The 288,358-nt window shown below is 45.2% G+C and overlaps 4 long non-coding RNA genes and 3 pseudogenes across 5 annotated transcripts; 5 read left to right on the top strand and 2 right to left on the bottom strand.

The window, feature by feature from the left end:
• Positions 1 to 12,923: 12,923 nt before the first annotated feature.
• LOC134947786 (uncharacterized) lies at positions 12,924 to 15,607 on the top strand. Its single transcript, XR_010182774.1, has 3 exons — positions 12,924 to 13,121; positions 13,431 to 13,452; positions 14,990 to 15,607. It is a non-coding gene; the product is annotated as an uncharacterized LOC134947786 (long non-coding RNA).
• An 11,999-nt stretch (positions 15,608 to 27,606) lies between these two features.
• Positions 27,607 to 179,101, top strand: LOC134947787 (uncharacterized). 2 transcript variants are annotated; one of them, XR_010182775.1, is made up of 5 exons: positions 27,607 to 27,894; positions 28,254 to 28,387; positions 39,936 to 39,994; positions 175,019 to 175,162; positions 178,391 to 179,101. It is a non-coding gene; the product is annotated as an uncharacterized LOC134947787 (long non-coding RNA). The 2 variants fall into 2 exon arrangements; XR_010182776.1 differs by lacking the exon at positions 39,936 to 39,994 and having other exon boundaries at positions 178,391 to 179,100.
• On the bottom strand, positions 39,853 to 89,821 carry LOC134947788 (uncharacterized). The gene is made up of 4 exons (XR_010182777.1): positions 89,499 to 89,821; positions 87,785 to 88,377; positions 41,686 to 41,750; positions 39,853 to 39,982 (listed from the first exon to the last, which is right to left on the bottom strand). It is a non-coding gene; the product is annotated as an uncharacterized LOC134947788 (long non-coding RNA).
• LOC134950402 (5S ribosomal RNA) lies at positions 67,112 to 67,230 on the bottom strand (annotated as a pseudogene).
• Positions 116,086 to 116,204, top strand: LOC134950097 (5S ribosomal RNA; annotated as a pseudogene).
• LOC134949102 (uncharacterized) lies at positions 117,310 to 121,567 on the top strand. The gene is made up of 2 exons (XR_010183099.1): positions 117,310 to 117,640; positions 121,370 to 121,567. It is a non-coding gene; the product is annotated as an uncharacterized LOC134949102 (long non-coding RNA).
• A 23,485-nt stretch (positions 179,102 to 202,586) lies between the features above and the next one.
• Positions 202,587 to 202,705, top strand: LOC134952222 (5S ribosomal RNA; annotated as a pseudogene).
• The last annotated feature ends 85,653 nt before the right edge of the window (positions 202,706 to 288,358 follow it).

The raw sequence follows: 288,358 nt of genomic DNA on the forward strand, positions 1-288,358 counted from the left end.
TAGCTTGCAGCTCTCCTTGAAACAAAAGAACTGCGAGCGATCTCCAGAAAAACGATCCGGGAGATTTACTTTCGGCTCCTTAACCCCTGAAGGTACTGCTGCTGCGGGAGCTCCGCCAGCGGCCTGCGAGGTGTGCATTTTAATGGACAAATCATTAAATTGTCGAGTCAGGACCTGCACCTGATCGACCACCTGTTGCAAAGTATTTTGAGGGGTATGCTCCATATTCCCACAAAATTTCAACAGGAGTATTAGGCTGCTGAATATGTTATGCACACCAGTGCCAGCAGGAATGTACTGGTGTCTGAACGGTGAGGGATGCAAAACAAATTAACTCACAGACAGACTGGGGAATATGACATTACATACACAGAAGGTGATAGGGTAACAAAATAAACACAAAGTGAACAGAGAAGCCCAAAGGCTAAGAAACTGGGTGTCTCCCTAGTATTAGGAATGCTCAGATGGAAAGAAGCAAGATGTAGTGATTTAATACGTAGAGAACCCGAAATGCTGTTGCTAAGGGCAACAGCAAAACCCTAAAGGGTTACCAACGGGTGTGGCAGTAAACTCCTTGGTCAGAGATGGAATAATAGACACAAGGAGAGTCTCCACAATCCTAGTCCTCACTTGCAGTGCACTGGTTCAGCTTACTGCCACTAAACTGACACCTGAACACCTTGCACAGTGAGAAAGGATTTTGGCAGGCAAGTCTGAGAATACAGCCGCAAACTTGCTAGGTTCACAGAGTAGCAAAAGAACCCCAGCAGGTTAAACGACTGACTCCAGTCTTACTGCTAGGTCTGGATTGGCAGAGTGTAATACCAAATCCCAAGGCCTATTTGCAGTAAGCAACAAACAAATACAAAGTTTACACAGTACTAGCTAGCTTTCAGGAACTGACTAACCAACAAAGATTCAGCAGCATCTGCCTAACCTGAGAAGAGGGTTTATATAGCAGGTGCTGTCCACGGCACGCCCCACTCAGACCTCACAGACTGTGAGCACAAAAACCAGCACCGGATCCCCTGGCGTGCACAGCAAAAGACCCGAACTGGAGTATCAGCTACGCTCAGGTTACTCCGCTAGCACTTGTCTCCCGGTTGCCATGACGACGTGGCAGCACAGAGCAGGAGACCCTAACACCTATTCATCAAAGCGTACCCTTCCGCTGCATAACCTAGTCCTGAGGCTGCTCCTCCATCCCCTGCCTCATGCCTTGAACATCTCTGCTTTGCTTACATACTGCCATCAGGCTAACTCCCGCTTGCTTGTACCTCATGTCATCTGTTTGTCGCCCCTTCCCACTAGAATGTTAGCTCTTCAGAGCAGGGCCCTCTTTCCTCTTGTTGTCAAAGCCCTCTTCTCGACACATTTCACTCGCAGCTCTTGCCTACTCAGCGACCATCTTTACCCGCTTTTTCTCCTGCTAGTAAAGGCTCATCTTTATCTATAGCCGCCAGCCCCAAGTAGTACAATGATTACTCCCTCGCTACTTACATCTTAGCTGTATTATGTTTTGAGAATAGTGCTGCTCTTTGTTACTTGTACTCTATTTTTGTTATTTATTTATTTACTGTAAAGTTAAGTTTTGTCTCCCTGTACTGTCCTTTGTATGCGCTGCGAAACACTTGTGGCGCCCTATAACTAAAATGTAATAATAATAATGACATTAATCAAAAGGGGAACACCTTTGTCATAATGTTGTTATGTGTTGTCTTGTGCAAAATGACCACATAGTCAAAATTTCAACACATGGGATGTCGACCTAGTTAGAATGTCGACAATAGATATTTTAGAGCTAAGGTTAGACTTAAAATTTGGTGTGGAAATAATGTACCTGTCAACATTTTGGTGGTCAACATTCAGATGATGTTGACATTTTGTCTGTTAACATTTTGTACCTATGGTCATGGTTGGACCGGCCCACAAGGGTACAGGGGAAACCCTTGGTGGGCACCACTGTCTGAGGGCCCCACCTCCTCCTCTAGGGATCAGGTTTCAGGCTGTGCACTTGAATTATACATATATATATGCAACCTTATACTGCACAGGGATATAGTGTATTTTCTGTTATTAGTGCATTGCTGTTATTAATCTGGTGCATTATAATGCATTCACTAGTAGTATTTACTGCATATATTTATGAAGGGGCTCAGCCCTTGCACTCTCTAATGGTTAGTCAATTGTAGTAGTAGTAGTAGTCATAATTACTGGGTATAATAGACTATTGGGTATATGCAATTGCGGTCAAATTCCTGAAAATGTCGAAAAACGGGACATTTTCGCCAAAAAAAAAAAAAAAATCGACAATGCAATTCAGTACTTTTTGCCAAAAAAACGAACTTTCAAAATTCGACTTTTTGAAATTCGACATTTGACAAATTTGACATTTCTGCAATGGTACAAATGCGGCATTTCGACAACAGTATATTCAATTGAAGTTTGTAAATTCGACAACAGTGCTTTTAGACAGTAAATTCGTCATTTTCAATCCGCCTCACTTTGCTGGCGGAATCTAATAAAAAAATGTAAAAACATGTTTTTTTTGTGGTTTTTTTTATTGGTAATAGCATATCTATTTATATTAGAAGGGATTAGGTACTTGGTTTGTCTATTTAGGAGGCACAAGTATTTTTTATATATTTAAAAAAAAATTTTTTTTTTAATGGAATGGGTTAAAAATCAGAAAAAAAAATGCGTGGGGTCCCCCTTCCTAAGCATAACCAGCCTCGGGCTCTTTGAGCCGGTCCTGGTTGTAAAAATATGGGGGGGAAAATGACGGGATCCCCCGTATTTTTAGAACCAGTACCGGGCTCCACTAGCTGGGGAGATAATGCCACAGCCGGGGGACACTTTGATATCGGTCCCTGCGGCCGTGCCATTAAAACCCCAACTAGTCACCCCTGGCCGGGGTACCCTGGAGGAGTGGGGACCCCTTCAATCAAGGGGTCCCCCCTCCAGCCACCCAAGGGCCAGGGGTGAAGCCCGAGGCTGTCCCCCCCATCCATGGGCTGCGGATGGGAGGCTGATAGACTTTTGTGAAATGAAAGAATGTTGTTTTTTGCAGCAGAACTACAAGTCCCAGCAAGCCTCCCCCGCAAGCTGGTACTTGGAGAACCACAAGTACCAGCATGCGGGGGTAAAACGGGCCCGCTGGTACCTGTAGTTGTACTGCAAAAAAAATACCCAAATAAAAACAGGACACAGACACCGTGAAAGTATAACTTTATTACATACATGCCGACACACATACTTACCTATGTTGACACACCGACTCTGGCCATGTATCCAATGTCGACGTCCGGGGTACCTGAAAATAAAATTATACTCACCTGATCCAGTGTCCGGTTCTTTTATTGTAATCCACGTACTTGGCAAAACAAAAAAACGCATACCCGAACCAGACGGACTGAAAGGGGTCCCATGTTTACACATGGGACCCCTTTCCCCAAATGCAGAGACCTCCTGTGAGTACTGTCACAGAGGGTCCCTTCAGCCAATCAGGAAGCGCCACTTCGTGGCACTCTCCTGATTGGCTTTGTGCGTCTGAGCTGGCAGACAGCGCATCGCACAGCTCCCTCCATTAGTTTCAATGGTGGGAACTTTGCGGTCAGCGGTGGGGTTACCTGCGGTCAGCCGCTGACCTCGGGTGACCTCACCGCTGACCGCAAAGTTCCCACCATTGAAGATAATGGAGGGGGCTGTGCGATGCGCGTCTGACAGCTCCGACGCGCATACAGCCAATCAGGAGAGTGCCACGACGTGGCGCTCCCTGATTGGCTGAAGGGACCTTCTGTGACAGCAGTCACGGGGGGGTCTCTGCATTCGGGGAAAGGGGTCCCATGTGTAAACATGGGACCCCTTTCAGTCCGTGTGGATCGGGTAAATGCGTTTTTTTTTTTTTTTTTTGCCAAGTACATGGATTACAAATATCACAGGACACTGGATTTAGGTGAGTATTAAGTTTATTTTCAGGTACCCCGGATTAGTCGACATTGGAGACGTGGCAGTCGGCGTGTCAACATAGGTAAGTATGTATGTGTCGGCATGTGTGAAATAAAGTTGTATTTTCACGGTGTGCGTGTCCTGTTTTTATTTGGGTATTTTTTTTGCAGAAGAACTACAGGTACCAGCGGGCCCTTTCCCCCCCAAATGCTGGTACTTGTGGTTCTCCAAGTACCAGCTTGCGGCGGAGGCTTGCTGGGACTTTTAGTTCTTCTGCAAAAAACAATATTCTTTCATTTTTACACATGGCTATCAGCCCCCCATCCGCAGCCCTTGGATGGGGGGGACAGCATCAGGCTTCACCCCTGGCCCTTGGGTGGCTGGGGGGGGACCCCTTGATTGAAGGGGTCCCCGCTCCTCCAGGGTACCCCGGCCAGGGGTGACTAGTTGGGTATTTAATGCCACGGCCGCAGGGAGCGGTATAAAAGTGTCCCCCGGCTGTGGCATTATCTGTCCAGCTAGTGGAGCCCGGTGCTGGTACAAAAAATACGGGGGACCCCTACTCTCTTTGTCCCCCGTATTTTTTGCACCAGGACCAGGCGCAGAGCCCGGTGCTGGTTGTTAAAATACGGGGGATCCCCTGTCATTTTTTACCCCGTATTTTGGCAACCAGGACCGGCTCAAAGAGCCCGAGGCTGGTTATGCTTAGGAGGGGGGACCCCACGCAATTTTTTTTCGGGTTTTTTACCGTTTTTTTTTCACATTTTTAAAAATCGAATCAAAATCCGTCAATTCGGCCGTTTTTCGACAGCGGAACTGTTGAATCCGTTTTTATTGAATATGTCGAATTCCGGCACCCATCTGCCGGAATTCGACGGTCAAATTGTGTCGAATTTAAAAACAGGCGAAAAAGTGCCGCAATTCGCCCGGAATTGCATACACCCCTATTTGTTAAACTCTAATGCCAGTAGTTTTCACTATAGAAAGGTCATTTTAAGATCTGTTTATTTATTACACCTCTAATGCTGGAGAAATCACTGATTTCTCTGAGGGTTACATATATGATGGTTGATACCACCACCGCCACTATAGCTCTCCATGGGAATACAACCTAAGTTACCAAACACCAGGAAGCTTAGATGACAGACGCTAGACCTCACTACTAGTTCTCATTGGTTAAGCACCAGCGGCAGTGAGCTTTACCAGTTGTGAATGTATGACTGAAATTGGTGCACATTTGTTTCAATGGGTGAGTTAAGTTCAGAGCAAAGAAAAAGTTGCATAAACGTTGCTAAAGTTGAGGATAGAAAATTGAAGTTTCATTTAGGCTGCAGGAAGGGAGGGTTAGGATTAGAGGGCCTTTGGGGAGAGGTAAGTGTACTTACCTATCCCCTGTCGGGATTCTCACTATCGGGATGCAGCAGTCGGTATTCTGACTGCCGGCATCCCTACTGCTTACATATCAGACCCAACCCTTGGAAGCAATGGTTTATTTATTCCTGTGTTTAAATTACTTTAAAGAGTCACTCTCACAGCAATCCAGTAGGGCAGGAATAATGAACACCATAGCATTATAACTTCAGTAAAGTTTTCCTTTAATAATAGTTTGGCAAAGTCCCAAGCTCTTGTGTGTGTATTGGGGCTCTTTACAGATTCTTAATCCCTAAACCTATACCATTACCTACTGTATGTACTTCAATTCTGACACCTAGGCTGCTTTATTTCTAATTGGTCTCAACATGATAGCGCCAATGGATGTCATTTGACCACACTAATGGTGCGCCATCAGATCAGGAATTTGGCACCCAGATCTTTCAGGTTTCTCCATTGTAGGTATAGCAACATCTGACATAATCTGGTCGCTTGTCAGGTGGCTTGTGCACCATATAAGATGCTGTATTGTCATTGTCATGGATCTCTCTGCATGGGGAGATTTTGCATATAGCGCAGATGCAATTTTACACATCTTTGTACGTGACTATCCTATTCTGAGTCGGATGGAACTAGCTGTCTTTCTGTGAAATTGGGCATGTTGGGGGTGGCAACTGAGTGGTGATAAGGCAAGCACACCCAATTGGGTGTCTATCAAAAGCTCTGTGTGATGTCTGAATTCTGTGTCCAGGAAATGGAAGCCTGATTCTGACAGTACCAGGGCAGATACTAATGGTGACCAATGCGGCCGCTGGCATAAAATCAATCGGCCGCACGGCTTTCCACTTGCAGATGTGCAAACACCCTCACCTCCGCATTAGCCATACAGAAGCTTGCATTAGTGTAGCTAGTAAATCATGTTTATGTTGCCACTTTGCGTGCAACTCAGGCCCCTATGATTCTTCCATGTGATTTCCTTTTTTTTTTTTATAATAGAACAATAACAACAGCAGTAAACATATTCTATAATATAAAAGTGCACATGATGTTTATTTTCTTAAATTATAATACTTAAGTTTTGTGACTTTTATGTATTACACCTGAGTGGAATATAAACAATAACTGTGGTGCATGGCATTCACAAATCAGTCATCTGCTGTCTCAGTCCCAAGTCTCTATTATCAGGACCTGATAGAGATAGAATGTTGGGGACATACAGACATTAGACTTCAACACAAGACGACGATTTAGGATGATGAATCTTCTGTCACACTATTTAAGGGAAAATAGGTCAATTTCACCAGACGTTTTGCCATGTCTGTAAGTGATTTGCTCATATGTTGAATGCATATGTGCCTCACTTCAGCAAATAAAAATGCTATTCTCCAGTAACATTTTATAAATGGAAATCACTTGTAACAGCGGGATCTTCAAAGCTAACAATTGAGAAGCAGATCCAAGCAGCCTGCAGTTGCTACAGCATCAGGTGCACAAAGAACAGCAATCAATTTCTGAATAAAGGCAAGAGTTTTTACCATTGTAGAAATAATCAGTAAGTATTTGTCTGCAACATAAGAAAAACAATGAGGAATTGTATAAGGACAAGACACATAACAGCAACAATTGATCAGGATCAATGTCTTAGTTGGCAACTGCGGCTTTATCCACCTTCCCCCATATGCTATGGGAAGAAATGACTTATTGTGTGAGTTTATTTCTCCCCTGAACTGGGAGCATGGTATATTTTTTTAAATGCAGTAAGTGTATTTTAGGAATGGGTGTTTTTTTTAGTGATGAGCGGATTCGGTTTTACTCGGTTTTACTCGGTTTTACTCGGTTCTCAAAACGGCATATTATTGGCTCACGGATGTCACGTGTTTTGGATAGCCAATAAGATGCCGTTTTGAGAACCGAGTAAAACCGAGTAAAACCGAACCTCGCTCATCACTAGTTTTTTTTAGAAAGCCTGTTTGTGTAACATTTTGAGACAGGGCATCCACATTTACTATGTGCACGTTAATGCAGCAGGAGGCGTCTGTTATAAGAAGATGCCTCCTTCATGTATGTGTGATCCACTGCTGCATCGTAGGACGAAGCATCGGATCATAAGTTAAAACTAGGGCCCTCATTCCGAGTTGATCGCTAAGAGTCTTCGCAACACAAATGTACGAAATGTAAGTATCTGCGCATGCGCAAATGCGTGATTACGCATGCGCGAGTACATACGTACGACAACTGGGCAAAATTACTCAGGAAAAAAAAAGCCGTAACTGGCAAACGAAAACGAGGAGTGGCGTGGGCGTGGCGGAGGCGACACTTCGCAATGCTCCGACATGGGCGTGAAAGTGAGCGTACAGTGTGGGAGTATGCAACTCGCAATGGGCGTGTTTTTCGCAAATAAACATTGTCGCTGTTAAAACTAACATAGGAAACCGTAGCAACATTCACGCAGCAGCCGAGTAGGTCTGCAGTTACTCTACATTTGCGAAGTACTGGTACAAGTGTGTATGCAGTAATTAGCAGTTAATTGGATATCACATTCATCTGATGTCCAATTACTTGTTAATTAATGAGCAGATGAAAGTTACCAACCAGCAATTGTCTGAACACACATTACATGTTTATTCTACTCACATATAAATCTCACACACTGCCAAATAAGGGTGTGATTTTTGTTGAATTTGTTGTGTAAGCATTTTTAAAACTTGTTTTAATGTGTGTAAGACTCCCAAATACAAGCAAGTGAAAATATTTGTGAAAGTGTTTGAAATCTGCAACATTTTTTACAAATAAACCAACACCCACATAATGCAGCATACACTTTAATTTAGTCTTAAAAGTCACAATAATATTTGATTATAATATCTGACAATGTTTGAAATGATGTCCTGTTGACCATAGATATTTATAAAAAGCGTCGTGTCTGTTTACTTAATATGGACATTAAAGTGTGGTGCAAAGCATACCTTTTTTTTGTTTTTATTTTCAATTTTTAAGGAGAATTAGCAGATTGGTCTACAAGTGTCTATATGCTGACCTAATCTTTCTGGAACTGCATTACCTTGAAGAAACTGCTCAAATTTTTTAAATATATTTTTTATTACTATAATAATATTTCACAACATTTAAACATGGCTCCACGTGAGTCGCACAGGCAGAGATGGACCAAGCAGCAAGCAGATGGCACTGACAATCATTAGATAGCAGAACTCAGTACAAAATTCTGCTTCTGACAAAAGTATATTTTTAAAGCATAAATAAAACATGACACACCCTGCCACACACAAATTTTAAACCAAATGAGAAAGAATTAGGATCCACCACACAAACACAACAATACATAGCACACTAGTAAGAGGAAGATGGCTATGGTGTTTATACACATAAACTCACAGGCTACAATACATCCAAACAGAAAGAATACATTTCACTAAGAGGGAGTTATCCATTCTGGTCACACAAGCCAACTCCAAAAATACATAGAGGCAACATCAAAAACATGGGTGCTGCCCATCTGGAGAGACATCATTTTCTTCTTTTTCTCCCCGCCTGAGGCTGTTCTTCTTTGGAAGGTCTGCGGAGCGACCTTCGTTGGGCCTGCCCAGTGGGCTGTTCTTCCTGGGCAGGGGCAGGGGAGGGAGCCGATGTGGGTGGCTCTCTGCCACTGTGGGCAAGGGAGACAGCGATGGCCTGGAGCCCTTGCAAGATGTTATTTGCAAGGGTTTGGAATGAGGAGGCAAGTTGTTCTTGGCCCTGCCTGATCTCTGCCAGACCTTGGCAGAGTTGAGCAACACCTTGCTCAACACAGGTTCGGTGCTCAGTGAGCCGGACAGCTATCTGGCTTACCTCCCGGATGACCCCGTCTTGAAACCGATTTAGGCTCTCACCATACCTAGCGATTTCAAGCAGGATCTCCGGGATAGCAGAGGGTTGGGTGGGGGGGCCAGTAGGAACCTGCAGAGGTGGGATTTGTTGGCCCACACTGCCAGACTCACTAGGTCCCTCCACCTCAGCCTCAACCACATAACCGTCCTGTGACTCAAACGGATCACCCCCCTGTGCTGTGTTTTGTGGCAAGCAAATAGAAGAATGTGTGGGAAAAAAGTAGGATACAAAATTAGTTTATTATTATAAATACTGTCAAAATTACAGACAACTAAATGTGTAAACTTACCTTCCAAGTCATGTCCCGTCAGGATCTCAGGCAGGTCCGTGTCCATATGAGACACCCCTTGGCCCTCCTCATAACTGACACAGGGCATCGCCATCTCCTCCAAGTCAGTATACTCCACAGCGACAGGTGCTCCTCCACCTGTAGCCCTTGAGGCATTCCACTCCGCAGCCCTCTTTGCCTTCAGGCGGGATTTGAAGTCGGCTCACCTACATATGTATTGTGAAAGAGGGACAAAGTAGAGTCTTATTATTTGTCTAAGCTAATATATAGGACACGTGTTCTGCTTGTGTTTGCTAGACATAACATCACATGTAACTACATTTTTTAGTCAACTTAGCACAGAAAAAGGACTGTCAATATGCACTTACCGTCGTCTCACTTCCTGTGATGTTCTGACGACAGAGCCAACTTCATTCACAGATTTTGTGATGTCTCTCCAGATTCGATCTTTTGAAGCAGCCCCCATGTTTTTTGGCCCTCTATGGATTTTGGACATGGCCTGCGTGACCAAGACACGCAACTCCCTCTTAGTGAATGCAGGCTGTCTTTTCTTCCGTCTGGAGGTAGCCTGTGAGGTTTCTTCTTGTTGGTCATCACCATCTTCCTCCTCACTAGCAGCTTCTGTCTGTTGTGTTTGTGTGGCTAAAGCCAATTCTCCCTCAGTTTGGTCACTTTGTGTGTGTGGCAGGGTATCCCCAGTCAATTGTTGTGGTTCAGAAGCAGACATTTGCAGAGTACTAGGTCCTGCCTCTTCAACATCCGCAGAGGCGGATTCCAACATGCGCCTTTGGCAATCTAGGCGTCTTTTCCGCAATGCCATCTCCTGCTCTGCAATGCGGTCCATCTCTGCTGCGATTTGCTCACGAGAAGCCATGTTTGTGATGACGTGTGTACGCCGAGGTGTGTGCTTATATACCAACGTGCGTAGCGTTAATTCACACAGGTGTACACTGTTAATCTGATTAATGATTGCACTGCTTATTTAAGGGCCTACTTTGCACGCTGTGAGTGTAGGTAGTTTGGAGTTTCTTTCACTTGAGTTTGTTGGCTTGTGCGTGAAGGTGCTATAGGAATTTTCAGAGTGAGTAATTGTCAAGCATACATTTGTCCTTTCGTTTGCGTTTAGAATATAGTCAGTGTAGCATTTTGTCTGCGATTTTTCGTTTGTGAGTATTCTGGAATTCGTCTTGTTGTTCATTTTTTGATTTCAAAGTGTTTATTTTATGTTGATTGTTTGTTATTCTTTTTTACACATATATATTTAGCTAGTCCATTTTTGCAAATAAACCTGTGCTTCATTGCTTTTACTGACATTTTTGTTCTCTTGTAGGAGATTTGTTTTGGGTGACGTAACCCTAGTCGATTTTGTTTATTTTGTGTGCTATATAACACAAAGAGTTCCTTTCTTTATTTTGGATCAGGTAAGTTCCCTGGGCCTGTGTTGGTGCCTGTTTTGTTTATTGGTCTGTATGTTGTTTTTGACTGTCATATTTGCTCTCTTGTAGGAGATTTGTTTTGGGTGACGTAACCCTAGTCGATTTTGTTTATTTTGTGTGCTATATAACACAAAGAGTTCCTTTCTTTATTTTGGATCAGGTAAGTTCCCTGGGCCTGTGTTGGTGCCTGTTTTGTTTATTGGTCTGTATGTTGTTTTTGACTGTCATATTTGCTCTCTTGTAGGAGATTTGTTTTGGGTGACGTAACCCTAGTCGATTTTGTTTATTTTGTGTGCTATATAACACAAAGAGTTCCTTTCTTTATTTTGGATCAGGTAAGTTCCCTGGGCCTGTGTTGGTGCCTGTTTTGTTTATTGGTCTGTATGTTGTTTTTGACTGTCATATTTGCTCTCTTGTAGGAGATTTGTTTTGGGTGACGTAACCCTAGTTGATTTTGTTTATTTTGTGTGCTATATAACACAAAGAGTTCCTTTCTTTATTTTGGATCAGGTAAGTTCCCTGGGCCTGTGTTGGTGCCTGTTTGTGTTTGTTCAAAGTGTTTTGATTATGTTTGTTTTCCATCTTGATAATAAATGTTATGTTTTTTACCGGGATTGATCAGCAAAGTAGTGTTGTTCTTGGCTGGGCTAGCTACTAAAGGGCTAACTTTTTTTTTTTTTAATTTAAATGTTTTTAACCAATTATTCTTAATTTTGTAGTAGTTGTTTGTGATGTGTTTGATGTTCTGTTTTTTTAAATAATAGTATTTTTAACAATTACAATTTAACATATGTAGCTTTCATTATAAAAATAATGTTTTTTTTTTTTTTTTTTATAATATTCTTTTTGGTCCTGAATTGAACCCAGAAAAAATGTCTTACGCTCCTGCAGTAAGTTGACACACCCTTTTTGTAATAATTTTTTGTTAGCATATTTTTTGGACTTTGTTTTTGTCTTATTCAATTTTTTTTTTTTTTTTATAAAAGTGTGTGATGTCTATATTTATCGCAGCAGAAGCCCTACCTCCCCAACCCACGCCAGCACTCCCACCCCAACCGCCAGCCCCACAACCACAACCGGCTCCTCATCAACCAAGGCAACGGAGGCGTGCTAGGCCACCAATTTTCCGACCCCGTGTCCTACTTTTTGGGATGCCAGATGATGTGGTTGTACGTAGATACAGGCTGCCACCACATCTAATCCTAGACACTCTCTCCATAATAGAGAGTGATCTGGAGTCTGAAATTCGGTATCCTACAGCAATACCACCATTGACACAATTCCTTGCTGTGTTACATTTTTTGGCAACAGGGTCTTACCAGCATGTGGTTGGAGACCTGGTTGGCATGTCGCAGGGCCAGTTCAGTAAGGTCCTGCGGCGTGTCTGCCAGGCTTTCCTCAAGCGTGTGAAGCAATTTATTGCTATGCCTTTGGATGTTGGTGCCCTAGATGTGGTGAAGCGGCAATTTGCGGAAGGTGGTAGTCGCTTCCCACATGTTATTGGGGTTGTGGATGGCACACATGTAGCTATTCAGCCACCAAAACATAATGAAGAAATTTATAGAAACAGGAAACTGTTTCATTCTCTGAATGTAATGGTTGTTTGTGGGCCATCCCTCCAGATCCTTTCCCTGAACGCAAAGTTTACTGGAAGTTCCCATGATGCGTATGTCATTAGACAATCAGGGATATGGCACAGATTAAGATCAAGTCAACGAGCAGACATGTGGTTATTGGGTGAGTTGTTGCACATATTTTGTTTAAAATTTTGTATATTTTTCCAAATTGACTATTTCTAATTTTTTTTTTCCTCAAACAGGAGACCGTGGATATCCTTGCACCCCCTGGCTCATGACTCCTTACCGTAATCCCAGGCCAGGACCACAGACGGCATTTAACTCCGCGCTTACTGCCACTAGGCAGCTGGTGGAGCGCACAATTGGGGTCCTTAAAGGGCGGTTTCGTGTGCTCCACCGCACTGGTGGCGACATCATGTATTCGCCGGAGATGGCAAGTAAAATAGTGGTCCTGTGCGCTATACTCCACAATATCGCGGTAAGGAGTAGCGTAGAGCTTCCTCAGACAGAGGAATTGCCTGATGAGGAGCCAGGGGTTGTCCGACACTTCGGTGGGGGGAGTGTTACAAGGAGGGGGAGCCAAGTCAGGGCAAGCATTGTTGCTGAATTTTTCAGGTATAGTGTTTTTTTTTACTCTATTGTTACCAAAATAAAAGCACAGTATGCATCATTTTTTATTTAAATGTAGAAATTGTGTTTGCTATTGTAAGGTCATTGTGTAATGCTTTTTGTGTGTTTGAATCTGTTTTTTTTTTAATCTTCAAAAAACAATAACACGTTAAGCTGACAATTTAATTTTGTGTAAAACAATACTGTGATGTTGCTAAATAGTGTCCTTATTTTTTTACTATTCTAACATCATGATTATTTAAACAAAAACACAAACAAATGAAACTGAATGTTGCCCACTTTGTGAATGTCCAGCTGAAAGACCACACAAACTGAGGTGAATACTCAGATATGTTTATAAATTGATCTAAAACTGTGTGTGTGTCTGTGTCTGTGTTTTTTTGTTTTAAATTTTTTGGTTGTGTTTTGCTTAAAATTTGCTTATGCGAATGCGTAGTTCCGCTCGTGCGAAATAACACTCTGCTCTTCACAGCATTGCAAAGATCAATAAAGTTATTATAAATGACATATGACAGCATAGATTGTGGACCAATCACATGCTAACAGACATTATAAATATATGCCCAAATAAGGAAAACGCCATTGCCATGATGCGTGCGGCACCTTTCACCAGGCGGGAGCTCTGCGTCCTGGTTGCGGTGATGGACCGCCGCGTATGCCGCGTTGGGCGATTCATCCCCAATCGTGTTAAGCGTGAGGCCTACGTGGAGGTCCGTCGCCTGCTGCGGTCTCGCGTCCGCAGCAGGCGGACCATCATCCAGTTAGAGCGGAGATGGAGTGATCTCCGAAGGAGGACTCCAGAGCTGTTGGCGGAGATCCGCCAGCAAATCCGCACTATGCATGCACGCAGTAAGTAACATTACATAAGATTATTAGCATAAATAGTGCAAATTTTCACTAAGTGGTAGGCTAATTGCAACACTGAGTGAACATTTTGAAAAAATAGGACAGTGTTTGTGGTTAGGGCAAACATTACTGACTGTAGCAAAGTGTCCCTAAACAAGTGCATGTTTTACATAATTAGTAACCAGGCAGGAAACTGTACCAAAAAACTTGATCAGTGCTGTCTATATAATAAGGTAGCTTGAATAGTGATCTGGTGAGGGCCCTCATTCCGAGTTGATCGGTCGCAAGGCGAATTTAGCAGAGTTACACACGCTAAGCCGCCGCCTACTGGGAGTGAATCTTAGCTTCTTAAAATTGCGACCGATGTATTCGCAATATTGCGATTACTAACTACTTAGCAGTTTCAGAGTAGCTCCAGACTTACTCTGCCTGTGCGATCATTTCAGTGCTTGTCGTTCCTGGTTGACGTCACAAACACACCCAGCGTTCGCCCAGGCACTCCCACCGTTTCCCCGGCCACTCCTGCGTTTTTTCCGGAAACGGTAGCGTTTTCAGCCACACGCCCCTGAAACGCCGTGTTTCCGCCCAGTAACACCCATTTCCTGTCAATCACATTACGATCGCCGGAGCGAAGAAAAAGCCGTGAGTAAAATTACTTTCTTCATAGTAAAGTTACTTGGCGCAGTCGCAGTGCGAACATTGCGCATGCGTACTAAGCGGATTTTCACTGCGATGCGATGAAAAATACCGAGCGAACAACTCGGAATGAGGGCCGATGTTGGCTAGACAAATCAATATGTCTCAATGGAATAGATACAGGAATGACCGACAAAATTTTTTTATTTCATAATTTTGTTTGCAGTGGGCAACATGAAGAGGTTTGAATAATTTTTTATTTAAAATTCTAAAAAAAACTTTCTTTTACATGGAACCGAACAGTGAAAATTACAATTGATTAGTATGTAATTTAACATGCAAATTGAATTATATTTTAACAATCATTCTAGGACGACCACAACGGCAAGCACCACATGATGCACCAGCTCAGCACCCTTCCCCTTCTCACTCCCCCTCCACTTCCCAGTCCCCCTCCCCTTCTCACTCCCCCTCCCCTTCTCACTCCCCCTCCCCTTCTCACTCCCCCTCAGCTTCCCAATCCCCCTCAGCTTCCCAATCACCCTCAGCTTCACAATCCACCTCAGCTTCCCAGTCACCCTCAGCTTCCCAGGCCCCCTCAGCTTCCCAGGCCCCCTCAGCTTCCCAGGCCCACTCCACTTTCCACTCCCCTTCTCAGCCAACCTCTCCTTCTCTTTCTGTGACCCCTTCTCCTCCTTCCCATACCCCTTCTCCTTCTACTTCCAACTCACCTTCTCAGCCCCCCTCACCCTCTATTGGCCTAACATTTTCACCGCCCCCCTCGCCCTCTCAATCAGACCCACCCTCTGAAATTACATCCCCAATCCAACCTCCTTCCCCCATCCAGCCTCCTTCCCCCATCAAGCCTCCTTCCCCCATCCAGCCTCCTTCCCCCATCCAGCCTCCTTCCCCAATCCCTCCTCCTTCCCCCATCCAGCCGCCTTCCCCCATCCAGCCGCCATCCCCACCCAGTGAATGGGCAGAGGAAGCCCCTGAAGACAGTTCAGGGAGTCTTAATGTTGCCGAGGAAAGTAAGTGTTTTAACATTTTGTTAAAAATGATTACCTACTTACACTTACAATGACAAAACATGCAGTGTTGTACTGTTGGAATTCTTGTACCAAGGAAAATTAATTGTGTTTTTCTTCATGGTGTACATGTTGCATTTACATTTATTTGAGTGTCATTATATGTCCAGTGTTTATGTGTGCCATGTTTTGTGTGTCCACTCTAGGTCGACACTCATTAGGTCAACAGGGTTGGCAGGACAACAGGGTTTATATGTGTTAGGTTTTCTGGGAAACAGTTAGACCTGAGTGGAGTTTAGTATGTTGTTGTTCTTTTACACTTGTGCCTGTGTATTCTTAATATTTACACTTACAAATCACATGCTTCACTTTGTTAGGCAGCCTAACGACCCAATGATTTGTGGTGTGAAAGTTACACTCACAAAATGATTATTGGATAAAGTCAAACCTGTTTGACCTTATTTAGTAAGGGCAGCTTTCATGGAGTGTGGGCATGCTAGGATATGTTGTCCTTCTGAAGATGTTGATATGCAGTGTGATGATGCAGGACCAACACCCTAAAAAAAACAAAAAAAAAAAAAAACAAATGGGAATGAATGCCAACATGGTGTAACATTGACGAAGATGGTAGTTATCTTTAACATGGGATGTCGGCCATAGCAACCAATAAGATTATACTTTAAAAATTGGGAACCACTTCTACAATATAATATTCATATTTTTGCTTGTTTGCTATGGGCAACGTTCCATCTTAAATATAACTCACATAGTAGTAAATGTAACCCATGGTCTGGAACACTTTAAAATCTTAAAAAAAGGCTGAGCAGGCTTGTGTGTTGTTCTGCTAATGATTGTACCATAAAACAGGCAGGATGTAGTAACTTTGCCATTAAAGCAGGCCTGTCCAAACTGCGGCCCTCCAACTGTTGAGAAACTACACATCCCAGCATGCCCTGACACAGCTTTGGCATTCCCTGACCACAAAACTGTGTCAAGGCATGCTGGTATATGTAGTTTCACAACAGCTGGAGTCCAGCAGTTTGGACATGCCTGCATTTAAGTGTGCTTTGCGCCTTGCTTGGATAATAAGTAATGTAATTAAGTTATTAATGTTTGTGTTGCATCTTAATTTCAGATGTTGCAGTTGGAGATCCTACAAGTTTTGGAGGCATTCTTTACACCATGCGCCAACACCTGCAAGGATTAATGCATTGTGTTGATAATTTGCAAAAATTTGCATGATTTTGTTTATTTTATGAAAAAAAAACTGATTTATTTTAAAAAATAAAATAAAAAAAGTTGATTAAAGTTAACCGGGTGTTGTGTTTATTAATGCAAAAAAGGATCAGCTGATTGGCAGGCAGAAATTGTTTGCAAAAAACATTACACACATCTTACGTTAGATTATTAACAAAAAAAACAGGAGATTATTGTGTTAAGAAACATGTAAACACCTTCATTCACAAACAACACCTTTAAAAACAAACAAAGGGAAAAAAAAAAATTATACACTTTTACATGTTGATGGGCAATTATGGCAACAAAGTGTTAATCTGGTTTTTTTTGCATACTTAATTGTTTAGGAACATTATCAATCATTACACTAATTGGATTCGTTATTGAAAAGGGCTTGTTGACTTTAAAAGGAATGGTGTAATTTCACTTAATAGCTTTAAAAAAACATTTTTGTGCGTTTTTCCTTAAAAGTGTGCACTTTTACGGTAAAATGTGTAAATCTACTAAAACTTAGTATTTTTACGATTAAGTATGTGTTATTGCGATGGATTCGCAATGCTGCGATGGTTTCGCATTACTGCGATGTCATTTGGCGTACGCCCACTTTGTGTAATACTGCGTACGAATGTGCAAAAATACGTTGGGGGCGGAAGTTCGCATATTTACTACATTAACGCAACTTTGCGAATATGTTGTGCGACCGAAAAACTTAGCGATCAACTCGGAATGAGGGCCTAGATCAGGCCTGGCCAACCTGTGGCTCTCCAGCTGTTGTAAAACTACAAGTGCCATCATGCTTTGCCACAGTTTTGCTATTAAGGAATGCTAAAACCATGGCAGGGCATGCTGGGATGTGTAGTTTCACAACATCTGGAGAGCCACAGGTTGGCCAGGCCTGGCCTAGATTGTGTGAAAGAGGGAAGAACCATGCACACAACCTACTCAATATCAAGCTTCAACGGGGTAAACAAACAAATGTACCACTAAAAGGTGTCTATTAGTGATAAAAAAATATGCATATATCTATATATAACTTGAGCCTCTATTTCATGTATGCTCATTATATCATAAATATACGTGTGACATGCCTGTGAGCTCTCGTTGCTCTTCTCACATGAGCCGGGCCGGCTTTACTTCACCACCGCAGCCCGGAAAACGCTGAGGAAGAGCTGCCGATGGCTGCGTCGCGGCAGTTTGGCTCAGTCTGGGCTGACCACAGTCTCGCGAGATTTGATGTCATCATCTTGCGAGACAGTCACTGTAATTCACTGAGTTCCTCGGTTGCCAAGGAGCACTGCTGGTGCTCCCAGGGTCCCCTTATTCCTGGAGAAGCCAGGAATCCGGGTGAAAGGAAAAGCCTCCTGGAAGGTTGCCACCAAATCCTGGAGAATCCAGGAAATCAGGGAGAGGTGGAAACCCTAGCTGTGATGGTTGACACAGGGCTCACTGGTACGTGGTGGTGGGTGTCGGGTTATTGTGCTTGTATAGGGCATGCTGGGTGACACGGGCATGCTGTCCCACATTCTGAGTGATTATAGGGGATTGTGCTGTGTGACATGAGTTGGTGTGACAGTTAGCGGTGATAGATTCCTGTTTAGAATGGAGCTTGTAATGTAAATGCTGAGGCTTTGTGCTTGGGGACTTGGGGTGCTGTGCTGGGTGCTGGTAGAAATGGGTGGTGCTGGCATACACTATATGCTGCAGTACATAGGGGGGGGGTGGAATTAGAAACAGGGCGCACATTAATTGGATATAGCCTAACTATAGGGTTGTATGGGATGCCATCAAGTACTTACGTCACAGAGAGAAATATGACTAGACAGTGGACAGAGATGAGGAGAATTGTTCACAAAGTATAAAGGGGCAGGTACTGGCACTGGATCAGTGACTGGGGCAGAAAAATGTAATAGATATAAAGTGGGGGCAGCAGTGACTGGTGCAGAAAATAAGCATACATACAGTACAGTAAGGGAGTGTCCTGATGCTGGTGAGATGCAAGAGGGTGGTGTATACCCTCCAACATGACCCATTCCATTAGGTACAAAATGCTCTGTTCCTGGACTTTCTTCCAGTGGCAGTTACAGAGGTGAGGCTGCAGCATAGTCCAAAATTCAAATAGGGAGACTCACCAACTGCCACCCCAAACATCGCTGGCAAGACTCACTGGCAGTTGGTGTGACTCCCCTGTTTGAATTTTGGACCTCTGTAACTGCCACTGGCAAGAAAGTCCAGGAACAGAGCATTTTGTATTTAATGGAATGGGTCATGTTGGAGGGTATGGGTGGTGCTGTAGAGATGCAGAGGAGATGAAGCTGCGGAGACGCAGGGGCAGATAGCACTGGAGAGACGCAGGGATGGATGACACTGGTGTGACACAGGGGCACATGGTGCTGATGAGACGCAATAGCCGCTGTAGCTGGAGAGAAGCAGGGGTGGCTGGCACTAGCGAGATGCAGGGATGGATGACACTGGTGTGACGCAGGGGTGGCTGTCGCTGGAGAGAAGCAAGGGTGGCTGGCACTAGAGAGATGCAGGGATGGATGACACTGGTGTGACGTAGGGGTGGCTGACGCTGGAGAGAAGCAAGGGTGGCTGGCACTAGAGAGATGCAGGGATGGATGACACTGGTGTGATGCAGGGGCAGCTGGCGCTGGAGAGAAGTAGGGGCAGATGGCAGTGCAGAGACTCTGGAGACACACATGGAAGATAAGGCTGTAGATATGTAGGGGCGAGCCTAGATACTGTTCACACTTGGTAGCATTAGAAGGGAAAGGCTGGGGAAGAGTAATCTTCATTAAGACATCAATTCTTAAGAAATCATAGTACTGGTACTGGTATGTGTGTGAGTCTGTGGATATGAGTGCTCAGTCATTGCACCAGAAAGAATCTGGTAAGTGGATTACCATGATCACTGGCCTGTAAATGGCAGAAGTACTATATTACATAGACTGCACTTTGAAGCAGACTATAGCTTGTTACATGCTTATTATGCAGTCCTCACTACTGGCACCAATCGCTCTAAAATCAAATATTTATAAATCCTGAGTGCGCCCCTGAGGGGATTTCACATTTAGCCCTGGACCAAAACTTCTATTACTATATAAAATCTGGTTGTACCTCTGTTGTATGAAGATGACATATTATTCCTACACAAACAGGTGGCTAGCATACCACATGGTCTCCTATATGCATACTGAATACTGGCTCAAGACGCTGTCTGCACAAGGAGGTTCAGTTTCTTCAGAGGTCCCCTAATGCAGAGAGACCACCATATACTGTACGTAGGTAAGAAAAGAATCTCAAGTACAGGGGATACATATGGATAAAAAAAAACCTACCCATAAAACATCCAAGTAGCAAAGATGGGTTTGAGGGGACCGCATAACCCCCCCCCCGCAAAAAAAAAAAAAAAAACAATCCCCAGTTGGGTGCCATAAAAGTTAGTAAGTGTGACACTGATGGCATAAAACAGAATTTTGTCTTTTTAGGTTAACTAACATTGTAGTCTTAGCTAGTGGCAGAAGTGTTAAGAAAGCATCTAAAATTATGTATTTTACACTAGGTAGCAAGGGAGAGTGGGTTGGCGTGACAGGAGTTCCACAACTTCTTGAGGACCACTGTAAGTCCGGATGAGTATCTTTAAGGGGATATATTCATTTCTACAAGGACAGCTATTGTCCAGCTTTACAAAAACCATTCTACCTTACCATTTCCAATAATGTAGCTAAAATTCATTGATGATATGAGATGGAGACAAATGATTTATAATGTTGTATTTCAGCTTCTTCGCCTCCTATGAAGTGGTATAAGTGCCATATTGGCAGTGCAGACACAGCAGGGTGTCTCCTCCATGGAACTTTGCTTTACACCATGACAAAGATCTATCAACCTTCCATTCATTCCATTCATTCATTCATTGTAATTTAAACCTAAAAGTAGATATTCAATTAGGGTATAATGATATGCTGGCTTTATCTGTGTATCAATATGTTTAATATGCAAATGACTAATTTAGTCATCTGCATTGTATAAATTCAATGCCTCTGTTTCCCCATCCTTGTTACCATTACCTCCTATTGGCATTTTTTTTATATTTTTCTAGGTATATGAAAATAAGAACTATAGGGTAAAATTCATTTCCAATCTTCATACTTATGAAGGTTTCCTGAAGACCACCAGAAGTCCTTACCTTATCTAGATCCTCACCTTCAAAACCAGCATACTCAGTATCTTTACCAGAGCTCCGAATTTTCTACATGCAACTATACCTGGAGAAGTTTAATGTAGAGAATACGGAGCTCACAGCAAAATACGTCATTAGAGATATATTACTGATGGACAAGCATGCCGCCTTACTGAGCTGTAGCTGTAATCTTACTGAAATAAGCCAGGAGTATCAACTCGATGCACACAGATGATTACCTCGCTGCCCTAGCATCTCATCTGTTCATTTGCTTTGACACTGTAGGCAGGGACCAAGACATCCATTTCTTATAAAGGACATTCGTACATCAAGGCTTGCATTTTATATTGATTGTTTCATTTCCAAGACCACCAGGTACAGATAGAACAAACTCCTCCATTAATGACAGCAAGAAAATGATCTGGTACATCTAGTACTGAACTACAGGGAGGGCCTGAGTGCAGACTTCGCGTGGGCCCCCTCTGCTCTAGCAGCGCAGTAGCCAGAGTTTACTGCGCATGCACAGGTCTACGAGAAAATGGCACCTGTGCCTTATTCCCAGGGACTTTTGTACTGTGCATACATAAATCACTGGGAAAATGGCTGCCACACCATTTTCCCTGTGATTTCTGCTGCTCTGCAACACCAGGTCACCAAACGACAAGGGACCACGGAGATGACAAAGAGGTAAGTATAACTATATATGCAGTGGCGTAAGTTCGCCCCAGTCGCCCGGAGGCATGATAAATGTTGGTGCCCCCCCTACATATCGCCGGCATAACGACAGCATGGTGAGCGCAAATGAGCCCCTTGCGGGCTCGCTACGCGCGCCACGCTATTTATTCTCCCTCCAGGGGGGGTCGTGGACCCCCACGAAGGAGAAAAACTGTCGGTATGCCGGCTGTCGGGATTCCGGCGACGGTATACTGTGCGCCGGGATCCCGACAGTTGGCAACCTGAAGACCACCTATAATGCCCCTGTACAGTGCCACATACATATAAAAATGTCAAAAAATGGGTGCCTCCACACTGCCAGAAACATATGTCCCCACAGTGCCAGATACATATATGCCTCACAGTGCCAGATACACATGACCCCCAGTGCCAGATATACTTGTCCCCCCAGTGCCAGATATGCCCCCAATGCCAGTGTCCCCACAGTGCCAGCTATGCCCCTAGTGCCAGATATATATGTCCCCAAAGTGCCAGCTATGCCCCCAATGCAGTGTCCCCACAGTGCCAGATACACATGTCCCCACATAGTGCCAGCTCTGCACCCAGTGTCAGATATACGTGTCCCCCCAGTGCCAGCTATGCTCCTGTGCCAGATATGCCTCCGGTGCCAGCTATGCCCCTAGTACCAGATATATATGTCCCCAAAGTGCCAGCTATGCCCCCAATGCAGTGTCCCCACAGTGCCATATATGCCCCCCAGTGCCAGATATACATGTCCCCACACAGTGCCAGCTCTGCCCCAGTGCCAGATATATATGTCCCCACAGTGCAAGCTATGCCCCTAATGCCAGTGTCCCCACAGTGCCAGATATGCCCCAGTGCCAGATATACATGTCCCCACACAGTGCCAGCTTTGCCCCCAGTGCCAGATATACGTGTCCCCCCAGTGCCAGCTATGCCCCTGTGCCAGATATATATGTCCCCAAAGTGCCAGCCATGCCCCCAGTGCCAGATATGCCCCCAGTGCCAGATATATATGTACCCAGAGTGCCAGCTATGCCCCCAATGTCAGTGTTCCCAGTGTCAGATATGCCCCCCTGTGCCAGATATATATGTCCCCACAGTGCAAGCTATGCCCCTATTGCCAGTGTCCCCACCGTGCCAGATATGACCCCAGTGCCAGATATATATGTCCCCACAGTGCCAGCTATGCCCCCAATGCCAGTGTCCCCACAGTGCCAGATATGATCCCCAGTGCCAAGTATACAGGTCCCCACAGTGCCAGCTATGCCCCCAATGCCAGTGTCCCCACAGTGCCAGATATGACCCCCAGTGCCAGGTATACAGGTCCCCACAGTGTCAGCTATGCCCCCAATGCCAGTGTCCCCACAGTGCCAGATATGACCCCCAGTGCCAGGTATACAGGTCCCCACAGTGCCAGCTATGCCCCCAATGCCAGTGTCCCCACAGTGCCAGATATGACCCCCAGTGCCAGGTATACAGGTCCCCACAGTGCCAGCTATGCCCCCAATGCCAGTGTCCCCACAGTGCCAGATATGACCCCCAGTGCCAGGTATACAGGTCCCCACAGTGTCAGCTATGCCCCCAATGCCAGTGTCCCCACAGTGCCAGATATGACCCCCAGTGCCAGGTATACAGGTCCCCACAGTGCCAGCTATGCCCCCAATGCCAGTGTCCCCACAGTGCCAGATATGACCCCCAGTGCCAGGTATACAGGTCCCCACAGTGCCAGCTATGCCCCCAATGCCAGTGTCCCCACAGTGCCAGATATGACCCCCAGTGCCAGGTATACAGGTCCCCACAGTGCCAGCTATGCCCCCAATGCCAGTGTCCCCACAGTGCCAGATATGACCCCCAGTGCCAGGTATACAGGTCCCCACAGTGCCAGCAATGCCCCCAGTGCCACATATAGATGACCCTCCCCCCCATCCCTTGTGCTGCTCACCGCGCTGCTGCTGCTGTCTGTGAGGGGAGGAGAGTGCAGCGTGCGCCTCTCCTGCCCCTCACTCTCCGGCGGCTGTGTCCCCTCTTCAATTATGCACCGGTCCATGAGCCAATCAAAGCTCGTGGACCAGCAGCCTTAGCTGCCGGTCCGCGAGCTCTGATTGGCTCACGGACCGGCGCTGAATTGAAGCGCGCCGCCGCCGGAGAGTGAGGGGCAGGGGAGGCGCACGCTGCGATCCCCTCCCCTCACAGACAGCAGCAGCAGCGCGGTGAGCGGCACTGGGGACAGTGGAGGAGATGCGCCCCCTTGAGGCCAGGAGCCCGGCGGCAGCCGACTCCACTGCCTCCCAGAGTTCCGCCCCTGTATATATGGATGCATGGTGTGCAGTGTGGGGCCCCCTGAACCCAGGGGTCTGTGTGCACCGCACACCCTCCACCATTATAGACCCGCCATCTTCAGCCTACAACCCAGCATTAAATGCAGATAAAATAACCATTCCCAATAGACAGCGAAGAAAGAAATGTTACACATATATAGAAGGAGCAGATCACAGTATATAGAAGGAGCAGATCACAGAGGTATATTTATTAAAATACAGAAATGGAATATCAGGTATAATGCTGCAATAGACTAATAATATGTCAGCTGAGACAGATCAGAGACACTGGCTGGCAGTGGTAAGATATGGCATGCAGAATCACCAGCCACTCCTGGATGCCTCTGCACATGCATGAAATGACTTTGCCTGTTCACACATGGTCTGGAAGCCTGTACGAGATGCCAGTAACATATATGTGTGTGTATATATATATATATATATATATATATATATATATATTACAAAGCAATCCTGCCACTGACATGACTACAGCGATAATACATAGGCAGTGGTGCAAGTGATCCTTTTAATTTCATCAGGCTCTTGCTGGGTCTTCTTTAGTAGGTAACGCTAAAAACACCCACATCTCAGCTATTAACCAGGACACCTGTGATTTACACAGGTTCTGTGGGTGTAGTATGGCTGGCTGGCTGGCTGTCGGGATCCCAGCGCCCAGCATGCTGGCACCGGGATCCCGACCGCCAGAATGCTGGCAGCAGGGCTAGTGCAAAAGAGCCCCTTGCGGGCACGGTGCATTTTCCCTCCAGGGGTGTTGTGGACACACCAAGAGGGAGAAAAGTTGTCGGTATATTGGCGGTCGGGATTCCGGCGCCGGTATACTGAGCGCCAGGATCCCGACAGCCGGTATATCGAGTGCCACTCGGGTCTGTGGCTGGCTAAATTCAAGCCTACATTTCACCTGGTTTAATGAGCTGTGTAAATTATAGGGGTCCTGGCTAAAGGGATTAGTCACAGTTAATAAATAGACCGGATGAATTCCCATTATCATATAAATGCAAAAGATTAACAAAAAGTCCAGTACTAGCACTGAAATGAAACTATGAATATCAGCAGAAAGAGGCAAGTGTTAACTCACGACATTATGTGATGTATTAAGATTAGAGCTTATTTTAACCCTTGAGTACTGTATATTTCTTTTTATTATTAGAGAAATTATCCAGATCTGTTAACAATATCTACTTAAGATCCTGCAGGCAAATGAATCAGAGACACAAGCTGTATTATGTGAGGTTTCACTGAAAAAAGGCTCATTTTTGGTTTTCGCTATCCGTATTAAAGTGCTTTCTGCAGAGATATCAGATATATTGGCAACAGCGCCTACCAGTGTGTATTATATCATTGCTGCCATAGCCATCTATGATGGGATCTTGGCCCTCATTCCGAGTTGATCGCTCGCAAGGCGATTTTAGCAGAGTTACACACGCTAAGCCGCCGCCTACTGGGAGTGAATCTTAGCTTCTTAAAATTGCGAACGATGTATTCGCAATATTGCGATTACAAACTACTTAGCAGTTTCAGAGTAGCTTCAGACTTACTCGGCATCTGCGATCAGTTCAGTGCTTGTCGTTCCTGGTTTGACGTCACAAACACACCCAGCGTTCGCCCAGACACTCCCCCGTTTCTCCGGCCACTCCTGCGTTTTTTCCGGAAACGGTAGCGTTTTTATCCACACGCCCATAAAACGCCGTGTTCCGCCCAGTAACACCCATTTCCTGTCAATCACACTACGATCGCCGGAGCGAAGAAAAAGCCGTGAGTAAAAATACTATCTTCATTGTTAAATTACTTGGCGCAGTCGCAGTGCGAATATTGCGCATGCGTACTAAGCGGAATTTCACTGCGATGCGATGAAAATTACCGAGCGAACGACTCGGAATGAGGGCCCTTGTTTCACAGATCACTAAGCGATGAAAGCATAGCTGTTTGTTGCAATCATTACTTCAGTATAGCATACTTACCGACTTTTTCATTCTCCTCTCCGGGAGAAGCCGGATAGGAGACGCAACATATCACTTTCCGGGGACGGAGCCAAACTGTCTCGCCATTAGGCCCCGCCCCCAGCACTAGGAAACACCCAGAAATTTGCGGGTGTACAGCGAGAGGCGGAGCTTAAGGTCCGCACCCAACTCAGGAAAATTACCGCGATTCATGGGTCTACAGCAAGGGGCGGAGCTAAATGGCTCATTACAGTCATTTAGCCGCACCCCCTTCTCGCTGCCCCGTGATTGCCGGTGATTTTTACACCAGCCTACCCGCTTAACTGGGAAGCGGGCAGGATGGGGGAGAGTCACCTACCTTTCCGGGGCTGCGGGGGACTGCTTCAAATATCGGGAGCCTCCCGCAGCTTCTGGGAGGGTAAGCAAGTATGCAGTATTGACATGTTTGCAAAATGTTAGCTGACAAATGTCTGCTGCAGGTCCAGATGATGCAGAGTAAAAGCTGCCAGTGGAGTCAGATAGAGAGATGTTAGTGGGGAGCAGGTGATTGCAGTGTGTCAGGGCCGGCTCCAGGCCTAATAGCACCCTGTGCGAGATAATTTCAAAGCGCCCCCTCCCATAGCGCTCCTGGAAAAGTGGGCGTGGTCTCCTGGAAAAGTGGGCGGAGCCTCGCAACTTCATATTATCACACTATAAATAAATATATTTTCACACCCCCTCTACGCACACAATTAGCGGCATTACACATAACAGCTACAGTAGTGTTCCTTACACACAATGTCTCCAGTATAGTGCCAGCTACACATAATGTCTACAGTAGTGCAGTGCCAGATAGACATGACATGCCCCGCAGCAGTGCCAGCTACACATGACATGCCCCCCAGCAGTGCCAGATAGACATGATATACCCCCCAGCAGTGCCAGATAGACATGACATGCCCCGCTGCAGTGACAGCTACACATGATATGCCCCCCAGCAGTGCCAGCTACACATGATAGTGTTGACTCTAGGATTGTTTTAGGGCAGGGGTGCTGATCACGGGGAGGGCACATTTTGCATTCGGGAGGGCACATATTTAAGTTAGAAGGGCAAAATGATGTACATACTGTAATGCTTGTTGCTCCGTCCAAAATCACGGACCTTGCGCGCCGAAGGCGCGCATCAAAAATTTAGGGGCGTTGCTTCGTGGGGAAGGGGCACGGCCACATAATAGTGGCAATTCGCATTACACTGACCACACAGAAGTGCAGCTAATACACATTGCACCAGGTAGAACCTCCTATACACACTGCGACAGGTAGAGCACGTTAGACACTTTGCGCCAGGCAGAGCACGTTAGACACTTTGCGCCAGGTATTGCACTGAGACACGGGAACACTACATGATATGCCCCCCAGCCGTGCCAGATATGCCCACACAGTCAGGGGCGGAACTGTGGGAGGCAGTGGAGTCGGCTGCCGCCGGGCTCCTGGCCTCAAGGGGGCGCTTCTCCACTGTCTCCCGCTGCTACTTTTTTTTTTTTTTTGTAAATCATTCTTGCAGATGGAGGGGGCCGGGCGGATTGGTCCAGCAGGACACCATGCGAGTCCCTGCAGCTTGCTGCTGGCCTCCACGCTTTCGGGTTTGCGTTCCAGCAGCTGGAACACAACACAGAACCTATTACCTGCTCCGTCCTGCTGCCACTTCCGGGTGCCGTTAGCCGGGAGCAGTGTGTGCGGCTGCTGGGCTCGAGCTGTGTGTTAGTGGAAACGATGTGACAGGCACACCTGTTTCCACTGCCATTTGCTGTGTATTGCCGGACAGAGCTGCCAGGGTGGTCAGAGGTGAAGCTGCTTAATCACCAGCGTAAGGTAATTCACTGTCTCGGGACATCTGCACAGTGCACACTCACTGACATCTGATCTGCGCGGCCACAGTCCATCCGTGTTGTGTGCAGCCCACTGCCTATTCATCTCCCCCTCCTGCAGCTCCTGCTGTTAACTGTTTGTTTACTGCCATTCCTATAGCCAGGGCCCAGGGTGGGAGCACAGGAACTGATACTGTATGTGGTGGGAGTCGTCAGTCCTAAGGATTGTGTCAGTGCACCTGATTTATTTATGTAACACACCAGACCCCCGCATGTTCTGCATACACACACACACAGTAATTAAAGGGCTGCTGTAGCTGGGCCTGGCACTGCAGGGTTAACTTCCCCCTTCATCTGCTTCAGACAGTGTGCTGGGAGATGAGGATGTCTGAAGATGGAAGACGATCTGATTGGATAGTATGGGGGCAGGTGGAAGGTGTACTGTGCCTTGCTGAACACTGTCTGCAAGTTAAGCAGGAAAGGTCCCATCCAGGAAGGTAAGAGGACACAGAGGGGGGGGGGGGGGGCAGGACGCATGGTAAAAAGGATCACTATTGCAATGCATACATGCCTTCATGGGAAATTAATAGCAATTACACTGGCAGCATCCACTTTTATTAGTAAGTATTGGCTGCAATTAGTTTTTATTTTTATTTTGTTATTGATGGCCAATACAGTTGCTCATTACGTTGGCAATATGTAATCAAGGGGGTAATTCAGACCTGATAGTAGATGTGCGAAAAAACACACATCTACGATCATTTTCTCTGACATGCGGAAGGACGCCAAGCACAGGGCAAGTCTACCCCGCATGCCGGGTCCTGCCACCCCCCCTCCGGCCCTTCCCCGCACGCAGACATGCGAAAGCATCACACAGCGGTGGTGCTTTTGCATGGTTTGAGTAGTCCTCTGCCTATGCAGCCTGCAAAGGCAGACAGCTACCCACCGTGTTTTGGGCCGCTGCGTTTGCGTTGACGCTCCGTTTCCGCCCACCTCCAGGTGTTAAACTGCTTTGTGTGTGTAGGTGTACTATAAAGGTATGCTGGTGTCTATTTTATTGTAATGACTGACTTGGAGTGCGTCCCCTTTGTATGTGTATCTATATTACTATTGGGAAAGGTACCTGAGCTCGCTGCTACTGTTCACCCTTAGTGCCGGATAGTAATATATGGTATGTGTGTGTATATGTAGGGGGGCACCAACATTTATCATGCCTCCGGGCGACTGGGACGAACTTACGCCACTGCACACAGTCCCAGATAGATAAATGACCCCACAGTGCCAGATACATTAATGCCCCCTCACAGTGCCAGATAAATGCCCCCACAGTGCCAGATACATTAATGCCCCGTCACAGTGCCAGATAAATGCCACCACAGTGCCAGATACATTAATGCCTCCCCAGTGCCAGATATGCCCCCACAGTCCCAGATAGATACATGACCCCACAGTGCCAGAAATGCCCCCACAGTGCCAGATACATTAATGCCCCCTCAAAGTGCACGGATAAATGCCCCCACAGTGCCAGATAAATGCCCCCCCCCCACAGTGCCAGGTACATTAATGCCCCCCCCCCACAGTGCCAGATAAATGAATGCCCCCCACAGTGCCAGATACATTAATGCCCCCCCAGTGCCAGATATGCCCCCACAGTCCCAGATAGATACATGACCCCACAGTGCCAGAAATGCCCCCACAGTGCCAGATACATTAATGCCCCCTCACAGTGCACAGATAAATGCCCCCACAGTGCCAGATAAATGCCCCCCCCCACAGTGCCAGATACATTAATGCCCCCCCCACAGTGCCAGATAAATGAATGCCCCCCACAGTGCCAGATACATTAATGCCCCCACAGTGCCAGATAAATGCCCCCCCCACAGTGCTAGATAAATGCCCCCCCCCCCCCCACAGTGCCAGATAAATGCCCCCCCACAGTGCCAGATAAATGCCCCCACAGTGCCAGATAAATAAATGCCCCCACAGTGCCAGATACATTAATGCCCCCCGAGTGCCAGATATGCCCCCACAGTCCCAGATAGATACATGACCCCACAGTGCCAGATACATTAATGCCCCCTCACAGTGCACAGATAAATGCCCCTACAGTGCCAGATAAATGCAGTGCCAGATAAATGAATGCCCCCCACAGTGCCAGATACATTAATGCCCCCACTGTGCCAGATAAATGCCCCCCACAGTGCCACATATGCCCCCAGTACCTGCTGTGCCGAGGGAGGGGGAGTGCTGCTGTGCGCGCCGCTGTCTGACACAGAACTGTGCGCGCTGTGCGGCGCCGGTGTCTGACATCAGACGCCGGCGCCGCATAGCGCGCACAGCTCACTATACCAGCGGGAGGACAGCAGGCTACAGGACAGGGCCGGCTCCAGGCTCAGACATGGCGGCGCCAGCGCGCGGCGCCCTCTAAGGGTGGCGCCCTGCGCGGCCGCTCGATTTGAACATGCCTCGAGCCGGCCCTGCAGTGTGTGCACTGTGGTGGCTGATGGAGAGCAGGAGCCAAACAGCAAGCTTGGTGCTGTGGATTGTCAGAGGGAGTAGCCGCCGGAGAGCAGGAGATAAGCGAACTAGTAGTGGAGGTCAGCGAGGCCGGGTCCAATTCCAGCAGTACAGGGAGGAGTCCGGACTGTAGGTCGACAAATTAGGTCAACACAGGAAATATGTCAACACAACCATTAGGTCGACATGAACAAGGTCGACACAGAAAAGGTCAACATGGGGGCGTGGCTTGGACGCTAGCCTGCATAGACACATTGGGCTGGAGCTCCTGCAATAAAGGGCTCTAAAACACCCTCAAGCCCTCTCAGCACTGATCCACCTAGCCCCTACTGTGCCCCTGTGAGCTGCTGACGGCTGTGGGCTATCTGGAGAGGAGCCCCGCACAGCTGAGAGACCATCTCCGCCGCTACGAGCCCGCGGCCTACTCAGCTTCCAGAAGCCGGGGCCTCGAGTTTGAAGGCATCCCGGCGACGAGCTCCGGGACCCGTTCGCGGCCGCGGCGGGACCCGGCGGACCTCCTGCGGGCACCCCACACACCCTCTGGCCAGAGGGGACCCTCCCCAGACCCTCAGGTACCTGCAGAGGGCAGAAAAACTTCCCCCTTGGGCCGGGAAGAGCAGATGTTAGGAGAGTCTGTCTGCTAGTGGCTCTGGCGGCGGCCATCTTGGAAACTATTCTAAAGCTATACTGCCAGAAGTAGCAAAACCCAGGACCACTGCATAATAGCCCTGAAGCAGCCTACTAGTTCACAAGTTCTGCCTGCTCTACATCTGCCAGTGGCCTCACTCTATTGTAGTCATACAATACACATTTGACTGCAGCTAAAAAGGTACATTTTAAAGAGGTACATTTTACTATTTAACTGTGCCCTCTCATACTAATCTCTCAAGCTCTGTCCAGTGCTTTCTTATCATCAATATCGGGCTTGAGGCGACCCTCGTCTCTACACTCCTACAGCCCGTCGCAATGTGACCCCTGATGTGGGCCTTTTCCACCCAGAGTCTTATCGTTTAACATGGGACTACGTTTAAAAACATGCATCCTGCCTACTTTATAACGCACTAGCCTAGAGGGATCCGTCTGCTGCATCACTCTCAGATAATTTATTTTCTCTCCATTTTTTTTTCATTATGGCACCTAAAAAAGCAAAAGGCACACTGCCCCCTCAGGTGTCCCTCCCGGTCAGGAAACAACATCAGACATCCCCGTCACCTCGAGGAGTGTCGGCCCCCTCCACGAAAAGCCCCTACTCACCTGACCTGTCCAGCTCGCTTTCAGTGTCGGGCGTGGACCCGAATTCTGATGCTCCTCTTACTGTGAAGACCCTCTGTCAGGTCCTGACGGCCTTCAAATCGGACTTGACTCATGACCTCACAGCTGCTATACGTGAAGTCAAAGTTGAGCTGACAGCCATAGGGGATAGAACCGACACTCTAGAGCGCAAACTGGAAGAACTGGTGACGTCGCATAACGATCTTATCACAGCTCATGACCAACAACAAAACGAGTTGGACACATTTAAAAACAAAATGGCAGATATGGAAGATCGTTCCAGACGGAACAATATTAAAATACGTGGAATACCCGACTCGGTCGACAACTCGGAACTGACTGAATATGTCATGGCCCTGTTCCGTAAACTGCTACCTGGTGCACCTGATGCGGAACTGCTAATTGACCGAATCCATCGCCTTCCTAAACCTCGGTTTATCTCCAACTCCTTACCTAGAGATACGTTACTCCGGGTACACTTCTTCACCGTTAAAGAACGTATTCTCCAAGCTACTCGAGCTGCAGAGAACTCCGACACCCTAGGAGGATTGCAATTGTTCCCGGACTTTTCCGCACTCACCCTCTCTAAGAGACGCAGTTTAGCTCCGATCACCTCCGCCCTCCGGGCCCAAGATATCAGATATAGATGGAGCTTTCCAGTGAAGCTGATTGTCTTTTATGACGGTTCTTCGTTTACTATATCAGAGCTGGAAGCCGGAGTGAAGCTGCTCGAGGACTGGGACATCTCTGTGAAATTACCATCCTCGCATGAGAGACGTCCCCCACCTCGCTCGGAATGGGCCACTGAGTGAACGCACTACGTAATTAATGAACGTTCTAACATGCCTTTCTTTATTTAGTTAGAGATGCTGACTTTATTATATCTCTGTTTACTGCTGCACTTCTGGTTATAGAATCCCTCTGGGCGAGTTATATTTTCTCCTTGCTAGTTACCATAGTACATACTCTCCTACATAGATGTGATTGTTCAGTTTACTCCCTAGTTTACCTGTTTATCTGTTTAAGGGCCTATCTTTATAGTACACGCTGATTACTCCAGACGGAGGAATTTCCGCTAGTAAGATAGGCCATACCAATTTAGGCTTCGTTTTTGTCTCTTTAATATTTGTTTATTTCCCACGTCCCACTTATACCAAGAAGGAGATGTGTATTTACTCTCCCTATACATTAGCTATTTGTCTCTCACTGACTCTGGGTGGACTGAAGAGTCCGCCTGCCCCCCGTTTATCTACTGCATTCATTTTTCCCCTGCAGTAGCTATGCAGACCCGATGTACTGGGTCGGTTTACTTTTCCTTTCCCTTTGACTTACGATTTTTGAGTCTATTGCCCCTTTTCCATGTTTTCTCTATCCCCCCCCTCCCCCCCCCCCCATCAGGATGGGATGCCGTCACCTGCATAGTATTTTTACTGAATAATTATGGTTGGTATTCTTACACTGAATGTGAAGGGGTTAAACTCTCCCAACAAACGGAGACTAGCCTTATCCTCCTTCCATAAGTATAAAGCTGATATAGTCGCCTTACAAGAAACTCACTTTTCCTCCCACAATCCCCCTGTATTGAAAGACCACAGGTTCCCTATAGGATATTTCGCTAACGGCCCCTTTAAAAGAAATGGAGTAGCTCTGCTGTTTAGAGATAATGTTCCTTTTACTCTCCACTCCCAAATTGCAGATAAAGCAGGCCGGTACTTGATTCTCACGGGTGTTCTGGAAAGTAGATCTGTCACTATAGTCTCTCTATACGCACCTAACTCGAACCAGGTGGCCTTTATTCGGAAGCTCTGCTTGCTTATTCAAAAGGTCCGGGTCGGCTCCCTAATCCTCCTAGGAGACTTCAACTTAGTATTAGATCCTAAACTTGATAAATCGTCCCAGCCCTCTTCAACTACATCTAAAACCCGCCCTGGCCCCTCATTAGCACTACGCAATATCTTAGCGGAGTTCGACCTATATGACATCTGGCACATTCGCAACCCCTCAGGTAGAGATTACACGTTCTTCTCACCAGTTCACAATTCATACTCACGAATTGACCTTGTGTTATGTGATAAATGGACCTTACAGGATTCTGGTATGGTCGACATCCTTCCTATCACCTGGTCCGACCACGCTCCGATATACTGGAAATGGCACATTAAGTCTGCTTCCATCCCCCCCAGATCATGGCGATTATCTCCCCATCTATTGCACGACACGTTGGCCAAAAAAATTATCTCCGATTGCATGTCCCTGTATACAGACACTAACTCCCCATCGGACACCTCTTTACCAAATTACTGGTGTGCGTTAAAAGCGGTTGTCCGTGGTTCCGCTATTCAGGCTGGAGCTACGCTTACAAAGCAAGCTAAACAACTCCAACTAGATCTGGAGCAGAGACTTAAAATAGCTGAAGATAAGAATAAGAAGCACCCCACTCGGCTTTTGCGTAAGGAACTATCTGACATTCGCAGCCAATTACAAAAACTTTTGGTTTTTAGAACCCAAGCAGCCCTGAATAGACTACGCCAGAAATTCTACTTGGTAGGTAATAGACCCGGTAAAATGCTTGCCCGCAGACTTCGTGCCCAACGAGCTCGCAATAGAATTAAACATATTCTCTCCCCTGCTGGCTCTAAGCTTGCCAACCCTCTAGATATCGCTAACCAATTCGCGAACTACTACACTAAATTGTACAATTTACATTCTGATCCCCTCACATCCCAGCCTACTCCTGACTCCATACAAGCATTTCTTTCTTCGGTCAACCTCCCCACCCTGACTCCTGATCAGTTAGATGCCTTAAACGCCCCTTGGACCGCACTAGAGGTCGAAGCCACGATTAAATCCCTCCCAAAGAATAAGGCCCCTGGCCCCGATGGGTTTATTAACGATTTTTATACTTCCTTTACAGACCGCCTCTCCCCCATTTTGACTACTCTGTTTAATGATATAACTAGTACTGGTACCTTCCCTAAGGAAATGCTGGAGGCACGGGTGGTAGCTATACCCAAGCCTGGGAAAGACCCTGCTCACTGCCACAACTACAGACCAATTGCATTGCTTAATAGCGATCTTAAGCTCTATGCTAAAATGATAGCATCCCGACTTAGTGCTTACTTACCAATGCTGATTCACCCTGACCAGGTTGGATTCGTATCTGGAAGACAGGCCTCTGACAACACCCGCAGGGTCTTCAATTTGATCGATAGGGCCTCTGACACCGAGGGATTTTTGTTACTCTCATTGGATGCTGAGAAGGCGTTCGACAGATTAAATTGGCTGTATATGCGTACTGTTTTAGTTAAATTTGGCTTCTCAGCCCAGATTCTGGCGTCAATCTTAGCATTATACACTCTACCGTCAGCAAGGGTATTCAGCAATGGATTCCTGTCGGACGCCTTCCCAATCACTAATGGAACCCGCCAGGGTTGCCCTCTCTCACCTTTGATTTATGCTCTTAGCATTGAACCCCTGGCGGCTAAAATCAGAGCAGATGCTGCATTCCCCGGCCTGGCCCATGGGGGACTCCCCCATAAGTTGTGTCTCTTTGCCGACGACGTTCTTCTCTTTGTATCTCGACCCTCCTCTTCTCTCCCGCATCTACATTCCATACTACACGACTTCAGTGAGGCCTCATACTACAAACTGAACACAACTAAAACTGACGCTTTACCTGTCCACTTACCCGATACACTCACGGCTGCTTTACGATCTCAATATCCATACAACTGGAAACTTAACTCACTTACGTACCTAGGGATACATATTCCTCCTACCTCATCTACTGTTTTCGATTTAAATCTCCCTCCTCTGATACTCACTCTCCAGACCCTGACATCCTCATGGCTCTTATATGAAATATCCTGGCTGGGTCGGTTGGCTGCCTTTAAAATGTCCCTATTACCCAAACTTATGTATTTATTTCGCACTATACCTTATACTTTTCCCAAACCATATCTCGATAAATGCAGAATTGTCTTGACAAAATACCTGTGGAAATTGCACCCCCCAAAATTGACACATGCAAGAATGATACTACCTTGACACAGAGGAGGTCTCGCATTACCCGACCTAAATATGTATCAGGAAGCATGTGTGCTTGCCCAACTGAAATCTTGGAACTCCTCCAATCCCATATCCACGTGGGCCCAAATTGAGGATGTCAGCTGCACAGGATACCCATTAGCAGATTTGTTGTGGACTCCTAAAGCCCTACGTCCCAACGACATGACCATCCTCCCCTCTACAGCTTCCTCTTTACGAATATGGGATAGTTTGATGAGTAAACTTTCTGGCATTACTACCCCCTACACTGCCCTTTCACTTAAAGCAGTAAGTAAATTAATTCCCAATCTACATATTTCTACATGGAATGCATGTAATATTCATACCCTTGGAGACTTACTAGATGGAACTGCCTTTCTTTCATTCGCCCAATTGCAGGACAAATTCTCCCTCCCGAGTACTGAACTATTTCACTACTTCCAAATCAGACACTGGTTTAAGAGTCTACCCACTGTACAAACTCCCCCCAGCTCTCTAGTTCAGTCTATCCGATCCCGCGTGGGATTGCCTACATCAACTAAAGATATCACTTATTGGTACAATACACTCATCTCATTGGTCCCATACCAAAAGTCTAATGCTCAGAAGCGTTGGGAGAGGGACTTGAATATTCCCATAACAGAGACACAATGGGAGCAATTATATCGATTAACATTCCGCATGTCACGCTGCTTAAACCATTCCGAAATGCATTTTAAATTGTTGAATAGGTTATACCTGACCCCGGACAGACTGCACACATTTTGGCCCTCCTGCTCACCATTCTGTTGGAGAAATTGCGGAGAAATAGGACATTTGTATCATATTTTTTGGTCATGTCCTCTCCTCCAAACTTTCTGGGCAGAAGTATTTACGCTGATAAATAAAGTGCTGTGTCTATCCTTAAGCCCATCCCCAACCTTAGCTCTCCTACATATGTATCCCCTAGAGGTTTCAGCCTCCCAAAGATAGTTATTGGGACACATTTGTATAGCAGCTAGGGCAACCCTGGCCCAGGCCTGGAAACAAGCGGTAGTCCCTCCTGCTCTAAAAGTATTTCATAAAGTTCATTTCCACTATATCATGGAAACGGAATGTGTGCCTTATTCTTCCTCTGCTTCCTCTCCCATTATGCGATGGTTCCATTGGCATGAATACGTTACGGAGGGGGAAGGCTCTGCTCTCATATCACACCCAGGGAAGACATCCCCTTTACAATTTAGCCTGAATGAGGAATCTGCTACTTCTTGAATGCTCCATCTCCCATGCTATCCCTTTTGGTTTATACTAGTGGTTATGTCTATAATGATATCAATTGCTTACCTTATAGAATTGAACTAGCCCTGCACACTTTCATCTGTTAATATGGCTAGGATACCTGAATACCTGCCTACTGCTATGTTACCTGTCTCTCATGTATGTTGTATTTCATTTGACGTGTACATCCCTCCCCACCCGGTTTTTTTTTTCTGTACCCCCCCCCCTTTTTCTTTTTGCAATTCATATAAAAACCAATAAAAACTATTGATGTAGAAAAGGTCAACATGAGTTTTTCACATTTTTTCCATTTAAAAAAAAAACTTTTTTTATACTTTAAGGGCCCTACACACTGGCCGATTTTTTGAAAGATATGAACGATCTCGTTCATAAATGAACGAGAACTCGTTCATATCTTTCAGTGTGGAGACTCCTGCGATGAACGATGCGCGGCCCCGCGCTCGTTCATCGCTGGTCTCCCGTCGGCTGTGCATGCAGGCCAATATGGACGATCTCGTCCATATTTGCCTACACTTCAATGCAGCCGCGTGACGGGGGGAGTGAAGAAACTTCACTCCCCCCGTCACTGCCCCCCCACCGCCGGGTCGCTCGTCGGCCGTATCCGTTGTCGGGCAGCTCGGCGGCGGGTCGGCCAGTGAGTAGGGCCCTTTACAATCCACATGGATTACAATTAGGAATGGTAACCTTGCCCAAAGCATGGCGAGTGAAGCAAGCCATGTGAGGGGACACGGTGCACTAACTGGGGTTCCCCGTCACATTACGGAGAAAACGACACCAAAAAAACATAAAAAAACTCATGTCAACCTTTTCCCATGTCACCCATTTCCTGTGTCGACCTAGTCACTGTCGACCAATAGGTGTCGGCCTAATGCGTGTCGACCTAGACACTGTCGACCCTGAGTCCCATACCCCAGTATGGCCTGGTGTTGAAACTGCAAGTGGCTGGTAACATGGCTTAGAATGGCTATGCGCAAAGTGGCAGATTCTGAGTAGTACGCAAAGTTGCTGTTTTTGCTGGCAGTAGTGGAAACCAGACTCAGGGCCAGATGTACTAAGCCTGAGCTGATTGGCTGGCACTCTATCACTCTCTACTTTATCACTTTTAAGGCTTAGTACATCTGGCCCTTACTACTGTGATAATCCACTCTTGGGGTATCCCTTTTCTTAGTTTACACCAGCTGCAGCCAGACACTGTAAGGGTTAAAACCCTTTTCATCTGGTTGCAACCATGGCACCCGGGAGAAAAATGTGTATAGCACTAGGACCCTGGGCTTTTAAAGCAGGATCCCTGGCAGAGCGGGAAGCTGGGAGTGCTCTGATTGGCCGTAGTCGTGTGTGGAGAGAAGCAGGAAGGAGAGCAGAGAGCAGCAAGCAGCATGGCAAGAAGCAGGTGTGTGTGTGTGTGTGTGTGTGTGTGTCCGTGTGTGTGTGTCCGTGTGTGTGTGTGTGTCCGTGTCCGTAGGCACACTGCGCTGGGAGAGACTGGGCACTGACAGAAAGCTGTCACCCTGCAAAGCAGCAGTGAGGAGAAGTGACCGGCAGGAGCTGACAACAGCAGCAGACAGTACAGGTACTCTACCTCACCCCAGACAGCCCCCACCTATGGGCACCCAGGCCAACAGTGACCACCCTGCCAACTTTCCAAGTCACAGCCCCCCTTGGGACAGATCACAGCCGGACTCTATTTACAAGAAGAGGGACACGTGTGATTTATTTGTGCCTGCCAGTCACTTTACCAGAGAGCCTTAAGGGATAGGGTTGTTTGAACCCCCTGTTTCCCTTTACCACTTTAATTGCTAGGAAAACATGGGCAGTGCCATTTATCCCTTGCGTGCTTGAACTGCAGCACTATGTGTGTGCCAGGATTGTGTTATTTGCTCTGTGTCCCACTGTATGCTGACATCAGTTTAACTAACTGCACCCTCTATTGGAAGGTTACCACCAGTACAGTGCACTCATCCATATGTTACACAGCGCCCTCTATTGGAAGCATACACTGTGCTAGAAGTACCTGCTGTACAGCACCCTCTATTGGAAGCATACACTGTGCTAGAAGTACCTGCTCCACAGCATCCCCTATTGGAAGCTCCTTGCTATAATACAGTGCAACTACATGCTCCACAGCATCCCCTATTGTAGGGTTCACTACGATATGCCGGCGGCCGGGCTCCCGGCGACCAGCATACCGGCGCCGGGAGCCCGACCGCCGGCTTACCGACAGTGTGGCGAGCGCAAATGAGCCCCTTGCGGGCTCGCTGCGCTCGCCACGCTACGGGCACGCACGCCACACTATTTTATTCTCCCTCCAGGGGGGTCGTGGACCCCCACGAGGGAGAATAAGTGTCGGTATGCCGGCTGTCGGGCTCCCGGCACCGGTATGCTGGTCACCGGGAGCCCGACCGCCGGCATACTGAAGACCACCCCTATTGTAAGCTTATGATACAGTTAGAAAGTATTTGCTTTACAGCACCCGTTGGATTACAAATACTGTGCACAGTTCAGATACTATTTACAGTGCCCCCTGTAGGACAAGAGTATACGGAACAGTTTATTACCAGTACGGACTGAACTTAAGCGCCACAGCGCCACGCTGTGGACACTTTATAGATTATGTCAGTTTTATGTTCATATTAACAGTATTTGATGGTGATAATTACATTTGAATGTTTTGCTGTTGCACGTGACTTATGCAAATAGCTGATGCTAAGGTGTATACGCTCCTTGCATATGTGACTGATGTTTGGCGTTTATTTTATGCCTTATTATTGAGATTTGTTGTGCTGGTATTTACTGGATGTGCTTCACTTAAATCACAATTGGCCTTTTAGCGGTGACACACTACCTCTTTCACTTTAAGCTTGTTGTCACCGTCAATTTGTGTTTTCCTTTATCTGTGGGGTCTTCCTTGGGGTGTCCATCCTTCTGCCACAGGCTCCTGTGGAAGAAGCCGCGAGAGGTCCTGAACCAGCAAGCGTCATCTGGAAACACAGGTACGACACTACACCTTACACAGGGGGTACTATTACACTACCTTATGCAAAGGCGAGATTCTGTTCTGCTAATGTGCGTCTGTAAGCAGAAAGCTGTGCCACCCACTGATTTTCCGTCAGCTGTCATTAGTACTGGCACTTGCACCAGCTGCTTGTTGTGTGCAAGGGATACGAAAGAAACAGGCTTCCCTACACCATGCACACGACTCAGACTTGCACTGAGCTTCTCATATATGCCCACAACACTCCCATGACACTAACACAAGTCAGAGCAGTTCCGAGTGCTCACCTTGTTGTCACTCCAGCAGTGAAGACAGATCCCGCTAAGTTCTGTGCAGCCCAGAATAGGATGGACATATACAAAGATTTGCACACGTGCTGTATGCAAAGACTCTGCACCCGACTCAGACTCAGTCCCGTGATGTGCATAAACACCTTTGCATTTCATCGGCATAATGACATATTCATAGCTTGCATCTAACACTCAGTAAAACCTTTGAGAATATGTCGGGATTGCGGCGGTCGGGATTCCGGCGTCGGTATTTCGACCGCCGGGATTCCGGCCGGCGGCATCTTGACCGCATCCCCCCTCATCATCCTTGTAACAAGCCAGCTGATGGATGGAATAGGTATAACGTTAGCTGCCATGCTTGCCTTTATGTGCATTGGATTTACAGTCCTGTACATATCTCATCAGAGCAAACCACATGCACTACAGGTTAAGCAGAGATCAGCAAAGTTCTAAGTTTATGCACAAACGTTCCAGTTATGTTATGTTAATACATTCCAGCGCTAAGTTATCCTGCTTCACTGCAATAAGCAGGGAAGCAGGATGTCTGCTAGCACAGTTAAAGCCCTATTTAATACATTGTCCCCCAAGTCCCAAATAAAAAGCCACACAATTTCACGCTCCACCTTATTTAGGTTATGATCTTGAACCCCACTGCTTTGATCCATCATTTAGCACAATCTGATTGTAGTGTACACTGTATGTCCCCCTTTCCTTTATGCATAGAGTATACAATAGGTTGCATGCACAGGTATCTGTATAACTATGGCCCTCATTCCGAGTTGTTCGCTTGGTAATTTTCTTCGCATCGCATCGATTTTCCGCTAATTGCGCATGCGCAATGTTCGCACTGCGACTGCGCCAAGTAAATTTGCTAAGAAGTTTGGTATTTTACTCACGGCATTACGAGGTTTTTTTCTTCGTTCTGGTGATCGGAGTGTGATTGACAGGAAGTGGGTGTTTCTGGGCGGAAACTGGCCGGTTTTTGGGTGTGTGTGAAAAAACGCTGCCGTTTCTGGGAAAAACGCGGGAGTGGCTGGAGAAACGGGGGAGTGTCTGGCCGAACGCTGGGTGTGTTTGTGACGTCAAACCAGGAACGAAACTAACTGAACTGATCGCAGTGGCAGAGTAAGTCTCGAGCTACTCAGAAACTGCAAAGAAATTTCTATTCGCAATTTAGAGAATCTTTCGTTCGCAATTTTGCTAAGCTAAGATTCACTCCCAGTAGGCGGCGGCTTAGCGTGTGCAATGCTGCTAAAAGCAGTTTGCGAGCGAACAACTCGGAATGAGGGCCTATATTATTTTACTTTTATTTTCAGCACCATTTGTGAAATGTTTGTCCAAAGAAGAACCAAATAGTCCTGTAAGACCCTTAAAAAATATTTTTCTGAAATGTCTTTACCTTTTCTCTGTCCTGTTCACCTGGCACAATTGTTGCGTTGGTTAATGAAGCAGTCACATGAAAACCTGTACGGGATAAACAACGTTATACAAAACTCACAGTGACTCTGGTGTAATCAGTTTTTAACAAAAATATCACCAATAGACGCATTTTGAGAAGGAGAAAGGAATGATGAAAGGGGTGTGATACGCTATCCGAGCAGTCAGGATCAAGGAAGTAGCTACCATAGGTGCAGGTAGTGCAGCTGCTATGGGGCCCAGAGCTGAGAGGGGCCCACCTTCCCTGACACAGTTACATGTGTTACAGTATATACATTTTTCACTATTGTTTGTTACATAGGGGCTATTACAAACTTTTGCCTTGGAGCCTGCACTATATCTAAGTTTGCCCCTGGACCTACTCATTGTAATGTGGTATAAAATGAACTGGGGGGCATTATAATGTTACATAATGTGAACTGGAGCACTGTAATGTGGCATGATATGTAGAGATGAGCGGGTTCGATTCCTCGGAATCCGAACCCGCCTGAACTTCAGGTTTTTTTACACGGGTCCGAGCGACTCGGATCTTCCCGCCTTGCTCGGTTAACCCGAGCGCGCCCGAACGTCATCGTCCCGCTGTCGGATTCTCGCGAGGCTCGGATTCTATCGCGAGACTCGGATTCTATATAAGGAGCCGCGCGTCGCCGCCATTTTCACACGTGCATTGAGATTGATAGGGAGAGGACGTGGCTGGCGTCCTCTCCGTTTATAGAGAAGAGAGGAGAGTGAGACTAGAGTAGAGAGAGACACAGTAGTAATTTTGGGGAGCATTAGGAGGAGTACTACTACTTGCTGAAGTGATAGATAGATAGTGTGACTGTATAATGTATATCTGACTTGTGGGGGAGACACTGACAGTGCGGAGCAGTTAGAGTCTGAGAGCAGGACTCAGGAGTACATATAACGTACAGTGCACACTTTTGCTGCCAGAGTGCCACACTGCCATTGTGACCACACTGACCACCAGTAAAATATATATTGTGATTGTCTGCTTAGGAGTACTACTTGCAAGTTGCTGATAGTGTGACCAGTGACCTGACCACCAGTTTAATAATCACCACCAGTTTAATATATATATATATATATATATATATAATTGTATATAATATATATATAATATTGTATACCACCTACCCGTGGTTTTTTTTTTTCTTTCTTCTTTATACATACTACTATAGTAGCTTACTGTAGCAGTCTGTGGTGCTGCTGAGCTGACAGTGTCCAGCAGGTCCGTCATCAGTCATTACATAATAAATATATATACCTGTCCGGCTGCAGTACTAGTGATATTATATATATATATATTGATTTCTTCTCATTATCATCCAGTCTATATTAGCAGCAGACACAGTACGGTAGTCCACGGCTGTAGCTACCTCTGTGTCGGCAGTCGCTCGTCCATCCATAATTGTATACCACCTACCCGTGGTTTTTTTTTTTCTTTCTTCTTTATACATACTACTATAGTAGCTTACTGTAGCAGTCTGCGGTGCTGCTGAGCTGACAGTGTCCAGCAGGTCCGTCATCAGTCATTACATAATAAATATATCTACCTGTCCGGCTGCAGTACTAGTGTGATATTATATATATATATATTGATTTCATCTCATTATCATCCAGTCTATATTAGCAGCAGACACAGTACGGTAGTCCACGGCTGTAGCTACCTCTGTGTCGGCAGTCGCTTGTCCATCCATAATTGTATACCACCTACCCGTGGTTTTTTTTTTCCTTTCTTCTTTATACATACTACTATAGTAGCTTACTGTAGCAGTCTGCGGTGCTGCTGAGCTGACAGTGTCCAGCAGGTCCGTCATCAGTCATTACATAATAAATATATCTACCTGTCCGGCTGCAGTACTAGTGTGATATTATATATATATATATTGATTTCATCTCATTATCATCCAGTCTATATTAGCAGCAGACACAGTACGGTAGTCCACGGCTGTAGCTACCTCTGTGTCGGCAGTCGCTCGTCCATCCATAAGTATACTAGTATCCATCCATCTCCATTGTCTACCTGAGGTGCCTTTTAGTTGTGCCTATTAAAATATGGAGAACAAAAATGTTGAGGTTCCAAAATTAGGGAAAGATCAAGATCCACTTCCACCTCGTGCTGAAGCTGCTGCCACTAGTCATGGCCGAGACGATGAAATGCCAGCAACGTCGTCTGCCAAGGCCGATGCCCAATGTCAATAATATTGTGAGGTGTGAGGTATTCAGAATAGACTGAAAATGAGTGGAAATTATGGTTTTTGAGGTTAATAATACTTTGGGATCAAAATGACCCCCAAATTCTATGATTTAAGCTGTTTTTTAGTGTTTTTTGAAAAAAACACCCAAATCCAAAACACACCCGAATCCGACAAAAAAAATTCAGTGAGGTTTTGCCAAAACGCGGTCGAACCCAAAACACGGCCGCGGAACCGAACCCAAAACCAAAACACAAAACCCGAAAAATTTCAAGTGCACATCTCTAATGATATGCAGTGGAGGCACTATAGTGTGGCATAATATGAACTGGTGGGGGCACTGTAATGTGTCACAATATGCAGTGGAGGCACTATAGTGTGGCATAATATGAACTGGTTCACTGTAATGTGGGACAATATGCAGTGGAGGCACTATAGTGTGGCATAATATGAACTGGTTCACTGTAATGTGGGACAATATGCAGTGGAGGCACTATAGTGTGGCATAATATGAACTGGAGATCGCTGGAGCTGCGAGATGCTGGCTGATCTCTGACTTTTTGTAAAAAGGGGTAATCACTTACAGGGCATGGTTTTGCCTTGCAAGTGACTGCCCCTTTCTAAAAACGTCTGTGATCACCCAGCATTTCGCAGCTCCAGCGATCTTGGGTGGCATTACATCCTGCCCCATGTCATAATGTGAATTGGGGGGTGGGGGTACTGTGTTACACACTGTGTACTGGCAACCTTACAGTGCAGCATAATGTGAAGTAGGGCACTACTATGGTTCATAAAATAAATTAGGGCACTACTGTAGGGCATAACGTTAACTAAGGCATTACTATGGTTCACAAAATGAACTAGGACACTACTATGGGGCACATATTAACTACTGCATATAGGGGCCCCTTCATATTGTTGCTATGGGGCCCATAAAGTCCTGGCTACGCCCCTGGTCGGGATGCCATTGGTCACATGACCCGACCGCGATATCCCAACTATTAGAATGCCAACAGGGGACAGGGTAATTTATTCACCCCTCCCATGCCCTAACCCACCTGGGGTGGCTGCTAGGGCTAATCCCAGGGGGTGGCAGCTAGGGTTAAGGATACAGCGGGTGGCAGCTACTGCTAACTTCCCCCCTGGTGCATTGCCCTAACCCCTGCAGGACCTAACCCTCAACCCAATACTTACCTTTAGGATGCCATTGGCCGGGGGGGCGGTGCCGGAATTCAAATGACCGCCAGCATCCAGTACGCTGGGATGCTAAGTGCATCCCCTCTGAAGCTAGACTCAGACATGCAAGACTGTTGTCTATACACTCTTTCATCGGGATATGGTCAGCTTCCCAGCGCACTGGATGCTGGCGGCCAGGTGACCGACGCCGGAATCCCAACATCACTTTGGAATCCTGGCGCCGGAACCCCGAACAATGGCATCCTGAAGGTAGGTATTGGTGTGAGATAACGTAGAGTGACTTGGTATTGTCCATGCTACTTGGATGGGTAGATGATGCCCTCACATGTAACAGCTATCATTTTGGTTTTGTGAGTTGGTGGTAGAACACATGGAACAGTTGATTGAACATAAATATAGGAAGGGGGGAAAAAAATCAAATTGTTGTTAATTTAGCAGAAAAACATAATTGATGTGATTATTTTAATAGATCAAACGCTGCATGAGAGAAAGGCAGAGAGTCAGCCAAATAACACAAATGCATAAATAATAGTGTTACTTTAATAGATTAAAAAAACAAGATAAGAAAAATTTATTGAACAATTGATGTGATTATAATACCAGAACTTGAGGGGTAAGAAAGGGAAAAGAGAGGAGGTTAGGTGCAGCAAATTACTTTAATTATCATCAAGATGATATGATGTGAGCAAGTGATTGATGGTATTGATTATAGACTAGTGCTTGATAATGTATGGGAGCACTGAAGAAAAACGCACTTAGGGTAATAGATAATTCTCTAGGCAATGACGCCATTGCAGATCCAGATGGACAATACTAGGAACGCATTTCAGAGTGTCACTTTACGTACTTTTTTATTGTTGCAGAATTACATAACTAGCATTTTAAATGTGGACAAACGGGAGGCAATCAAGAGACCACCTGTCGGGATCCCGCCGGTCACAATGCCAACACCAGAATCCCAACAGGCGGCGAAATGCTGCCACTGGAATACGGGCGCCACAGGCTTTTCTTTCTCTATGGGTGTCCACTGTGCCTGAGTTGGCGAGTGCAGTAAGACCGCAAGGGGTTTTCGTACTGGCCGCTGGTATCCCATTGTCGGAATCATGACAGCCGGGATCCAGGCTGTTGGTAAAACGTATGTGTTCCGGACAAACAACAAATTCAGATAGTCGTCGCCCTCAGGGGGAGTGTAAATTTGCCGTGCAAGTGTGCGATCGCTTGTGTACGCCAAGCTCCAAAAACCCAGTGTGCGCAGCCCAGGACTCACTCCTACAGTGCGATGAGAACAGGCTGTTTGGGGCCGGAGCTGACGTCACACACCCACCCTGAAAACGCTTGGGAACGCCTGAGTTTTTCTGGACACTCTCAGTAAACGGTCAGTTACCACCCACAAACGGCCTCTTCCTGTCAATCACCTTGCGAACGCCTGTGAGAATTAAATTTTCACATCATCCTGATGCCCGTTGTTGATGGCCGATGCGGGTGCGCATTGCGGTGCATGTACATGCACAGTTAATGCCTGATCGCCCGCTGCATGAAAACACACAGCAGCGATCAGGTCTGAATCGGGCCCAATGTTGCTGCATCTATCTTCTTTTGAGACATTTCTGAGATAAGGAAGAAACATCCATTGACTTCCATCACAAATGGTTCCTGTATATACAGTATTTTGGTACTGGGCTAATTCACTATTTTATGTTGTAGTCATGGAGTTATTGTACATGGTTTAATTTTAGTTTCAGAAATTCATTGCAATCTTCAGTGTGGTCTTTTACATGGTCGCTGCCACTTTGATATTGGGTGGGATGTACTAATAGACATCGCCGCCCAACGCCACGATGCTAATCGCATATGTACTTACATATGCAATTGGCATTACGACGGAATGCTTCTCCGACAAGAGCTGCCCTCTGCGATCCCCTGCGGCTGCCTGACTTCCGAGATTTGGCCCTGAGAGTCAGTCTGCGCATGTGCAGGGTGAGGGGGCGGGCGCTGGGCATGCTGGGAGGGATCTCTCACACAGAGCTGGGGAGAGAAGCCCATAGGCTCTGACCCGGCGGCTGGGGCTTAGTACATTTCGATAATGCGGTAAACGGGAGTTTACCGCATTTTCCATTTAGTACATCCCGCCCACTAGGAGGTAACTGGGCATATATTAGTGCCACAATCTCTCTGTACAGCATATATTATCCAGGGTGTCTAGGCTTACTCTTGCATTGTTTTGTAACCTATCATTATACTTTAAAAAGCAGTCTGTGTATAGTGAGGGCATGTTTGGCTAATTGTAGCTGGGGCAGTTCTTCACAGAGACACTGATACACCAGTCAGTAGCCATAAACACATGGATGGTGATAATGACAGACTCCAGCACCTGCCAGAGGAGCCAACTGTTCCAGCTTGTTCCTCTTTGGGAGGCTGGACCTGCTGCAGTAGCACGACTGTGTCATCTCTCCCAGATGACACGGCCATGCCCCTCTCAACGGGTGCAGTGCCAAGTTTCTACACAAGCACACACATCTGGGCCTGACACTAACTGATTTGTTGATTGTGGAATCACCCTTGAGGCTGAGAGTGCTGTCTTCTTTGCTTGTGCATATGGATGATTCCTCTTATAACTAGCATCTTTGCAGCATATGGCGTGAAACACCCAGCACAACTGAGGTGTGCGGCGCCCCAACGCTGGTAGTGCAGCAAATCTGTTTTCAAATTTTGCATCCTAGTTGCATTATAGCTGCAGACACTCACAGTGAGCCAGAGACAGTGGACTGCACTTTTCTCACACAGGGATTGGTGTAATACAAGTACGAAGTCTCAAATGAAGCATAACAGAACGTAGTGGGAAGAATAGCTATGGACAGTTTTTTATCAGAACCTTTTTACACAGATTTGAGACTCAGTTGATATGCAAGTACCGCAAACCCCAGTGGTGAAGTATGCTAGCAATGTAGTTTTGTTGCTTCTGGTTGTTTTATCAGTGCGAATAAGACTCATTTTGAGCAACTAGGATGGTTGGTGCTTAGCCAGATTAAGGGGGGGACGCAGGGCATACTGTACCCTGGGCCCCCCTTTGTCAGGCATTAGCTTTCCCTCTTTAGCAACAGCAGAGCCAGCAGCCAGAATGTGAGCAGGACAGTATGCAGTGCAAGCAGAGACACAGGAATATCATGTTTCATGAGCTACCGACAGAGCTTCATGACCAGAGAAGAGATAGGAGGGTGGAGTGAGCTGTAAGTGACACAGGGATCCCAGCTTCTCCTTCTCCCCACCTGGGTGTCTGAGTCCTGTGTAAACTGTAATGCAACTAAACCATTTGGGTCTAGAGATAGAGACACACACAGAGAGTCCTCCTGAGTCCTGTCCCAGTGTGTAAGCAGTACAGAGGCTCCTGCTATTCTTGCATGTGACAAGATAAATTATTTTATTTTTCTATGTGTATATTGAGGTTAAGTTGTCTTTATTCCACGACAAGAAAAGTTTATAAAATTGTTGTCTTTCAATTGGGTGGAGCTATAAACACTACCTGGACTTCCTTCTTAAGTTATGATTGCAGTCACCTGTGTTATAGTACATTTCTTATCAATTAAATAGTTCAACACAGGTGACGCCAATCATATATTAAGTAGAGATGAGCGGGTTCGGTTCTCCGAGATCTGAACCCCCCCAAACTTCACCTATTTTACACGGGTCCGAGGCAGCCTCGGATCTTCCCGCCTTGCACGGTTAACCCGAACGCGCCCGAACGTCATCACCCCGCTGTCGGATTCTCGCGAGATTCGTATTCTATATAAAGATCCGCGCATCGCCGCCATTTTCACTTGTGCATTGGAGATTGAACGGAGAGGACGTGGCTGCGTTCTCTCCCTGAAAAGCTCCGTAATCTGTGCTCAGTGTGCTGCAAATATCTGTGCTCAGTGTGCTGAAAATATCTACGTTCTCTGCCTGAAAACGCTCCATATCTGTGCTCAGTGTGCTGCAAATATCTGTGCTCAGTGTGCTTTATTGTGGGGACTGGGGACCACCAGTATATAATTATAGTAGTACAGTACAGTAGGCCATTGCTGTATCTTGCAGCTCTGTGTCAAGTATACTATCTCTGTGCTGCATTATTGTGAGCAGTATATAGTAGGACAGTGTAGCATTTTGGTGACCAACAGTATACATATAGTACAGTACAGTAGGCCATTGCTGTATCTTGCAGCTCTGTGTCAAGTATACTATCTCTGTGCTGCATTATTGTAAGCAGTATATAGTAGGACAGTGCAGCATTTTGGTGACCAGCAGTATACATATATAGTACAGTACAGTAGGCCATTGCTGTATCTTGCAGCTCTGTGTCAAGTATACTATCTCTGTGCTGCATTATTGTGAGCAGTATATAGTAGGATAGTGCAGCATTTTGGTGACCAGCAGTATACATATATAGTACAGTACAGTAGGCCATTACTGTATCTTGCAGCTCTGTGTCAAGTATACAATCCATATCTGTGCTGCATTATTGTGAGCAGTATATAGTAGGACAGTGCAGCATTTTGGTGACCAGCAGTATACATATAGTACAGTACAGTAGGCCATTGCTGTATCTTGCAGCTCTGTGTCAAGTATACAATTCATATCTGTGCTGCATTATTGTGAGCAGTATATAGTAGGACAGTGCAGCATTTTGGTGACCAGCAGTATACATATAGTACAGTACAGTAGGCCATTGCTGTATCTTGCAGCTCTGTGTCAAGTATACAATTCATATCTGTGCTGCATTATTGTGAGCAGTATATAGTAGGACAGTGCAGCATTTTGGTGACCAGCAGTATACATATATAGTACAGTACAGTAGGCCATTGCTATTGATATATTACTGGCATATAATTCCACACATTAAAAAATGGAGAACAAAAATGTGGAGGGTAAAATAGGGAAAGATCAAGATCCACTTCCACCTCGTGCTGAAGCTGCTGCCACTAGTCATGGCCGAGACGATGAAATGCCATCAACGTCGTCTGCCAAGGACAATGCCCAATGTCATAGTAGAGAGCATGTAAAATCCAAAAAACTAAAGTTCAGTAAAATGACCCAAAAATCTAAATTAAAAGCGTCTGAGGAGAAGCGTAAACTTGCCAATATGCCATTTACGGCACGGAGTGGCAAGGAACGGCTGAGGCCCTGGCCTATGTTCATGGCTAGTGGTTCAGCTTCACATGAGGATGGAAGCACTCATCCGCTAGAAATGAAGAGTTAAGATGGCAAAAGCACAGCAAAGAACTGTGCGTTCTTCTAAATCACAAATCCCCAAGGAGAGTCCAATTGTGTCGGTTGCGATGCCTGACCTTCCCAACACTGGACGGGAAGAGGTGGCGCCTTACGCCCGCTGCAAGTGCTGGAAGGAGCACCCACAGTACAGTTCCTGATAGTCAAATTGAAGATGTCACTGTTTAAGTACACCAGGATGAGGATATGGGTGTTGCTTGCGATGAGAAGGAAATTGACAAGGAGGATTCTGATGGTGAGGTGGTTTGTTTTAGTCCCTCACCCGGGAAGACACCTGTTGTCCGTGGGATGAATATGGCCATTGACATGTCTGGTCAAATTACAAAAAAAAATCACCTCCTCGGTGTGGAATTATTTTAACAGAAATGCGGACAACAGGTGTCAAGCCGTCTGTTGCCTTTGTCAAGCTGTAATAAGTAGGGGTAAGGACGTTAACCACCTAGGAACATCCTCCCTTATACGTCACCTGGAGCGCATTCATCAGAAGTCATTGACAAGTTCAAAAACTTTGGGTGACAGCGGAAGAAGTACACTGACAACTAAATCCCTTCCTCTTGTACCCAAGCTCCTGCAAACCACACCACCAACTCCCTCAGTGTCAATTTCCTCCTAAGACAGGAACGCCAATAGTCCTGCAGGCCATGTCACTGGCAAGTCTGACGAGTCCTCTCCTAACTGGGATTCCTCCGATGGATCCTTGAGTGTAACGCCTACTGCGGCTGGCGCTGCTGTTGTTGCTGCTGGGAGTCGATTGTCATCCCAGAGGGGAAGTCGGAAGACCACTTGTACTACTTCCAGTAAGCAATTGACTGTCCAACAGTCCTTTGCGAGGAAGATGAAATATCACAGCAGTCATCCTACTGCAAAGCGGATAACTCAGGCCTTGGCAGCTGTGTTGGTGTTAAACGTGTGTCCGGTATCCACCGTTAATGCACAGGGAATTAGAGAATTGCTTGAGGTACTGTGTCCCCGGTACCAAATACCATCTAGGTTCCACTTCTCTAGGCAGGCGATACCGAGAATGTACACAGACGTCAGAAAAAGACTCACCAGTGTCCTAAAAAATGCAGTTGTACCCAATGTCCACTTAACCACGGACATGTGGACAAGTGGAGCAGGGCAGACTCAGGACTATATGACTGTGACAGCCCACTGGGTAGATGTATTGCCTTCCGCAGCAAGAACAGCAGCAGCGGCACCAGTAGCAGCATCTCGCAAATGCCAACTCGTTCCTAGGCAGGCTACGCTTTGTATCACCGCTTTCCATAAGAGGCAAACAGCTCACAACCTCTTACGGAAACTGAGGAACATCATCGCAGAATGGCTTACCCCAATTGGACTCTCCTGGGGATTTGTGACATCGGACAACTCCACCAATATTGTGCGTGCATTACATGTGGGCAAATTCCAGCACGTCCCATGTTTTGCACATACATTGAATTTGGTGATGCAGAATTATTTAAAAAATGACAGGGGCGTGCAAGAGATGTTGTCGATGGCCCGAAGAATTGCGGGCCACTTTCGGCATTCAGCCACCGCATGCCGAAGACTGGAGCACCAGCAAACACTCCTGAACCTGCCCCACCATCATCTGAAGCAAGAGGTGGTAACGAGGTGGAATTTAACCCTCTATATGCTTCAGAGGATGGAGGAGCAGCAAAAGGCCATTCAAGCCTATACATCTGCCTACGATATATAGGCAAAGGAGGGGGAATGCACCTGACTCAAGCGCAGTGGAGAATGATTTCAACGTTGTGCAAGGTTCTGCAACCCTTTGAACTTGCTACATGTGAAGTCAGTTCAGACACAGCCAGCCTGAGTTAGGTCATTCCTCTCATCAGGCTTTTGCAGAAGCAACTGGAGAAATTGAAGGAGGAGCTAAAATGGAGCGATTCCGCTAGGCATGTGGGACTTGTGGATGGAGCCCTTAATTCGCTTAACCAGAATTCATGGGTGGTCAATCTGTTGAAATCAGAGCACTACATTTTGGCCATCGTGCTCGATCCTATGTTTAAAGCCTACGTTGTATCTCTCTTTCCGGCAGACACAAGTCTGCACAGGTTCAAAGACCTGCTGGTGAGACACTTGTCAAGTCAAGCAGAACGTGACCCGTCAACAGCTCCTCCTTCACATTCTCCCGCAACTGGGGCTGCGAGAAAAAAGGCTAAGAATTCCGAGCCCACCCGCTGGCGGTGATGCAGGGCAGTCTGGAGCGAGTGCTGACATCTGCTCCGGACTGAAGGACCTGCCAACGATTACTGACATGTCGTCTACTATCACTGCATATGTTTCTGTCACCATTGAAAGAATGGTGGAGGATTATATGAGTGACAGCATCCTAGTAGGCACGTCAGACAGTCCGTACGTATACTGGCAGGAAAAAGAGGCAATTTGGAGGCCCTTGCACAAACTGGCTTTATTTTACCTAAGTTGCCCCCCCTCCAGTGTGTACTCCGAAAGAGTGTTTAGTGCAGCCGCTCACCTTGTCAGCAATCGGCGTACGAGGTTACTTCCAGAAAATGTGGAGAAGATGATGTTCATCAAAATGAATTATAATCAATTCCTCCATGGAGACATTCACCAGCAATTGCCTCCAGAAAGTACACAGGGACCTGAGATGGTGGATTCCAGTGGGGATGAATTAATACTCTGTGAGGAGGGGGAAGTACACAGTGAAAGGGGTAATGAATCGGACGATGAGGAGGAGGTGGACATCTTGCCTCTGTAGAGCCAGTTTGTGCAAGGAGAGATTGATTGCATCTTTTTTGGTGGGGGCCCAAACAAACCAGTCATTTCAGCCACAGTCGTGTGGCAGAACCTGTGGCTGAAATGATGGGTTTGTTAAAGTGTGCATGTCCTGTTTATACAACATAAGGGTGGGTGGGAGGGCCCAAGAACAATTCCATCTTGCACCTCTTTTTTTTTTAAATTTATCTCTGCATCATGTGATGTTTGGGGCTAATTTTTTTAAGTGCCATCCTGTCTAACACTGCAGTGCCACTCCTAGATGGGCCAGGTGCTTGTGCCCCCACTTGGGTCACTTAGCTTAGTCATCCAGCGACCTCTGTGCAAATTTTAGGACTAAAAATAATATTGTGAGTTGTGAGGTGTTCAGAATAGACTGGACATGAGTGGAAATTATGGTTATTGAGGTTAATAATACTATGGGATCAAAATTACCCCCAAATTCTATGATTTAAGCTGTTTTTGAGGGTTTTTTTTTTAAAACACCCGAATCTGACAAAAAATTTTCAGGGAGGTTTTGCCAAAACGCGTCCGAATCCAAAACACGGCTGCCCCTCTGTTTCTTCAGCAATCCTGCAGCAACATTCCATTTGGAACACAGGGGCAGATGCAGCAGCGGATTGGGACGCCGGACCAGATTCCGTTTGGCTGGTCCGGGCGTCCCCTCAGTGGCTGCCGTCATTCCCCATGCTGGCCAGCTTAGCTCCGATCGCGGCAGCGTTAGCCCAGCACAGCCCTGCAAGTCACCATGGAGAGCGGCTGTGGAGAGCGGCCGAGGAGGCAGCGGCGGATCCCTCCCCTTCTCTTCTCCCCACCGCCTGCACGTTGGGAGCTGCAAACAGTGACATCCAGGAGGCGGCGTGATAGGGGAGCTGGCGTGGAAAGCAACTTTTCTGGGGAGTTTGATGGCCCGGGGCAGCTAGGAGCTCAGATGAGAGGCTGGAGGAGGAGAAGGAGTGGCCAGTCCCAAGGTAAGCTCAGCAGCTCCATAGGCTGACACTGTGTGTAGGCTGATAGTACTGTGCTGTGTGTTTTTTTTGTGGGCTGTCACTGATCAGTTGAAGGGGAAACTGTCACTGACCTCTGTGTGTATGTGTGTAGGTGACCTGTATATGTGTGTAGGGTGGCACTGACCACTATGTGTGTAGATGACCTGTGTGTGTGTGTAGGGTAGCACTGACCCCTTTGTGCTCAAACAGTGGAAGCCATTAAAAACGAGAGGGCTCACGTTATGTATAAGTGTATAATGTGCTCTACCTGGCGCAAAGTGTATAATGTGCTCTACCTGGCGCAAAGTGTATAATGTGCTCTGCCTGGTGCAATATGTATAATGTGCTTTACCTGGTGCAATGTGTATAATGTGCTCTACCTGGTGCAATGTGTATAATGTGCTCTGCCTGGTGCAATATGTATAATGTGCTTTACCTGGTGCAATGTGTATAACGTGCTCTACCTGGTGCAATGTGTATAATGTGCTCTACCTGGTGCAATGTGTATAATGTGCTCTGCCTGGTGCAATATGTATAATGTGCTTTACCTGGTGCAAAGTGTATAATGTGCTTTACTTGGTGCAATGTGTATTACGTGCTCTGCCTGGTGCAATGTGTATAACGTGCTCTGCCTAGTACAATATGTATAATGTGCTTTACCTGGTGCAATGTGTATAACATGCTTTACCTGGTGCAATGTGTATAACGTGCTCTGCCTGGTGCAATATGTATAATGTGCTTTACCTGGTGCAATGTGTATAATGTGCTTTACTTGGTGTAATGTGTATAATGTGCGTTACCTGGTGCAATGTGTATAATGTGCTCTGCCTGGAGAAGTGATAAAGCAGTGATGAAGCACTGATAAGTTCAAGGTGATAACGCACCAGCCAATCAGCTCCAATATGTAAATTGGCAGTTAGGAGCTGATTGGCTGGTGAGTTATCACCTTGCACTTATCACTGCTCCAGGCTTAATACATCTGCCCCACAGTGAGAGAAAACTGTCATGTGGATGAATGAATATACAAGTATATTGCCGTAAGCACCTTTGGTGACAGTACTGCAATGGCAATACTGTCCCTTAAAACCACTTAACTGATGATTTTTCCCTTCAAAAACATTCACAATAGGGTTTTTTTTTTTAAATATTTCATTTAATATAGTTTAAAAGGTATTTTATTTAAAACATTTAAATATTATAGTATGCACATCTGCAGAACAGATCTCATTGTTAAAAACTGAGGAACACAGTGGGGCGGTGCAGTCGCATGTGATCTGACCATGCCAGTTAAGTGGTTAATTAAAAGGATGTGCAAAAATTGGGAAATTCTATCCTGTAAGATATAGCAATCATATCAATGTAACAATAAGGGGCAGATTTATCACTGGGCCTAATTTAGGGCATACTTGCCTACCTGACCCTCTCCATGAGGGAGAACATGCTCTGTTCCTGGACTTTCCTGGTAATGTATGATTGCCATCACCTGTGGTGAAACACTTTTCTTATCAATTAACTAGCTCACCACAGGTGATGGCAATCATACATTACCAGGAAAGTCCAGGAACAGAGCATTTTCTCCCTCATGGAGAGGGTCAGGTAGGCAAGTATGATTTAGGGCCTAATTCTGAGTTGATCGCAGCAGCAAGTTTGTTAGCAGTTGGGAAAAACCATGTGCACTGCAGGGGGGACAGATATACCATGTGCAGAGAGAGTTAGATTTGGGTGGGGTGTATTCAAACTGAAATCTAAATTGCAGTGTAAAAATAAAGCAGCCAGTATTTACCCTTCACAGAAACAAAATAACCCAGCCAAATCTAACTCTCTCTGCAAATGTTATATCTGCCCCCCCCCCCTCCCTGCAGTGCACATGGTTTTGCTGCTGCGACCAACTCAGAATTACCCACTTAGACCTGATCGCAGCAACAAATTTGTTAGCTAATGGGCAAAACCATGGGCCTAACTCAGATCTGATCGTAGATGTGCTAAATTTAGCACATCTACGATCACTTTCACAGACATGCGGGGGGGACGCCCAACACAGGGCTAGTCCGCCCCGCATGTCTGGCTCTGCCCTCCCCGCACATGTACAAAAGCATCACACGGCTGTGATGCTTTTGTACCTGACAAGTACCTGCCGAGTAGCTCCCTGCAGCGCAGCACCCGTGCGCTGGAAGGTCGCTACTTGCCACGTCCCGGGTCGCAGTGTCTGCGTATGACGTCACACAGCCACCGCGGCCCGCCCCACCCCAATGGTCCAGACATGCCTCCGCTGTCCGGACCGCACCCCGCCAACGGCGTTCTAACGCCACTGGCATGCTCCCTCCTGCCCCACAACCACCTCTGACTGTCAATCAGGCAGAGGCTGATAGCATCTCACTGTGCTCCCAGGGTGCGCACGCACAGTGGGCCACTGCCGTGCGCACTCCACAAAGTACTTCAGACTGCGATCGGTAGTGATGCAGTCTGATTTACCCCCCATGTGCACTGCAGGGGGGGCAGATATAACATGTGCAGAGAGAGTTAGATTTGGGTGGCGTGTGTTCAAACTGAAATCTAAATTGCCGTGTAAAAATAAAGCAACCAGTATTTACCCTGCACAGAAACAAAATAACCCACCCAACTCTAACTCTCTCTGCACATGTTATTTCTTCACAAGGACAGAAGAGAAGGTAGGCGCACTGGTATGGTCACCAAGTTAGCAAGTGACAAATTAATTAGATATCGGAATAATAATGAATATATCATTAAATATTAAGTATAAATACCAATCTTATCATATTATACAAAGGACAAAAAGCCTCATCATAATGCCGGTGGTGCACCCAAGAGTTAGGGCAAAATATGAAACAATAGAGACACAAAGAAACCTCTCTTTTTTGGAGCATTCTTATTAAATATTAAAACTTAACTTTTATGTATGGACTCACTAAAAACACAAACACACATTTAACAACAGATTTTCACCTATAAATTTAGGACATTATAATCTATATAACCATGTAAATTCAAATTATATTGTTCTGTTTACCTATTAAAACTGGAACAAGTGTCTTTGAGAACTACAACTACAATAACATCAGTGTTATTTACATTGTATTTACCACTTTTTTAGGTCTATTTACTAAGCTGTGCATGGAGATAAAGTGGACGGTGATACAGTGGCGGATTTAGCGGGGGGCGATTAGGGCGAACACCCCCCCTACATATACCGGCACCGGGATGGAGGCCGGGTCCCGGCGCGGTATTGGGTACGGGGTGGACAGCGGTGCAGCGCGGCGGGGGACGAGGAGAGAGAGGAGCGTCCTGACTCGCGTACAGCGACCTCTGTTCTGACCACGCCCCCTCCTTCCTGTACGCGCGTCAGGACGCTCTCTCTCTGTCTTCGTCCTCCGCAGCGCTGCACCGCTCTGCACCCCGTTCCCAATACCGCGGCGGGACCCGGCCTCCATCTATGAGGTGGGAGTGTGCGTGAGTGTGAGTGAGTAAGTGTGTGTGAGTGAGTGTGTGTGAGTGTGTCTCCCATTTCTCTCCCCCCCCCCCCTCTTCTCCCTGCATTATTTGGCTGAATTTTGCCTAGATTCTGTGTGCTATGTAATTTTTGCCTCATACAGTGTGCCATAATGTGATTTTTCCCTCATTCTGCGTGCTATCATGTGAATTTTGCCTCATTCTGCGTGCTATCATGTAATTTTTGCCTCATACAGTGTGCTATAATGTGATTTTTCCCTCATTCTGCGTGCTATCATGTAGAGATGAGCGGGTTCGGTTCCTCGGAATCCAAACCCGCCCGAACTTCAGTTTTTTTTACACGGGTCCGAGCGACTCGGATCTTCCCGCCTTGCTCGGTTAACCCGAGCGCGCCCGAACGTCATCATCACGCTGTCGGATTCTCGCGAGGCTCGGATTCTATCGCGAGACTCGGATTCTATATAAGGAGCCGCGCGTCGCCGCCATTTTTCACACGTGCATTGAGATTCATAGGGAGAGGACGTGGCTGGCGTCCTCTCCGTTTATAGAGATTCGAGAAGAGAGTGAGACAGAGAGAGACACAGTAGTAATTTGGGGAGCATTAGGAGGAGTACTACTACTACTAGTACTTGCTGAAGTGATAGAGAGAGATAGTGTGACTGTATTATCTGACTTGTGGGGGAGACACTGACAGTGGGGAGCAGTTAGAGTCTGAGAGCAGGACTCAGGACTCAGGAGTACATATAACGTACAGTGCACACTTTTGCTGCCAGAGTGCCAGCCACACTGCCATTGTTTGTGACCACACTGACCACCAGTATAATATATATTGTGATTGTCTGCTTAGGACTCAGGAGTACTACTTGCAAGTTGCTGATAGTGTGACCAGTGACCTGACCACCAGTTTAATAATCACCACCAGTTTATGAGTTTAATATATATTATATATATATATATATAATTGTATATAATATATATATAATATTGTATACCACCTAGCACCTACCCGTGTTTTTTTTTTTCTTTCTTCTTTATACATACTACTATAGTAGCTTACTGTAGCAGTCTGCGGTGCTGCTGAGCTGACAGTGTCCAGCAGGTCCGTCATCAGTCATTACATAATAAATATATAATATATACCTGTCCGGCTGCAGTACTAGTGATATTATATATACATATATATTGATTTCATCTCATTATCATCCAGTCTATATTATCAGCAGACACAGTACGTTAGTCCACGGCTGTAGCTACCTCTGTGTCGGCACTCGGCAGTCCATCCATAATTGTATACCACCTACCCGTGGATTTTTTTTTTCTTTCTTCTTTATACATACTACTATAGTAGCTTACTGTAGCAGTCTGCGGTGCTGCTGAGCTGACAGTGTCCAGCAGGTCCGTCATCAGTCATTACATAATAAATATATAATATATACCTGTCCGGCTGCAGTACTAGTGATATTATATATACATATATATTGATTTCATCTCATTATCATCCAGTCTATATTATCAGCAGACACAGTACGTTAGTCCACGGCTGTAGCTACCTCTGTGTCTGCACTCGGCAGTCCATCCATAATTGTATACCACCTACCCGTGGTTGTTTTTTTTTTCTTTCTTCTTTATACATACTACTATAGTAGCTTACTGTAGCAGTCTGCGGTGCTGCTGAGCTGACAGTGTCCAGCAGGTCCGTCATCAGTCATTACATAATAAATATATAATATATACCTGTCCGGCTGCAGTACTAGTGATATTATATATACATATATATTGATTTCATCTCATTATCATCCAGTCTATATTATCAGCAGACGCAGTACGTTAGTCCACGGCTGTAGCTACCTCTGTGTCGGCACTCGGCAGTCCATCCATAATTGTATACCACCTACCCGTGGTTGTTTTTTTTTTCTTTCTTCTTTATACATACTACTATAGTAGCTTACTGTAGCAGTCTGCGGTGCTGCTGAGCTGACAGTGTCCAGCAGGTCCGTCATCAGTCATTACATAATAAATATATAATATATACCTGTCCGGCTGCAGTACTAGTGATATTATATATACATATATATTGATTTCATCTCATTATCATCCAGTCTATATTATCAGCAGACACAGTACGTTAGTCCACGGCTGTAGCTACCTCTGTGTCGGCACTCGGCAGTCCATCCATAATTGTATACCACCTACCCGTGGTTGTTTTTTTTTTCTTTCTTCTTTATACATACTACTATAGTAGCTTACTGTAGCAGTCTGCGGTGCTGCTGAGCTGACAGTGTCCAGCAGGTCCGTCATCAGTCATTACATAATAAATATATAATATATACCTGTCCGGCTGCAGTACTAGTGATATTATATGTACATATATATTGATTTCATCTCATTATCATCCAGTCTATATTAGCAGCAGACACAGTACGGTAGTCCACGGCTGTAGCTACCTCTGTGTCGGCACTCGGCAGTCCATCCATAATTGTATACCACTTACCCGTGGTTTTTTTTTTTCTTTCTTCTTTATACATACTACTATAGTAGCTTACTGTAGCAGTCTGCGGTGCTGCTGAGCTGACAGTGTCCAGCAGGTCCGTCATCAGTCATTACATAATAAATATATATACCTGTCCGGCTGCAGTACTAGTGATATTATATATATATTGATTTCATCTCATTATCATCCAGTCTATATTAGCAGCAGACACAGTACGGTGGTCCACGGCTGTAGCTACCTCTGTGTCGGCAGTCGCTCGTCCATCCATAAGTATACTAGTATCCATCCATCTCCATTGTTTACCTGAGGTGCCTTTTAGTTGTGCCTATTAAAATATGGAGAACAAAAATGTTGAGGTTCCAAAATTAGGGAAAGATCAAGATCCACTTCCACCTCGTGCTGAAGCTGCTGCCACTAGTCACGGCCGAGACGATGAAATGCCAGCAACGTCGTCTGCCAAGGCCGATGCCCAATGTCATAGTACAGAGCATGTAAAATCCAAAACACCAAATATCAGTAAAAAAGGACTCCAAAATCTAAACTAAAATTGTCGGTGGAGAAGCGTAAACTTGCCAATATGCCATTTACCACACGGAGTGGCAAGGAATGGCTGAGGCCCTGGCCTATGTTCATGGCTAGTGGTTCAGCTTCACATGAGGATGGAAGCACTCAGCCTCTCGCTAGAAAAATGAAAAGACTCAAGCTGGCAAAAGCACCGCAAAGAACTGTGCGTTCTTCGAAATCCTAAATCCACAAGGAGAGTCCAATTGTGTCGGTTGCGATGCCTGACCTTCCCAACACTGGACGTGAAGAGCATGCGCCTTCCACCATTTGCACGCCCCCTGCAAGTGCTGGAAGGAGCACCCGCAGTCCAGTTCCTGATAGTCAGATTGAAGATGTCAGTGTTGAAGTACACCAGGATGAGGAGGATATGGGTGTTGCTGGCGCTGGGGAGAAAATTGACAAGGAGGATTCTGATGCTGAGGTGGTTTGTTTAAGTCAGGCACCCGGGGAGACACCTGTTGTCCGTGGGAGGAATATGGCCGTTGACATGCCTGGTGAAAATACCAAAAAAATCAGCTCTTCGGTGTGGAAGTATTTCAACAGAAATGCGGACAACATTTGTCAAGCCGTGTGTTGCCTTTGTCAAGCTGTAATAAGTAGGGGTAAGGACGTTAACCACCTCGGAACATCCTCCCTTATACGTCACCTGCAGCGCATTCATAATAAGTCAGTGACAAGTTCAAAAACTTTGGGCGACAGCGGAAGCTGTCCACTGACCAGTAAATCCCTTCCTCTTGTAACCAAGCTCACGCAAACCACCCCACCAACTCCCTCAGTGTCAATTTCCTCCTTCCCCAGGAATGCCAATAGTCCTGCAGGCCATGTCACTGGCAATTCTGACGATTCCTCTCCTGCCTGGGATTCCTCCGATGCATCCTTGCGTGTAACGCCTACTGCTGCTGGCGCTGCTGTTGTTGCTGCTGGGAGTCGATGGTCATCCCAGAGGGGAAATCGTAAGACCACTTTTACTACTTCCACCAAGCAATTGACTGTCCAACAGTCCTTTGCGAGGAAGATGAAATATCACAGCAGTCATCCTGCTGCAAAGCGGATAACTGAGGCCTTGGCATCCTGGGTGGTGAGAAACGTGGTTCCGGAATCCATCATTACTGCAGAGCCAACTAGAGACTTGTTGGAGGTACTGTGTCCCCGGTACCAAATACCATCTAGGTTCCATTTCTCTAGGCAGGCGATACCGAAAATGTACACAGACCTCAGAAAAAGAGTCACCAGTGACCTAAAAAATGCAGCTGTACCCAATGTCCACTTAACCACGGACATGTGGACAAGTGGAGCAGGGCAGGGTCAGGACTATATGACTGTGACAGCCCACTGGGTAGATGTATGGACTCCCGCCGCAAGATCAGCAGCGGCGGCACCAGTAGCAGCATCTCGCAAACGCCAACTCTTTCCTAGGCAGGCTACGCTTTGTATCACCGGTTTCCAGAATACGCACACAGCTGAAAACCTCTTACGGCAACTGAGGAAGATCATCGCGGAATGGCTTACCCCAATTGGACTCTCCTGTGGATTTGTGGCATCGGACAACGCCAGCAATATTGTGTGTGCATTAAATCTGGGCAAATTCCAGCACGTCCCATGTTTTGCACATACCTTGAATTTGGTGGTGCAGAATTTTTTTAAAAACGACAGGGGCGTGCAAGAGATGCTGTCGGTGGCCAGAAGAATTGCGGGACACTTTCGGCGTACAGGCACCACATACAGAAGACTGGAGCAACACCAAAAACGCCTGAACCTGCCCTGCCATCATCTGAAGCAAGAAGTGGTAACGAGGTGGAATTCAACCCTATATATGCTTCAGAGGTTGGAGGAGCAGCAAAAGGCCATTCAAGCCTATACAATTCAGCACGATATAGGAGGTGGAATGCACCTGTCTCAAGCGCAGTGGAGAATGATTTCAACATTGTGCAAGGTTCTGCTGCCCTTTGAACTTGCCACACGTGAAGTCAGTTCAGACACTGCCAGCCTGAGTCAGGTCATTCCCCTCATCAGGCTTTTGCAGAAGAAGCTGGAGACATTGAAGGAGGAGCTAACACGGAGCGATTCCGCTAGGCATGTGGGACTTGTGGATGGAGCCCTTAATTCGCTTAACAAGGATTCACGGGTGGTCAATCTGTTGAAATCAGAGCACTACATTTTGGCCACCGTGCTCGATCCTAGATTTAAAACCTACCTTGGATCTCTCTTTCCGGCAGACACAAGTCTGCTGGGGTTCAAAGACCTGCTGGTGAGAAAATTGTCAAGTCAAGCGGAACGCGACCTGTCAACATCTCCTCCTTCACATTCTCCCGCAACTGGGGGTGCGAGGAAAAGGCTCAGAATTCCGAGCCCACCCGCTGGCGGTGATGCAGGGCAGTCTGGAGCGACTGCTGATGCTGACATCTGGTCCGGACTGAAGGACCTGTCAACGATTACGGACATGTCGTCTACTGTCACTGCATATGATTCTCTCCCCATTGAAAGAATGGTGGAGGATTATATGAGTGACCGCATCCAAGTAGGCACGTCACACAGTCCGTACTTATACTGGCAGGAAAAAGAGGCAATTTGGAGGCCCTTGCACAAACTGGCTTTATTCTACCTAAGTTGCCCTCCCACAAGTGTGTACTCCGAAAGAGTGTTTAGTGCCTTGTCAGCAATCGGCGTACGAGGTTACTTCCAGAAAATGTGGAGAAGATGATGTTCATTAAAATGAATTATAATCAATTCCTCCGTGGAGACATTGACCAGCAGCAATTGCCTCCACAAAGTACACAGGGAGCTGAGATGGTGGATTCCAGTGGGGACGAATTGATAATCTGTGAGGAGGGGGATGTACACGGTGATATATCGGAGGATGATGATGAGGTGGACATCTTGCCTCTGTAGAGCCAGTTTGTGCAAGGAGAGATTAATTGCTTCTTTTTCGGTGGGGGTCCAAACCAACCCGTCATTTCAGTCACAGTCGTGTGGCAGACCCTGTCACTGAAATGATGGGTTGGTTAAAGTGTGCATGTCCTGTTTATACAACATAAGGGTGGGTGGGAGGGCCCAAGGACAATTCCATCTTGCACCTCTTTTTTCTTTAATTTTTCTTTGCATCATGTGCTGTTTGGGGAGTGTTTTTTGGAAGGGCCATCCTGCGTGACACTGCAGTTCCACTCCTAGATGGGCCAGGTGTTTGTGTCGGCCACTAGGGTCGCTTATCTTACTCACACAGCTACCTCATTGCGCCTCTTTTTTTCTTTGCGTCATGTGCTGTTTGGGGAGTGTTTTTTGGAAGGGCCATCCTGCGTGACACTGCAGTGCCACTCCTAGATGGGCCCGGTGTTTGTGTCGGCCACTAGGGTCGCTTATCTTACTCACACAGCTACCTCATTGCGCCTCTTTTTTTCTTTGCGTCATGTGCTGTTTGGGGAGTGTTTTTTGGAAGGGCCATCCTGCGTGACACTGCAGTGCCACTCCTAGATGGGCCCGGTGTTTGTGTCGGCCACGAGGGTCGCTTATCTTACTCACACAGCTACCTCATTGCGCCTCTTTTTTTCTTTGCGTCATGTGCTGTTTGGGGAGTGTTTTTTGGAAGGGCCATCCTGCGTGACACTGCAGTGCCACTCCTAGATGGGCCCGGTGTTTGTGTCGGCCACTAGGGTCGCTTATCTTACTCACACAGCTACCTCATTGCGCCTCTTTTTTTCTTTGCGTCATGTGCTGTTTGGGGAGTGTTTTTTGGAAGGGCCATCCTGCGTGACACTGCAGTGTCACTCCTAGATGGGCCAGGTGTTTGTGTCGGCCACTAGGGTCGCTTATCTTACTCACACAGCTACCTCATTGCGCCTCTTTTTTTCTTTGCGTCATGTGCTGTTTGGGGAGTGTTTTTTGGAAGGGCCATCCTGCGTGACACTGCAGTGCCACTCCTAGATGGGCCCGGTGTTTGTGTCGGCCACTAGGGTCGCTTATCTTACTCACACAGCTACCTCATTGCGCCTCTTTTTTTCTTTGCGTCATGTGCTGTTTGGGGAGTGTTTTTTGGAAGGGCCATCCTGCGTGACACTGCAGTGCCACTCCTAGATGGGCCCGGTGTTTGTGTCGGCCACTAGGGTCGCTTATCTTACTCACACAGCTACCTCGGTGCAAATTTTAGGACTAAAAATAATATTGTGAGGTGTGAGGTATTCAGAATAGACTGAAAATGAGTGGAAATTATGGTTTTTGAGGTTAATAATACTTTGGGATCAAAATGACCCCCAAATTCTATGATTTAAGCTGTTTTTTAGTGTTTTTTGAAAAAAACACCCGAATCCAAAACACACCCGAATCCGACAAAAAAAATTCGGTGAGGTTTTGCCAAAACGCGGTCGAACCCAAAACACGGCCGCGGAACCGAACCCAAAACCAAAACACAAAACCCGAAAAATTTCAAGTGCACATCTCTACTATCATGTGAATTTTGCCTCATTCTGCGTGCTATCATGTAATTTTTGCCTCATACAGTGTGCTATAATGTGATTTTTCCCTCATTCTGCGTGCTATCATGTGAATTTTGCCTCATTCTGCGTGCTATAATGTCAATTTCGGCTCATTCTGCGTGCTATAACGTCATTTTTGCCTCATACAGTGTGCTATAATGTGATTTTTCCCTCATTCTGCGTGCTATCGTGAATTTTCCCTCATTCTGCGTGCTATCATGTGAATTTCGGCTCATTCAGTGTGCTACAATGTGAATTTCGGCTCATTCCGTGTGCTATAATGTGAATTTCGGCTCATTCAGTGTGCTACAATGTGAATTTCGGCTCATTCAGTGTGCTACAATGTAAATTTTGGCTCATTCAGTGTGCTATGATGTGAATTTCGGCTCATTCAGTGTGCTATAATGTGAATTTCGGCTCATTCAGTGTGCTATGATGTGAATTTCGGCTCATTCAGTGTGCTATGATGTGAATTTCGGCTCATTCAGTGTGCTATGATGTGAATTTCGGCTCATTCAGTGTGCTATAATGTGAATTTCGGATCATACTGTGTACTATAATGTGAATTTCGGCTCATTCTGTGTGCTATAATGTGAATTTCGGCTCATACAGTGTGCTACAATGTGAATTTCGGCTCATTCAGTGTGCTATGATGTGAATTTCAGCTCATACAGTGTGCTATAATGTGAATGTCGGCTCATTCAGTGTGCTATAATGTGAATTTCGGCTCTTTCTGTGTGCTGTAGAAACAGAATTTGTCGGCAGATAAGAACCACTTGGCCCATCTAGTCTGCCCCCTTTTTTTTTTTTTTTTTACATTATTTTTATCTCTAACCTTATCTGATCCTTATTTCTTTGTAAGAATATCCTTATGTCTATCCCATGCATGTTTAAATTGCCCTACTGTCTTATCCTCTACCACCCCTGATGGAAGGAATGGCGATTCGCCAGTCTGTATCACCAGTGCGCAGGGTTCTCTCCACTAACTGGCAACATTTTATTAGTAATGGCAACAATAGGAAATTTTAGAAGCGAACGGGAAGGGCATTACTAAGTAGGAGGGGCTATGATTAGGGGGAGGAGTCATCATTCTTAAACTGCCCCCCCTAAAAGTTAAGTCTAGATCCGCCACTGCGGTGATAAAGTACCAGCCAAACAGCTACTAATGGCATGTCTCATGCTGTGTCCGAAAAATGACAGTTATGAGCTGGTTGGCTGGTACTTTATCTCCGACTATTTTATCTCCATCCAAGGCTGGAAGTAAATAGCCCCCTGAGGCACTAATCCCGGCATCCTGACAACTGCTTTCATGGTTGCACAAATGTCACAGTTTATGTTGAAGCCGGGACCAGGCACTGGATGGTGGAAGAGGAGGCGGGCCAGGCACTGGAAGGAAGGCGGGAGCTAAGTTCTTGGTGATGTGGAGGTTGTCTCCATCGTCCAGCCACATGTTACGATGTCAAATGTCAACAACCGGTCAAACTAAGAAAGAAAGAAAAGACTCTTTGTGGGTGCACTCTTAAATCAGTCAAAAGACAACTGGAAATATGTATCAATTAATACAAAAATATTTTATTAATAAATTTTGTTTAAAATTTAGACATCTGATGTATTCTGGACAAACCAATGATTAAACAGACAATTTACATACAGTTTAAAATATTTTTTTTATATATATGATCTCCCTCTGAAATAATGAGGGGACATTTTTTTTTTTTTATCATTTGGACCAGATATTGCGAAAATGATAGATCAAGACCCACAATAGGTCAATATCATAGGAATACACGGATATGCTTACGAGTTAAATACAGGGAATAGCTGTTTCTAAATGAGAAATTGTAGGCTAATTTAGGCATCGCATTATATACCGAAAATTAATATGAATGTTGAAGTACTAATTTGCTGTCAAGAGATACTGGAAAAGATGGAAACATTTCAGAGAGGTGGAGGTAAGTTGGTGAATCTGCTGTCAGTGTTAGGCACGGAGTAAATCACTTGATCCAATTCCCTACTAAACTGGGTCTTCCTAGGAGGTCTCCCATCCAAGTACTGACCAAGCCCAACACTGCTTAGCTTCCAAGATTGGACAGAGTCAGGTGTTTACAGTGTGGTACGACAGTAGGACAAATAACACTCTCCCTACTCCAGGATCACTGATGAGAGTTCACATATTAGATATGAAAGGGTAGAGAGTTAGAAAAGGGTGGAAATTGAATAGGTGGATCTGCTGCCAGCGTTAGGCAAAGGTAAGTATGATGGACTTACCCAAATTCTACCATATACCAATGGATCGCTGGTGAGAGTCCAAAAAATAGATCAGAAATATAGACAATAGTGACTCCAGTGAAATGAGTTAATTGTGTCAAAGAAATTCAGGTACTCACTTATATCTGAATAATTATTCTATATAGCTGTGAATCACAGAATTGCATAGAGTAATAAGGATAAATTAATTAAAAATGTTCTGTAATACACAGCTAAAATGGTATAACAGGGCAACAATTGTACCCTTTACTTGTAGAAGACTGAAAACTTTAACAGTGTTAGGAGATACAGTACCAGAAATGTATAAATCTACAATGTTGCACAGTTCTCAGACGTATAAGAAAATAAGGGTATCCAAATTGCTATATTAGTAGCATTGAAGGAAGCTTATGAGAACTACCACGAATAGTAATGATACTCCACAGTTGTTTTAGGATAATAAGACAGTGAAAAAGAAGTGTTCTCTCCACAAAGAAGTATATCTACTGTATATGTGAGGCAGTGATATTGACTTGTAATATCAATGTAAGAATCCCGGTGTATTGCAGAGGTCGACCTAGAGACCCTGTCGACCTAGAAACCATGTCGACCTACTTACTGTCGACCAATAGTGGTCGAACTAGACACTGTCGACCTAAGTGTAGTCGACCCTATGATCCACATCCTCGCTGGTGATATATATTTAAATAAAAGAGGGGGGGTGGGTGATATTATGGTGCTACATAATAAAGTGCAGATATTATATTAAAATAAACTTTTTCACATAAATATACCCCCCGAAAAACAACATAAATGAAATGATATACAGATGTGTCCACATTCACTTTTGCTCAAATTGCGCCAAATAGCCACAGTTGAAACACACACTTTGCCACGCCAAGTATCTTTTTTCATGACTAATGAGACATACAACGTACAAGGCAACAGTACAGAGACTACTGGGACTGGGATTGCATGTACGACTGTGTGACTAAGTTGCAACCCTGGGTACAACACAGTGGTGCCAAGAGGGGGAGTGGGGGTGGGTACTAATTACCTGGACCCGATTCCGCTCCTCCCCACCTTTGCCAGTGGGAGCATACCCGTGGACGGCGCCATCTTCCCGGGGATATCTTCATGATGATGGTGCCGAAAATTGAAAGCAAATACTCTGGCACTGGGTAGATGGCGCTGGCCGGGAAGAAGGGACCCCCTTCCTGATCAAGTAAGGTAAGAAGGGGTGCCCGTGCACCTCCCCCTATGTTAAAATGGCACCGCAATTAGTTTATTTTTTACATAGTTTAATATTAATGGATGTATTCACGCCCACTTTTTAAGCCACGACTCCTTCCTGTGGCCCTCCGTGACTTAACGCCCCTGACAACACAAAGAGAGAACTCTGATATGAGCAGCCATGCCATGTCTAGTGCTCTGTATCATTATGAATCATACCAAAACCTGATCTAGTGTCCCTGGTGCACACTGAGCATCTTTAGGTGCGGCTATGATACAAATAAGACGCACAAGCTTGGAAAAGTACAAGTGCAGCATTGTTAGATCTTTCACATTCTGGGCAGGCATTTCAGCCTGAGGCATATCCTTCATGGGTTACTATTCCTACATTCTAGTGAAAGTGGTAGGATCATCAGGTTACCTTCACTCTGAACAATTTAGAAGCTTCAGAACCACTTTTGGGGAGCAGAAGACTTATGTCCCAATTTATGAAAGATCGATATGGCTCATTATCACATCTTCCTATACATAAAATAACTGCCATTGGTTAGTTTTTGTCATGGAATAAGTTTATTTAATTAATATAAGCAGTGTTGATTGCTCTGCGGTGATACTTGATCTATTACTGCCATCTCAGGACAGTGTCATAGGGGGGAAATGTACTAAGCCTTGGAAAGTAATAAAGCGGGGAGAAATAAAGTACCATTCAGTCAGCACCTAACTGATGTGTTACAGGCTGTGTTTGAAAAATGACATTTAGGAGCTGATTGGTTGGTACTTTGGGGTCTATTTACTGAGCCTTGGACAGAGATAAAGTGGATGTAAATAAAGTACCAGCCAATCAGCTCCCCACTGCTATTTTTCAAACACAGCCTGTGACGTGACAGTTAGGAGCTGATTGGCTGGTACTTTATCTCTGTCCACTTTATCTCCATCTAAGGGGAGTATTCATTTAGTGCCGTTTTCTTCGGCTAGCCGAAAGAACGGCACCAATTCGACATTAGTTTATTCAATTGCGGACGCTTTTGCCCATTTTGGAGTCACTTTTCGCCGAAAATGGACCCAAAAATGGGCAAAAACACCTGCAAATTCACCAAAACACGTGGATCGGCAGCGAATTCGCCAATCCACTTGGTTTTCGTCCGTGACGGTTTTTCCTCCAGTCAAAAAAAGGGCAAGGGCATTGAATAGGTCAAATGTAAATTTGGCCTATAAACAGCCGAAAAGTGCAGTTTTTTGCCTGAACGAAAGAACCGGCACTAAATGAATGCGCCCCTAAAGCTTAGTAAATAGACTGCTAACTGCCATTTTTCAAATACAACCGGTGACATGACGATTTGGAGCTGATTGGCTAGTACTTTATCTCCGTCCACTTTATCTCCATCCAAGGCTTAGTAAATAGACCCCTTTATCACTCTCCACTTTATCACTCTGTTTAAAACATATTTAGTTTTCTTTAAATAAAAAAACAAACAAACAAACATTTTTAATACCTTTTTTACATTTTCTTTCCGTAGTGGCATGGAAAGCTCAGTGAAGTGTTTACTCCTGGGCAGCATTACAGGAACACCAGAGGAATACCATTTTTCCTTAAATACCAGCGATAAGTGATTTTATGTAATAGTTGTAATAAACCTATTTTAGTGAACAGGGGACTTACAATAAAGAGACATCATAGTCCAGGTTATCACCATATTTTATAGGCTGACTTTATCACTGCCACATGATTGGCCAGCCATATACCAATTTATCCAACTGTAATCCTGGAATATTGATGGTTAACATTTATTCAGTTGTTACCCAGGGCAATATCTCAAAACAACTTTGTGTCTGTGTCCTTATATAGATCTATGTGTAACCACCTCCTATCCATAAAATACAGCAATTTAGAGATAAACAATTCTACTGATGTATGGGGTGTAATTAAGATTGAGTGAGCCATGGCCTTGTGACCTGCAATAGATCCTTCAGATGGAACATTCTTTGTAAGAGGGTTAAAGGACTAAGGTATTCTCAAATCTCAAAGGTTCCAACCCTGGGTTATGGAAATAGTAAAGTTGAGTAGAGACTGTATTGAAAACTATATATAATGTAAGTAACCTTCAACCTACAGTGCTAGTAATGAACCTAACCTGATTTTTTTAGCCAGTAAGTTATGGCACTGGTAACATTTATATCCTGAAAGAAATAAGTGAATTATAAAAGGACACACATATACAGGTTGAGTATCCCATATCCAAATATTCCGAAATACGGAATATTCCGAAATACGGACTTTTTTGAGTGAGAGTGAGATAGTAAAACCTTTGTTTTCTGATGGCTCAATGTACACAAACTTTGTTGAATACACAAAGTTATTAAAAATATTGTATTAAATGACCTTCAGGTTGTGTGTATAAGGTGTATATGAAACATAAATGAATTGTGTGAATGTAGACACACTTTGTTTAATGTACAAAGTTATAAAAAACATTGGCTAAAATGACCTTCAGGCTGTGTGTATAAGGTGTATATGAAACATAAATGCATTCTGTGCTTAGACTTAGGTCCCATCACCATGATATCTCATTATGGCATGCAATTATTCCAAAATACGGACAAATCCCATATCCAAAATACCTCTGGTCCCAAGCATTTTGGATAAGGGAGACTCAACCTGTATATGATCTGGTGGTGAGTTTTGACAACAAATACAAATGATTAGAATAATACAAAGATTATATTTTTAAGTTATAACTATCGTCTTTGAATGATATTTTTTATAGTTACAATTCTGGAGGGTACTGGAGTATGACAGACGAGGCTCTGCCTCCTGCCTCCCCTGACCGCAGGTCACATTCTGACAGTAGAGGTGGTTATGCTTTAGATCAGGTCTTTGCTTAACTTCCCAAATACTCATCTTCCCACTAATAGAAATCATTTTTTAAAAACTGTGAAGTCGGTAGGAAATTACACATGGTCAACAGTGTCGTCATACAAAGGACAAATTTGTTTAGAAGATCTAGGGAATACCATAACTAAACTCAGCTGCTGAAACCATTCAGTTTAATGGCCATATCTATTTTTCTGTGATGGTGATCTCTACTGCCTCCATGGTGCAGCAGCTGCTACCAAACATGGAGAACAAGTGTCTTGGTTTTGCCTCCAGCATCTAGCATGACAAAAGCCTCTGCATTAGGGATGGCAATCAGAAGGGCAGGATCGAAGTGTTGCTTTCATCGTTCCATGCCTTGCTTTGTAAGCCATTCGATAGATTGGGCCACAAATGGTATGCTTGTACATCTATGTAAATGAGAGATAAATTGCGCCTGCACAAAAGAGCACTGTATCTGACTCTCCGTGGAGAAGCCATCACCATCAGGCTGAAAATATTGATGATTGCGAATCATTGGTTACTGATGGCCATACCTACTCATCTATACAGTACATTTAATTAAGATAAATGGTAATGTTCAGTTCATGTTTTTAGCGGTACTTCCAGCTGATGGTGTTGGCTGACCATGGCTTTCCATCTTTGATGCTGCTGCGTGCAGCGGGTTGTTGCTGATGATGTCACTTGGGAAGTGACAGGAGCGAGCAATTCCTGATGTTGGGCCGTGGTGGGTATTACTGTCACCTTTGTATATCCACCGCGTTTCATGTGTCCAAGCACACTTTTTAGAGGATGAGTGATTTGTGTTAAAAAAAACCCCTCCTTTTTATCTTTATTATTAAAAACCAGAACTTCTGTCCGGAAGTGATGATAGATGCGGGAACCGCATGTCAAACACTGTCATTAAGAGTCCAGTGCAGAGAGAAGAGCCAGGGCGCGCACAGAGGAAAACAAGAAATCTTCCAGTGTACTTTATTACAGTATTTTTTTTAAAATTCCACCTACTTCAAATTACAACCAGGTGGGGGTGGGGGGTTTATTCTAAGTACAGTGTATAACATCCGCTTGCTACAATCATGGCTGGGGAGGAGGCACACATGGACTTGTGATATATCAATATGTTATAGTACTCTATTTTATGTTCGACCGTGTGTAGGAGATGGCTGCTACAATCAGTGGGGCACTGATATATAATCAATACAGTCGCACTGACTGAGTGGCATAATAATGGGTATTATAAGGGATGGGGGACCTGCTAGGATGCTACAATCAGTAAGGAGTTGGTGGAGAGACACTCATATATAATGCAGTGAAAACTAATGTGATTGGATGTAATAATAAGTATTATAAGGTATGGGAGCCTGCATCCTAATGGAAAAGAAGGGGGGAGGGTATTTGGTGGGTTGTTGCCAGGAGTGCACATCAAAGGGGAAGGAGAGGTTACTTGAGGACTGTCTGCCATTGTTCACAGAACAAATAGGGGTTAGCATCACCGGAGCTCTTGCAGGCGGAGCTGGCTGCGCAGTTGACATGGGGCCTTGTCGGTTGCTGGGACCTTGTGCCTGGTAATAAACAGATGCACCATGGAGGAGCGTGCTTTAAGTCTAGTAGATGCTGTTGGTGGGGGTGGCAACTCCCCGGGCAATAGCCCTGCCAGTGTGTCTTGACCTGCAAACTCCCAATGAATCAGACCCCCGTGCCGCCCACTGCCTGGAATCCTCGTGACAATTAATGATAAAAAAGTCTGAATGGTGCAGTGGGTTGCTTGCCCCCTAAGCCATTGGGCCCCATAGCAAGCACATCCCCTGCACCCTCTATAGTTACACCACTGCCTCAGTCACTGGGTCACTCATATACAATGCAGTCAGTGAGTGAGGGTATAATAATGGGGTGTGGGGACATGGTGCAATCGGTGAAGGGGGAAGTAATATACTCTAATAGAATATAAGGAGGAAAAACAACAAATAATACACAGGCATAAATCAGGAATAAAAATATAGTGCTATGGATTGTTTGAAGGAGAGGGGCCCTAAATCAATATCTTGCTTAGGGCCCCATGAGGTCTAAATCCACCACTGAGCTCACCTATAATTCACAGTAGGACTTTAAGAAATGCTACCAGTAGTGAATCAGGATCTCATTTATAAATGTGCTGATGCATTTACAAGGATTGTTTAAGTGCTAACGTTTTATCACTGTACATTAACTAAGATGCGTTTTAAAATTCACTTACCACTTGAAGGGTATTCTCTTCAAAAAAGCCACAAAGCACTCTTCTGGGTCAGGAAAATCCTAGCAGCCTTTTGTGTGTATGTGTAAGGTTTATTTGTCATTGTAAGACCTCAAGTCAGAGGTTCTCAAATGCGGTCATCAAAGCACCCCAACGGCCCAGGTTTGAAATATATCCATAAACAACAAACAAAGTAGCAGCGCTGTGTGATAAATATTAAAAAGATCAACAATTACATTCGTTAATCATGGTGGAGATAAGGACACGGGGAGCTGAATGGATTAAGGTGAAAAAGGCAATAGTTTAATAAAAATACATACAATGTATCGATAAAAATAATATTAAATGAGAATTGTAATAAAATTACAGCAAAACAGAATCACCATGGAGCTGCCTTAGTTGTGCTATCCGTTTTTCTTAATTTATGTGGACTATTACTGATAGTATTGGAATTAGGTAACACCTGGGCTTTTTAGCACAGTCCTGATGGCTGCAATGCCACATATATTACCGCTGGAGGAGGGGGTTCTCTGGGTAGCGTCCCTTTTGGCGGGTAGAACCAAAAGGGACGCTACCCAGAGCCTTTTTCACCTTAATCCATTCAGCTCCCCGTGTCCTTATCTCCACCATGATTAACGAATGTAATTGTTGATCTTTTTAATATTTATCACACAGCGCTGCTACTGTACTTTGTTTGTTGTTTATTGTTTATAGTGTTCACAGGATTGACTATACCTGTTACATAGCAGCTGCTATAATTAGAACACCAGCCCAACCTGCGCCCGATTTTAACTTCGGTTAAAATTTCTCCTTTTTGAAATATATCCATGCTTGGACATAGGTGACTTAATTAGCACCTTAGTCAATTTGATTTAACTATCTGTGCTGAGCCATGGATATACCTAAAACATGGACCATTGGGGTGCCTTGAGGACCACTTTTGAGAACCTCTGCTTCAAGTTCTAGGACCTGAGAGTCGGACGCACAGCCGATGTTGTATGCAGTGGAGTGAGTCATACTGTACGTGTGTCCAGGGTCTGTGAGTGCAGAGTTGCAGGTGCAATTTAGACATAAGGGAGATGCACGGTGTCAGAAATCTGCTGGGCGGTGACTGAGGTGGCTATTCAGATGCACAAAGATAGTCTGTGTTATGGGAACGGCGCCGGTGTGTCGCTGTAGTGGTTGGAAACTCAGATGCATAATCGGTCACATAGGAGGCCATTCTCTCCCGGAAGATCTGAGCCTAGCATGGGTAAAAGCTACAATGGTGCGACAGATGGATGCAGTATTTGAGTGTCTAAATATGCTCCAAGTGGGTGTCTCAGACTTTACACATTCAGGCGCACAGCTGTAAACCAGGAAAGGGCCTGTAGCAGCATTTTCATAAAGTCATAGGTAAATGACAGGCAAAAGACCGTCTCAGAATCAGATGCCTCATTTTACTGCTGAGGTAACCTAAATGCCCTCCTAGTTGATCCTGATAGAATGAATTCCAAGAGAAGACCGGATCTAATGACACTATCAGCATGTCACGAATACATGATGTGCATTATTTCTAAGCTCCTATTCTGATTGCCATTATTCATCCAGAACTAAAGATTCATGTTATACTAAAATGTATTCAGTTGTTTTAAAAGAAGAAGATACTATAGATTAATTCCTTACTCCAATAATAGTGATCATATTCTCCCCTGGCTAGACCACTTGATTTCATTTTCTAAACTGAACTTAGAAAAACACCTATTGTGATGGGTTATTTTGGCTTATACTGTAGATTAGATTTCATTGGGACGTGTTCCTCAGACACGGCAAGCCTAAATGCATTCTCATTACATCTTATGAGTGGTTGGGTCTTGGGATACTGGTGTTACAAGGTTGGGAGTCTGCGTGTAGGCTGTATCTATGGACAATAGCAGTGTAACAATTACAATGTTCTATACTTCTGATGTAATTCTCATTTTACGTGACATGGTAAGATTTATTGACGGGCAATATTTTAGATCCTTTGAATCAAATTATTGTCATGTTTATGATCTTATCTCAAATCTAATATTAATAATTCCAGGTGTGAGTTATTTAAACAATTGAGGAGCTGGAGGCCCAAAGAAGCCAAAACCCTATTTGGCCGAGTGCCACAACAAGAAGTGGTACCACCAGTTTATAAACAGTACAGTAAGGTAATGGGACTGATATATATATATATATATATATATTCTGATCATATACTGTACTATACTGGTTTTTTATGGTTCTAATAAATTCTTACTGGATAATAATAGCTTATCTATCAAAGCCAGGTGTTCAGTGATGCAGCCAGGAGATGCTTTGCTTGTATCATGATTACATAGCTGTGGTCAAATCTAAACCCACTTTGCAGAACTGAGGAGACCTGGAGCGTGTCTGTATTGGGAAAGACCTCACAATGTGACCTCACTTGTACCCCTTTCACACCGCAGCTATAACCCGGTAAATTGACGTTTTTTAAGCCTTCCAAAATGGTTCTAGCTGCGGTGTGAAAGGGCCACATTGAATTTACTGGTTACAGATTACTGGTATTTTAAAACGGTTAAAAAGCAGGGTCCTACACGGTTCAGACCCGTTTCATTGCGCAATGTGAAAGGCTCAGAAACAGTATTTCCAAACCACAGAAGGTGATTGGCTGTCTCCATGCGTGATGTCACCAGGCAGAAGCAGGAAATAAACTGGAGCAAACACATGAGAGTGAAGAAGCATTTTATTACCCAGAATACAGTTTAAAATGGCAAATTGTAGTGATGAGGAGGTTAGGGAGCTGTTTAGGATGAGAGGGGATGAAGAAATTGCTAGACAAATCACTGGGACAGTGAAGGATGCAGTAATCTACAAAAACATGGTAAAGATGCTTGAAGCTGCTGGGTTCCATCGTACGACTAGCCAAATTATTAATAATTAATTAATAATTAATCATTATTAATAATGTGTGGGCCAGAAAAGTCCATTTAAAATGACAACCACTGTTTTCTATGGGAGAAACGGGTTCAGTGTGAAAGGTACCAAAACGGTAATGAAACGGTAATATACCAGTTACAACATGCGATGTGAAGGGGGTTTAACTGCTCAGACCCGTTTTAAGACCCGTTTTAAGAAACGTTTTAAAAGCAGGGTTTGTGATGTGAAAGCGGTATTACTAAAAGTAGGTCCAGGTACTTCTAGTCCTATATCTGCTTCAGACTATGATGTTTGAATATTTCTATTTTTGTGAGAACTGTGCTAAAACATTTTCCAGATCATTTGTTTTCTATTGTTTAACAATGTTACTGGAAACCTTATGGAAACATTTGTTAATGTCATTTTGGCTCCATTTTACATCAGGGTGTAGCTGAGGCATAGTTGAATGCAGGTCTGTTTTGCAGACAGACCTTGGCACGGATTTAATGGAGTCCACGTTCGCCCGATGTGCAGGATGCCGGCCAAACTGCGACTTGAATAAGCCATGTAAATGATTGGTCCTTTAAAAAAAGTCCGCGTTCTGCCTGTATCCCGCGCGTCTGGCGAACTTGGACTCCATTACAACTGGCCCTTTGTGTGTTTTCACGTTGAGCATGCTTTGGAGCTGAACGGATGCATTTACCGGAGATAGCGAGTTGCATTAACGCTTGTGGCTAAAATGTTCTGGAAGCATCTTTTATACAAAGTATAGTGAGCACTGATCAGGGGCATAAATTCATGCCAGGCGCCCGGAGGCAAAATAGAAGGTGGCGCCCCCCCAGTGGCTATGGCTTGCACATTTGCTGATGTCCCATCGACTTGTCAGTGGTACAGTACATCTGGGAGAATAAAGATTCCTTATTGAAGCTAATTGTGGCGATAAGGAATCTTTATTTTCAGGTGCTGGCGTAAATGATAATAAATAGTGCCCTGAGGAGGGGTTTTATCAAAGCTCGGAGAGAGATAAAATTGTGAGAGATAAAGTACCAAACAATCAACTTTTGCCTTTCATTTTACAGGCTGTGTTTGAAAAATGACAGGAGCGGATTTGATGGTACTTTGGGCCTAATTTAGACCTGATAGTAGATGACTAGTGACACCCAGTGGTCACTCTAGATCCCCCAGCGACGAAAAAGAGGGCACAGCCTTATATAAAGGGGCGTTGCATCATGGGAGATCCCAATGGCATCACTCCAGGGGCATGCCCAGCATATCCGGAGATGCTGGGCTGACCCCGGAGACAGTCAGTGTCAGCTCCTCCTCCATGATCGGAGCAGGATACTACAGCCGAATGTTATATCCCTTTCACACCGCATAAATAACCCGGTATCGACCCGGCGGTGTGAAAGGGGCATAGCCGAAATCCCGGGTCGCCTGACAATTCAACCCGGGAATAAAGCAGTGTTATACCCGGGTTGAATACCGGGTCAGTGGCTGCATAAACGGGCCCCCGGGTCGATGCGTCCCGGGACTCATTTACTACAGCAGGGAGAGGCGGTGCGGAGATGATCTCATCTCCCAGTGCCGCTTCCACCCCCGCCTCCGCCCCTCTGCTATGGCAACCCACCCGGCATATTGCCGGGTCTGGGAAACCTGCAGCAGCGGCCAATGCCGAATCCCACACGGGAAGGACCCGTTTTCAGTTCCCGGGTGGGATCCGGCATTGGCAGTGTGAAAGGGGTATGACACTGCAGCACCTGGCTTCTGTCACTACAGAAAAGTTGTAATTGTGGTTCCACTAGAGATGAGCGGGTTCGGTTTCTCTGAATCCGAACCCGCCAGAACTTCATGTTTTTTTTCACGGGTCCGAGCGACTCGGATCTTCCCGCCTTGCTCGGTTAACCCGAGCGCGCCCGAACGTCATCATGACGCTGTCGGATTCTCGCGAGGCTCGGATTCTATCGCGAGACTCGGATTCTATATAAGGAGCCGCGCGTCGCCGCCATTTTCACACGTGCATTGAGATTGATAGGGAGAGGACGTGGCTGGCGTCCTCTCCATTTAGATTATAAGAGACTGAGAGAGATTTACTGGAGCTGACTAGGAGGAGTACTGTTACTGTAGAAGTGTAGAGACTGAGTGGAGAGAGTTTACTAGTGAGGACAGTGCAGTTTACTTTATAATCCGTTCTCTGCCTGAAAAAAGCGATACACAGCACACAGTGACTCAGTCACATACCATATCTGTGTGCACTGCTCAGGCTCAGGCCAGTGTGCTGCATCATCTATTATCTATATATAATATTATATATATCTGTCTGACTGCTCAGCTCACACAGCTTATAATTGTGGGGGAGACTGGGGAGCACTACTGCAGTGCCAGTTATAGGTTATAGCAGGAGCCAGGAGTACATAATATATTATATAGTGAGTGACCACCAGACACACAGTGCAGTTTATTTAATATATCCGTTCTCTGCCTGAAAAAAGCGATACACACAGTGACTCAGTCAGTCACATACCATATCTGTGTGCACTGCTCAGGCTCAGGCCAGTGTGCTGCATCATCTATTATCTATATATAATATTATATATATCTGTCTGACTGCTCAGCTCACACAGCTTATAATTGTGGGGGAGACTGGGGAGCACTACTGCAGTGCCAGTTATAGGTTATAGCAGGAGCCAGGAGTACATAATATATTATATAGTGAGTGACCACCAGACACACAGTGCAGTTTATTTAATATATCCGTTCTCTGCCTGAAAAAAGCGATACACACAGTGACTCAGTCAGTCACATACCATATCTGTGTGCACTGCTCAGGCTCAGGCCAGTGTGCTGCATCATCTATTATCTATATATAATATTATATATATCTGTCTGACTGCTCAGCTCACACAGCTTATAATTGTGGGGGAGACTGGGGAGCACTACTGCAGTGCCAGTTATAGGTTATAGCAGGAGCCAGGAGTACATGATATATTATATAGTGAGTGACCACCAGACACACAGTGCAGTTTATTTAATATATCCGTTCTCTGCCTGAAAAAAGCGATACACACAGTGACTCAGTCAGTCACATACCATATCTGTGTGCACTGCTCAGGCTCAGGCCAGTGTGCTGCATCATCTATATATATTATATATCTGTCTGACTGCTCAGCTCACACAGCTTATAATTGTGGGGGAGACTGGGGAGCACTACTGCAGTGCCAGTTATAGGTTATAGCAGGAGCCAGGAGTACATATTATATTAAAATTAAACAGTGCACACTTTTGCTGCAGGAGTGCCACTGCCAGTGTGACTGACCAGTGACCTGACCACACTGACCACCAGTATAGTTAGTAGTATACTTATATTGTGATTGCCTGAAAAAGTTAAACACTCGTCGTGTGACTTCACTTGTGTGTTTTTTTTTTTTTTTATTCTATAAAAATAAAACTCATTCTGCTGACAGACAGTGTCCAGCAGGTCCGTCATTATATAATATATAATATATACCTGTCCGGCTGCAGTAGTGATATATATATATTTTTTATATCATTTATCATCCAGTCGCAGCAGACACAGTACGGTAGTTCACGGCTGTGGCTACCTCTGTGTCTCTGCACTCGGCAGGCAGTCCGTCCATAATTGTAATACCACCTAACCGTGGATTTTTTTCATTCTTCTTTATACATACATAGTTACATAGACATCTTCTCTTTATCAACCAGTCTATATTAGCTGCAGACACAGTACAGTACGGTAGTTCACGGCTGTGGCTACCTCTGTGTCTGCAGTCGGCAGGCAGTCCATAATTGTATACTAGTATCCATCTCCATTGTTTACCTGAGGTGCCTTTTAGTTGTGCCTATTAAAATATGGAGAACAAAAATGTTGAGGTTCCAAAATTAGGGAAAGATCAAGATCCACTTCCACCTCGTGCTGAAGCTGCTGCCACTAGTCATGGCCGAGACGATGAAATGCCAGCAACGTCGTCTGCCAAGGCCGATGCCCAATGTCATAGTACAGAGCATGTCAAATCCAAAACACCAAATATCAGAAAAAAAAGGACTCCAAAACCTAAAATAAAATTGTCGGAGGAGAAGCGTAAACTTGCCAATATGCCATTTACCACACGGAGTGGCAAGGAACGGCTGAGGCCCTGGCCTATGTTCATGGCTAGTGGTTCAGCTTCACATGAGGATGGAAGCACTCAGCCTCTCGCTAGAAAAATGAAAAGACTCAAGCTGGCAAAAGCAGCACAGCAAAGAACTGTGCATTCTTCGAAATCCCAAATCCACAAGGAGAGTCCAATTGTGTCGGTTGCGATGCCTGACCTTCCCAACACTGGACGTGAAGAGCATGCGCCTTCCACCATTTGCACGCCCCCTGCAAGTGCTGGAAGGAGCACCCGCAGTCCAGTTCCTGATAGTCAGATTGAAGATGTCAGTGTTGAAGTACACCAGGATGAGGAGGATATGGGTGTTGCTGGCGCTGGGGAGGAAATTGACCAGGAGGATTCTGATGGTGAGGTGGTTTGTTTAAGTCAGGCACCCGGGGAGACACATGTTGTCCGTGGGAGGAATATGGCCGTTGACATGCCAGGTGAAAATACCAAAAAAATCAGCTCTTCGGTGTGGAGGTATTTCACCAGAAATGCGGACAACAGGTGTCAAGCCGTGTGTTCCCTTTGTCAAGCTGTAATAAGTAGGGGTAAGGATGTTAACCACCTCGGAACATCCTCCCTTATACGTCACCTGCAGCGCATTCATAATAAGTCAGTGACAAGTTCAAAAACTTTGGGTGACAGCGGAAGCTGTCCACTGACCAGTAAATCCCTTCCTCTTGTAACCAAGCTCACGCAAACCACCCCACCAACTCCCTCAGTGTCAATTTCCTCCTTCCCCAGGAATGCCAATAGTCCTGCAGGCCATGTCACTGGCAATTCTGACGAGTCCTCTCCTGCCCGGGATTCCTCTGATGCATCCTTGCGTGTAACGCCTACTGCTGCTGGCGCTGCTGTTGTTGCCGCTGGGAGTCGATGGTCATCCCAGAGGGGAAGTCGTAAGCCCACTTGTACTACTTCCAGTAAGCAATTGACTGTTCAACAGTCCTTTGCGAGGAAGATGAAATATCACAGCAGTCATCCTACTGCAAAGCGGATAACTGAGGCCTTGGCATCCTGGGTGGTGAGAAACGTGGTTCCGGTATCCATCATTACTGCAGAGCCAACTAGAGACTTGTTGGAGGTACTGTGTCCCCGGTACCAAATACCATCTAGGTTCCATTTCTCTAGGCAGGCGATACCGAAAATGTACACAGACCTCAGAAAAAGAGTCACCAGTGTCCTAAAAAATGCAGCTGTACCCAATGTCCACTTAACCACGGACATGTGGACAAGTGGAGCAGGGCAGGGTCAGGACTATATGACTGTGACAGCCCACTGGGTAGATGTATGGACTCCAGCCGCAAGAACAGCAGCGGCGGCACCAGTAGCAGCATCTCGCAAACGCCAACTCTTTCCTAGGCAGGCTACGCTTTGTATCACCGGTTTCCAGAATACGCACACAGCTGAAAACCTCTTACGGCAACTGAGGAAGATCATCGCGGAATGGCTTACCCCAATTGGACTCTCCTGTGGATTTGTGGCATCGGACAACGCCAGCAATATTGTGTGTGCATTAAATATGGGCAAATTCCAGCACGTCCCATGTTTTGCACATACCTTGAATTTGGTGGTGCAGAATTTTTTAAAAAACGACAGGGGCGTGCAAGAGATGCTGTCGGTGGCCAGAAGAATTGCGGGACACTTTCGGCGTACAGGCACCACGTACAGAAGACTGGAGCACCACCAAAAACTACTGAACCTGCCCTGCCATCATCTGAAGCAAGAAGTGGTAACGAGGTGGAATTCAACCCTCTATATGCTTCAGAGGTTGGAGGAGCAGCAAAAGGCCATTCAAGCCTATACAATTGAGCACGATATAGGAGGTGGAATGCACCTGTCTCAAATGCAGTGGAGAATGATTTCAACGTTGTGCAAGGTTCTGATGCCCTTTGAACTTGCCACACGTGAAGTCAGTTCAGACACTGCCAGCCTGAGTCAGGTCATTCCCCTCATCAGGCTTTTGCAGAAGAAGCTGGAGGCATTGAAGAAGGAGCTAAAAGGGAGCGATTCCGCTAGGCATGTGGGACTTGTGGATGCAGCCCTTAATTCGCTTAACAAGGATTCACGGGTGGTCAATCTGTTGAAATCAGAGCACTACATTTTGGCCACCGTGCTCGATCCTAGATTTAAAGCCTACCTTGGATCTCTCTTTCCGGCAGACACAAGTCTGCTGGGGTTGAAAGACCTGCTGGTGACAAAATTGTCAAGTCAAGCGGAACGCGACCTGTCAACATCTCCTCCTTCACATTCTCCCGCAACTGGGGGTGCGAGGAAAAGGCTCAGAATTCCGAGCCCACCCGCTGGCGGTGATGCAGGGCAGTCTGGAGCGACTGCTGATGCTGACATCTGGTCCGGACTGAAGGACCTGACAACGATTACGGACATGTCGTCTACTGTCACTGCATATGATTCTCTCAACATTGATAGAATGGTGGAGGATTATATGAGTGACCGCATCCAAGTAGGCACGTCACACAGTCCGTACTTATACTGGCAGGAAAAAGAGGCAATTTGGAGGCCCTTGCACAAACTGGCTTTATTCTACCTAAGTTGCCCTCCCACAAGTGTGTACTCCGAAAGAGTGTTTAGTGCCGCCGCTCACCTTGTCAGCAATCGGCGTACGAGGTTACATCCAGAAAATGTGGAGAAGATGATGTTCATTTAAATGAATTATAATCAATTCCTCCGCGGAGACATTGACCAGCAGCAATTGCCTCCACAAAGTACACAGGGAGCTGAGATGGTGGATTCCAGTGGGGACGAATTGATAATCTGTGAGGAGGGGGATGTACACGGTGATATATCGGAGGGTGAAGATGAGGTGGACATCTTGCCTCTGTAGAGCCAGTTTGTGCAAGGAGAGATTAATTGCTTCTTTTTTGGGGGGGGTCCAAACCAACCCGTCATATCAGTCACAGTCGTGTGGCAGACCCTGTCACTGAAATGATGGGTTGGTTAAAGTGTGCATGTCCTGTTTTGTTTATACAACATAAGGGTGGGTGGGAGGGCCCAAGGACAATTCCATCTTGCACCTCTTTTTTCTTTTCTTTTTCTTTGCATCATGTGCTGATTGGGGAGGGTTTTTTTGGAAGGGACATCCTGCGTGACACTGCAGTGCCACTCCTAGATGGGCCCGGTGTTTGTGTCGGCCACTTGGGTCGCTAATCTTACTCACACAGTCAGCTACCTCATTGCGCCTCTTTTTTTCTTTGCGTCATGTGCTGTTTGGGGAGGGTTTTTTGGAAGGGACATCCTGCGTGACACTGCAGTGCCACTCCTAGATGGGCCCGGTGTTTGTGTCGGCCACTAGGGTCGCTAATCTTACTCACACAGCTACCTCATTGCGCCTCTTTTTTTCTTTGCGTCATGTGCTGTTTGGGGAGGGTTTTTTGGAAGGGCCATCCTGCGTGACACTGCAGTGCCACTCCTAGATGGGCCCGGTGTTTGTGTCGGCCACTAGGGTCGCTAATCTTACTCACACAGCTACCTCATTGCGCCTCTTTTTTTCTTTGCGTCATGTGCTGTTTGGGGAGGGTTTTTTGGAAGGGACATCCTGCGTGACACTGCAGTGCCACTCCTAGATGGGCCCGGTGTTTGTGTCGGCCACTAGGGTCGCTTATCTTACTCACACAGCGACCTTGGTGCAAATTTTAGGACTAAAAATAATATTGTGAGGTGTGAGGTATTCAGAATAGACTGAAAATGAGTGTAAATTATGGTTTTTGAGGTTAATAATACTTTGGGATCAAAATGACCCCCAAATTCTATGATTTAAGCTGTTTTTTAGTGTTTTTTGAAAAAAACACCCGAATCCAAAACACACCCGAATCCGACAAAAAAAATTCGGTGAGGTTTTGCCAAAACGCGTTCGAACCCAAAACACGGCCGCGGAACCGAACCCAAAACCAAAACACAAAACCCGAAAAATTTCAGGCGCTCATCTCTAGGTTCCACCCACTCCGAGGGTGACACCCAGGTGTGGCCGGCACCCCCTTGTGGTGCCACTGGCTAACTGAATCTGTCCCTCAGATTCAAAAAATGTATTTATGTACTGTATATGCGCCCTAATTGGAACACCTTTTCCCCAACCTCACAAGTGTATGGGTCATTGAGTCAACACACATTAGGTCGACATGCATTGGGTCAACCACTAACGGTCAACATGCACTAGGTCGACAGGGTGTTTAGGTCGACAGGGTCGTTAGTAGAGATAAGCGGATTCGGTTTTACCCGGATTTACTCGGTTCTCAAAACGGCATTTTATTGGCTCACGGATGTCACGTGTTTTAAATAGCCAATAAGATGCCGTTTTGAGAACCGAGTAAATCCGAGTAAAACCGAATCCGCTCATCTCTAGTCGTTAGGCTGACATGTGCAAGGTCAACAGGTCAAAAGGTCGACATTTTTTTAAACTTTTTTGGTGTCGTTTTCTTCGTAAAGTGATGGGGAACCCTAATTAGTACACCGCGTCCCCTCATATGGCTTGCTTCGCTCGCTCGGCACAGGTTACCGTTCCCATTAGTAGTCCACGTGTATCGTAAAGTATAAAAAAGGTCAAAAAATGAATTTAAAAAAAACGTGAAAAACTTATGTCGACCTTTTGACCTTGCACATGTTGACCTGACGAACCTAATACAATGGATGAAAATGGGAATAGAGAAAATCCCTGCGCCCTAGGAGCAGCTATAGTAAGTGTGGACAAGAGTGTATCACCAATTACACTCCAGGGGATTAAACATACAAAGGAGATTTTTGGTACACACTTTCAGTGGCGCTCCAAATCATGAATTTCTTTTCTTCTTATCCTTTCCCATGATTTGAACCTACGGAGACGGCTAGAGAACCTTTCCTCGGCAGAAAACTTCAGGAGAATCATCCAGAATCACATGAGAACTTATTATTGTCAATAATTGATATCATCTACTGCATTGTCTATATATGGAGCGCCACTGAAAGTGTGTACCAAAAATCTCCTTTGTATGTAGACCTAACGAACCTGTTGCACATGTCGACCTAACAAACCTGTCGACCTAGACACCCTGTCGACCTAGTGCATGTCGACATTTAGTGGTCGACCGAGTGCATGTCGACCTAACGACCGCAACCCCCACACAAATGCTTGATAGTTACAAAGAACAGGGGCCCTCATTCCGAGTTGTTCGCTCGGTAAAAATCTTCGCATCGCAGCGATTTTCCGCTTAATGCGCATGCGCAATGTCCGCACTGCGACTGCGCCAAGTAAATTTGCTATGCACTTAGTAATTTTATTCACGGCTTTTTCATCGTTCTGGCGATCGTAATGTGATTGACAGGAAATGGGTGTTTCTGGGCGGAAACAGGCCGTTTTATGGGCGTGTGGGAAAAAACGCTACCGTTTCCGGAAAAAACGCAGGAGTGGCCGGAGAAACGGAGGAGTGTCTGGGCGAACGCTGGGTGTGTTTGTGACGTCAAACCAGGAACGACAAGCACTGAACTGATCGCAGATGCCGAGTAAGTCTGAAGCTACTCAGAAACTGCTACGAGGTGTGTAATCGCAATATTGCGAATACATCGTTCGCAATTTTACTATGCTAAGATTCACTCCCAGTAGGCGTAGGCTTAGCGTGTGCAAAGCTGCAAAAAACGGCTTGCGAGCGAACAACTCGGAATGACCCCCAGTATTTGAGCAATAAATAGTCAAATAGTGATTTAAAAAAATGTGAATTACTGGGAAATGCTCATTGTGGTTCACATTGAAACAAATATTGCAGAAATAACAGGAAACTGAAATCTTTAAAGGTTTTTGTTTTTATCTACAGTTTTTGTAACTTCTTATATGTCCTGTGAACAGAGGCGTATCTAGGGTATTTGGAGCCCAGGGCAAGATCAAAAATGGCGCCCCCCCCCCCCCCCCCCTCCCCAAAAACAAAACTAAAAAGGAAAGTATGTGCCCACACCACTGGTGTCACTGTATATAAAGATATGAGGGTGTGTATGTACAGATGTAGGTGCAGTGGTCGAAGAGGAATTTTTGAAGAGGGAATGAAATAGTGAAGGTCGCAATTATGTGCGCGCCGAAGGCGCGCGCGCTCCGGAAAAGGGGGCGTGGTCACTCAAAAGGGGGCGTGACCTTCAATGTAGTAGGTCTCCTTATACTATCTAGTACTGGTGCCTCTTTCACATTACAGCACACGGTATGAGCCAAAATTCACATTATGGGGTATATTCAAATGAAATCAGATCCATTCCGACATGCATTTGTCGGAATGGATCTGACAACCCCTATTCAAATATCATCTCAATTCGACTTTTTCAAGTCGAATTGAGATGAGTGACCCAGGAGGAGGAGAGGAGGGGGGGGGAGCCACGGGGGACAGCCGCCGGCAGCCAGAGGATGTCAGCACTACAGTAGCGCTGCAGAAGGATGTCACACAGCCGCCCGACCTCACGGCAGTGTCCACCCGGCTCCAGCAAGCTTGCTGGAGCTGGGTGGACGCTGCTGTGAGCGGCACGGCTGTGTGACATCCTGCTGCAGCGCTGTGCTGTAGCGCTGATCTCCTCTGGCTGCCCGCGGCAGTCCCCCGTCTCCCTGCGGCTCTCCCCCCTCTCCTCCTCTGGGTCCGCATCTCATTCCAACATCTTTTGATGTTTTGATCTTTTGAAAAGGGGGCCGTAAGCACGTGGATCGGCAGCTATTCTGCCGATCCACGTGCTTTTTGACAAGTCAAATTCACCGAATTGTCGAAAATATTGAATAGGTCGAATCACGATTCGACCTTAAAAAGTCAAAAACTGACGTCTTTTCGACAGACGGCAGTTTTCGACTTCAATTGAATATACCCCTAAAGCACACGGTATGAGCCGAAATTCACATTATAGCACACGGTTTGAGCCAAAATTCACATTATAGAGTGAGGGGATCCTACCCCCTCAATTAACTAATCCTGTGGGGCCCTTAATTAACTAATCCTGTGGGGCACTGTGGTGAGGGGAGCCTACCCCCATAATTGACTATTTGCAGAGTTTAGCAGCGGAAGGGTTGCAGCGGTTTCTCACCCCAAGCTGCGGCGCTTCTGCCACCTCCGACACTCCACGTCTTCGGCGCCACCCGGGATGCAGAGCACCGCACCGGGGATGCACCCTTTTCAGTGTGGTCTGCTGCGCTCTGTAGGGGGATATTCTCTCCTGCTGCAGGATCCTGAAGTGCGCCGTCCTCCCCGCTGTTCTGCACCATCTTCTTTAAGCCAGCCAGGGTCTTCTGCGGGTCCTTGCTCCGGCAAGCGGGTGTCCTCCGCGATGCCGGTGCTCCCGTTGCTGGTCAGTCTCCTCCGTTGCTGCAGGGTCCCGCTCCACTGAAGGTTGGATGTCCTTCCCCGGTCCTGCTGGCTGGACTCCTCCTCTTCTGTGGCGTCTTCTCCACTCAGCGCGGACGGCTCTGGTGACAGGCACAGGCAGCTCCTCCCTGGCGTTGGTCCTCTCCTGGTCCTGCGGCTTGCTCCCTCGCGTCTCTTCAGCTGGTGCGCATGTCTCAGCTCCTCCTCCTCCGGTCTTCGTGAGTCCTTCAGGGCTCCTTCCTACGTGCTGCTGCTGTCTGCTAATTAAAAAATATATATACTTCCGGGTCTGTGGAGAAGTGCTGCTGCTTCGACCTACATACAATAAATATATTTTATAATATATATATATATATATATATATATATATATCTACACATAAAACACATACACACAAATATCCACACACATAGAAGAAATACACACAAACACACACAGAAACACACGCATACTCCTGCTTACCCCTCCAAGCCGGACACACACACACAGAAACACACGCATACTCCTTTAAGGAAGAAATTTTATAAGCAGCCCTGCGCTACCAGACGAAAAGCTGCTAGTTTGTAACACATGGGATTTTCCCTCATAAATTCCCCACAAGACAAATAGATACAAAACAAAAGATGGTTGCAAACTAGCGCTGCTTTAAAATATTAAAATTTTAAAACGGTAACTTGAAAGGAGATTGGATGAGGATAATCTCCTTTCAAGTTCCCTTTTTAAAGTTTTAATATTTTAAAGCAGCGCTAGTTTGCAACCATCTTTTGTTTTGTATCTACACGCATCAAGCCAGACACACACACACACCATGGATATGCGGTGACACGCACACTCCTGCTTACCCCTCCAGGCAGTACACACACAAACAGGCACACGCACACCCCTGCTTACCCCTCCAGCAACATACATACATGCCTGCTTACCCCTCCATTGCTGGACACATGCACACACACACACCCCTGCTTACCCCTCAAACAACACACACAAACCCCTCCATTGCTGGACACATGCACACACACCCCTGCTTACCCCTCCAACAACACACACACACCCCTCCATTGCTGGACACATGCATACCCCCACCCCTCTTACCCCTCCAATAAAACCCACCCACCCATCCATTGCTGGACACATGCAAACACACACACACCCTGCTTACCCCTCCAACAACACACACACACAAACCCCTCCATTGCTAGACAGTAGACACATGCACCCCCCCCCCCCCCCTGCTTACCCCTCCAACAAAACACACAAACCCCTCCATTGCTGGACACATGCACGCACACACAACCCCCCCCCCCCCCCCTTACCCCTCCAATAACACACACACACCCCTCCATTGCTGGACACATGCATGCACACACACCCGCCCTCTTACCCCTCCAATAACACTCACACACACACCCCTCCATTGCTACACGCTTGCAGCTTACCCCGGGCCCTCCATCATTGTCAGCGGGCGGGTGGCAGGTCCGGACCGGGGCCCTCCGTGTCTACGCACACTGGCTGGTGCTCACTCACAGCGGCGGCCGGGAGGCAGACGGCAGGTCCGTGGCGGGGGTCTTCCTTCGCGGCGCTCACAGCGGCAGGCGGGCGGGAGTCAAACGATAGGTCCTGGGCCCTCCCTCTATTTATTGCACTCTCCTGGCCGCGTCTGCGAGTGCAGTGAATAGAGGGAGGGCCCAGGACGACACCACGTCTGGAGGTCTCACAGCGGCACTGGCGGACTAGCAGCGGCAGGCAACATGGGGCGAGCGGGTCGTGCAGGTGCCAGTGGCGCCCCCTTCTGCTGGGGCTGTCACGGCGCCCAGGGCACGTGCCCTGCTCGCCCCATGCTAGTTACGCCTCTGCCTGTGAATTACCTCTGTGGTGACACTGCAGACTGCTCTGTTCCGAGGGTCAGGATGCATGAACGGAGATAAGGTGCTGTGCAGTGCGTGGGAAGCCAGCATATTACATTTCAAACATGTAACAGGCAAATTAGAATGAAATAAAACTTGTTTTAGAACATCTGTCCTTGTTGGTTCATAATTGCATTTGATAAACTATTTTTTTCATAGGGCTTTATTTTTAGGGCATGCCTTCCACAACACATCTAATTGTAAGCTCCTAGTAAACGCATTCACCAGGTGGTACATACACATTTGATGACAAGATGCTAAACCTAATATTCAATTTTAATGAATATACTTTTGATTACGAGAACAAGTGCACTTAAGAAATAATGAGCACAAGGTGATCTTTTATTCTGGGTCAGCAAATCGTTTCTGCCAAGCTCAGAAGAATTTTACTAATTAAAAAAACAATTCAAATAGATAAATATAAGAGCTTATTTAAATATCTGCTTGAACAGAAAGGCGTTAGACTTCCTTTGACCCCTGTGGCAATATAAGCATAGATGGCAGTAGTGAGCCATGGATTCTGTGTGGGACTGGAGGAATCCGCCCACACAGGGATAATAAAGGAGGTACGATCACACCTAAAAGCTGCCGAGTGGAAAATAGTCCAAGTGGCACTGAGAGCAGACAAGTGTGTATCCAGCCCAGCTGAGCTTGTGAAAGCAAGTCAGGCTGCAGTGGCAGACGAAGAGCACCTTGTGCCACTTAATAGGGGCCAGGACTCGGAGGCCAAAGTCTAAACCTGTAGGAGGCAAGGAAGACCACAAATCTCTGTGACTGTGATGTTGGTAAGAAATCAGGCCAATGGGCTCTTGAGTCTGTGAAAGCTAGGAGTTCATGTCTACACCAGGCAGGGAGGACTTTGAGGTGCCTTACCTGTGAGAGTCAGGACTTTTAAGTGAAACTTTGTGAGGCAGACTAGATGCCCAGTATAGTAAGGGGTCAAGCAATGAGTTAGTGCCCGGCATAGGGGCTAGGTTATTTGTCATTTTCTGTTTCATTTATGCTGCCAGTATAGCTCCATTTGTTTAATTTATCTGAAAAGCTGTGTGTGGACCTATCTAAAGCACCCATAACACTGCACCACTAAGCCCTATACCAATCTAATTACCTGAGATTTGTCATACACCCCCACAGAGGGTGTTTCTGACAGGAGAGTGCATCACACCATTGAATATTATTATCACTGCTTCAGTCTCTTACAGTTAATGGCATTCATTATGTAATAAGCTGGGGGAAATCCAACCCCTTTACTGGTTGCAATATTGTATGTCTTACTGATGACCAGTAGCAAAGCTAACCACTACTAAATATACTTGTGTATATGTAACTGAGAGACAGCTCCACACTGAAGACTGAGCCCAGCCATGTACATAACCTATCTTTAAGTGTATTGCATATCAGATGAGAGCTATGGGCAATTCCACTGGGGCACAGAATTGATGTTAAGGGCTGTAACTAGGAGTGTGCAACAGGTATCACCTTCCAAGTCAATACACATGAGAAAAATAAAGTCTCTTTGTATGGGGCATACTAATTAATTAGTGAATAAAACATAGCTTTTTTTAATTCATTATGTTAAAATTATAGATGAGCGGGTTCAGTTCCCTGAGAAACGAACCCCCCGAACTTCACCTTTCCCACCTGACTCTGAAACCAGAATGAGGAAAAACGTCATCATCCCGCTGTCGGATTCTCGCAGGGTTTGGATTCCATATAAGGAGCTGCACGTCGCCGCCATTTTCACTCCGTCATTGGAGAGTGTAGCGAGAGGACGTGTTTCCATTCTCAGTGTCTGTGGAGGGAAAGTGGGGGGCGATTCCAGTACTGTCTTGTGCTGCTCAGTCCAGTGTAGTGTCTTATGCTGTATCAGTCCAGTCACTGTGGTGGTGTCCTCTGCTGCCATATGTCCAGTGTAGCTGTATAAGTCCAGTGCAGTGGTGCTGTGTTGTCCTGCATCAGTACAGTGGTAGTGTCTTGTGCTGCATCAGTCCAGTCACAGTGGTGGTGTCCTCTGCTGCCATATGTCTAGTGCTGCTGTATAAGTCCAGTCCAGTGCTGCTGTGCTGTGCCGTATATGTCCAGTGATACTGCCGTATATGTCCAGCGGTACTGCCATATAAATTCAGTGATACTGCCTTATATGCCCAGTGATACTGCTGTATAAGTCCAGTGATACTGCTGTATAATATCAGGGATACTGCCGTATATGTCAAGTAGTACTGCCGTATAAATCCAGTGGTACTGGCATATAAATCCAGTCCAGTGGTACTGCCGTATAAATGCAGTGATACTGTCGTATATGTCCAGTGGTACTGTCATATAAATCCAGTCCAGTGACACTGCCGTATATGTCCAGTGGTACTGCCATATAATTCCAGTGATACTGCCGTATATGTCCAGTGGTACTGCCGTATAAATCCAGTCCAGTGGTACTGCCGTATAAGTCCAGTGATACTGCCATATATGTCCAGTGGTACTGCCATATATGTCCAGTGGTACTGCCATATATGTCCAGTGGTACTGCCATATAGATCCAGTCCAGTGATACTGCCATATATGTCCAGTGGTACTGCCATATAATTCCAGTGATACTGCCGTATATGCCCAGTGGTACTGGCGTATAAATCCAGTCCAATGATACTGCCGTGTAAGTCCAGTGATACTGCCATGTAAGTCCAGAGATACTGCCATGTAAGTCCAGTGGTACTGCCGTTTACGTCCAGTGGTACTGCCGTATATGTCCAGTGGTACTGCCGTATATGTCCAGTGATACTGCCATATAGATCCAGTCCAGTGATACTGCCATATAATTCCAGTGATACTGCCGTATATGCCCAGTGGTACTGGTGTATAAATCCAGTCAAATGATACTGCCGTGTAAGTCCAGTGATACTGCCATATAAGTCCAGAGATACTGCCGTGTAAGTCCAGTGGTACTGCCGTTTACGTCCAGTGGTACTGCCGTATAAATCCAGTGGTACTTGCGTATAAATCCAGTGCAGTGGTACTGCTGTATAATTCCAGTGATACTGCCATATATGTCCAGTGGTACTGCCGTATAAATCCAGTGGCACTGCCGTATAAATCCAGTCCAGTGATACTGCCGTATATGTCCAGTGGTACTGCCATATAATTCCAGTGATACTGCCGTATAAATTCAGTCCAGTGGTACTGCCATATAATTCCAGTGATACTGCCGTATAATTTCAGTGGTACTGGCGTATAAATCCAGTGATACTGCCATATAAATCCAGTGCAGTGGTACTGCCATATAAATCCAGTGGTACTGCTGTATAATTCAAGCGATACTGCTGTATAATTCCAGTGATACTGCCATATAACTCCAGTGGTACTGCCATATAATTCCAGTGATACTGCTGTATAAATCCAGTCCAGTGGTACTGCCGTATAAATCCAGTGGTACTGCCATATAATTCCAGTGATACTGCCAGAGGTACTGGTATATAAATCCAGTGATACTGCTGTATAATTCCAGTGGTACTGGCGTATAAGTCCAGTGATACTGCCATATAAATCCAGTCCAGTGGTACTGCCGTTTAAATCCAGTGATACTGTCGTATATGTCCAGTGGTACAGCTCTATATGTCCAGTAATACTGCCGTATATGTCCAGTGATACTGCCGTATAGATCCAGTCCAGTGATACTGCCATATATGTCCAGTGGTACTGCCATATAATTCCAGTGATACTGCCGTGTATCCCCAGTGGTACTGGCGTATAAATTCAGTCCAATGATACTGCCGTATAAGTCCAGTGATACTGCCATATAAGTCCAGTGGTACTGCCGTATATGTCCAGTGGTACTGGCGTATAAATCCAGTGCAATGTTACTGCTGTATAAATCCAGTGGTACTGCTGCATAAATCCAGTGATACTGCCGTATAATTCCAGTGGTATGGGTGTATAACTCCAGTGATACTGCTGAATAAATCCAGTCCAGTGGTACTGCTGTATAAGTCCAGTGATACTGCTGTATAATTCCAATGATACTGCCGTATATGTCCAGTGGTACTGCCGTATAAATCCAGTGGCACTGCCATATAAATTCAGTGCAGTGATACTGCCGTATATGTCCAGTGGTACTGCCATATAATTCCAGTGATACTGCCGTATAAATCCAGTCCAGTGGTACTGCCATATAAGTCCAGTGGTACTGCTGTATAATTCCAGTGATACTGCTGTATAATTCCAGTGGTACTGGCGTATAACTCCAGTGATACTGTCATGTAAATCCATTCCAGTGGTACTGCCGTATAAGTCCAGTGGTACTGCCGTATAAATCCAGTGGTACTGCCGTATAATTCCAGTGATACTGCTGTTTAATTCCAGTGATACTGCCATATAAATCCAGTGGTACAGCCATATAATTCCAGTGATACTGCTGTATAATTCCAGTGGTACTGGCGTATAACTCCAGTGATACTGTCATGTAAATCCATTCCAGTGGTACTGCCGTATAAGTCCAGTGGTACTGCCGTATAAATCCAGTGGTACTGCCGTATAATTCCAGTGATACTGCTGTTTAATTCCAGTGATACTGCCATATAAATCCAGTGGTACAGCCATATAATTCCAGTGATACTGCTGTATAAATCCAGTCCAGTGGTACTGCCATATAAATCCAGTGGTACTGCCGTATAATTACAGTGGTACTGGCGTATAAGTCCAGTGATACTGTCATGTAAATCCAGACCAGTGGTACTGCCGTATAAGTCCAGTGGTACTGCCGTATAAGTCCAGTGGTACTGCCGTATAAGTCCAGTGGTACTGCCGTATAAATCCAGTGGTACTGCCGTATAAGTCCAGTGGTACTGCCGTATATAAGTCCAGTGGTACTGCCGTATATAAGTCCAGTGGTACTGCCATATATAAGTCCAGTGGTACTGCCGTATATAAGTCCAGTGGTACTGCCGTATATAAATCCAGTGGTACTACCGTATAAGTCCAGTGGTACTGCCGTATAAATCCAGTGGTACTGCCGTATAAATCCAGTGGTACTGCCATATAATTCCAGTGATACTGCTGTATAAATCCAGTCCAGTGGTACTGCCATATAAATCCAGTGTTACTGCCGTATAATTCCAGTGGTACTGGCGTATAAATCCAGTCCAGTGGTACTTCCGTATAATTCCAGTGGTACTGGTGTATTAATCCAGTACAGTGGTACTGCCGTATAATTCCAGTGACACTGCCATATAATTCCAGTGGTACTGCCGTATAAATCCAGTCAGTGGTACTGCCGTATAAGTCCAGTGATACTGCATTATAATTCCAGTGGTTGTGCTGTATAATTCCAGTGGTACTGCTGTATAAGTCGAGTGGTAGTGCCGTATAAATCCAGTGGTACTGCCGTATAAGTCGAGTGGTACTGCCGTATAAATCCAGTGGTACTGCCATATAATTCCAGTGATACTGTTGTATAATTCCAGTGATACTGCTGTATAATTCCAGTGATACTGACGTATAATTCCAGTGGTACTGGCGTATAAATCCAGTGATACTGTCATATAAATCCAGTCCGGTGGTACGGCCGTATAAGTCCAGTGGTACTGCCATATAATTCCAGTGATACTGCCGTAAAAATCCAGTGATACTGCTGTATAATTCCAGTGGTACTGCCGTATAACTCCAGTGGTACTGTCCTGTGCTGTATATTATTAACTCCATTTAAAGGGGTTATTAATATTTAATCCAAATAATTTGTACATGGTTTGCCCTGTGTGGTGTAGGGATACGCTGTCCTGTGCCGCATATTGTGTTATATAACTCCAGAAAAATGGAGAACAAAAATTTGAAGGATAAAATAGGGAAAGTTCAAGAACCACTTCCTCCTAGTGCTGAAGCTGCTGCCACTAGTCATGACATAGATGATGAAATACCATCAATGTCGTCTGCCAAGGCCGATGCCCATTGTGATAGTAGAGGGCATATAAAATCCAAAAAGCCAAAGGCCCTCATTCCGAGTTGTTCGCTCGCAAGCTGCTTTTAGCAGCATTGCACACGCTAAGCCGCCGCCTACTGGGAGTGAATCTTAGCTTTGCAAAATTGCGTACAAAAGATTCGCAATATTGCGAAAAGAGTTATCTGTGCAGTTTCTGAGTAGCTCGAGACTTACTCTTCCAGTGCGATCAGTTTAGTGCTTGTCGTTCCTGGTTTGACGTCACAAACACACCCAGCGTTCACCCAGACACTCCCCCGTTTCTCCAGCCTCTCCCGCATTTTTCCCAGAAACGGCAGCGTTTTTTCACACACTCCCATAAAACGGCCAGTTTCCGCCCAGAAACACCCAGTTCCTGTCAATCACACTCCGATCACCAGAACGAAGAAAAAACCCTGTAATGCCGTGAGTAAAATACCAAACTTCTTAGCAAATTTACTTGGCGCAGTCGCAGTGCGAACATTGCGCATGCGCAATTAGCGGAAAATCGCTGCGATGCGAAGAAAATTACCGAGCGAACAACTCGGAATGAGGGCCAAAGTTCGGTAAAAATACTCCAAAAAATAAATGTAAATGGTCTGAGGAGAAACGTGAACTTGCCAATATGACATTTATAACACGGAGTGGCAAGGAACGGCTAAGGCCCTGGCCTATGTTCATGACTCGGGATCAGTACGAGAACCCGCCAGACGGGATCCCGGTGGTCGGAATACCGACACCGGGATCTTAACCAGTACAATCCCGACAGGGGGGCAAGTGCAACGCAGCCCCTTGCGGGCTCGCTGCGCTCGCCAAGCTGCGGGCACGGTGCCTCGTTACGCTCGGCACACTAATTTATTCTCCCTCTATGGGTGTCATGGACATCCACAGAGGGAGAATATGTCGGGATTGTGCCGGTCGGGATCCCGGTATTGGTATTCCCACCGCCAGGATCCCGTCCGGCGGGATCTTGACCGCATCCCCATGACTCAGCTTCACATGACGATGGAAGCCCTCATCCTCCCGCTAGAAAAATGACAAGAGTTAAGCTGGCAAAAGCACAGCAAAGAATTGTGCGTTTTAAGATGGCATCACAAATGCCCAAGGAGAGTCCAAGTGTGTCGGCGGTTGCAATGCCTGACCTTCCCAACACTGAATGGGAAGAGGTGGCTCCTTCAACCATTTGCACGCCCTCTGCAGGTGCTGGAAGTAGCACCCACAGTCCAGTTTCTGATATTCAAATTGAAGATGTCACTGTTGAAGTACACCAGGGTGAGGATATGGGTGTTGCTGGCGCTGAGGAGGAAGTTGACGATGAGGATTCTGATGGTGATGTGGTTTGTTTAAATCAGGCACTGGGAGAGACAGTTGTTGTCTGTGGGATGAATAAGCCCATTGTGATGCCTGGGCAAAATATCAAAAAAGCCACCTCTTTGGTGTGGAATTATTTCTCTACAAATTTGAACAACAGGTGTCATGTTGCCTCTGTCAAACCGTAATAAGTAGGGGTAAGGACGTTAACCACCTAGGAACCTCCTCCACTATATGTCACCTGCAGTGCATTCATTGGAAGTCAGTGTCAAGTTGTTTAACTTTAGGTAAGAGCATAAGCAGTCCACTGACGCCCTTTTTCCTCTTGTACCCAAGCTCCTGCAAGCCACACCACCAACTCCCTCAACGTCAACTTCCTCCTCAGTCAGGAACGTCAGTAGTCCTGCAGGCCATGTCACTGGCAAGACTGAGGAGTCCTCTCCTAACCGGGATTCCTCCGAAGGATCCTTGAGTGTAACGCCTACTGCTGCTGGCGCTGCTGTTGTAGCTGCTGGGAGTCGATCGTCATCCCAGAGGGGAAGTCGGAAGACCACTTGTACTACTTCCAGTAAGCAATTGACTGTCCAACAGTCCTTTGCGAGGAAGATGAAATATGACAGCAGTCATCCTGTTGCAAAGCAGGAACCTGAGACCTTGACACTTATGTTGGTGTTAGACGTGCATCCGGTATCTGCCATTAGTTCAGTGGGACTTAGAGAATTGTTTGAGGTACTGTGTCCCCGGTACCAAATCCCATCTAGATTTCACTTCACTAGGAAGGCGATACCGAGAATGTACAGAGATGTCAGAGAAAGTGTCCTCAATGTCCTAAAAATGCGGTTTTACCCACTGTCCACTTAACCACAGACATGTGGACAACTGGAACAGGGCAGACTAAGGACTATATGACTGTGAAAGCCCACTGGGTAGATGTATTGCCTCCTGCAGCAACAACAGCAGCGGCACCAGTAGCAGCATCTCGCAAACGCCAACTCATTCCTAGGCAGTCTACGCAATATATCACTGTTTTCCATAAGAGGAACACCGCTGACAACCTCTTACAGAAACTGAGGGACACCATCGCACAATGGCTTACCCCACTTAGACTGTCCTGGGGATTTGTGATATCGGACAACACCACCAATATTGCGCACGTCCCATGTTTTGCACATACAATTAATTTGGTGGTGTAGAATTTTTTGAAAAATGACAGGGGTGTGCAGGAGATGCTGTCGGTGGCCCGAAAAATTGTGGGCCACTTTCGACATTCAGCCACCGTGTTCCAAAGACTGGAGCACCAGCAAACACTCCTGAGCCTGCCCTGCCATCACCTGAAGCAAGAGGTGATAACAAGGTGGATTTCAATACTCTATGCTTCAGAGGATGGAGGAGCAGCAAAAGGCCATTCAAGCCTATACATCCACCTACGAGATAGGCAAAGGAGTGGGAATGCATCTGACTCAAACGCAGTGAAGAATGATTTCCGTCTTGTGCAAGGTTCTCCAACCCTTCGAACTTGCCACACGTGAAGTCAGTTCAGACACTGCCAGCTTGAGTCAGGTCATTCCCCTCATCAGGCTTTTGCAGAAGCAACTGGAGAAATTGAAGGAGGAGCTAATACGGAGCGATTCCGCAAAGTATGTGGGACTTGTGGATGGAGCCCATTATTCACTTTGCCAGGATTCAAGGGTGGTCAGTCTGTTGAAATCAAAGCACTACATTTTGGCCACCGTGCTCGATCCTAGGTTTAAAGCCTACGGGGGTCATTCCGAGTTGATCACTCGCTAGCTAGTTTTAGCAGCCATGCAAACGCTATGCCGCCACCCACTGTGGAGTGTATTTTAGCTTAGCAGAAGTGCAAACACTTGTGCAGCTGAGCTCTGCAAAAACAGTTTGTGCAGTTTCAGAGTAGCTCTGAACCTACTCAGCGCTTGCGGTCACTTCAGCCTATTCATGTCTGGATTTGACGTCATACACTCGAACAGCGAACGGCCAACCACGCCTGCGTTTTTTCAGACACGCCTGCGTTTGTGCAAACACTCCCTGAAAACGGTCAGTTGACACCTAGAAACGCCCCCTTCCTGTCAATCTTCTTCAGTGCGACTGAAAACTTTGCTACAACCTGTGCACAACCACAACGGGCTTTGTACCCGTACGACGCGCGTGCGCATTGCAGCACCATACCATGTGCAGAAATGCTGATTTTTCACCTGATCGCTGAGCTGCGAGGTTCAAAGACCTGCTGGTGAGAAAATTGTCAACTCGAGCAGAACGTGACCCGTCAACAGCTCCTCCTTTATTTTCTCCCGCAACTGTGGCTGCGAGGAAAAGGATAAGATTTCCTACCCCACCCGCTGGCTGTGATGCAGGGCAGTTAGGAGCGAGTGCTGACATCTGTTCTGGACTGAAGGACCTGCTAACTATTACTGACATGTCTACTGTCACTGCATATGATTCTGTCACCATTGAACGAATGGTGGAGGATTAGATGAGTGACGGCATCCAAGTAGGCATGTCAGACAGTCCGTACGTATACTGGCAGGAAAAAGAGGCAATTTGGATGCTCATGCACAAATTGGCTTTATTATACTTAAGTTGGCCCCCCCTCCAGTGTGTACTCCGAAAGAGTGTTTAGTGCAGCCGGTTACCTTGTCAGCGATCGGCGTAGGAGGTTACTTCCATAAAATGTGGAGAAGATGATGTTCGCCAAAATGAATAATAAATTCCTCCGGGAAGACCTTTACCAGCAATTGCCTCCAGAAAGTACACAGGGACCTGTAATGGTGGATACCAGTGGGGACGAATTAATACTCTGTGAGGAGGGGGATGTACACACTGAAAGGGGTGAGGAATCAGAGGATGAGGTCGACATCAGAGCCAGTTTGTGCAAGGAGAGATTGATTGCTTCTTTTTTGGAGTGGGCCCAAACAAACCAGTCATTTCAACCACAGTCGTGTGGCAGACCTTGTGGCTGAAATGATTGGTTTGTTAAAGTGTGCATGTCCTGTTTATACAACATAAGGGTGCGTGGGAGGGCCCAAAGGCAATTCCATCTTGTATGACAATTCCATCTTGTACCTCTTTTTCTTCTTTGCATCATGTGCTTTTTGGGGACTAGTTTTTTAAAGTGCCATCCTGTCTGACACTGCCGTACAACTCAAGGGGTACTGCCGTGTAAGTCCAGGGGTACTGCTGTATAAGTAAAGTACAGTGGTGCTGTCTTGTGCTGCATCAGTCCAGGGGTGGTGTCCTGTGCTGTATATTATTTACTCCAAATAAAAGGGTTGTATACATTACTTATATTATTATCCAAATAATTTTTACAGAGTTTGCCCTGTGTGGTGTGGGGGTACGTTCGCCTGTGCTGCATATTATTATAATAGCTTCAATAAAAGGGTTATTATTATCCAAATTAATTTACAGGCTTTGCCGTGTGTGTGTGTGTGTGTGTGTGTGTGTGTGTGTGTGTGTGTGTGTATGTGTATGTGTGTGTGTGTGTGTGTGTGTGTGTGTGTGTGTGTGTGTGTGGCTTAGGGGTACGCTCCCCTGTGCCACCAATTTTGTGCGTGTATTACATCTGGGCAAATTTTATCACATCCCATGTTGTTTGTGCCGCACACTTGTGTCGCTTAGCTTAGTCATACAGCTACCTCATTGCACCTCTTTTACTTCTCTGCATGATGTGCTGTTTGGGGCCTATTTTTTAAATCTGCCATCCTGTCTCGAACTTGTAGAACTTAGCAAACGTGTTCGAACCAGACCAAGTAGCTGCTCGGCAGAGCTGTAAAGCCGAGACACCCCAGGCAGCCGCCTAGGAAGCACCCACCGACCGAGTAGAGTGGGCATGAACTGATTTAGGAACCGGCAAACCTGCCATAGAGTATGCATGCTGGATAGTCAGTGTGATCCAGTGAGCAATAGACTGCTTAGAAGCAGGACACCCAATTTTCTTGGGATCACAGAGCACAAACAGCGAGTCCGATTTTCTGTGATGAGCTGTCCGATTGACATAGATTCACAAACCCCTCAACATCCAGGGACTTTGAAGTAGAAGAGGTGTCAGTAAGCACCGGAACCACAATAGATTGGTTGATGTGAAACGCAGACACCACTGTTGGAAGAAATTGCTGACGAGTTCTGGACCCTTATGGAGCCCAGACGGAGACCAACATCCATACCAGACTGCAGAAAAAGCAGAAGACGACCCAGATGAAATTCTACCACAGGAAATTTCCTGTTCTCACACTAAGAAATGTATTTTCTACAAATCTGGTGGTAATGTTTAGATGTTACCCCTTTCCTGGCTTGGATTAAGGTAGGAATTATCTTGTCCGGAATCCCTTTCCGGGCTAGAATTTGACGCTCAACCTCCATGCTGTCAAACTAAGCAGCGGAAAGTCTTGATAGACGAATGGCCCCTGTTTTACAAGATCCCCCCGAAGAGGCAGATGCCTCTGGTCCTCCAGAAGTAGTTCCAGTAGATCTGTGTATCAAGCCCTTCTTGGCCAATCCGGAGCAATGAGAATTGCTTGAACCCTTTCCCTTTTTATTCTTTTCAGAATTCTTGGGATCAATGGAAGTGGTGGAAAGACATACACCATCTGGTAGACCCACAGAGTCACCAGAGCATCCACCGCCTGTGGGTCTCTTGACCTGGAGCAATACCGCTGGAGCTTCTTCTTGAGACGAGAGGCCATCATGTCGATCTGTTGATTTCCCCACCGACGTGTCAAGCACCCGAACACATCCAGGTGAAGGCCCAACTCTCCTGGGTGGAGGTCGTGTCTGCTGAGGAAGTCTGCTTCCCAGTTGTCCACTACTGGAATGAAGATTGCAGACAGCACCACAGTGTGTCCCTCTGCCCAGAGGAGAATCCTTGTCACCTCCGACATTACAGCTCTGCTCTTCGTTCCGCCCTGTCGGTTTTTGTACGTCACCGCCGTCACATTGTCCGACTGAACCTGGATGGCTCGATTTTGAAGAAGAGATGCCTTCCAAAGGGCGTTGTATATTGCCCTTAATTCCAACATGTTGATTGGAAAAATGGCTTCCTGACTTGTCCATCTTCCTTGGAGGCGTTCCCCTTGGGTGACTGCTCCCCACCCTCTGAAGCTTGCATCCGTAGTTAGCAGAATCCAATTTTGAATCCCGAATCTTCAGCCCTCGGTCAGGTGAGAAGTCTGTAGCCAACACAGAAGAGAAGTCCTGGCTCTTGGGGACAGATGGATCCTCTGGTGTAGATGCGATTCGGACGATCTGTCCAGAAGATCCAGCTGGAAGGGTCTTGCGTGAAACTTTCCGTACTGCAGTGAATCGTAAGAGGCTACCATCTTTCCCAGGAGGCGAATGCACAGATGTACCGATATCCGGGAAGGCCGTAGGACGTCCCTTACCATTGACTGAATTACCAATGCCTTTTCCAGAGGAAGGAACACCTTCTGTACCTCCGTATCTAGTATCATCCGTAGGAACGGAAGCCTCTGTGTTAGTTCCAGGTGAGATTTTGGCAGATTCAGAATCCACCCGTGATCCTGGAATAGTCGTGTGGAGAGGGCAATGCTGTGTAACAACCTTTCCCTGGATGGTGCTTTTATCAGTAGATCATCCAGGTACGGTATTATGTTCACTCCCTGCTTGCGGAGGAGAAACATCATTTCTACCATAACCTTGGTAAACACCTTTGGTGCCGTGGAAACTGGTAGTGACAGTCCTGCAACGCAAACCTTAGATAAGCCTGAAGAGGCAGCCAAATCAGAATATGAAGGTCTGCATCCTTGATATCCAGCAGAGACACCAGGAATTCTCCCTCCTCAAGACCTGAGATCCCCGCTCTCAGCGACTCCATCTTGAATTTGAACACCCGTAAATACGGGTTCAGTGACTTGAGGTTTAAAATTGGTTCTTAACGAACCATCCGGTTTCGGTACAACAAACATGTTGGAATAGAAACCCTTGTTTTGTAGGTGAAGTGTAACTGGAACAATGACCTTAGTCTGTACCAGTTGTTGAATTACTGCTTGTAAGGTCATACTTTTTTTTTTTAAATAACCTTTTCTTTATTGAAGCAATAAAGGTATGATTCCGTCAAAAATGGTAAATTACTTTAGAGTTTGTGGTATAATACATTAAGAGAAAATGTTTACACCAATATTATACATAAAATATAATATAGATGAGGAAAAAATAAAAAAATAAATAACTTAATTAAAATTTTACATAAATACATATTTGCATGGTTAAAAAAAGGTCAGAAATCATGGCTATTAAATTAACACCATCAAATGGAAATAGGAGGATCTTGAAGAAGGATTCGAGTTTCATACCATATAGTACTACGGAAGCAATTAAGGATGGCCTCTTTTGTAGGTATGGGGAGAACCTCAATAAAACTCTCCCATGTAGCAAAAAAATTTCAGTACGGGATTCTTTTTGGAGGGAGGCCTCCAACCAATCCATGTGACAAATATAGAACAGTTTGTCTTTAAACATATCTAAAGTTGGGATCGAGCTTTGTATTCACATATGTAAAATTGATTTATGGGCTGCAGAGGATATTACCAATAGTAACCTCTTAACCTCTTTGGGAGCGTGAGTATTTGGTGGCAATAGGCCAAAGATTGCCCATCCAGGCGTATGGGGAATATAGTTCACCAAGTGTTGACAAGCAAAATGCCACACCACTAGCCAAAACTGCCTAAGGGAGGGACACGCCCAAAAAACAGTGGTAAAGGTCAGTAGGCTGTTGTCCGCATTTAGGGGGTAATTCCAAGTTGATCGCAGCAGGAATTTTTTTTAGCAGTTGGGCAAAACCATGTGCACTGCAGGGAGGCAGATATAACATGTGCAGAGAGAGTTAGATTTGGGTGGGTTATTTTGTTTCTGTGCAGGGTAAATACTGGCTGCTTCATTTTTACACTGCAATTTAGATTGCAGATTTAACTCACCACACCCAAATCTATCTCTCTCTGCACATGTTATATCTGCCCCCCCCCCCCCCCCTGTAGTGCACATGGTTTTGCCCAACTGCTAAAAAATGTCCTGCTGCGATCAACTCAGAATTACCCCCAATATCAGCAGCACAACACCTGACAAGAACCCCCTGTGCAGTGTTTCAGCACAAACAGGGGATTCAAGAGGTATATCGTGACTAAAACTCACAGAGAAAAATACACACTGAGTATATCCTGTGAACAGCCTATGGGGGTAATTCCAAGTTGATCGCAGCAGGAACGTTGGGGTCATTCCGAGTTGTTCGCTCGTTGCCGATTTTCTCTATATTGCGATTTTTCGCTAATGCGCATGCACAAGGTTCGCAGAGCGCACGCGCTTAGTTATTTTACACAAAAGTTAGGTATTTTACTCACGGCATAACGAGGATTTTTCATCGTTCTTATGATCGTAGTGTGATTGACAGGAAGTGGGTGTTTCTGGGCGGAAACTGGCCGTTTTCTGGGAGTGTGCGAAAAAACGCTGATGTTTCTGGGAAAAACGCGGGAGTGTCTGAAGAAACGGGGGAGTGTCTGGGCGAACGCTGGGTGTGTTTGTGACGTCAAACCAGGAACGAAAGTGACTGAACTGATCGCAATGTAGGAGTAAGTCTGGAGCTACTCAGAAACTGCTAAGAAATTTCTATTCACAATTCTGCTAATCTTTCGTTCGCAATTCTGCTAAACTAAGATACACTCCCAGAGGGCGGCGGCTTAGCGTGTGCAATGCTGCTAAAAGCAGCTAGCGAGCGAACAACTCGGAATGAGGGCCTTTGTTAGCAGTTGGGAAAAACCATGTGCACTGCAGGGGAGGCAGATATAACATGTGCAGAGAGAGTTAGATTTGGGTGGGTTATTTTGGTTCTGTGCAGGGTAAATACTGGCTGCTTTATTTTTTCACTGCAATTTAGATTGCAGATTGAACACACCACACCCAAATCTAACTCTCTCTGCACATGTTATATCTGCCTCCCCTGCAGTGCACATGGGGGGTAATTCCAAGTTGATCGCAGCAGGAATTTTTTAAGCAATTGGGCAAAACCATGTGCACTGCAGGGGGGGGGCAGATATAACATTTGCAGAGAGAGTTAGATTTGGGTGGATTATTTTGTTTCTGTGCAGGGTAAATACTGGCTGCTTTATTTTTACACTGCAATTTAGATTGCAGATTGAACTCACCACACCCAAATCTGCAAATGTTATATCTGCCCCCCCTGCAGTGCACATGGTTTTGCCCAACTGCTAAAAAATTTCCTGCTGCGATCAACTTGGAATTACCCCCATGGTTTTGTCCAACTGCTAACAAAAATCCTGCTGCGATCAACTCAGAATTACCCCCTATATTATGGTAAACCTGACACACTTAGCCCCCTCAGGTTATAGAATATAGGGATAGCAATCTGAGTGAGAGATACGAAATGGAGTTGACACAGCAGATATATGCACACACAAAGAGTCACAGTTTGTACAATGCAGAAATTATGACATGCAATAAAACTGCACTTGACTAGCAATACAAAGTAGTACTATGTATAGGAGTGTAGTATGGTATGCCGGCTGCCGGGCTCCCGGCGACCAGCATACCGGCGCTGGGAGCCCGACCGCCGGCATACCGACAGCGTGGCAAGTGCAAATGAGCCCCTTGCGGGTTCGCTGCACTCGCCACGCTGCGGGCATGGTGGCGCACTACGCATCCACGCTATTTATTCTCCCTCCAGGGGGGTCGTGGACCCCACGAGGGAGAATATCTGTCGGTATGCCGAGTGTCGGGATTCCGGCGCCGGTATACTGAATTAGACATAACAATGCACAGTAAAGACTGGATGTATATCACAGGGTACTTGTACAAAATAACGCTGACTAAATGCACTTTTTCTTAACTAACACTGTCAGCAGACATGTAGAATACTTAAGTGTCCTATAAAATGCACAGCGCTGACAGGCAGGCGGCTTTACAGAGGAGGATATGCCCAAACAGTCCCAGGAACAGTGTTGCTCTGTGTAATGGCGCCCAAACACTGACTGGGAGTGAGGGAGAGAGAAAAATGCAGCTCCAGGGCGGGAACATTTACTCTAAATGGCGCCCTGGGGCTGGGGGAGGGGCTACAGGTCAAAGCCTTATCCCCCTGCTGGAGTCCACCACCAGGTACTGGTGGCTTAAGAAAACGTTTTTTGAGAGAAAACTGACCTGTGCCCATGCCCTGTTGGGTCTAGTGGGGTCCCTGTACTGCCACAGTGTCCACGCCGGCCCTCCTCCCACCGGCCGCGCGGGATCGCGATTTACAGCGGGTCCCGTTGCGGGGACCCCTTACCTCCTCCCTGTAGTGCGGCCATGTGATACGGGAGAACAGTGGCCGTGTGTGTGACTAACATCAGAAGAAAACCGGAGCCTCCGCTGTAGGTACCCGGCAACCAGGGCACGGAAGTGTACAGCGCCGCTGGGGAAGGTGATGGAGCTGCAGCAGGAGATGTCTCACTGACATCTAACACTCAGTGTCTCTGCTGCAGCCCTTGAAGTCTTCAATTTTCCTTAAAAGCTTCTTTTAGGGCTGCTGGAGCATCCCCCCTGTTAAGTGCCTGCTCACTGCATGGCACCAACTACAAAACTGAGCTCCGGTGCACGGAGGCGGGGTTATAGAGGAGGCGGCGCTAGGCATTCTGGGAACAGTCAAAGCTTTGAGTCTGTTGGTGCCTCGGATCAAGATCCTACTCTGCACCCCAATGTCATTCCCTGTGGAGCCCAGTGTACCCCCGCAGCAGAAATATATATATATGTGTGTATATATATATATATATATATATATAATTATTTTATTAGGAGGTGAGGACAGTATAGGGAGCACACAACAGACCCGCCCACCCCAAAGTAGTCGACATCTAACACCACTCCTCACCCACTCAACACACAGCAGCTAGATTCTGACAACCCCCCCCCTTAGCCCAATCGACACACAGCAGCCCACTCTCGCCCAACCCACTCTCGCCCAATCGACACACAGCAGCTGACATTCACCATCCCCCTACACATACTGTACAGCAGCCGGCATTCACCATCCCCCTACACACACTGCTGCAGGGATCCGACACCCCCCTCCACACACTGCAGCAGGGATCCGACACCCCCCTCCACACACTGCAGCAGGGATCTGACACCCCCCTCCACACACTGCAGCAGGGATCCGACACCCCCGCTCCACAAACACAGCAGACACCAGCGATCCCCTCTCTACCGGCCACAGACCGCAGACATATAGTAGTGGTCAGCACCTCCCCTCCCTCCTCCCTCCAGACACACAGCAGCAGACGGCACTTCCCCTCCCCCCGCAGACACACAGCAGCCATCCAGGATCTCACACACAGTAGGTAGACTCCGATTCCCCCGCTCCCTCACTGCAGCAGATACGCTGCATGCTTCCACCCTACCTTCCAGAGAAGACAGTGGCAGCTGTGTCCCCCACTCCTCTCCACAATACAGTGGCAGCCATCACAATTAGGCTCTGTGGCCTCTCTGAACCGTGGGGTCCCACTGAACCACGGGGCCCAGGAGGGGTGTACCCTTTGCAACCCCTGTCGCCGCGTCTGACCGGACCCTGGGGAGTTGAGTATGTTTGGGGGGTTTTGTTACTTTTTTGCTTTCTTTTTTACACAGTGATCAGCTTGTGTGTCCATTGGACACACAGAGCTGATAACACTGCCAGCTCTACAGCAGTGTGATCAGAGAAAGGGGCATAGAAAGCTGTGTAAGAGTACAGGATCAGCAGTGAGCCCTGTGAATATGCCATTATAAGTATGGAAAATGCGATCTTGCTTACTAACTAGAGATGTGCACTTGAAATTTTTCGGGTTTTGTGTTTTGGTTTTGGGTTCGGTTCCGCGGCCGTGTTTTGGGTTCGACCGCGTTTTGGCAAAACCTCACCGAATTTTTTTTGTCGGATTCGGGTGTGTTTTGGATTCGGGTGTTTTTTTCAAAAAACACTAAAAAACAGCTTAAATCATAGAATTTGGGGGTCATTTTGATCCCAAAGTATTATTAACCTCAAAAACCATAATTTCCACTCATTTTCAGTCTATTCTGAATACCTCACACCTCACAATATTATTTTTAGTCCTAAAATTTGCACCGAGGTCGCTGGATGACTAAGCTAAGCGACCCTAGTGGCCGACACAAACACCTGGCCCATCTAGGAGTGGCACTGCAGTGTCACGCAGGATGGCCCTTCCAAAAAACACTCCCCAAACAGCACATGACGCAAAGAAAAAAATAGGCGCAATGAGGTAGCTGTGTGAGTAAGATAAGCGACCCCAGTGGCCGACACAAACACCTGGCCCATCTAGGAGTGTCACTGCAGTGTCACGCAGGATGGCCCTTCCAAAAAACACTCCCCAAACAGCACATGACGCAAAGAAGAAAAAAAGAGGCGCAATGAGGTAGCTGTGTGAGTAAGATAAGCGACCCTAGTGGCCGACACAAACACCTGGCCCATCCAGGAGTGGCACTGCAGTGGCACGCAGGATGGCCCTTCCAAAAAACACTCCCCAAACAGCACATGACGCAAAGAAAAAAAGAGGCGCAATGAGGTAGCTGTGTGAGTAAGATAAGCGACCCTAGTGGCCGACACAAACACCTGGCCCATCTAGGAGTGGCACTGCAGTGTCACGCAGGATGGCCCTTCCAAAAAACACTCCCCAAACAGCACATGACGCAAAGAACAAAAAAAGAGGCGCAATGAGGTCGCTGTGTGAGTAAGATAAGCGACCCTAGTGGCCGACACAAACACCTGGCCCATCTAGGAGTGGCACTGCAGTGTCACGCAGGATGGCCCTTCCAAAAAACACTCCCCAAACAGCACATGACGCAAAGAAGAAAAAAAGAGGCGCAATGAGGTAGCTGTGTGAGTAAGATAAGCGACCCTAGTGGCCGACACAAACGGGTGGTCTTCTGTTTGCCGGCGGTCGGGCTCCCGGCGCTCAGTATACCGGCGCCGGGAGCCCGACAGCCGGCATACCGACAATTATTTTCCCTCGTGGGGGTCCACGACCCCCATAGAGGGAGAATAAAATAGTGTGGCGCGCGTAGCGCGCCACCGTGCCCGTAGCGTGGCGAGCGCAGCGAGCCCGCAAGGGGCTCATTTGCGCTCGCCAAGCTGTCGGTAAGCCGGCGGTCGGGCTCCCAGCGCCGAGATGCTGGTCGCCGGGAGCCCGGCCGCCGGCCACCCGTACTGAACCCACACAAACACCTGGCCCATCTAGGAGTGGCACTGCAGTGTCACGCAGGATGGCCCTTCCAAAAAACACTCCCCAAACAGCACATGACGCAAAGAAGAAAAAAAGAGGCGCAATGAGGTAGCTGTGTGAGTAAGATAAGCGACCCTAGTGGCCGACACAAACACCTGGCCCATCTAGGAGTGGCACTGCAGTGTCACGCAGGATGGCCCTTCCAAAAAACACTCCCCAAACAGCACATGACGCAAAGAAGAAAAAAAGAGGCGCAATGAGGTAGCTGTGTGAGTAAGATAAGCGACCCTAGTGGCCGACACAAACACCTGGCCCATCTAGGAGTGGCACTGCAGTGTCACGCAGGATGGCCCTTCCAAAAAACACTCCCCAAACAGCACATGACGCAAAGAAGAAAAAAAGAGGCGCAATGAGGTAGCTGTGTGAGTAAGATAAGCGACCCTAGTGGCCGACACAAACACCTGGCCCATCTAGGAGTGGCACTGCAGTGGCACGCAGGATGGCCCTTCCAAAAAACACTCCCCAAACAGCACATGACGCAAAGAAGAAAAAAAGAGGTGCAATGAGGTAGCTGTGTGAGTAAGATAAGCGACCCTAGTGGCCGACACAAACACCTGGCCCATCTAGGAGTGGCACTGCAGTGGTACGCAGGATGGCCCTTCCAAAAAACACTCCCCAAACAGCACATGACGCAAATAAAAATGAAAGAAAAAAGAGGTGCAAGATGGAATTGTCCTTGGGCCCTCCCACCCACCCTTATGTTGTATAAACAGGACATGCACACTTTAACCAACCCATCATTTCAGTGACAGGGTCTGCCACACGACTGTGACTGAAATGACGGGTTGGTTTGGACCCCCACCGAAAAAGAAGCAATTAATCTCTCCTTGCACAAACTGGCTCTACAGAGGCAAGATGTCCACCTCATCATCATCCTCCGATATATCACCGTGTACATCCCGCTCCTCACAGATTATCAATTCGTCCCCACTGGAATCCACCATCTCAGCTCCCTGTGTACTACTTTGTGGAGGCAATTGCTGCTGGTCAATGTCTCCACGGAGGAATTGATTATAATTCATTTTAATGAACATCATCTTCTCCACATTTTCTGGAAGTAACCTCGTACGCCGATTGCTGACAAGGTGAGCGGCGGCACTAAACACTCTTTCGGAGTACACACTTGTGGGAGGGCAACTTAGGTAGAATAAAGCCAGTTTGTGCAAAGGCCTCCAAATTGCCTCTTTTTCCTGCCAGTATAAGTACGGACTGTCTGACGTGCCTACTTGGATGCGGTCACTCATATAATCCTCCACCATTCTTTCAATGGGGAGAGAATCATATGCAGTGACAGTAGACGATATGTCCGTAATCGTTGGGGTCTACAGGGGAATACCGCACTGGTCTGAAAATAACTCAAATTAATATGGTAACCAAAATAAACAGATATAAAGAAAACCTTAATTTCTTATTCTTAATTTGGTGGTGCACCCTGAGTCAATGGTAACTATGGACAACAAAGGGAGAAAAAAAAAACGGTATAACAGCCAGGACCCTTTTTTAGGCAAAGGCCAGCGTCCATAATGCAGAAACAAATACAGAGGAAGACAAGACGAGGGGGGACGAAACACCGACAGAAACCATCGGGACTGGGACGCCCCAAGGACCTCCCATTACCCCATTCGGAATACCAGGAAACGCTAGTGTCAGACAAATTGCAAATCATCAACCTTAGTACCCACATCCTTACAAGAGATCAGGCAGAAGTCCTGAGTAAAGGGCTATCTTTTTCCCCCACATTGCCATTTAACAGGTTTATGTGGGAGAAGGACTTAAGACTTTTTGGTCGCAAATTATTATTAAAAAAATTCTTTGCGAAAGCATCTAATAATGATATGACTGATCCACCTCTACCTATGGGTGTAAGATCTCTTACCAATACATCCCAATCTGAGGAACCATCTATCTCAACATCATTGGCCACACCCCTATCAGAGGAGGAATTAGTAGCAGTACAAACTTTGGAAGATCTTTACATGGAATCCCCATCGAACATGTCATCCGTACAAGGAACTAGGCCAGCATGCAGAGCCAAGTCAACCTTCTTCCCCCCAGATACCAATAGTCCGGAGATCAAAATTTATCTGGACTTGGTATCAAGAGAGTTTGATGAAATCCACACCAACTCTAAGAAGAAGTGCCTCACTAAGAATCTCAAATTTAGAGAAAGACAAGCCCTAAAGGAAATCAAAGCATGGAATGATGTTGTTATCAAACCCTCGGACAAAGGGGGCAACATTGTCCTCTGGCCCACCACAATGTACGAAGTAGAAGCACGTAGACAACTCCTGGACACAGCATGCTACTTGAAGTTGCCACTCAACCCAACAGACAAATTCCACAAACAATACACGCATATGATCAAAGAAGCCCTAGCCATTGGAACCATCACACAACAAGAAGCCAAATACCTTACTGTCTCTAACCCCAGAGTCCCCACATTTTATCTTTTACCAAAAATACATAAGAACCTGCGGAAACCACCAGGGAGACCGATCGTCTCAGGTAATGGGGGACTCTTGGAAACACCCAGTAAATTTTTAGACTTACATCTCCGGGAACATGTATTGACACTACCGTCCTATTTGAAAGACACGTCAGATCTCCTACGGAAACTGCATGATGTCTGCGTAGATGGGGATTGTATCTTGGTCACCCTTGATGTGGAAGCACTATATAGCAGCATCTCCCACCAGCAAGGAGTCCAAGCTACAAAATTCTTCCTCGACATGAAAGAAAAAAATCAGTTTAACGACTTACTCTGTGAAATGCTAAGTTTTGTATTAAACAAAAATTTCTTCACATTCGGTGATCAGTTCTTTCAGCAAATACGCGGAACAGCGATGGGAGCGGCATGCGCTCCCACGTATGCCAACCTTTTTCTTGGGTGGTGGGAGCAGACAGTAGTATTTAGTGATGATAATCAGGAGTACACTCAACATATCCTGCACTGGCTCAGATTCATAGACGACATTTTTGTGATCTGGGACAGTAGTGAACAACTTCTACTGGACTTCATTAATCTACTGAATAACAACAATCTGAATATCTTTCTGACTCATACACTGAGTAAAGATAAGGTATCATTTTTGGACCTTAACATTTACAAAACAGATAACGGCACATTGGCCACGGAGCTCTTTCGCAAAGATACAGCTACTAATAGCATCCTATACCAGACCAGCTCGCATTTTCCGCCTACTATCGAGAATATCCCAAAAGGGGAGTTTCTTAGACTTAGACGCAATTGCACCGAAAATGCTGTGTACAAACAAAAAAGTCAAGAACTGGCGACACGATTACAAGCCCGAGGGTATAGTAAGCGCGCACTTAAAAGAGCTCAAAACTCCGTTCTCAAAATCAATAGGGAGACTTTGATCTTCCAAGACAAACCCAAGGACAAAAACAAGGACTCTCAGATTCGATTTGTGGGCACTTTCTGTCCAGAATGGCGCCAAGTAAAGGATGCAATCCAGAAACACCTACCAGTTCTACACCTAGATGCGGACTTATCGCCGCTGTTAGACTCCACGCTTCAAATTAGCTGGAGGAGATCTAGCAACATGAAGGATATGTTAGTCCAGAGTCACTTCACACGAGATGCCACCAAATCCAGAAATGTTACTGGATCCTTTCCATGTGGCCGATGTAAAGCGTGCCCTCAGATCCAGATAGTAGACCAAGTCAAAGATAAATGGGGACAGGATATTCCCCTGAAACACTTTTTCAACTGTGATACACAAGGCCTGGTCTACTGTCTAGTTTGTAGTTGTGATCAACGGTATGTCGGTATGACTACAAGAAAATTCAAGACGAGAATTTTAGAACACATGGGAACCATCAGAAATGCCTCATCAGACCTACACAAGGGCAAAAAACTAACATCTGTAGCAAGACATTTTCATGCACAACACCAAGATTCCCCCTATGAGATACGTGCATTCGGTCTGGATAGAGTACATTTAGGCATACGGGGAGGTGATCTAAGCAAGGAACTCATCAAAAAAGAAAGTGAATGGACATTCAGGCTAGGAGGATTAAAACCCGGGGGCCTGAACAAGTACATCAATTATAGTGTCTTTTTATAAGCAACAATATAATTTCTGCCCTTTTACAAGTAACAATTTATCTTCCAACTCCCATTTGGAGTAGTCACAGGTCACCACTTTACGTCACTCTAATTTGTGATTAATTATCCCCCCTTCCTTTTCACTTTCCCTCCCACTCGCCCCCCCTTTTTTTTCTTCCCTCCCTTCTTTTTAACATTATTTTTCTTACACATTAGTCCACAATCTTGATTCACTATATCCCATACACGTACATTTTCCTTTCACATTGCGGCAATTAAATTGCATCCTATATCCTTTTGTAACCTCTAAAGAATTGCTCGCTTTCCAAAAAAATTTTTTTACACTGAGGCAATGTCCCATATTCTGACCACACCACCGCTTAACTTTTTCATTTTTACAGTTTTTGTTTCCATTATCTTGCAGACTTCACCTTTGTCCAGCACTCCTATCATTTTTTTAGCACCACCTATTCCACTCTCCATCCACTCGTTATTTTACTCCGTTGGATCTATTTCCTTTATAATTTTGGCTTTCGGCCTAATTAAGCCCTAATTATTGAAACAATTATCACTCATAACTGTAACTTTAACTCTCTATCTTGTTATTCGATACATTCATATATCAAGAATTTTTTCTATATGTATATGCTCTCCTTATAGTCTATTCTTTATAATCACCTGTCCTAACTATTAGCACACTGTATTATGAGAACAGTCCGTCATCTCCCTCACTATTATATCTATATCCATTCTTTTATCACCCGCTTCCTAGACTTGCCCATGAACTCCCGTTTTTGCAACACATTACCTGTGTTAAATCTCTTGGTCAGTAGTGGCAATTTATTGATTATTACCTGAGGTCTAATCAAGCACTAATCGAGTTAACTATCATTGCAGGATATCTCAAATATTTTTTTACAATGTTTAAATGTATAATTGGCCACCAATCAAGTCAACGATCACCTCAGGATACCTTTAACATTTTATCCTAATGTTTAAAAGTATATGCTTCCCTCTAATTTTCCTCTATCAGAGATATACTTCCAGTCCCACATTAATATATCTACAGTTAAAAATCATGGCTGTGTTTTTTAATTTAATTTTGTTTTTAACCACATATATATTTTTTATGTTACTCATTTGTGTATTATTCCTTTCTTTTTTCACTATCTTTTAATACAACTACATGGGTCCCCCTGCTGAGTCCAATTCTGACTGCGTTATATCCAAGGATTCAGCTGTGCAGCAATATATCCACTCTCTGATTGGACATCCATCAGCCCAGACAGTACTTATATCAGCAGGGATCCAGCCCGTGACAGGAAGTGATCAAGCCCGGTACACGGGTGAAACGCGTCTTCCGAACCCACCTTTTCGGCTGCCAGAAGCATCCTCGTCCTCCGTGACACCTATTCTTCGCTGCCCGACACATCTCTAGCCCAGCGCCTCCGTTCCCGGTGGTTCACATCCGTGCTGCCTGCCGCCTCTCCAGCCCTGCTCACATCTCTTTTGACTGGCTTCAATTACGGGACTTCCGTGCCCGTCCGGGGTCACGGACTGCACAAACACCGACTCCAGACGCCCGCACCAAGTCCATCGATCAGTGAACACTGTCGGGCAGCCACGCACGGCCCCGCACAGACAGTGTCTCAGTGCTTTGCAGCAATTCCATCGCATCCACTCTCACGGACTTGTCATTTCTGGAAGCAGAACTGTTCCACACTTTACCACGGGTAATATCAGTGTCTCATTACTATCTTCTTTCTATATTGCCGATTTATTCAAGTTCATTACAATAGAATTTTTTCTATATATCATCAGTATCCATGCAACTGCTTTGTCAGTTTTTCTGCAACAACTTCTATTCTTTCACACATGTCCATGTATTCATTGGTTGTTCTATAACAATATGTGCTCTGTGTATTAATTACAACTGAAATAATATGAAATATGCTCTTTGTGTACAATCATCTGCTTAATCAATTTTTATTATATTTCACTCATTCAGATATTTATTTATTTCATTCAGACTTTTCTTATATTAGTTTTCGAGTGACAATACCTATATCTGTTACAATGTTTAAATATTAACAGCTCACGCTACACAAGCACCAATATTGTTGCAACCTTCTAGCACACAATACCACAGGCTTCTAGCAGACTTTTTTCCAGTGAGACACTGGCAAAAATAATTACAGTATTAATTCGTGGCATAGATCATTGTTCAATACTTGCTGAACTTTATATCTAGCCTTAGAACTAACTGCCCCGGACTATATCAGATAATTATCCGGCTATCAGATTCTAGGAATTCTCATCTACTAAGCACCTAGGAGACCCATCCTGCTGTCGCCTGTTTCATTCTTTTCTATTTTTTCATGGACTCTCACCACTGATTCAGGGTGCGTCCCTGTCTAACACTGGCAGCAGATCCATCTTACCTCTGACACTCTTTATACTATGTAGTTCGTGAACTCTCATCAATGATTCCAGAAGCACTGGACCTTCATCTATTACTGTCTCTACTATCATACCACACTGGTAACGCCCAAAACCGTCCGATCTTGGAAGCTAATCAGTGTAGGGCTGGGTCAGTACTCAAGCGGGCGACCCTTGAGGAATACTCAGTTTAGTAGAGAAGAGATTGGCCTATCACGCTCAGAGTATAACACTGACAGCAGAATCACTCTGCCATCTCATTTCAACACTTTTTCTTCCCTTATGACAGCTGGGTATAGTATACCACCAGTCACCCTAATTACACTATTACTGAGCCAGTGCATCCAAGTGCCTTATCTTATACCTTCATTGGGTGGGCCAATATACTCTTTAAGACCTTGGACACCGGCAGCCGATATATATCATGCGAGTTTCAGCACTTTATTATTATTGATTATATTGTAGTACTGCACTATACTATTTAATATCAGCTAAATTATTGCTCTTTAGTTTGATTATTACTATGATGCTCTTTGACCACTGAACATTTTACTGTTATTATATTAATAAAAGTTAAATTTTCTAAGAATTTTTCTGATTTTTTCATACGTTAATTTACTATAAGAGTGCGCCCACAAAAGAGTCCTTTTTTTCTCCCTTTGATGTCCGTAATCGTTGTCAGGTCCTTCAGTCCGGACCAGATGTCAGCATCAGCAGTCGCTCCAGACTGCCCTGCATCACCGCCAGCGGGTGGGCTCGGAATTCTGAGCCTTTTCCTCGCACCCCCAGTTGCGGGAGAATGTGAAGGAGGAGATGTTGACAGGTCGCGTTCCGCTTGACTTGACAATTTTGTCATCAGCAGGTCTTTGAACCCCAGCAGACTTGTGTCTGCCGGAAAGAGAGATCCAAGGTAGGTTTTAAATCTAGGATCGAGCACGGTGGCCAAAATGTAGTGCTCTGATTTCAACAGATTGACCACCCGTGAATCCTTGTTAAGCGAATTAAGGGCTCCATCCACAAGTCCCACATGCCTAGCGGAATCGCTCTGTGTTAGCTCCTCCTTCAATGTCTCCAGCTTCTTCTGCAAAAGCCTGATGAGGGGAATGACCTGACTCAGGCTGGCAGTGTCTGAACTGACTTCACGTGTGGCAAGTTCAAAAGGTTGCAGAACCTTGCACAACGTTGAAATCATTCTCCACTGCGCTTGAGACAGGTACATTCCACCTCCTATATCGTGCTCAATTGTATAGGCTTGAATGGCCTTTTGCTGCTCCTCCAACCTCTGAAGCATATGTGACACCCCAACAGAGTTGCCACGGACATTTAACTTATTTCTGCGCCCTTTTTCCCCCTCTACAAAATACAGCCTGGCTAAATGCTTTGAGACTTCAGCAAGGAAAGGGTTAAGAACATTTTCTATGCTATAGCTGTCATGCGCTTGGACAGTTAACAGCCGTGTGCCGAGTCTGTTGGCAGTTGGGCGGCGGCCATCTTAGGAGGATGAGCAGAGTGGAACAGGACCTAGGAGCAGAAGGTGCTGAGCTGATTTGGTGGTGTACATGGTGACCAAAGGAGACTCCTTACCTGATCTTCAATAAATCAGAGTCCAGCAGCTGACAAAGAGAGTGTCTATGGAGTGGTGAGCAGACTACGTCAGCCCTGAGGCAAAATAGCCACTTCTAGTGAGATCCAGGAGCCCCATTGTATGTAGATTATACATTCTCACACTCTATAGTAGCAGTCTCAGTAATTGCTGAATGATCTAATTGACTGTCACAAACTCCCTGCTGAAATACCCTGGTATACTAGAGATCACAGTTTTATACAGTAAATTAGCCAGTTTCTATAGTAATAACACCCTTTATGAGACTGATAAGAGCCATCAAATAGCAGTAAGCACCTCTGCGCAGAAGCAGACAGTCACGTGCTGCAGTTTTCTCAGCACACAGCCAGAACTTTGTAGTGCAGTAAGGAACAATACTGTCTTAGTTACACAGACAGCTTAAAGGATTCAGGACTCAATATCACAGGGGCCTGCAGCTGATGTACTGCTCTCAGTCAGACAGTGTACATGTAACAATTGAGTACAGTAACCTTTTTGGAGTACAAGTCAGTAGCCCTGTTTCACCAACTACTCATCGCAAGCCCTTGCAGAGATAAAGAGACTGCTCATAACAGGGACAGAGACACCTTAGCTGCCTATATTGCGTTTAAGGATGAGACAGGATCAAGTGGCACAGTTGTAAACCTACTTATTGCCTGACACAGTCATGTGGATATCGCAGAGAGCCTCCTTTAAGAAAATAGCACTTACAGTACAATCAGTTAATATTACATCCAGACTAGCAAAATAGACTCACAGTTGCCTAAAAATAGCGTGCTGCATCATATTAGAAGTTACAAAACTGCCTGGTTGGACAGAACCAGCTACACTTCATTTGTTGTAATCCATCCATTGCTACCTTCATCCAAGACTTGTATTAACTATTCTCAGGATATAACTTTCCTAGAAAGGTGCACTATACTCAATGTAGCTAGCTACAAAACTAAAGGTTTTTACGGGGCCCCAATTATAAGAGTATCTTCAAGTGATTGCTTAAAACTTTATATTAGTGTGTAAGGATTGTCAAATGTGGATATTGTTTCTTGTGCTTTATTGTTCTTTGCATGAAAATGGTATGTGACTAGCATAGACATTGAGGTTAATCTAAATTGCCAGTATATGAGATAATCTCAAATTTCTACAGCTGAGAAAAACTTATAGCAGTGTTTCAGTAGAATAAAAATTCATATAGAGAAATTGTGTAATTAATGTCTGTGTGCAATATACCCTGAACTATATTGTGAGTTGCTGGTGAAACTTATGCCTGTTAGAAGCTACAGACACTAGGTCCAGGTAAGGAACACCAGAAAAGATAAAGTAACACATTAAACCAGAGTTGACTTCAGTGAAACCTACTTTAGGGTGTCACATTTTGGCGTCGTACGAACAGGATACGAACATGTCTTCTGATGATCAAGCAGCGGGGGATTTGTCAAATACTCACCCAACCATGGCCAGCATAAATCCAATCATCTTGCCGTATTACTTTGGGGCTCCATGGCTTCCATCATATAGCGGAGATGTTCGAGGTTCTGAAGGGAACACATGGACTGAATTTAGGAACAAAATGAAGTCATTGTTCCGTTTATACCAATTGAGCAAACAACAGCAAGTGGAGATTCTTATGGGGCAGCTAAAAGGCACAGCCCTGAGAGAGGTGACTTCATGGCCAGAGGAAAAAAGAGAAACCGTAGGCCTCATCTTAAACCGACTAGCTGCCACATTTGAAACAAGACCGTTATCTGAACTTAAGGTGGCTTTTTACACGGGAAAGCAGCGGCCAAGAGAAACACTGCGTGACTTTGCACTTAGTCTTCAGGAGGCACTTCGAGCATTACAGGCCATAGATCCAACAGAAATTCGGCCAACAGATGAAATATTGATTAATCAATTTATAGAGGGATCCCATGGTGAGATAGTGAAGTCGCATTTACGCCTCCTTCAGCTACAGTTATCAAATAGCTCATTTTTGGTCTTCAAAGAAGCTGCCATTAAAGTGGTAGGGACGTTACAGATGCAAGAAATGTCCTGCCCTGAGATGTTGGGAATCCAAGAAGAAAAATACCCTCCAGAGATCACAAATCTGAAATTGGATCTGCACTCACCTAAAGAAGTTGTTGCACAGGGTGATCAGGTGCCAAGGACCGATCTATTAAGTACTATAGGAGTGCAAGTCGCTGAGCTGACCCATGGGATAAATGAAATGATACAGCAATTGCAGTATTTCATGCAGCAACATGAAAAGTGCAGAGGAGAGACAAACTGGAGCATCGATGAAAGACAGCCCAGAGATGTGGACCTTCATGTTGTAGACCAGAATCAAACTGAAGTGATCACAACACCAGCTACAGACCCAGAGCCTGTAGTCAGTGCAAGGAAAGTTATGGGGAAAGTCGTTTGGTTTAACGTGTGGTTTGGTTATGGCTTTATAAATTGTCTTGACACCAAAAAAGATGTGTTTGTACATTATACTGACATAAAGGAGAACAACCACCGGAATTATTTCCAAAGTCTGGAGAGAGGAGAAACGGTTGAGTTTGATGTTGTGAATGGAGAAAAAGGTCCGCAGGCAGCTAATGTAACTGGTCCTGGTGGTGCTCCAGTGCAAGGCAGTAGATATGCAGCAAATCGCAAGCATTATTGTCACAGAGGTGCTCCATGTGATTATCAGCAAAGCTGCCAATACAGTGAAGGTGGAGAGGAGAGCAAAGAAGTTGAGAATGTGGCAGAAAGTGCATATCAACCACAGCATGATGGGACATGTTGCTACCCACTGTATGAGGAAATGGCGGAGGAGAGAGTTGACACTGTGCAGCAGAGCCTGCAAGACATAATCCGACCACAGCTTCCTCCAGATCCAGCATGTTCAGGTGAGGCCAGAGTCAAGGACATCGGTTCCAGTGCGGCCTGCCTTGATCAGGCAGATTCAGGTGTAGCCGACCAGGAAGAAGTCACAGAGAAAGTGATCTACATGGCTGCAGCAGAAGCCTTGGAAGTTTCCTCTAAACCCATTGCACCAAATTCCGTTATGTCAATGTCTGAACCTCATATTCCTGCAAAACCCTCTAATAAAACAAAAGAGGCTGTAACATGGCTTTTCCCAGAGTGGCATTGCAAAGACTGTGAATACACCACAATAAGCGGTGAAGAGTTTGTCTCAATTTTGCAACAGTCATCAAGAAGATCAGGAAAGAGGCCCAAAGGGATTTCTTCCCATTAGATACTGGCAAAAGAAAATGTAAAAGTGATTATATAACAAACATATCAGTTTATACAATAGTTTTGGGAAAAGTAAGTGTTAGAAGTGTTTAATGTTACTGTTGCTATATGGCAAACTGACAGTGTTAATGTTTATGGTAAATTTGTAAAACTTAAAGTGAAGTCTTGAAAGTTAAAACAGAACGTCTTCTAATGTTATTTATGTTAAATATAGTGTAATGTAAAGATGTATTTGAATTTCACAGCTGCAAGGTTGTTTGCTGATATGCGTGAGGACACGCATAATTCTAGTGGGCTGATATGTGACACCCCAACAGAGTTGCCACGGACATTTAACTTATTTCTGCGCCCTTTTTCCCCCTCTACAAAATACAGCCTGGCTAAATGCTTTGAGACTTCAGCAAGGAAAGGGTTAAGAACATTTTCTATGCTATAGCTGTCATGCGCTTGGACAGTTAACAGCCGTGTGCCGAGTCTGTTGGCAGTTGGGCGGCGGCCATCTTAGGAGGATGAGCAGAGTGGAACAGGACCTAGGAGCAGAAGGTGCTGAGCTGATTTGGTGGTGTACATGGTGACCAAAGGAGACTCCTTACCTGATCTTCAATAAATCAGAGTCCAGCAGCTGACAAAGAGAGTGTCTATGGAGTGGTGAGCAGACTACGTCAGCCCTGAGGCAAAATAGCCACTTCTAGTGAGATCCAGGAGCCCCATTGTATGTAGATTATACATTCTCACACTCTATAGTAGCAGTCTCAGTAATTGCTGAATGATCTAATTGACTGTCACAAACTCCCTGCTGAAATACCCTGGTATACTAGAGATCACAGTTTTATACAGTAAATTAGCCAGTTTCTATAGTAATAACACCCTTTATGAGACTGATAAGAGCCATCAAATAGCAGTAAGCACCTCTGCGCAGAAGCAGACAGTCACGTGCTGCAGTTTTCTCAGCACACAGCCAGAACTTTGTAGTGCAGTAAGGAACAATACTGTCTTAGTTACACAGACAGCTTAAAGGATTCAGGACTCAATATCACAGGGGCCTGCAGCTGATGTACTGCTCTCAGTCAGACAGTGTACATGTAACAATTGAGTACAGTAACCTTTTTGGAGTACAAGTCAGTAGCCCTGTTTCACCAACTACTCATCGCAAGCCCTTGCAGAGATAAAGAGACTGCTCATAACAGGGACAGAGACACCTTAGCTGCCTATATTGCGTTTAAGGATGAGACAGGATCAAGTGGCACAGTTGTAAACCTACTTATTGCCTGACACAGTCATGTGGATATCGCAGAGAGCCTCCTTTAAGAAAATAGCACTTACAGTACAATCAGTTAATATTACATCCAGACTAGCAAAATAGACTCACAGTTGCCTAAAAATAGCGTGCTGCATCATATTAGAAGTTACAAAACTGCCTGGTTGGACAGAACCAGCTACACTTCATTTGTTGTAATCCATCCATTGCTACCTTCATCCAAGACTTGTATTAACTATTCTCAGGATATAACTTTCCTAGAAAGGTGCACTATACTCAATGTAGCTAGCTACAAAACTAAAGGTTTTTACGGGGCCCCAATTATAAGAGTATCTTCAAGTGATTGCTTAAAACTTTATATTAGTGTGTAAGGATTGTCAAATGTGGATATTGTTTCTTGTGCTTTATTGTTCTTTGCATGAAAATGGTATGTGACTAGCATAGACATTGAGGTTAATCTAAATTGCCAGTATATGAGATAATCTCAAATTTCTACAGCTGAGAAAAATTTATAGCAGTGTTTCAGTAGAATAAAAATTCATATAGAGAAATTGTGTAATTAATGTCTGTGTGCAATATACCCTGAACTATATTGTGAGTTGCTGGTGAAACTTATGCCTGTTAGAAGCTACAGACACTAGGTCCAGGTAAGGAACACCAGAAAAGATAAAGTAACACATTAAACCAGAGTTGACTTCAGTGAAACCTACTTTAGGGTGTCACACATATATAGGGTTGAATTCCACCTCGTTACCACTTCTTGCTTCAGATGATGGCAGGGCAGGTTCAGGCGTTTTTGGTGGTGCTCCAGTCTTCTGTACGTGGTGCCTGTCCTCCGAAAGTGTCCCGCAATTCTTCTGGCCACCGACAGCATCTCTTGCACGCCCCTGTCGTTTTTTAAAAAATTCTGCACCACCAAATTCAAGGTATGTGCAAAACATGGGACGTGCTGGAATTTGCCCATATTTAATGCACACACAATATTGCTGGCGTTGTCCGATGCCACAAATCCACAGGAGAGTCCAATTGGGGTAAGCCATTCCGCGATGATCTTCCTCAGTTGCCGTAAGAGGTTTTCAGCTGTGTGCGTATTCTGGAAACCGGTGATACAAAGCGTAGCCTGCCTAGGAAAGAGTTGGCGTTTGCGAGATGCTGCTACTGGTGCCGCCGCTGCTGTTCTTGCGGCGGGCGTCCATACATCTACCCAGTGGGCTGTCACAGTCATATAGTCCTGACCCTGCCCTGCTCCACTTGTCCACATGTCCGTGGTTAAGTGGACATTGGGTACAACTGCATTTTTTAGGACACTGGTGAGTCTTTTTCTGACGTCCGTGTACATTCTCGGTATCGCCTGCCTAGAGAAGTGGAACCTAGATGGTATTTGGTAACGGGGGCACACTACCTCAACAAATTGTCTAGTTCCCTGTGAACTAACGGCGGATACCGGACGCACGTCTAACACCAACATAGTTGTCAAGGCCTCAGTTATCCGCTTTGCAACAGGATGACTGCTGTGATATTTCATCTTCCTCGCAAAGAACTGTTGGACAGTCAATTGCTTGGTGGAAGTAGTAAAAGTGGGCTTACGACTTCCCCTCTGGGATGACCATCGACTCCCAGCAGCAACAACAGCAGCGCCAGCAGCAGTAGGCGTTACACGCAAGGATGCATCGGAGGAATCCCAGGCAGGAGAGGACTCGTCAGAATTGACAGTGACATGGCCTGCAGGACTATTGGCATTCCTGGGGAAGGAGGAAATTGACACTGAGGGAGTTGGTGAGGTGGTTTGCGTGAGCTTGGTTACAAGAGGAAGGGATTTACTGGTCAGTGGACTGCTTCCGCTGTCGCCCAAAGTTTTTGAACTTGTCACTGACTTATTATGAATGCGCTGCAGGTGACGTATAAGGGAGGATGTTCCGAGGTGGTTAACGTCCTTACCCCTACTTATTACAGCTTGACAAAGGCAACACACGGCTTGACAAATGTTGTCCGCATTTCTGGTGAAATACTTCCACACCGAAGAGCTGATTTTTTTGGTATTTTCACCAGGCATGTCAACGGCCCTATTCCTCCCACGGACAACAGGTGTCTCCCCGGGTGCCTGACTTAAACAAACCACCTCACCATCAGAATCCTCCTGGTCAATTTCCTCCCCAGCGCCAGCAACACCCATATCCTCCTCATCCTGGTGTACTTCAACACTGACATCTTCAATCTGACTATCAGGAACTGGACTGCGGGTGCTCCTTCCAGCACTTGCAGGGGGCGTGCAAATGGTGGAAGGCGCATGCTCTTCACGTCCAGTGTTGGGAAGGTCAGGCATCGCAAGCGACACAATTGGACTCTCCTTGTGGATTTGGGATTTCGAAGAACGCACAGTTCTTTGCGGTGCTTTTGCCAGCTTGAGTCTTTTCATTTTTCTAGCGAGAGGCTGAGTGCTTCCATCCTCATGTGAAGCTTAACCACTAGCCATGAACATAGGCCAGGGCCTCAGCCGTTCCTTGCCACTCCGTGTGGTAAATGGCATATTGGCAAGTTTACGCTTCTCCTCCGACAATTTTATTTTAGATTTTGGAGTCCTTTTTTTACTGATATTTGGTGTTTTGGATTTTACATGCTCTGTACTATGACATTGGGCATCGGCCTTGGCAGACGACGTTGCTGGCATTTCATCGTCTCGGCCATGACTAGTGGCAGCAGCTTCAGCACGAGGTGGAAGTGGATCTTGATCTTTCCCTAATTTTGGAACCTCAACATTTTTGTTCTCCATATTTTAATAGGCACAACTAAAAGGCACCTCAGGTAAACAATGGAGATGGATGGATACTAGTATACTTATGGATGGACCAGCGACTGCCGACACAGAGGTAGCTACAGCCGTGGACTACCGTACTGTGTCTGCTGCTAATATAGACTGGATGATAATGAGATGAAATTAATATATATATATATATATATAATATCACTAGTACTGCAGCCGGACAGGTATATATATTTATTATGTAATGACTGATGACGGACCTGCTGGACACTGTCAGCTCAGCAGCACCGCAGACTGCTACAGTAAGCTACTATAGTAGTATGTATAAAGAAGAAGAAAGAAAAAAAAAAAAAACGGGTAGGTGGTATACAATATTATATATATATTATATACAATTATATATATATATATATTAAACTGGTGGTGATTATTAAACTGGTGGTCAGGTCACTATCAGCAACTTGCAAGTAGTACTCCTAAGCAGACAATCACAATATATATTATACTGGTGGTCAGTGTGGTCACAATGGCAGTGTGGCACTCTGGCAGCAAAAGTGTGCACTGTACGTTATATGTACTCCTGAGTCCTGCTCTCAGACTCTAACTGCTCCCCACTGTCAGTGTCTCCCCCACAAGTCAGATATACATTATACAGTCACACTATCTATCTATCTATCACTTCAGCAAGTAGTAGTACTCCTCCTAATGCTCCCCAAAATTACTACTGTGTCTCTCTCTACTCTAGTCTCACTCTCTTCTTCTCTTCTCTATAAACGGAGTGGACGCCAGCCACGTCCTCTCCCTATGAATCTCAATGCACGTGTGAAAATGGCGGCGACGCGCGGCTCCTTATATAGAATCCGAGTCTCGCGATAGAATCCGAGCCTCGCGAGAATCCGACAGCGGGATGATGACGTTCGGGCGCGCTCGGGTTAACCGAGCAAGGCGGGAAGATCCGAGTCGCTCGGACCCGTGTAAAAAAACATGAAGTTCGGGCGGGTTCGGTTTCCGAGGAACCGAACCCGCTCATCTCTATTACTAACAATAGTGAATTAAAGGGTTTGGAGCAGTTTTTCATGAAAACTGCTCCAAAAGCCCTTTAATAAAATCAGGTGATACTAAAATAACGTGGACTACCTTTTTCACATAATTTTATTTTAAAAAAAAGGTTAATAAATAAATCTGCCTCTTAAAGAGGAGAAACTCTTAACTGATTTCTCTTTAACTGAAAGTGGTGAAATCAATGGGGCCATATGGGATACATCCAAAAATACTAAAAGAACTTAAATGGGTGCTGGTAACACAATTAACAGAATTATTAAACCAGTCGCTAGCTACAGGAGTAATTCTAGAGGACCAGTAAAAATAGTGCAGGTAGTCACATTGCACAAAAGTGAAAGCATGCAAGAGGCAAGCAACTACCGACCAATGGGCCTTACATCAGTAGTAGGGAAATTTATGGAAACACTATTAAAAGATAGAATTGTGGAATATCTCAAATCCAGCAGTTTACGTGATCCCAAACAGCCTGGATACATTGTGGATAAATTATACAAAACAAACCTTATTAACTTTTTTGACTGACTAAAATAATAGATGAAGGAGGGGCCATCAAGGCTTTTGACATGGTGCTACATCGCAAACTGATAAAAAGTCGAAAGCATGGTATTGGATTATAAAATGGTTTAATGGATAAGAACTTGTTTGCAGGATAGGAAACAGAGAGTTGTAGTAAATGGAGTACAGTCTCAGGAGGGAAAGGTTAAAAGTGCTGTCCCCCAGGGATCTGTACTTGGACCAGTGATTTTTAATATCTTTGGGGGTAATTCTGAGTTGATCGCAACAGCAAGTTTGTCAGCAATTGGGCAAAACCATGTGCACTGCAGGGGGGGGGGGGGGGGGCAGATATAACGTTTGCAGAGAGAGTTAGATTTGGGCGGGTTATTTTGTTACTGTGAAGAGTAAATACTGGCTGCTTTATTTTACACTGCAATTTAGATTTCAGTTTGAACACACCCCACCCAAATCTACTCTCTCTGCACATGTTATATCTGCCTCCCCTGCAGTGCACATGGTTTTGCCCAATTGCTAACAAAATTGCTGCTGCGATCAACTCAGAATTAGGCCCTTTGTTAGGGACATTGCATGTGGTATCGAAGGGAAAGCATGCCTTTTTATTCCCCAGATGACACAAAAGTATAAAAAAGGGAAAAAGAAAATTCCGTACTAGATTATAAGTGATTCTTTTTAGGGAACACAGAGCTTAATAATTGGAACGATTATGTCTCCATATTATATTAGATCGTCTGTACTGGGTGCAACCCTCCAATTATCAAATATGATATACTACAGGAAGGAAAAAAGATTTGGATTCAATTGGGTGCACTCCGTCCCTTAGTCTCAATTACTGTTAAAATTAATTTTATTAATTTAAAAAAAGTATCAACAAAACGCTCAATTTGACAGCCTGTATAGCCTATAATTTATGATTTTTCTGTGTTTATTATATTTCTGGTTAGCCAATAGTAGGCTAATTGAACGAAGTACAAATTAATGTTAGAAAAAGAAAAAAGTGAAAGAAATATAGGTAGATGTGAATAAAGATATTTAAAATTATATCACGTGTCACGTTTCTTATTTACATTTTTATGTATAGCATTTCTATATGTGTGTTAACAGTGAATTGTATAAAGGAGACTGATATTTGTAATATGTTGAGTTCTAGGGCTTGTGGTATTTAAACCACAGGCATTGGAGTAACTAATTTATAATATTGTAACCATGAATGTTTATATTCTGAGTAATTCTTAGTAACAAAGCATAAATTGTTATTTTGTATCAGTTATAGCTACTCTCATTCTCAGACTTGTAGCTAGTATGTCTGGCAGCCAGTGAACACTGTATTATAGATGTGTTAATCCTCGATGGTTATACCCCTGTGGCCTGCAGCCACACAACATTCAGCTGCAATGGCTCTGACGGTTAAATCTAAATTAATTTGATTATACTTGGGATTATGATTCCCAACCACGGGTAATTTAGTTTTTATAGTGGTCCATGTACCATGAAGGTAATGATATATATAGGTCTCTGTTATCACAAGTAATATTAATGTAGTCCTTACTAAATTATTATAACCATCCATTCTCTCCCTGCTGTATATGCTTTGTTCTAGGTTACTAAACTCCGCACCCACAAATAATGCTACAGTTCAAGCATGCATGATTGTCTCACTTATATTAGCATAGACACTTTCTCACTGATCACATATATAGATTACTGTGTGTTTGTGCACTATGTCAAGCGGGCGTCCCCGCTGTGCTGGGCCGTTATGCTCGGACCTGCTACACACTGCTGTAATCCCACGAGGCTGTCTCCGCCACTATCTTGATAAAGACCGCGGTGAAGCAGCAGCGCACATATGATTTGACAGCTATGATTACAGTATTAGGAATGTATTGGCATATTATTTAGGTGTAGGACGTTACACACTGTCCACCAATGCACATTTCACTTTGTTATCAGGCTTCCTCAGAGCAATAGTCAGTAATAGTGACTACCCCTTCCCAGCACACACTACACTATCGCCGCTATCCTGCATGCCCTCCGCACACATTAATATGCCCCCCCCCATAGCACACATTAATATGCCCCCCCCCCCCCCCCATAGCACACAGTAATATGCCCCTTCCCCCCATTCAGGGGCAGATTGAGAACAAAAAGCGGCCCTGGAAAAATTTGTACTAGTGGCCCCACATGGGCAGCACCAGAGGTGTAAGCTCTAGCCATGGGCCATGGCAGCAGCACCCTCCCCCGAAAACTTTCCAGATAGCGGGCATGTCCAGCATCAAGGGGGAAGTTAAAAATAAATAAAATTAAATATTATGAGCACATTATATGATACACCTTCAGATTTAGGAAACTATATCATTCTTTAGAAAGATATATTTTCTTGCTTATTACACCAACCGTATCCCAATCACTATTCACTCAATCTTATATGTCAGCCAAGAAGGCAGACAGAGCATACACTAGAACATCTGCAATCACAGGCTAAGTGGCAAAGTAATTTTTATATATGCTAATTATTTAGCATCTTATTCATTTAGTCTATAAAAAGGACCACATGTCCTCAAACAAAACAGGCCCCACGGGTGCGTCGGCCGACCGGGAATCTTCCCTGTGAACCCTATGCCCAATCCGCCTCTGCCCCCATTGCACACATTGTTGATATTCCTCCTCTCCCCCTCCCCTTTTATCCAGAACTTGCCTAAGTCTCTGGTGTTCTGTATGCTTGTGGTGTGGCTGCTCCACGCCTGCTGGCTCCTCCAGTGTGTGCACAGTCAAGTGTGCCTCCCTCATGTGACTTCCTGTTCTAATCAGGAAGCAAACACAGCACAGCGTCGGGACTCAGGAGGTGGCTGCCCAGCTTCTGCTTTGAGCACAGTGCAGAGGTGGGGACAGAGAGGAGAGAGAGGGGGGAGCGCCCTACAGGAGAAGAGTCTTTAATCTGCCTGTGCCACTTCGCTGCCTATCATACCTGCCTGTGACAGGACCATGCTGCAGAGGCCGGCAAGTACTAACAGTGCATAACAGCTCAGCAAGGTGGCAGAGCCGGGAGAGCCCCCCTCTAGCACAGCGCCTCCCTGTTTTGCAGACCTTGCTGAGCGGCTAGCGCCGGGCCTGCCTATATATATCATTACCTTCATGGTACATGGACCACAATAAAAACTAAATGACCTGTGGTTGGGAATCATAATCCCAAATATAATCTAATTCATTTGGATTTAACCGTCAGAGCCAGTGCAGCTGAATGTTGTGTGGCTGCAGGCCACAGACACAGGGGTACTGATACAAAGTAACAAGTTATGCTTTGTTACTAAGAATTACTCAGAATATAACCATTCATGGTTACAATATTATAAATGTTACTCCAATGCCTGTGGTTTAAATACCACAAGCCCTAGCACAAATACCACAAGCCCTAGCACTCAACATATTTCAAATATCGGTCTCCTTTATACTATTCACTGTTAACACACATATAGGAATGCTATATACAGAAAGTTAAATAACAGACGTGACGTAATATAATTTTAAATATATTTATTCACATCTATATATTTTTCTTTCACTTTTTTCTTTTTCTAACATTAATTCATACTTCGCTCAATTAGCCTACCATAGGCTAACTAGAAATATAATAAACACAGAAAAATCATAAATTATAAGCTATACAGGCTGTCGAATGGAGTGTTTTGTTGATACCTTTTTTTAAATTAATAAAATTAATTTTAACAGTAATTGAGACTAAGGGACGGAGTGCACCCAATTGAATCCAATTCTTTTCCCCTTCGTGTAGTGTGACACAAAAGTATGCAATAGGGTAGACACACAAGGAAGGGTGAAACAAATGACTGAGTATCTAGATAGACTAAAGGAATGATCAAGAATGCGGCAACTACAGTTTAATGCCAGAAAATTCACTTGGGTCTCAAAAATCCAAAGGCTAAATATAGTATTAACAGCACTAATTGGAAACTACTGAGGAAGAAAGGGATTTCGGTTTCACTATTTCAGGGGACTTGAAGGCAGGTAAGCAATATAACAAAGCAATGAGGAAGGCAAGTTAGATGCTTGGTTGCATAGGGAGAGGAAAGAGTAGCAGAGAGAAATAATTAATAATGTCTCTGTATAGGTCATTGGTACAGCCTCATCTAGAATACTGAGTTCAGGTCTGGAGGGCATATCCTCAGAAGGATATAAGTACATTAGAGATTGTACAAAGAAGGGCAACTAAAATGGTGCATGGTCTACACCACAAATCTTACCAGGAAAGACAAGAAGATCTTAATATGTATTACTTGGAGCAGAGAAGAGAAACATGATAGAAACTTTCAAATACATATATCAAGGGTTTTAACAAGGTACAGGAGGGAGACATTCTCCAAAGGAAAAGAAGTATTAGAACACAAGGAAACCTGCTGAAACTGGAAGGATGTAGGTTCTAAGGAAACCTGAGGAAACATTACTTTACAGAAAGGGTAGTGGTTAGGTGAAATAGCCTCCAATCAGAGGTGGTAGAGGCAAAGACAGTAGAGCAATTTAAACATGCTTGGGATAGACATAAGAATAGTCTTACACACTAAGGATCAAATAGGGTTGAGGTTACCAAAAGGAAAAAAAAGGGCAGACTAGATGGGCCAAGTGGTTCTTATCTGCTGCCAAATTCTGTTTCTGTGTAAAACATTGGCCCTCATTCCGAGTTGATCGGTCGCAAGGCGATTTTAGCAGAGTTACACACGCTAAGCCGCCGCCTACTGGGAGTGAATCTTAGCTTCTTAAAATTGCGACCGATGTATTCGCAATATTGCGATTACTAACTACTTAGCAGTTTCAGAGTAGCTCCAGACTTACTCTGCCTGTGCGATCATTTCAGTGCTTGTCGTTCCTGGTTGACGTCACAAACACACCCAGCGTTCGCCCAGGCACTCCCACCGTTTCTCCGGCCACTCCTGCGTTTTTTCCGGAAACGGTAGCGTTTTCAGCCACACGCCCCTGAAACGCCGTGTTTCCGCCCAGTAACACCCATTTCCTGTCAATCACATTACGATCGCCGGAGCGAAGAAAAAGCTGTGAGTAAAAATACTTTCATCATAGTAAAGTTACTTGGCGCAGTCGCAGTGCGAACATTGCGCATGCGTACTAAGCGGATTTTCACTGCGATGCGATGAAAAATACCGAGCGAACAACTCGGAATGAGGGCCATTGTCCACATAGTCCGGCAAAATCAACTACTTCAGATCAACCCCTGAAAATATAGGGGGGGGGGATAACAATTTTTTTTCTTAATGTTGCCCATTTCAAGCAGCCTATATTATTCTACCATCTGCAAGGATCCTCCCATTTATCCAGTTCCACATAACCACTTACATTGCATACCTAACCAACACTGCCTTTCAGTAATGACACCAACCACCAAGAAACAGTACGTAGCCACTATTGATTACATGTGTGAATGGGATTATTTGCTGACTATTTCATCAGGTGCATACTTATGTACACCTAGATATAAATAGTTTTTATAATCCGTATTATTTTTGATTTTACATTGTGTCTTCGTTTTGTTTTGTTTCCATATTAGGAGGGACTTAAATTGCAAATATTTTTCTCTGTAGTACTATTTAGCTATTATATACTATTCTGTAATAAAAACAAAAATTCCTGAGGGCCTAGTAAATGCTTTTGTGGAGAAACAGTGCTGTCCTGGAGTTATAAAATATTTAATATAGTGTCTTTTTTAGTGAACGTTTTGCATATTACTGTTGTGTTTGGGGCCAGTGTCAGTTACATATATACTGTACATAAGTTCAGTCCAGACTTTTAGATCAGTATTAACTATTTAGTCTAATTTTTATCCCATTAATATAATTTATTTTTAAAATAATATACTGTATTTACACTAGGCTTAAAGAGGAATTTGTTAATAGGCAAGAAAGGCTAAAGTGATCTATTTAATAATTTTATATATGGGCCCAGCCACCTCAGGTGCCAAAATTTTACAAACCCCTGGAGCGAAAAGGTTAAAGGTCGGTTGTTAATATTATAAAAAATGAGTTATACCTGTCCACTGTCTTAAAGATCAGCCATTAGCCAAATGGGCTAAGGAAAGATTTTGCACCATAAAATAAATTAGATTTTTTTTTTATTATGCGGTCTACTTGCTTTACTAGGTTTTATCCATCTTGTTTAGACGGATACCTCATCCTCTGTGATGCTGTATTGTGCTCCCTTTATTCAGAAATGTCAAATGCATTTATGTAAAAGAGGTGATAAACTCGTGGTAATAACCTACAGGAGAGAAGCTATAATCCCTGCGATGTCACTGTAATCTCTTGTGATCTGTGTTCAATATAGACAAGACTCCACACTCTGCAAAAACAGATTAATCCTTTTGTTGCCGGAGAGACCTGAATGTCATTGCACATAAATACTTGTATACTTTACCTTTTACATATATAGTTAAAATATTCTGTTAGAAAACATACTTTTTTTTTTTTTTTAAACTCACTTGCAGTTATCATTAAAATAATATAAAATCCGTAGGATTCTCACTCCATCACCATAATCCCAATCAAAGAACGTGATCTCTGGGCCCAGTAGGGCAGAGAGACCACTGGTGTCAAAGCAAAGAACATAATTTAAAAAGAAAATATATATATTTTTAAATATAAATGCAAGCCTAAAATATGTAACTTAAATATGTCTACTTACATTTCCCTGATGTAGATTCCAAACTCTAATCATATAGTGCACAATCTCATCCAATTTTAACCATAACCCTAGCTCAAACCTTTTTCCAAGGCTAACCATAACCACAGCTCAAGATTTAGTCCAAATTTAATAATATTCTAAATTCAATCCCTAATCTAAGCCTAACAATGCTCTAGCCATCAGCAGAACTGCTGTAGGTATAGAGTTCGACCTGGAGGTGAGGGGGACCCGTGAAGGCCAATGGCTCTCTTCATGGCCCTCATGCACTTCCCCATGTAGCCCTGGGGCCACCGCATCCATACCTGAGGTTACAGATCTGCTCTAGACAAAGTTCCCTTTTGAGTTCCAGTCAAGCACGTTCACAGGGATTATAAGGGGGGCGACAGAGGCAGTCGCCCCAGGCCCCCACACAGTCACCAGAACTAATAGACAGCAGAACAGCATTTTGCTGCTTGCGCTCCACTTGTCCTGGTGACTCAGCTGTTCTATATACAGCAGCTGCCACAGAACTCACTGCCCTGCCATGATGACATGTGGTGAGGATACTCAATAGCAGCAGCAGCACAACCTCAATGATGCTGTAGTTATTATGAGACAGTGGGGTCAGAGAAGCAGGTTCAGAGCCTGGATTGATGGAGCCCAGCATATGCTCCTCTAACCGGAGCAATGGGTGGGGCTACAGTGGCCTGATCTTCAGTTCTGTCCTGTCTGGCAGCATAGACATGGAAGTTGAGTGAGCTACTGAGAAGCTACACATCAAACTGAGAATTATCATATAGTACCTCAGTCTGTCTGGTCTGTCTATATACAAGTGTCTATGTGTGGTCCTGCCTCTGTGTGTATGTGTAACCCTGCTGGCCCAATCTCAATACCTAGAAAAAAAAATCATAACCCTCAGTCAAACTATAATAAAGGTTTAACTATGACTCACTAAAGCTTTAATACAAGTCTAACTATAGCGCTAGCTCAAACCAAACCCAAGTCTAATCATAACCCTAGCTCAAACCAAACTCTAATTTAACCATAACCCAAGCTCCAACAAAACCCAAGTCTAACCATAATCCTAACTCAAACCAAACCCAAGTATAACGATAACCCTATTTCAGGCATCTGAAACCAAACTCACATCTAATTATAACCCTAGCTCAAACCAAACTCTATTCTAATCATAACCCTAGCTCAAAACAAACTAATTTCTAACCATATCTCTAGTTCAAAGCAATATAAAGTTTAACCATAACCCTAGTCCAAACCAAACCCAAGTCTAACCATATCTTTTGCTTAAACCAGGACAAAGTATAACTTTTCTCTACGAGCCCTCAATTGTCTTAAACTATCTCTACCCCATTAGTCAAGTTTTTTTAATTTCCTGATAGCAAAGAGGCACTTAAAATTGTAACTGCAAATTATGGGTGTGATTTGTATGGTTTGGGGGTATGGCCTGGACAAACTTTGAATGTAACCTTTCTTGTTCCAAATTGTTTTTCTTTTTTATATAATGGTTTGGAACCAGATGCCATGGTTGGACTCCATCTGACTGGAAAATCTTGAATTTAGTTCAAGTATTGCTGGGTTGCACTGTCCAAACAACTTGATACAGCCAAATGCAAGTTGTAAATTCAAGGTTTTTAATTTAAAAAAAGCATATTCTAATACTGATAAATTATTATTACATGATTCTTTTTTTTCTTTTATGAAAAACAGTACAATTTGAAATTTATAATGAGTTAGTTGGAGGATTTCATGTAAACATGTCACATTGGATGGTGAGGTTTGGTATTCAATTGTTCTTATTTGCAAAGTGCAGTCCTATAGAAGTGCTGGACACAGGGTTGGAAAAAAATCAGTTTAAAAAAAAACAACGCATTTTTTTGTTTAAACCGTTTTTTTTAACCCAATTTTATTTTCATTAACGTTTTAATACAAAAAAAATGTAATCCTGTTTGTTATAATAATACTGTGAAACAATGCTATGTATTAGAAACCTTGATCTACCATTTTTTTATGCTTTCTAACATTAACAATCCAAAGTTATTAGGCTTTGATATGATTTATTTGAAATCTTTTACTAAAACCAATTTTAGACTAAACATAAACATGCAAAAGTACTATTCAGAGAAACGCACAAACACAAAAAAAGAATGAGTTAAGCATTAGCACTGGATATCTCACTGACATTAAACATTTTAAATAAAAACACTAGTTTTGATGCCTTTTCAGTTCCCATGAAGGTTAAACCATGAGGTGTTTCTCTGTGTATTGAATGTTTAATGTGTTGGTGTTGTTTACTCTTTAAGATTGTGAGTGTTTATTTTCCTGTTCTATGGGAATGTTGTATGAGAAGCTTGATGCTAGGCCGATTTAGCACCTCTCTTATCTGATTCACCTCCCTTTGGGGCCTATTTCTCACCATCCACATCGGATGATAAACTCGACCAAACTCGCACTGCGATAATTGAGTACATTGCATGGATGTATTATCGCATGTAGGGACAGAGCCTCTCCGCAGCATCATTGGGGTATTTTTTGTAAAAAATACCCCAATGTCCTGCTGCGCACGCGCTGCCACCCATTGCTACCACCACCACCATCCCCCTGTTGCAACCACCCCTGCACACAAAAGAGTCCCCCCACCCCGGATTTTATACTTACCAGTCCAGGAGCCGGTGTCCGCTGCATCAGGAAGCTGCTGGGAGCTGAGTCCTTCTCCTGACCTATGACCCCTGGTGCTGTAAAGTTTTGCAGCATCAACTTTACTGCATCGGGTCACAGTGCAGCATATGGGGGACCCGGCGCCTGGCAGCGCTCACCGGTGCTGCAGACACCGGCTCCTGGGACAGGTAAGTATGATTTTTTTTATTACTTTAAAAAAAAAAAGGAGCAGAGAAAGCTGGGCAAAAGGGAGCACTTCGCAGTGCTACCCTGTGATCTCACCAACCTGAGCTGGCGAAATTATCACAGGGCTCACTGCAGTATTTTTTTACATTTTTTTTTGTTAATGTAAATTAGTGTCAGGTCGCATTTCCCATTATAAGTATGGGGAATGCGATCTGGGTTACTAAATAAATTACATTTTAAGGGTTTGGAGCATTTGTTTATGAAAATTGCTCCAAAAGCTCTTTAATACATTTAAGTGGTACTAAAATAATGTGAAAAGGGTGTGAAAACACCCTTTTTCACATTATTTTAGTAAAAATAATGTTAATAAATGGGCCCCTAGATCTTTGTTGTGTGAGGGATTTACTGCATTGGTTCAGCTTACTTAGATGAAGACCACAAGCAAGAAGAATGTGGAATAATACCACGGATTACCTTACAATAGGCTTTTTTTAAGAAGTCACGGTGTTGTGTCTGTAGTTACAGCATATAAAAATAAACCAGAATGGTTTAAAAAAAAAAGTTTAAACCACCTGGGCACCTCACTTTGTGTAGCTGCCCTTGGCATATGGTTTTGTGGAGGAGCAGATGTCTGTGAGTAATGTCTCTCTGCACCCATCTTTTCCCAATATTCAGTATAAGGCAAGGAGTTTTGAAGATGAGTACAAAAGGTAGACTAGTACAATGATATGAAGGCATGGAGAGGACACATTTGTAACTCCTTGTGGAACAAAAGGGCAAAAATCCTTTTCCACTCCAGAAAAGGGTGTAATGTTTGCTACAACTCTGACATTGCAGAGATCAGGTCCCATTGTATACTTTGTAAATGGATTTAATTTGAACCTAACAGTTGCTGTTTGATGAAATGTAAATTAAAGCTGTAAAGGGCACATCACCAGCTGAAATTTATTGTCAGCTTGACAAGTTGTACGGTGATAATGTCATGTCACAGGAACAGGTTTGGTGCCCTGTCTGTACTGAATGTGCTTGCATGGCTGGATCGCCGGTCATCTTCAACGGCTGTCCTGCGGTTATCAAAGGCAGTGCACCAAACTTTTTCCCATGACATGACGTTATCACCATATGGGTTCACTACGGCTGGCCGGCGGTCGGGCTCCCGGCGACCAGCATCCCGGCGCCGGGAGCCCGACCGCCGGCTTACCGACAGCGTGGCGAGCGCAAATGAGCCCCTTGCGGGCTCACTGCGCTCGCCACGCTACGGGCACGGTGGCGTGCTACGCGCGCCACACTATTTTATTCTCCCTCTATGGGGGTCGTGGACCGCCACGAGGGAAAATAAGTGTCGGTATGCCGGCTGTCGGGCTCCCGGCGCCGGTATACTGAGCGCCGGGAGCCCGACCGCCGGCATACAGAAGACCACCTCACCATACACCTCAATAAGATGGCAATGATTTTCAGTGGCTGATGTGCCTTTTAAATGCAGAAATCTAATGACACTATGTGCCTTAATGTTTGACCATGTTTACGCAAGCCTCACCACCTTACAGCTGATGGTGGGACAGTATTGGCAGAATGTACTAAAGTGAAAATATGCTAAAAAAAAACCTCATTTCTCTGACGTCCTAGTGGATGCTGGGAACTCCGTAAGGACCATGGGGAATAGACGGGCTCCGCAGGAGACTGGGCACTCTAAAAAAAGATTAGGTACTATCTGGTGTGCACTGGCTCCTCCCTCTATGCCCCTCCTCCAGACCTCAGTTAGAATCTGTGCCCGGCCAGAGCTGGGTGCTCCTAGTGGGCTCTCCTGAGCTTACTAGAAAAGAAAGTATTTATTAGGTTTTTTATTTTCAGTGAGCTTCTGCTGGCAACAGACTCACTGCTACGTGGGACTAAGGGGAGAGAAGCAAACCTACCTGCGTGCAGCTAGCTTGTGCTTCTTAGGCTACTGGACACCATTAGCTCCAGAGGGTTCGAACACAGGCACCTGTCCTCGATCGTCCGTTCCCGGAGCCGCGCCGCCGTCCCCCTTGCAGAGCCAGAAGAACAGAAGCTGGAAGACGACGAAATCGGCGGCTGAAGACTCCTGTCTTCATTAAGGTAGCGCACAGCACCGCAGCTGTGCGCCATTGCTCCCAGCACACTTACACACTCCGGTCACTGTAGGGTGCAGGGCGCTGGGGGGGGGGGGGGGGGACGCCCTGGGCTGCAATTGAAGTACCTTTGGCACAAAAACAAACATATATACAGTCTAGCACTGTATATATGTAAAACCTCCCGCCATTTTTTACATGAAAAACGGGACAGAAGCCCGCCACTGAGGGGGTGGGGCCTTCTTCCTCAGCACACCAGCGCCATTTTCCCTTCACAGCTCCGCTGGAAGCAGCTCCCCAGGCTCTCCCCTGCAGTATCCAGGTACAAGACGGGTTAAAAAGAGAGGGGGGGGCACATAAATTTAGGCGCAAATCAATAAAAAAAGCAGCTATTGGGTAAATCACTTATTAGCAGTGAAAATCCCTGTGTTATATAGCGCTGTGGTGTGTGCTGGCATACTCTCTCTCTGTCTCTGTCAGGTCCTGTCCTCAGTCTGAGCATTCCCTGTGTGTGTGCGGTGTGTTGGTACGGCTGTGTCGACATGTTTGATGAGGAAGGTTACGTGGAGGCGGAGCAAGGGCAGATAAGTGTGGTATCGCCCCCGTCGGGGCCGACACCTGATTGGATGGATATGTGGAAGGTCTTAAATGACAATGTAAACTCCTTACATAAAAGGTTTGATGACGCTGCAGCTTTGGGACAGCCGGGGTCTCAGCCCGCACCTGCCCAGGCGACTCAGAAGCCGTCAGGGGCTCATAAACGCCCTCTATCTCAGATGGTTGACACAGATGCCGACACGGAGCCCGACTCCAGTGTCGACGATGATGAGGCACATTTACAGTCTAAAATGACCAAGGCCATCAGATACATGATTATTGCAATGAAAGATGTATTACACATTTCTGAGAGTAACCCGGTTAATACCAAGAGGGTTTATATGTTTGGGGAGAAAAAGCAGCCAGTGACTTTTCCCCCATCTGATGAATTAAATGAATTGTGTGAAGAAGTGTGGAGTTCCCCTGATAAGAAATTAGTGATTTCTAAGAGGTTACTGATGGCGTACCCTTTCCCGCCAACGGACAGGTTACGTTGGGAAACATCCCCTAGGGTGGACAAGGCGCTGACACGCTTATCTAAAAAGGTGGCCCTGTAGTCTCAAGATACGGCCGCCCTAAAGGAGCCTGCGGATAGAAAGCAGGAAGCTATCCTGAAGTCAGTGTATACACACTCTGGTACTCTACTGAGACCTGCTATTGCTTCAGCCTGGATGTGTAGTGCTGTAGCAGCGTGGACAGATACTCTGTTAGAAGACATAGATTCCCTCGACAGAGATACTGTTTTGCTAACCCTGGGCCATATCAAAGACGTCGTCTTATATATGCGAGACATTTGCCTGCTGGGCTCTAGAATTAATGCTATGTCCATTTCTACCAGGAGGGTCTTATGGACTCGGCAATGGACAGGAGATGCTGATTCTAAAAAACACATGGAGGTTTTGCCTTATAAGGGTGAGGAATTGTTTGGGGACGGTCTGTCGGACCTCGTGTCTACAGCGACAGCTGGAAAGTCCACTTTCTTGCCTCAGGTTTCCTCACAGCCTAAGAAAGCACCGTATTATCAAATGCAGTCCTTTCGTTCCCAAAAAGGCAAGAGGGTCAGGGGTGCATCCTTTCTTGCCAGAGGCAGGGGTAGAGGTAAGAAGCTGCACCATGCAGCCAGTTCCCAGGAACAAAAGTCCTCCCCTGCTTCCACTAAGTCCACCGCATGACGTTGGGGCTCCACAGGCGGAGCCAGGTGCGGTGGGGGCGCGTCTCTGAAACTTCAGCAGCCAGTGGGTTCGCTCACAGGTGGATCTCTGGGCTATACAAATTGTATCTCAGGGATACAAGCTGGAATTCGAAGCGACTCCCCCCCGCCGTTACCTCAAATCAGCCTTGCCAGCTTCCCCCATGGAAAGGGAGGTAGTGCTGGCGGCAATTCACAAGCTGTACCTCCAGCAAGTGATTTTCAGGGTCCCCCTCCTTTAACAGGGAAGGGGTTACTATTCCACAATGTTTGTGGTACCGAAACCGGACGGTTCGGTGAGACCCATTCTGAATTTAAAGTCCTTGAACACTTATATAAAGAAATTCAAGTTCAAAATGGAATCGCTCAGAGCGGTTATTGCAAGCCTGGAAGAGGGGGATTTTATGGTGTCGCTGGACATCAAAGATGCTTACTTGCATGTCCCCATTTACCCACCTCACCAGGAGTTCCTCAGATTTGTGGTACAGGACTGTCATTACCAGTTCCAGACGTTGCCGTTTGGCCTGTCCACGGCACCGAGAATATTTACCAAGGTAATGGCCGAAATGATGATACTCCTTCGGCAGAAGGGAGTTATAATTATCCCATACTTGGACGATCTCCTCATAAAGGCGAGGTCCAGGGAGCAGTTGTTGATCAGCGTAGCACTCTCTCAGGAAGTGTTGCAACAGCACGGCTGGATTCTGAATGTTCCAAAGTCGCAGCTGATTCCTACGACGCGTCTGCTTTTCCTGGGCATGATTCTGGACACAGAACAGAAGAAGGTGTTTCTCCCGGTGGAGAAGGCCCAGGAATTAGCATCTCTGGTCAGGGACCCCCTGAAACCAAAACAGGTATCGGTGCATCACTGCACGCGAGTCCTGGGAAAGATGGTGGCTTCATACGAAGCCATTCCCTTCGGCAGGTTCCATGCGAGGATCTTTCAGTGGGATCTGTTGGACAAGTGGTCCGGATCGCATCTTCAGATGCATCGGCTGATAACCCTGTCCCTGTTAGGGTCTCCTGCTCTGTGCTGCCACGTCGTCATGGCAACCGGGAGACAAGTGCTAGCGGAGTAACCTGAGCGTAGCTGATACTCCGGTTCGGGTCTTTTGCTGTGCAGTGGTTACAGGCTCTTTGCACGGCAGGGGATCCGGTGCTGGTTTTTGTGCTCACAGTCTGTGAGGTCTGAGTGGGGCGTGGACAGCACCTGCTATATAAACCCTCTTCTCAGGTTAGGCAGATGCTGCTGAATCTTTGTTGGTTAGTCAGTTCCTGAAAGCTAGCTAGTACTGTGTAAACTTTGTATTTGTTTGTTGCTTACTGCAAATAGGCCTTGGGATTTGGTATTACACTCTGCCAATCCAGACCTAGCAGTAAGACTGGAGTCAGTCGTTTAACCTGCTGGGGTTCTTTTGCTACTCTGTGAACCTAACAAGTTTGCGGCTGTATTCTCAGACTTGCCTGCCAAAATCCTTTCTCACTGTGCAAGGTGTTCAGGTGTCAGTTTAGTGGCAGTAAGCTGAACCAGTGCACTGCAAGTGAGGACTAGGATTGTGGAGACTCTCCTTGTGTCTATTATTCCATCTCTGACCAAGGAGTTTACTGCCACACCCGTTGGTAACCCTTAAGGGTTTTGCTGTTGCCCTTAGCAACAGCATTTCGGGTTCTCTACGTATTAAATCACAACATCTCGCTTCTTTCCATCTGAGCATTCCTAATACTAGGGAGACACCCAGTTTCTTAGCCTTTGGGCTTCTTTGTTCACTTTGTGTTTATTTTGTTACCCTATCACCTTCTATGTATGTAATGTCATATTCCCCAGTCTGTCTGTGAGTTCATTTGTTTTGCATCCCTCTCCGTTCAGACACCAGTACATTCCTGCTGGCACTGGTGTGCATAACATATTCAGCAGCCTAATACTCCTGTTGAAATTTTGTGGGAATATGGAGCATACCCCTCAAAATACTTTGCAACAGGTGGTCGATCAGGTGCATGTCCTGACTCGACAATTTAATGATTTGTCCATTAAAATGCACACCTCGCAGGCCGCTGGCGGAGCTCCCGCAGCAGCAGTGCCTTCAGGGGTTAAGGAGCCGAAAGTAAATCTCCCGGATCGTTTTTCTGGAGATCGCTCGCAGTTCTTTTGTTTCAAGGAGAGCTGCAAGCTATATTTCCAGCTTAGGCCTCAGTCTTCTGGGTCGGAGATTCAGCGGGTGGGCATAGTGATTTCCTTGCTACAAGGAGACCCACAGGTCTGGGCATATGGGTTGCAGCCTGACTGTCCGTCGCTTAAAAGTGTTGATGCTTTTTTTACGGCACTGGGCATGTTGTATGATGACCCTGACAAGACGGCTTCAGCCGAGGCTCAGATTTCGATCCTTAAGCAAGGGCAAAGGCCAGTTGAGGTTTATTGTACGGAGTTTCGGAGGTTGGTCCATGATACCCAGTGGAATGACCCAGCCCTGAGACACCAGTACCGATGAGGTCTTTCTAACCAGTTAAAAGACCAACTGGTACAATATCCCTTGCCTGATAGCTTGGATCAGCTCATGCAGTTATCCATTCGGGTGGATAGACGGCTGAGAGAGCGCAGGCTTGAAAGGGAGACCGAGGTTTCCTTCTTTCCCAAGGGAACCTCAGACTCTGAGAAATTTTCCGAGGAGCCTAAGCAGATTGGGGCTACCCGCCTCTCCTCGCGTGAGAAGACGCGGAGGAGACAGCAGGGGTTATGTTTGAACTGTGGGAATAAAGGTCATGTGGTAGTATCATGCCCAGAAAAGCCGGAAAACTTCAGGGCCTGAGGGTGATGGGAAATATCCTGTCAGGCCAGAAGTCAGAATTTCCCAAGAAGACTTTTAACATTCCGGTGACCTTGAAGATCCTCGGTCAAACTGTCAAGACTGAGGCCTTTGTGGACAGTGGGGCCGACGGGGTTTTTATGGACCGCCAATTCGCCCTGAAACACTCTGTTCCCTTAGTACCCTTGGCATCGGAAATTGAGATTTGTGGGTTAAACGGGGAACCATTATCCCAGGGTAAAATTACCTCTTGCACTAGCCAGATTTCTTTGTTTATTGGAGCCACACACTCTGAAAAATTGTCCTTTTATGTGACTGTCTGTACTTTTGCCCCATTGGTGTTGAGGTTACCCTGGTTAAGGGCCCACAATCCTCAATTTGACTGGGTCTCTTGGGAGATTCTTAGTTGGGGTACTGATTGTTTCAGGAGTTGCTTGAGCCTTCCAGTCAGGCTTTCACAGCTAAGTTTGCCAGGATTGCCAGGATGTTATGCAGATTTTGCGGACGTGTTCTCCAAAAAAGTTGCAGAGGTACTACCTCCCCATCGCCCCTATGACTGTGCCATTGATTTGTTGCCGAATGCTAAGCTTCCCAAGAGCAGGTTGTACTCCCTGTCACGTTCTGAGACTCAGGCTATGGCAGAGTACATTCAGGAGAACTTGGCTAAGGGATTTATCAGACCTTCACAGTCTCCAGTTGGGTCGGTGTTCTTCTTCGTGGGTAAAAAGGACGGTTCGTTGCAACCCTGCATCGACTTCAGGGAATTGAACCGTATCACGATTAAAAACTCATACCCACTGCCGCTCATTTCGGTCTTGTTTGACCAGCTTCGTACTGCCACCATTTTTTCTAAGATTGACCTATGCGGTGCGTACAATCTAATCCGAATAAGAGAGGGGGATGAATGGAAGACTGCCTTTAATACCCACTCAGGGCATTATGAATATTTGGTGATGCCTTTTGGGCTCTGTAATGCCCCGGCAGTCTTCCAGGACTTCATGAACGATGTGCTCAGGGAATATTTGGATAGATTCTTAGTTGTATACTTAGGTGACATCCTAATCTTCTCCCATTCCCTGGAGGAACATCGGAAGCATGTACGCTTAGTCCTCCAGAAACTCAGAGACCACCGGCTTGGGGCGAAGCTGGAGAAGTGCGAATTTGAAGTTCAGCAAATCGCATTTCTAGGATATATTATCTCCCCAGAAGGTTTCCAAATGGAGGGTTCCAAGGTACAGGCAGTCCTGGATTGGGTGCAGCCCACTAGTTTGAAGGCGCTTCAGCGTTTTCTGGGCTTTGCGAATTTTTATAGACGATTTATCGCTGGATTTTCGTCTATAGTGGCGCCCTTGGTGGCACTCACTAAGAAAGGGGCGGATGTTGCTCACTGGTCTTGTGAGGCCAAAGCGGCTTTTGCCCGTCTCAAAAGGGCATTTGTCTCGGCCAAGGTGCTGCGACACCCAGATCCAGAGCGTCCTTTTGTGGTGGAGGTGGATGCCTCTGAGATGGGTATTGGGGCAGTGCTCTCTCAGATGGGGGTGTCTGATAATCGCCTTCATCCCTGTGCTTACTTTTCCCGTACATTTTCGCCTGCCGAGATGAATTATGACGTGGGTAACCGGGAATTGTTGGCTATTAAGGATGCACTCGAGGAGTGGAGACACTGGCTTGAGGGGGCTAAGTTTGTGGTCTCAATTCTCACCGACCATAAGAATTTGGCATATTTAGAGTCAGCGAAGCGCCTCAATGCCAGGCAGGCACGATGGGCTTTGTTTTTTGCTCGCTTTAATTTTTTGATAACATATCGCCCTGGGTCAAAAAACATCAAGGCTGATGCGCTCTCGCTGAGTTTTGCTCCAATCCAGGAGACCACCGAGGAGCCATTGCCCATTGTGTCCCCATCATGTATTAAAGTGGGCATTACCCAGGACCTCTTGTCATTAGTCCTTAGAGCACAGGAGCAGGCTCCTCCAGACCTTCCGGTAGGTCTTTTGTTTGTGCCTCCTAGGTTAAGACAGCGAGTGTTCCTGGAATTCCATGCCAAGAAGTCGGCAGGTCACCCGGGTATTGCCAGAACTCGGGAGTTGCTATCTAGGGCAGTGTGGTGGCCCTCGGTGGCTAGGGATGTGGATCAGTGGGTTCGGGCATGTGACATCTATGCCCGAAATAAGACTCCTAGAGGGGTTCCTGTTGGCCCATTACATCGACTCTCTATTCCATCTAAGCCATGGACCCACATTTCAATGGATTTTGTGGTGGACTTGCCCAAATCCTCGGGGATGACAGCCATCTGGGTTGTCGTTGACAGGTTTTCAAAGATGGCGCACTTCGTTCCATTGGTTGGGCTGCCATCGGCCAGACGCCTGTCTGAATTATTTATGCTGCATGTTGTGCGCCTCCACGGGTTGCCACTTGATGTGGTCTCTGACCGCGGATCCCAGTTTGTGGCCAAATTCTGGAGGGCATTTTGTTCCGATCTCCAGATTTCTGTCAGCTTGTCGTCAGGCTACCATCCGCAGTCTAATGGGCAGACTGAAAGGGTGAACCAGTCCTTGGAGCAGTTCCTCAGGTGTTATGTCTCCAAGTGTCAGACTGACTGGGTTGCTCATCTGTCCATGGCGGAGTTTGCCTATAACAATGCGGCTCACTCTGCTACAGGGATCTCTCCCTTCCTTTGTGTGTATGGGCATCATCCTAAGGCCAATTCTTTTGACCCCCAGGACTCCACGCCTGGTGGTTCCTCTGTGGTTTCAGTCCTTAGAGGTATTTGGAGGAAAGTGAAGAAAGCCCTTGTGTCTGTGTCATTAGTGACCAAAAGGGTTTTTGATAAGCGGAAAAGACCCTGCAGCTTCAAATTAGGAGACTTCGTCTGGTTGTCTACCAAGAATTTGAAGTTGAGACAGCCATCTCATAAGTTAGGCCCCCGGTTCATCGGTCCTTATAAGATCACTAGGGTTATCAATCCGGTGGCATTTCAGTTAGATCTACCCCGTTCTTTGGGTATCAATAAAACATTTCATTGTTCCCTTTTAAAACGGGCGATTAGTAATCCTTCTTCCAGTGGAAGACCTTCCCCTCTTCTGATACGTGGCCAGAGGTAGTTTGTTGTTGAAAGGATTCTTGACTCCAAGATGGTTCGGGGTCGGCTGTCATTTTTGGTGCACTGGAAGGGGTATGGCCCGGAGGAGCGGTCGTGGGTGCGCAGTTGTGATCTTCATGCCCCCAGACTGTTACGCTCTTTCTTCTCGCAGTTCCCTGATAAACCCGGTGGTAGGGGTTCTTTGACCCCTCGTCAGAGGGGGGGTACTGTTAGGGTCTCCTGCTCTGTGCTGCCACGTCGTCATGGCAACCGGGAGACAAGTGCTAGCGGAGTAACCTGAGCGTAGCTGATACTCCGGTTCGGGTCTTTTGCTGTGCAGTGGTTACAGGCTCTGTGCACGGCAGGGGATCCGGTGCTGGTTTTTGTGCTCACAGTCTGTGAGGTCTGAGTGGGGCGTGGACAGCACCTGCTATATAAACCCTCTTCCCAGGTTAGGCAGATGCTGCTGAATCTTTGTTGGTTAGTCAGTTCCTGAAAGCTAGCTAGTACTGTGTAAACTTTGTATTTGTTTGTTGCTTACTGCAAATAGGCCTTGGGATTTGGTATTACACTCTGCCAATCCAGACCTAGCAGTAAGACTGGAGTCAGTCGTTTAACCTGCTGGGGTTCTTTTGCTACTCTGTGAACCTAGCAAGTTTGCGGCTGTATTCTCAGACTTGCCTGCCAAAATCCTTTCTCACTGTGCAAGGTGTTCAGGTGTCAGTTTAGTGGCAGTAAGCTGAACCAGTGCACTGCAAGTGAGGACTAGGATTGTGGAGACTCTCCTTGTGTCTATTATTCCATCTCTGACCAAGGAGTTTACTGCCACACCCATTGGTAACCCTTAAGGGTTTTGCTGTTGCCCTTAGCAACAGCATTTCGGGTTCTCTACGTATTAAATCACAACATCTCGCTTCTTTCTATCTGAGCATTCCTAATACTAGGGAGACACCCAGTTTCTTAGCCTTTGGGCTTCTCTGTTCACTTTGTGTTTATTTTGTTACCCTATCACCTTCTATGTATGTAATGTCATATTCCCCAGTCTGTCTGTGAGTTCATTTGTTTTGCATCCCTCTCCGTTCAGACACCAGTACATTCCTGCTGGCACTGGTGTGCATATCAGTCCCCAAGGGCCAGGGTGTCTCTTCTGTGGTGGCTGCAGAGTGCTCACCTTCTCGAGGGCCGCAGGTTCGGCATACAGGACTGGGTCCTGGTGACCACGGGCGCAAGCCTCCGAGGGTGGGGGGCAGTCACTCAGGGAAGAAACTTCCAAGGGCTGTGGTCAAGTCTGGAGACTTCTCTACACATAAATATACTGGAACTAAGGGCCATTTACAATGCCCTGAGTCAAGCAGAGCCCCTGCTTCGAAACCGGCCAGTGCTGATTCAGTCAGACAACATCACGGCGGTCACCCATGTAAACCGCCAGGGCGGCACAAGAAGCAGGATGGCAATGGCGGAAGCCACAAAGATTCTTCGATGGGCGGAGAATCACGTGCAAGCACTGTCAGCAGTGTTCATTCCGGGTGTGGACAACTGGGAAGCAGACTTCCTCAGCAGACACGACCTCCACCCGGGAGAGTGGGGACTTCATCAAGAAGTCTTCCAACTGATTGCAAACCGATGGGAACTGCCACAGGTGGACATTATGGCGTCCCGCCTCAACAAAAAGCTAAAAAGATATTGCGCCAAGTCAAGGGACCCTCAGGCGATAGCCGTGGACGCCCTAGTGACACCGTGGGTGTACCAGTCGGTATATGTGTTTCCTCCTCTTCCTCTCATACCAAATAGTAAGAAAGAGAGGAATAAGAACAATACTCATTGTTCCGGACTGGCCAAGAAGGACTTGGTACCCGGAACTGCAAGAAATGCGCACAGAGGACCCATGGCCTCTGCCTCTCAGACAGGACTTGCTGCAACAAGGGCCCTGTCTGTTCCAAGACTTACCGCGGCTGCGTTTGATGGCATGGCGGTTGAACGCCGGATCCTAGCGGAAAAAGGCATTCCGGATGAAGTTATTCCTACGCTGATAAAGGCTAGGAAAGACGTGACAGCAAAACATTATCACCGTATATGGCGGAAGTATGTTGCTTGGTGTGAGGCCAGGAAGGCCCCTACAGAGGAATTCCAACTGGGTCGTTTCCTGCACTTTCTACAGTCAGGGGTGACTATGGGCCTAAAATTGGGGTCCATAAAGGTCCAGATTTCGGCCCTATCCATTTTCTTTAAAAAAGAACTGGCTTCACTGCCTGAGGTTCAGACATTTGTTAAGGGAGTGCTGCATAATCAGCCCCCTTTTTGCCACCAGTGGCACCCTGGGATCTTAACGTTGTGTTGGATTTCCTGAAATCCCACTGGTTTGAGCCACTTAAGACGGTGGAACTAAAGTATCTCACGTGGAAAGTGGTCATGCTGTTGGCCTTAGCATCGGCTAGGCGTGTGTCGGAATTGGCGGCTTTGTCGTGTAAAAGCCCATATCTGATCTTCCTTATGGACAGGGCAGAATTGAGGACTCGTCCCCAATTTCTCCCAAAGGTGGTGTCATCGTTTCATTTGAACCAACCTATTGTGGTGCCTGCGGCTACTCGTGACTTGGAGGATTCCAAGTTGCTGGACGTAGTCCGGGCTTTGAAAATATATGTTTCCAGAACAGCTGGAGTCAGAAAGACTGACTCGCTGTTTATCTTGCATGCACCCAACAAGCTGGGTGCTCCTGCTTCAAAGAAAACTATTGCTCGCTGGATCTGTAGCACGATTCAGCAGGCTCATTCTGCGGCTGGATTGCCGCGTCCAAAATCGGTGAAGGCCCATTCCACAAGGAAGGTGGGCTCTTCTTGGGCGGCTGCCCGAGGGGTCTCGGCTTTACAGCTTTGCCGAGTGGCTACTTGGTCGGGTTCAAACACATTTGCAAAGTTCTACAAGTTTGATACCCTGGCTGAGGAGGACCTTGTGTTTGCTCATTCGGTGCTGCAGAGTCATCCGCACTCTCCCGCCCGTTTGGGAGCTTTGGTATAATCCCCATGGTCCTTACGGAGTTCCCAGCATCCACTAGGACGTCAGAGAAAATAAGAATTTACTCACCGGTAATTCTATTTCTCGTAGTCCGTAGTGGATGCTGGGCGCCCGTCCCAAGTGCGGACTTTCTGCAATACGTGTATATAGTTATTGCTTAACTAAGGGTTATTGTTATGAGCCATCCGTTGAGTGAGGCTCAGTTGTTGTTCATACTGTTAACTGGGTAAGGTATCACAAGTTGTACGGTGTGATTGGTGTGGCTGGTATGAGTCTTACCCTGGATTCAAAATTTCCTTTCCTTGTAATGTCAGCTCTTCCGGGCACAGTTTCCCTAACTGAGGTCTGGAGGAGGGGCATAGAGGGAGGAGCCAGTGCACACCAGATAGTACCTAATCTTTCTTTAGAGTGCCCAGTCTCCTGCGGAGCCCGTCTATTCCCCATGGTCCTTACGGAGTTCCCAGCATCCACTACGGACTACGAGAAATAGAATTACCGGTGAGTAAATTCTTATTTTATGGTGGTTTTTTAATGCATTTTCATATATACTTACATTTGTCCGCAATGTCTCCGCCACGCGGGGTAACGCCAGCTTTAGCAGGTGTTACCCTGTAGAAGTCTATGGGCTTTACCTCAATTTGATGTGGAGAGGGCATCATCACGGTACCTTCCCAGCATCCCATGTGGCTGCCGCTGGTCTGCGCATGTGCAGTTGGACTCCCGGATCATAGACACGGAAGTCCAGCAGCCGCAGTGCATCACAAAGGGCAGCTCTTATCGGGAGAGCTGTTCTTTGCGATACTAATCTGCAGTGGCCGCCGTGGGACTTCAGAGGGGTAAGTATACTCAATGGGTGCAGTGTGTCTGGTGTGGGCGCCCCCATACCTGGGGGTTCTTATGCACCACACACACTGCACCCGTTATAGAAATGCCTATGCATATTTTAGTACACATGCAATTAGTATCAATGCAATAAGTGGCAGGATGTACCGGGATCCTTTGATACATCCCACCCTATGACTGATATAAGGTGCAGAAGGGAAGCAGCGGTCTACCTGCTCTGGCCTGGTGGGAAATTAGAATGTAATAGAAAACATTACACACATGTTACCTACTTATTGAACCACCCTCATACTCTCCTGTAGTCGGATCTATTAACTTGGCTATAGATTGGTCTAACAGTGAATGGCCTAATGCTCTGGTTAAATAGTGGCCTAGCCCTATGACCAGGGGCGTTTCTACAGAGGAGGGGGCCCGTGTGCACCTCCGGGTAGGCCCCCTCCTCTGTACGGCGCTGTAGACTCTGGCATTGTGCCGGAGTCTACTGCGCATGTGCAGGTCTCCGGAAACATGGCTCCCGCCATGATCCGGAGACCAATTTGGCTATCGCGCATGCGCGGTGGCCATTTTAGCAGCGATTTCTGCCACGATTGCAGCTCCCAGCACTGGACTCCGGAAAGATAAGTATTAAAATGGGTGCAATGGGTGCGGTGTGGGCCCCCCCTGGCACCGCACCCATTGCACCCATTATAGAAATGGCAATGCCTATGACTGTTTAAATCCAATCATAATCTGCAGATTTGTCTCTGCCTGGTAACATTATAGAGCACCAGTTTCTTCCAGCCTTCTCACAATTCTGAGAAGATGCCAATATAGCAAACAGCAAAAACAGGGAACCTCAACCATTTTATCTTTCCTGAGAACGCATACCTTGCACAAAATTTTAGATCTCCTTATGGGGTAACGATAGAATTAAATCCATATTCCTCATAGAGGCACAAATACCCTCTAAGCCCCCTCATGTATTCCTCTAATTTTGCTTTAATTTTATACTCGCTGAACTGGTCAAGAAAGCTGCTCCTTATAAATTGGACATCAGCATCGAGTAATATGCACAGCTAAGTGCCTTGCTAAATGCCAGCAGCCTGTGTATGAATTTATGAACCATTATATATTGAGCTGGAAAACACACACGTCAGCCGACTCACCCCCCACAGTTACTCTGAGCATTCGTGCACATCACAAGAGGATCATCAATTTAGGAAGGGACCAAGGATGACCACTGTACAACATAGAATCTCTTACGTGTTTGGTTTAAATATAGCTGAGATTATTAGTATATATTTTTTTCTTTCTTGCAAAGGACATTTCTTCAAGTGGCATTGTTAAAGTAATGTAAAATTTTGCATCTGAAGGACAGTCTGTGATCCACTCCATTGACTCCTGATTTCATTTAAACTGCAATTCATTATTTTCTTCCTGTGCTCATTGAAGAATCCATTGTTCATTACTCTTTCATCACTATATGATTGGAACGATTTGTATCTGTCGTTTCAGCGCTGATCAGATAATGAAATAATCATCTGTGCATCTGCGCAATGCTTTACATTTGTTTTCACGCTGTTGTACACCATACTGGGACATTTTGTCATTCAAGTGCAAAGCAGCTGTTAACGCTTTTATCTGCCCAACATCTCGGAAGTGGGAAGAGTTAATGCGGTTTGTTCTCATATGAAGAGGCTTTAAAAGAACATCACTTCCCTTCAGGAAATTAACTAATGTCATTTAGTGGGTTTAATTAAAAAATTGATTATCAGGCAAAGATAAGTTTGCTTTGCAAATACTGTAACCTCTTTTCTGCCAGAGATGGCAAGTGAGAGAGTTTACGTGTAGAAACATTAATGTGTGTTGACCTTATCCAATAAGGGTGGATGACAGACTTAGAGCAAAATACTATTATTAAAAATATATATATATATTTTGGAGCAGGATGCATTCAGGATGCCGGTGGTCAGGATATCGGCGGTTGGTATGCCGGCAGTTGAAATCCCGACACCAGAATCCCAACATGGGGCCAGAAGACCGGTGCTGAAATCCCAACTTCAGTCAAAATGCTGAAACTACACTGGAAAAGAGGCGTCTAAGAGGAGACATTATTAATGTCTTCAAACATGTAAAGGGGTACTACAAAGAGTTATCAGAGGAATTATTTATTAAAAGAACTCTGTTTAGGACACGCGGGCACTCGCTGAGGCTGGAGGAGAGAAAATTCCGCACGCAACGGAGGAAAGCGTTCTTCACTGTTAGGGCAATAAGGATTTGGAATTCCTTGCCAGGGAAGGTGGTAATGGTGGACACTGTAAATGCATTTAAAAGGGGATTGGATGAATTTCTGATTGAAAAGGCTATCCAAGGTTACAACACTTAAAATATTGAAGTTGTTAATCCGGGTGTAACATGATTTGTAGTTGTTAACTAGTTATAAAACATTCTTCAGCAGGTACATTAAAATCAACTCAACTTAATACAATAAACAGGTTGAACGAGACGGGCATTTTGCCTCTTTTCAACCTATAAATACTATGACACCAAAATCCCGACAGCCAGCATCCCGATCGTAAGTATGCCGGCGACTGTTAGGGTTGGGCCGTGGGGGGTAGATTTTGGCATGGGGGGAGGGGTTAAGCTGCGGGGGAAAGAGGGTGAGTTCGGGTAGGCTTTGGGAAAGAGGGGTTAGGTTTAGGCACCACCGGGGAGGGTTAGGGTCATGCTTTGGGGGAGAGTTAGGGGTAGGTTGCGGGGAGAGGGGGTTAGGTTGAGGCACCCCCAGGGAGGGTTAGGTTTAGGCTGCAAGGGGTGGGATGTGATGGTTAAGTTTAGGCTGCAGGAAGGAAGGGAAAGGGGTATGGGGGAGGATAAGTATACTTACCAAAGACATGTCGGGATTCTCACCATCGAGATGCCATTGACGGTCTTATGACCGCAGGCATCTCGACCGTCGGCCACGCTTATGGCTATGTTTATGTTTACCCTTGCTATGAAAAAGCAAATGCTATGCATTTTATATATATACATTATATTATTTCCAGTAAAGGAAAATTGTAAACAAATGTATAGTAAGTTATGTCAAATTTTGTAGAATATTTGTAACTAACTTTATTGCAGAGTACTTCAGGTGCTTTGTTGTGATCCATTTCTGAGTTAAAAGAGTTGTGCACCTTGTTTCCCCTTCACCTTCTACTACCCAGTGGTGCTTTAGAGATGACTATTTCTTGGGATCTTTGTTGTGTGCCTAAATCTGTAACATCCTGATAAATAAAGTGACTGGGGTGGCTTAAACCAGCCTCCATAATAATTTCAGAGGACTAGAGAAGGGACTGGTTTGATCAAAGATAAGGGAAGACACTGGTCCTGGTTGGTTGGATGGTGGCAGCAGTCCTTCAATCAGGAAACATGAACTTTTAGTCCAGAAAGGATACTCCAGGATAAGAAGATGATTATGGAGGCTGAAGAAGAAACAGTGAGGATCCTCTTTCTGCCTTGTGTGCGTTAGGTAATAAGCCCCCTTGTTATTTGTGTAAGGGTGTTTGATTCATTGTCTTTCAATACTAATATAAAACTAAATAATTACTATAGAAACCTTCCCGGTCTAGAGCCTTATAGAGCAGGAGCATTACCAAAGCTGGAGTAGTTAACTATCATCTGTTTCAGTTTCTTCACCCATATTTGAGCCAACATTTATCGACCTGATTAAGGGTGAAAAGCTAAATTGTGACTTTTATATACATGCAGAAATGCTCCCAAGCACTTATTTTTCCACGGATGTATTTTGAGTTACATTTGTATTAAGATACAATGTAGTGCATAGATACGTCTGGTACAAAAATGTAGCTTACATCATCATGCTCTTGGAAACTTGAAAACAGTTTATGGCAGCCACATACTGTAGAAAGACTTTATAGTCAATATCGCAAGTAAAAATAGTGTATATCGCACTGTGTGTATACACCTTGCAATACCGATGTGTGCCCCCAGCAGGTCGGTATCACAAGAAAATATAGACTGTTCAGGCAGGTCAATTTTGACTAGAAAGTGTACAGTCTAGTTTCTAGTATAGGCAAAATTGTATCCAGTCAAAATCGCACCGTTTTTATAGTCAATATCAGTGGCTCTGGGCTCTGGGGAGTTCAAGGGAAGTCGCAAAGTCAAAATCGTCCATAGTCATTAACTCACCCGTGTGTACACGCCATTAGAGTTACGTGCAGGTCAATATCAGACACTGATTTGACACATGAAAGACCCAGGCCGACTCTCTAACTGCCAGAGGACAAAAGTACAAACTAGATGTGCAGGTCCGGTTTTCAGAAAACAGAACCCGCCCGAACTTCCCGATTCCAAGTGAATCTGAGCCGTGAGTAACAGCAGTTTGTAAAAAAAACCTAAATAAAAAAAAAAAATGTGTGTGTGTCATGGCCAGGTAGTAGCTGTGCTGTGTGAGTCTCACTGTGTAGTTGTTGTCATTTGTTAAAAATCAGAAAAATATATTTTTTTTTTATAAAACTTGCTTGTGTTCAGGACCAGGCAGTGACACAGTGTTCAAATAACACTCAGTAGGTGCCATTCCACAACATTAATATAAGCAATGTGTGAGTCGCAATATGAAGTTGTCATTTGTTAACAAAAGAAAAACATTTTTTTTCTAAAACTTGTTTTTGTTTGGGGCCAGGTAGTGGTACTTCGTTACAATAATGCTCAATTGGTGCCGTGCTACCGCATTAATAGTAACATAAGTGCTGTGAGTCAATATGGATTACCATCAGTCAATAGAAGAGCAGGTGCAGCAACCAAGTGCTACTGCTGTGGCTGCTGCCAGTCATGGTGATACTAGTACAGATGTAGCCATGCTCATCTTTGCTGCGATGCAGCATGCTGCAAGATGGCTTTGACTATTGGCAGCTGGCAACTGCTCCATTAGATTCTTTCATTTTATTAGGAATCATGGCTTCAAATAGTCAAAGCCCTGCGCGCCATGGAGAAAGACATTTTGCAGCTTGCTGCATTGTAGCAAAGATGAGCATGGCTAGATTTGTACTTCAGTATCTGCTAAAAGTGCTATGTGTGAGTCTGACATTTCTGATACTGTACTCATAGAGAAGCCTCTTTCCACCATTTCTGCACCCTATGCAAATGTTGGGATGAGCAGCACAAGTAAAGATGGTGATGATGACATAATAGAAATTGAGGATGCTTGTGTGAAAGTGCAACTGGATGAGGGGGATATGTGTGTACTATCTGATGCTAGTGAGGATGTTGATGATGAGGATGTTGTTTATGCAAATTAGCTACCAGTGGCAGCCTTTTTGGCCCGTGATAAAAAGAAAGCCATTGTCATGCCTTCGCATAAGACATAAAAGCCACCTCTTGGATGTGGAATTAGTTTTACTCAAATCCTTACATTTGTGAGGACATCTGTTCCATTTGTGAGGTCAGAGTCAGTAGGGGTAGGACTTTAACCACCTAGGCACCTCCTTCATGTTTTGTCATTTGCAGTGAGTTCATGAAATTTATTTTACAAAATTATAATTTGCAAAATAACAAGCGGTATCCGCTACCAGCGGTTTGGACCAGCACATGCAAACTCAACCGCAACCACCCACATTATCTACCTCCTCATTAATGATCAGATGTAGTCCTAATTAGTTTGTGGGAGACCAGACAAATCAAGCACTTCAGCCACAAAAGTGGCAGTCCCTGTCACTGAAATGCTTGGTTTGTTAAACTATGCATGTTCTTATTAATATACAACATAAGGGTGAAAGGCCCACTTTTGCACCACTTTTCATAATGGGCTGTATTTTTGGGGGTGGTCTTTTTTTGCATTGCCATTTTTATTGGTTATTGCTCTAATACATTACTAATTTGCAACACATTTTTAAACAGAAATTACTGCCGTGTGTCTGTGCCGCTACTTTGCTGCTTAATTCAGCCAGTCAGTCTCTGGCCAATATTAGTAAACAATATTGTGAGGTAGTTAAAATTGACTGGAAATTAATGTTATTGAGGTTTATAATACTGTAGGAACAAAAACAGGCCCATATTACATGGTTTTAGCTGTTTTTACAATTAAAACAAAAACAGATCCGTAGCCAAAAGCAAATTAATAATTACTGGGGTCAGTACACATCTCTAGTATAAACTATAAACTATAAATACACAAGATTGGGGTATGCACAGTAGGACAAATTTTAACCATTTGTGTTTTTACTAGGCACAAATAGATCAGATCCTATATATCTACATTTATATACATTGCCAACAACATATTGAAATTGATGAAGTTACCCATGAATGGCAAGTAGGAGGATTTATCATAATATATACAGTTGTTTTTTAATCTTGATTTGTGCAGTCACTCTCTCTCCGTGAGACAAGTCTGCTGCGTCATAAGTCAAACCAATAGATCACTAGAGGGCCTGAGGGGCTCCTCATGAAAAGATGCTTTTGACCTAGGTGGTCATGGCCTCAGGCTAAAGCTGTGTATAAATAGCCAATCAATGCCAATGTGCTGGCTCTAACAATTATTTCTAGCTGCCACTGCAACTTTCAATGATTTCAACATTACAATATAGCAGTGGTTCTCAAACTCGGTCCTCAGGACCCCACACAGTGCATGTTTTGCAGGTAACCCAGCAGGTGCACAGGTGTATTAATTACTCACTGACAAATTTCAAAGGTCCACAGGCGGAGCTAATTATTTCACTTGTGATTCTGTGAGGAGACCTGCAAAACATGCACCGTGTGGGGTCCTGAGGACCGAGTTTGAGAACCTGTGCAATATAGTATATAATAAAAATGATAATATATCTGTTTGTTTGTTTGTTTGTTTGTTTGTTTGTTTGTGTATGTATGTTATATTCATATATAAAGCTCTGGAGAAAACTGACTGTAGGACAACATACACTGTTGAATAGTTTTATGTTTGTATTAGTATTTGTAATTATCAGGTTGCACTGGGGAAGATGTGTGCATGTAATCTTCCTTAGATAGAATAGAGACGAGTGAAGCTACAAGTCCTCCTTTCCCAAGGTGCAGTTAGTCTCTCCAGCATACACTAGCAGCAAGAACACATGGGGCCTAACTCAGACCTGATCGCTAGCAAGCTATTTTTGCACTGCTGTGATCAGATAGTCGCCGCCTACAGGGAGGAGTGTATTTTAGCTGTGCAAGTGTGCGAACGCATGTGTAGCAGAGCTGTACAAACAGATTTTGCGCAGTCTCTGCACAGCCCGGGACTTACTCAGCCGCTGCGATCATATCAGCCACTCTGGGACTGGTATTGATGTCAGAAACCGTCGCTGCAAATGCATGGACACGCCTGTGTTTTTCCAGTCACTACTTGAAAACGGTCAGTTGACACCCACAAACACCTTCTTCCTGTCAATCTCCTTGTGATCGCCTCTGCGAACGGATCCATCTCACAAACCCATCACTGAGCGGTGATCCGCATTGTACCTGTGCGATGCATCTGCGCATTGCGGTGCATACATAAGCGCAGTTTTTATCTGATCGCTCGCTGTGCGAAAACGCACAGCAGCGATTATGTCTGAATTACCCCCAGGGTGCGGCTGCATTTGATTCAATTTAGTACGACCTGCAAAACCTACTTACAGTCTAAAACAAAAACATTTAATTAGATTCAATAGTCTGTGGGGGATAGTGTGAGAGTTAAAGAGGGATATTTGGTGTATTTTAAATAATAACCGATAGCACTAGTCCCCTGCGTGTCCGTTACCATTAGAAGTTTATTGTTTGTCTTATGCAATCCATAAAGTATTTGCAGATCCCTTTTCACCTAGAAGCACAGTTAAAAATAATTGCACTCAGTGAAACTATACATTACTATTGCAGCACATAAAGCAGCAGATTCAATTAGCCGTGAGGTTCTGCAGAAACCTATCTTGCTAATTCTATGTGGGTTATCCAGGCATGTCCCATAGAAGTGCTAGCAAGGAATAGGCAAGATTTTCCTCCCGTTAGTAACCCAATATGGGCCTAATTCAAATGTGGTTGGAGGTGCGGCACATGCCAAATTGCCGATGTTTGTTACTCTGCGTATGCGCCGGACCCATACTGCGCATGTGCAGTATGAGTATGTGATGCCAGACGCAGATCGGCAGCAGGCTGTCAGTGATTGACAGTCTGCTGCCGTCTGAGGGCGGGCAGAGGGCAGTGACGGCCTCCAGTTCCCAAAACGGAGGTGTGTTGCCACCGATGTAGGGTAGTATCGAGTCTGGGATCTCTGTCTGATAACAGAGTTTTCTCGACCTATTTGTTAGATCTGTGGCTGCTAGCTGGCATGACTCCATGGATCATGCAGCTAGCTGATGGTGTCGCAGATGATCTGATGCTGCATTCTAGAACACAACTCGGATCACTAGTACAAGCGTCACGTTCATGTAAGCAACAGCGATAGCTCCTCTGTCCACTTCTGAATCAGACCCACTGTTTTTGGAAGTGGTGATTCTAGACTGTGTACTTTTCAACAGGAAACATTCCCTTAACAATGGTACCATTTGTGTTCACAAGCGAAATGTGGTCTTAGAATACCCAACATCATATGATGTCGCCAAGGTTGTGGAATGGTTTAAGTACATGGTGTGTCAATACTTCTGATCCAAGGCTTTGCCAATTTGACTTGACACACATGCCGCAAGTTTGCATATTAGAGGAAGTTGGCGAGGAAGAACATTTATAATACGTACAGTATATTGATATCGATGTGTGGTTAGTAATTGGGGAAAGACTGTGCTAGATGAGGCTCCTGAACACCCTGGTAGAGCAAGACCTGCTCTGCTTGTAGCCCTGTAAATCAGGGATGTTTAAAGCTCTTCCTTTCCAATGGCAACAATTGCACCATCTAGCCAGTTCAGTGTATTTTATTTTGAAAGAGACATATCCTGTGAGCAGCGTCACAGATCTCACTGATGTTGGTGCATTGTCTATAGCTCAATAAGTACATTAGACTTTTACCAGTAGCGGATCTTGCCACGGGCAAGCAGGACTTTTGCCCGGGGCGCCGCCTTCCGGAGGGCGCTGGCGCCATCCGGAGGGCGCCGCACCGTGGCAAGATCCGCCACTGCTGCCCGCTGTGTCCCCCGTCCGCCTCCGCTGCCCGCTGCCGTCCCTGTCCGCCTCCTGTGAAGGGAACTAGACGCTATGCGTCTAGTTTCCCTTCGTGGAGAGTAACTTTGCTGAGCGGTGCGCGATGACGTCATCGCGCACCGCACAGCAAAGGTCCTCTCCACGAAGGGAACTAGACGCATAGCGTCTAGTTTCCCTTCGTGGAGAGGACCTTTTGCTGTGCGGTGCGCAATGACGTCATCGCGCACCGCTCAGCATTCAAGCGGCGCTAGCAATGTACAGGGGGCGTAACTGACCACGCCCCCTGTATTAGGCCACGCCCCCTTTCCTGCCCGGGGCGCAGAGCGCCCTTGAACCGGCCCTGACTTTTACCAGCCTTTCTAAGCCACTGACAAAACCTATTTCCCTGGCTAGATACTAAAGTGCAGGCAGGCTATTAGCAAAGGGTATGCAGGCAGGCTATTAACAAAGGATTATGGTGGTCATTCCGAGTTGATCGCTAGCTGCATTTGTTCGCAGCGCAGTGATCAGGTAAAAAAACGGCTGTTCTGCGCATGCATATGTGGCGCAATGCGCACGCGCGACGTGCGGGCACAACGAATGATGCAGTTTTGCACAGGGTCTAGCGATGCATTTTAGTCGCACTGGTTGCCGCAGAGTGATTGACATGAAGTGGGCGTTTCTGAGTGGCAACTGACCGTTTTCAGGGAGTGTTCGGAAAAACACAGGCGTGCCAGGGAAAACGCAGGTGTGGCTGGGCGAACGCTGGGCAGGTGTGTGACATCAAATCCGGAACTGAATAGTATGAAGTGATCATAAGCGCTGAGTAGGTTTTGAGCTACTCTTAAACTACACAAAAGATTTTTGCAGGTGCTCTACGATACAACCATTCGCACTTCTGCTGAGATAAAATACACTCCCAGTGGGCAGCGGCATAGCGTTTGCACGGCTGCTAAAAACTGCTAGCGAGCAATCAACTTGGAATGACCCCCTATGTCTGCAAAACCGCTTTGAAGATGAACCTTGATGCCCTTCTGGACAAAGATTAAAGTGAATTAACTGTATCCGGCACAGATGCTCCATTCACATTTAGCCAGTCCCCACAGCTCCCCTCTAAAAGAAAAAAATAATCAATACTGTACAAATTTGCTGATGCTAGCTTTGGAAATAGTGCATTGAAATAAAAATTAAAAATTGTCTTTACATTAAATTTCTGAAAATCTAAGGTACTGATTGGATGGCTGCCAATGCTTTCATACAGTGGCGGTTTTAGGTGCAGGCAAGCAGGACGGGCACCCAGGGCGCTGCGGCCTGAGAGCGCAGCCGCAGTCAAACCACCAGCACCATCTATATTGTGTGCACCCGCCCACTACCCGTACCTAACACCGCCACATAACAATGCCTCACCCCCATCTTCCACCGACCGCTCCCCATCAGGCCGCCTTCCGCTGCCCGCACTCTGCCATTCACTGTACACTGGGTGGAAGTGCGGTGAGCTAAGAGAGCCGGGAGCCGAGAGACCTACTGCTGCAGGGCAACGACCGGATGGTGAGAGATGGCACATGCACATGCACACTCTCTTTCTCTCTCTACAGAGGCTCTACCTAATGCAATGTGTATAAGGGGCTACCTGGAGCAATGTGTATAACGGGCTCTACCTGGCACAGTGTGTATAAGGAGCTGTCTGGTGTAATGTGTATAAGGGGCTACCTGGTGCAGTGTGTATAAGAGGCTCTACCTGGTGCAATGTACATAAGGGGCTAACTGGTGCAATGTGTATAAGGGGTTACCTGACGTAACGTGTACAAGGGGCTCTACCTGGCATAACGTGAATAAGGAGCTCTACCAGGCATAACGTGTATAAGGGGCACTACCTGGCACAATGTGTATAAGGGGCTCTACCTGGCATTACAAGCATAAAAGGGGCTCTACATGGCACAATGTGTATAATGGTCTCTTCCTGGCATGTATAAGGCATACTACTGTGTGGTGTAATGTGACTGACAGACACTGTGAATTGGTATTATTCTGTGGCCACACCCCTATATTTTTGATGTAGGACACTGAGACGGACACTGTCCCTGTTTTGAATGGGTAGGGCGGTCCTGGGCACCACAAGGTCTGGAACCAGCACTGGCTCTCAACACACATTAAGGTGCAATTTGTTGAAAGAGCTGAAAATGAAAACACTCCTGCCAGCCAGAAGTGGTCCAGGGCATTGAACATGGCTGGGGAAGGGTAGTGTTAATACTTAAAATATAGGCTCACGCTCCAGTAATGGAAAATTGGAGGTGATTTCCTTATCACCAGGGTATTACATGAGGGGCATATTCATGAGAGCAAGGCAATATTAGAAGATTGTGGAAAGCACATGGAGAGGAAGAGCACAGAGGTGTAACGAACCTTTCCTCTGGGGCTAGCATGATACTAAAGTGTTTCTATATTGACAGATTTGCTATGAAGAGTACAGAGTACATGTTGACCACATTGTTCTTAGGCTCATTGGAATGTGATACATATTTCACCGTAATTGTGGAAAAATTGGTGACAGGTCTTCTTCCCCTATCATGTGGCAGAAGTGGTAAGCTCGGCGCTGGATTGTGAATCTAATGTAATGGATCGCCTTCTACACAACAATCTAAATCTGTGCGGGCTTTAGTGATGGACTCCCAAGGGTCTCCTAGTGCACTTCAAATGATCAACTGAAAACACACTTACAATAGAAGTAGAACCCCCTTGGTTCGTGCATATAAAGGTATCTTTCTTGGCAGCGGGATCTCTCTTCTATCTACCACTTGATCCTTTTGACCGCAACGCTGGCAGTCCAACACCCTCTGTGTCTCGTGGCTATCCTCCCATAATCAGTATTTCCTTACGGGTCAACCACGCTGGTTCTCATCTATAGATATGGCACATGCAAAGTTGAAAACGGAGGTTGTATTTAAAACAGGTAATTTTATTTTAAATCATAACAATACCCAACATGGACCTCTCTCCCCTTGCTTGAGGTTGCTGACGATCCATCCCACGCAGGACACCCGGGAAGTCCTGAGTCCATGAGTGCAGACTCCTCCAGGAGAGGGTACGTGCGCATCACCGCCGACATAATGCTACTTTTTATTTAATAACCCGTGTTGGGTATTGTTATGTTATCATTACAAGTAGTAATGATGACTAGAATCAGGAAGGAAACAATGGTTGGTGTGGAAAAAGGAATATGAAAGGGTTGCAGCATTTCCCATCCGGCCAGCCATATATTGCTATCAACACAAGCCATTGTTTCACTCCTTTAGCAAGGAGAAACAACTAACATGCCCTCCTATTTGGGATGAGGTGAACATGGTGGAGCCTTAAATGAACTGCTCTGAAATACTGTGTTGTACTTACTGCCCAAGAAGATACCAAACAGATGACATAGAGCTAAAGTTTGTGACACACCGTTAAACACTTTCACACTGAGAAATGTAGGCGAGGAAGGTGCAAGGCTAAAGATAGGAACTATTAGCCTGTATGACAAAACTGTCACCAGTTGGATTTAACACCATTAAGTCTCTGTGATGATGCCACTAACTTAAAAATAAAAAATAAATGAAGGACTGAAATGCTGACTCACAAATGTGCAATAGTACTCTCTAAATAAATCCAGTATTTATAAGCATCAGCGACAGAGGTGATGTCCTGAAAATGTAAATCACTCAATCACGGCCCATCCCTCTGCTGCTGGACTGTGATGTCACGAATCACATTGCCATGCCCTCTGCACTTGAACCTCCCCTTCGGGATGGATGAAACATTTGCAAATTATGTTAACCACTTTATGTGTTTGTTGTTGCTGTAAGTGGAGTTTGGGAATAAACCAGAAGTTTTCACTGCAGAGGAGCTATTGTGGGAGCTATTATCAGATCCCTGCCTCTCACGGCATTTCAGAAAAGGCAGTGGTGTATCTATAGTGGGTACACCCAAATATTATACTCACTTCTCTGGAGTCCTATGTCAGCGCTGTCACAGTGGTGCAAGTGTGCGGGTACGGTCGGGAACGGTGTGGGTACGCCGTACCGCCACCCACACACATTGCAGTGCACCAGTGACACGCCCCGCCATTACTGCTGCCTCACACTTTAGGGAGAGAGGAGAGCGCAGCATGCGCCTCTCCTCTCCTGTCTGAGACAGTCCGGCGGCCGCGGCGTGCGCTGAAACGCCGGTTCGTGAGCCAATCAGAGTTTGCGGACCAGCAGCCGATCAGGAGCTGCCACTGACGGACTGCGAGCCCTGATTGGTTCGCGGACCAGCGCCAGATCTAAAATATGGGATGCTGCCACCGCAGTACTCAGGAGGACACGGAGACTGGACTGAGGGCAGGAGGGGCGCATACTGTGCTATTCTCTCAGCAGCAGCAGAAGACCGTGCCAGCCCCAGGCAGCAGCAACAACGGTGAGTTGCACTGCTGGGGCATATCTGGCACTCTGGAGGCATGTGTATCTGGGAAAGTGGGAGCATATCTGGCACTGTGGGGGCATATCTGGCACTCTGGGGGCATGTGTATCTGGCAAAGTAGGGGCATATCTGGCACTGTGGTGGGAATATCTGGCACTCTGGGGGCATGTATATCTGGCACTGTGGCGCATATCTGGCAGTGGGGGCATATCTGGCACTCTGGTGGGAATATCTGCACTCTGGTGGCATGTGTCTCTGGCACTGTGGGGCACATCTGGAACTGAAGGGGCATATTTGGCACTGAAGGGGCATATCTGGCACTCTGGGGTCATGTGTATCTGGCAAAGTGGGGGCATATCTGGAGTGTTTGGGCATATCTGGCACTGTGGGGGCATATCTGACATATGTGTATCTGGCACTGTGGGGGCATTTGTGCATCTGGCACCATGGGGCATTTGCGCATCAGCATTGTGGGGCATTTGTGCATCTGGCACTGTGGGGCATATCTGGCACGGTGGGGGCATATCTGACACTGTGGGGTCATATGTATATCTGCCACCCCCACCCCCCATATGTGTATCACGTCCCCATTTAATTGGCCACGCTCCATGTGGCATCTAGCCACACCCATTTTTTGGCGTGCGCACCTTCGGCGCACGCACACAGTACCTATAAGACATTTTTTCTACTTGCACCACCAGAAATCACTGGGAAAATGATGCTAGAGGCTACTGTGCTGCGAGAGAGGAGGGGTCATGCATGGAGATTGCACATGGGGCCCCACCTCTCTTAAACCACCCCTGAGAAGGGGGGTGGTATCGGAAGTCAGTTTATGGGACAAACAGGAGGTGCTGGATGCCCTAAACTGCCAAGAGAAACTTGTTTCTAGAAGAAAGAGCTAAATTACAATTATTAATATTATGTGGAAGTAGAAACCTAAATTAACTTGTACTTGACAAAAACATGAGTATACGCCCTAGGAGTTTGTAAAGCTGTATTTTAAGGAATTCCATCTACTTCAAAAAGTAGTACAAAGTGAAATACTATCTGTAAATAACCTACTGTCCAAAGTGCTGGTAATTGTAGTTCTGCTCAAGCTGGATCAGGATAGCTATTTGCTGTGTTAAAAGCCATTATTACAGATGAAAATAAAGTTTCCTGCTGTTTGAGCCAAATGTAAGGAATAGGAAGATTTCTTGTGCATACTGGGCCTAATTTACAGCTAGATGTAAAGTGATATGACATTTTCGGAGCATGTCTGTGCTAGGATAACATATAATACTGTAAAATGTGCTGAGCTGTAGAGTGTCAAGTACAGGAGTGAAAAGTCTCAAGAACCCACCTTTATGGTTTAGAGTGTAAAAAAAAATAAAGTGCATTTATGAAGGTGAAATAGCTAATTGGAGGTGGCAATTTGTTGTTTCAATGACAGCCAGGTTGAAATTACATCAGGATATCAAACTACTGTATATTGGGGGTCATTCCGAGTTGTTCACTCGTTATTTTTTTCTCGCAACGGAGCGATTAGTCGCTAATGCGCATGCGCAATGTCCGCAGTGCGACTGCGCCAAGTAAATTTGCTATGCAGTTAGGTATTTTACTCACGGCATTACGAGGTTTTTTCTTCGTTCTGGTGATCGTAATGTGATTGACAGGAAGTGGGTGTTTCTGGGCGGAAACAGGCCGTTTTATGGGTGTGTGCGAAAAAACGCTACCGTTTCTGGGAAAAACGCGGGAGTGGCTGGAGAAACGGAGGAGTGTCTGGGCGAACGCTGGGTGTGTTTGTGACGTCAAACCAGGAACGAAACTGACTGAACTGATCGCAGATGCCGAGTAAGTCTGGAGCTACTCCGAAACTGCTAAGAAGTGTCTATTCGCAATTCTGCTAATCTTTCGTTCGCAATTTTGATAAGCTAAGATTCACTCCCAGTAGGCGGCGGCTTAGCGTGTGCAAAGCTGCTAAAAGCAACTTGCGAGCGAACAACTCGGAATGAGGGCCATTGTTGTAACATAATACAAAAAGGTAATAACACTATTACAAATACATATACTTTGAACCAAGCTGAGGGGTATACTTGAAGGAAACATTCCAGTAGATAGAGAATTGCTTGGTGGCAACCTACTTTAGGCAGGATCAACCGATTCAAGGACTTTTAGGACAGAAGAGATTTTTTTAATGTTCTCACAATCTTACCTCTGGCCCTGCAAACCTCAACAGTCTTGTGGGAATGATATCCCCCAGCTACCTCTGTCAGCCAAGTCTATCTATATGTCCACAGGTTTTCCTACTTATACCAGATGCAGCTCAATAGAAACAGAGGTGTGAGTAAAGGGTAGAACCATCCTGTCTCATTAGCTTAAATATATGGGATTTATCTCTGCATGGTTGGTTAGACTACATATTCTCTGTCCCCTTATCTCCTGGACTCCTTACACACTGTAGTTCTGTCAAATCTGAATACATGGGGTCCTACAATGTACATAAACCTACTAACCCCCTGCCCCCACCCACACAACTATGAGTATCAGCCAGTGTCGGACTGGGGCATATTGGGCCCACCGGGGGAATGCAGTGGTAGGGGCCCATGTTTAGGGGTGTGGCCAGTCTGCAGAGGGGGTGTGGCCTTTCACCTTATTGATTTCACTAACCATTAGAGAGTGCAACGTCTGGGCCCCTTCATAAATACAGTATATACAGTAAATTCAGCTTCTGCATTCAAGATAATGTACCAGATTAATAACAGATTAATAACAGCAATGAACTGTAGAATATACACCATAGTCCAGTATAAGGTAACATATGTATAATTCAAGTGCACAGTCTAGAACCTGATCATTAGAGCAGGAGGTGGGGGCCCCAGGCAGACGGGGCCCACCGGTGGTTTTCCCTGTACCTCTGTGGGCCAGTCCAAGCCTGGTATCAGCCACTTTTAATGGCATCTTGGCCTGTTATCTTAACACATAGCCCAATACTGTCTGAGGAATTAACTTGTACAGTGTTTGTATGAAGGAATAACCCAGAGAGAATTAGGTTCTTTTACAAGATAAATATCACATTTCCAATATACTCCCAATAATTTATTACACTGATATAAACTGCCTATTACTACCCATACTGTATACTACACAGCATCCCTGTTTGCAATCTTTAATTTCTGCTTCCTTAAAAAGTATACATTAACAATATACATTATTAACATATGTTATTATCATCAATCCCTGTTATGAAATATGAATAAAAAAGTTGTAAAAAAATAGACATATTTCTTTGCTTGGATAAGCCAGACAGTAAAGTTTTCAGTATTTTAATTTCATCAAGAAATATAAATCCAATATGCCGGCTAAGGACAGGCATTTCACCGCAAGAGACGTCTCTGTAAGCTACAGTAATCAGCATAATGTACAGAATGAACACTACAAACAGTACTTACAGAGCGGTTGTTTGTTTGTGAAGTAGACGGCTTTGGGGAAAATGTTGTAATTGCAAAGGAACTGTGATCTATCCACAAACTTCAAATATTGTGATTTGTCTCAAAATGCTTGATTCTAAGCCATAACACCACTGCCTTAGAGATCAACATCAATCATTGACCAGATATTAGCAATCATTTGTAAAATATAAGTGGATACTAATATTTATTTTATAGTGTCATAAGTACCAGGCTGTCAATAGACTACTTTACAAGCAGAAAATAAATATGGTGCATACTGTACCTCTATAATAAGAGATGAGAGCAAACCGTTTTATTACACATCTATAAAGAGCATAGAGAGGGGATTCTCATCTCATGCATCCAGCAAACTGGCTATGTGCAAGTTATGGTCATGTGGTGTGGTGATGGGTTTAATTGGTCCATTTCTCTTTTGACTGATTGTGATTGGCCCGAGTTGAATAAGCTTGTCTTCACATTTAGCCTTTATCAGGAGTATTTTGAGAAATTATTCCATAGCGCTATATCTGGGAAGGTTTTTGATCTCTTATCTCTATCTGTACCACTCTCATACCCGGCAACATACAAGGCAGCTATAGAAGACCAAGAACGTAATACATGTATTATTAATTTTCTTAGAGTTTAGAGCCATCAAGTAATACAAGTCAATAACTGGCTTGATGGGCCAGTCTTCCTCCCATTGGCCTGTAAATGTACATCTTCCAAACACAAATTAAAACAATGTCTCTATAACTGCTGTCAGTCAAAGAAGGATACCTAGCTAAAAATACACAATTTACAGTGAAAGGACTGTAAACCGCTTACAGTCTTACAGGTACGCACAGCAAGCGGTCACCTATAGGTTAAATGAAAGTATACAGTAGCCTGTCATCATGTGACCTACACAAGAGTCCTTTATGTTTATTTGGTCAAGCCTATAGTAGCTCCTGCATACAAGGTTTAAAGGTCTTATATTGAATTACAGCTACAGTATGACCTAGTTTAATTCACAGAACTAATCATGGATTTGCTGGTGCTTCAAATACATGTGAAAAATTAAACTATCCTTATACACATTTTACAAACACTGATCTACAAGGTTATGTAAAGCTGATGTATTGTATGTAAAGTGGCAATTACCTTCTAATGATCAACTAGAGAACATCGTTTTTCCTTTCGTCAAACCATGAGATAAATGTAATGTTCAGGAGAATGAGTTATGTTTTTATTATCCAGTGTTACGATCGTCATATACTGATGACTTTAAGCTTTCATTAATCTGCCATTCAATTACTGGACAAGTTGCATAAAGGTTTGGTTTCTGAAGCCAGCACCGATCTTCCTGTATTAAATTATTCAAGCTACCATTTGCTTCACTCTATAAGTTAATTAATGATCTATTAAGTTGTTTTTTTCCTGGCATAGGCTGTCATATCTTGAACTGTGAATTTAATTTCTACTTAAGCGTATAGAATTCTTTTTTTCTAAGACATATCGGGTTCTGTCTTGATTCTCTATTCTGGCTATAATTTGCAGTGTAAATTAGTTTGTAATGTGTGTTTCCTGTAATACTTGAAATATGATATAATTGACGTAGTGTTATTTGTCTTTAGAACAGTTATTGCTTTAGTGCCTTCCGGATATCAATTCCACTACGTTAGCACCTTGTCCAATACCAGAAAACGCCAATAGCAAAAAATATTTATGATCAGTGCTGACTGTTTACATCTGTGTTGTAAAATTACATTTACTTGTACATGAAAGAATCTGGCAAGTTTCAGTTCCTTATACAGTATATGTGCATGTATTATTTTCACCATTATCCTTATAGGGGTCAATCCATTTAGGTGCGCATAGGTGAATGCAAGTTTGTTTGACGGAACTCGCAGACCATTCTCTGATTAATTATAAATGTTTATTCGTAGTACACAACACAGTGGTTTGTGAGTTGTCTACCAAACGTGATCTGTGAGAAGTAATTGAAAAAGTAGGGAGAACTTTCTGGACCCCCAAAAAAGTGACAACTTGTTTATCAGAATCACACAGAAGACTATTAGTTAGTGGGCACACCGAAAGTACTGGATGCTTTTAAAAGGTGTCAAATGGCTGAATTGTGCATTTTATTAAGTTAAAAAATGATATTAAGCAAACAAATGTAGTTTAATTACATTACTAATTAAATGAAAAATACAAAAAAAAAGTGTGAAAAAGGTGATATTGGGGTAATTTGATTGGACTTTAAATTTTGTAAAAAAAATAATGTATAAAAACCAATTGTTTTTTATTGAAATAAATGCTTTTATTAAATTTGGGGTGTTTAATGATACAACATTTTTTATGCCATGTCTTTCTTTAACCCTAAAAATGACATGTAATTATTGGGCCAATAAAGCAAATTGGAAACTTACAAATGCCAATATAGTCATTGGGGGAAGGGCGGTGTCCAAGTGGTTCTGAAGCATGTCCCGACATTTTTATTTTCCAAATCTCTTCACACCCTGAGGTGGGTGCTTACAAAAAAAAATGCAAATTTCCTCTGATAGATCGATACAGCTCATAAGCACATGTCTGTCATAATCTTAGAGTGTTAAATAGCACAGTTTTATCAGTTTTATTTATTAATAACATTTATCAAGGTGGCATCTATAGTATTAATAGCAGTATAACATAATGTAGGATCAGTTGCTGTACTGACAGAGCAGCAGGGGAGGTTCCTCATTACTGGTTTCCTGGAAAAGAGCTAATGTAGTTCCACTGCACAAATGGAGTTCCACTGCACAAAAGTGGAAGCGAGGTAGAGGCAAGTAACTACCGACCAGTGAGACTTACATCAGTAGGATGGAAGTTAATGAAAACACTCCTAAAAGAAAGAGTTGTACAATATCTAAATTCTAGCAACAGGTTCCCAAACAGCATGGAATTACTGGGGGAAATCAAGTCATACAAATCTTAACTTTTTGGACTTGGTGACTAAAGTCATATAAGACTTTAGTAAGGCTTTTGGCACTGGCCCACATCGCAGACTGGTAAATAAACTAGAAATCTTGGGATTGGATTCTAAGACGGTTGAATGGTTAAGATATTGGTTGCAGGATAGAAAACAGAGAGTTGTAGTAAATGGAGTGCAGTCTAAGGAGGGTAATGTTACCAGTAGAGTACCCCAGGGATCTGTACTTGGACCACTGATTTTTTATATTTTTATTGGTGACATTATAAATGGTATTGAAGGTAAAGTATGCCTTTTTGCAAATGACACACAGATATGTAACAGGGTAGACACACCAGGAGGGGTAAAACAAATTAAAGTGCAGGTTTTCAAATATGGAGATGTTGCCCATAGCAACCAATCAGATTCTACTTATCATTTATCTAGCACCTTCTAGAAGATAATGGTCAGAATCTAATTGGATGCTATGGTCAACATCTCCACATTTGAAAAACCCTCACTTTAGTAAATATACCCCATGGAGTGGGCAAGAACGTAGCAACAACAGTTTAATAAAATAATATGCAAAATCATATACTTTAGTCTCAAAAATCCAATGGCTAAATATACTGTAGTATTAACGGCACTGTAATGGAAACTACAAAGGAAGGATCTAGGCGTCACTATTTAAAGGCAGGTAAGCAATGTTACAAAGCAATGGTAAAGGCTAGTCAGATGCTTGGTTGCATAGGGAGATGAATCAGTAGCAGGAGGAAAGAAGTAATACTACCGATGTGTAAGTCATTGGAATGGCCTAATTTAGAATACTTTGTTCAGTTTTAGAGGCCATACCTTCAGATGGGTATATATATATACAGTATATTAGAGACTGCACAAAGAAGTGAATGGTCTACACCACAAAACTTACCTGGTAAGACCAAAAGATCTTAATATTTATAGTTTGGAGCAGAGAAGAGAAAGTGGGACATGAATGAAGCTTTCAAATTTATCAAGGGTTTTAAAAAGGTACAAGAGGGAGACATTCTTCCAAGGAAGAGAAGTATTAAAGCATGAGGACACATGCTGAAAATGGAAGGAGGTAGGTTCAAAGGAAACTTGAGGAAACATTACTTTACAGAAAGAGTGGTGGATAGGGGGAATAGCCTTCCATCAGAGGTGGTAGAAGCTAAGACAGTTGAGCAATTTAAACATGCTTGGGATAAACATAAGAATGTTATAACAAAGAACTAAGGCTCAGATAATGTTGAGGTTACCAAAAGGTAAAAAAATGGGGCAGACTAGATGGTCCAAGTGGTTCTTATCTGCTACCACATTCTGTGTTTCTATATGGGGTGGTAAATCTGGCTATGAAACTAGTCAGTGCCTCCCCAGCCATTAACCTCACCGCACATTATGCTTTGTGTGTATGATTCAAAACGTACTACATACAGATAAATACTCATTATGGATGCTGAGTTTAAGAATATACAGAATATCAAGGTTGCCTCCCAATGTACTGCTACAGACTTTGTCGATTTCAGCTCGGCCTTCAATACAATCGTCCCCAGCATCCTCCACCCCAAATTACTTCGCCTAGGGGTCCCAGAAGCTACCTGTTCCTGGATAGTAGACTTCCTGACAGATAGGACACAGGTGGTGAAAGCGGGGGAATTCACCTCTCAAGCGCGGCCCATTAGTACAGGGGCCCCCCAGGGCTGTGTCCTCTCACCCCTGCTCTTCTCCCTGTACACAAATGACTGTACCTCAGAGGCGCAATCAGTAAAGATCATCAAATTTGCAGATGACACCACCGTCATCGGCCTCATCAAGGACGGGGACGAATCGGCCTATAGACGGGAAGTAGACCGGCTGGCCAAGTGGTGCATCCACAACAACCTTGAGCTCAACCCCCTCAAAACTGTCGAGATGATAGTGGACTTCAGGAAGAAGTCATCTAGTGCACCTCCGCTAACGATTGCTGACAGTGTGGTATCGCTAGTGGACTCCTTCAAGTTTCTAGGGAACACAATCTCCCGGGACCTTAAATGGGGGTCCAACGCTGACGCCACTGTTGGGAAAGCGCAGCAGAGGTTGTTCTTCCTCAGGCAACTAAGGAAGTTCAACATCCCACAGAAGCTTCTGCTACTCTTCTACTCCGCGATTGTGGAGTCGGTACTGTGCTCCTCGATACTGGTATGGTACAGCTCCACCAGCACGAGGGACAGATGCAGGCTCCAAAAGGTGGTCAGAACCACAGAGAAGATCATCGGGGCCGACCTTCCCTCAGTCCAGGACCTGTACCTGTCCAGAGCTAAAAAGCGGGCAATGAAGATAGTAAAAGACCAGCTACACCCCGGCCACAGCATGTTCAACTTGCTTCCTTCAGGCAGGCGTTACAGGGCCGTCCCCGCCAGGTCCACCAGAAGCCTCAAAAGTTTCTTTCCCCAAGCGGTCCGCCTGATGAACTCCTGAACATTGCCTGACTAGACGTACATGTAACTCACTTGTGTCCCTACGGTATACCTATCTGTGTGACTTTACTTGCCCCGCCCCACCTGCTTATCAGTTACCTACTTGGCTGTTGTAGAGCAAACCGAAGACAAATTCCTAGTATACACAAGTATACCTGGCCAATAAAGCTGATTCTGATTCTGAGATTTCATAAGAACAGTAAGTCGCCTCTCCTTATCATGACACTTCCATTGTTAGGAAATATTTTCCCTGTTCCCACAAATCCCGCATTAAGATTGGTAGGTAACCTCAATTTCAACAGTTCCATGCAATTTTCCTCAAATATCTCAGGAAGCAAACGGGTCTATGTTACTGTAATGCCATATTTGGAATTTTCAATATAAGAAGTTGCATGTTCACTTTACTGTGAGTTTAATTTAATAAGAGGGCAGTCTTGTCATATTATTGTGGCTTGTTTGTGGAGTAGGAGCAATATGTACAGTTCCCTGACTTCTGCATAACTCATAGGGCTAAATCCAGTTAGAAGTGAGTTTGCAAAAGCATCATTAAACTCAGATGCGTGCGTCTGAGAAATGCGGAATCCAATTAGAAATGAGAATTTGCAGTACTCACGGCAAGGCTCTGCTCATTTTCTACAAAATGCGACCTGGGAGAAGTACCTGAAAAAGTGGGGAAACCATACTGGACCACAAAATCTGACAACTGAGATAGCAGAATCATATAGAAGTCTGTTAGTGGGCATAGGGAAAGTGCTAAAGGTTCTTAAAAGGGGTGAAATGGCTGATTTGTGCATTTTTATTAAAACAAAAAATGATAAAAAGCAAAAGAGTGTTGTTTAATTAGAAACAAAAAATGCCCCCAAAAAGTAAAAAAATTATTTAGTGGTAATTTGAGACCACTTTAAATGTAAAACCAATTAGAAAAAGGAAATATTTTTCATTGAAATAAACAGTTTAATTAAATCAAAATCGAAAAAGTTGATTTTGGTGTAATTTTGAGGCTTTTTTTAAAATCCCAATAATAACGAATGACATGTATGTAATTATTGGCACAATTAAACCAATTGAAAACTTAGGGGGTAATTCCAAATTGATCGCAGCAGGAAATTTTTTAGCAGTTGGGCAAAACCATGTGCACTGCAGGGGGGGCAGATATAACATTTGCAGAGAGAGTTAGATTTGGGTAGGTTATTTTGTTTCTGTGCTGGGTAAATACTGGCTGCTTTATTTTTACACTGCAATTTAGATTGCAGATTGAACTCACCACACCCAAATCTATCTCTCTCTGCACATGTTATATCTGTCCCCCCTGTAGTGCACATGGTTTTGCCTAACTGCTAAAAAATTTCCTGCTGCGATCAACTTGGAATTACCCCCCTAATTAGGAAGAGCGTCCAAGGGGTTCTGATCCAAGGGGGTCATTCTGAGATGATTGTAGCTGTGCTAAATTTAGCACAGCTACGATCATTCACACTGACATGCGGGGGGACGCCCAGCACAGGGCTATCCCGCCCCGCATGTCAGTGCCGGCACCCCCGCAGAAGTGCAAAGGCATCACACAGTGGCGATGCCTTTGCACTTCAAGAGTAGCTCCCGACCAGAGCAGCTTTAGCGTGCTGGCCGGGAGCTACTCATCGCTCCCCGGCCAACAGCCGCTACGTGTGATGTCACGCAGCCGCTGCGGTCCGCCCCCCGCCCCCCGTTCGGTCCAGCCACGCCTGCGTTGGCCGGACCGCGCCCATGAAACGGTGGACAAATGCCGCCGTTCCGCCCCCCCCCCCCGCGCCTAGCGACCACTTCTGCCTGTCAATCAGGCAGAGGCGATTGTAGCGGCCAGACGGCCTTCGGGTCTGGCATGCACAGTACTGACCCGATCGCACCGCTGCGATAAACTGCAGCATGTTATCGGGTCAGAATAACCCCCCAAGTCACACAATTTTTACCTTAAACTAATGATTTTCAGGGGATGCATACTACCCACACCCATACACATACACAGATTTCATCTGAAAAAGAAATGTGAGTTTGGTATTGTCTTGCAAGTGCAATTTGCGGTGTGAGTTTGCTGTGAGAATGGCTCACAGGACCCAACTCACACCTAATTGGATCGACCCCATACACTGTGTCAACAATAAGGCTTGTAATCTATTCCTAATGGTTGTTGGTATTAGATCTAGTCCCATTAGATTTTGGGGAATAAATTAGTATGCATGCTAGTGTGTACCATTACCTAGACGACCATAGGGGGTGCAGTGCATAGACAAATTAAGGGTATCACTATCTCTTCCTCTTGTGCAGCAGCAGTACCATGCAGCCAGAATGTGAGCAGGACAATTTGCAACATGTCATGTTTCATGATCTACAAATGGAGCATCCTGGCCTAAGAGGACAGATAGGATGGAGGAGAGAGCTGTAAGCAACCCAGGGATCCCAGCGTCTCCTCCTCCCTGACTGGGTGTCTGTGTCCTGTGTAACCTGTTATCTAATGAGAACATTTCAGTCCAGAGAGAGAGATACAGATGTGTCCACTGGTTGGGTATGGGATACCGGCAGTCAGGATGCCAGCAGTCAGAATACTGACACTGGCATCCTGACAGGAGCACTGGAGGTGAGGAACCCTAATCTTAACTCTCCCCCTAATGCTCCCTCCCCACAGCCTAACCCTATCCCTCCCCCACAGCCTAACCCTAATCCTCCCAGCATACTTACTATTCATGATTCCGTCTATCGGGATTACAGCTGTCAGCATTCTGACATCTGTCGGGATTCTGCCACCAGTATTCTGACCAACCGGATCCTGAATGCCAGGATGTCAACTACATCCAGTGTCCACTAATATTTAGCCTCCCTCCATGTTAAACAGCCCTTCTAGTCATGCCATGCCATAGCGTGACTTGGTAGTGCTGAGCATCATTTTGTGCAACATTTTTATATTGAATATTCACAAAACTATGTGAATAGGATGCACAAGCACCTTTTGCTGATTAAAATGATTAAAATTATATGTGGCATGCCTATAGTATGTGTGAAACCACTCTGCATCTGCATACGAAATGCTACGCTACTGTGTTTTCTTAGAAAAAATACTATACGTCATTTTGCATTTTCAGCAAAAAAAGACTACCAACGCCTTTGGAGTTGCATGGGACCTGTCAGCTCACTCCAGGCATCTCCTGCTGAATAGCATATTGAGGCAAGATGTATGAGGACACATCTGTACACACAGAGAGTCCTCCTGAATCCTGTTCCAGTGTGTAAGTAGTAGTAAGTAGTATAGAGGCTATTTTTGCATGTGACAAGATAAATTATAGATTTTATTTTCCTATGTGTATTTTAAGGTTGTTTACGTTGTCTTTGTTCCGCTGCAAGAAAACTTTATAAAATAGTTGTCTCTCAATTAGGTGGAGCTATAAACAGTACCCATGCATTATAAAACTATTAGTTTTACATCTAATATACCCCATTGTCCTTAATTTAATATACACAACCCATACCTTCAACATGACCCATTCCAGGAGGGACAAAATGCTCTCTACATACTGTAGACGTCTGTCTTTATTTATTATTGCAATCACTTGTGTTGAAATACCTTTCTTATCAATGAAACAGTTAAACATAGGTTACTAGGGTTGGACTGGCCTATAGGGTTTACAAGGAAAACCCTCTGTGAGCCCCACAGCCTGAGAGCCCACCCCATCCTCTAGGGATCAGGTTTTAGACTGTGCACTTGAATTAGACGTTATACATATGTTACATTTTACTTAACTATGGTGTATTTTCTATAGTGCATTACTGTTATTAATCTGGTCATTATCATGCATGCACCAGCAGTATTTACCATATATATATATATATATATATATATATAAAGGGGCCCAGGCCGGGCACTCTCTATTGGTTAGCCAAGCCTCTGGATGCGGACAACACTCCTAAGCATGGGCTCCTACCATTACATTTCCTGATGGGCCTTTCACGCCCCAGTCTGACACTGCAGGTGACACCAATCATATATTAAGAGGGAATTCCAGGTAAAGAGCATTTTGTCTCTCCTCGAATATGTCATGTAGGTAGGTATGAACAATTTAACATACACCCCCCTTCCTCCGGGGCCCCCTGTGTTATGAGACCTGGGCCCCCAAAAGGCTTAATCTGTTCCTGGTGTAGTGTCTCTGAATAGCTATAATCATGGGCATTATATATTCTACACCACTCTCTGATATGCAGATTTGCCTTGCGTTTATATATTTAGGAGCATCTGGGCGTAAATTATGGGATTGGAAAAAAGGTTTACAAAGTGTTATACAAATTAGCTATAACGTCTTGCATGTTAATAATCATCTGCGTCCTAATAGCTAAATCACATTTTCTAGTTTGCAATTAGGACATAGGCAGACAATTTCTTACCATCAAATGCACTCATTTCCGTATAGAAATCAGCAATCTCCTTATCATTCTCAGCACAGAATTTTCCATATCCAATAATTGTGAATCAAACATGCAAAGCTGTTTACCTCTATCAATATCACAATGACCTTTGTTTGACAATTGGGCTTTCGGGTGTAAACAAGATTAACCTATTATACATAGCTTTAAAGGGCGTCTGATAATGTGCCTTATTGGTGTTGTATAATAACAGATAATGAATCAGTGCATGTATCTTCAAAAACTTTTACTGTCCATAAAAACCAAATGATATGTGATAAACAATCAAAAATGGATAACATACAGGGATACAGTCCGTACACTTGCTATCACTGCCTGGTCCCCCCGTATGCTGTTCGTTTTTGATTATCACATATCATTTGTTTTTTATGGACAGTAAAAGTTTTTGAAGATACATGCACTGATTCATTATCTGTTATTATACAACACCAATAAGGAGCTTTATTAGACCCCCTTTAAAGTTATATCTATCATTACTGAAGCTCATTGGGGTTAACTTCTTCTGTTAATTTCTGCCACAAAACTTATAACCATTTGTGAGAGCGCAAGTGTACTCCAATTATTTCAATTATACATAGCATTTGCCATGACAATGTAGTGATCCAGCAATTATTAAGCATTTTTTCCTTAGCTGATGTTTCCATGTTGTAGTGATCACATTCGTTCCTTATATTCTTCCACTACGGTCCCAAAAATTCTGCACAGACATATGGGTCTATTTATGAAGCAGTGAAAAGTGTGTAGAAGTGAGCTAGTGGAGAAGTTGTCCATGGCAACCAATCAGCTGCTCTGTATGATTTTATAGTATGAAAATTATAAATGTTACTTCAATGCTGATTGGTTCTTCTCCACAGGTTCACTTCTCCACAGTTTTCACTGCTTCATGAATAAATCCCACAATTACATGGTTACTTTGTGGCTAAATATACTCTTGTTTGTCAACTTTATAATGCTAATGATACTGCTACTCATCGGTGTAACCTCTATCTGTTGGTATGGTAACCGTGTCCTCTTCAGCTTCCAATTTTCTAAATTTTGTGTCTGGAAAGGTCAATTCTCTTCAGATAACTCTCTCCCTAGGACCAATAGGACTGAGGCACCACTCCAGAAAAAAAGAAGCAAATCTCTCTGATGATTACCTTGTAGCAGTTCATTCCTCAGTGATGACTCATTTTTCTTTTAGGAAAAAGGAACAATGTGTATCCTAGGAACTTCTTTTTGAAAATACTGTAGGTTCTCTCCAATTAGGGTTTCAAGTGAAAATGTGTCACCAGTCATAATCACTTTCTAAGCCTTGGGTGTACAGCACTATCAGATCAGTATTACCATTCTGTGGGCCTGATTCAGAGACGTAACCTAATGCTGCAAATGTGTACACAGAGACTGTGCAACTATGCAAATGCTACAGCATAGCCAGATTAAGGAGGGGGGGGGGGCAGAGCACACTGACATCACTAGCTCTCCCTCTTATGCAGCAGCAGAACCAGGCTGCCAAAATGTGAGCAGGACAGTATGCATTGCAGGCATAGACACAAGAGTATCAGGTTTCAAGAGATACCGACGGAGCTTCCTGACCAGAGGAGAGATAGCAGAGGGGAGAGAGCTGTAAGTGACCCAGGGATCCGAGCTTTTCCTCCCACCTGGGTATCAGGGTCCTGTGTAACCTTTTATCTAATGAGAGCTTGAATGTCTAGAGAGAGACACACACAGAGCATCCTCCTGAGTTCTGTCCCAGTGTGTTATTAGTACAGAGGCTGCAGCTATTGCATTTTTGCAAGATTAATTATAGATTTTATCTTTCTACAGTATGTGTATTTTAAGCTTAAATTGTCTTTGTTCCACTACAGGAAAACATTATAAAATAGTTGTCTCTCTATTAGGTGGAGATATAAACAGTACCAATGCCTTATTAAACTATTAGTTTAACTCTCATATACACCATTGGTTTATATGTGATATACACAATCCATACCTTCCAATATGACCCATTCCAGGAGAGACAAAATGCCCTCTAACTGGATTTCCCTCTTCATTTATAGTTGTAATCATTTTTGTTGAAAAACCACATCAGTCGCTGATCGGTAGAGTATGTGGTCACGCAGCATGGCCACAGGAAGTATGACGCCGAAGACATAGCAGCTACTCCCTGAAAATGGCCAGGAGACATCTACGTTTTTGCCACCACTCCCTGTAACTGGCTCCAAATAGTGCCTGATTGTCAATCCCTTTGTGTATAAATAGGGGTTGTATAACACAGAATGAGGCGCAATGTTCATATATTTATCCCTACTTCCATGCCTAATACTCAGGATTTGTGATGCTCCATCTAGATTAGCTGTTCAATTACTAGTCTTAACCTTACATTTTTCCTTGCAATTGCAATAGTTTTTTTATTCCTTATTTGCATTAGTTGATCCAGGCCACATTCTCTCTCTCTCTCTCTCTCTCTCTCTCTCTCTCTCTATCCACCCCCCCCCCTCCCCACTGTAAACCATGGCCCTCATTCCGAGTTGTTCGCTCGGTATTTTTCATCGCATCGCAGTGAAAATCCGCTTAGTACGCATGCGCAATGTTCGCACTGCGACTGCGCCAAGTAACTTTACTATGAAGAAAGTATTTTTACTCACGGCTTTTTCTTCGCTCCGGCGATCGTAATGTGATTGACAGGAAATGGGTGTTACTGGGCGGAAACACGGCGTTTCAGGGGCGTGTGGCTGAAAACGCTACCGTTTCCGGAAAAAACGCAGGAGTGGCCGGAGAAACGGTGGGAGTGCCTGGGCGAACGCTGGGTGTGTTTGTGACGTCAACCAGGAACGACAAGCACTGAAATGATCGCACAGGCAGAGTAAGTCTGGAGCTACTCTGAAACTGCTAAGTAGTTAGTAATCGCAATAATGCGAATACATCGGTCGCAATTTTAAGATGCTAAGATACACTCCCAGTAGGCGTAGGCTTAGCGTGTGTAACTCTGCTAAATTCGCCTTGCGACCGATCAACTCGGAATGAGGGCCTGTGTTCTTGTTGCTGCTTGGTGAATTCATGTTTCTTCCTCCCATGCTGCTTGTTTGCTCAATAAATGGAGTGGCCAAGGGGGTGGTGGTGATGGTGGTGGTGGTGGTGGTGGGGGGGGGGGGGGGGTTAGGGGAGGTCCTGGTACACTCAGGGCGGTTCTGAGTACCCAGAAACTACCCCTGAAAAATGGGGTGTGAGGATTGGTAAAATCTGTGCTGTTGGATTATGTTTCTTCACAGAATCAGGAGGATTCAACATATCGACTTTTGTGATGCCAAATGGATCTACATAGGAGTATAATTCTACATAAGTATCATGTATTTTTCAATGGGTTGACACCCAAAGCCTAAAACTCAATCCTAGTGATGTGTGCCTCTCCCTCTGTCAGACCTCTGTCAGACTACAATAGAAGAAACAAAATCCAACAACAGAAGAAACATAATCCAGCAATAGAAGAAACATAATCTGTGAAGAAACATAATCCAACATCGCCGATTAACACACAATTTGAACCTATTGAATCATAACCCTGATGACATCTTTGTAACAGCCTTCATCACTTGTGGGGAAAACTCGCCTACGAGCTCACACCCGCAAGGGTGAGGTGACAATCAACATCATACCCTCCATATTTGGGCAGGTTTATATGTTACTATTGCAAAATCATTGTATTGTAATCCATGTGAAATTATGATATACCTCTGTCTGTATAACAATAATAAATGTTTTCGCTGCCTGACCAAGTGTCAATAGCATACATTTTTAATATTAGGGTGACTATATAACCAAAGGGTCATTTTAAAAGAGGGAAGCCCCGCTAGCTGGTATTAGTCATTAGCGCACCTGAGGTATTTCTATTTTTTATATATATATATATATATATATATATATAATAGAGATGAGCGGGTTCGGATCCCTGACTCGGAAACCAGAACAAGGCAAAACATCATCATCCCGCTGTCAGATTTTCGCAGGGTTTGGATTCCACATAAGGAGCCGCGCGTCCTCGCCATTTTCACTCCGGCATTGGAGAGTGTACAGAGAGGACGTGTTTCCATTCTCTCAGTGTCCTCAGTGTCCATGTCTTGTGCTGCATCTGTCCAGACATAGTGGTTGTGTCCTCTTGCTGCCATATGTCCAGTGCTGCTGTATAGGGTGCTGTGTTGTGCAGCATCAGTTCAGTGGTGGTGTATTGCAGCGCTGTAACTACCTGTGTGCCAGGTGTACCTGGCACACAGCGCAGTTACCCAGAGGGTGCATGGCCAGCGGCTTGTAATGAGTCAAATTGACTCATTACAAGCCGCCATTTTTTTGCCGTGACCGCGCTGGAGGAGAAGCAGCAGCGCCGTGGGCAGGGAAGGAGCAGGAGGGAGGGGTACTGGAGCCGCAGCAGCGCTATGTCATTGGTAGTAGTGCCGCTGCAGCTCTCTGACTCTCCTTCCGTATTGGCTGCCCGGTGCTGCTGTGAATGCTCATCCCAGCATTCACAGCGGCGGGCAGCCAATGCAGAAAGGGAGGGGGCTGCTGCAGTGGCCCTACTACCAATGACATAGCGCTGCTGCGGCTCCAGTCCCCCTCCCTCCTCCTCCCTCTTCCCTGCGGCTGCCCGGGATCTCTGCCACCACGAGGAGCCTGACTGCCAGCGGGGAGAGATAGTATCTCTCTCTCACTCTTTCTTTCTTTCTTTCTTTCTTTCTTTCTTTCTTTCTTTTTCTTTCTTTCTTTGTGTAAAAAGGGGGACGCTGTCTGCCGTAATGTGTAAAAAGGGGGACGCTGTCTTCCATAATGTGTAAAAAGGGGGACGCTGTCTGCCATAATGTGTAATAAGAGGACACTGTCTGCCATAATGTGTAAAAAGGGTGATGCTGTCTACCGTAATATGTAAAAAGGGGGGCGCTATCTGCCGTAATGTGTAAAAAAGGGGACACTGTCTGCCGTAATGTGTAAAAAGGGGGACTGTCTGCCGTAATGTGTAAAAAGGGGGACGTTGTCTGCCATAATGTGTAAAAAGGGGGATGCTGTCTGCCGTAATGTGTAAAAAGGGGGACGCACACAGCGCTAAAATGCCTAGTTACGGCACTGGTGTATTGTGCTGCATCAGTCCAGTCACAGTGGTATCCTCTGCTGCCATATGTCCAGTGCTGCTCTATAAAAATAACAAGTCCCTTACAGTGTTGCTCTGTTGTCCTGCATCAGACCAGTGGTAGTGTCCTGTGCATCAGCCATCAGTCAGTGCAGTGACCAGTCACAGTGGTACCCACTGCTGCCATATGTCCAGTGCTGCTGTATAATAATAACAAGTCCCTTACAGTGTTGCTGTGTTGTCCTGTATCAGACCAGTTGTAGTGTCCTATGCATCAGCCATCAGTCAGTCCAGTGACCAGTCACAGTGGTATCCTCTGCTGCCATATGTCCAGTGCTGCTGTATAATAATAACAAGTCCCTTACAGTGTTGCTGTGTTGTCCTGCATCAGACCAGTTGTAGTGTCCTGTGCATCAGCCATCAGTCAGTCCAGTGACCAGTCACAGTGGTATTCTCTGCTGCCATATGTCCAGCGCTGCTGTATTATAATAACAAGTCCCTTACAGTGTTGCTGTGTTGTCCAGCATCAGACCAGTGGTAGTGTCCTGTGCATCAGTCAGTCCAGTGACCAGTCACAGTGGTGTCCTCTGCTGCCATATGTCCAGTGCTCCTGTGCCGCATATTGTGTTGTATAACTTCAGAAAAATAATGGAGAACAAACATTTGGAGGATAAAATAGGGAAAGATCAACCACTTCCTCCTAGTGCTGAAGCTGCTGCCACTAGTCATGACATAGACAATGAAATGCCATCAACGTCGTCTGCCAAGGCCGATGCCCAATGTGATAGCAGAGGGCATGTAAAATCCAAAAAGCCAAAGTTCAGTAAAAATACCTAAAAAATGTTTTTAAATGGTCTGAGAAACATAAACTTGCCAATATGCCATTTACGACACGGAGTGGCAAGGAACGGCTAAGGCTCTGGCCTATGTTCATGACTAGTGGTTCAGCTTCACATGACGATGGAAGCCCTCATCCTCCCGCTGGAAAAATTAAAAGAGTTAAGCTGTGAAAATGTCGATATTATCTTAAACCATAAAGCTATACCTCTAAACACACTCTTACCATTGAGCTGCTGCGGCCGCTAGACTTAATACACACGCTACGCACTTTGTACGCTATTTGCGTACAGAGTCCCGTACCGCGTGCGTACTTAGCGTACAAAACGCTGCGCTGGGGGTACAAAGTACACACAGCGCGCACACAATCAGTTGATAAACTTTAAACCTTGTTAGTGATACAATGCAATGATATGGTTACACTTTAAACCTTTATGCAACAAAGCACTGCAATGATGTTATACCTTAAACCTTACACAGTGCTGACGGTATAAAGTACCCGCAGTGTGTACACCTTATCAATACACTCTTAAACCTTATACAGTTAAATACGCTTTAAACCCTAGCAGGGAAATGAGGACACAACACCGATATGTAGTTAACCGCTGGGTTCTAAGGCCACAGTGGATTATTTGAAAGGGGATAACAGTTCAAATCATACACTACAGAGCTAACAAGATAAATCTATAACAGAATAATGGCTACAGTCAATGTACATACGTGAGAATAATCGCGTGCGCTTCCCGGTCCGATCCTCAGTCATCACGGGTGATGACCTTCAGAGTCTGTGATAGTGACCTGGCCTGCAGCTCGCTCTTTATTCAGTAGATGAAGACATAATACAATAGACACTGTGTGCTCTTCTTCCATTGGTTCGGGGGTGGGACATATCCTGTGCACCGGGGACCATTGGTCAGTTCAAGAAGTGGGCGATGGCTAGGACTTGAGATGTGGTTTCTGTTGTTTACATCTGAGTTCCCGCCCCATGATCAGTTAAACCCATCACATTAATCATACATAAATCTGGTATTATTAATAACTTAATGAGGTAATATATAATAATTTTCTTATTCCCACCAGATTAATGTTTACGTGACTCTGAACAATATGATCCCACACATGATATGATTATCTATTTCAATCCTCAAGATATACATATATCCACATATTCATATATATATATATATATATATATATATATATATATATACACACATACTCCTGCTATTACAATTTCTTAGGAATTATATATATTTATTCATAATAATATATAATTTTATATATATATATATATGAACACCTACATCTCCATGGGTTTTAGACTATGAATGTTAATATCTTAGATTTCTAACGGTCTGGTCTTGTGTTGTGATTAGCTTATTGTTAATTGATTTTCTAAACAGCTTCAGTTCCTGGGTATTGTCTGTTCGTTTGTTTTTGCTTTCAAGTGAGACAATGACAATTCAGTACTCATTGTTTTAAATAGAAACTTGGCTATTTTAGTAAACAAAGGTGTTTGCCTTCTTCATAGAATGTCAAAGCTTAGTGTAAATAAGGCCATTGTATTTTAGTCTCTGGGAGTTTTAATTTGTGTGACTGATTTTCATGCTATTTAAAGGTTAAAGCAGACAGTGTGGGATTTATACAATATATATATATATATTAGATTTATGATATGTCTTTGTGGCTTTTCCATGAGAGTACAAACTCCACTGTAATTACTCATACCACGCTCAAACCGTGCAGGACCGCGGGAGCGACCATACACAATTTGCGGATATGTGCACGCATGGCGGACATGTGTGTGTGGTTTGTACGTGATGTGTGTACTGCAATATTTTTCGACTTTGACAGCTGGAAAAAGCACAGAAAAGAACTGTGCATTCTCAGATGGTATCACAAATCTCCAAGGAGAGTCCAAGTGTGTCGGCAGTTGCGATGCCTAACCTTCCCAACACTGGATGGGAAGAGGTGGCTCCTTCCACCATTTGCACGCCCCTTGCAAGTGCTGGAAGGAGCATCCACAGTCCAGTTTCTGATATTTAAATTGAAGATGTCACTGTTGAAGTACACCAGGATGAGGATATGGGTGTTGCTGGCGCTGAAGAGGAAGTTGACGATAAGGATTCTGATGGTGATGTGGTTTGTTTAAATGAGGCACCGGGGGAGACACCTGTTGTCCGTGGGATGAAGAAGCACATTGTGATGCCTGGGCAAAATACCAAAACAGCCACCTCTTCAGTGTGGAATTATTTCTCCACAAATCCGGACAACAGGTGTCAAGCCATGTGTTGCCTCTGTCAATCTGTAATAAGTAAGGGTAAGGATGTTAACCACCTAGGAACATCCTCCCTTATATGTCACCTGCAGCGCATTCATCAGAAGTCAGTGTCAAGTTGTGAAACTTTGGATAAGAGCGTAAGCAGTCCAATGACACCTAAATCCCTTCTTCCTCGAGTATCCAAGCTACTGCAAGCCACCCCACCAACTCCCTTAATGTCAACTTCCTCCTCAGCCATGAACATCAGTAGTCCTGCAGTCCATGTCCCTGGCAAGACTGACGAGTCCTCTCCTAACCGGGATTCCTTGGGAGGATCCTTGAGTGGTATGCCTACTGCTGCTGTTGCTGCCGCCGCTGCTGCTATTGCTGCTGGGAGTCGATCATTATCCCAGAGGAGAAGTTGGAAGACCACTTGTACTACTTCAACCAAGCAATTGACTGTCCAACAGTCCTTTGTGTGGAAGATGAAATATGACAGCAGTCATCTAACTGAGGCCTTGATACTTATGTTGGTGTTAGACGTGCATCCGGTACCCGCCATTAGTGCAGTGGGATTTAGACAATTGATGGAGGTAGTGTGTCCCCGGTACCAAATCCCATCTAGGTTCCACTTCACTAGGCAGGCGATACCGAGAATGTACAGAGACGTCAGAAAAAGTGTCACCAGTGTCCTAAAAAATGCGGTTGTATACAGTGTCCACTTAACCACGGACATGTAGACAAGTGGAACAAGGCAGACTAAGGACTAAATGACTGTGACAGCCCACTGGGTAGATGTTTTGCCTCCCGCGGCAACAACAGCAGCAGCGGCACCAGTAGCAGCATCTCGCAAATCCAAACTCATTTCTAGGCAGGCTACGCTGTGTATCACCGCTTTCCATAACAGGCACACCGCTGACAACCTCTTACGGAAACTGAGGGACATCATCGTGCATTGGCTTACCCCACTTAGACTCTCCTGGGGATTTGTGATATCGGACAACGTCACCAATATTATGCAGCATTACACCTAGGCAAATTCCAGCACATCCCATGTTTTGCACATTCAGTTAATTTGGTGGTGCAGAATTTTTTGAAAAATGAAAGGGACGTACAGGAGATACTGTCGGTGGCCCGGAAAATTGCGGGCCACTTTCAACATTCTGCCACTGCGTGCCAAAGACCGGAGCACCAGCAAACACTCCTGAACCTGCCCTGCCATCAACTGAAGCAAGAGGTAGTAACGAGGTGGAATTCAACACTCTATATGCTTTAGAGGATGGAGGAGCAGCAAAAGGCCATTAAAGCCTATACATCCACCTACGATATAGGCAAAGGAGGGGGAATGCACCTGACTCAAGTGCAGTGGAGAATGATTTCCGTCTTGTGCAATGTTCTCCAACCCTTTGAACTTGCCACACGTGAAGTCAGTTCAGACACTGCCAGCTTGAGTCAGGTCATTCCCCTCATCAGGCTTTTGCAGAAGTAGCTGGAGAAATTGAAGGAGGAGCTAAGATGGAGCTAAGTATGTGGGACTTGTGGATGGCGCCATTCATTCGCTTTGCCAGGATTCAAGGGTGGTCAATCTGTTGAAATCAGAGCACTACATTTTGGCCACCATGCTCAATCCTAGGTTTAAAGCCTACGTTGTATCCCTCTTTCCAGCAGACACCAGCGTGCAGAGGTGCAAAGACCTACTGGTGAGTAAATTGTCAACTGAAGCGGAATGTGACCCGTCAACAGCTCCTCCTTCAATTTCTTCCACCACTGGGGCTGCAAGGAAAAGGATAAGATTTTCTATCCCACCCGCTGGTGGTGATGCAAGGCAGTCAGGAGCAAAAGCTGACATCTGGTCCGGACTGAGGGACCTGGCAACGATTACTGACATGTCTACTGTCACTGCATATGTTTCTGTCACCATTGAAAGAATGGTGGAGGATTATATGAGTGACAGCATCCAAGTAGGCATGTCAGACAGTTCGTATGTATACTTGCAGGAAAAGGAGGCAATTTGGATGCCCTTGCACAACTCCGAAAGAGTGTTTAGTGCAGCCGGTAACCTTGTCAGCAATCGGCGTTCATCAAAATGAATTATTAATTCCTCCATGAGGACCTTGACCAGCTATTGTCTCCGGAAAGTACACAGGGACCTGTGATGGTGGATTCCAGTGGGGACGAATTAATACTCTGTGAAGAGGGGGATGTACACAGTGAAAGGGGTGAGGAATCAGAGGATGAGGATGAGGTCAACATCTTGCCTCTGTAGAGCCAGTTTGTGCAAGGAGAGATTGATTGCTTCTTTTTTGGTGGGGGCCCAAAAAACCAGTCATTTTAGCCACAGTCATGTAGCAGACCCTGTCACTGAAATGATTGGTTTGCTAAAATGTGCATGTCCTGTTTTTACAACATAAGGGTGGGTGGGAAGGCCCAAGGACAATTCCATCTTGCACCTCTTTTTCTTCTTTGCATCATGTGCTGTTTGGGGACTATTTTTTTAAAGTGCCATCCTGTCTGACACTTCTGTATATGTCCAGTGGTACTGCTATATAATTCCAGTGATACTGCCATATATGTGCAGTGGTACTGCCATATAATTTCAGTGATATTGCCGTATAATTCCAGTGATATTGCTGTATAATTCCAGTGGGAATTGTTTGTGTCGCTTGGCTTAGTCATACAGCTACCTCATTGCACCTCTTCTACATCTTTGCATGAGGTGCTGTTTGGGGCCTAGTTTTTAAAAAGTGCCATCCTGTCTGCCACTGCAATGCCACTCCTAGATGAGTTAATTGTTTGTGTCGCTTGGCTTAGTCATACAGCTACCTCATTGCACCTCTTCTACATCTTTGCATGAGGTGCTGTTTGGGGCATTTTTTTTAAATATCTGCCTTCCTGTCTGACACTGCAGTGCCACTCCTAGATGGGCCAGGTGTTTGTGTTGTCCACTTTTGTCTCTGTGCTTAGTCATCCAGCAACCTTGGTGCAACCTTTTGGCCTTAAAACAATATTGTGAGGTGTGGGGTGTTCAGAATAGACTGGAAATGAATGTTATTGAGGTTAATAAAACCGTAGGATCAAAAATACCCCCAAATTCTGTGATTTTAGCCTTTTTAATGTTTTCTTCAAAAATCATCCAGATCCAAAACCAAAACCCGAAAGGTTGATTTTTACAAAACCAGGCTAAAACCAAAACATGAAAGTGGAATTAGGGTTTAATTGCATATAACTGCATTATCTAAAAAAAAACATCATGTGAAGGTATATATCAGTGGAAAAGTTATTTTATATACGATATAGGGGGTCATTCCGAGTTGTTTGCTCGTTGCCGATTTACGCTATGCTGCGATTTGTTGCAAAATGTTCATGCGCAAGTCACGCAGGGCGCATGCGTTTAGTTATTTAACTAAAAACTTAGTAGATTTGCTGTGGATTCTGCGGCGCTTTTCAGTCGCACTGCTGATTGGTGAGTGATTGACAGGAAAGGTGCGTTTCTGGGTGGTAACTGAGCGTTTTCCGGGAGTGTGCTAAAAAACGCAGGGAAAAACTCGGAGTGTCTGGAGAAACGGGGGAGTGGCTGGCCGAACGCAGGGCGTGTTTGTGACGTCAAACCAGGAACTAAACAGACTGAGCTGATCGCAATCTGTGAGTAGGTCTGGAGCTACTCAGAAACTGCAAAGAATTATTTAGTAGCAGTTCTGCTAATCTTTCGTTCGCTATTCTGCTAAGCTAAGATACACTCCCAGAGGGCGGCGGCCTAGCGTGTGCAATGCTGCTAAAAGCAGCAAGCGAGCGAACAACTCGGAATGAGGGCCACAGTGCAATTCACCGGAATGAATTATCTTTATTCCATAAAAAGGTATAGCCAAATAAAGATAAGGAGACTTTGTTATGTAAAGAGAGTGGATTTCTTCAACTCAAAAACTGACCAATTGGAGTGTTTGTTCTGAGAGCCAATCAAGTGTTGCGATACCACAAAATGGATCCAATAAGGTGTTAGCATAAGTAAGCTTACATTTGTTGCTACCAGAATTGACAGGAAGACAACTTATTTAGTTGTTTGATTATCACTAAGTTGGTCGCTGTTTTTGTGAGGTTTTTTTACTTTCATTTCCTGCAGTTAAGCTGTGTAATTTATTTAGGATGACAAGTAAAGTAAACAGAGTTGACTGGTCATCTAGAAAGAGATACAAATAATTACTTTACATGAAGAAGGTAACACAACAAAATTATAAGTAAAGTGGATGGCAACATAACTAAAGGAGGAACTTGGAAACTGTGGAATAAGTATCAACAGACTCGGGTCTATTTACTAAGCCTTGGCTGGAGATAAAGTCGCTGGAGATAAAAAAAACCAGCCAATCGGCTTCTAACTACCATGTCACAGGCTGTGTTTGAAAAATGACAGCTAGGAGCTGATTGGCTGGTACTTTTTCTCCATCGACTTTATCTCCATCCATGGCTTAGTAAATAGACCCCTCAGTCTATTCAAAACCAAACTGGAAAAGGTAAGATAAGATTCTCAACACCATGCTGTGATAGAAGAATGATAAAACTGTGCTTGAGAGACAGAAAAAAATTGTCTGAGGCAATTCAAAATGATTTATGTGAATGTGGTGTAAACATCAGTGCCAGGACTGTTCAATGCAGACTTCAATATTTTATTTTAAGTGCCAGAATTCCAAGGAAAAAGTCACTTTTATCTCCCAAACAAAGACAGAAAAGATTACAATGGGCTAAAAAGCATATCAGTTAATCAGAAGAACAATGGAACAGTGTCATCTGGAGTGACAAAACCAGAGTATCCATATTTGTTAGTGATGGAATGCAGAAGCGTCACTAGGGTTGGTGTCACCCAGTATGGTAATTTATGGTGTCACACCCATGGACCTCCTTCTCTATCACACCACACGGAGCCCTTAGTAATGTTTTTGTACTAGTATTTTTTTATTAATTTAGTCAAATATATATACACACACACAGTGGTCGAAGTGGAAATTTTGAAGTGGGGGTATGGAAAAGTTATAATGCTTACGTGCTGCGGAGAAGGGGGTGTGGTCACTCACAATGGGGTGTGTCCTTACGTGTAGTGTACCACACCATATGCCCCTTATACACATTGTGCATCACATTGGTAGTACTGGTGCCCCTTACACATTATGCCACACTGAATGAGCCAAAATTCACATTATGCCACACAGTATGATCCCAAATTCACATTATGCCACATAATATGAGCCAAAATTCACATTACGCCACACAGTATGAGCCAAAGTTCAGGGACAGGGAGAGTGACAGCAGGGACATAGGGAAAGGGAGAGTAACAGCAAGGACAAAGGGACAGGGATAGTGACAGCTGGGACAGGAAGAGTGACAGCAGAGACATAGGGACAGGGAGAGTGACAGCAGGGACATAGGGACAGGGAGAGTGACAGTAGGGACAGGGAGAGTGACAGCATGGACATAGGGACAGGGAGAGTGACAACAGGGAGAGTGACATCAATGACAGAGGGACAGGGAGAGTGAAAGCAGGGACAGGGAGAGTGACAGAGGGACAGAAACAGTGACAGAGGGACATAGGCAAGCAGAGTATCAGTAACTAATGAGCAGCGAAGGGGGCTGTGGTCGGCAGCAGTGCAGACACTGTAGTTGGTGGTGGTGAGGAGGAGAAGGCACTGGGCAGCGGCAGTGTGGAGGAGGCCGTGGGCGACAGTGGTGAGGAGGAGAAGGCCCTGGGCAGCGGCCATGTGGAGGAGAAGGCCATGGGCAGCGGCGGCGCGGAGGAAGCAGTTAACGGCTGATGAGGAGAAGGCCATGGGCAGCGGAAGTGCAGAGAAGGCCCTGGGCAGCAGCGTTGTGGTGGAGGGCAGCGGCGGTGAGGAGGAGGCCTTCGGTGCGGCACTGGTGAGGGCCACCATTAGAAATCTGCAGCGGACTGGCAGCCAATCCGGAGCGGCCGCGTGGCCGCTTCTGATTGCCTGCCGGTTCCAGAGTTCTAATTGACGCTTTAACAGTGTGGAATTGGAAAGGTGGTGGCAGCAGCGGGGTTCCTCAGTGCTCAAAGTGCCGGTATGCCATACCGGTGTTTACCAGCCCACTTCGAGCACTATTTGTGTGTGTGTGTGTGTGTGTGTGTGTGTATATATATATATATATATATATACACACACACATATACATGCACTTTGTTTATTAAAATACTTGATTATATTAAAAGTAACCATTTATTTGTACAGACAAATGGTACTAATTTCAATACAATCCATATTTACTTCAGGGGAAAATAAATAAATAAATATATATACAGAGCAATGGTGCGGCACTCAGGGTTATAAATGAAGAGACATACGCTGGTATGATATCAACGTTTCAATCCTCTCACGGAATTGTCATCGGATACAGGATATATATTTAACTGACAGTGTATAATATTTTATAACTGTAAATACTAACTTAGCAGAAAGTTGATTAAGGTGCGCACTCCGCTTCTACAAGGCAGATCCTCCTTAGGCTGTAACGGAACAGAAGCACTCTGAGCAGAGCAGCGTAATCTCCTCCCACTAGTTCTCCCTCCCAGCAGTGCAAGTGGCAGCGTGATGACAACTTACAGACCCGGTTGCAATGGAGTGTTGCAGGTGGAGATGTGTGACTTTGAGTCGGCGGGGGTGCGATCTTAACCTGCAGTTATGATCGCACCCCCGCTGGCTCAAAGTCACACATCTCGGCCTGCAACACTCGGCCACTGCCGGTTCGGTACTGTCTGACAGTGACAGTGTGGAGAAGGGGGTGTGGATGGTGCTGCAGACATGTGTCTCGCCTCTGACTTGGGTAATAGATGGGAATGGGTAGCGGGTGCGTGTGCGCAGTTCTGTTTGGTGTCACCCCATTGAAGGGTGACACCCGGGTGCAGGCTGCACCCCACGCACCCGCCTCATGACGCCACTGATGGAATGGAATATGTCCATAGAAGAATTGCTACCTGAGTGCACAACACCTACTGTGAAGCATCCAGTTAGTGTTATGCTGTGGGGATGTATGAAAGCAAAAGGTGTGCAACGAATTTGTGTGATTAATGGCACTTTAAATAGCAGCAAATACTGTACATCAGTGTCCCGCAGTGGGGAGGGCAGAGCAGTGGCTTAGCAGCGGGTGAATAGACGATGTACGCAAGTGCACAGCCAGGGCCGGTTCCAGCGCTGTTTGCGCCCCGGGTGGGAAGTAGGGGGCGTGGTTTCATGCAGGGGGCGTGCTCAGTTACGCCCCCCTGTTTAGAGTAGCGCTGCTGAAACGCTGTGCGGTGCGCGATGACGTCATCGCGCACCGCAAAGCAAAGGTCCTCTCCGCGAAGAGAAACTAGACGCGTAGCGTCTAGTTCCCTTCGTGGAGAGGACCTTTGCTGGGCGGTGCGCGATGACGTCATCGCGCACCGCACAGTAAAGGTCGTCTCCATGAAGGGAAACTAGACGCTACGCGTCTAGTTCCCTTTGGAGCGGGCAGCGGGTCACAGCGGGCAGCTGGGGGCAGTAGCGGAGGGCAGCTGGGCAGTAGTGGATCTTGCCCTGGTGCGGCGCCCTCCGGATGGCGCCGGCGCCCTCCGGAAGGCGGCGCCCCGGGCAAAAGTCCTGCTTGCCCGTGGCAAGATCCGCTACTGTGCACAGCATCTATACTCAGTGCAGAGAGAACCTGGGTGCAGCACAGCATATCGGAGAGTGATGGGCACATCCCCACAGTGCCAGAAACTGGAGTTATATAAGGCACGCCCCCTTATCTATAGGCTCCTCCTCTTTTCTGACTTTATCACACTTTTTTGCATGCCAAAGGTTCCGACCCACTGGCCACCAATGTTGGGAGGTATGTAATTGCAGCAAAAGGCATCCGAACAAAGTGCTAAAGAATACTGTGCAGAACTAAGAAATGTACTTTTCCACAATATGTATAACTGTTTTCAAAATGTAAAATTGTGTTAAAAAAAGTTCATTGTATTATGTTGTATTATGTTCTAATTTAAATTGCCGTTATAATGATGCATGCTTTTTGGTATAATTCTAAAATATATTAGTGCTATAAGTAGTGCTGGGCAAGTTAATGCGTTATTAACGCGTTAACGACATAAGGCAATAACGGCGATAATATTGTTAACTCCGTTAACGCTTCTGCTGCTGCTGCACCAGAAGCAGTAATTCATCTGACCCCCCTTGATAGAGAAGCCGCTGGATGCTGCCGGAGAAGAGGAAGCCGCCAGCCGCCATAACCGCTTGAGACTGAGACTCCGGTAAGCTTGTCCACAACACACATACAGTAGTAAAATGAAAAAAAAAATTGTGCGGGGTCCCCCCTCCTAAGCATAACCAGCCTCGGGCTCTTTGAGCCGGTCCTGGTTGCAAAAATACAGGGGAAAAATTGCATAGGGTTCCCCCATATTTAAACAACCAGCACCGGGCTCTGCGCCTGGTCCTGGTTCCAAAAATACAGGGGACAAAAGATGCAGGTGTCCCCCGTATTTTTAAAACCAGCACCGGGCTCCACTAGCCAGAGAGATAATGCCACAGCCGGGAGACACTTTTATATAGGTCCCTGCGGCCGTGGCATTACCCCCCCCCAACTAGTCACCCCTGGCCGAGGTTCCCTGGAAGAGTGGGAACCCCTTCAATCAAGGGGTCCCCCCCTCCAGGCACCCAAGGGCCAGGGGTGAAGCCCGAGGCTGTCACCCCATCCGTGGGCGGTGGATGGGAGGCTGATAGCCTTTGTGTAAAAAATAGAATATTGTTTTTTTGTGGTAGAACTACAAGTCCCAGCAAGCCTCCCACACAAGCTGGTACTTGGAGAACCACAAGTACCAGCATGCTGAGAAATAACAGGCCCGCTGGTACCTGTAGTTCTACTACAAAAAAAATACCCCCCAAAAAACAAAACGCACACACCATGAAAGTACAACTTTATTACATATATGCACACCTACATACACACATACTTATCTATGTTGATACGGTGCACCTCGGTCCTCTTCTCCAGTAGAATCTACTGGGTACCTGTAAATAAAAATCATACTCACAAACAATCCTTGCGTAGTTCTGTCCTCTTCTTTTCCGAAGTAATCCACGAACTTGATTAAAATAATAAAATGGAAACCCGATCCACACGACTAAAGTGTTTACACATGGAACCCCTTTTCCCGAATGTCGGGAACCCCCGTGACTTCTGTCACTGAAGGTCCCTGTAGCCAATCAGGGAGCGCCACGTCATGGCGCTCTCCTGATTGGCTGTGCACTCCTGCATTCTAGTCAATGATGGGAACTTTGTGGTCTGCGGTAGACCACAAAGTCAATTGGGGTCACCCACAAGAGTGACCCCAATTGACTTATATATTTATATACTACTGTATATAAATATATATATACAGATGCTGAGCCACCTTTGCAGATCCATTGAGGGTTCCCCTGCTAAGTGATTTTTCTTCTGAACCTGAGCATCTGATTTTTCATATGCAAATTGTCAGACTACAAGGCTTGACTGATTGTCCAATTGAAAGTTCCAGTGGCATATAGGGTCTTTCATCAAGCACTCACGAATGATTTGTTGAGTTGTGGTTCCATACATTAGTCATACTTAACATTCAGCTGAGATGTACCCCTGATGAAGTTTTGGAAAAAAGACGAAACGCGTTGGGTTGTCTATTTATGAAGTCATTTTACGAATCAATATTAAGGAAAAAGAGGAAATTACAAAAATTACCTGCATTTGACTGTAACTGTGAATGTCGATCTGTAAGAAATGTGAAGTGACATACCACACCTCCTCTGTACAAATATTGACTTTATGTTTTTATAATAAAAAGAATTTTAAGATGGATCATGTCACTAATATGTTTTGATATTGAAACCTATTAAGGGTCCTGGTTATAATATTGGGCACTGATACGACCTGTTGGCGCCAATTCTTCTATTGTTCTATATTTCTACTTCCAGTTCCTACTAACAGGGAATTTAGAAGAAAGAGGAAGCCATTCATTTATCCAGTGCAGTAATTGCATTAAGTATACTAAACTTATTAGCGCAGAAGGAGAGTATTGGTTTGATATATATATATATATATATATATATATACCAAGCATAGGCGGCACTCAGGACGACTTGTAAGAATCACACGGACCCCAGCATAGAATTCAACGTTTCAATTTTATTCACAGATTTTCGTCAGGATACAGATAAGTAACACAACCCACATTTAAATACACCCATCAAGTGAAAAATACACGCCCCCAGCCCGTCACAGACGTGGCCGAAATGACGTGAACATAACATGTGAAAACCATCACCATAATTACAAACAGACTGAGATACTAGAATATACACAGAAATATAAAAAAATACATCAGTGTAGATTACCGAAATAACTAGCCATAATGTTACAAAATTTTTCAATTCAACTATAAATAGATACTATAAACAAGTTAACTTGTTATTAACAATACCTGTTACACTGATTGCCCATCAACCAAGATAAACAATCAGAAAAAGTTGTTTTCTAAAGGGAATAATAAGCATATATGTCACCATTCCCTTATAGTGATTTAATCGCGATACATAGAGAATAATGAGCTATACGCCAAACCCATAGCCAATTATAAAAATACATGTAGACCAGGATTCTCGTTTAACCCCTTAGGAGCAAGGGTATTAAGTTTAAAAATCCACTCAGCTTCCCGCTGTAATAACAGACGTGATCTATCACCTCCGCGTGGATTAGCTGGAATATGATCAATATTCCTATAGCGGAGGGACACTAAATTATGTTTGGCATTTAAAAAATGTCTAGCAACAGGTTGATCTGCTTTACCTTTCTCCAATGCTTGTCTGATTGAGGTACGATGCATGGTCATTCTTTCTTTAAACATTCTGTCGGTTTTACCGATATACACTAAACTGCAAGGGCAAATAATCATATACACCACAAACTTTGTGGTGCATGTGACCGCTTGTTTGATGGAAATAATTTTGCCTGTGTGGGGATGTCTGAATGAACTACCACTAAGCATATAGCTACAAGTAGTACAGTGAGGACATTTAAAGCAACCCAATTTCTTGGACCTTAGAAAATGACCCGTAAGCCGGTTTGGATCCGTAATATCAGTTTTTACTAGTAAATCACGGAGCCCCCGGCCTCTGGTATAGCAAGGCATGATATTACATGTGGCTAACGACTTGAGATCCGGATCATTTTTAACAATGGGCCATAATGATTTAGTTCGTTTTTTAATCATCTGGCTCGAGTGATTTACTAGTAAAAACTGATATTACGGATCCAAACCGGCTTACGGGTCATTTTCTAAGGTCCAAGAAATTGGGTTGCTTTAAATGTCCTCACTGTACTACTTGTAGCTATATGCTTAGTAGTAGTTCATTCAGACATCCCCACACAGGCAAAATTATTTCCATCAAACAAGCGGTCACATGCACCACAAAGTTTGTGGTGTATATGATTATTTGCCCTTGCAGTTTAGTGTATATCGGTAAAACCGACAGAATGTTTAAAGAAAGAATGACCATGCATCGTACCTCAATCAGACAAGCATTGGAGAAAGGTAAAGCAGATCAACCTGTTGCTTGACATTTTTTAAATGCCAAACATAATTTAGCGTCCCTCCGCTATAGGATTATTGATCATATTCCAGCTAATCCACGCGGAGGTGATAGATCACGTCTGTTATTACAGCGGGAAGCTGAGTGGATTTTTAAACTTAATACCCTTGCTCCTAAGGGGTTAAACGAGAATCCTGGTCTACATGTATTTTTATAATTGGCTATGGGTTTGGTGTATAGCTCATTATTCTCTATGTATCGCGATTAAATCACTATAAGGGAATGGTGACATATATGCTTATTATTCCCTTTAGAAAACAACTTTTTCTGATTGTTTATCTTGGTTGATGGGCAATCAGTGTAACAGGTATTGTTAATAACAAGTGAACTTGTTTATAGTATCTATTTATAGTTGAATTGAAAAATTTTGTAACATTATGGCTAGTTATTTCGGTAATCTACATTGATGTATGTTTTTATATTTCTGTGTATATTCTAGTATCTCAGTCTGTTTGTAATTATGGTGATGGTTTTCACATGTTATGTTCACGTCATTTCGGCCACGTCCGTGACGGGCTGGGGGCGTGGTTTTTTCACTTGATGGGTGTATTTAAATGTGGGTTGTGTTACTTATCTGTATCCTGACGAAAATCTGTGAATAAGATTGAAACGTTGAACTCTATGCTGGGGTCCGTGTGATTTTTACAAGTCGTCCTGAGTGCCGCCTATGCTTGGTATGTTTGGTGATTGACCGTCTGTGGCCTAATACACCTGGAAGGCACCGGATGCAAGTTACCTGCTTTGGTACAGAGGGGAGTGCCGGCTTCACGTTTGCTATATATATATATATATATATATATATATATATTAGAAACAAAAAGAAAGAAAGCACCTTCTAGTGCAGTATGCAAATTTCTTACAGTGATTTGTGCTCTATACTCTGTATTTATTGACATACCAGATATGGAGGCAAATAAACAATTTTTGCCTACAATCGCGTAGGTGAAGTTCTTTAATCCCGTGCACTTCAGTAGTGACCTCGGTGTATCATAAAATTATTATGATAATTTTGATTAAAAAGTGTAACAATTATTTATTAATATAAGACATATCCATACATACATGTAAAGTTTTAAAAGATGAGCTTCTTTAGGAAGGTCCAAAGCCAGCGGGAATTCCAAAAAAACAACCCAGCAGGAGATACAACTTAGAGGGACCCCTCAATGCGTTTCATCCATTAGTTATGACAGAAAGCCATTAGGACTTCATCAGCAGGATGTTTCCACTTGCCTGGAGGAGGAGGCGGCAGCAGATGAGACCGGGGGCGGAGCTCTTTGTACAGGAAGTGTTGTGTTATAAAGTTCATTGTATTATGTTGTATTATGTTCTAATTTAAATTGCCGTTACAATGATGTATGCTTTTTGGTATAATTCTAAAATATATTAGTGCTATAAGTTATTAAACTTCAAAAATGCACATTTTCAAAACTTTCCACAATTTTGCCCACTACTGTGTATATATATATATATATATATATATATATATATATATATATATAATTATATATTTATATTTAGCAAGGCACCGTGTGTGTATATATATATATATATATATATATATATATATAAAAACCAAAACTGGAGTCGATTCAAGGCTCCAGGACAATATCAAAGCAATATGAACAAACAGTGTTGGAAGATGATACCAATTAATAGGAAGTCCTTAAGAAGCAAGGATACAGACTCTCCTTCAACTTCACAAGTAAAGACCACGAACAGATTCTCAGCATTACAAAGACTAGGATCTCACAAAGACCAGGGCCTATATTTACTAATAATCCGAGTTTGACCGATTTGTATTTTTTTTTCTAAGTCCCAACATGGGAATTCACTAAGCACAAATCTCGTCAGTGTTTCGTTATGGTTTTCAAGGCTAAGTTCAGAAATACGAATGAATAGACCATCGGTCAAATGCGGCTGTTATTTCATACAACACGGGTATTCACTATTAATTCGTATTTGGGTGTTAGTCTCTGAATGCTCAAGTGCGGGTGTGTTTTTCTGCGATTCGTTAAAAAAAGCAGCAAAAAAATAGACTTGCTTTTTCCTGGTAAGTTTGGATAATCATGCACTGATCAGTGAGATCTGTGCATGGTTATCTATGGGAAAGGGTCGTTTAGTGTAAAAACTGAAAAAAAAAAATTGCGTGGGGTGCCCCCTCCTAAGCACAACCGAGCTCTTTGAGCCGGTCCTGGTTGCAAAAATATGGGGGGGAATTTGACAGGGGTTCCGCCATATTTTAACAACCAGCACCAGGCTCTGCGCCTGGTCCTGGTGCCAAAAATATGGAGGACAAAAAGCGTAGGGGTCCCCTGTATTTTTAACACCAGCACCGGGCTCCACTAGTCAAAGAGATAATGCCACAGCGGGGGGACACTTTTATATAGATCCCTGCGGCCCTGGCATTAAATCACTAACTAGTCACCCCTGGCCGTGGTACCCTGGAGGAGTGGGGACCCCTTAAATCAAGGGGTCCCCCCGTCCAGCCACCCAAGGGCCAGGGGTGAAGCCCGAGGCTGTCCCCCCCATCCAAGGGCTGCGGATGAGGGGCTGATAGCCATGTGTAAAAATAAGAATATTGTTTTTTGTAGCAGTACTACAAGTCCCAGCAAGCCTCCCCATAAGCTGGTACTTGGAGAACCACAAGTACCAGCATGCGGTGGAAAAACGGCCCGCTGGTACCTGTAGTACTACTACAAAAAAAATACCCAAATAAAAACAGAACTCACACACCTTGAAAGTAAAACTTTATTACATACATGCACACCTACATTCACACATACTTACCTATGTTCACACGAGGGTCGGTCCACTTCTCCAAGTAGAATCCATGGGGTACCTGAAAAGAAAATTATCCTCACAAAAATCCAGTGTAGATCGGTCCTCTTCTGAGCTTGTAATCCACGTACTTGGCAAAAAAACAAACCGAAAAACCCGAATCACGCACTGAAAGGGGTCCCATGTTTACACATGGGACCCCTTTCCCCGACTGCCGAGACCCCCTCTGACTCCTGTCACAGAGGGTCCCTTCAGCCAATCAAGGAGCGCCATGTCGTGGCACTCTCCTGATTGCCTGTGCGCTCCTGAGCTGTCAGTCAGGCTGCGCACGGCAGAGATACAATGTAGCGCATAGGCGCTACATTGTATCCAATGGTGGGAACTTTGCGGTCAGTGGTGAGGTTACTTGATTTAAGGGGTCCCCACTCCTCCAGGGTACCCCGGCCAGGGGTGACTAGTTAGTGATTTAATTCCAGGGCCGCAGGGACCTATATAAAAGTGTACCCCGGCTGTGGCATTATCTCTCTGACTAGTGGAGCCCAGTGCTGGTGTTAAAAATATGGGGGACCCCTACGCTTTTTGTCCCCCGTATTTTTTGCACCAGTATTTTTGGCGCCAGGACCAGGTGCAGAGCCCGGTGCTGGTTGTTAAAATATACATTTTTTCCCCATATTTTTGCCACCAGGACCGGCTCAAAGAGCCCGAGGCTGGTTGTGCTTAGGAGGGGGGACCCCACGCAATTTTTTTCTTGATTTTTAACACTTTAATTTTTTTTTTAAAGGTGCACAATGAAGCCCTGCACGGATCTCACAGATCCGGCCGGGATTCCTTGTGTTTTGTCAGGCAGTGTTTTACTCATCACTCCTGTAAAAGACTGCCTGACATTACGAATCACATCGACATCGGAAAATACGAATGTTGCAAACTCGGCAGCTTTGTAAATGCCCGTCACAGGATTCAAAAAGTTGCAGTAAAATGCACCCGATACCATTCGAGTTCAAACACCCTTAAAAACGGCTAAAACACGAATATTAGTAAATATACCCCCAGGAGGTTTTTTTTATCCAAAGGGATGGGGGCCAGACCAAAAGATGTGGCAAGGAATACAATAAGAGAGGACATCAGACGCGCGTCCCCCCTAAAAAGACGGTACACAGAAGAAGAGGAAAACGGAGTGGCAAGAGAAAGAGAAAACAAGAAGAGAACTCTACATCAATAGATCCAAACGAGAAAGGGATTTTTAATCTATCCAAACACACACTGTCCAAACCAGAAATCTCATTATTGGAAAAAGGACTCACATTTGCTCCTACAGGAGGCTTGAATAAATTTGAGACATTCATCGACCTTAATAAATTTGTTAGAAAAATTACTTTAAAGAGACATTTAAAAAAAAAAGGAAGACGCTGTCATCACCAACTATGAAAACCGATCCAAGTCTGGTTTGAAACCACCGTCCAAGTATTATCCACTGGAATCCAAAGGAAGCAATATCAGCATGTTTTATGAGTTGGTCAAAAAGGATCTTTGTGAAAAAGACCAAAAACCCATAATAGAAAGAATTATGAACAGAGAGAGTCAAGTGCTAAAGAGACTACAGAAAAATAAGGAGATAGTTATAAAACAAGCTGATAAAGGGAAGGGGGGTTTGGTTGTTATGGACCGTGATGCATACACAAAAGAAGCATTGAGACTGTTGGGAGATACCAATTCATATAAAAAATTGCCAAATGACCCTAAGGACTCATATTTAGAAGCATTAAGAGTTATGCTTTTACACGACCTATGTACAGATGCAATAAACAAGGAAGAATTCCAATTCCTGATGAAAACTGACCCCACCACCCCCATATTCTACTTTTTGCCCAAAATGCATAAAAATGCATCCAATCTGCCCAGAAGACCGATTGTGGCGGGCATTGACTCAGTAACCTCAAATCTTTCTGAATATGCCGATGGCTTATTAAATGGATATGTAAAAAAATGACCATCATACCTCAAGGTCACAACTTCAGTTCTAAACCTGCTGAAAGATATAAAGTGGAAAGACACCTATAGATGGGCAACTGTTGACGTTCAATCACTATATACCTGTATCCAACACACACAAGGGGTGTCTTTTGCATGCAGGAGTTTCCTAGATGAGGATTTGACACTAACCAACGCTCATAAGAATTTTATTTGTGACATCATGTATTTTATTCTTGTACATAATTATTTTAAGTTTTTGGATCAGTTTTATCTACAGTGCTGTGGGACAGCGATGGGTAAAATTTTCGCACCGAGTTTCGCAAACTTGTTTATGGGATGCTGGGAGAATACTTTTATTTACAGCCCACATGATTTTAGTAATCAAATCATATTTTATCGACGTTACATAGATGACTTGCTTTTTATCTGGGATGGTACAGATGACCATTTTTACCAATTTCTAAATTATTTGGAAAATAATGTTCTGAACTTTTCCTTTTCTGCCAAAACTAATAAAGATCAGATCGAATATCTTGACCTAATACTGATCGGCGAAAACGGAAGAATGACTACTAAGAATTTTATAAAACAAAATCGACACCAACAGTTATCTTCATTATAAAAGTAATCATCTTAAGAAATGGAAAGACAATATCCCATTCTCCCAATTTCACAGAATAAAGAGGAATTGCAGCAAACAGGAAGATTGTGAAGAACAGATGCAACTACACAGGGACATGTTTGAGGAAAAGAAGTACCCGGAAAAGATTCTAGATGTAGCGGTCATGAAAACCAGGAATTTGGAGAGAGAAAAATTATTAGAGTACAAAAAGAAGGAGGCAAGTAAGGACTCTGTGGCATTCATCACCACATTTAATCGCCACGAAAAGTCCATACGAAATTCACTCAGGACCCACTGGGAGATTTTACTCATGGACCCGATCTTGAAAAACATACTCCCTCTGCATCCAGAAATTATCTTTAGAAGGTCTAAGAATCTTAAAGACCTGGTAGCACCAAGTATGCTGTCTCAAAGAACAGATAATGAATGTAACATGCCAAAATGCGTGGGCTCATATAAATGTGTACGGTGCAACGTTTGCAAATTTCTAAACCCTAACAGGAAGACCTTCACCAACAGTGGGAATACAAAGGAATACAGGATCAAAGAATTTTTGAACTGTAACTCATCATCGGTCATATATTTGCTACAATGCAAGTGTGGAAAACAGTATGTCGGCAAAACAAAGAGGATTTTAAAATTGAGGATACAAGAATACATCCGCAATATTAAGAATAAAGTGGGAAGTCATGCGGAATCTAAACAGTTTATCACAGACCACAACTCAGATCCCGATGCACTTACTTTCAAAGCCATTGAATTGGTGAGATTACGAGAAAGAGGAGGTGACCTGGCAAATAAATTATCACGCCGTGAGATGTTCTGGATATTTCAGCTACAGACTCTGTATCCTGCGGGTTTCAATGACAGCTATGAAATCGCGCCCTTCCTGTAAAGATGTCACTCATGTGAAGGCCCTTATTCCTTATCTCTTTCCTTTCACTTATATATGTATAGTTTATCACGATCCACTATTTCACATTAATGAATAATAAATAAATAATAAAAGAATATATGGTACATACAAAAAGGTAATATCTACAGTCAAACCACACTGGGAATGCCCAAATCCATCCGATCTTCAAAGCTAAGCAGTGTTGGGCCTGATCAGTACCAGGGAGGGGGACCACCTGGGAATATCAGGTACTGTAAGAACCGAATGTAAGTACAATAAGTGTTTAATATAATAAATATCACATTACTGGATCACATCACCACTAACTAAATATAAAAAAATCACAACACCTATATTATTATCATATATTTATTCCTTTATATAATTATATATATATATATATATATACATACTGTGTATATATATATATATATATATATATATATTTATTATTTTCTATTCATGTATTCACTTATATACATATAATTCACCTAAATATAAGCACTGGATTACTATAAGCACCTAAATATAAGCACTAAATAAATATATGCAACTTATATATTTATATGTTTTTTCATAATAAGTATTGTACTTCTATCACATAATACACACTCTGATTAGTCATTAATACTATAAGCACATCCACAAAGTAACCTCCAAAAGCGCTATTAATATTTAAAGAACTACCTTATTTGTTATTACTGCTACTTATTATATGTTGACAAAAGGTCTGTTTATACAATATAAATAACTTCTCCTGTGTTTTGTTTTTGTTCTGAGACATTATGTCTGATACAGCGGGCTCCTTAAAAATGTCCACCCTATAAAGAATATACAGATTCACCCACAACAACATGGCCACCGCATTATGAACTAACTGAGTGATGCATCTTTGGAATGAACGGCCGGGAGCCCCGGCGGGTGCATGTGCAGTAAACACCGGAAGTGGGGCGGAAGCGCTAGACGGACCCAGACCGCGTCATCCGTCACCGGAAGTGTGGCGAAAGTACTGCGATTATTATGTTTTTTCATGATCTGCATGGTTTTTGTTTATATAAACATATTGTTTTTCATTACAAACAGCCTAGCTAAACTATTCCCTTATCTAAATAGACTGCTTTGTGCACTTTAGTAATTCATTAGAGATACATGATAAATCGAGTCACATAGTAACATAGTAGCATAGTATCTAAGGTTGAAAAAAGACAATTGTCCATCGAGTTCAACCTATTTGTGGTCTCCTATGCACGATTAATTTGTATAAAATTTTGACTGAAGTTGATGACTGCCGTTACGTTTTACCCCTCTTTTATAATAACCATAGTGCGTGACTATGCCCCGTAACATTGGATATCCTTATCCATTAGAATTTATCTAACCCATTCTTAAAGGTGTTGACTGAGTCGGCCATTACAACTCCCTCAGGCAGGGAATTCCAAACACGTATCATCCTTACCGTAAAAAAGCCTTTAAGCCGTATTTTGCGGAATCTCCTCTCCTCTAACCTGAGCGAGTGTCCACGAGTTCTCTGTGTTGATCTAACCAAAAACAGGTCCTGCGCAAGATCTGTATATTATCCCCTTATATATTTGTAAATGTTGATCATGTCCCCTCTTAATCTCCTCTTTTCAAGTGTAAACATGCCTAGTCTTGCAAGCCTTTCCTCGTATTCCAGCATCTACATACTCTTAATTAGTTTGGTCACCCGCCTTTGAACCTTTTCTAGCTCCAGGATATCCTTTTTGTAGTACGGTGCCCAGAATTGTACACAGTATTCAAGGTGTGGCCTCACAAGTGATTTATATAAAAGGAGTATAATACTCTCGTCCCTAGCATCAATTCCCCGTTTTATGCATGCTAATATTTTATTAGCCTTCTTTGCTGCAGTCCTACTTTGGGTACTACTGCTTAGTTTGCTATCTATGAGGACACCTAAGTCCTTTTCCAGTACAGAATCCCCTAATTTTACCCCATTTAGTAGGTAGGTGTTATTTTTGTTCTTGTTACCACAGTGCATTACCTTACACTTGTCTGTATTGAAGCGCATTCTCCTTTTCGCTGCCCAAGCTTCTAATTTAATTAAGTCGTTCTGAAGCGACTCAGCATCCCCCTCCGCATTTATAACTTTACACAATTTGGTATCATCTGCAAAAATTGACACCATGCTCTCTAGACCTTCTGTTAGGTCGTTAATGAAAATATTGAACAATAGCGGTCCTAATACTGAGCCTTGCGGCACACCACTTAACACTTCAGTCCAAGTTGAAAAAGATCCATTAACCACAACGCGCTGCTCCCTATTATCTAACCAGTTTTTGACCCAAGTGCATATTGTGCTTCCTAGCCCTGAGGTCAGAACCAGGAAATCAATTACTTTAGGTATAAATAGACTTTCATCCTCAGTCTGTCCCTACCCCTTGAGGAAGTCTGTTGAGACGAAACGTGTTGGGCTAACCCTAGATGGCCTCTAACTAAGATAAGATATACATATATCTTTTATTTATATATACGTTCTTATCTTTATATATTTCTATCTTATATCTTACCTGTGTTCTTAAAAAAATGATTTTTTTTTAATCATTGGAATTCTTTGTGAATATATGTCAGATGTGAATATTTTTATTCAAGATTTGTTATTCATTTTTATTGCTCCTGTAGTTATAATAAATTGTATATATTCACCCCCCTTGGATTTTTACCTATTTTGTTACATTACAACCTGTAATTACATTTTTTTTTTAATCTGAATTTTATGTGATGGATATGCACAAAATAGTTTAAGCTGGTGAAGTGAAATGAGAAAAATTAATATAAAACAATAATTTTATAAATATTTTTTTTTAAATTGGCATGTGCATATGTATTCACCCCCTTTGCTATGAAGCCCCTCAAAAGTTCTGGTGCAACCAATTACCTTCAGAAGTCACATAATTAGTGAAATGAAGTCCACCTGTGTGCAATCCAAGTGTCAATTGATCTGTGAGTATAAACACACCTTTTCTGAAAGGCCCCAGAGGCTGCAACACCACTAAGCAAGAAGCATCGCACCATGAAGACCAAGGAGCTCTCCAAACAAGTCAGGGACAAAGTTGTTGAGAAGTACAAGTCAGGGTTGGGTTATAAAAAATATTAAAATCTTTGATGATCCCACGGAGCACCATCAAGTCCATCATCTTCAAATGGAAAGAACATTGGGTACCACAACAAACCTGCCAAGAGAGGGATGGCCTCCAAAAACTCACAGACCGGGCAAGGAGTACATTAATCAGAGAGGCAGCACGGAGACCAAAGGTAACTCTGAAGGAGCTACAGAGTTCCACAGCAGAGACTGGTGTATCTACACATATGACCACAATAAGCCGTACACTCCATAGAGCTGGGCTTTATGGAAGAGTGGCCAGAAAAAGCCATTACTTAGTGTTAAAAATAAGGCACTTTTGAGCTTGCCAAAAGGCATATGTACGACTCCCCAACTGTATGGAGGAAGGTGCTCTGGTCAGATGAGACTAAAATTTAACTTTTCAGCCACCAAGGAAAATGCTATATCTGGCGCAAACCAACATATCCCATCATCCCAAGAACACTATCCCCACAGTGAAACATGGTGGTGGCAGCATCATGCTGTGGGGATGTTTGTCTGCCTGTGATTTGAGACAGAGGAATAGTTATGCATGCTGAAGTTTCCTGTAATTTTGTCCTATTTGTTGTGAAAAATACAAAGGGGGGTGAATACTTTAGCAAGGCACTGTGTATATATATATATATATATATATATATATATCTATCACAGAAGCTCTGCACTCACCATATATATTATAGACACTGTATTCTCTATACTTTATAAACAAGGAGGGTTAGTTCAGTGGCATCATAAGAGGTGTGCGGGGGATGTAGCCCGCTCCTGGGTGTCACCCTTGGAGGTGGTGACACCAAAATGCCAGCTCCTCAGCAGTGACAGGAGCCGGGTGCTGCAGTGTGGCAGTCTCCTGCAGCACCTGGCTCCTGTCAGATAAGGAGCCGACAGTACAGGAAGACTGTCTTTGGGGGCAGCCCAGCATCTCCGGAGATGCTGGGCACACCCACAGAGTGATGATCACGAGATCCCACAAGACCACACCCCCTCATTATACGGCCATGCCCCATTTATGTGTGGCCATGCCCCCCTTTCCCCGTGAGCGCCCCTCCGGCATGCAGGAGATCCAGAGTGCGCACCGTGTGTCACTACACCTGGTGACGCCTCTGGGTTAGTTACAATACAGAAACCATTACCCGGGCTCCAGCCTGTCCCTCTTTGTAGTGCATGGCAGTGCTGCACATAGGGCCTTATTCGGGTTTGTTAGCAAACCAAAAAAGGACACTAATGAGCAAAACCATGTTGCACTGCAGGTGGGGCAGATGTAACGTGCAGAGAGATTTAGGTTTGGGTGGGGTCTGTTCAAACTGAAATATAAATTGCAGTGCAAAAATAAAGCAGTCAGTATTTACCCTGCACAGAAACAATATAACCTACCAGCAGCGGCTGCTGCCTCTGGACTGCAGCGCCATCTAAAATGTGCAGGGGGAAGCTGACCAAGACATATGAACATACATGTGAAGTTGTATGTTTCATATGTTCTGGCTTTCTTCCCCTGGGATCCGCTGCCATCGCAGCACTGAACTCACTGCTCAGCCCGTCAATCATCATTTAGCCCGCCTCGGGACTGGTGTGAAGCCAGCCAATGGGAGTTTGGAGGTGGACTAAATGACGATTGACAGGCTGAGCAGTGATTTCAGTGCTGCGGTGGCGGATCCCCGGGGAAGGAAGTCAGGACTTTCTGGGGACGATACCCTGAAACTCAGTATTCTAACTTTTTAAGGTATGTCCAGCACACATAGATGTGCACAACTCATCATAAAATTTGCACGTGCATGATAACTTTGGTGGGATTCTCATGCTTATTGCATAAGGTGTGAGCACACCACTGCAATGACATCATTCCACTGGCAAGAGCGCACATGTCAGCATGTTCAAACAAAGGAAAGGTTATAACCATTCTTTTATATTCTGAAACAATTTTCACATATCTCTCTGAAAGTGATTATTTCACCTTTATATACAGTATAAATCCATTTTAATTAAATTTGTTGTGGTAAACCTCAAAGTTAAAACCTACATGGGAAATGTGATTCCTTAGGCTAGGACCATGCGGCATGTAACTGTTTTCTAGCCCCTGATAATTCCACTTAGCTCTTCAGTCCGGCACACATACATAGAGAAAGCCCAGTGGGACACGGCTGCTCGTGTTATGCTGTCTCAATATAACAGAAAGTCTCTATTATTTGATTAGATGGTAAAATGTTATTTATTTTTATTTAGGAAGTAATGCAAATCCTCTAAATGTGGCACAGACCGGGCATTTCAATTCAAATCATCCGCTTGTTTCATTAGGTTAGAAGTATAGTGATGGTAAAAATGATTTATGTGATACATTTTTTTAAAGTAATGTGAATTTCTAGACGGATTGATTCCCGCTTATGCTTTGAAATAATCACAAAATAAATCCACACTGAAAATGTTTTTTACGGGAAGGAGAAGGAATAAAAATAAAAAATAAAAATAAATGATATGCATTATTTATAATCAGTCTCCATAAACTTTCATTTGTGGAGCAGTAAAGATCAAACAGAATTCACCTATGCAACAGTTTTTTTCTTCGTTTCAATATATTCTCTATGAGGCTCCAGCCAACAGCCAGGAATAGGTGTAGCCCATCCTCTGGCAAGCGGTAGGTTAATTTTAGCATGTTATTATCACCACTAAGAAATCTGTGCATGTCTTATTTCTTCTATGCCTTGTCTATGATGGCAGAGACACATACATTGGGGGTCATTCCGAGTTGTTCGCTCGTTATTTTTTTCTCGCAACGGAGCGATTAGTCACTAATGCGCATGCGCAATGTCCGCAGTGCGACTGCGCCAAGTAAATTTGCTATGCAGTTAGGTATTTTACTCACGGCATTACAAGGTTTTTTCTTCGTTCTGGTGATCGTAATGTGATTGACAGGAAGTGGGTGTTTCTGGGCGGAAACTGGCCGTTTTATGGGAGTGTGTGTAAAAACGCTGCCGTTTCTGGGAAAAACGCGGGAGTGGCTGGAGAAACGGAGGAGTGTCTGGCCGAACGCTGGGAGTGTTTGTGACGTCAAACCAGGAACGACAAGCACTGAACTGATCGCACTGGAAGAGTAAGTCTCGAGCTACTCAGAAACTGCACAGACAGGGCCGGCGCTACCATTAGGCAGCTTTAGGCAGCTGCCTAGAGCGCCGGCCGCTGGAGGGCGGCCACTACTGTCCCCCCTACAACTCACAGGACCATTTTTTTTAAAATAAACTTTTGCGCATTACGGAGGGCAGGGGAGATTGAGGAGAGGCATCAGCCGCCCGCCCCTCACCAGCATCAGCCGCTCGCCCCTCACCAGCATCAGCCGCCCGCCCCCTCACCAGCAGCAGCGCCAACCACGCGCTTATAGAGCTGTCGGCAGTAACGGGAGCAGTGCTAACCTGGCAGGGGATGCAGCTGCTATGGGGCCCCGGCTAATTCCATGGCCCGCGCAGCTCCCACATCGAGAACTAGAGACAGGCTGGGGATGCTCAGGCACACTGTCCGTGGCAGTACTAGAAGAGAAGGGGACGTAGAGCAGTAGGGAGGGGGCGTGGCCATATGCAAAGCATTGCCCATTCACTGGCCAGATAGTGTACCTGAAGCTCCTCTGCAGTAGCCGCTGAAGCCCCGCCCACCCGCGGCTCCTGGTGCCCCGCCCCCATTTTGGCTAAAGTCCTGACATTCACCCACCAGTAAGTGTTGGGAACCCTGGGCACTGAAATTCTGAGAAAAGGGCAGCTGCAGGGGCTGAGCTGCCTACAGGAGTACCAGAAATACCAGGAAGAAAAATGCATGGACACAGGGCAGCTGTCAACGTCTGTGAGGTGAACTCTGCATGCATCCTACAGGTCAGTGCAACGTCTGGAGCTGCCTCACACATGCTGCCCAATAGCCTGACACTCACACACTGCATCATAGCCTGACACACACATGCTTCCCCATAGCTTGACACACACACGCTTCCCCATAGCCTGACACTCACACGCTTCCCCATAGCCTGACACACACACGCTTCCCCATAGCCTGACACACACACGCTTCCCCATAGCCTGACACTCATACGCTTCCCCATAGCCTGACACACACACACTTCCCCATAACCTGACACTCATACGCTGCCCCATAGCCTGACACTCACACGCTTCCCCATAGCCTGACACACACACGCTTCCCCATAGCCTGACACTCATACGCTTCCCCATAGCCTGACACACACACACTTCCCCATAACCTGACACTCATACGCTGCCCCATAGCCTGACACTCACACGCTTCCCCATAGCCTGACACACACACGCTTCCCCATAACCTGACACACACACGCTGCCCCATAGCCTGACACTCACACGCTTCCCCATAGCCTGACACACACACGCTTCCCCATAGCCTGACACACACACGCTTCCCCATAGCCTGACACACACACACGCTTCCCCATAGCCTGACACACACATGCTTCCCCATAGCCTGACACACACGCGCTGCCCCATAGCCTGACACTCACACGCTTCCCCATAGCCTGACACTCACACGCTTCCCCATAGCCTGACACACACACGCTTCCCCATAGCCTGACACACACACGCTTCCCCATAACCTGACACACACACGCTGCCCCATAGCCTGACACTAACACGCTTCCCTATAACCTGACACTAACACGCTTCCCTATAACCTGACTCTCACACGCTTCCCTATAACCTGACACACACACGCTGCCCCATAGCCTGACACTCACACGCTGCCCCATAGCCTGACACACACACGCTTCCCCATAGCCTGACACACACACGCTTCCCCATAGCCTGACACACACACGCTGCCCCATAGCCTGACACACACACGCTGCCCCATAGCCTGACACTCACACGCTTCCCTATAACCTGACAAACACACGCTGCCCCGTAGCCTGACACTAACACGCTTCCCTATAACCTGACACACACACGCTGCCCCATAGCCTGACACTCACACGCTGCCCCATAGCCTGACACACACACACACACGCTGCCCAATAGCCTCATGTGATAGGTGTGGTCAGATTGTCAGGAGGTGTACAGTATTCAAACCAACAGGACATGGGTCAAAATAACTGAGGTACTAATTGTGGGGGTTATTCAGAGCTGATCATAGATGTGCTAAATTTAGCACATCTACGATCAGATTCTCAGACATTTGGAGGGAGCTAGTCCTCCCCGCATGTCTGGCCCTATCCCCCCACAAGGGTGCAAAAGTATTGCACAGCAGCGAGGCTTTTGCACACGCTGAGTAGTTCCCTGCCAGCTGTGCTGGCAGGCATTTATACCCCTTTCACATCGCACAAATAACCCAGTGTCGACACGGGTCAGTGTGCGATGATTAGCGGGTCGCCTGACCCAGTAATTCAACCCGGTATAAAAGAAGGATTATACCCGGGTTGAATACCGGGTCAGGTGCAGTGTGAATGGGAGCCGCGTCGATGCGACACGGTTCCCATTCACAGCATAGGGAGAGGCGGCGCAGGAGATGAGCTCATCTCCCAGCGCCGCCTCCACCCCTGCCCCTGCTGCTGCTGCGCCCCCCCCCCCGCGCTGCTATGGCAACCGACCCGGTATATTGCCGGGTCGGAAAGCCATCAAAGGAGACCAAATGCCGGATCCCACCTGGTAAGGACACGTTTCTCTTACCGGGTGGGATCCGGCATTTGCAATGTGAAAGCGGTATTACCACGTCCCGGGTCACAGCGGCTGCGTGTGGTGTATGTATGGAGGCAGTGTATATATGTATATATGTATTTATGTATAGAAGCAGTGTGTGGATGTATATATGTATGTACTATGAATGTGGCAGTGTATGGATGTATGTATGAATGCGGCAGTGTATGGATGTATATATGTATGTATGAAAGAGGCAGTGTGTGTATGTATGTATGATAGAGGCAGTGTATGTATGTATGTCTGATAGAGGCAGTGTGTGTATGTATGTATGTATGTATGTATGATAGAGGCAGTGTGTGTATGTATGCATGTATGATAGAGGCAGTGTGTATGTATGTATGTATGTATGAAAGAGGCAGTGTGTGTGTATGTATGTATGTATGTATGTATGTCTGATAGAGGCAGTGTGTGTATGTATGAATGTATGTATGTATGTATGTATGTATGTATGATAGAGGCAGTGTGTGTATGTATGTATATATGTATGTATGTATGATAGAGGCAGTGTGTGTGTGTGTGTGTGTGTGTGTGTGTGTATGTATGTATGATAGAGGCAGTGTGTGTGTGTGTGTGTGTATGTATGTATGACAGAGGCAGTGTGTGTGTGTGTATGTATGTATGACAGAGGCAGTGTGTGTGTATGTATGTATGTATGTATGTATGATAGAGGCAGTGTGTGTATGTATGTATGTATGTATGTATGATAGAGGCAGTGTGTGTATGTATGTATGTATGTATGTATGTATGATAGAGGCAGTGTGTGTATGTATGTATGTATGTATGTATGATAGAGGCAGTGTGTGTGTGTGTGTGTGTGTGTGTGTGTGTGTGTGTATGTATGTATGTATGTATGTATGATAGAGGCTGTGTGTGTGTGTGTGTGTGTGTGTGTGTGTGTGTGTGTGTGTGCGTGTGTGTGTGTATGTATGTATGTATGTATGTATGTATGATAGAGGCAGTGTGTGTGTGTGTGTGTGTGTGTGTGTGTGTATGTATGATAGAGGCAGTGTGTGTATGTATGATAGAGGCAGTGTGTGTGTATGTATGTATGATAGAGGCAGTGTGTGTGTATGTATGTATGTATGTATGTATGATAGAGGCAGTGTGCGTGTATGTATGTATGTCTGATAGAGGCAGTGTGTGTGTGTGTGTGTGTGTGTGTGTGTGTGTGTGTGTGTATGTATGTATATCTGATAGATGCAGTGTGTGTGTGTGTGTGTGTGTGTGTGTGTGTGTGTGTGTGTGTGTGTATGTATGTATGTATGTCTGATAGAGGCAGTGTGTGTATGTATGTATGTATGATAGAGACAGTGTGTGTATGTATGTATGTATGTATGTATGATAGAGGCAGTGTGTGTGTGTGTGTATGTATGTATGTATGTATGATAGAGGCAGTGTGTGTGTGTATGTATGTATGTATGATAGAGGCAGTGTATGTATGTATGAGTATGTATGTATGTATGTATGATAGAGGCAGTGTGTGTATGTATGTATGTATGTATGTATGATAGATGCAGTGTGTGTATGTATGTATGTATGTATGTATGTATGTACGTCTGATAGATGCAGTGTGTGTATGTATGTATGTCTGATAGAGGCAGTGTGTGTGTGTGTGTATGTATGTATGTATGTATGTATGATAGAGGGGGTGTAGTATGAGTGGCCGGCGGCCGGGATCCCAACCGCCGGCATACCGACTGCCGGCATATCAACAGCTGGGTGAGCGCTAATGAGCCCCTTGCGGGCTCACTGCACTCGCCACGCTGCGGGCACGGTGGCGCGCTACACGCTATTTATTCCCCCAAGAGGGAGAATATGTGTCGGCATGCCGGCCGGCAGCATACTGAAGACCACCCGATAGAGGCAGTGTATGGATGTATTTAGAGAGACAGTGGATGGATGACGTATATATGTATGGCTGACATATATATATATATATATGTGTGAGAGAGAGAATGAAATAGAAAGAAATAGGTTGCTGGGTAGGGTGCCAGGATCTGGGAAGGGGGTGCCACTGATACCCCTTTCAGACCAGATATGCCGGGGTCTTACCCGGGAATACGGTCCCTGGATCATACAGGGGCATTCCCGGGTAAGACCCCTTGCATACCGCAGTCAGCAGCCCGGCATATTGCCGGGTTGCTGACATCAGCGGTGACGCGGCGGGGGCGGCGCAAGAGATCACATGATCTCCAAACGCCGCCTGCTAATAGAGAGTGAATGGGAGCCGGGTCGCATTGACCCGGCTCCCGTTCAGACTGACCAGGTTCCCGGGAAGATCCCGGGACCAACCCTGCAAGAAAGCAGGGTTGAAATGCAGGGGCATGGTTCCCGGGATTCTGTCCCGGGACACTTTCACACCAGCGCTACACCCGGGATGTTGCCGGGATCATCCCGGGAAAATAGGCTGGTGTGAAAGGGGTATCAGTGTACCTGTCAAATAATTAAGGATGTCTTTGAGAGATACATCCTTGTCATACTCATTACAGTCAGACAGCTGGGAGATGTATAAGACACCACTGTACAGTGTCTCAAAGCATCACTGCCCGGAGCCAGAAACTAGTACAGTATTTGTAGTCACCGACTACTGTAGCAAAGGTCACAGTGCCAGTAGCCTCTAAATATCCAGAGGCAGAAATTAGCACAGCACAGTACCCGTAATTACCATCCATCCAATGCCAAGAACGAACATAGGTGGTCATTCGGAGTTGTTCGATCGTTGCCGATTTTCGCTATATTGCGATTTTCCGCTTACTGCGCATGCGCAATGTCCGCAGTGCGACTGCACCAAGTAAATTTGCTATGAAGTTAGGTATTTTACTCACGGCATTACAAGGGTTTTTCTTCGTTCTGGTGATCGTAATGTGATTGACAGGAAGTGGGTGTTTCTGGCCGGAAACTGGCCGTTTTATGGGTGTGTGTGAAAAAACGCTACCGTTTCTGGGAAAAACGCGGGAGTGGCTGGAGAAACGGGGGAGTGCCTGAGCGAACGCTGGGTGTGTTTGTGACGTCAAACCAGGAACGACACTGACTGAACTGATCGCAATGGCAGAGTAAGTCCGGAGCTACTCAGAAACTGCTAAGAAAGGTCTATTCACAATATTGAGAATCTTTCGTTCGCAATTTTTAGAAGCTAAGATACACTTCCAGAGGGCGGCGGCTTAGCGTGTGCAATGCTGCTAAAAGCAGCTTGCAAGCGAACAACTCGGAATGAGGGCCATAGTGCCTGTAATCATCAACTACCCAGAATTAGGAACTAACTCAGTACCAGAGCCTAGGGAACCTATACATCCACTGACCTGTAGCCATGATGTAGCACAGTCACCAGCTACCCAGCATCAGGCACTAGCACATAGAGCCTGACTCAGAGGCACATGCAATACACCGACTCTGCATTTACACCTTACTGACTGGGGAAGTGGGTAATTTGATTGATAATTTCATTGATGGTGTTGGGGGGCAGTAGTCAGACGTTTTGCCTAGGGTGCCAAGTAACCTTGCACCGGCCCTGTGCACAGAGAAGTCTTTTCGCAATTTTGAGAACCTTTCGTTCGCAATTTTGATAAGCTAAGATTCACTCCCAGTAGGCGGCGGCTTAGCGTGTTCAAAACTGCTAAAAGCAGCTTGCGAGCGAACAACTCGGAATGAGGGCCCTTGGGCATAATTCAGTTCTGAACGTAGATGTGCTAAATTTAGCACATCTATGATCATTTACTCTGATATGCGGGGGGGGGGGGGCGCCCAGCACAGGGCTAGTACGCCCCGCAAGTCAGGCCCTCCCCCCCGCACAGGTGCAAAAGCATCGCACCGCAGTGATGATTTTGCACCTGGCGAGTAGCTCCCTACCAGCGCAGCTCCTTCGCTCTGGCAGGCTGCTACCGGCCGCATCCCGGGTCGCAGCGACTGCGTGTGACGTCACGCAGCTGCCGCCTGCCCTCCAATGGTCCAGACACGCCTGTGTTGTCCAGACTGTGCCCCGCCAACGACTGCCTTTGCCTGTCAATCAGGCAGAGGCGATCACAGCCCAGAGATGCTTATAGCATCTCACTGGGCTCCCAGGGGGCGCACCGCAGTGTGCATGCTGCGCGAGCGCACTCCACATAGGGATTCAGTCTGCGAATGCTGCCGCTGCAGCGATCCAGTCTGAATTAGGCCCTTTGTAACCTGGGATATTTGTGTCAGGTCCCAGTGTTTTGTACACAGTATATATTATAATTATGTGTTAGTTTGTTTAGCTGTCAAAGCCAGTCACTCACATTGGCAATCAAACATCAGTCTTGATGAGTGAATGCAAGAAGATACACCTGTACTGTGCACTGAAATAAGAAGTGGCAGGACTGAATACAGGCACAGCATGCAGAGGATTCCACTCGGCTGACTATAGAGGTTTACATTATTTCCAGTGGCTCATGGTTGGGAAACTGTACACTGGTCTAATGGACTGATTCTGACTTGAGAGCAAAGCAAAAAAGAGCAAGTAATTCTGCATCTTGGGTCTGATTCAGGTCTCAAGGCCTCAGATGCACCTTTGCACATGTAGAACCCATACCTCGCAGTTTGGGGTCAGGGAGGGGGCTGCGATGGCCTACATTACTGAGGCCAGGGTCTCCATCCCAAAACTGAGATTTCCTGGACTCTTTATAGCAGCTGCGGCGGCCGGCTTGCGTGACCCCATGTGTCAGTGAAGACACAGGTGATCGCTGCTGCGTCCTGGATTACTAATGCATGCAGGAGGCGTCCACTTATACCTAGGCAAATCCATACTATCCCTTTAAAACAGGACGCTCATGGATTACACAGGATCCATGGCTGATTAAAATCATCTGTAATGCAGGATAGAAGTCAGCCAGGCACAGAACCTGTGTAAATCATCAGTGTCCCAGTTTAAAGGAATAGTATGGTAAGCCTACTTATACCAGATGCCTCAGTGACGTGCGATGGGGTGAGGCAGGTGAGACAGAGCCTTTCCTGTCATACTAACGTATACGCCAAAGTTCTGACTATATAAAGTATATGAAAAATACAAAGAATATCTAATAATTTTTATAGTCAAAACTCTGGAGTAAAAAGTTCATGGCCGGTGAGGCAGTGCCTCCCATGACTATCTTTTCCACACATCTCTAATCAAAACTCACCAAATTTCCAGCAGTATATACTGCTGCATCTTTGTATAATGGGGCCGATTCAGCATGGGTTGTAGTTGTGCGACAAATCGCACAATTACAACCCTTTTTTCTAGAGATGTGCCGCAGGCACTTTTCGAGTTTTATGTTTTGGTTTTGGATCTGGATCCCCGCTCATGTTTTGGATCTGGATTGGTTTTGCCAAAACCACCCTTTCGGGTTTTGGTTTTGGATCGGGATGATTTTTGAAAAAAACATAAAAACAGCTAAAATCACAGAATTTGGGGGTAATTTTGATCCTACGATATTATTAACCTCAATAACATTCATATCCACTCATTTCCAGTCTATTCTGAACACCTCACAATATTGTTTTTAGGCCAAAAGGTTGCACTGAGGTCGCTGGATGACTAAGCTAAGCAACACAAGTGGGCGGCACAAACACATGGCCCGTCTAGGAGTGGCACTGCAGTGGCAGACAGGATGGCAGTTTTAAAAACTAGGCCCCAAAGAGCACATAATGCAAAGAAAAAAAAGACGTGCAAAATGGAAATGTCTTGGGCCCTCCCACTCACTCATATGTTGTTTAAGCAGGACATGCACAGTTTAATAAACCCATAATTTCAGCAACAGGTGGTTCCCCTGGAAAAAGCTCGACAAGTTCTCTGAGTCATAGCTAGCTACAAACATACCACCTCCTTCTTTGATGACTTTTCACATTATGAGAAGAGGCAAGAGGAAAAGGACAGTGTCAAGAAGGTGATTACAAATTAGAGGCACACGCAATCAGGAACAAAACACAGGCTTTCACCTCCACTCCTATATTGGTGTGTAACAGAAAGGACTTCAAGCAAATATATAATTATTAATTACCACATTACTGGACAAACTGAAAAACTAGGAGCCAAAGCCTCCAAATTTGTACCCCCTTCTCCATGTTCAGGGATTAAGATAATCTTGGATTTAATGCTGGGATGCAAATATTATTTATTTATTTATTAGCAGTTTCTTATATAGCGCAGCATATTCCGTTGCGCTTTACAATTAGAACAACAATTATAGAACAAAACTGGTCAAAGACAGACAGACAGACAGACAGACAGACAGAGGTAGGAAGGCCCTGCTCGCAAGCTTACAATCTATAGGGAAATAGGCATTGATACACAAGGATAGATGCTACTTGTCACATAATGGTTCCCCAGGTTGCTAGGTTCTTAATGGGTTGTATATGATATGATCACCCAGCAATGTTGGAAGACAAAATGTGAGTTTATGTGGACTGTACAGAGGGGATGTAACTTGATAGGGAAGCTGTGTAGTTTATGTGTGTGGGTCTGAAATTTGGTAGGCTTTTCTGAAGAGATGAGTTTTCAGAGAACGTTTAAAGGTTTGGAGACTAGTGGAGAGTCTTATTGTGCGTAGGAGTGCATTCCACAGAGTGGGTGAAGCCCGGGTAAAGTCCTGTAATTTTAAGTGGCAACAGGTAATACATGTGGATGAGAGACGCAGATCTTGTGCAGAGCTGGTAGGGAGATATTTTGAGATGAGTGAGGAGATGTATGATGGTGCAGTTTGGTTAATAGCCTTGTATGTAAGTAAAAGTATTTTATATTTGACACGGTAGAATACCGGTAACCAATGGAGGGACTGACAGAGCGGATCAGCAGATGAAGAACGTCTGGCGAGGAAGATTAGCCTCGCAGCTGCATTTAAAATTGATTGAAGTGGTGATAGCCTATGTTTGGGAAGACCAGTAAGGAGACTATTACAATAATCAATGCGGGAGATGATGAGTGCATGGATTAGAGTTTTTGCAGTGTCTTGTGTAAGATAAGGGCGTATTTTGGATATGTTTTTAAGGTGCATGTAACATGATTTAGAGACAAATAAACTGGTGTATACCACAGGATCAAGAGTGGATATTTTCCCCTCCACAGAGTCTGGAGACTGTTTTTCTGAAAATCTCGTGGGTTTCTTTTTATACATTAATTTATTGCATTTTTATTTACATATTTTGTGGCAGGTGCCTTATTTTTGTTTTTCACAGCTCCCAGTTGCACACGTGAGCATACCTGTGTGTCTTCTTTATTTTATTCATATTTTATTTTTAAATAAAGCCCCTTAGATGTTTTAGCAGCCGCTCCTGAGTCTTCACAGCAGCCCCAGATGGGGTAAGTTGAGTTCGGATGGGTTCGGTAAAGTACTAAGCATGACTGTGTTATTAAGTCCCTGCCCTAGTGAAGCTTACCACTCTACAGTCAAAACTCATTTTATACTATAAGTAGGACTGTGGGAGGAAGCAATGGTAACCTCTGTGCCCACAGCATGCCTCAGCCTGGCAAGCCAGACATCTTCCTGTCTGTAAGCCACCATGAAACTCCATACTATGCCTTATTCAGTAACTGTTTGTGCCTCACAGGAGCTCCTGGCCCATCTAGTGCTGCAGTGCAATGGAAAGCTGATGCAATGCAAGATCACTGAAACTCTGATCTTCTAACACCACGAGGTCTTGCGATAACCCTACACAGCTCATAGGAAAAGAAGATCCCTGTACAACAAATGCGCATCTTCTGAATAAATAATCCCAAAATGTGGAACATCAATAATAAATCTAAATTAAGGTTGACTTATTGGAGCCATTCATTTGAGTGAGTCCCTAACATGAAATAATTGAGAAGAACCCCTCTCGAATGCTTCGGCAGAAAATATCACTTTTAACTCTTCGACAGTTATGCTGGATAATGATTCAGTCTCTTCTGAGTCACACTGACTTTGGCCACAAATGTGGTCTCTCCCCACTTTATTTAAAAACACTTCGTCAAAATAGCAATTTCCATTTCCACCTTTGCGGTTATGTTTTCACAAATCTGTTTGTGATGTTGAAGCGTGTTTCATATCTGCTCTAGGCTTTCATTTAAACCTAGGATCAAGTACAGCAGCACCCCTGGAATTATACGGCAGCACCCCTTGATTTATACAGCATAGGCAGCACCCCTGGACAACTACACAGTACAGCAGACAGGCAACAGCACCCCTGGACTTAAACAACAGAGGGGCAGCACCCCTGGACTGATAGGGGAGAGAGGCAGCACCCCATATAGGGCAGCACCCCTGGAATGATGTGGCAAAGAAAAGACATGCATGATAGAATTGTTTTTGGGCACTCCCACCTAGTGATGAGCGGGTTCGGTTTCTCGGAAACCGAACCCCCCCGAACTTCACCTTGTTTACACGGGTCCGAGGCAGGTTAGAACCTTCCCGCCTTGCTCGGCTAACCCGAGCGCGCCCGAACGTCATCATCCCGCTGTCGGATTCTCGCGAGATTCGGATTCTATATAAGCAGCCGCGCGTCGCCGCCATTTTCACACGTGCATTGAGATTGATAGGGAGAGGACGTGGCTGGCGTCCTCTCCGTTTAAATAGTTATATACTACACAGTTGATCTGATTGCTTAGCTTATTGTGCGGAGGATTGGGGAGCAGCTGTTAGTAGGAGTAGAGTGCAGAGTTTTGCTAATAGTGACCACCAGTTTTTTATCCATTCTCTGCCTGAAAAAAACGCTCCATACCATATCTGTGCTCAGTGTGCTGCATGATATATCTGTGCTGAGTGCTCACACTGCTTAATTGTGGGGACTGGGGAGCAGCTATAGCAGGAGTACAGTGCACAGTTTTGCTGACAGTGACCACCAGTATACGTTTGTCTGCCTGAAAAACACTCCTGTGGTGTCTTTTTTTTTATACTATAAACGCAGTCTGCTGACAGTGTCCACCAGGTCCATTATACTGTATATAGCAGCACGGTAGGCCACTGCTGTACCTACCTCTGTGTCGTCACTCGTCGTCCATAAGTATACTATCCATCCATCTACATTGTATACCTGTGGTGTCTTTTTTTTTATACTATAAACGCAGTCTGCTGACAGTGTCCACCAGGTCCATTATACTGTATATAGCAGTACGGTAGGCCACTGCTGTACCTACCTCTGTGTCGTCACTCGTCGTCCATAAGTATACTATCCATCCATCTACATTGTATACCTGTGGTGTCTTTTTTTCTTTATACTATAAACGCAGTCTGCTGACAGTGTCCACCAGGTCCATTATACTGTATATAGCAGTACGGTAGGCCACTGCTGTACCTACCTCTGTGTCGTCACTCGTCGTCCATAAGTATACTATCCATCCATCTACATTGTATACCTGTGGTGTCTTTTTTTCTTTATACTATAAACGCAGTCTGCTGACAGTGTCCACCAGGTCCATTATACTGTATATAGCAGTACGGTAGGCCACTGCTGTACCTACCTCTGTGTCGTCACTCGTCGTCCATAAGTATACTATCCATCCATCTACATTGTATACCTGTGGTGTCTTTTTTTCTTTATACTATAAACGCAGTCTGCTGACAGTGTCCACCAGGTCCATTATACTGTATATAGCAGTACGGTAGGCCACTGCTGTACCTACCTCTGTGTCGTCACTTGTCGTCCATAAGTATACTATCCATGCATCTACATTGTATACCTGTGGTGTCTTTTTTTTTTATACTATAAACGCAGTCTGCTGACAGTGTCCACCAGGTCCATTATACTGTATATAGCAGTACGGTAGGCCACTGCTGTACCTACCCCTGTGTCGTCACTCGTCGTCCATAAGTATACTATCCATCCATCTACATTGTATACCTGTGGTGTCTTTTTTTCTTTATACTATAAATGCAGTCTGCTGACAGTGTCCACCAGGTCAATTATACTGTATATAGCAGTATGGTAGGCCACTGCTGTACCTACCTCTGTGTCGTCACTCGTTGTCCATAAGTATACTATCCATCCATCTACATTGTATACCTGTGGTGTCTTTTTTTCTTTATACTATAAACGCAGTCTGCTGACAGTGTCCACCAGGTCCATTATACTGTATATAACAGTATGGTAGGAAACTGCTGTACCTACCTCTGTGTCGTTACTCGTCGTACATAAGTATACTATCCATCCATCTACATTGTATACCTGTGGTGTCTTTTTTTCTTTATACTATAAACGCAGTCTGCTGACAGTGTCCACCAGGTCCATTATACTGTATATAGCAGTACGGTAGGCCACTGCTGTACCTACCTCTGTGTCGTCACTTGTCGTACATAAGTATACTATCCATCCATCTACATTGTATACCTGTGGTGTCTTTTTTCTTTTTTTTTATACTATAAACGCAGTCTGCTGACAGTGTCCACCAGGTCCATTATACTGTATATAGCAGTACGGTAGGCCACTGCTGTACCTACCTCTGTGTCGTCACTTGTCATCCATAAAGTATACTATCCATCCATCTACATTGTATACCTGTGGTGCCTTTTAGTTGTGCGCATTAAAATATGGAGAACAAAAATGTGGAGGTTAAAAAAATAGGGAAAGATCAAGATCCACTTCCACCTCGTGCTGAAGCTGCTGCCACTTGTCATGGCCGAGACGATGAAATGCCATCAACGTCGTCTGCCAAGGCCGATGCCCAATGTCATAGTACAGAGCATGTAAAATCCAAAACACAAAAAATCAGTAAAATGACCCAAAAATCAAAATTAAAAGCGTCTGAGGAGAAGCGTAAACTTGCCAATATGCCATTTACCACACGGAGTGGCAAGGAACGGCTGAGGCCCTGGCCTATGTTCATGGCTAGTGGTTCAGCTTCACATGAGGATGGAAGCACTCATCCTCTCGCTAGAAAAAAGAAAAGACTTAAGCTGGCAAAAGCACAGCAAAGAACTGTGCGTTCTTCGAAATCACAAATCCCCAAGGAGAGTCCAATTGTGTCGGTTGCGATGCCTGACCTTCCCAACACTGGACGGGAAGAGCTTGCGCCTTCCACCATTTGCACGCCCCCTGCAAGTGCTGGAAGGAGCACCCGCAGTCCAGTTCCTGATAGTCAAATTGAAGATGTCACTGTTGAAGTACACCAGGATGAGGATATGGGTGTTGCTGGCGCTGGGGAGGAAATTGACAAGGAGGATTCTGATGGTGAGGTGGTTTGTTTAAGTCAGGCACCCGGGGAGACACCTGTTGTCCGTGGGAGGAATATGGCCATTGACATGCCTGGTCAAAATACAAAAAAAATCAGCTCTTCGGTGTGGAATTATTTCAACACAAATGCGGACAACAGGTGTCAAGCCGTGTGTTGCCTTTGTCAAGCTGTAATAAGTAGGGGTAAGGATGTTAACCACCTCGGAACATCCTCACTTATACGTCACCTGCAGCGCATTCATCATAAGTCAGTGACAAGTTCAAAAACTTTGGGCGACAGCGGAAGCAGTCCACTGACCACTAAATCCCTTCCTCTTGTAACCAAGCTCCCGCAAACCACACCACCAACTCCCTCAGTGTCAATTTCCTCCTTACCCAGGAAAGCCAATAGTCCTGCAGGCCATGTCACTGGCAAGTCTGACGAGTCCTCTCCTGCCTGGGATTCCTCCGATGCATCCTTGAGTGTAACGCCTACTGCTGCTGGCGCTGCTGTTGTTGCTGCTGGGAGTCGATCGGCATCCCAGAGGGGAAGTCGGAAGACCACTTGTACTACTTCCAGTAAGCAATTGACTGTCCAACAGTCCTTTGCGAGGAAGATGAAATATCACAGCAGTCATCCTGCTGCAAAGCAGATAAATCAGGCCTTGGCAGCCTGGGCGGTGAGAAACGTGGTTCCGGTATCCATCGTTACTTCAGAGCCAACTACAGACTTGATTGAGGTACTGTGTCCCCGGTACCAAATACCATCTAGGTTCCATTTCTCTAGGCAGGCGATACCGAAAATGTACACAGACCTCAGAAAAAGAGTCACCAGTGTCCTAAAAAATGCAGTTGTACCCAATGTCCACTTAACCACGGACATGTGGACAAGTGGAGCAGGGCAGACTCAGGACTATATGACTGTGACAGCCCACTGGGTAGATGTATTGCCTCCCGCTGCAAGAACAGCAGCGGCGGCACCAGTAGCAGCATCTCGCAAACGCCAACTCGTTCCTAGGCAGGCTACGCTTTGTATCACCGCTTTCCAGAATACGCACACAGCTGAAAACCTCTTACGGCAACTGAGGAAGATCATCGCAGAATGGCTTACCCCAATTGGACTCTCCTGGGGATTTGTGACATCGGACAACGCCAGCAATATTGTGCGTGCATTACATCTGGGCAAATTCCAGCACGTCCCATGTTTTGCACATACCTTGAATTTGGTGGTGCAGAATTATTTAAAAAACGACAGGGGCTTGCAAGAGATGCTGTCGGTGGCCCGAAGAATTGTGGGCCACTTTCGGCGTTCAGGCACCGCGTACAGAAGACTGGAGCACCACCAAACACACCTGAACCTGCCCTGCCATCATCTGAAGCAGGAGGTGGTAACTAGAGATGAGCGCCGGACATTTTTCGGGTTTTGTGTTTTGGTTTTGGGTTCGGTTCCGCGGCCGTGTTTTGGGTTCGACCGCGTTTTGGCAAAACCTCACCGAATTTTTTTTGTCGGATTCGGGTGTGTTTTGGATTCGGGTGTTTTTTTCCAAAAAACCTAAAAAACAGCTTAAATCATAGAATTTGGGGGTCATTTTGATCCCAAAGTATTATTAACCTCAAAAACCATAATTTCCACTCATTTTCAGTCTATTCTGAATACCTCACACCACACAATATTATTTTTAGTCCTAAAATTTGCACAGAGGTCGCTGGATGACTAAGCTAAGCGACCCTAGTGGCCGACACAAACACATGGCCCATCTAGGAGTGGCACTGCAGTGTCACGCAGGATGGCCCTTCCAAAAAACACTCCCCAAACAGCACATGATGCAAAGAAAAAAAGAGGCGCAATGAGGTAGCTGTGTGAGTAAGATAAGCGACCCTAGTGGCCGACACAAACACCGGGCCCATCTAGGAGTGGCACTGCAGTGTCACGCAGGATGGCCCTTCCAAAAAACACTCCCCAAACAGCACATGACGCAAAGAAAAGAAGAGGCGCAATGAGGTAGCTGTGTGAGTAAGATAAGCGACCCTAGTGGCCGACACAAACACCGGGCCCATCTAGGAGTGGCACTGCAGTGTCACGCAGGATGGCCCTTCCAAAAAACACTCTCCAAACAGCACATTACGCAAAGAAAAAAAGAGGCGCAATGAGGTAGCTGTGTGAGTAAGATAAGCGACCCTAGTGGCCGACACAAACACCGGGCCCATCTAGGAGTGGCACTGCAGTGTCACGCAGGATGGCCCTTCCAAAAAACACTCCCCAAACAGCACATGACGCAAAGAAAAAAAGAGGCGCAATGAGGTAGCTGTGTGAGTAAGATAAGCGACCCTAGTGGCCGACACAAACACCGGGCCCATCTAGGGGTGGCACTGCAGTGTCACGCAGGATGGCCCTTCCAAAAAACACTCCCCAAACAGCACATGACGCAAAGAAAAAAAGAGGCGCAATGAGGTAGCTGTGTGAGTAAGATAAGCGACCCTAGTGGCCGACACAAACACCGGGCCCATCTAGGAGTGGCACTGCAGTGTCACGCAGGATGGCCCTTCCAAAAAACACTCCCCAAACAGCACATGACGCAAAGAAAAAAAGAGGCGCAATGAGGTAGCTGTGTGAGTAAGATAAGCGACCCTAGTGGCCGACACAAACACCGGGCCCATCTAGGAGTGGCACTGCAGTGTCACGCAGGATGGCCCTTCCAAAAAACACTCCACAAACAGCACATGACGCAAAGAAAAAAAGAGGCGCAATGAGGTAGCTGTGTGAGTAAGATAAGCGACCCTAGTGGCCGACACAAACACCGGGCCCATCTAGGAGTGGCACTGCAGTGTCACGCAGGATGGCCCTTCCAAAAAACACTCCCCAAACAGCACATGACGCAAAGAAAAAAAGAGGCGCAATGAGGTAGCTGTGTGAGTAAGATAAGCGACCCTAGTGGCCGACACAAACACCGGGCCCATCTAGGAGTGGCACTGCAGTGTCACGCAGGATGGCCCTTCCAAAAAACACTCCACAAACAGCACATGACGCAAAGAAAAAAAGAGGCACAATGAGGTAGCTGTGTGAGTAAGATAAGCGACCCTAGTGGCCGACACAAACACCGGGCCCATCTAGGAGTGGCACTGCAGTGTCACGCAGGATGGCCCTTCCAAAAAACACTCCACAAACAGCACATGACGCAAAGAAAAATTAAAGAAAAAAGAGGTGCAAGATGGAATTGTCCTTGGGCCCTCCCACCCACCCTTATGTTGTATAAACAGGACATGCACACTTTAACCAACCCATCATTTCAGTGACAGGGTCTGCCACACGACTGTGACTGAAATGACGGGATGGTTTGGACCCCCACCAAAAAAGAAGCAATTAATCTCTCCTTGCACAAACTGGCTCTACAGAGGCAAGATGTCCACCTCATCATCATCCTCCGATATATCACCGTGTACATCCCCCTCCTCACAAATTATCAATTCGTCCCCACTGGAATCCACCATCTCAGCTCCCTGTGTACTTTGTGGAGGCAATTGCTGCTGGTCAATGTCTCCACGGAGGAATTGATTATAATTCATTTTAATGAACATCATCTTCTCCACATTTTCTGGATGTAACCTCGTACGCCGATTGCTGACAAGGTGAGCGGCGGCACTAAACACTCTTTCGGAGTACACACTTGTGGGAGGGCAACTTAGGTAGAATAAAGCCAGTTTGTGCAAGGGCCTCCAAATTGCCTCTTTTTCCTGCCAGTATAAGTACGGACTGTGTGACGTGCCTACTTGGATGCGGTCACTCATATAATCCTCCACCATTCTTTCAATGGGGAGAGAATCATATGCAGTGACAGTAGACGACATGTCCGTAATCGTTGTCAGGTCCTTCAGTCCGGACCAGATGTCAGCATCAGCAGTCGCTCCAGACTGCCCTGCATCACCGCCAGCGGGTGGGCTCGGAATTCTGAGCCTTTTCCTCGCACCCCCAGTTGCGGGAGAATGTGAAGGAGGAGATGTTGACAGGTCGCGTTCCGCTTGACTTGACAATTTTCTCACCAGCAGGTCTTTCAACCCCAGCAGACTTGTGTCTGCCGGAAAGAGAGATCCAAGGTAGGCTTTAAATCTAGGATCGAGCACGGTGGCCAAAATGTAGTGCTCTGATTTCAACAGATTGACCACCCGTGAATCCTTGTTAAGCGAATTAAGGGCTCCATCCACAAGTCCCACATGCCTAGCGGAATCGCTCCGTGTTAGCTCCTCCTTCAATGTCTCCAGCTTCTTCTGCAAAAGCCTGATGAGGGGAATGACCTGACTCAGGCTGGCAGTGTCTGAACTGACTTCACGTGTGGCAAGTTCAAAGGGCAGCAGAACCTTGCACAACGTTGAAATCATTCTCCACTGCGCTTGAGACAGGTGCATTCCACCTCCTATATCATGCTCAATTGTATAGGCTTGAATGGCCTTTTGCTGCTCCTCCAACCTCTGAAGCATATAGAGGGTTGAATTCCACCTCGTTACCACTTCTTGCTTCAGATGATGGCAGGGCAGGTTCAGTTGTTTTTGGTGGTGCTCCAGTCTTCTGTACGTGGTGCCTGTACGCCGAAAGTGTCCCGCAATTATTCTGGCCACCGACAGCATCTCTTGCAAGCCCCTGTCGTTTTTTAAAAAATTCTGCACCACCAAATTCAAGGTATGTGCAAAACATGGGACGTGCTGGAATTTGCCCATATTTAATGCACACACAATATTGCTGTGCGTATTCTGGAAACCGGTGATACAAAGCGTAGCCTGCCTAGGAAAGAGTTGGCGTTTGCGAGATGCTGCTACTGGTGCCGCCGCTGCTGTTCTTGCGGCGGGAGTCCATACATCTACCCAGTGGGCTGTCACAGTCATATAGTCCTGACCCTGCCCTGCTCCACTTGTCCACATGTCCGTGGTTAAGTGGACATTGGGTACAGCTGCATTTTTTAGGACACTGGTGACTCTTTTTCTGAGGTCTGTGTACATTTTCGGTATCGCCTGCCTAGAGAAATGGAACCTAGATGGTATTTGGTACCGGGGACACAGTACCTCCAACAAGTCTCTAGTTGGCTCTGCAGTAATGATGGATACCGGAACCACGTTTCTCACCACCCAGGATGCCAAGGCCTCAGTTATCCGCTTTGCAGTAGGATGACTGCTGTGATATTTCATCTTCCTCGCAAAGGACTGTTGGACAGTCAATTGCTTGGTGGAAGTAGTAAAAGTGGTCTTACGACTTCCCCTCTGGGATGACCATCGACTCCCAGCAGCAACAACAGCAGCGCCAGCAGCAGTAGGCGTTACACGCAAGGATGCATCGGAGGAATCCCAGGCAGGAGAGGAATCGTCAGAATTGCCAGTGACATGGCCTGCAGGACTATTGGCATTCCTGGGGAAGGAGGAAATTGACACTGAGGGAGTTGGTGGGGTGGTTTGCGTGAGCTTGGTTACAAGAGGAAGGTATTTACTGGTCAGTGGACTGCTTCCGCTGTCACCCAAAGTTTTTGAACTTGTCACTGACTTATTATGAATGCGCTGCAGGTGACGTATAAGGGAGGATGTTCCGAGGTGGTTAACGTCCTTACCCCTACTTATTACAGCTTGACAAAGGCAACACACGGCTTGACACCTGTTGTCCGCATTTCTGTTGAAATACTTCCACACCGAAGAGCTGATTTTTTTGGTATTTTCACCAGGCATGTCAGTGGCCATATTCCTCCCACGGACAACAGGTGTCTCCCCGGGTGCCTGACTTAAACAAACCACCTCACAATCAGAATCCTCCTGGTCAATTTTCTCCCCAGCGCCAGCAACACCCATATCCTCCTCATCCTGGTGTACTTCAACACTGACATCTTCAATCTGACTATCAGGAACTGGACTGCGGGTGCTCCTTCCAGCACTTGCAGGGGGCGTGCAAATGGTGGAAGGCGCATGCTCTTCACGTCCAGTGTTGGGAAGGTCAGGCATCGCAACCGACACAATTGGAGTCGGACTCTCCTTGTGGATTTGGGATTTCGAAGAACGCACAGTTCTTTGCGGTGCTACTGCTTTTGCCAGCTTGAGTCTTTTCATTTTTCTAGCGAGAGGCTGAGTGCTTCCATCCTCATGTGAAGCTGAACCACTAGCCATGAACATAGGCCAGGGCCTCAGCCGTTCCTTGCCACTCCGTGTGGTAAATGGCATATTGGCAAGTTTACGCTTCTCCTCTGACAATTTTATTTTAGGTTTTGGAGTCCTTTTTTTACTGATATTTGGTGTTTTGGATTTGACATGCTCTGTACTATGACATTGGGCATCGGCCTTGGCAGACGACGTTGCTGGCATTTCATCGTCTCGGCCATGACTAGTGGCAGCAGCTTCAGCACGAGGTGGAAGTGGATCTTGATCTTTCCCTAATTTTGGAACCTCAACATTTTTGTTCTCCATATTTTAATAGGCACAACTAAAAGGCACCTCAGGTAAACAATGGAGATGGATGGATACTAGTATACTTATGGATGGACTGCCGAGTGCCGACACAGAGGTAGCTACAGCCGTGGACTACCGTACTGTGTCTGCTGCTAATATAGACTGGATGATAATGATATGAAATCAATATATATATGTATATATAATATCACTAGTACTGCAGCCGGACAGGTAGATATATATTTATTAGGTAATGATGACTGATGACGAACCTGCTGGACACTGTCAGCTCAGCAGCACCGCAGACTGCTACAGTAAGCTACTATAGTAGTATGTATCAAGAAGAAAGAAAAAAAAAAACCACGGGTAGGTGGTATACAATTATTGATGGACTGCCGAGTGCCGACACAGAGGTAGCTACAGCCGTGGACTAACGTACTGTGTCTGCTGCTAATATAGACTGGATGATAATGATATGAAATCAATATATATATGTATATATAATATCACTAGTACTGCAGCCGGACAGGTAGATATATATTTATTAGGTAATGATGACTGATGACGGACCTGCTGGACACTGTCAGCTCAGCAGCACCGCAGACTGCTACAGTAAGCTACTATAGTAGTATGTATCAAGAAGAAAGAAAAAAAAACCACGGGTAGGTGGTATACAATTATGGATGGACTGCCGAGTGCCGACACAGAGGTAGCTACAGCCGTGGACTACCGTACTGTGTCTGCTGCTAATATAGACTGGATGATAATGATATGAAATCAATATATATATGTATATATAATATCACTAGTACTGCAGCCGGACAGGTAGATATATATTTATTAGGTAATGATGACTGATGACGGACCTGCTGGACACTGTCAGCTCAGCAGCACCGCAGACTGCTACAGTAAGCTACTATAGTAGTATGTATCAAGAAGAAAGAAAGAAAAAAAACCACGGGTAGGTGGTATACAATTATGGATGGACTGCCGAGTGCCGACACAGAGGTAGCTACAGCCGTGGACTACCGTACTGTGTCTGCTGCTAATATAGACTGGATGATAATGATATGAAATCAATATATATATGTATATATAATATCACTAGTACTGCAGCCGGACAGGTAGATATATATTTATTAGGTAATGATGACTGATGACGGACCTGCTGGACACTGTCAGCTCAGCAGCACCGCAGACTGCTACAGTAAGCTACTATAGTAGTATGTATCAAGAAGAAAGAAAAAAAAAACCACGGGTAGGTGGTATACAATTATGGATGGACTGCCGAGTGCCGACACAGAGGTAGCTACAGCCGTGGACTAACGTACTGTGTCTGCTGCTAATATAGACTGGATGATAATGATATGAAATCAATATATATATGTATATATAATATCACTAGTACTGCAGCCGGACAGGTAGATATATATTTATTAGGTAATGATGACTGATGACGGACCTGCTGGACACTGTCAGCTCAGCAGCACCGCAGACTGCTACAGTAAGCTACTATAGTAGTATGTATCAAGAAGAAAGAAAAAAAAAAAACCACGGGTAGGTGGTATACAATTATGGATGGACTGCCGAGTGCCGTCACAGAGGTAGCTACAGCCGTGGACTAACGTACTGTGTCTGCTGCTAATATAGAATGGATGATAATGATATGAAATCAATATATATATATGTATATATAATATCACTAGTACTGCAGCCGGACAGGTAGATATATATTTATTAGGTAATGATGACTGATGACGGACCTGCTGGACACTGTCAGCTCAGCAGCACCGCAGACTGCTACAGTAAGCTACTATAGTAGTATGTATCAAGAAGAAAAAAAAAAAAAAAAAAACACGGGTAGGTGGTATACAATTATGGATGGACTGCCGAGTGCCGACACAGAGGTAGCTACAGCCGTGGACTAACGTACTGTGTCTGCTGCTAATATAGACTGGATGATAATGATATGAAATCAATATATATATGTATATATAATATCACTAGTACTGCAGCCGGACAGGTAGATATATATTTATTAGGTAATGATGACTGATGACGGACCTGCTGGACACTGTCAGCTCAGCAGCACCGCAGACTGCTACAGTAAGCTACTATAGTAGTATGTATCAAGAAGAAAGAAAAAAAAAAACCACGGGTAGGTGGTATACAATTATGGATGGACTGCCGAGTGCCGACACAGAGGTAGCTACAGCCGTGGACTAACGTACTGTGTCTGCTGCTAATATAGACTGGATGATAATGATATGAAATCAATATATATATGTATATATAATATCACTAGTACTGCAGCCGGACAGGTATATATATTTATTATGTAATGACTGATGACGGACCTGCTGGACACTGTCAGCTCAGCAGCACCGCAGACTGCTACAGTAAGCTACTATAGTAGTATGTATAAAGAAGAAAGAAAAAAAAAAAACACGGGTAGGTGGTATACAATTATAATATTATATATATATTAATTATATACAATTATATATATATATATATATTAATTAAACTGGTGGTGATTATTAAACTGGTGGTCAGGTCACTGGTCACACTATCAGCAACTTGCAAGTAGTACTCCTAAGCATACAATCACAATATATATTATACTGGTGTGGCACTCTGGCTGCAAAAGTGTGCACTGTACGTTATATGTAGTATGTACTCCTGAGTCCGGAGTCCTGCTCTCAGACTCTAACTGCTCCCCACTGTCAGTGTCTCCCCCACAAGTCAGATAATACAATACAGTCACACTATCTATCACTTCACTTCAGCAAGTACTAGTAGTACTCCTCCTAATGCTCCCCAAAATTACTACTGTGTCTCTCTCTAGTGAGACTGTCTCACTCTCTTCTCGAATCTCTATAAACGGAGAGGACGCCAGCCACGTCCTCTCCCTATGAATCTCAATGCACGTGTGAAAAATGGCGGCGACGCGCGGCTCCTTATATAGAATCCGAGCCTCGCGATAATCCGACAGCGTGATGATGACGTTCGGGCGCGCTCGGGTTAACCGAGCAAGGCGGGAGGATCCGAGCCTGCTCGGCCCCGTGTAAAAAACCCTGAAGTTCGGGCGGGTTCGGATTCCGAGGAACCGAACCCGCTCATCTCTAGTGGTAACGAGGTGGAATTCAACCCTCTATAAGCTTCAGTGGATGGAGGAGCAGCAAAAGGCCATTCAAGCCTATACATCTGGCCACGAGACAAAAGAGGTGGAATGCACCTGTCTCAAGCGCAGTGGAGAATGATTTCAACGTTGTGCAAGGTTCTGCAACACTTTGAACTTGCCACACGTGAAGTCAGTTCAGACACTGCCAGCCTGAGTCAGGTCATTCCCCTCATCAGGCTTTTGCAGAAGAAGCTGGAGACATTGAAGGAGGAGCTTGTTAGGGTCTCCTGCCCTGTGCTGCCACGTCATCATGGCAACCGGGAGACAAGTGCTAGCGGAAGCGCAGCTGATACTCCGGTTCGGGTCTTTTGCTGTGCAGTGGTTACAGGCTCTGTGCACGGCAGGGGATCCGGTGCTGGTTTTTGTGCTCACAGTCTGTGAGGTCTGAGTGGGGCGTGGACAGCACCTGCTATATAAGGCCTCTTCTCAGGTTAAGCAGATGCTGCTGAATCTTTGTTGGTTAGTCAGTTCCTGAAAGTTAGCCAGTACTGTGTAGCTTTGTATTTGTTGTTGCTTACTGCAAATAGGCCTGGGGATTTGGTACTACACTCTGCCAATCCAGACCTAGCAGTAAGACTGGAGTCAGTCGTTTAACTTGCTGGGGTTCTTTTGCTACTCTGTGAACTTAGCAAGTTTGCGGCTGTATTCTCAGACTTGCCTGCCTAAATCCTGTCTCACTGTGCAAGGTGTTCAGGTGTCAGTTTAGTGGCAGTAAGCTGAACCTGTGCACTGCAAGTGAGGATTAGGATTGTGGAGACTCTCCTTGTGTCTATCATTCCATCTCTGACCAAGGAGTTTACTGCCACACCCGTTGGTAACCCTTTAGGGTTTTGCTGTTGCCCTTAGCAACAGCATTTCGGGTTCTCTACGTATTAAAACACAACATCTTGCTTTTTCCATCTGAGCATTACTAATACTAGGGAGACACCCAGTTTCTTAGCCTCTGGGCTTCTCTGTTCACTTTGTGTTTATTTTGTTACCCTATCACCTTCTGTGTACGTAATGTCATATTCCCCAGTCTGTCTGTGAGTCCATTTGTTTTGCATCCCTATCCGTTCAGACACCAGTACATTCCTGCAGGCACTGGTGTGCATAACAGTTCAAACACCAGTACATTCCTGCAGGCACTGGTGTGCATAACAGTTCAGACACCAGTACATTCCTGCAGGCACTGGTGTGCATAACATATTCAGCAGCCTAATACTCCTGTTGAAATTTTGTGGGAATATGGAGCATTCCCCTCAAAATACGTTGCAACAGGTGGTCGATCAGGTGCAGGTCCTGACTCGACAATTTAATGATTTGTCCATTAAAATGCACACCTCCCAGGCCGCTGGCGGAGCTCCCGCAGTAGCAGCACCTTCAGGGGTTAAGGAGCCGAAAGTAAATCTCCCGGATCGTTTTTTCTGGAGATCGCTCGCAGTTCTTTTGTTTCAAGGAGAGCTGCAAGCTATACTTCCGGCTTAGGCCTCAGTCTTCTGGGTCGGAGATTCAGCGGGTGGGCATAGTGATTTCCTTGCTACAAGGAGACCCACAGGTCTGGGCATATGGGTTGCAGCCTGACTGTCCGTCGCTTAAAAGTGTTGATGCTTTTTTTACGGCACTAGGCATGTTGTATGATGACCCTGACAAGACGGCCTCAGCCGAGGCTCAGCAAGGGCGAAGGCCAGTTGAGGTTTACTGTACGGAGTTTCGGAGGTTGGCCCATGATACCCAGTGGAATGACCCAGCCCTGAGACACCAGTACCGAAGAGGTCTTTCTAACCAGATAAAAGACCAACTGGTACAATATCCCTTGCCTGATAGCTTGGATCAGCTCATGCAGTTATCCATCCGGGTGGATAGACGGCTGAGAGAGCGTAGGCTTGAAAGGGAGACCGAGGTTTCCTTCTTTCCCAAGGGAACCTCAGACTCTGAGGAATTTTCCGAGGAGCCTATGCAGATTGGGGCTACCTGCCTCTCCTCGCGTGAGAAGACGCGGAGGAGACAGCAGGGGTTGTGTTTGTACTGTGGGAATAAAGGTCATGTGGTAGTATCATGCCCAGAAAAGCCGGAAAACTTCAGGGCCTGAGGGTGATGGGAAATATCCTGTCAGGCCAGAAGTCAGAATTTCCTAAGAAGACTTTTATCATTCCGGTGACCTTGAAGATCCTCGGTCAAACTGTCAAGACTGAGGCCTTTGTGGACAGTGGGGCCGACGGGGTTTTTATGGACCGCCAATTCGCCCTGAAACACTCTGTTCCCTTAGTACCCTTGGCATCGGAAATTGAGATTTGTGGGTTAAACGGGGAACCATTATCCCAAGGTAAAATTACCTCTTGCACTAGCCAGATTTCTTTGTTTATTGGAGCCACACACTCTGAAAAATTGTCCTTTTATGTGACTGTCTGTACTTTTGCCCCATTGGTGTTGGGGTTACCCTGGTTAAGGGCCCACAATCCTCAATTTGACTGGGTCTCTGGGGAGATTCTTAGTTGGGGTACTGATTGTTTCAGGAGTTGCTTGAGCCTTCCAGTCAGGCTCTCGCAGCTAAGTTTGCCAGGATTGCCAGGGTGTTATGCAGATTTTGCGGACGTGTTCTCCAAAAAAGTTGCAGAGGTACTACCTCCCCATCGCTCCTATGACTGTGCCATTGATTTGTTGCCAAATGCTAAGCTTCCCAAGAGCAGGTTGTACTCCCTGTCACGTCCTGAGACTCAGGCTATGGCAGAGTACATTCAGGAGAACTTGGCTAAGGGATTTATCAGACCTTCACAGTCTCCAGTTGGGTCGGGGTTCTTCTTCGTGGGTAAAAAGGACGGTTCGTTGCGACCCTGCATCGACTTCAGGGAATTGAACCGTATCACGATTAAAAACTCATACCCACTGCCTCCCATTTCGGTCTTGTTTGACCAGCTGCATACTGCCACCATTTTTTCTAAGATTGACCTACGCGGTGCGTACAATCTAATCCGAATAAGAGAGGGGGATGAATGGAAGACTGCCTTTAATACCCACTCAGGGCATTATGAATATTTGGTGATGCCTTTTGGGCTCTGTAATGCCCCGGCAGTCTTCCAGGATTTCATGAATGATGTACTCAGGGAATATTTGGATAGATTCTTAGTTGTATACTTAGATGACATCCTAATCTTCTCCCATTCCCTGGAGGAACATCGGAAGCATGTACGCTTAGTCCTCCAGAAACTCAGAGACCACCGGCTTGGGGCGAAGCTGGAGAAGTGCGAATTTGAAGTTCAGCAAATCGCATTTCTAGGATATATTATCTCCCCAGAAGGTTTCCAAATGGAGGGTTCCAAGGTACAGGCAGTCCTGGATTGGGTGCAGCCCACTAGTTTGAAGGCGCTTCAGCGTTTCCTGGGCTTTGCAAATTTTTATAGACAATTTATCGCTGGATTTTTGTCTATAGTGGCGCCCTTGGTGGCACTCACTAAGAAAGGGGCGGATGTTGCTCACTGGTCTTGTGAGGCTAAAGCGGCTTTTGCCCGTCTTAAAAGGGCATTTGTATCGGCCAAGGTGCTGCGACACCCAGATCCAGAGCGTCCTTTTGTGGTGGAGGTGGATGCCTCTGAGATGGGTATTGGGGCAGTGCTCTCTCAGATGGGAGTGTCTGATAATCGCCTTCATCCCTGTGCTTACTTTTCCCGTAAATTTTCGCCTGCCGAGATGAATTATGACGTGGGTAACCGGGAATTGTTGGCTATTAAGGATGCACTCGAGGAGTGGAGACACTGGCTTGAGGGGGCTAAGTTTGTGGTCTCAATTCTCACCGACCATAAGAATCTGGCATATTTAGAGTCAGCGAAGCGTCTCAATGCCAGGCAGGCACGATGGGCTTTGTTTTTTGCTCGCTTTAATTTTTTGATAACATATCGCCCTGGGTCAAAAAACATCAAGGCTGATGCGCTCTCGCGGAGTTTTGCTCCAATCCAGGAGACCACCGAGGAGCCGTTGCCCATTGTGTCCCCATCATGTATTAAAGTGGGCATTACCCAGGACCTCTTATCATTAGTCCTTAGAGCACAGGAGCAGGCTCCGCCAGACCTTCCGGTAGGTCTTTTGTTTGTGCCTCCTAGGTTAAGACAGCGAGTGTTCCTGGAATTCCCTGCCAAGAAGTCGGCAGGTCACCCGGGTATTGCCAGAACTCGGGAGTTGCTATCTAGGGCGGTGTGGTGGCCCTCGGTGGCTAAGGATGTGGATCAGTGGGTTCGGGCATGTGACATCTGTGCCCGAAATAAGACTCCTAGAGGGGTTCCTGTTGGCCCATTACATCCACTCTCTATCCCATCTAAGCCATGGACCCACATTTCAATGGATTTTGTGGTGTACTTGCCCAAATCCTCAGGGATGACAGCCATCTGGGTTGTCGTTGACAGGTTTTCGAAGATGGCGCACTTCGTTCCACTGGTTGGGCTGCCATCGGCCAGACGCCTGTCTGAATTATTTATGCTGCATGTTGTGCGTCTCCACGGGTTGCCACTTGATGTGGTCTCTGACCGCGGATACCAGTTTGTGGCCAAATTCTGGAGGGCATTTTGTTCCGATCTCCAGATTTCTGTCAGCTTGTCGTCAGGCTACCATCCGCAGTCTAATGGGCAGACTGAAAGGGTGAACCAGTCCTTGGAGCAGTTCCTCAGGTGTTATGTCTCCAAGTGTCAGACTGACTGGGTTGCTCATATGTCCATGGCGGAGTTTGCCTATAACAACGCGGCTCACTCTGCTACAGGGATCTCTCCCTTCCTTTGTGTGTATGGGCATCATCCTAAGGCCAATTCTTTTGACCCCCTGGACTCCACGCCTGGTGGTTCCTCTGTGGTTTCGGTCCTTAGAGGTATTTGGAGGAAAGTGAAGAAAGCCCTTGTGTCTGTGTCATTAGTGACCAAAAGGGTTTTTGAAAAGCGGAAAAGACCCTGCAGCTTCAAATTAGGAGACTTCGTCTGGTTGTCTACCAAGAATTTGAAGTTGAGACAGCCATCTCATAAGTTAGGCCCCCGGTTCATCGGCCCTTATAAGATCACCAGGGTTTTCAATCCGGTGGCATTTCAGTTAGATTTGCCCCGTTCTTTGGGTATCAATAAAACATTTCATTGTTCCCTTTTAAAACGGGCGATTAGTAATCCTTCTTCCAGTGGAAGACCTTCCCTTCTTCTGATACGTGGCCAGAGGGAGTTTGTTGTTGAAAGGATTCTTGACTCCAAGATGGTTCGGGGTCGGCTGTCATTTTTGGTGCACTGGAAGGGGTATGGCCCGGAGGAGCGGTCGTGGGTGCGCAGTTGTGATCTTCATGCCCCCAGACTAATACGCTCTTTCTTCTCGCAGTTCCCCGATAAACCCGGTGGTAGGGGTTCTTTGACCCCTCGTCAGAGGGGGGGTACTGTTAGGGTCTCCTGCCCTGTGCTGCCACGTCATCATGGCGACTGGGAGACAAGTGCTAGCGGAGTAACCTGAGCGCAGCTGAAACTCCGGTTCGGGTCTTTTGCTGTGCAGTGGTTACAGGCTCTGTGCACGGCAGGGGATCCGGTGCTGGTTTTTGTGCTCACAGTCTGTGAGGTCTGAGTGGGGCGTGGACAGCACCTGCTATATAAGGCCTCTTCTCAGGTTAAGCAGATGCTGCTGAATCTTTGTTGGTTAGTCAGTTCCTGAAAGTTAGCCAGTACTGTGTAGCTTTGTATTTGTTGTTGCTTACTGCAAATAGGCCTGGGGATTTGGTACTACACTCTGCCAATCCAGACCTAGCAGTAAGACTGGAGTCAGTCGTTTAACTTGCTGGGGTTCTTTTGCTACTCTGTGAACTTAGCAAGTTTGCGGCTGTATTCTCAGACTTGCCTGCCTAAATCCTGTCTCACTGTGCAAGGTGTTCAGGTGTCAGTTTAGTGGCAGTAAGCTGAACCTGTGCACTGCAAGTGAGGATTAGGATTGTGGAGACTCTCCTTGTGTCTATCATTCCATCTCTGACCAAGGAGTTTACTGCCACACCCGTTGGTAACCCTTTAGGGTTTTGCTGTTGCCCGTAACAACAGCATTTCGGGTTCTCTACGTATTAAAACACAACATCTTGCTTTTTCCATCTGAGCATTACTAATACTAGGGAGACACCCAGTTTCTAAGCCCCTGGGCTTCTCTGTTCACTTTGTGTTTATTTTGTTACCCTATCACCTTCTGTGTACGTAATGTCATATTCCCCAGTCTGTCTGTGAGTCCATTTGTTTTGCATCCCTATCCGTTCAGACACCAGTACATTCCTGCAGGCACTGGTGTGCATAACAGTTCAAACACCAGTACATTCCTGCAGGCACTGGTGTGCATAACAGTTCAGACACCAGTACATTCCTGCAGGCACTGGTGTGCATAACAGAGCTAAAACAGAGCGATTCCGCTAGGCATGTGGGACTTGTGGATGGAGCCCTTCATTCGCTTAACCAGGATTCACGGGTGGTCAATCTGTTGAAATCAGAGCACTACATTTTGGCCACCGTGCTCGATCCTAGATTTAAAACCTACGTTGTATCTCTCTTTCTGGCAGACACAAGTCTGCAGGGGTTCAAAGACCTGCTGGTGAGAAAATTGTCAAGTCAAGCGGAACGTGACCCGTCAACAGCTCCTCCTTCACATTCTCCCGCAACTGGGGTTGTGAGGAAAAGGCTAAGAATTCCGAGCCCACCCGCTGGCGGTGATGCAGGGCAGTCTGGAGCGAGTGCTGACATCTGGTCCGGACTGAAGGACCTGCCAACGATTACTGACATGTCGTCTACTGTCACTGCATATGATTCTCTCACCATTGAAAGAATGGTGGAGGATCATATGAGTGACCGCTTCCAAGTAGGCACGTCAGACAGTCCGTACGTATACTGGCAGGAAAAAGAGGCAATTTGGAGGCCCTTGCAGAAACTGGCTTTATTCTACCTAAGTTGCCCTCCCTCCAGTGTGTACTCCGAAAGAGTGTTTAGTGCCGCCGCTCACCTTGTCAGCAATCGGCGTATGAGGTTACTTCCAGAAAATGTGGAGAAGATGATGTTCATTAAAATTAATTATAATCAATTCCTCCGTGGAGACATTCACCAGCAGCAATTGCCTCCAGAAAGTGCACGGGGACCTGAGATGGTGGATTTCAGTGGGGATGAATTAATAATCTGTGAGGAGGGGGATGTACACAGTGAAAGGGGTGATGAATCGGACGATGATGATGAGGTGGACATCTTGCCTCTGTAGAGCCAGTTTGTGCAAGGAGAGATTGATTGCTTCTTTTTTGGTGGGGGCCCAAACCAACCAGTCATTTCAGTCACAGTCGTGTGGCAGACCCTGTCGCTGAAATGATGGGTTCGTTAAAGTGTGCATGTCCTGTTTATACAACATAAGGGTGGGTGGGAGGGCCCAAGGACAATTCCATCTTGCACCTCTTTTTTCTTTCATTTTTCTTTGCATCATGTGCTGTTTGGAGACAATTTTTTTGAAGTGCCATCCTGTCTGACACTGCAGTGCCACTCCTAGATGGGCCAGGTGTTTGTGTCGGCCACTTGGGTCGCTTATCTTAGTCACACAGCTACCTCATTGCGCCTCTTTTTTTCTTTGCGTCATGTGCTGTTTGGGGAGTATTTTTTTGAAGGGCCATCCTGCGTGACACTGCAGTGCCACTCCTAGATGGGCCAGGTGTTTGTGTCGGCCACTAGGGTCGCTTAGCTTAGTCACACAGCTACCTCATTGCGCCTCTTTTTTTCTTTGCATCATGTGCTGTTTGGGGAGTATTTTTTTGAAGGGCCATCCTGCGTGACACTGCAGTGCCACTCCTAGATGGGCCAGGTGTTTGTGTCGGCCACTTGTGTCACTTATCTTAGTCACACAGCGACCTTGGTGTGCCTCTTTTTTTCTTTGCATCATGTGCTGTTTGGGGAGTATTTTTTTCAAGTGCCATCCTGTCTGACACTGCAGTGCCACTCCTAGATGGGCCAGGTGTTTGTGTCGGCCACTAGGGTCGCTTAGCTTAGTCACACAGCTACCTCATTGCGCCTCTTTTTTTCTTTGCATCATGTGCTGTTTGGGGAGTATTTTTTTGAAGGGCCATCCTGCGTGACACTGCAGTGCCACTCCTAGATGGGCCAGGTGTTTGTGTCGGCCACTTGTGTCACTTAGCTTAGTCACACAGCGACCTTGGTGCGCCTCTTTTTTTCTTTGCATCATGTGCTGTTTGGGGAGTATTTTTTTCAAGTGCCATCCTGTCTGACACTGCAGTGCCACTCCTAGATGGGCCTGGTGTTTGTGTCAGCCACTTGGGTCGCTTAGCTTAGTCACACAGCTACCTCATTGCGCCTCTTTTTTTCTTTGCATCATGTGCTGTTTGGGGACAATTTTTTTGAAGTGCCATCCTGCCTGACACTGCAGTGCCACTCCTAGATGGGCCAGGTGTTTGTGTCGGCCACTTGTTTCGCTTAGCTTAGCCATCCAGTGACCTCGGTGCAAATTTTAGGACTAAAAATAATATTGTGAGGTGTAAGGTGTTCAGAATAGACTGGAAATGAGTGGAAATTATGGTTATTGAGGTTAATAATACTATGGGATCAAAATTAGAGATGAGCGCCTGAAATTTTTCGGGTTTTGTGTTTTGGTTTTGGGTTCGGTTCCGCGGCCGTGTTTTGGGTTCGAACGCATTTTGGCAAAACCTCACCGAATTATTTTTGTCGGATTCGGGTGTGTTTTGGATTCGGGTGTTTTTTTCCAAAAACACTAAAAAACAGCTTAAATCATAGAATTTGGGGGTCATTTTGATCCCAAAGTATTATTAACCTCAAAAACCATAATTTACACTCATTTTCAGTCTATTCTGAATACCTCACACCTCACAATATTATTTTTAGTCCTAAAATTTGCACCGAGGTCGCTGTGTGAGTAAGATAAGCGACCCTAGTGGCCGACACAAACACCGGGCCCATCTAGGAGTGGCACTGCAGTGTCACGCAGGATGTCCCTTCCAAAAAACCCTCCCCAAACAGCACATGACGCAAAGAAAAAAAGAGGCGCAATGAGGTAGCTGTGTGAGTAAGATTAGCGACCCTAGTGGCCGACACAAACACCGGGCCCATCTAGGAGTGGCACTGCAGTGTCACGCAGGATGGCCCTTCCAAAAAACCCTCCCCAAACAGCACATGACGCAAAGAAAAAAAGAGGCGCAATGAGGTAGCTGACTGTGTGAGTAAGATTAGCGACCCTAGTGGCCGACACAAACACCGGGCCCATCTAGGAGTGGCACTGCAGTGTCACGCAGGATGTCCCTTCCAAAAAACCTGAACCACTAGCCATGAACATAGGCCAGGGCCTCAGCCGTTCCTTGCCACTCCGTGTGGTAAATGGCATATTGGCAAGTTTACGCTTCTCCTCCGACAATTTTATTTTAGGTTTTGGAGTCCTTTTTTTACTGATATTTGGTGTTTTGGATTTGACATGCTCTGTACTATGACATTGGGCATCGGCCTTGGCAGACGACGTTGCTGGCATTTCATCGTCTCGGCCATGACTAGTGGCAGCAGCTTCAGCACGAGGTGGAAGTGGATCTTGATCTTTCCCTAATTTTGGAACCTCAACTTTTTTGTTCTCCATATTTTATAGGCAGAACTAAAAGGCACCTCAGGTAAACAATGGAGATGGATGGATTGGATACTAGTATACAATTATGGACGGACTGCCACGGTTAGGTGGTATAAAAAAACCACGGTTAGGTGGTATATATTGTAATACAATTATGGATGGACGGACTGCCTGCCGAGTGCCGACACAGAGGTAGCCACAGCCGTGAACTACCGCACTGTACACTGGTTGATAAAGAGATAGTAGTATACTCGTAACAACTAGTATGACTGACTATGACGGTATAAAGAATGAAAAAAAAACCACGGTTAGGTGGTATATATTATAATACAATTATGGATGGACGGACTGCCTGCCGACTGCCGACACAGAGGTAGCCACAGCCGTGAACTACCGCACTGTACACTGGTTGATAAAGAGATAGTAGTATACTCGTAACAACTAGTATGACACTATGACGGTATAAAGAATGAAAAAAAAAACCACGGTTAGGTGGTATATATTATAATACAATTATGGATGGACGGACTGCCTGCCGAGTGCCGACACAGAGGTAGCCACAGCCGTGAACTACCGCACTGTACACTGGTTGATAAAGAGATAGTAGTATACTCGTAACAACTAGTATGACTGACTATGACGGTATAAAGAATGAAAAAAAAACCACGGTTAGGTGGTATATATTATAATACAATTATGGATGGACGGACTGCCTGCCGACTGCCGACACAGAGGTAGCCACAGCCGTGAACTACCGCACTGTACACTGGTTGATAAAGAGATAGTAGTATACTCGTAACAACTAGTATGACACTATGACGGTATAAAGAATGAAAAAAAAACCACGGTTAGGTGGTATATATTATAATACAATTATGGATGGACGGACTGCCTGCCGACTGCCGACACAGAGGTAGCCACAGCCGTGAACTACCGCACTGTACACTGGTTGATAAAGAGATAGTAGTATACTCGTAACAACTAGTATGACACTATGACGGTATAAAGAATGAAAAAAAAACCACGGTTAGGTGGTATATATTATAATAATACAATTATGGATGGACGGACTGCCTGCCGACTGCCGACACAGAGGTAGCCACAGCCGTGAACTACCGCACTGTACACTGGTTGATAAAGAGATAGTAGTATACTCGTAACAACTAGTATGACTATGACGACGGTATAAAGAAAGAAAAAAAAATACCACGGTTAGGTGGTATATAATTATACAATTATGGATGGACGGACTGCCTGCCGAGTGCCGACTGCCGACACAGAGGTAGCCACAGCCGTGAACTACCGCACTGTACTGTGTCTGCTGCTAATATAGACTGGTTGATAAAGAGATAGTATACAACAATATACTACTATACTGGTGGTCAGGCACTGGTCACCACTAGTCACACTGGCAGTGGCACTCCTGCAGCAAAAGTGTGCACTGTTTAATTTTAAATTAATATAATATTATGTACTCCTGGCTCCTGCTATAACAACCTGCAGTGCTCCCCAGTCTCCCCCACAATTATTATAAGCTTTTATACATTGATGTGCAGCACACTGGGCTGAGCTGAGTGCACACAGACTGAGTCACACTGTGTGACTGCTGTGTATCGTTTTTTTCAGGCAGAGAACGGATATAGCAGAGAACGGATATATTAAATAAAAGTTAACTTAACAACAACTGCACTGGTCACTGTGGTAAACTCTGTCTGCACAATCTCTCTCTCTCTCTCTCTCTTCTAATCTATTCTAATGGAGAGGACGCCAGCCACGTCCTCTCCCTATCAATCTCAATGCACGTGTGAAAATGGCGGCGATGCGCGGCTCCTTATATAGAATCCGAGTCTCGCGAGAATCCGACAGCGTCATGATGACGTTCGGGCGCGCTCGGGTTAACCGAGCAAGGCGGGAAGATCCGAGTCGCTCGGACCCGTGAAAAAAAAAGTGAAGTTCGTGCGGGTTCGGATTCAAAGAAACCGAACCCGCTCATCTCTAATCAAAATGACCCCCAAATTCTATGATTTAAGCTGTTTTTTAGGGTTTTTTTAAAAAAAACACCCGAATCCAAAACACACCCGAATCCGACAAAAAGTTTTCGGTGAGGTTTTGCCAAAACGCGTCCGAATCCAAAACACGGCCGCGGAACCGAACCCAAAACCAAAACACAAAACCCAAAAAATTTCCGGTGCACATCAATACTCCCACCTACCCTTATGCTGTATAAACAGGACATGCACACTTTAACAAACCAATCATTTCAGTGACAGGGTCTGTGACATGACTGTGGCTGAAATGATTGGTATGTTTGGGCCCCCACCAAAAAAAAAATAATAATCTCTCCTTGCACAAACTGGCTCTACAGTGGCAAGATGTCATATTCACTCAGACCTCCCCTTTCAGTGTTTAAATCCTCATCCCCACAGAGAAATAATGGCCCTCATTCCGAGTTGATCGCTCGCAAGCTGCTTTTAGCAGCTTTGCACACGCTAAGCCGCCGCCTACTGGGAGTGAATCTCAGCTTATCAAAATTGCGAACGAAAGATTCGCAATATTGCGAAAAGACTTCTCTGTGCAGTTTCTGAGTAGCTCGAGACTTACTCTTCCAGTGCGATCAGTTCAGTGCTTGTCGTTCCTGGTTTGACGTCACAAACACACCCAGCGTTCGCCCAGACACTCCTCCGTTTCTCCAGCCACTCCCGCGTTTTTCCCAGAACTGTAGCGTTTTTTTCACACACTCCCATAAAACGGCCAGTTTCCGCCCAGAAACACCCACTTCCTGTCAATCACATTACGATCACCAGAACGAAGAAAAAACCTCGTAATGCCGTGAGTAAATTTCCTACCTGCATAGCAAATTTACTTGGCGCAGTCGCAGTGCGAACATTGCTCATGCGCAATATGCGGAAAATCGCTGCGATGCGAAGAAATTTAACGAGCGAACAACTCGGAATGACCACCAATATTCAAACAAAACCACATAATTTAGGTGTCAGTGGACTGCCTGCGCTATTACCCAAAGTTTCTGAACTTGACAATGACTTATGATGAATTCGCTGCAGGTGACGTTTAAGGGAGGATGTTCCTATGTGGTTAACATCCTTACCCCTACTTATTATGGATTGACAAAGGCAACAGATGGCTTGACACCTGTTGTCCGGATTTGTGGAGAAATAATTCCACACTGAAGAGGTGGCTTTTTTGGTATTTTGCCCAGGCATGACAATGGGCTTTTTCATCCCATGGCCAACAACTGTCTCCACTGGTGCCTTATTCAAACAAACCACATCACCATCAGAATCCTCATCGTCAACTTCCTTCACAGCGTCAGCTAAACCCATTTCCTCCTTATCCTGGTGTACTTCTACAGTGACATCCTCAATCTCAATATAAGCAACTGGACTGGCGTTGCTCCTTCCAGCACTTGCAGGTGATAGGAGCCTCCTCTTCCCATACAGTGTTGTGAAGGTCAGGCCTAGACATCGCAACAGTGGACAGTGCCACCCCCTGTATTTTCACACCACCCCTTTAATTGTACAGCATACAAGACAAGGCCAGTGTACATTTATTTTCACATCACCCCTGTATTTTTACAGCATACAGGACCAGTGTACTTTTATGTTAACAGCAGCACCCCTGTATTTTTACAGCATACAGGACCAGTATACTTTTATTTTAACAGCACCCCTGTATTTTTACAGCATACAGGAGCAGTGTACTTTTATTTTAACAACAGCACCCTTGTATTTTTACAGCATACAGGACCAATGTACTTTTATTTTAACAACAGCACCCTTGTATTTTTACAGCATACAGGGTCAGTGTACTTTTATGTTAACAGCAGCACCCCTATATTTTACAGCATACTGGACCAGTGTACTTTTATCTTAACAACAGCACCCCTGTATTTTTACAACATACAGGACTAGAGTACTTTTATTTTAACAGCAGCACCCCTGTATTTTTACAGCATACAGTACCAGTGTACATTGATTTTCACTGGAACCCAGAATGTTTACAGCATACAAGACAGGACCAGTGTACTTTTATTTTAACAATAGCACCCCAGAAATTTTACAGCATACAAGACAGGACTAGTGTACATTTAGTTTACTGCACCTCAGAATTTTTGCAGCATACAAGACAGGACCAGTGTACATTTATTTTACTGCACCCCAGAATTATTGCAGCATACAAGACAGGGCCAGTGTACATATATTTTACTACACCCCTGGATTATTACAGCACACAAGACAGGGCCAGTGTACATTTATTTTACTGCACCCCAGAATATTTGCAGCAGACAAGACAGGGCCAGTGTATATTGATTTTATTGCACCCCAGAATTTTTGAAGCATACAAGACAAGGCCAGTGTACATTTATTTTACTGCACACCTGAATTTTTACAGCATAAAAGACAGGGCCAATGTACATTTATTTTAACAACAGCACCCCTGAATTTTTACAGCATACAAAACAGGGCCAGTACCCCTGTATTTTCACTGCATACAGGAGGACAGTGCCCCTGCCCCCTGTACTAAACAGTGACAGCCAGGACAGCAACAACACCCATGTGGAGCTGCAGCACCCCTAACAGCACATGAAACACCAGTGACAGCCAGGACAGCACCCCTAACAGCACAGGAACACCACAGTGACAGGAGCAGCACACCTACAGAGCACACACTAACCCCACCCGACGCCACCACCCACAAAGAGAGACAGAGGTCTGTCTCCCTCACTCTCCAAGTCCAAAGTGAAAATGGCAGAGAAGCGCGGCTGTTTATATGGGATCCAAAACCCGTGAGACTCTGACAGCGGGATGATGACTTTTGCCTCATTCTGGTTTCCAAGTCTGGCGGGAAGTCCTGAGCCAGACTCGGATTCTGGCTCGGAACGGGATGTTTGGGGGGGTTTGACTCTCTGAGAACCGCACCCGCTCATCTCTACTTTTCTCTAACATGCAGGGTTACGCCCAGCACAGGGCAAGTTGACCCCATATGCCGGGTCCTGCCCCCGCTAACATGCAAGCTTATAGCTATACAGCGGTGTGCTCACATAATTAGGGTTGCCCCTGCCTACGCAGTCTAGTTGCGAAGGCAATCAGAGGGCATCCATCATTTGGGTTGCAGCGGCTGTGTGTGACATCACGCAGCCACCACGACCCGCCCCGCACTCCAGACATGCCTGCATTGTCCAGGCCGTGCCCCCCAAACAGTGCGTTGATGCCCACAAAATGCGGCGTCGAAGTCCCATCACCTCCCCCTGCCGGTTTTTAAGCTGCAATCACGTGCAATCGCAGTTTAAGACCTCACGCATGTGCGGAAGTGTGAAAATTGGCATAGTGATTTCTGCACTTCTACGGGGCTAGCTAAATTAGCCCCAATGCCCACATGAACCCTTTGGCTAAGATATTGTGTGTAAATCTGGTTCTGTTACTAGCCTGTGTTTCCTGACCATTTGCCTCACCACACGTCACTGAGATGCCTCCTGCTGCATTACCATATCTGAGCATCACTGCTGCTCCCTTCTGTTCACATCTGAATCAGGCCCCTTGGTGAATCCCATGCTGCACTACAGGTGGGCAGATGTAAAATGTCCAGAGATATTTAGACTTGGGAGGGGCATGTCCATGCTAAAATCTAAATTGGAGTGTAAAAATAACACAGCATTTGTGGGCTACATGCAAATCAGTTAGTATTTATCCTGCATTATTTAGCATTATTTATCCAGAGCTCTCAGAGCAACAGAATGTCTGGAGGGAGATGCAGCTATATATATATATATATATATGCGTAACAACAAACAAAAAACCAAATGCGATCAGTATATAGCCCAAAACATGCTTGTATTCAATTTCTTAATTCCATGTATGTTCCAAGAGAATTTTCTCCATGGTGTGTTTTTGTTGTTGTTGTTTAGTACCTGTAAATATACCCTTACACCAAGAAAAAAAACGAAAAAGATGGCCAATGGCCTAATTAGATATGATACCAAGACTTTTTTTTTATTAAAAATTACATATACAGTTAAAATTAATATCACAGAACAGCTCAGGAAATCCATCAGTCTCAACAGTTGGAACAATCACCTTCACTTTTGCAGGTGTGAGCTCAAAAAGGTGTAGTGGTGAACTAGACAGAAGACCGTAACTGATTTGATCCAACGCGTTTCGTCAAGATGACTTCTTCAGGTGTTTGTATATGGTATAACAAGGAAAAAAAATCTTCACTAATGAAGGCATCCATAGTCAATATATGAGTTAAAATTGATTGAATCAATTGGTCCACCCAGAATTGGTTATAGAGCGATGGAACCAAGCAACATAGAGCTTTCTCTTATGAGTATTCGGCTCTTTATGCTGAGCCTGAGTGTGGTTTCTGTATAAATATCTTTTCTGGACAGGGTCCTTATATTGAGCCTGTAGCTTCCAGAAACAATGCGTATTCATGCATATATAATACTGCAACGTAAAGAACAGCAGCACTCTGGGTGCTTTTAGTACTTCAAACGTGTGTTTCAAAATAAATATTATATATATATATATATATATATATATATATATACCACTTTGCAACCCGGCACTCAAAGGAACAGCGACACCTCTGGATAACTAGCTGGGGTGCCCTCCATGAGACGATAAATCCCAATATAGCCAAAAGAAAGAGGCGGTATAGTGTATTCTATTTGATTGTGGTTTTACACTGTTTCATTGTGGGGCTTGTTACCCCACATCTTAAGTACATGCTCACTGGTTTGGATTTTGTCACTATGGTAACATGTAAACTCCTGCTGTTCGTTTCCTCCAGACTGCCTGGTGTGGGCTCACGTGACCTCGCGGGTTCCGGTGACGTCAGGGCCCTGGATCCGGAAGTCGGTGCGGGCGTCCGTGGGCTGCAGCCGGCGTCAGGAAAGACACGAGCAGCAGGTAAGTATAAATGTTTGTTCATGCACATTGCACTGTTATCCTGATGACGGGGTGAGATCCCCCGAAACGTCGTTCGTGACTATAAAATTTTTTGCACTATTGAAAAACGCTGGGAGTGCCGCCTCTTTCTTTTGGCTATATATATATATATATATATATATATATATATATATACAACGAAGAAAAGAGAGGCGGCACTTCCAGATTTGTAAAGATGAAAACTTTAAGACATGAATCAACGTTTCGGGGGGTCTCACCCCGTCATCAGGATAACAAGTGTATGTACATAATAAAACATTTATACTCACAGACTGCCTGTACTCCCGCCCACCGCCGACCGCAGCCCCGGGTCCCGTCTGCATACCTCCGGATTCTGGCCACTGACGTCACCGGAAGAGGGGAACATACGGGGATCTGCGTCGGGAGGGACGGAAGGGAACACACAGAGCATACATGAGTCACCATGGCAACACAACAACAAAAACAGTGAATGTGAAAACAAAACATGACGATGTGAGGAAAAAGCCCCACAATATAAAAAAAGTGCCACAACAACATACAAAGTGACTGCACTGGGTAGACAACTTATTAATATACCAAAAAGAAACAAGTAAGCAAATGTAAAATTACATAAAAATGTAAACCAACTACTTGAATGAATAAAAAAAAAAAAATGCATAGCTACAGGCCATTGATATGAAATGATACAGCAGACATCAGCAAAAAGTGCCTAAAGTACCTAAAGGGAATCCTGTGTACAGGAAAACTGCACAGGACATCAAGTGGTCAAAAATGTGCTGATTGGGACCTAAATAAAAGAGGATAGGCTTAACGCCTCATTTAACCCCTTGGGGCTGACTGTGTCGAGAGTGAAGATCCACCAAGCCTCAAGTTGGAGGAGTTTTTTGGCCCGATCTCCTCCTCTAAGTGACTTGGGGACCTGCGCTATCATCCTGTATCTCAGAGTCGACATGCTATGCCGTGCAGACGCAAAATGTCGTGCTACTGCCTGATCACTAGTCCCCGCAATCAGGGCCGCTCGAATTGCGGTTCTATGTTGGGCTATACGCTCCTTAAATTGCCTCTCTGTCTTGCCCACGTAGTGTAAACCACATGGGCAAGACAGCAAATACACGACAAATTTAGAAGAGCAGGTAAGGGCTGGCCTGATGCAAAATTCTTTACCAGAGTAGGGGTGCCTAAACTTATCACCTGTAATTAAAGCACTACATGTCGTGCACCCAGTACATCTGTAGCAGCCTCCTTTCCTAGTAAGAAAGTGTTGTTGTTTAGATTGCCCCAACCCCGTGACATCTGTCCGTACTACCAGATCCTTAATATTAGGACCCCTGGTGAAGCTAGGCAGCAGGCGAGCATTGTGCAAAGATGGCAACTCAGGTTCAGACTTAATTATGGGCCATAATTGTTTTGCCCTCTTACTCGTAATTTTACTTTTGCTGGTAAATCTATTAACCCAAGGAAACACCTGTGTCTCAGATTGTCTAGGTACTTTTTGTGACATAAGGTGTTGGCGATCGAGAGCCAAAGCCTTGGTCTTGGCCTGAGTAAGCAAACTCTGTGGGTAACCTCTTGATAAAACTTTTTGGACATATTGTCCACTTGTGCCACTCTGTCAAAGGGGTCACTTACAATCCGACAGGCCCTGATAAATTGAGAGAAGGGTAAACTGTCTATAGTTGCCCGAGGATGGAAACTATTGTATTTAAGTAACGTGTTGCGATCAGTCGGCTTTACATACAAACTTGTACGCAAAGACTGATTGACTATACTAATGTCTACATCAAGAAAGTGCACCCGGTGCTGGCTGATATTAGCTGTAAGTTTAGCCGGGCTCACTGACATATTGTGCCTAGAGATAATTTCTTCTAGTGTAGCTATATCTCCTGTCCATAACAGGAGAATATCATCAATATAGCGGTAATATTTGAACACATGCCGACTGATGGATAAATCAGCCAAAAACAATTCTTTTTCTACTGCATACATAAAAGAATTAGCATACGCTGGGGCCACCCGGCTCCCCATGGCACACCCAGCCTGCTGAAGAAAAAAACTACCATCATAAAGAAAATAATTATGTTTTAACGTGAACTCAAGTAGTTTGATAAAAAAACAGACATCAGGACCACTATATAACGGACTCTCTGAGATTAACTGGTACACAGCAGCCAGACCTTTATCATGCGGAATGCATGTATAAAGACTGGTAACATCTATACTTGCCAGTGCCAAGTCAGAGGGTAATTGGGTAATCTCCCCAATACTTCTCAACAGTGATGAAGTATCTTTGAGATGCGTAGGGGTACCTTGTACCACTGGCTGCAAGTAAAAATCTAAAAAACTTGCAACAGGCTCACACAGCGACCCCCTGGCCGAGATAATCGGTCTACCGGGGGGACGCTGTGGGTCCTTGTGTAATTTAGGAATAATGTAGAAAAGAGGAACAATGGGAAAACTTTTACACAGATATGATTGCGTATCCGTGTCTATGTATCTCCTGTCTACACCTTCCTGCACAAGCTGGCACAACTCTTTCTTGTATTTCTCCGTGGGGTCTCCTACCAGTTTGCTGTAAGTGTCCCCATCATTCAACAGCCTCTGGCATTCTTGTTTATAGGTGCTTAAATCCATCACCACTATGGCTCCCCCCTTGTCCGCGCCTCTTATGATGATATCTTGCCGTTTACTAAGGTCCATCAGCGCTGTATGTTCCTCTTTGGAGAGATTTCTATAAGTATACGGAAATACTCCTGATGCATCCTTACTGCTTAAGTCCAATAATCTAGAAAATGTCCGAACCGAAGGATTGAAAGATTGTGGGTCAAACGATGAAGTCGCCTTGAATTTTTTGCCAATGTTGATCTGCTCAGACGACATTTCTTCTGCTCCCATACTGCGTGGTGTCTTGTCCTTATTTTTGTGATATTGTTTATCAAAAAACTCTTTGATTTTGAGTTTTCTGTGGAACCTAAAGTTGTCAACTTTCCACTGAAACTCCTGGTGGAAGTGAGTAGGGACGAAACTGAGTCCTTTAGCTAACACTTGCGTCTCAGATTCCGTCAATGGGCGGCTTGAAAGATTGAAGATTAGGTCCTTGGACCCTTCGGAGGCTTGTTTGCGCCTCTGCCTCTGCGTCTGCCTCCCCCTTCTCGTGGGTTTGCTCTTGACCCGGCCTTGTAAGCCCGGGTATCCACGCCTAAAGGGGCCCCTGCCGGGGCTTGCAGCTGGTCACTATCACTAGCTGAAGTGCTGGAATAAGGCCCAGATCTTTTAGGATATCCTCTGGCTTTGTTGGAAAACACCGTGCCCCTTGAGGGCCTTCTAGTGGTGTTCAGCCAGTTGTAGACCCTGTGTTCAGCGTAGTCTTGCTGAACTTTAATCAATTTTTCTTTTTTGAATTTAAGCAGATCATTCTGGTAGCTTTCAAGCTGTTGCTGTAATTGATTTAACCAATTAGTGTTGGTGTCTTGACGTAGCGACGATAGGTGTTCTTGTTCAAAGACGGTTATTTTTTCTTTCATGCTGTTTAATTCCTTAGTGGATTCCTCTATGACGAGGAGGATAAGATCCATTGAGCACTTGTTAAGGATCGCGATCCACTTAGAGCAGAAAGGAATGCTGTAACGACCTATCGTCGGAATATTATGCATTCTGAATCCCCTTGGGATTTGCTTATTTCTGTAGTATTCAGAGAGTGTCAGTCCATGATACCGAAAATCCATTTCACGTTTTTTAAGTTTGAACCACTCTCTGAATAACTCCTCATTGGAACCACTTGCACATAAATCAAACGATGGTTCAGACCGCAGAATGTCATGTGCTTCAGCGTCAGAAAAACTGAAAGTATCAGTCGTATCACATGCCAGCATCTGATTTACCAGGTCCGCTGCTGTAGTATCAATGCCTGCCATTGTTGTCTTAGTCCAGTGCTTAAGTGCTTAGTGCAAAATTGTAAAGTGCAAATGCTGAATAAAGAGACCTGTGCAGGTAAAGTGCTGCGTGAAAAACGAAACAGGTGTGAGTCCTGAAGTAGATAAATGTCGCTGAATTACAGGTGCCTTGGTAGCTAAACAGGTTCCAGGAACTGGGCTACCTGTAGCAATGTATCCATGTGCAGAACCCGGCACTCATAAGGGACAGCGCGGCCCCAAAGGTAAACTTACTGGAGTGCCTTCCCAGAGAGATTAACTCCCATATGTACAACGAAGAAAAGAGAGGCGGCACTCCCAGATTTGTAAAGATGAAAACTTTAAGACATGAATCAACGTTTCGGGGGGTCTCACCCCGTCATCAGGATAACAAGTGTATGTACATAATAAAACATTTATACTCACGGACTGCCTGTACTCCCGCCCACCGCCGACCGCAGCCCCGGGTCCCGTCTGCATACTTCCGGATTCTGGCCACTGACGTCACCGGAAGAGGGGAACATACGGGGATCTGCGTTGGGAGGGACGGAAGGGAACACACAGAGCATACATGAGTCACCATGGCAACACAACAACAAAAACAGTGAATGTGAAAACAAAACATGACGATGTGAGGAAAAACCCCCACAATATAAAAAAAGTGCCACAACAACATACAAAGTGACTGCACTGGGTAGACAACTTATTAATATACCAAAAAGAAACAAGTAAGCAAATGTAAAATTACATAAAAATGTAAACCAACTACTTGAATGAATAAAAAAAAAAAATGCATAGCTACAGGCCATTGATATGAAATGATACAGCAGACATCAGCAAAAAGTGCCTAAAGTACCTAAAGGGAATCCTGTGTACAGGAAAACTGCACAGGACATCAAGTGGCATAGCATGTCGACTCTGAGATACAGGATGATAGCGCAGGTCCCCAAGTCACTTAGAGGAGGAGATCGGGCCAAAAAACTCCTCCAACTTGAGGCTTGGTGGATCTTCACTCTCGACACAGTCAGCCCCAAGGGGTTAAATGAGGCGTTAAGCCTATCCTCTTTTATTTAGGTCCCAATCAGCACATTTTTGACCACTTGATGTCCTGTGCAGTTTTCCTGTACACAGGATTCCCTTTAGGTACTTTAGGCACTTTTTGCTGATGTCTGCTGTATCATTTCATATCAATGGCCTGTAGCTATGCATTTTTTTTTTTTTATTCATTCAAGTAGTTGGTTTACATTTTTATGTAATTTTACATTTGCTTACTTGTTTCTTTTTGGTATATTAATAAGTTGTCTACCCAGTGCAGTCACTTTGTATGTTGTTGTGGCACTTTTTTTATATTGTGGGGCTTTTTCCTCACATCGTCATGTTTTGTTTTCACATTCACTGTTTTTGTTGTTGTGTTGCCATGGTGACTCATGTATGCTCTGTGTGTTCCCTTCCGTCCCTCCCGACGCAGATCCCCGTATGTTCCCCTCTTCCGGTGACGTCAGTGGCCAGAATCCGGAAGTATGCAGACGGGACCCGGGGCTGCGGTCGGCGGTGGGCGGGAGTACAGACAGTCCGTGAGTATAAATGTTTTATTATGTACATACACTTGTTATCCTGATGACGGGGTGAGACCCCCCGAAACGTTGATTCATGTCTTAAAGTTTTCATCTTTACAAATCTGGAAGTGCCGCCTCTCTTTTCTTCGTTGTACATATGGGAGTTAATCTCTCTGGGAAGGCACTCCAGTAAGTTTACCTTTGGGGCCGCGCTGTCCCTTATGAGTGCCGGGTTCTGCACATGGATACATTGCTACAGGTAGCCCAGTTCCTGGAACCTGTTTAGCTACCAAGGCACCTGTAATTCAGCGACATTTATCTACTTCAGGACTCACACCTGTTTCGTTTTTCACGCAGCACTTTACCTGCACAGGTCTCTTTATTCAGCATTTGCACTTTACAATTTTGCACTAAGCACTTAAGCACTGGACTAAGACAACAATGGCAGGCATTGATACTACAGCAGCGGACCTGGTAAATCAGATGCTGGCATGTGATACGACTGATACTTTCAGTTTTTCTGACGCTGAAGCACATGACATTCTGCGGTCTGAACCATCGTTTGATTTATGTGCAAGTGGTTCCAATGAGGAGTTATTCAGAGAGTGGTTCAAACTTAAAAAACGTGAAATGGATTTTCGGTATCATGGACTGACACTCTCTGAATACTACAGAAATAAGCAAATCCCAAGGGGATTCAGAATGCATAATATTCCGACGATAGGTCGTTACAGCATTCCTTTCTGCTCTAAGTGGATCGCGATCCTTAACAAGTGCTCAATGGATCTTATCCTCCTCGTCATAGAGGAATCCACTAAGGAATTAAACAGCATGAAAGAAAAAATAACCGTCTTTGAACAAGAACACCTATCGTCGCTACGTCAAGACACCAACACTAATTGGTTAAATCAATTACAGCAACAGCTTGAAAGCTACCAGAATGATCTGCTTAAATTCAAAAAAGAAAAATTGATTAAAGTTCAGCAAGACTACGCTGAACACAGGGTCTACAACTGGCTGAACACCACTAGAAGGCCCCCAAGGGGCACGGTGTTTTCCAACAAAGCCAGAGGATATCCTAAAAGATCTGGGCCTTATTCCAGCACTTCAGCTAGTGATAGTGACCAGCTGCAAGCCCCGGCAGGGGCCCCTTTAGGCGTGGATACCCGGGCTTACAAGGCCGGGTCAAGAGCAAACCCACGAGGAGGGGGAGGCAGACGCAGAGGCAGAGGCGCAAACAAGCCTCCGAAGGGTCCAAGGACCTAATCTTCAATCTTTCAAGCCGCCCATTGACGGAATCTGAGACGCAAGTGTTAGCTAAAGGACTCAGTTTCGTCCCTACTCACTTCCACCAGGAGTTTCAGTGGAAAGTTGACAACTTTAGGTTCCACAGAAAACTCAAAATCAAAGAGTTTTTTGATAAACAATATCACAAAAATAAGGACAAGACACCACGCAGTATGGGAGCAGAAGAAATGTCGTCTGAGCAGATCAACATTGGCAAAAAATTCAAGGCGACTTCATCGTTTGACCCACAATCTTTCAATCCTTCGGTTCGGACATTTTCTAGATTATTGGACTTAAGCAGTAAGGATGCATCAGGAGTATTTCCGTATACTTATAGAAATCTCTCCAAAGAGGAACATACAGCGCTGATGGACCTTAGTAAACGGCAAGATATCATCATAAGAGGCGCGGACAAGGGGGGAGCCATAGTGGTGATGGATTTAAGCACCTATAAACAAGAATGCCAGAGGCTGTTGAATGATGGGGACACTTACAGCAAACTGGCAGGAGACCCCACGGAGAAATACAAGAAAGAGTTGTGCCAGCTTGTGCAGGAAGGTGTAGACAGGAGATACATAGACACGGATACGCAATCATATCTGTGTAAAAGTTTTCCCATTGTTCCTCTTTTCTACATTATTCCTAAATTACACAAGGACCCACAGCGTCCCCCCGGTAGACCGATTATCTCGGCCAGGGGGTCGCTGTGTGAGCCTGTTGCAAGTTTTTTAGATTTTTACTTGCAGCCAGTGGTACAAGGTACCCCTACGCATCTCAAAGATACTTCATCACTGTTGAGAAGTATTGGGGAGATTACCCAATTACCCTCTGACTTGGCACTGGCAAGTATAGATGTTACCAGTCTTTATACATGCATTCCGCATGATAAAGGTCTGGCTGCTGTGTACCAGTTAATCTCAGAGAGTCCGTTATATAGTGGTCCTGATGTCTGTTTTTTTATCAAACTACTTGAGTTCACGTTAAAACATAATTATTTTCTTTATGATGGTAGTTTTTTTCTTCAGCAGGCTGGGTGTGCCATGGGGAGCCGGGTGGCCCCAGCGTATGCTAATTCTTTTATGTATGCAGTAGAAAAAGAATTGTTTTTGGCTGATTTATCCATCAGTCGGCATGTGTTCAAATATTACCGCTATATTGATTATATTCTCCTGTTATGGACAGGAGATATAGCTACACTAGAAGAAATTATCTCTAGGCACAATATGTCAGTGAGCCCGGCTAAACTTACAGCTAATATCAGCCAGCACCGGGTGCACTTTCTTGATGTAGACATTAGTATAGTCAATCAGTCTTTGCGTACAAGTTTGTATGTAAAGCCGACTGATCGCAACACGTTACTTAAATACAATAGTTTCCATCCTCGGGCAACTATAGACAGTTTACCCTTCTCTCAATTTATCAGGGCCTGTCGGATTGTAAGTGACCCCTTTGACAGAGTGGCACAAGTGGACAATATGTCCAAAAAATTTTTATCAAGAGGTTACCCACAGAGTTTGCTTACTCAGGCCAAGACCAAGGCTTTGGCTCTCGATCGCCAACACCTTATGTCACAAAAAGTACCTAGACAATCTGAGTCACAGGTGTTTCCTTGGGTTAATAGATTTACCAGCAAAAGTAAAATTACGAGTAAGAGGGCAAAACAATTATGGCCCATAATTAAGTCTGAACCTGAGTTGCCATCTTTGCACAATGCTCGCCTGCTGCCTAGCTTCACCAGGGGTCCTAATATTAAGGATCTGGTAGTACGGACAGATGTCACGGGGTTGGGGCAATCTAAACAACAACACTTTCTTACTAGGAAAGGAGGCTGCTACAGATGTACTGGGTGCACGACATGTAGTGCTTTAATTACAGGTGATAAGTTTAGGCACCCCTACTCTGGTAAAGAATTTTGCATCAGGCCAGCCCTTACCTGCTCTTCTAAATTTGTCGTGTATTTGCTGTCTTGCCCATGTGGTTTACACTACGTGGGCAAGACAGAGAGGCAATTTAAGGAGCGTATAGCCCAACATAGAACCGCAATTCGAGCGGCCCTGATTGCGGGGACTAGTGATCAGGCAGTAGCACGACATTTTGCGTCTGCACGGCATAGCATGTCGACTCTGAGATACAGGATGATAGCGCAGGTCCCCAAGTCACTTAGAGGAGGAGATCGGGCCAAAAAACTCCTCCAACTTGAGGCTTGGTGGATCTTCACTCTCGACACAGTCAGCCCCAAGGGGTTAAATGAGGCGTTAAGCCTATCCTCTTTTATTTAGGTCCCAATCAGCACATTTTTGACCACTTGATGTCCTGTGCAGTTTTCCTGTACACAGGATTCCCTTTAGGTACTTTAGGCACTTTTTGCTGATGTCTGCTGTATCATTTCATATCAATGGCCTGTAGCTATGCATTTTTTTTTTTATTCATTCAAGTAGTTGGTTTACATTTTTATGTAATTTTACATTTGCTTACTTGTTTCTTTTTGGTATATTAATAAGTTGTCTACCCAGTGCAGTCACTTTGTATGTTGTTGTGGCACTTTTTTTATATTGTGGGGCTTTTTCCTCACATCGTCATGTTTTGTTTTCACATTCACTGTTTTTGTTGTTGTGTTGCCATGGTGACTCATGTATGCTCTGTGTGTTCCCTTCCGTCCCTCCCGACGCAGATCCCCGTATGTTCCCCTCTTCCGGTGACGTCAGTGGCCAGAATCCGGAAGTATGCAGACGGGACCCGGGGCTGCGGTCGGCGGTGGGCGGGAGTACAGGCAGTCCGTGAGTATAAATGTTTTATTATGTACATACACTTGTTATCCTGATGACGGGGTGAGAGACCCCCCGAAACGTTGATTCATGTCTTAAAGTTTTCATCTTTACAAATCTGGAAGTGCCGCCTCTCTTTTCTTCGTTGTACATATGGGAGTTAATCTCTCTGGGAAGGCACTCCAGTAAGTTTACCTTTGGGGCCGCGCTGTCCCTTATGAGTGCCGGGTTCTGCACATGGATATATATATATATATATATATACAAACAGAAAATTCAGCATTCACCATAGCAAGCTCACTTATCCTCACAACATTATATATATATATATATATATATATATATATTTATTCTGTTACCTGATGCACTCCATCAGCTACCGACTTCTTGGGCCACAAAATCACACACCCTTAAAAAGGGTGTATTTATGCTGCACTTTCATAAATGACTCTCAGTATCTTTAGCAACAAGATTTGTACAAACATTATCTACATTATAAATAAAGATAATGTCACTCACAATGTCCCTTCTTAAACAGGCATTGTGGAACATCACAGCCTCTGCTACTTTTCTTAGTGTCCATCTGCAATGTGTACAAAGGCACAAACCCTGCAGGATAATGGAGATCTAGAAATGCATAAAGAGATATACAGTATATATTTTTTAATAAAACTTTAATCCTATTCCTCTTGAATTCTTTGCTTGTTCATTGCAAACAAACATCAGCTTTTGTATTCTGGTGCAAAAAAAAATTAATAATGTGCTCATGTCTCTGGACCTCAATCTCCAATTCATTTTGGTGGCGTGTCTTTTGAAATAATGTTTCGCCCAGTGCACAAATACAGGATGTATGGTCACAATTCTACACAGCATATGGAGAATCTGTAATTATGTATTTGTAGCCACGGGGCTTCAGGTAGCTTGTCTTATATATTTTAGATATCAGGCCATGCTGATGGCAGCAACATAAAGCAGCGGTTATTTCCTCCAATCCTGGCCTTACAATTTAAATAGATTAACAGATATGAAGACCATGAGATCTTTTTAAGTGATAACACTATAGCTTATGTCCTATTTCTGGTATCAATAAAATACATTTTTATGAAATAATCCATTTATTTAAAAATTATTCATAGCAAGAAAGTAAATAAGGTCCTAACTCTGAGCTACATACAGGCCTGTTTTGCAGACAGATCTTGTGTTTTTTTGCATTGCACACACGTCTGGAACGAGCATACGCAACTGTAAGCATCATATGCATCTGAGCCGCATCTTCACTTCGAGCTGGATGGATATACAGTTACCTGGCAGAAACTGGGTGCTCACATATAGGTTAAGTGTTCTTAGAGCGTGCCATGGGCATGTAGAATTGAATTGCTGGCCCTCCTCCACCATTTTGTCTAGCTTCATTCTCCAGACCCTTCCTTCCGCATCTTGGGCAATTTTAATTTTGCCATGATTATTCCATGGACTGATCTACTTATGAACTTCTTTCTCTCTTTCTACGTACCTCAGCCTTTCTCAATGGACATCTTCCCATTCTCACTCCAGTGGTCATACCGTTTTCCTAATTTTTTCCCACCTTTGTGACAATTCTGGTTTCACCAATTTCACTTTCCATCTATATGACCATCACCTTGCCTTCTTTTCTTCCCCTTATTCCTCCACCTCCTCTCCCAAGAGTATTCTAATTCTGGGTACACACTGGCAGATATATTGGCCAATCAGTTGGTTGTCCAATATATCTTTTGCTGATCTGCAGGTGTGTACAAGCAATATGTCTGTGAAAGACGTCTTTCACAGATATATTGCATCTGCTGTGCGACACAGCAGATGACCAATATATCTGCAGATATATTAGTGCATCTTTCAGTGTGTATGAACAATCCCCATCTGCATATATAGCTGCAGATCGATTGAACAGCAGATATATCTTTAAGATATATTGGTGCATCTTTCTGTGTATATGAACAACCACCATCTGCAGATATATCTGCAGATCGATTGAACAGCAGATATATCTGCCAGTGTGTACCCAGCTTAAGATGGAGCAACTTCAATGCCCTGGACTCTGTCTCTTTTTCCTTGGTCTCCCTTGGTCCCTCTGTCCCCTATCTCCATGGTTTCTTTCTTCTATAGCACCACCTCTAACTTGTGCTCTGGACTCTACTGAACTGTCCGTTATTTTAACTTCCAGGTGCTCCTTAACTCCTTAACCCTAACCTTGGCATTCTAGAATTACTCACTACCAAAAAAAAAAAAAAAAAAAAACTTAATCACTGCAGAATGACTTATTCTTTGACTTCCTTCATGTCAAATTAATGATCTCTGCTAAAGACAAATCCTTATTTCCTTTTGATCATCCAATAAGCAGAATCCCTGATAAGCAGCCCTTCATGAAATGTTTTTCCACAATAACACATGGGTCCGAGAACTTATCCCGGATCTCATGTGTTATCGCCAAAAATGGGTCATTTACTGCATGGTAAAAAATGGGCTATAATTGGATAGCCTGGTAACACTATCGGGACCAAAAAAATCTGCTGTGTAGTAAATTAGTGTCGACAATTGGATACCGCCCTATAAAATGTACACAGGCTTAGGCAGAGATGTTTCAAGGTGATTTGGTACCTCTATCAATTACTCCAAAATGCCCAGCCTGACATATTGTGACATAAAAAAAAGCAATGTTTTAATTTTGTTTGCACAATTACAAATGAATACTAAGAAACGCAAACATGGTGATGACGCACAATGAGTACTATGCCAGTTTTCATAGCGCATCTTGCATAAAGTTGCACTGCACATATATGAGGGGGGTGGTGCAGTGCGATGCCTGCTGCTATGCAGGTGCAGACTGGCTTTTTACCTGGCATCGCACCCTCCCACCTTCAGACCACAATATAAACCAATGGTACTGGTACACCAACTGGACCCGGACACGACGATCTATGCGGAAGGAGATGATGTGAGTGCCATTCCTCCTGACTGCAGACCGAAACGTCAACTGGACTCAGATGTTTCCCACTGTAGGGATTTCGGGCTAAGGTGAAGATCATCCTCTGCACTCTTGGCCTCAGAGCCAGAGATCTGCGTACCAAATAGTGATGAGCGGGTTCGGTTTCCGAGAAACCGAACCCCCCCCGAACTTCACCCTTTTTACACGGGTCCGAGCCATACTCGGATTCTCCCGTATGGCTCGGTTAACCCGAGCGCGCCCGAACGTCATCATCCCGCTGTCGGATTCTCGCGAGATTCGGATTCTATATAAGCAGCCGCGCGACGCCGCCATTTTCACACATGCATTGAGATTGATAGGGAGAGGACGTGGCTGGCGTCCTCTCCGTTTATAATTGTAGAAGAGACAGTTGATTGCTTGTTTTATTACTAATTGTGGGGAGGATTGGGGAGCAGCTGTTAGGACTCGGAGTAGAGTGCAGAGTTTTGCTGATAGTGACCACCAGTTTTTTGTTTATCCGTTCTCTGCCTGAAAAAAATGCTCCATACCATATCTGTGCTCAGTGTGCTGCATGATATATCTGTGCTGAGTGCTCACACTGCTTAATTGTGGGGACTGGGGAGCAGCTATAGCAGGAGTACAGTGCACAGTTTTGCTGACAGTGACCACCAGTATACGTTTGTCTGCCTGAAAAACACTCCTGTGGTGGCTTTTTTTTATACTAGTTTAGCAGTCTTCTGACAGTGTCCACCAGGTCCATTATACTGTATATAGCAGTACGGTAGGCCACTGCTGTACCTACCTCTGTGTTGTCAGTCACTCGTCATCCATTAATAATAATAAGTATACTATCCATCCATCTACATTGAATACCTGTGGTGGCTTTTTTTCTTTATACTAGTTTAGCAGTTTGCTGACAGTGTCCACCAGGTCCATTTATTATACTGTATATAGCAGTACGGTAGGCCACTGCTGTACCTACCTCTGTGTCGTCACTCGTCGTCCATAAGTATACTATCCATCCATCTACATTGTATACCTGTGGTGGCTTTTTTCTTTATACTAGTAGTACTAGTTTAGCAGTCTGCTGACAGTGTCCACCAGGTCCATTATACTGTATATAGCAGTACGGTAGGCCACTGCTGTACCTACCTCTGTGTCGTCACTCGTCGTCCATAAGTATACTATCCATCCATCTACATTGTATACCTGTGGTGGCTTTTTTTTTTATACTAGTAGTACTAGTTTAGCAGTCTGCTGACAGTGTCCACCAGGTCCATTATACTGTATATAGCAGTACGGTAGGCCACTGCTGTACCTACCTCTGTGTCGTCAGTCACTCGTCATCCATTAATAATAATAAGTATACTATCCATCCATCTACATTGTATACCTGTGGTGGCTTTTTTTCTTTATACTAGTTTAGCAGTTTGCTGACAGTGTCCACCAGGTTCATTTATTATACTGTATATAGCAGTACGGTAGGCCACTGCTGTACCTACCTCTGTGCCGTCACTCGTCATCCATAAGTATACTATCCATCCATCTACATTGTATACCTGTGGTGCCTTTTTTTCTTTATACTAGTAGTACTAGTTTAGCAGTCTGCTGACAGTGTCCACCAGGTCCATTATACTGTATATAGCAGTACGGTAGGCCACTGCTGTACCTACCTCTGTGTCGTCACTCGTCGTCCATAAGTATACTATCCATCCATTTACATTGTATACCTGTGGTGGCTTTTTTTTTATACTAGTAGTACTAGTTTAGCAGTGTGCTGACAGTGTCCACCAGGTCCATTATACTGTATATAGCAGTACGGTAGGCCACTGCTGTACCTACCTCTGTGTCGTCAGTCACTCGTCATCCATTAATAATAATAAGTATACTATCCATCCATCTACATTGTATACCTGTGGTGGCTTTTTTTCTTTATACTAGTTTAGCAGTTTGCTGACCGTGTCCACCAGGTCCATTTATTATACTGTATATAGCAGTATGGTAGGCCACTGCTGTACCTACCTCTGTGTCGTCACTCGTCGTCCATAAGTATACTATCCATCCATCTACATTGTATACCTGTGGTGGCTTTTTTCCTTTATACTAGTAGTACTAGTTTAGCAGTCTGCTGACAGTGTCCACCAGGTCCATTATACTGTATATAGCAGTACGGTAGGCCACTGCTGTACCTACCTCTGTGTCGTCAGTCACTCGTCATCCATTAATAATAATAAGTATACTATCCATCCATCTACATTGTATACCTGTGGTGCCTTTTTTTCTTTATACTAGTAGTACTAGTTTAGCAGTCTGCTGACAGTGTCCACCAGGTCCATTATACTGTATATAGCAGTACGGTAGGCCACTGCTGTACCTACCTCTGTGTCGTCCCTCGTCGTCCATAAGTATACTATCCATCCATCTACATTGTATACCTGTGGAGGATTTTTTTTTATACTAGTAGTACTAGTTTAGTAGTCTGCTGACAGTGTCCACCAGGTCCATTATACTGTATATAGCAGTACGGTAGGCCACTGCTGTACCTACCTCTGTGTCGTCCCTCGTCATCCATAAGTATACTATCCATCCATCTACATTGTATACCTGTGGAGGATTTTTTTTTATACTAGTAGTACTAGTTTAGTAGTCTGCTGACAGTGTCCACCAGGTCCATTATACTGTATATAGCAGTACGGTAGGCCACTGCTGTACCTACCTCTGTGTCGTCACTCGTCGTCCATAAGTATACTATCCATCCATCTACATTGTATACCTGTGGTGGCTTTTTTTTTTATACTAGTAGTACTAGTTTAGCAGTCTGCTGACAGTGTCCACCAGGTCCATTATACTGTATATAGCAGTACGGTAGGCCACTGCTGTACCTACCTCTGTGTCGTCAGTCACTCGTCATCCATTAATAATAATAAGTATACTATCCATCCATCTACATTGTATACCTGTGGTGGCTTTTTTTCTTTATACTAGTTTAGCAGTTTGCTGACAGTGTCCACCAGGTTCATTTATTATACTGTATATAGCAGTACGGTAGGCCACTGCTGTACCTACCTCTGTGCCGTCACTCGTCATCCATAAGTATACTATCCATCCATCTACATTGTATACCTGTGGTGCCTTTTTTTCTTTATACTAGTAGTACTAGTTTAGCAGTCTGCTGACAGTGTCCACCAGGTCCATTATACTGTATATAGCAGTACGGTAGGCCACTGCTGTACCTACCTCTGTGTCGTCACTCGTCGTCCATAAGTATACTATCCATCCATCTACATTGTATACCTGTGGTGGCTTTTTTTTTTATACTCGTAGTACTAGTTTAGCAGTGTGCTGACAGTGTCCACCAGGTCCATTATACTGTATATAGCAGTACGGTAGGCCACTGCTGTACCTACCTCTGTGTCGTCAGTCACTCGTCATCCATTAATAATAATAAGTATACTATCCATCCATCTACATTGTATACCTGTGGTGGCTTTTTTTCTTTATACTAGTTTAGCAGTTTGCTGACAGTGTCCACCAGGTCCATTTATTATACTGTATATAGCAGTATGGTAGGCCACTGCTGTACCTACCTCTGTGTCGTCACTCGTCGTCCATAAGTATACTATCCATCCATCTACATTGTATACCTGTGGTGGCTTTTTTCCTTTATACTAGTAGTACTAGTTTAGCAGTCTGCTGACAGTGTCCACCAGGTCCATTATACTGTATATAGCAGTACGGTAGGCCACTGCTGTACCTACCTCTGTGTCGTCAGTCACTCGTCATCCATTAATAATAATAAGTATACTATCCATCCATCTACATTGTATACCTGTTGTGCCTTTTTTTCTTTATACTAGTAGTACTAGTTTAGCAGTCTGCTGACAGTGTCCACCAGGTCCATTATACTGTATATAGCAGTACGGTAGGCCACTGCTGTACCTACCTCTGTGTCGTCCCTCGTCGTCCATAAGTATACTATCCATCCATCTACATTGTATACCTGTGGTGGCTTTTTTTTTATACTAGTAGTACTAGTTTAGTAGTCTGCTCACAGTGTCCACCAGGTCCATTATACTGTATATAGCAGTACGGTAGGCCACTGCTGTACCTACCTCTGTGTCGTCACTCGTCGTCCATAAGTATACTATCCATCCATCTACATTGTATACCTGTGGTGGCTTTTTTTTTTTATACTAGTAGTACTAGTTTAGCAGTCTGCTGACAGTGTCCACCAGGTCCATTATACTGTATATAGCAGTACGGTAGGCCGCTGCTGTACCTACCTCTGTGTCGTCAGTCACTCGTCATCCATTAATAATAATAAGTATACTATCCGTCCATCTACATTGTATACCTGTGGTGGCTTTTTTTCTTTATACTAGTTTAGCAGTTTGCTGACAGTGTCCACCAGGGCCATTTATTATACTGTATATAGCAGTACGGTAGGCCACTGCTGTACCTACCTCTGTGTCGTCACTCGTCGTCCATAAGTATACTATCCATCCATCTACATTGTATACCTGTGGTGCCTTTTTTTCTTTATACTAGTAGTACTAGTTTAGCAGTCTGCTGACAGTGTCCACCAGGTCCATTATACTGTATATAGCAGTACGGTAGGCCACTGCTGTACCTACCTCTGTGTCGTCAGTCACTCGTCATCCATTAATAATAATAAGTATACTATCCATCCATCTACATTGTATACCTGTGGTGGCTTTTTTTCTTTATACTAGTTTAGCAGTTTGCTGACCGTGTCCACCAGGTCCATTTATTATACTGTATATAGCAGTATGGTAGGCCACTGCTGTACCTACCTCTGTGTCGTCACTCGTCGTCCATAAGTATACTATCCATCCATCTACATTGTATACCTGTGGTGGCTTTTTTTCTTTATACTAGTAGTACTAGTTTAGCAGTCTGCTGACAGTGTCCACCAGGTGCATTATACTGTATATAGCAGTACGGTAGGCCACTGCTGTACCTACCTCTGTGTCGTCACTCGTCGTCCATAAGTATACTATCCATCCATCTACATTGTATACCTGTGGTGGCTTTTTTTTTTATACTAGTAGTACTAGTTTAGCAGTCTGCTGACAGTGTCCACCAGGTCCATTATACTGTATATAGCAGTACGGTAGGCCACTGCTGTACCTACCTCTGTGTCGTCAGTCACTCGTCATCCATTAATAATAATAAGTATACTATCCATCCATCTACATTGTATACCTGTGGTGGATTTTTTTCTTTATACTAGTTTAGCAGTTTGCTGACAGTGTCCACCAGGTCCATTTATTATACTGTATATAGCAGTACGGTAGGCCACTGCTGTACCTACCTCTGTGTCATCACTCGTCGTCCATAAGTATACTATCCATCCATCTACATTGTATACCTGTGGTGCCTTTTTTTTCTTTATACTAGTAGTACTAGTTTAGCAGTCTGCTGACAGTGTCCACCAGGTCCATTATACTGTATATAGCAGTACGGTAGGCCACTGCTGTACCTACCACTGTGTCGTCACTCGTCGTCCATAAGTATACTACCATCCATCTACATTGTATACCTGAGGTGGCTTTTTTTTATACTAGTAGTACTAGTTTAGCAGTCTGCTGACAGTGTCCACCAGGTCCATTATACTGTATATAGCAGTACGGTAGGCCACTGCTGTACCTACCTCTGTGTCGTCAGTCACTCGTCATCCATTAATAATAATAAGTATACTATCCATCCATCTACATTGTATACCTGTGGTGGCTTTTTTTCTTTATACTAGTTTAGCAGTTTGCCGACAGTGTCCACCAGGTCCATTTATTATACTGTATATAGCAGTACGGTAGGCCACTGCTGTACCTACCTCTGTGTCGTCTCTCGTCGTCCATAAGTATACTATCCATCTATCTACATTGTATACATGTGGTGCCTTTTTTTCTTTATACTAGTAGTACTAGTTTAGCAGTCTGCTGACAGTGTCCACCAGGTCCATTATACTGTATATAGCAGTACGGTAGGCCACTGCTGTACCTACCTCTGTGTCGTCACTCGTCGTCCATAAGTATACTATCCATCCATCTACATTGTATACCTGTGGTGCCTTTTAGTTGTGCGCATTAAAATATGGAGAACAAAAATGTGGAGGTTAAAAAAATAGGGAAAGATCAAGATCCACTTCCACCTCGTGCTGAAGCTGCTGCCACTAGTCATGGCCAAGACGATGAAATGCCATCAACGTCGTCTGCCAAGGCCGATGCCCAATGTTATAGTACAGAGCATGTAAAATCCAAAACACAAAAGATCAGTAAAATGACCCAAAAATCAAAATTAAAAGCGTCTGAGGAGAAGCGTAAACTTGCCAATATGCCATTTACGACACGGAGTGGCAAGGAACGGCTGAGGCCCTGGCCTATGTTCATGGCTAGTGGTTCAGCTTCACATGAGGATGGAAGCACTCATCCTCTCGCTAGAAAAAAGAAAAGACTTAAGCTGGCAAAAGCACAGCAAAGAACTGTGCGTTCTTCGAAATCACAAATCCCCAAGGAGAGTCCAATTGTGTCGGTTGCGATGCCTGACCTTCCCAACACTGGACGGGAAGAGCTTGGGCCTTCCACCATTTGCACGCCCCCTGCAAGTGCTGGAAGGAGCACCCGCAGTCCAGTTCCTGATAGTCAAATTGAAGATGTCAGTGTTGAAGTACACCAGGATGAGGATATGGGTGTTGCTATCGCTGGGGAGGAAATTGACAAGGAGGATTCTGATGGTGAGGTGGTTTGTTTAAGTCAGGCACCCGGGGAGACGCCTGTTGTCCGTGGGAGGAATATGGCCATTGACATGCCTGGTTTAAATACAAAAAAAATCAGCTCTTCGGTGTGGAATTATTTCAACACAAATGCGGACAACAGGTGTCAAGCCGTGTGTTGCCTTTGTCAAGCTGTAATAAGTAGGGGTAAGGACGTTAACCACCTCGGAACATCCTCCCTTATACGTCACCTGCAGCGCATTCATCATAAGTCAGTGACAAGTCCACTGACCAGTAAATCCCTTCCTCTTGTAACCAAGCTCCTGCAAACCACACCACCAACTCCCTCAGTGTCAATTTCCTCCTTACCCAGGAAAGCAAATAGTCCTGCAGGCCATGTCACTGGCAAGTCTGACGAGTCCTCTCCTGCCTGGGATTCCTCCGCTGCATCCTTGAGTGTAACGCCTACTGCTGCTGGCGCTGCTGTTGTTGCTGCTGGGAGTCGATGGTCATCCCAGAGGGGAAGTCGGAAGACCACTTGTACTACTTCCAGTAAGCAATTGACTGCACAACAGTCCTTTGCGAGGAAGATGAAATATCACAGCAGTCATCCTGCTGCAAAGCGGATAACTGAGGCCTTAGCAGCCTGGGCGGTGAGAAACGTGGTTCCGGTATCCACAATTAATTCAGAGCCAACTATAGACTTGATTGAGGTACTGTGTCCCCGGTACCAAATACCATCTAGGTTCCATTTCTCTAGGCAGGCGATACCGAAAATGTACACAGACCTCAGAAAAAGACTCACCAGTGTCCTAAAAAATGCAGTTGTACCCAATGTCCACTTAACCACGGACATGTGGACAAGTGGAGCAGGGCAGACTCAGGACTATATGACTGTGACAGCCCACTGGGTAGATATATTGCCTCCCGCTGCAAGAACAGCAGCGGCGGCACCAGTAGCAGCATCTCGCAAACGCCAACTCGTTCCTAGGCAGGCTACGCTTTGTATCACCGCTTTCCAGAATACGCACACAGCTGAAAACCTCTTACGGCAACTGAGGAAGATCATCGCGGAATGGCTTACCCCAATTGGACTCTCCTGGGGATTTGTGACATCGGACAACGCCAGCAATATTGTGCGTGCATTACATCTGGGCAAATTCCAGCACGTCCCATGTTTTGCACATACCTTGAATTTGGTGGTGCAGAATTATTTAAAAAATGACAGGGGCGTGCAAGAGATGCTGTCGGTGGCCCGAAGAATTGCGGGCCACTTTCGGCGTTCAGGCACCGCGTACAGAAGACTGGAGCACCACCAAAAATACCTGAACCTGCCCTGCCATCATCTGAAGCAAGAGGTGGTAACGAGGTGGAATTCAACCCTCTATATGCTTCAGAGGATGGAGGAGCAGCAAAAGGCCATTCAAGCCTATACATCTGGCCACGATATCGGCAAAGGAGGTGGAATGCACCTGTCTCAAGCGCAGTGGAGAATGATTTCAACGTTGTGCAAGGTTCTGCAACCCTTTGAACTTGCCACACGTGAAGTCAGTTCAGACACTGCCAGCCTGAGTCAGGTCATTCCCCTCATCAGGCTTTTGCAGAAGAAGCTGGAGACATTGAAGGAGGAGCTAAAACAGAGCGATTCCGCTAGGCATGTGGGACTTGTGGATGGAGCCCTTCATTCGCTTAACCAGGATTCACGGGTGGTCAATCTGTTGAAATCAGAGCACTACATTTTGGCCACCGTGCTCGATCCTAGATTTAAAACGTACGTTGTATCTCTCTTTCCGGCAGACACGTCTGCAGGGGTTCAAAGACCTGCTGGTGAGAAAATTGTCAAGTCAAGCGGAACGTGACCCGTCAACAGCTCCTCCTTCACATTCTCCCGCAACTGGGGGTGCGAGGAAAAGGCTAAGAATTCCGAGCCCACCCGCTGGCGGTGATGCAGGGCAGTCTGGAGCGAGTGCTGACATCTGGTCCGGACTGAAGGACCTGGCAACGATTACTGACATGTCGTCTACTGTCACTGCATATGATTCTCTCACCATTGAAAGAATGGTGGAGGATTATATGAGTGACCGCATTCAAGTAGGCACGTCAGACAGTCCGTACGTATACTGGCAGGAAAAAGAGGCAATTTGGAGGCCCTTGCAGAAACTGGCTTAATTCTACTAAGTTGCCCTCCCTCCAGTGTGTACTCCGAAAGAGTGTTTAGTGCAGCCGCTTACCTTGTCAGCAATCGGCGTACGAGGTTACTTCCAGAAAATGTGGAGAAGATGATGTTCATTAAAATGAATTATAATCAATTCCTCCGTGGAGACATTCACCAGCAGCAATTGCCTCCAGAAAGTACACGGGGACTTGAGATGGTGGATTCCAGTGGGGACGAATTAATAATCTGTGAGGAGGGGGATGTACACAGTGAAAGGGGTGATGAACCGGAGGATGAGGAGGAGGTGGACATCTTGCCTCTGTAGAGCCAGTTTGTGCAAGGAGAGATTGATTGCTTCTTTTTTGGTGGGGGCCCAAACCAACCAGTCATTTCAGTCACAGTCGTGTGGCAGACCCTGTCACTGAAATGATGGGTTCGCTAAAGTGTGCATGTCCTGTTTATACAACATAAGGGTGGGTGGGAGGGCCCAAGGTCAATTCCATCTTGCACCTCTTTCTTCTTTCATTTTTCTTTGCATCATGTGCTGTTTGGGGAGTATTTTTTTGAAGGGCCATCCTGCGTGACACTGCAGTGCCACTCCTAGATGGGCCAGATGTTTGTGTCGGCCACTTGGGTCGCTTATCTTAGTCACACAGCTACCTCATTGCGCCTCTTTTTTTCTTTGCATCATGTGCTGTTTGGGGAGTATTTTTTTGAAGGGCCATCCTGCGTGACACTGCACTGCCACTCCTAGATGGGCCAGGTGTTTGTGTCGGCCACTTGTGTCGCCTAGCTTAGTCACACAGCGACCTTGGTGCGCCTCTTTTTTTCTTTGCATCATGTGCTGTTTGGGGAGTATTTTTTTGAAGTGCCATCCTGCGTGACACTGCAGTGCCACTCCTAGATGGGCCAGGTGTATGTGTCGTCCACTTGTGTCGCTTAGCTTAGTCACACAGCGACCTTGGTGCGCCTCTTTTTTTCTTTGCATCATGTGCTGTTTGGGGAGTATTTTTTTGAAGTGCCATCCTGTCTGACACTGCAGTGCCACTCCTAGATGGGCCAGGTGTTTGTGTCGGCCACTTGGGTCGCTTAGCTTAGTCACACAGCTACCTCATTGCGCCTCTTTTTTTCTTTGCATCATGTGCTGTTTGGGGACAATTTTTTTGAAGGGCCATCTTGTCTGACACTGCAGTGCCACTCCTAGATGGGCCAGGTGTTTGTGTCGGCCACTTGGGTCGCTTAGCTTAGCCATCCAGCGACCTCGGTGCAAATTTTAGGACTAAAAATAATATTGTGAGATGTGAGGTGTTCAGAATAGACTGAAAATGAGTGGAAATTATGGTTATTGAGGTTAATAATACTTTGGGATCAAAATGACCCCCAAATTCTATGATTTAAGCTGTTTTTGACGTTTTTTTGAAAAAAGCACCCGAATCCAAAACACACCCGAATCCGACAAAAAAATTTCGGTGAGGTTTTGCCAAAACGCGTCCGAATCCAAAACACGGCCACGGAACCGAACCCAAAACCAAAACACAAAACCCGAAAAATTTCCGGTGCACATCACTAGTACCAAAGTCACACTATAGAGCGGTGAATGACTCCCATAAAGGTATCTTTAACCACCAGTTGTCAGATGTGTAAATAAGCAGAACACACACACACCTTACACAGTGATCCCTCTTTTGGGACGTACCGTGCTCACATAGCACGTAGCAGCTTTACTCTCATAACGGTTTCTTTACTGCGTCCTCCAACTGTGTGCTTTTTATGGAGGTAGTGACTTAACACTTACTTGGTATCTTGTCAGTGAGAGTCAGGTTGATTTCACGGACAAACGGATTAGGAATCTGTGGTGGAATGAAGGATTTTTGCCTCGGAAGCAAGGGTGCCCGCTGTTGGAATACCATTCCAATAGGCACTTAATTTCCTTGCAGCGAGTGAATTACACAACAGGAGGCTTTGTCTGCGACAGTGCAAGCTCTCTCCTGGTATCACTTCTCCACCTCAGAGTGCCGGTTTGTGAGCCAATCAGAGCTCATGAACGGGCATTTCATTTAACAGACACGCCGCTGCCACCAGAGACCCAGGAAGGACACACAGGAGAGGCGTGCACTGTGCCCTCCATTTCCTCCTTCCCAAAACAGCCTCAATCAGTGGCAGCGGCAGCACCACCGCAGCCCTGCGCACCTCCAAGCGACCGCAGTGGACCCCTAGCAATGCCACTGCACTAGCAGCGTGGCCACACGACAGCCCCCCCCCCCCCCCTTTTTTTTTTTTTATCTGTAGGCAAGTCTAAATGTAACCCTGTTTTTGGCTATAATGTTCCCAGTTACTCCTAGGTGATTCAGTGCCTCCACCCAGGCTTTTGTTCTATGCGTTACAGATAGAAAAGGGGAAGCTTGGGACAACCCTCTATTAATGTGATATATTTACAATTACAGGTCTTTCCTCTTCTGGACCTCCTTACTCCACTGCCTTCAAACAGGTAAGTAATACACACACTAAATTGGTATATAAGTACATTTACATTTACTATAACTTGTAATCGCTATGTAATACTCTAGAGTACATTCAATTGGCAACTTCAGGTTTACCGTTAATGTACATATTTTCCTATGTAACATTACATGCAATTTATCAAATAACAGTAAGTCAACATTAGATTAACAATTAATTTGTCATATAGTCCACAGTTAATAGCAGAAAGTCTAGGTGTATATATATTAGAGATGTGCACTTGAAATTTTTCGGGTTTTGTGTTTTGGTTTTGGGTTCGGTTCCGCGGCCGTGTTTTGGGTTCGACCGCGTTTTGGCAAAACCTCACCGAATTTTTTTTGTCGGATTCGGGTGTGTTTTGGATTCGGGTGTTTTTTTCAAAAAACCCTAAAAAACAGCTTAAATCATAGAATTTGGGGGTCATTTTGATCCCAAAGTATTATTAACCTCAAAAACCATAATTTCCACTCATTTTCAGTCTATTCTGAACACCTCACACCTTACAATATTATTTTTAGTCCTAAAATTTGCACCGAGGTCGCTGGATGACTAAGCTAAGCGACCCAAGTGGCCGACACAAACACCTGGCCCATCTAGGAGTGGCACTGCAGTGTCACGCAGGATGGCCCTTCCAAAAAACACTCCCCAAACAGCACATGACGCAAAGAAAAAAAGAGGCGCAATGAGGTAGCTGTGTGAGTAAGCTAAGCGACCCCAGTGGCCGACACAAACACCTGGCCCATCTAGGAGTGTCACTGCAGTGTCACGCAGGATGGCCCTTCCAAAAAACACTCCCCAAACAGCACATGACGCAAAGAAAAAAAGAGGCGCAATGAGGTAGCTGTGTGAGTAAGCTAAGCGACCCTAGTGGCCGACACAAACACCTGGCCCATCTGGGAGTGGCACTGCAGTGTCAGACAGGATGGCCCTTCCAAAAAACACTCCCCAAACAGCACATGACGCAAAGAAAAAAAGAGGCGCAATGAGGTAGCTGTGTGAGTAAGCTAAGCGACCCTAGTGGCCGACACAAACACCTGGCCCATCTAGGAGTGGCACTGCAGTGTCACGCAGGATGGCCCTTCCAAAAAACACTCCCCAAACAGCACATGACGCAAAGAAAAAAAGAGGCGCAATGAGGTAGCTGTGTGAGTAAGCTAAGCGACCCTAGTGGCCGACACAAACACCTGGCCCATCTAGGAGTGGCACTGCAGTGTCACGCAGGATGGCCCTTCCAAAAAACACTCCCCAAACAGCACATGACGCAAAGAAAAAAAGAGGCGCAATGAGGTAGCTGTGTGAGTAAGCTAAGCGACCCTAGTGGCCGACACAAACACCTGGCCCATCTAGGAGTGGCACTGCAGTGTCACGCAGGATGGCCCTTCCAAAAAACACTCCCCAAACAGCACATGACGCAAAGAAAAATGAAAGAAAAAAGAGGTGCAAGATGGAATTGTCCTTGGGCCCTCCCACCCACCCTTATGTTGTATAAACAGGACATGCACACTTTAACCAACCTATCATTTCAGTGACAGGGTCTGCCACACGACTGTGACTGAAATGTCGGGTTGGTTTGGACCCCCACCAAAAAAGAAGCAATTAATCTCTCCTTGCACAAACTGGCTCTACAGAGGCAAGATGTCCACCTCATCATCATCCTCCGATATATCACCGTGTACATCCCCCTCCTCACAGCTTATCAATTCGTCCCCACTGGAATCCACCATCTCAGCTCCCTGTGTACTTTGTGGAGGCAATTGCTGCTGGTCAATGTCTCCACGGAGGAATTGATTATAATTCATTTTAATGAACATCCTCTTCTCCACATTTTCTGGAAGTAACCTCGTACGCCGATTGCTGACAAGGTGAGCGGCGGCACTAAACACTCTTTCGGAGTACACACTTGTGGGAGGGCAACTTAGGTAGAATAAAGCCAGTTTGTGCAAGGGCCTCCAAATTGCCTCTTTTTCCTGCCAGTATAAGTACGGACTGTCTGACGTGCCCACTTGGATGCGGTCACTCATATAATCCTCCACCATTCTTTCAATGGGGAGAGAATCATATGCAGTGCCAGTAGACGACATGTCCGTAATCGTTGGCAGGTCCTTCAGTCCGGACCAGATGTCAGTATCAGCAGTCGCTCCAGACTGCCCTGCATCACCGCCAGCGGGTGGGCTCGGAATTCTGAGCCTTTTCCTCGCACCCCCAGTTGCGGGAGAATGTGAAGGAGGAGATGTTGACAGGTCGCGTTCCGCTTGACTTGACAATTTTCTCACCAGCAGGTCTTTGAACCCCAGCAGACTTGTGTCTGCCGGAAAGAGAGATCCAAGGTAGGTTTTAAATCTAGGATCGAGCACGGTGGCCAAAATGTAGTGCTCTGATTTCAACAGATTGACCACCCGTGAATCCTTGTTAAGCGAATTAAGGGCTCCATCCACAAGTCCCACATGCCTAGCGGAATCGCTCTGTGTTAGCTCCTCCTTCAATGTCTCCAGCTTCTTCTGCAAAAGCCTGATGAGGGGAATGACCTGACTCAGGCTGGCAGTGTCTGAACTGACTTCACGTGTGGCAAGTTCAAAGGGCAGCAGAACCTTGCACAACGTTGAAATCATTCTCCACTGCGCTTGAGACAGGTGCATTCCACCTCCTATATCGTGCTCAATTGTATAGGCTTGAATGGCCTTTTGCTGCTCCTCCAACCTCTGAAGCATATAGAGGGTTGAATTCCACCTCGTTACCACTTCTTGCTTCAGATGATGGCAGGGCAGGTTCAGGCGTTTTTGGTGGTGCTCCAGTCTTCTGTACGTGGTGCCTGTACGCCGAAAGTGTCCCGCAATTCTTCTGGCCACCGACAGCATCTCTTGCACGCCCCTCTCGGTTTTTAAATAATTCTGCACCACCAAATTCAAGGTATGTGCAAAACATGGGACGTGCTGGAATTTGCCCATATTTAATGCACACACAATATTGCTGGCGTTGTCCGATGCCACAAATCCACAGGAGAGTCCAATTGGGGTAAGCCATTCCGCGATGATCTTCCTCAGTTGCCGTAAGAGGTTTTCAGCTGTGTGCATATTCTGGAAACCGGTGATACAAAGCGTAGCCTGCCTAGGAAAGAGTTGGCGTTTGCGAGATGCTGCTACTGGTGCCGCCGCTGCTGTTCTTGCGGCGGGAGTCCATACATCTACCCAGTGGGCTGTCACAGTCATATAGTCCTGACCCTGCCCTGCTCCACTTGTCCACATGTCCGTGGTTAAGTGGACATTGGGTACAGCTGCATTTTTTAGGACACTGGTGACTCTTTTTCTGAGGTCTGTGTACATTTTCGGTATCGCCTGCCTAGAGAAATGGAACCTAGATGGTATTTGGTACCGGGGACACAGTACCTCCAACAAGTCTCTAGATGGCTCTGCAGTAATGATGGATACCGGAACCACGTTTCTCACCACCCAGGATGCCAAGGCCTCAGTTATCCGCTTTGCAGCAGGATGACTGCTGTGATATTTCATCTTCCTCGCAAAGGACTGTTGGACAGTCAATTGCTTGGTGGAAGTAGTAAAAGTGGTCTTACGACTTCCCCTCTGGGATGACCATCGACTCCCAGCAGCAACAACAGCAGCGCCAGCAGCAGTAGGCGTTACACGCAAGGATGCATCGGAGAAATCCCAGGCAGGAGAGGAATCGTCAGAATTGCCAGTGACATGGCCTGCAGGACTATTGGCATTCCTGGGGAAGGAGGAAATTGACACTGAGGGAGTTGGTGGGGTGGTTTGCGTGAGCTTGGTTACAAGAGGAAGGGATTTACTGGTCAGTGGACTGCTTCCGCTGTCGCCCAAAGTTTTTGAACTTGTCACTGACTTATTATGAATGCGCTGCAGGTGACGTATAAGGGAGGATGTTCCGAGGTGGTTAACGTCCTTACCCCTACTTATTACAGCTTGACAAAGGCAACACACGGCTTGACAAATGTTGTCCGCATTTCTGTTGAAATACTTCCACACCGAAAAGCTGATTTTTTTTGTATTTTCACCAGGCATGTCAATGGCCCTATTCCTCCCACGGACAACAGGTGTCTCCCCGGGTGCCTGACTTAAACAAACCACCTCACCATCAGAATCCTCCTTGTCAATTTCCTCCCCAGCGCCAGCAACACCCATATCCTCCTCATCCTGGTGTACTTCAACACTGACATCTTCAATCTGACTATCAGGAACTGGACTGCGGGTGCTCCTTCCAGCACTTGCAGGGGGCGTGCAAATGGTGGAAGGCGCATGCTCTTCACGTCCAGTGTTGGGAAGGTCAGGCATCGCAACCGACACAATTGGACTCTCCTTGTGGATTTGGGATTTCGAAGAACGCACAGTTCTTTGCTGTGCTTTTGCCAGCTTGAGTCTTTTCATTTTTCTAGCGAGAGGCTGAGTGCTTCCATCCTCATGTGAAGCTGAACCACTAGCCATGAACATAGGCCAGGGCCTCAGCCGTTCCTTGCCACTCCGTGTGGTAAATGGCATATTGGTAAGTTTACGCTTCTCCTCCGACAATTTTATTTTAGATTTTTGAGTCCTTTTTTTACTGATATTTGGTGCTTTGGATTTTACATGCTCTGTACTATGACATTGGGCATCGGCCTTGGCAGACGACGTTGATGGAATTTCATCGTCTCGGCCATGACTAGTGGCAGCAGCTTCAGCACGAGGTGGAAGTGGATCTTGATCTTTCCCTATTTTTGGAACCTCAACATTTTTGTTCTCCATATTTTAATAGGCACAACTAAAAGGCACCTCAGGTAAACAATGGAGATGGATGGATACTAGTATACTTATGGATGGACGAGCGACTGCCGACACAGAGGTAGCTACAGCCGTGGACTACCGTACTGTGTCTGCTGCTAATATAGACTGGATGATAATGAGATAAAATTAAAATATATATATATATATCACACTAGTACTGCAGCCGGACAGGTATATATATTATGTAATGACGGACCTGCTGGACACTGTCTGTCAGCACTGCAGACTCCTAAAGTAAGCTACTAGTATCAAGAAGATAGAAAAAAAAAACACGGGTAGGTGGTATACAATTATGGATGGACGAGCGACTGCCGACACAGAGGTAGCTACAGCCGTGGACTACCGTACTGTGTCTGCTGCTAATATAGACTGGATGATAATGAGATAAAAATAATATATATATATATCACACTAGTACTGCAGCCGGACAGGTATATATATTATGTAATGACGGACCTGCTGGACACTGTCTGTCAGCACTGCAGACTCCTAAAGTTAGCTACTAGTATCAAGAAGATAGAAAAAAAAACACGGGTAGGTGGTATACAATTATGGATGGACGAGCGACTGCCGACACAGAGGTAGCTACAGCCGTGGACTACCGTACTGTGTCTGCTGCTAATATAGACTGGATGATAATGAGATAAAATTAAAATATATATATATATATCACACTAGTACTGCAGCCGGACAGGTATATATATTATGTAATGACGGACCTGCTGGACACTGTCTGTCAGCACTGCAGACTCCTAAAGTAAGCTACTAGTATCAAGAAGATAGAAAAAAAAACCACGGGTAGGTGGTATACAATTATGGATGGACGAGTGACTGCCGACACAGAGGTAGCTACAGCCGTGGACTACCGTACTGTGTCTGCTGCTAATATAGACTGGATGATAATGAGATAAAATTAAAATATATATATATATATATCACACTAGTACTGCAGCCGGACAGGTATATATATTATGTAATGACGGACCTGCTGGACACTGTCTGTCAGCACTGCAGACTCCTAAAGTAAGCTACTAGTATCAAGAAGATAGAAAAAAAAACCACGGGTAGGTGGTATACAATTATGGATGGACGAGCGACTGCCGACACAGAGGTAGCTACAGCCGTGGACTACCGTACTGTGTCTGCTGCTAATATAGACTGGATGATAATGAGATAAAATTAAAATATATATATATATATCACACTAGTACTGCAGCCGGACAGGTATATATTATGTAATGACGGACCTGCTGGACAGTGGACACTGTCTGCAGAATGCGTTTATAAAAACACCACACGACGAGTGTTTAACTTTTTCAGGCAGACAATCACAATATACTGGTGGTCAGCAGACAATCACAATATACTGGTGGTCAGTGGTCACTGGTCAGTCACACTGGCAGTGGCACTCTGGCAGCAAAAGTGTGCACTGTACTTTTAAAATATGTACTCCTGCTATAACTGCTCCCCAGTCTCCCCCACAATTAAGCTGTGTGAGTAGTGAGCACTCAGCACAGTCAGATAATGATATACAGTATTACATATGATGCAGCACACTGGGCTGAGCACAGATATGGTATGTGACTGTGTCACACTGTGTATCGTTTTTTTTTTCAGGCAGAGAACGGATTAATTAAACTGGTGGTGGTCACTGGTCACTGGTCACACTATCAGCAAGTAGTACTCCGTCCTAAGCAGACAATCACAATATACTGGTGGTCAGTGTGGTCACTGGTCAGTCACACTGGCAGTGTGGCACTCTGGCAGCAAAAGTGTGCACTGTACTTAAAATATATTATTTATGTACTCCTGCTCTAACTGCTCCCCAGTCTCCCCCACAATTAAGCTGTGTGAGCAGTGAGCACTCAGCACAGTCAGATATACAGTATTACATATGATGATGCAGCACACTGAGGCTGAGCACAGATATGGTATGTGACTGTGTCACACTGTGTATCGTTTTTTTTCAGGCAGAGAACGGATTAATTAAACTGGTGGTCAATGGTCACACTATCAGCAAGTAGTAGTACTCCAGTCCTAATATGCTCCCCAAAATTAGTAAATACTAAATAGTGTCTCTAACTCTCTACTCTCTTCTCTATAAACGGAGAGGACGCCAGCCACGTCCTCTCCCTATCAATCTCAATGCACGTGTGAAAATGGCGGCGACGCGCGGCTCCTTATATAGAATCCGAGTCTCGCGATAGAATTCGAGCCTCGCGAGAATCCGACAGCGGGATGATGACGTTCGGGCGCGCTCGGGTTAGCCGAGCAAGGCGGGAAGGTTCGAACCTGCCTCGGACCCGTGTAAAAAGGCTGAAGTTCGGGGGGGTTCGGATTCCGAGGAACCGAACCCGCTCATCACTAATATATATGCATATATATATGTTGGGTGTCCTCTCCTGATTTGACCAAATCAGGCCGTTGAATATAAATATATATATATATATATATATATATATTCCCTTGAGTTACTAAAGACCCTTGGCGAAGTGTCACAAATATCTTAGTAGCTATTTCATTGCTCAGTGGCTGCTCTCCTGAGTCTAAATATTTGTATCCATATGTCTCCTTATCAGCGAATTAATTGTATTCATTGTCTTTGACTATGGCCCTCATTCCGAGTTGTTCGCTCGCTAGCTGCTTTTAGCAGCAGTGCAAACGCTAAGCCGCCGCCCTCTGGGAGTGTATCTTAGCTTAGCAGAAGTACGAACAAAAGGATCGCAGCGCTGCTACAATAAAAATTGTGCAGTTTCAGAGTAGCTGCAGACTTACTCCTATCTTGCGATGACTTCAGACTATTTAATTCCTGTTTTGACGTCACAAACACGCCCTGCGTTCGGCCAGCCACACCTACGTTTCCCCAGCCACTCCTGCGTTTTTATCCGACACACCTGCGTTTTTACACACACTCCCCGAAAACGGTCAGTTACCACCCAGAAACACCCACTTCCTGTCAATCACTCAACAATCAGCAGTGCGACTGAAAAGCGTCGCTAGAGCTTGTGTAAAACTGCATCGGCTTTTGTGAAAGTACTACGTGCATGCGCAGTGCGCCCCATACGCATGCGTAGAATTGCCGGGTTTTTTGCCTGATCGCTGCGCTGCGAACAACGGCAGCTAGCGATCAACTCGGAATGACCCCCTATATCCTAAGTAGTAGACTAAGCACTAGTATGAAGTTCTAATATTTCCCACTAGATGTTGCGGCTTTCACACCACTAGGCTCTTGTGACGGATATATTACTTGTAAAGATCCCTTTGTCTTTATGCTGTAGGCTCACTAATGTGCCTGCCTGTAGATGCTTGGAATCTCTTATGAATAATACTAAGCCTTTATAATCCTTTCCGTTACAGATGTCACTGTCCCATATGCTGGACTCCACTAGCTCCTGTCCAGGTAAGTGTTAGTGAGCATAAGGGGGTCGCTAAAATCACCCTGTGGTATTATCAATTACTAGCTCTGGACAATAGCCCGGGCATCCTGACTTACACATGTATAGACCGGTATCAGCAGTTACAGGGTGCATACAAGCTTGGGCTGACTGATTAGCCCATACCTCCCAACATGACCCTCTCCAGGAGGGACAGAATGCTCTGCTTCTGGACTTCCTCTCAATATATGATTGCCCTCACCTGTGGTGAAACACCTTTCTTATCCATTTACCTGTTCAAAACAGGTGAAGGCAATCATAAATTGAGAGGGAAGTCCAGAAGCAGAGCATTCTGTCCCTCCTGGAGAGGGTCATGTTGGGAGGTATGGATTAGCCAACTGTCATTTGGTCTGTGTCTCTATAGGTGTTGAAACAGTGCAATGTATATTGGACAGACCTGAGTTGTCTTCAGCCACCGCTCCAGCCAATGGCCAACCGAGACCCTGCATAGCCACGCCCCCTGCTCACCGATTGGAGGGCCTTCAATCCTTTATTCTCCTTAGCAACCAGAGCTCCCCCGCTCTAATCAGCAAGGAAGCTGGTGCTACCTTTCGTGGATGTGACGGTTCCCTGAAGCGGCCGGGCTCGGGGTGCTTTTCTTCTGCCGGGGGCACTAGCTTCTGTCAGTGCTGCTGTTCGTGTTCAGGGGTATGTCTCCGGTGTGTCTCCCCTGAACGGTTCAGCCCAGCTCATGGATGGCCACTCCTTCCGGTGCTCCCCCAGCCTATCGCCGCTGCTCCTGCGCCGCCTCTTCCCGGGCTGCGCCTCCTACCAAGCAGTCTCTGCTGCTCTGTCTCCGCCTCCTCTTCCAGCCGTGCCTGCCTCCTACCCGTCACTGTGGCTCTGACGCCTCCTCTCTCACTGGCCGCGCCTCCCGGAAAGGCATTGCCGCTCAGCCTGGGACTCCCGATATACTGCTCCTCCGCTCTTCCGTGCTGGGTAAGCTGCTTCCTCTCCCTCTGGCGCCGCAGTGTTTACAGCTCAAGCAGCGCAGAGAGGAGAGAGAATTGGCTCCCTCAGCAGCTCTGACACAAGACCCCTCTCAGCGCTGACTCTCCTCCTTTTATACAGGCAGCTCAGTCCTCAGGACACAGCAGGGAGAGAGCGAGGCTCATTTTTCCATTACAGCCCCATGCGCTGCGCCTAACAGTCATAACAGTCTCTGGTAGCCACACCTCCCCTTCACCCCCAGCCAATAGCGCCACTGATTTTCCATCACAGCCAGGGTACATCATCCTGGCACCACCCCCATATGTATTGAATCACAGTCATTTTTGAGTCATGTGTATATTATGGCTCTACCACCATACCTTTCCTTACTCATAAATAATACATATATACAGCAACTACAATGTTACTAATGTCCCCACTTATTGGCACTCCAGGTACCATAGGTTCACATAAAAATATGTAGTAATGCCTCCAGTATCATAGAAATATATAGTAATACCCCAATTTAATAACAATATATAGTAATGCCTCCATTATAACAGGAAAATACAGCCACTGTCACATTCCCAGTAACCCTGACAAAGTGGGAGGAGTCATCATGCTGCCAAGCACCATGCTCTTGTTGCTTTGTGGCACATTATAATTGGGGTAATGGCATAGTGTGTGGCAGGTGGTACTGCGTACCCGCTGCCAAATTCTTAAGGGTGTAACCCAGGCATATATACTACTGTTCTTTTCTGGTGTAACCCAGGCACATATACTACTGCTCTCTCCTGGTGTAACCCAGGTGCATATACTACTGCTCTCTCCTGGTGTAACACAGGCACATACACAACAGCTTGAAGTGGGCAGCGAGGTAGAGCTCTATTTCTTTATATACTATGCTAGGTGGCGCCTATAATGTCTGTCCACTCCTCTCTGGTCACATGGCCACACCCCTTCAAGCATATGGCAACGCCCCTTAGTGGGCCCCTGTGATTGCACTTCCCTGGTGGGCCCTTCATGTCCCAGTTCGACACTGTTAATAAATCAGGACCACAGTCATCAAACACCATCAGCCTAATTCAGGTTTGTTAGCACACCAAAAAAGCACACTAATGGGCAAAACCATGGGGGGTCATTCTGAGTTGATCGCTAGCTGCATTTGTTTGCTGTGCAGCGATCATGCAAAAAAACAGCAGTTCTGCGCATGCGTATGCTGTGCAATGCGCACGCGCAATGTACGAGTACAACGACCGATGTAGTTTTACACAGGGTCTAGTGATGCATTTCAGTCGCACTGGCTGCCGCAGAGTGATTGACATGAAGTGTGCATTCCTGGGTGGCAATTGACCGTTTTCAGGGAGTACTCAGAAAAACGCAGGCGTGGCTGGGCGAACGCAGGGCGTGTTTGTGACGTCAAATCCGGAACAGAATGGTCTGAAGTGATAGCAAGTGCTGAGAAGGTTTTGAGCTACTCTGAAACTGCACAAAATAAATTTGTAGCCGCTCTGCGATAGAACCGTTTGCACTTCTGCTAAGCTAAAATACACTCCCAGTGGGCGGCGGCATAGCGTTTGCACGGCTGCTAAAAACTGCTAGCGAGCGATCAACTCGGAATGACCCCCAATGTGCACTGCAGGTGGGGCAGATGTAACATGTGCAGCAATGGCATGCGGTGAGGTCAGAGGCTGGTGAGGCACTACAGCCATAATGTCCACCGAATCCTGCCGATGACCCCTACCACCGCCGAGCCAATGCCCGCTACTGCCTCTGAGCCCATGCCTGCTGCCACCGCCAATGGCTTACAAACTTGCCCACCATCAACTGACCCAGCCCTCCGCCACCAATTTGCATCTCAATCCGATGCTGCCAATGCCCGCTGCCTGCCTGCTCATCATACTTGTGATATATTGTACATTTTTATAGAAAAAAAATAAAAATTAGTGTTTGGGAAGGGAGTGGGAGGAGGACATGAATGCAATTTTGTTGTCCAGGGCTTCCATTAACTTAATGGAGAAGGGTCTGAATGGGTTAAAAAAAATAAAAAAAAAATGCTTGAGGTCCCTCTTCCTAAGTATAACCAGCCTCGGGCTCTTTGAGCCGGTCCTGGTTGTTTAAATACTGGGAAAAAATTGGACAGGGGTTCCCCGTATTAAGACAACCAGCACCGGGCTCTTAGATCGGTCCTGGTTCCAAAAAATATGGGGGACAAAAGATGTAGGGGTCCCCCGTATTTTTAAAACCAGCACCGGGCTCCACTAACCAGGGACATAATGCCACAGCCGGGGGACACATTTATGTAGGTCCCTGCGGCCGTGGCATTACCCCCCCAACTAGTCACCCCTGGCCGGGGTTCCCTGGAGGAGTTGGGACCCCTTAAATCAAGAGGCACCCCCCCTCCAGGCACCCAAGGGCCAGAGGTGAAGCCCGAGGCTGTCCCCAGCACTCTTGGGCGGTGGGTGCCGGGCTGATAGCCATAAGTGTGTATAAAAAAGAATATTGTTTTTTGTTGTGGAACTACAAGGCCCAGCAAGCCTCCCCCACTTGCTGGTACTTGGAGAACCTCAAGTACCAACATGCGGGGAAATAACGGGCCCGCTGGTACCTGTAGTTCTACAACAACAAAAATACCCAAATAAAAACACAACACACACACCGTGAAAGTAAAAATTTATTAAAACACACTTACACACTCACACATACTTACCTACATCCCACGCCGGTCACGTCCACTTGTCCATGTAGAATCCAATAGGTGGTTCCTGTAAAAATGAGAGAGAGATTACTTACCTACATCCCACGCCGGTCACGTCCACTTGTCCAGTAGAATCCAATAGGGCCGGTACCTGTAAAACTGAAAATTATACTTACAAATGAAGTAATCCACAGGAGGAGAGAGAGAAATGAATGAATATTATGCACTCGCTGACGCGGGAAGATGTTAGCACAGACAGGGGAGAGTGCTGCTGCTAGCTGGGATGATGGAGCAGGCGCCCCCGATAGTTGTGAGCCTAGTAGCTAATGCTATACCCCTAGTAGCTTTGCCCCCTGTAGCAGTGCCCCCAGTAGCAGTGCCCCGAGTAGTTGTGACTAGAGATGAGCGGGTTCGGTTTCTCTGAATCCGAACCCGCCCGAACTTCATGGTTTTTTTCACGGGTCCGAGCAGACTCGGATCCTCCAGCCTTGCTCGGTTAACCCGAGCGCGCCCGAACGTCATCATGACGCTGTCGGATTCTCGCGAGACTCGGATTCTATATAAGGAGCCGCGCGTCGCCGCCATTTTCACACGTGCATTGAGATTGATAGGGAGAGGACGTGGCTGGCGTCCTCTCCATTTAGATTATAAGAGAGAGAGATTTACTGGAGCTTAGGACTAGGAGGAGTACTGTAGAAGTGTAGAGAGTGCAGAGAGTTTACTAGTGAGTGACCACCAGACAGTGCAGTTTATTTAATATATCCGTTCTCTGCCTGAAAAAAGCGATACACACAGTGACTCAGTCACATACCATATCTGTGTGCACTGCTCAGGCTCAGCCCAGTGTGCTGCATCATCTATATATATTATATATCTGTCTGACTGCTCAGCTCACACAGCTTATAATTGTGGGGGAGACTGGGGAGCACTGCAGTGCCAGTTATAGGTTATAGCAGGAGCCAGGAGTACATAATATTATATAGTGAGTGACCACCAGACAGTGCAGTTTATTTAATATATCCGTTCTCTGCCTGAAAAAAGCGATACACACAGTGACTCAGTCACATACCATATCTGTGTGCACTGCTCAGGCTCAGCCCAGTGTGCTGCATCATCTATATATATTATATATCTGTCTGACTGCTCAGCTCACACAGCTTATAATTGTGGGGGAGACTGGGGAGCACTGCAGTGCCAGTTATAGGTTATAGCAGGAGCCAGGAGTACATAATATTATATTAAAATTAAACAGTGCACACTTTTGCTGCAGGAGTGCCACTGCCAGTGTGACTGACCAGTGACCTGACCACACTGACCACCAGTATAGTTAGTAGTATACTTATATTGTGATTGCCTGAAAAAGTTAAACACTCGTCGTGTGACTTCACTTGTGTGTTGTTTTTTTTTTTATTCTATAAAAATAAAACTCATTCTGCTGACAGACAGTGTCCAGCAGGTCCGTCATTATATAATATATAATATATACCTGTCCGGCTGCAGTAGTGATATATATATATTTTTTATATCATTTATCATCCAGTCGCAGCAGACACAGTACGGTAGTTCACGGCTGTGGCTACCTCTGTGTCTGCACTCGGCAGGCAGTCCGTCCATAATTGTATACCACCTAACCGTGGTTTTTTTTTCTTTTTTATACATACATACTACTACGACATCTCTTTATCAACCAGTCTATATTAGCAGCAGACACAGTACAGTACGGTAGTTCACGGCTGTGGCTACCTCTGTGTCTGCACTCGGCAGGCAGTCCGTCCATAATTGTATACCACCTAACCGTGGTTTTTTTTTCTTTCTTCTTTATACATACATAGTTACATAGACATCTCTTTATCAACCAGTCTATATTAGCAGCAGACACAGTACAGTACGGTAGTTCACGGCTGTGGCTACCTCTGTGTCTGCACTCGGCAGGCAGTCCGTCCATAATTGTATACCACCTAACCGTGGTTTTTTTTTCTTTCTTCTTTATACATACATACTACTACGACATCTCTTTATCAACCAGTCTATATTATTAGCAGCAGACACAGTACAGTACGGTAGTTCACGGCTGTGGCTACCTCTGTGTCTGCACTCGGCAGGCAGTCCGTCCATAATTGTATACCACCTAACCGTGGTTTTTTTTTCTTTCTTCTTTATACATACATAGTTACATAGACATCTCTTTATCAACCAGTCTATATTAGCAGCAGACACAGTACAGTATGGTAGTTCACGGCTGTGGCTACCTCTGTGTCTGCACTCGGCAGGCAGTCCGTCCATAATTGTATACCACCTAACCGTGGTTTTTTTTTCTTTCTTCTTTATACATACATACTACTACGACATCTCTTTATCAACCAGTCTATATTATTAGCAGCAGACACAGTACAGTACGGTAGTTCACGGCTGTGGCTACCTCTGTGTCTGCACTCGGCAGGCAGTCCGTCCATAATTGTATACCACCTAACCGTGGTTTTTTTTTCTTTCTTCTTTATACATACATAGTTACATAGACATCTCTTTATCAACCAGTCTATATTAGCAGCAGACACAGTACAGTACGGTAGTTCACGGCTGTGGCTACCTCTGTGTCTGCACTCGGCAGGCAGTCCATAATTGTATACTAGTATCCATCTCCATTGTTTACCTGAGGTGCCTTTTAGTTGTGCCTATTAAAATATGGAGAACAAAAATGTTGAGGTTCCAAAATTAGGGAAAGATCAAGATCCACTTCCACCTCGTGCTGAAGCTGCTGCCACTAGTCATGGCCGAGACGATGAAATGCCAGCAACGTCGTCTGCCAAGGCCGATGACCAATGTCATAGTACAGAGCATGTCAAATCCAAAACACCAAATATCAGAAAAAAAAGGACTCCAAAACCTAAAATAAAATTGTCGGAGGAGAAGCGTAAACTTGCCAATATGCCATTTACCACACGGAGTGGCAAGGAACGGCTGAGGCCCTGGCCTATGTTCATGGCTAGTGGTTCAGCTTCACATGAGGATGGAAGCACTCAGCCTCTCGCTAGAAAAATGAAAAGACTCAAGCTGGCAAAAGCAGCACAGCAAAGAACTGTGCATTCTTCGAAATCCCAAATCCACAAGGAGAGTCCAATTGTGTCGGTTGCGATGCCTGACCTTCCCAACACTGGACGTGAAGAGCATGCGCCTTCCACCATTTGCACGCCCCCTGCAAGTGCTGGAAGGAGCACCCGCAGTCCAGTTCCTGATAGTCAGATTGAAGATGTCAGTGTTGAAGTACACCAGGATGAGGAGGATATGGGTGTTGCTGGCGCTGGGGAGGAAATTGACCAGGAGGATTCTGATGGTGAGGTGGTCTGTTTAAGTCAGGCACCCGGGGAGACACCTGTTGTCCGTGGGAGGAATATGGCCGTTGACATGCCAGGTGAAAATACCAAAAAAATCAGCTCTTCGGTGTGGAGGTATTTCAACAGAAAAGCGGACAACAGGTGTCAAGCCGTGTGTTACCTTTGTCAAGCTGTAATAAGTAGGGGTAAGGACGTTAACCACCTCGGAACATCCTCCCTTATACGTCACCTGCAGCGCATTCATAATAAGTCAGTGACAAGTTCAAAAACTTTGGGTGACAGCGGAAGCAGTCCACTGACCAGTAAATCCCTTCCTCTTGTAACCAAGCTCACGCAAACCACCCCACCAACTCCCTCAGTGTCAATTTCCTCCTTCCCCAGGAATGCCAATAGTCCTGCAGGCCATGTCACTGGCAATTCTGACGATTCCTCTCCTGCCTGGGATTCCTCCGATGCATCCTTGCGTGTAACGCCTACTGCTGCTGGCGCTGCTGTTGTTGCTGCTGGGAGTCGATGGTCATCCCAGAGGGGAAGTCGTAAGCCCACTTGTACTACTTCCAGTAAGCAATTGACTGTTCAACAGTCCTTTGCGAGGAAGATGAAATATCACAGCAGTCATCCTGCTGCAAAGCGGATAACTGAGGCCTTGACAACTATGTTGGTGTTAGACGTGCGTCCGGTATCCGCCGTTAGTTCACAGGGAACTAGACAATTTATTGAGGCAGTGTGCCCCCGTTACCAAATACCATCTAGGTTCCACTTCTCTAGGCAGGCGATACCGAGAATGTAC

This window comes from Pseudophryne corroboree, chromosome 8 (genome assembly GCF_028390025.1).
Source record: "Pseudophryne corroboree isolate aPseCor3 chromosome 8, aPseCor3.hap2, whole genome shotgun sequence".
Lineage (NCBI taxonomy): Eukaryota > Metazoa > Chordata > Amphibia > Anura > Myobatrachidae > Pseudophryne > Pseudophryne corroboree.